This window comes from Mytilus edulis, chromosome 9 (assembly GCF_963676685.1).
Source record: "Mytilus edulis chromosome 9, xbMytEdul2.2, whole genome shotgun sequence".
Lineage (NCBI taxonomy): Eukaryota > Metazoa > Mollusca > Bivalvia > Mytilida > Mytilidae > Mytilus > Mytilus edulis.
In genome coordinates, this window is record NC_092352.1 from 8,751,262 (window position 1) to 9,039,619 (window position 288,358).

At 31.6% G+C, this 288,358-nt stretch overlaps 4 protein-coding genes across 6 annotated transcripts in view; 1 reads left to right on the forward strand and 3 right to left on the reverse strand.

Annotated features, from left to right (window-relative positions):
• Positions 1 to 30,268: 30,268 nt before the first annotated feature.
• LOC139487594 (receptor-type guanylate cyclase Gyc76C-like) lies at positions 30,269 to 154,867 on the forward strand. 2 transcript variants are annotated; one of them, XM_071272492.1, is made up of 22 exons: positions 30,269 to 30,369; positions 80,451 to 80,990; positions 110,775 to 111,078; positions 113,365 to 113,511; positions 129,517 to 129,689; positions 130,885 to 131,020; positions 131,953 to 132,098; positions 132,668 to 132,773; positions 133,546 to 133,624; positions 135,305 to 135,428; positions 135,809 to 135,964; positions 136,926 to 137,030; positions 140,840 to 140,911; positions 141,643 to 141,805; positions 142,356 to 142,499; positions 143,122 to 143,299; positions 143,690 to 143,830; positions 148,492 to 148,615; positions 149,543 to 149,786; positions 150,109 to 150,207; positions 150,529 to 150,620; positions 150,996 to 154,867. In XM_071272492.1, exons 2-22 carry the CDS (start codon positions 80,610 to 80,612, stop codon positions 151,680 to 151,682), a joined length of 3,801 nt encoding a protein of 1,266 aa, XP_071128593.1. In that variant the 5' UTR covers positions 30,269 to 30,369; positions 80,451 to 80,609; the 3' UTR covers positions 151,683 to 154,867. The 2 variants fall into 2 exon arrangements, with proteins under 2 accessions (XP_071128593.1, XP_071128592.1); XM_071272491.1 differs by lacking the exon at positions 30,269 to 30,369 and adding an exon at positions 65,691 to 65,920.
• A 2,080-nt stretch (positions 154,868 to 156,947) lies between these two features.
• On the reverse strand, positions 156,948 to 237,270 carry LOC139487593 (guanylate cyclase 32E-like). 2 transcript variants are annotated; one of them, XM_071272489.1, is made up of 22 exons: positions 236,846 to 237,060; positions 214,478 to 215,027; positions 186,364 to 186,703; positions 184,164 to 184,313; positions 181,569 to 181,744; positions 179,866 to 180,007; positions 178,086 to 178,231; positions 177,282 to 177,381; positions 176,842 to 176,911; positions 174,535 to 174,646; positions 174,097 to 174,189; positions 170,105 to 170,422; positions 169,270 to 169,341; positions 167,764 to 167,929; positions 166,291 to 166,440; positions 165,661 to 165,835; positions 164,005 to 164,145; positions 163,271 to 163,394; positions 162,339 to 162,582; positions 160,780 to 160,878; positions 159,691 to 159,782; positions 156,948 to 158,870 (listed from the first exon to the last, which is right to left on the reverse strand). In XM_071272489.1, exons 2-22 carry the CDS (start codon positions 214,958 to 214,960, stop codon positions 158,436 to 158,438), a joined length of 3,828 nt encoding a protein of 1,275 aa, XP_071128590.1. In that variant the 5' UTR covers positions 214,961 to 215,027; positions 236,846 to 237,060; the 3' UTR covers positions 156,948 to 158,435. The 2 variants fall into 2 exon arrangements, with proteins under 2 accessions (XP_071128590.1, XP_071128591.1); XM_071272490.1 differs by lacking the exon at positions 174,097 to 174,189 and having other exon boundaries at positions 236,846 to 237,270.
• A 31,863-nt stretch (positions 237,271 to 269,133) lies between these two features.
• On the reverse strand, positions 269,134 to 281,370 carry LOC139487595 (alpha-(1,3)-fucosyltransferase 10-like). Its single transcript, XM_071272493.1, has 6 exons — positions 281,284 to 281,370; positions 277,967 to 278,052; positions 275,072 to 275,628; positions 272,831 to 273,243; positions 271,489 to 271,669; positions 269,134 to 270,166 (listed from the first exon to the last, which is right to left on the reverse strand). The coding sequence occupies exons 1-6, from the start codon at positions 281,289 to 281,291 to the stop codon at positions 269,642 to 269,644; spliced, it is 1,770 nt and encodes a 589-aa protein (XP_071128594.1). The 5' UTR covers positions 281,292 to 281,370; the 3' UTR covers positions 269,134 to 269,641.
• A 2,046-nt stretch (positions 281,371 to 283,416) lies between these two features.
• The window catches only part of LOC139489423 (alpha-(1,3)-fucosyltransferase 10-like), a 6,551-nt gene continuing 1,609 nt past the window's right edge, over positions 283,417 to 288,358 (reverse strand). Inside the window, exons 3-6 of the mRNA XM_071275744.1 lie at positions 287,458 to 287,579; positions 286,278 to 286,681; positions 284,552 to 284,726; positions 283,417 to 283,887 (exon numbers count right to left, since the gene is read on the reverse strand). Coding sequence (XP_071131845.1) covers positions 283,417 to 283,887; positions 284,552 to 284,726; positions 286,278 to 286,681; positions 287,458 to 287,579 — 1,172 coding nt within the window. The remainder of the gene's footprint in view (positions 283,888 to 284,551; positions 284,727 to 286,277; positions 286,682 to 287,457; positions 287,580 to 288,358) is intronic.

The window sequence follows — 288,358 nt, forward strand, 5'->3', positions numbered from 1 at the left end:
AGATGCATATGACATAATAGTTATTGCCGATCTTCTTAGAAGACAAGGATGGTTCGGATTCCTATATTTCCACTGTATTTCTAAACTTTGCAAAAGAGGGGCTAAAGATACCAGAGGGATATCCACACTCGTTGATGGAAAATAAATTGACACACCATGGCAAAAAAAGAAAAAGACAAACAGACCCATAAAGTACACAAGACACAACAGAGAAAACTAAAAACTAAGCAACAAGAACCCCACCTACAACTTGTGGTGATCTCAGATGGACCGGAAAGGTAAGCAGATTCTTCACATGTGGCACCCGTCGTGTGGCTCATATTATTACAAAACCGGTGAGTAGTCTAATTCGGTAGGTCATCTTCGTGACATCCGTTAAATTAAAAATGGTAGTTATCTTATTGTTTGTGCTTTTTTTTTTTTTATTCTTACAGAATATTTACTGCTCCCACAAATGTCAAGAGAACCTGTTATATAATTTCTTTTGCATTCAGATATATTGATGATGGACTTAACAATACCAATCCAATTTTGTTCTGATGGGTAAAATTAATTTATCCTCTATAACGATAAATTGAATAAACAACAGACTAGACTTCCTCCACCTCATGTTTAAACCTTTACCTCGAATTTGACATAAGAAGTCATTTCAGTACTAGAATCTATGAGAAAGGTGTTGATTTCAATTTTGAAATTAAAAAGCAATACTAGTATACAAACTTCACCTGCATTGGTTATACATTTCACAACTCGTTCGATATTCAAGAGCTTGCAGCGGATACTTAGACTTTACAAAATGTCACAACTTGAAGTGTCTGATCAGAAAGTTGAAGGACCAGAATTTGTCAAAGAACGTCTCATCGGAATATACCACATACTTTGTTGATAAATATTCTGTATCACAAATAATACATGATGGTCTTGAATTATAGATTCTAGATACTGATTTTTGTTCATCTTAATAACGCGTTATGGTGTTCTGTTCATTTATCTTTGTGTATTTTTAATCTTTACAAGTAAGTTTAAGTAATATCCTTTTGACGTGGCTCGATTTAATATACATCCCAACATTGTGTCGTTGTTCTATTGACATTTTTTGTAAAATTATCTTTTGGTTTTACTCATATATTTTGTCTATAAAGTGTCTACATGCCTTTTTGTTTTCTTTGTTTGCACTGTTGTTTGTTTTAAAATTGATTAAGATTATAACACACTGATGATTGCTGTTCCTTAAATATTTAAACATTTTCCCCTATTTTTTCTGTCTGGTTTGCTCAAACGTTGTTGTCCATATAATGGAATTTATAAACCCACCATTTTCGGTTACAGTCGATCTCCATTGTTCCATTAATAATAACCCGAAAAGGTTTTCCAAAAACTAGTCCTTATAAATATGGATATAGATCTTCTCGAATATAGTATTGAGTTTAGAACCTCTATTCCAGTCTTTTATTTGTGCTAAACTGAATTTTATATTTGCAGTTGTATACACATTTACCCTAATGTCTTTTTATTCATATCCATATAAAGAGATGTCTAAGTTCCACACTTTTATAGATGGATTGTCCCGAATTAGACAACCGTCCACAAATACAATTGCAGACAACGTAGAACTTTAACTATGTGCAATACTGGTATCGCATAAGCATAGGGATAACACAATGTGAAACAACAATCAAAATGATGATCGTCTTATTTATTTTGTGGCTTGTATTAGAAATTGATACGATTGGACTGTTTTTAGTCTATTTACATTTAACGGTAACGTCTATCGTTTATTTTTCGTTGATTGTTTTGTCGTTAGAAAGGCCATTTATTAGTTTTCAAATGATTCATTTTGTTATGTTGAAGGCTTTTATGGCCGACTATAAGGTTTGGGCTTTGCTTATTGTTAAATGCCATACAATGTTGACCTTTAATTGCCTTCAGTAATATCTTTTGAACTCTGTTGGATAGTTATCCTATTTTCAATAAAACCTCATCTTGCTTTTTTTATAAGTTTGATTTTGAGGTCTCAAAAATAGTCGATATCTATAATATCACAAGTAAAAAATTATTATATCCATTATTCTAACTATTACTTTATTAAAGTCATATGAAACTTCAAATTGTGACATATATATTTGTCCAAATTTTGAAGAAATGTAATATGTTTAAATTGTTTGCTTCCAACAATGTTTTTCGTATGCAAAGTGAACTCAGCGAGACCTTTCTCGTAAAAATCCGGTGATCTCAATACGCATGGACCTGTCATTTAAATAAACTATGATCTTATTGTTTGTACATGTTATACACGTTCTCAATATCCATGCTTCTTTGTTGATTGTTAACCATAAGGTGACAATCGGTAAACTACGGCTTCAAACTCAACAATTATTTAGCTGCCATATTTTCTCATCATAACAACAGGCAGAGAGAAGATTTTTTTTACGATTATATGACATGGATGCGTAAAAAATGATTAACGCGTGCACAACAGACTAAATTTAGGATATACGCATGCTTTGGTTAAAGAATTGAATAAACAGATGACTTTAAATTCAATAAAAATTTGTGTGTATTTATGATTTATTGTGGCCTCGTCTATTTTTATTAAACAACAAGACATGACTGTGGTATGTTATTGCATTTAGCAGACTTCGTGTATATAACAATCTTTCCTGATATGGTGAGAGGTATTATTAGTTACTTGACAGGTTTCTTTCTCACATATTTATCATTCTATGTAGTTAAAAAATAGATACTGTTGTATTAATGTAAAACAAGAAGACTAGTAACGCCAGGTGAAAAACATGTCAGACGTGAGGGTACATTTAGGTCGTGGTCAAGTTTGTTGAAGGATAGTATATCTATCCTCAGTCAAATATAGCTTTTTATTAATGGCAAAAAGCTCGGTAAGGGTCATATTAGGCCCCGATTATAAAGTTTAATGTTACAAGATAAAAAATATTTCAAGTTGACCTAAAGACATGTGAAGAAGTTAAATAGAACTATTTGTGTCAAAGTTTTATTCTAAAGCGTTGTTTTTTACATCCCAAATAGGTCAGAAATTTGGCGAAATTTGTAAAATTCGGCCAGATTTCATCCAAATTTAAGACCAAGAAATAGAGAGCACAGGTGTCGACAAACTAAATATTCAAGTAAATTGTAAGACATGTAAAATGTCATTACATACATGCGCTTTATGTTTTCTGTCCAATAAATAATGGATATTTTATCAATTTTTATTGTTTTACGTGAAAAATTCAAATTAGTACTATTTGTGACGTAATGAATAAATCTTAGGAACGTAAATTTTCAACACAAAGGCTTATTTCCTGTCTAGTCACTGTATTAGCTACATTTTTTGTATGATTCATTGCGATATTGGTAGAAAAATCCTAATTTGAAATTAAGCTAAAAAGGGGCCATTTTAGAGCCTTATCGAACCTGCTCCTTTGATTTCTTGACATTATATAATTGGATGTCTTTCTTTTTGCAGGTCATAATAAATTAATTATGATTTTCTTTAGTAGAAAATAGACACTGTTGCATTGTTTCAAGCAAGTAGACTAATAACGCAAGGTGAAAAACATATCAGACGAGAGGGTACATTAGTATGTACGTAGATGGTTAATTTTCACTGGTCAAGTTTGTCAATGGACAATGTATCTATCTTAAGACAACCTTTTCTGTTTTTTTAACGTTTTATTTCTTGACGTTAGATAATTGATGTATTTCTATTTGGCGGTCATTATAACTTGTCATTCAACTTAACCAGATCTGTCTACTGATCTCTTGATTTTTTTTATCCTTAATTGGATTGAAACAGAAATAGAAACAGTTACAGCAACCAGCTTATACGTGACAGATATACATCAAGAAGTGGTATCTGGAGAGATTTCTAGTGTAGTTAAATTTCCAAAGTTTGCAAGCACTTCGATTCTGTGAACAGATAAGAGACATGAATATATAAGTTTATATTTCTTTTATTTAATAAATACATTTTCTCAAATGTTTTGGAAAATTAATAATGCTTTGTCGGTTTTTTTTCTTTTTTCTTTTTATTCAACAACAAATTGTTATCAGTTTTTTTCATGATACTGGTTCAATGAAATAAGCTATTTATAATGTATTACAATATTTTAAAGAAGCAACATCTTAATTTAATAACACAACTAATTGGAATACTTTTCATAATACTATATGTACTGTACCTCCTTTTAATATTTGTTCTGACTCTTGTATTCCCAAAGTAACGAATAGATGTATAATTTTACGTACACGGTTTTCTTCTGAAATTAAATTACTACGTCATTGCACTTAACCAAAGAAACGTATAGTCGTTTATTTTTCACATGACAGTTCTTTAAATATGAAACAAATATAATATAATAGAAGCAACTCCTTTTTTAGTTTCCTTGTTTTGTGAATTTTAAAGAAAGTCTTATTCATTGGATCTTCATTCTCCAGGATACCCAAATGGCATAAGTAGACTTACACTTAATTTAAAAAAATGTACCTGTTATAATAAAACGTACTTTTTATGGCGTTATTCGTTCATTTAACGTGCAGCTTTATTTCGTTTGTGGGATGTTTCCGTTGTATTAATATTCTTTATAAAGCACAAAGGTGTCAGTATTCACCTCAGAAACTTACAAAACCTTTGAATAGACTTATTAAGAAGGGATATAATTACGATACTGTTGTCAAGTCATTAAAGATTGCATATTTTGGCGTTAATATTAAGTCACTGATAAGGTCTTTGCATCGGAACTAAACACATGTATTCTAAAAACAGTTGTTGGCATGACACGGGTTATGTTCTTCTCATATATGTTATGATGGTATGATACTAAACCCCTAACGGGAAGGATTGTGCCTGATGTTTATATGATGAAATCATAATCTTTCAGTCAGTTTTATTGAAGTCTGGAGCTGTCATGTCAGTTAACTGCTAGTAGTCTGTTGTTATTTATGTATTATTGTCATTTTGTTTATTTTCTTTGGTTACATCTTCTGACATCAGACTCGGACTTCTCTTAAACTGAATTTTAATGTGCGTATTGTTATGCGTTTACTTTTCTACATTGGTAAGAGGTATAGGGGGAGGGTTGAGATCTCACAAACATGTTTAACCCCGCCGCATTTTTGCGCCTGTCCCAAGTCAGGAGCCTCTGGCCTTTGTTAGTCTTGTATTATTTTAATTTTAGTTTCTTGTGTACAATTTGGAAATTAGTATGGCGTTCATTATCACTGGACTAGTATATATTTGTTTAGGGGCCAGCTGAAGGACGCCTCCGGGTGCGGGAATTTCTCGCTACATTGAAGACCTGTTGGTGACCCTCTGCTGTTGTTTTTTATTTGGTCGGGTTGTTGTCTCTTTGACACATTCCCCATTTCCATTCTCAATTTTATGTAATGTACTATAATATTATTCATTTATGTATGTCTTTGTGCTGAGTGTTTTTGCCTTTGTTTGTACTGTTTTCCTGTCACGAAGTTATGTCATTTTAGCGGTATTCTAACATTACCATATAAGCGGGAAGTTTTTCTAGCCTTAACACCAGGTTTAACCCACCATTTTTTTTCAACACACCCGGTACCAAAAATAGGAATATGAAACAGAAATTTAATTCTGTATTATAAAATAATGTTTGTTAATTGGTAAAAATAAATATAAATTTGACAAAGTGTGGTGAAGCATTTTCATGATCCTATTTGATATGATTGATATGTTAAAAACTAGTGCATAGCTCACTTGCCAGTTAGATATGAGTGGACTCTCCCTCTCAGTTTTTGTAAGTTGTTTACAATAATATTGAAGAATATCTCATATCTACTTTTATAAAATTTGTATAACCGATAACGCCTAATATAATATATTATAGCACAGTATTTCATATTTTCTTAAATATTTGAAGACATGCAATAATTTCGTCTAAATGACTTTTCTTCCGATATGGATGTACGATAGATATGATTTGATTGGCATTTATCTTTATTGTCTTGTGCCTGAGCGGCTTCAATAAGACGTCGATAACTACCTTGTCAAAAGGCAACATTGTATATATGAATAGACATGCTATCTTGAGTCATAGAACAATAAACTTTCTCAATTGAGCATACTATGGACCAGATTGAAAATCATCAAAAGAAAATACTTGTCCAATGGTACGTGTTATAAATAGAATCAGCAAAATGCATTTATTACATATTGATATATGACATATTAAATGCAAATAAATACTATTGAAGACTACAAACTGCCTGCTTTACATATGAAAAAATAAGAGATCGCTTTCGAAGAAGAAAACAAATATCGAAGTTGCAGTTTATTAAAATTGCATAATTGTGTCATATACTATCATATTGTGATTACGTCTGAAACTAAAAGTAAAATCACAAAAATACTGAACTCAAAAAATTCAAAAAGGGAAGTTCCTAATCAAATTGCAAAATCAAAGACTCAAACTCACCAAACGAATGGATACCAACCTTTATATGTCTATCTTGATACAGGCATTTTCTTATGTAGAAAATGGTGGATTAAACCTGTTTTTAAAGCTAATTAAACATTAAACCTCTCACATGTATAACAGTCGCATAAAATTCCATTATATTCACAACGATGTTTGAACAAAATAAACAGACATAATAGGTATAAATTTCGAAATAGGGGTACAGCATTAAACATTGTGTTATTATCTCAATCACCAAAAAACCAAACAAACATTTAAACAAACATTTACCATGTCTATGAAATGATTAAAACAGATTTTCAAAGAAAATAAAATATGATTCTTTATTTGAAGGTCATGTTGGGCAAAAAGTAAATCCACAAAAATTCCAAACACCGAGAATTTTTCAAAAACGAAAAGTCCTAAATCAAATGGCAAAATCAAAATCTAAATCCCATTAAACCAATGGATAACAACTGCTATATTTCTGACTTGGTACAGACATTTCTTGATTGTTACCAAACCAACCCAATGTCAGCATCGATCTATTCATTTTGAAACATTTTCGTTTATGTTCCTTTACCACTGCTACTAAAAATCAAATATTAGCGTTAAACTCTAAACTCCTTATGTCTCAAAACTTGCATTTACAGGGTAAGATCTATTAGAGAAAGCGAACAACCCCCATGTTGGGAAAAAAACCGTCAGTTATTTTTTTTGGGGTATAATCTAAAAAAAAAAAAAAGACTTAGAGAACACTCAAATACAAAAACTAAATTGAATTGTCAACAGCTTGAAAATAAGTTACTATAATCAAAGTCATCAGGCGACTTCTTGAAGAATAATAACCTTTGAAAGACGATTTGTACTCATTTTGATTTTTTAAAGTATATGATAAATAGAAGATTATGTTAACAGCACGTAAATTAAATTCTACAAGTAACTCAACATGAATAAAAATGTCAACTCTTTTGAGAGTCGTTGTCCGAACAATGCACTGTTTACAATACTAATAACCTGTGATATTTGCTGTTGTCTTGAGAACTATGATATATGGCGTGAACTATAAACAGCAAGATAACTACTTAAAGACATACTTACAGTTGAACATATCATGATTTGTTGACCAACACCTTAACTGAATTACTACTCCTTAACGATGATTGTTAACTATTTTTTTTTATTATTTTCAATTATCATAAAACTATAAAAGATGAAGATACAATTGCTAACCTAGTCAGCAAGGCAAGATTAGCAAGAAAAAGGTGATGGAAATCACAATTACATTCCTTTAGGAGTTCATAGTCTTTGAGTAACTTGAATATTAAAACCATTTTCTCCGAGTAGATCTATATCAAACTTTGTCCAAACTAGCTAATTGACTGGAAGATCACTGTTGCATAGTTTTAAGGTTACAGGGAGACCGACCCTTTGTATTAATGTATCAATGTATTTATATTTGTATATCATGCACATGATTTTTATGCCCCATTTATGAGCATTATGTTTTCTGGTCTGTGCGTCCGTTTGTCCGTCCATCCGTCCGTTTGTCTGTCCCGCTTCAGGGTAAAGTTTTTGGTCCAGGTAGTTTTTGATTAAGTTGAAGTCCAATCAACTTGAAACTTCGTACACATGTTCCTTAAGATATGATCTTTCTAATTGTAATGCCAAATGAGAGATTTTACCCCATATTCACGGTCCACTGAACATAGAAAATTATAGTGCATATGGGGCTTCCGTGTAGTATGGACACATTCTTGTTTAAAGTAAAGTTACATGAAAATGAAAGTATGGTATTGGTTGATAATTTAATGATCGGCGTATGATTCTCTTTATATATTTATCGAAAAAAAAAATGACTGTTTTGATATACAACTGCATGCTTAACAATTAACAACTGAATTTTATAATTACAACATGTATCAGAAATTCAGGATATGCATCTAAAGAAGACGTTGTCATGGTTATTCTATCTTTACTAACCATAGATTGTGATCTGACTCCCTGAACTCCACCATTGCCAGTTAACGACATATTTTTGAATACTGTGTTGTACAATCTACCGACATACAAAGTCACTATCACTACTACTTCGAATTAGAGCATTTTCAGTACTTGTATCTTAATGCATGTTTGACACAAAACAGAACAACCGAAACAACTTCAATAAGATAATAACGAAATCTAAATAAATCGATTCACCACAGGTTTATACTTGTGAACCCCTGACACTCGTTCCTTCTAAATGTAGTACTAAATGTTGTCTTATGTTTTGGAGGTGAATACTCAAAATATGTCACGTTGCAATAATTTACTTATATTTTTTTACCTTTAATAGGTATCAAAATACCAGGCTTATAATTTAATACACCAGACGCGCGTTTCTTCTACATAAGACTTATCAGTGACGCTCAAATCAAAATAGTTTAAAAAGCCAAGAAATCCCTTAGTTTTTCGAAAAAAATTATAATTTTGTAAAGGTTTAGATTCGGTTTAGAAGATTTTTTTTTATGAAAATAGAGGTTTTGAAAGCGTTGTAAGATTGAGTAAAACTAAATAGTCTTTCATCCGATTGGAGATGAGGTTAATATCTCTCTTCCATTTGGTAAATATTAAACGTGATACCTTAAATGTGCGTTTTGATTTGATGCAGGCAGTTAAGACAGCGACAAATTAAACTTATTATCCACTGGATCAGAAATTACTACTTAATCGTTGACAACTTATAAGAAGGGATCTGGATCGTAACCCATAGGTAGTTAAAATCTGGTCAGACGACATGGACAATAATCCAATTGTCATCCATTGTTAAAATTAATAAGACCAGAGTAAGATTTTGAAGATTTATGTTTTGAAAATAGAGGTTTTGAAAACGTTTTTAGATTCAGTAAAACTTAGAAGTCTTTGACCAAATTGAAGATAAGGTAAATATCTCTCTTCCATTTGGTTAATATTAAATATGTTACCAGAAAAGCTGTTCTGCATCAACGGGGAGTCAGATGATATCGAGTAACAATTTTGTCCGCATGAAAACGATAGGGAGCTCACGTCAATTGATTTAAACAATTTCCTAAAGTTTTATGTAAAATGGTTAATGAGTGTTTGAGTTAATGTCCGACATGTTGACGACGGACGGACACAAATATACCAAATACATATCTAGATACATAATTCTAAAAAACATTTTCATAGAAAATGGAATTCATTACAAAGAATTATACCCGTAATAAGAAATACTGGATTTGTGAAGGAACCGACTTATTTTAATATTTCATTTACTGTTATCTGTTTTTGTCCATTTTAATTCCTTGTTATCTGTTATAAGCCAAATCAATTTGCTGTTTTGCTGTACATTGGGACCCCCCTTGCCCCCCTTTTATTTCAGGCATATGTAGTAATGCAAAGGCATATACTATCATAACAATAAACAACGCAGTAAAGAAGTATTGACGAAAAATTAAAGGATTTGTCCATACTTAAACAAAATGAGAATATATTGTGAAATATTCAAAAATATAACAAAAAAGGTAATCGAGCTTTTTTAAAGTGTTTAGGTGGAGAAAATGGAACATACATTATGATAGTACAGCCATAAGCATTATTGTAACAGTAAAAGATAAAACTAATAGATAGATGTTTTAAACTATATACGATATATATCTGACTTTGCACATGTATTTTCCAAAGAAAATGGTAGGTAAACATCATGACTGATTTTATAGCTATCTTCACCTGATACTTCATAATTGGCGCCTAAAGTTCCGAGATATTGACAAAATGTAGTGAGTAACCTAAACAGACATACTAGATTATGTTAAAGGGATTACGCTGTTAAAACTATGCAACTATACATTACAGACGTATAACACAACTAACTAAATGATATACTCTCAAACATACAAACCAATAAATAATAAAAAAAGGCGTTTATTTAACAAACAAAAAAAAAATGTTGTAGTTAATAGTATACTTGTTAAGGTCAGCAACAAAGAAGGTTTGACAAAGACGCGACCAAGTAGGTTTTTGTAGTTGATAGCACATAAAGTATAAAACATAAATACAATTGTTAACAAAATCAAAACAACAGTTAAACAGCATTGCGTCTTAGTCGTACATGAACAATAAATGCCCGAAACAAAACTAAAACCTGATAGCTGTATACATGTATACCGAACTACATCAAGAATCATACATTCAAAACGAATATGATAGCACAAAACAAAGGAAGGGAGAAGTAGACCGTAATTCAAAGATAAACAACGTAAGCACCTAGAATGGAAAAAAGTGTCAAGAAAATAAACAGATGCACGCACAATTTCAGCACATAGAATCAATTACTCTAATCATCATGTATTATTTGTTAAGTCATTTTCATACTTCATACGCGGGTGATATATGTTTGTTGCTGCTAAGGTGATAAAAATTTATAATTGCAAAAAGTAAAATCACAAAAATACTGAACTCCGCGGAAATTCAAAACGGAAAGACTCTAATCAAATGGAAAAACAAAAGCACAACTACATCAAATGAATGGATAACAACTGTCCTATGCCTTACTTGGTACAGGCAATTTTTTATGTAGAAAAGAAACATGGAATAAAGAAAAAAATGTTGCACCTCAGTCAACATGTTAGTAATCATAAGATAAAATCATAAACATTTGTTTATTCAAATGGAAAGTCCTTTCAACGAATTCCATTCTTGAGTTTAAGGGTGCTTTCACAATCTGATAGTTAGTCAATATTATGCATCGGTTTGGGATAAATTACACAAGATCCCTTATTATATATTAGTTGTATCATGCATATTAACAGTATATTGCTGTACCAATTCTTTTAAAGATTTACATTTCGTATATTTCCCTTTTGTAACTTTACTCTTAATTGTAAAAATGAATGGCGATAATGTGACAAATTCGATATTAGGTTATTAGCTATTGATACATTCTATTTATATTTATTTGAGTTGTATTATCATGTCTTCATATCCATTACTCATTCATATTTGTCCTAAACATGACCTCACATTATAGCCATTATTCCACTATTCTTAGATCGTGTCACATTCCGAATTAGCAAGACGACAGTATCACTCTTATTAAAGTATAGATCATATGTCCAAACATCGTTAACAGGGATATGATAGTGCTCTAATATTCGATAAGGCTTTTTCCGATTTAGATTTTCCTTGATTATGTTATTTTGTTATTTTACTCTCTATTTTGAAGAACTTTTATAGATTCTGCGCTGTTATACGTTGTAAAACGCACAAAATAGATATATAAATATCATTTGTTGACACAATGAATATGAGAAGAAAAACAAGACCAGAGCGTTGTCAAATGCTTGTGAACTATTTGTGGACAACAGGATCTTTTTTGCAATCAGATTATTGACTCATAAGTTGGATACATAATCTAAAGAAAATTCAAAGTATTTAAAAGTATGCAAAGTATAAATATGTGCATCTTGCATCACCATTTATTCACCAACTTCAAAGTAATTACAACAGAAATATTAAAGGGAGATAACTATAAACGTCTGTCTCAGTTAGCAAGCTTATTCAAAATATCATGGAATTAAAAAAACACCAATCGTGTAAAGACCTATAGACATTATAGACATAGTACCAATGTGATTTGAATTTCTGTTCATTATTTGTTTCATTCTACAGACTACGGACTACATGAAAAAAAGAGATATGTATCTACAATATTCAGCTACTTGAACGCACTGTGATTTAAATTTCCTTGTATGTTTGTTACAAAATAATGTCACATTTATCACAATAGAATTGAGGATATATCATAGTCAAGTCATTTCATAAAAAGACTTACTAGCCAAGGAATTTGTTTTTGTCCCGGCTGATAAAGCTGCGAATAATATCATTATTGTTTGACGTAAATTTTATATAGAGCCAAGGAATTTGTTTTTGTCCCGGCTGATAAAGCTGCGAATAATATCATTATTGTTTGACGTAAATTTTATATAGAGGTTCTGCAAAAGGAAATCACGAATTCACCAACATTCCAACTGACTTCATTTTCAGAAAACGACATCTGTAACAAACATAAACTTTTAGCTACTTCTTTACAAGCAGAACCAAACACAATGAAAGTCCCAACTATGTACTGGCTTCCGAAGCTGCACAAAAAACCTTACAAATATAGATTTATTTCATCTTCCAGCCATTGTTCAACTACTAAATTGTCTGTTTTACTTACTAGTACACTTGGTACAATAAAAAACCTGATAATAAATTGTTCAAATAAGGCCTTTGAAAATAGTGGAATTAATTACTTTTGGAGTGTCAAAAACTCATTGGAAGTACTTGATAAATTGCATGCATATATTGGTGATTTTGAATCTGTTCAAAGTTTTGATTTTTCTACCCTATATACCACTTTGCCTCATATTCTTATTAAGAAAAAATTCACATCCCTAATTAACTGGGCATTTAAAAAGTCGGAATGCGAGTACATATGTTCAAACTCTTTTAGATCATTTTTTAGTAGCAATAAACAAAAGAACTATGTCAATTGGACATGCTTTGATACTATTTATGCACTTGAATTTTTACTTGATAACATTTTTGTTCGCTTTGGAGATTCCGTATATCGTCAAGTTATTGGAATTCCAATGGGGACTAACTGTGCACCACTTATTGCGGACCTGTTTTTGTATTGTTATGAGTTACAATTTATGACTAAAATTAGCAAAGACCCATCAAAACAACATTTGATACAAAAATTTAACAATACTTTTAGATATTTGGATGATATATTGTCTCTAAATAATGACGACTTCAGTATGTATACTAAAGAAATTTATCCTGTAGAACTTACTTTAAATAAAGCTAATGATAACAATGACCACTGCCCTTTCCTCGATCTTGATATCTATATCATAAACGGGAAGCTTAATACAAAAATTTATGATAAAAGAGATGATTTTTCATTTCCTATTGTTAATTATCCATTTTTAGATGGTGACGTTCCCTTGTCACCATCTTATGGTGTTTATATATCTCAACTTGTACGATTCGCTCGTGTATGTAACAATGTATTAGATTTTAGCGAGAGAAATTTATGTATTACTGAAAAATTATTACACCAGGGTTTTCGATATCACAAACTGGTCAAAACATTTACTAAATTTTATCACCGGTATAAGGAGATAATTCGTAAATATAACTCAACATGCAGACATCTTATACGTTCAGGTATTTCACATCCAAAATTTTATGGAAATATTCTTTATAAAGCACAAAAATGTCAGTATTCTCCTCAGAAACTAACAAAACCTTTAAATAGACTTATTAAAAGGGGATATAGTTACGATACTGTTGTCAGGTCATTAAAGATTGCATATTTTGGCTTTAACATTGATTCACTGATAGGGTCTTTGCATCGGAACTAAACACATTTATTTCTAAAAAAACAGTTGTTGGCATGACACGGGTTATGTTCTTCTCATATATTTTATGATAGTATGATACTAAACCCCTAACGGGAGGGATTGTACCTGATATTCATATGATGAAGACATAATCTTTCAATCAGTTTAATTGAGGTCTGGAGCTGGCATGTCAGTTAACTGCTAGTAGTCTGTTGTTATTTATGTATTATTGTCATTTTATTTATTTTCTTTTGTTACATATTTTGACATCAGACTCGGACTTCTCTTGAACTGAATTTTAATGTGCGTATTGTTATTCTTTTACTTTTCTACATTGGCTAGAGGTATAGGGGGAGGGTTGAGATCTCATAAACATGTTTAACCCCGCCGCAATTTTGCGCCTGTCCCAAGTCAGGAGCCTCTGGCCTTTGTTAGTCTTGTATGATTTTAAATTTTAGTTTCTTGTGTATAATTCGGAGTTTAGTATGACGTCCATTATCACTGTACTATTATGCATATTTAAGGGGCCAGCTGAAGGACACCTACGGGTGCGGGAATTCTCGCTACATTGAAGACCCATTGGTTGCCTTCGGCTGTTGTTTGCTCTATGGTCGGGTGGTTGTCGCTTTGACATATTCACCATTTCCTTTCTCAATTTTATTTTTTACAGAGTTTGTCTTTAGTGCCGTGTGGAGACAGTAGAGTGCCTCCCCGTGCTTAAGGTTTATGCTCTTATATTATACTAGATTATGGAGTGTGTGTCCGAGCGAGAACTTCTCTATGTTCATTACTTTAGGAATATCTATCAAAAAGTAGTATTTTAATATTCAGCCCCATTCATCTATTTAGTCAGACGTCAGTCGCTACCTTGATATACCCTATCTTTTGTTAAATTTGTCGGGTAACTTATGACAATAAGCATTTGACGTCTTGAGCCGAACAGTTTTATCATTTTTACACAATTTAATCTACTGTGTGATGGTTCATATTCTGGACGCCAGTCTTTGCTCCTTTGTAATAAATCTACATACCAAAAAACAAATATGAAGCTTAGAAATGGAAAAATATTAAATACTAAACTCGTTCAAAGGGTATCTACACGTCTCAATCTTCAGAATCGCTTATCTAAAAATACTACCATAGCTAACGTTTTTAACAATAAAAATCGTGGTTACCCTTCTATCGATAAGTGTCATGCCAAAAAATGACTTACGTGTCCCCGTCTTTCCACCAACAAAACAGTAAGGTCCACATTTAATGGTCGCACATTTTCTCTAAATTTTGAAACTGATATTACTTGAAAAACAAACAGTATTATTTATTTACTCACATGAAACAAACCGGGATGCGGTATTCAGTACGTAGGTGAAACTGGGCGATATTTATCTAAACGCACGCAAGAACACCTGTATCGTTTTAAAAGACCCAATAAATTCAAAAGTATCATTTATCAACATCTTAAGAAGCACAGTCATCCTATTAAATATTTAACAGTTCAACCTTTAGAAGTAGTAAATAAGCAGCCTGGTGAATCTCATTCCAAGTTTGTACGATCACGAAAAATAAATGAATTAAATTGGATTAAAAAATTACAGACAGTCTACCCTCTCGGTCTTAATGATAATATCATGGGAATTGGCAATATATCAAGAACCGATTCTGTTAACATTTTGGATATAGTTTCTAAAACTGTTCGTAAAAATCGTTCTCATGGACGCAGAAAAAATCGCAATCAAAGAAAATTTCGGACCAACCATACAAATATTTCGGACCTAATTTCCATTTCAAAAAACAACGGCAGACATTATCTGTTAACCAAGCTTTGTTCTTTACCTATAAATAAATTAAATAAAATTTTAGAGGATTGCAACACAATTTCATATTACAGTCCTAAGTATGAAATTGTCCAAATTATAATGGCATATTGTTATTCTAAACTGTTTCCAAAAATTGATCGCCCTGAAGATCATAAAAAACATTTTATTAAAATAAAGTATGTCAATAAAGGTTTTGATTTTGTAAATATTGCCGGTATTTTTAACGACCATTCTGTTAAAGACCAAATTCCTGGATATTTTGATAATACTGAACTCCCTCTCATTTGTTATACTTACAAGAAATCTACCCGAAAATATGTGTTTAATTATAGCCAATTGTGTAAAGATGTAAATATCACTGAAAATACACCTATATCGTGTAATTGCAGTAATTCAGAATACACCTATGGACCAATTTCCCATGTTATAACAGGAGACCTTAACATCGTTCGCGACCGAGAGTTAAAATCATTCCTCAGTAAAGGACCTAAATATCGTCCCCCGTCAACTATTAACTGGAATGAGTGTCGTAATATCATCAACGACTCACTCCGCGCCTACTGTTTGAAATGGGTAAAACGGGAAAAAGCTGACAAAAAATCTTTGGACTCTTTTTTTAATTCAGTAATGAAGATAGTTGATATTCGAATACAACATTTTAAAGAACATTTTACCCTCAACAAAAACTATAAAAACCCTATTTCGCGTATCAAAAATAAACTAACAGAACTAGCCAAGGAATTTGTTTTTGTCCCGGCTGATAAAGCTGCGAATAATATCATTATTGTTTGACGTAAATTTTATATAGAGGTTCTGCAAAAGGAAATCACGAATTCACCAACATTCCAACTGACTTCATTTTCAGAAAACGACATCTGTAACAAACATAAACTTTTAGCTACTTCTTTACAAGCAGAACCAAACACAATGAAAGTCCCAACTATGTACTGGCTTCCGAAGCTGCACAAAAAACCTTACAAATATAGATTTATTTCATCTTCCAGCCATTGTTCAACTACTAAATTGTCTGTTTTACTTACTAGTACACTTGGTACAATAAAAAACCTGATAATAAATTGTTCAAATAAGGCCTTTGAAAATAGTGGAATTAATTACTTTTGGAGTGTCAAAAACTCATTGGAAGTACTTGATAAATTGCATGCATATATTGGTGATTTTGAATCTGTTCAAAGTTTTGATTTTTCTACCCTATATACCACTTTGCCTCATATTCTTATTAAGAAAAAATTCACATCCCTAATTAACTGGGCATTTAAAAAGTCGGAATGCGAGTACATATGTTCAAACTCTTTTAGATCATTTTTTAGTAGCAATAAACAAAAGAACTATGTCAATTGGACATGCTTTGATACTATTTATGCACTTGAATTTTTACTTGATAACATTTTTGTTCGCTTTGGAGATTCCGTATATCGTCAAGTTATTGGAATTCCAATGGGGACTAACTGTGCACCACTTATTGCGGACCTGTTTTTGTATTGTTATGAGTTACAATTTATGACTAAAATTAGCAAAGACCCATCAAAACAACATTTGATACAAAAATTTAACAATACTTTTAGATATTTGGATGATATATTGTCTCTAAATAATGACGACTTCAGTATGTATACTAAAGAAATTTATCCTGTAGAACTTACTTTAAATAAAGCTAATGATAACAATGACCACTGCCCTTTCCTCGATCTTGATATCTATATCATAAACGGGAAGCTTAATACAAAAATTTATGATAAAAGAGATGATTTTTCATTTCCTATTGTTAATTATCCATTTTTAGATGGTGACGTTCCCTTGTCACCATCTTATGGTGTTTATATATCTCAACTTGTACGATTCGCTCGTGTATGTAACAATGTATTAGATTTTAGCGAGAGAAATTTATGTATTACTGAAAAATTATTACACCAGGGTTTTCGATATCACAAACTGGTCAAAACATTTACTAAATTTTATCACCGGTATAAGGAGATAATTCGTAAATATAACTCAACATGCAGACATCTTATACGTTCAGGTATTTCACATCCAAAATTTTATGGAAATATTCTTTATAAAGCACAAAAATGTCAGTATTCTCCTCAGAAACTAACAAAACCTTTAAATAGACTTATTAAAAGGGGATATAGTTACGATACTGTTGTCAGGTCATTAAAGATTGCATATTTTGGCTTTAACATTGATTCACTGATAGGGTCTTTGCATCGGAACTAAACACATTTATTTCTAAAAAAACAGTTGTTGGCATGACACGGGTTATGTTCTTCTCATATATTTTATGATAGTATGATACTAAACCCCTAACGGGAGGGATTGTACCTGATATTCATATGATGAAGACATAATCTTTCAATCAGTTTAATTGAGGTCTGGAGCTGGCATGTCAGTTAACTGCTAGTAGTCTGTTGTTATTTATGTATTATTGTCATTTTATTTATTTTCTTTTGTTACATCTTTTGACATCAGACTCGGACTTCTCTTGAACTGAATTTTAATGTGCGTATTGTTATTCTTTTACTTTTCTACATTGGCTAGAGGTATAGGGGGAGGGTTGAGATCTCATAAACATGTTTAACCCCGCCGCAATTTTGCGCCTGTCCCAAGTCAGGAGCCTCTGGCCTTTGTTAGTCTTGTATGATTTTAAATTTTAGTTTCTTGTGTATAATTCGGAGTTTAGTATGACGTCCATTATCACTGTACTATTATGCATATTTAAGGGGCCAGCTGAAGGACACCTACGGGTGCGGGAATTCTCGCTACATTGAAGACCCATTGGTTGCCTTCGGCTGTTGTTTGCTCTATGGTCGGGTGGTTGTCGCTTTGACATATTCACCATTTCCTTTCTCAATTTTATTTCCATCACATAAGAAAAAATTGACGTTAACTTGAAATAACAAAAATGCGTACTATGATTTTTAATTAAAACACACACACTTCAACTGGTGAACCGCTCACACACGTGTTTTGTTTTTACACTTTATAGTTCTTACACTACAGACCGTACTTTCATATTTTGTTGCAATATGTTTTATAAAAGCTTTACATTTCAAAGATGCAATCTGAAATATTCAATACATTGATTCGTTAATAAATCTGTCAAACGCAGTATTTTTTGGGGTCCTTCATAGCTGCTGTTCGGTGTGATCCTAGGCTCCGTGTGGAAGACCGTACCTTGACCTATATTTGTTTACTGTTTTAATTGTGATTTGGATGGAGAGTTGTCTCAGTGGCACTCATACCACATCTTCCAATCTATGTGTCAAAGAAATAGAAATGTCATGAACATGTTGGATAAATCCGAGTCCCTCTCTCTCTCTCTCTCTCTCAGAACCGAACTGTACACTGTAAGTTTTATTCAGTCCATTAATCAACTCGTTTAAATGAAAAATCATAGTACTTTCTTTGATTGAGAATATTGTATATTCCAATGATCTGTATATCTACGACGTTAGATCCGCAACATTAATTCACTTTGACACAAGACGCAATTCAGTCAAATGAACATTATTTATTATATAATAAGGAAATCAAAGATTGACAGTACTGACAGTTGAGATTGATTTAAACTCTGTATTAAGGGGATCTGATGTCTTTAATGTATCACTTCAAAAACTCATCTTAACGTTTTATTTATCGAATTATTCCGTTTATAATCAAAGTTTTCATACAACTTACTGAATTGAAAATAGAAGGTCTTTCGCTACGCTACATATCAAGTCCTGACAAAACAAACAGTCAGACGTTTGTCCTTATTTAAATGAAATGTTTATGCACACAACTATCAATCATTTGTTTCACATGAACATCACAATATCATTCATGTCTTACAAAAGCTTTACAAAGTTTTTGCACCAGTTTTTCTAATAAATTTGATCTCTGCCTATCTTTGTTTATGTTCCGCATTTTTATATTTTTATGTGACCTCAACCTGTTGCAAAATTGCGGGATTACGTAAATGCATAAGCATGAAATTGAGTTAATAGGGAATATAATGGACATCAAATGAAACTGTATATAAACTGTAGAACTATAGAATGTCACGTGATAAGAAATAATCAGTGAATTCATTACCTTACATGGCTAATATTATCGCAATTTCGTTTTGTCGGGACCGACACGCTCACTAGCAGTTGCATCGCTTCAGTGGTTGTAAACACTCATCAAATATTGAATGCAAATCATTTTCGTTTAAGTAAGGCTTACCAGATGCACTCAATTCAAAACAGTCAAAAGAACAACCCAAATATTGCGAAGTTGAAGAGCAATCAAAAATAAACATTAAAAGAAGTGCCAAATATGACTAATTCATTCCTGAGGTAGAAAACCCTATGCGTTTTGAATATTTCAAAAGTGTTTTAACAACTACTTTATAGGTAATTAACGTATCAATGTTATTTCACATTACCACAAAAATGCCTCCCACTGGGCTTATGATACTGTCATGGACGAACTGTCCATGAACAGTGACATACATCCTGTGACTGGCTGCATAGACGCATCGCATATTCAAAGGTTATGATTTGGTGTGTCAGACGCGCATTCCGTCTAAATGACAAATAAAATATGACGAATTAAAAACAATCATTATAGAAAATTAAAAAGTTGTGAAAAATGTAACTTAGGCAATCTATGCCTGTGATAGACCAACCTTATCGTTTTAAATATTTCAACTTCTAATAAACAGCAAATTTGCAGAAAACAATTTATGTCACCACAAAAGTGTTGACTACTGGGCTGGTGAAACCACAAAGAACCAACGTCCACCAGCAGTGGATAGTCATACTCGTCAAATAAAACATCTGATCAGATTTGTTTTTCTAAGTGAGAAAACAGTTGCAAAGACAAAGCTAATATTATCAATTGAAGAGTATGAATTATTCAAAACTCCAAAATGTTGTATCAAATACAGCTAAACTACAAGTTGTGTCAATTCTTTTTTTCTTTTACATTACCTTGACAACTATATAAGTTACAAAATGTACTATCAGTTGCATTTAACATCAGTACGAAAAGATCTGCAAATAGGTCGGCATATTTGAATATGTCTATATCACATATTTGTTTTCTTAAAGTGTTAATATTGCACAAAGACACGTGGTTTGGATACCCACATTTGATAGGGAATTGAAATAAGTAATAATCGTATCATAGTATCAAGAAAATGATTTTAGTATAACAATATAAAAAAAAACCCCCAACCAACGATTAGTTACAAAAAAGGAAAACAATTTATTTGCAAGTGTATCATAATTAAGATTTCATTTAGAATATATATAGGAAAATGTGGTATGATTGCTAATTGGACAACTCTCTATCCAAGTCACAATTTATAAAAGTAAACCAGTTAAGGTCAAAGAACGGTCTTCAACACGGAGCATCGGCTCACATCTAACAACAAGCTATTAAAGGCCTCAAAAAATTACCATTACCATTAAAAAAACACCATTCAAACGGGTAATTCATATAAAAAAACGAGACCACACTCGTCCTGAATATGCATGAAATATTTGCCACTGGACGTTAAGCAACCAACAATCAATCAATCAATCCGAGACCGCACTGTTTTTTCTCATCACAATTATGTAGAAATAGTAGTGAGCAACAGTTTTCACACTTGTTTTGGTCGGCAGATATACAAACTCTACCACCCTACGTCCCTGAAGCCAGTCAAACACCTTATTTTTATTTTGAAGATCGTCTTCATGACTGTTTTCATATTAATTTTAAATTTTAAATTTTAGAAAAACAAGTTCATTCTCCTAGAAGTAACATATTTTCCGTCAAATTTACCGTTGACGTCCCATCGAAAAGTCGCCGGGTGCAATTTTAACATTGCAAAATCTAGTCAAAGGGACGTAATTCGTACAAAACGTCGCAATATTTCGCGGAATCCGCTAGACGGCGTTCATTTACTGTTACTTGACCTTAATAGACACGGATCGATTATTAAAGCAGACAAAAACTCCCTTGATATCAGCCATCAAAACAATCCGAGTTTGAAAAAATTTAAAAAAAAACACGTAATAAATTTCAAGTGTTCAGAAGCGCTTTTCTGAATTGACCTTCAACAGGATCGCCCAGAGCCGAATATTAGAAAGCCAATGATGTAATGATGTATATGAACCGAACAAGTTGGAATTGCTCTTACCCAAAATGGATCTAAAGCATGGATCTGTCAATCATTGTTAATTTCTAGATGTAAATAATAATTGAGATTCCGAATCCCTCAGTTAAAGTGCACAGAAGATGGAATAAGGTATTATCTTTATGCTCTTTTCTGTCATATTGCTCTTAAGTGTCCAGGTTCTAATAATTGTAGGACTTCAATTTATGGAGTGAAAGTGTTCCTGTTGATGGTGAAATCGAGAAAAACTTGTTCGGATGCAACGCATTAATATATCTTTCGCTCCTCTTTATAAAGTGTGGTTTTATATAGACAAAGAAAACACTCTTCGAAGATACCGATTTTATGATAAACTACACCAATCGCGCGTTTCTTTAAAACATAAAATACCAAATGAGGATCTCAATTCAAAATGATATTGAATCAAACAAATCGTACTCCATCTATATTACAACTAGTATTATCCTTAGTATAAGGCAAGTGAAAGTTATATTATGCAGGCACGTTTTGTGTAAGGTTTTATGTAAGTCCTATGTTTATTTTTATATCATGGTAAGTGAAGTCTAAGTATCTATGTACAATACATGTTAAGGTTAAAGTATCACTGTAAGTCTCGATTGTATATAAGTAAGTATATGTTATGGTATGTATGTAAGTCTATGTTATAATGTCCAGATAAGCTGACGTTTAAGTATCGAGGTAAATATATGTAAAAGTATTCAGATAAGAATATTAAGAGTTTGTGAATTTTCCTCGGAATTCGGTATTTTTGTTCTTTTACTATTTGAAGTATAAACTTAGATAAACTAAAAGAAAAAAAAAACAGAGAAAGGCGAGGAGCAAAGCAAGAAAGTGTCATTTTATATGAATAAAAAAATAAAAGACAAGTGAAAAATATAAAGGGCAACACAAATCAAATTATAAAGAATAATCAAGCATATTAACACTTTGGAAATCTGAGTGATAATGGATCAATGTTGTCTCTATCGGGAGGAGAAACCAAATGAAAAAGTGGATTGATGCAACAGAAATCAACAAGCACTCGCATAACAAAAACCAATTCAAAGGTCAATAATAAAACTAATTTCATCATAATCAAGAAGTCATGGTCAGTATTTAAACAATTAGCAACAGTAATCAGTGTATCACAGGCGTGTTCTAATAAAAAAAGAACGAAATGAGACTGTAAAGATAGAAAAACATTATCTGGCACTCATTTTAACATAACAATAGTTAATGTATCAAAACACGTTTTCTGAAACTCGTAAATTCTGTATACTATCATATATGGCCAGACTTGTAATTACTGTAAAAAAAACTTGCCGCACCTACATATTAAAAAAATAACCCGATACTACTGACAACCTGTCGTTTAGTTGAAAATGTTTCTTTATTTAAAAACTAGGCAGATTTGCTTCACACCTTTCATATATCAGTATTACCAAATTGATGTACACGACAAGGTACTGATGCGTTATATCATAAACCATGATTGTTTTGTTCTAATTGTGATCGTGACACGGTGATGACTGCTGTACCCTTATTTTGACTATTTTACCTATAATGTCTGATTTGTTCACGCTTCGTTGTAAATATAATGGAATTTGATTCGACTGTCATACACGTGGTGAGAAGTTTAGCGCTTTAAAACTAGGTTAAATCCACCATTTTCTACATTTGAAAATGCCTGTACAAAGTGAGGAATATGACAGTTGTTGTCCATTCGTTTGATATCATTTGATTTTGTCATTTGATTAAGGACTTTCCGTTTTGAGTTCAGTATTTTTCTGATTTTACTTTTTAGATGAATTCTTATCGAATATTTGTTCTTTATAATGTTCATTTTAAGCAGCCTCTCTTAAAGAAAAATAATCAACATAAATTGATTTTTTTTATATATCGAATATTCCGTCACTATATAACCTCAAGTTTTTCCTAAACAAGTAAACTGTAAGATTAAAATACAACAAGGCTATTAATAATAAACACTCAAATCTTCAGGTGTATGACTGCAATTGTTTCGTTTTAAAAATTTCTTGAGTCTAGTGGTAACAGTTTGAATAAAGTGGCTCTAAATGGTTAAAATTGTGATATGATCTTGACCATACAATAAGTATGTAATAAACTGGTTCAGGCATTACAGATAAAAATGCTTTAAAAACATACAACATTTTCTCTCTCAAAAAGACCATCAATAAAATGTATAAATAGATATAGTGAGATGTGGTATGAGTGCCAATTAGACAACTCTCCATCAAAATCATAATTTATAAAAGTAAACCATTATAGGTAAAGGTACGGTCTTCAAATCGGAGCCTTGGCTCACACTGAACAGCAAGCTATAAAGAGCCCCAAAAAATTACTAGTGTAAAAACATTTAAACGGGAAAATATTTGAATCGATTAAGGGGTTATAGAAGCAAGGGCAAATAACTCTCCTGGAGGATAAACTGACGAAGTGACTGACCGACGGATCGAGTATATTTCTAAAATTCGTTTCAGTGTCGTCAGTAGAGATACCATTTAAGCAATTTATAACTACATTGCATGTACAAATAACGCCAAATTAATAACACATGCTACATTATACTTATTTATTGTAAAAGTTTTCAACAAAACAAAAAAAAAGGAACCCTATATCAGTTGAAAAAGGAAAAAGTTCATTAAACTTGACAAAACAAAACGTTAGACTGACTATAAATAATCTCCTCATAGATACCAGGATTAAATTTTGTATATTCGCCAGATGCGCGTTTCGTCTACAAAAAAACTCATCAGTGACGCTCGAAACCAAAAAAGTTAAAAAGGAATAACAACCAACGGATTACATGCATTCTCCGATGAACATTTATATTGTGTACGTTATCACTTATGAATTGTATAATACGTTTTTGTACATTTTATATCCGATTTTTTTTACATAGTTACGTGAATATTTTTGTTTTGATTTAACATTTTTATGATTTGACATACTTGTTTTATCTTTATCAAAGTTGAATGCATCATCAATACATAAATTCAAGTATAACATTCCTTCTTAATGAATTATGAAATCAATAAGTTTATCCGAAGTTCATTTATTTCTGGATTCTTTTTACGTCAAAATACTTTGAAAAACAATAATTCAATAAGACAAGGCTAACATATTCTTCCAATAAACATTTATTTGATTAATAAAACAATGAATGTAAAAATATGTAACTTTCTTTTAGAATGCAATTCATACATTCATCGTCATGTCCCTCTATGATGAGTTTATTAATATTACTATTTATTGTAGAAAGATCCACGGGCAGCTTATAGTAAAGCTGGTATCAGAAGTGTTGAGAATTGTTGTAATAATAGTTCATAGAACTGTTCTTAAACTCTGTAAGTGTCGAGAACTGTTCAACTTTTAATAAAGTTTGTGAGTAACGGTCAAAATATATTCTGTTGGAGGAAAATTCGAGATGTGTTCTATATAAAGAATGGTTGGAATTTCCAAAGCTGTTGTACAACTATCAAACTTGTTTCGACAGAACTGTCAGATTCCTTTTTCGGTAGAATTATCAGAGTATTTAGCGATGCCCAAAAACCTGTTCTTGAGTAGATAATATACTTGTTTAATATAATAATGTCATAGCTTAATACATGGCTTATAATTTGAAACGCGCTTAGTTTACATTATTTTCGAAAAAAAATATTTGGAAAGCCAATTTAAATATGAAAATGAAGAGCGTAAAAACCATAGAAATGCAAAAACCTATGCCAAATTATATATTTGATCAATCTATCATATTACTCATTGTTAGTAAATATCTACAGAGATGGCATCTATCAACTGATCGCAACATTTATATCACCAATATATAGTTTCCTATAAGACTAACAAGGTTTAATTTACCATTTCTACATAATTGGAAAGTTATTATCTATTGGTTTGATGTTTGAGTTTTTTATTTTGCCATTTACTATGGGACTTGTCGAAGGTATTGTCATTTTTATTTTTTGCTGTTCGTTACTTTTTCCTTATTTTAGAAATAGAGAAACTGTATGTCAATCAAGTTGCATCAAAAATACTGACACTTCACGTTTTGATGCAAACATCATTACACTGTTATACACCAAAACTTTATTTTAGCTTATAGAATTTCTATTGATAGTTATAAATGAATGAGATCGAATGAAAATATGCATGGTTCTGAATATATTTTGAAGTTTGTTTCTCAACAACTAGACGAGATTTAAATTTGTGTTGTCTTTAAACAGAATGATTTATAATTTAATCTTCTAATATGTCACACTTAATGATTGGAAATGCCTCGGTTTTCTTACAACGAGTGCTATAACGATGGACAGACGATCATAATTCATATCTCAATTATAGTAGGAAAATTATGACCAGGATTTAAGAATAGGTAAACACAAGGTTAAATGCTGTGTGTCTTTTATATGTTAAATTCATTGTTCTCTTTTTGTATATATGTTAATGAAAATATGCCTCAGAATAAAGATCATTAGTTATAGACCTGATAATTTATAAACGATTTCTTTATGTCGTGAAATTAAGTTTTGTTCTCCTCTTCGACAGATAGTGAATATCATCTGTTACAATGGTATTATACTGTTTCTTTAATTAATCCCCCTTATTTTATTGATTTTGTATAAACATTGTATCAAAGATAAAATTAAGTTTTTCAGTGTATGTTCGAATTCACTTGTGTTAATATGCCTTTTGATTGAGTTAAGCCATTTCAATTGATATATTATAGTGTGTCGTTCTATGTTGTGATGTTACACTTTTGTTTCAGATAAGGGTGATGGTTGGTACCTTGGAAATTTTAAACCCGCTGCAAATGTGTGCACCTGTCCTAAGTCAGGAATCTGATGTTCATTAGATTTCTGGTTTTAATATAGACTAGACTGTAGGTTTCCCGTATGAATGGTTTTATGTTTGTCATTTTACGGGCCCTTTATAGCTTTCTGTTCGGTGTAGGGCAATGCTCAATGTTGAAAACCGTACTTTGACCTATAACGGTTTACTTTTATAAACTGCGACGTGGATGGAGAGTTGTCTAATATGCACTCATAATCAATCTTCTTAAATCATTATCTTTTCATTTAGTTATTTTAAAGTTTTTGTTCCTATAATTTTGATTTGAAAAGTTTTACCAAATGCATCGCTTTTCCAAGCAATTAAAGCATAATAATAATAATTTTACATATATGAAATCACCCAAAAGCACTTAAATGAGTGATTTTTATTGATATTGTGGTATAATTGTAAAAAGTACATGTATAAAAACTATGGAATGATAATTCACTTGAATTCTAATCAGCTACGTACAAATTCAAACATATATTTGTATATGATTTATCATTATGAAGTTTTCTTCGCAATCTAAATTTTTTTTATTCTCTGAAATAGATCATGAATATTTATGTTTTTTATAATTTCTTTGTGTTGCAATAAAGGAGCACCAAAATCAAGTAATGGGGCTAGCACTTATTGTAGAGTTAGATATGGAAACTTATAGCCATTTGTGCTTCTTTATTACATCCTTCTTTGCTACATATTTGTTTGTTTTTAAGGTGATCAAGCTTATTATACATTGTGGAATGCTGTACTCAATTTGTGACATTTTCACCTATTATGTCTTTGTTTTGTTTACACATCGTTGTCAATATAATAGAATGTGATGCGACTGTCATACTATTGAGAGGTTTAGCTAGCTTTTAACCAGGTTTAATTCTTCGTTGTGTACATTAGAAAATGCCTGTACCAAGTCAGGATTATGATAGGTATTACCCATTCGTTTGATGTGTTTGAGGTGTTGATTTTGCTATTTGATCAGCGACTTTACTTTCTGAATTGTCCTCAGAGTATTTTTGTGATTTTACTTTTTATAGAATTCTTTTTTTTATAATAAGAACTGCTTTTATGATTATTATTCGTGACTGCATTAATACCTTTTATAAATAATTAAACGGAAATTAGTCGTGCACGACTTTACTCATTCTCTTACGAAGGTAGACTTTACCGGAAAAAGATGTAATATAAGGAAAAGCTATTTTATAACTGGCTCAAATGTGTCACTTTAATTCAAATTTAAAAAGGCGATGTCGAAAATAAAAACTGTGTCAATAAATGGTTGTCGATAATCTAGAGATACTTTCCTGGTGATTTGTATATTTTATGTAAATTCTGTGTTCATTTTCAGGGCAAATGTTTTTAAGTGAATTAAAAATACATCAAAAACTTCTTGTATACATAATATCAAACCACTTGCACAAGGTTTTTTAAAACTACATTCTCCGTTTCCATTCTCTATTTTATGACTTTTGAGTTGGTGCGCAATAGCAAGATAGAAACGTTTTCACTATATATTCATATCAGAATAAAAGCAATTTTGGACACTGACGATAAAACATGCTTGCTTGTATAGGTTATTAGATCAACTGGTAGAAATTTAGGATCAGTCAAAGTAAAATATTGCCCTGGAACGCTTCGACTTTAGTATTTGACTAAACAGTCATTGGACAAAAGTGAGTTCCCACTCAGAAAAAAAGACCTATCATTTCAACAAAAATCGATATTTTTCAAAATTGTTTACCAAGTGACTCTTTGAGTAATTTTTATGATAATTATATATACCATAAGATGTAGACATGTCTGAAGTTCTATTGTTTATTTGGTCATAACTTTTGTGTTGAAAGTTTTCATTATCTATTGGGTTAAACACAAATCTACTAATAAATATACCTTCTTGACGAGTGTTCTACAGTATATATCGATAAGTTTATTTAGTAAGCCCTTTTCAACTGACTTTTAATGGGTTTTTCATACCACGTTATGAATGTTCCTGTGCTAAATTGGAGCGTTTTATTTTGCAGTTCTTGTTTGTGGCTGTAGTGTTTATCATAATTGTATTTGATGGTAAGCTATCTATTATTTCGACTCCTTAGAAATCAATTTATTTCTTAGGTATAAAATTTATGAATACATATTTTATGTATTTGTTCCGGACCATATGAGTATATGAAGCATACGCGTATTGTGGTTACCATATTCATGTATACTTATATGGCCTGACGGTACTAAACAAACTGAACGTTGAAAAGGTGTTCCATACATTACATGGTCAATCATATTGTAGTCATGGTACTTTGATTAATAGGATTCAGTAAACTTTACTTACAAGAAATCTACTAGAATCATTTTACAAGGTCATTATTGATTTGTCCTAACATTTGTATGAAACGCATGTATGTCGACTTATAAAAATAACTTTAAGAATTATCTACATGAAATGTTAAACAAGAAATCAATTACTTAACTCAAATAAACTTTGGTCATTGTACGTATTTTCTTTTCTTTTTGAAAACTGCTTCTGGTGTTTTTCTTATAAAATTAAATAGTTCATATTATTTTAAGTTTTTTAATGCGTTTTTCTTTTCTCATATTTATTCTATCTTACAATAACAGATCAACGTATGAAAAGGAGAATAAATACAATGATTAATTGAGAATAAGTTGAGATTAGAAAAAAATGTTTTTGAAATAGAAATTTAAACTCTAAGAAAAAATGGTCCATGTCATGACGGGTGTTACATGTGGAGCAGGATCTGCTTACCCTTCCGGAGCACCTTAGATCACCCACATATTTTGGTGGGGTTCGTGTTGATTAGTCTTTAGTTTTCGATGGTGTGTCTTTTGTAGTATTATTTGTCTGTTTGTCTTTTTATTTTTAGCCATGGCGTTGTCAGTTTATTTAAATCTATGAGTTTGATTGTCCCTCTGGTATCTTTCGTCCCTCTTTCATAAGCGCCTATAGTTTCAATTGCATTCGGACAAGATAAAACGTTCTTGAAATGTGCATCATGGGACACCTAGATAGGCACCGTGAATGTTATTTCACTAATTGGAATATATTGCATGCTAAGCATTGGATACTAGATTTGTAAAAACTATCAACTCTTTGTGCGTTCGTTGACTGGGATTTCTTTTCACTTTATGCAATTGTCATTTATAAAAAAAAAAAAAAAATTACTGTTTAAATATAAATGTAAACAATTTTAAATTTGAAACAGATAACATGAATCAAAGTTATGTGATTTATGGCGCCTCTTTGCAAAACATCGGATTCATGAACTTGTTATCTTGTATAATGTTGAAAAAGGAAGTTACTTTAGCTTATAAAAACATTTCTCTACGTTTGATCATCAACATATACCAATTTCAATGATTATTTATCATTTAACAGCATAAAATCTGATATCGCCCAACAGCTTGCTTGATTTATGTTTCAATTTATGGAAAAACGTGCATGCAATGATCTTAAATTGTTTATAATAAACTAAAACACGTCTTTTTAATTATCAATGCAAATTCTTTTCTATATTAACGATTTTTGTTAATTGAAGAAACCTCCCTAACAAGCTGTTGTTAAAGACATAGATCGAATGTCTTTAAGAAGGACGTATCTGCTTTACATCTATTTCATTCACTAAACCATATAATTCTCTAGGATCAAACATCATTACAATGCATTCATTCACAAGGAATTGTATTCAGCATAGACATTTTTAAAGGTAAGATTTTGCCTGTTGTCTTTAGATTGTCGACTTATTTATTATTATAGACACTATAATTGAATGAACGTAGGAAAATGCCTTTTATCACGTCATTAATACGATATTTTATCACGGATCCAAGCTTTGCTATTCTTTAAAATTGTAGTGTTTATTGTTTTCATATGAGGCAAAACGGAAGCTTGTTTAATTGATCAACCATTATATAAGCGATTTTTTTACCACATTCGATTTACACCAATTTGTAATTTCTGCTCTAAAGACTATCAAAGGTATCCCCTGTTTGTAAATGCTTGATATAAATTTAATGTAACAATATGACACATGTAATGCCAATAAACAGATAAATAAATTGGAATCCATGAAAAAAAATCAAAGAAGATCACTGTTATTATACCCAGCGCAATAAAAATGCAGAAGACAAATTCTTATACACTAGTAATTTATCACTTTGTTGTCGCCACGGTAGCACTATCCTTTTATTTTTGAGTTTCTTTTCATTTCATTGAAAGGTTCGAATCAAACAACAAATGCGAATAAAAGATATCTAAACTCATAAATTGATAAAAAAAAAAAAAACTGATAACGTCGTGACACGAAACAAAAAACGACCAAACGACAGACAACAGTATAAAAACTCAATTTAGTAAACAAAAGACTAAACAACACAAACCAGACCTCAATCCGGGAAAAGAAGGTAGACATTGCTTTGTAAGGGTAAACAGATTCTTTTTCACATTAGAGTCTTGTCGTGTTGCTCTTAAAAAAAGTAAAATCACAAAAATACTGATCTCCGAGGAAAATTATAAAAAAAAAGTCCTTAATCAAATGGCAAATGGTCTGTTAAGAGATATCAGTTTAGCAGGTATACATACCTCAGAGTATTGATTATTGAATTTTATCTAAAACTTAGACCATATAAAATTTGCTAACCAAAGATCATTTAAATTTATCACCCTCAGACTAGACTAAACTGAGTGTTAATTCTAAGAATTGAAATACGGTTTTCACGAAAAACGATAGACACGACTGTTACCAGTATACATCTTATCGCTATTTGATAATCCGTTCAATTTGACCCGATAATCTGTCCCGCTTTAACTATTGACGTCATACAACAATAACCTTTCCCTTGTGGCGTCAGATATTTTGTATTATGACGTCAAAATTTTACGGTAACCTTTGTGATGTCCAGGGTCGAGTTCAATATCGTAGCGGCTACGTAGCGGCTACGTAGCTGCTAACAATATTTATGTTACAACTAGTCTATAGCTACACGTTCAATAGTCAAAATCTAAGTAGCACTACGTAGCTGCTACGATATTGAACGCAGCCCAGTAATGAAGGACAAATATCGATAAGGTGTATTGATAAGATTGACATTGAAAAATAAAATTAAAAAAAAACTCAGAAAAAAGCAATTGTAAGGCAAGCATATTTGAAACACAACTATGGATGCCCTCGAAGGTTGAATATAAACCATAAATGAGTTCGATATTAAAAAAAACTTGAAATTTGGAACACTTCTTTTTCGGCAGATGGCCTTGTTAACACAACCTTTACTATAATTCTTAAGCAAGTACTATTAGAATAATCACAACAAATCTCTATCTTTCTGTAGTCAATAAAGCTAAACCTTCTCCACATGGAAACACTTTGTAGACAATCTGAATATTTTCGGAAGCACCTTGGACAACCCCCGTTTTATGTTAAGGATCGTGTTGCTTAGTCCTTTTTTTTTTTTTTTTTAGTATTTTGGTGTACTGTTGTGTGTTATTTGGTCTTTTTTCTATTTTCGCCTTTGCGTTGTCAGTCTATTTTTGACTAGTTTTTGAGTTTGCAGTCCCTTTGGTATCTTACGCCTGTATTTTGTAATTGTTTGGGAAGTTTGGTTTTTTATCGCCGTACGATAATAATGGCGGTGGTTATGTGATTCTGTCACAGTTTTGATTTATATGTAGTTATCATTTTACAACAATAAGACCATGAAAACACAAAATATGCAACTAAAGTAGCATTACATCTTTTTAGTTCAGTATATTAATACTTTTATGGCCTTCATAAAGAATTAGTATCAAAGTTACACAATCATGGTATTTTATTGCATTCGATGTATCTTTTCTTTTATATATTTGAATTTGATAACAGACTTTGTGGCAAAAGATATAGTTCCAATCAATTTCTGCCCAATTTACATTTAACGACAATTAAAAAATCAAAAAAATACCCTATCGAACATTTTAACTATTGAAATATACTACTCTCAAGACCGGTCCAGTAAACATTGATTTTATTGAGTGAAACTTTATATCACATTCATTTAGCAATTAGTATCTCTAAAATAAAAGTCTATTACAATTTTAGCCTTAGTTTATTTTTTTTATATAAATTTTTAAGATGAATAAATGCCATAATATTATGTATGGGTAAATGAATGTTACATGTACCACTTAAACCATCCGTTCACCGACGTTGAACGACAAAATTTCTTTTACTGTGACGTATAAATTTTCTGACGTCAGACACGACAAGCAATGAATGTTTTTTTTTATTTAATAGATGCTTTTGTGCTTTTTTGTAAAATTGTTTCTTTTAAAATTGTAACACAGTGATGACTGCTGTACCCATATTTTTACATTTTTTTTAATTATGTCTATTTTGTTCACGCATCGTTGTTAATATAACGGAATTTGATGAGACTGTTGTACAAGTGAGAGATTTAGCGCTATAAAACCAGGTTCAATCCAACATTTTCATCATTTGAAAATGCCTGTCCAAGTCAGGAATATGACAGTTGTTGTTCGTTCGTTTTTTATGTGTTCTGTCATTTGATTTTGCCATGTGATTAGGGACTTTCCGATTGAATTTTCCTCGGGGTTCAGTATGTTTGTGATTTTATTTTTTAGTTTCTGATCTATAAATAATTAGAACTGAATACTGTTAAAAAAAGCCAGCACATATGTTAATTTTATACAACACCCATATGTAGAGTTTGACATAGAAATGGCTATTAGTTATTTTATCAAGATAATAAAGTATACTTGTAAGATATACTGATTACTGTATTTTTTTATTAGCGTATATACAAGTAGCCAGTTTATAGTGTTACCCACCTCTTTTCTTCTGTCACCGTGGTACTCCTGTCATACACATGCACGGTCAATTCTGTTCGATCTTGACATACTTATTAGCATAAGATGCGATAATGAAATTCTACGTTATAGTTTGCTAGCAAACATCGGTTTCAGAGGAAATGTGTGACGACATTATTTATTAAACGTATGGATGAACAGGGTGAAAGAAATCCTATTCGTTAATGCTGGGTATATAAATGCGGAAGTACATTAAGAATCTTAATTTCTAAATCGTCAAAAGAAATAACACATACATGTTAAATTCAGACATTTCAACCTATTAACCAAATTCTTTCAATAAATTGACTGAATATGTGAACGTCTGTGTTTACATTCTAACTTAGAGTAGTATCGTATTGTAACAAATGATTATATAACTTTCTAGTAGAAAGTTAATAAATCAACTAGTGCCTTGTATACATTTAATGTATTTTAGCTTCTTGTTATTTTTAGATCTGTTATACAACCAATCAGTCCCCACGTGTTCCGTTGATCCAATTAAGTTTCCTTACAATATCTATATTCATATTTCGTTTTTCATATATACAAATATTTTTTTCACAAAATAACTGTTTCAAGTGAGTAATATGACAGTTGTTTTCCATTCGTTCCGTTGGCTGATATAAGCTGGCGTTGATTTTTTGATTGGATTAATGGACATACCCGTTTTTAAATCTACATTTGAGTTCAGTATTTTTGTAAATACCTTTATCATTCTTTTTCTTGTATTTAATTTGTTACTGTCTTATTTACGTAAACACATGTAACCCCTGTTTCGCATTGATTCTAGTTGATAATAAAATTCACATAATTACAACTTTGCCTCAATTGTATTTTCAAAATAGGAACTAGTAGTTCCGAACTATCGTGATAAAATCGATTGTAATTTTGTTCGAGCCATTGATAAACACATGATCAATTGACAATTTTGTTTTGCAGTTTCGCACGTTTTACTGAAAGGAGTAAATCATTAAGAACAAAGTTTTGCTTTATCTACAACATTTAAACGTATTTATTCATGTTTTTGTGATAGTTTACGTCAAGGCATGCACTATAAAACTTTCATATTATCTGTGTTATTATTTTTATTGATGTAAGGGTGTTTCGTAGTGAAGTCATAACATAGTGGTTGTAAAGATCACGATAGATTTTTGTTTTCCCGACACAATGTTAAGAATTTGTTATTATCGGTATTGTAGTAACATAATAATTACTGTGTAACAAAGAAACAATACCAATTACTTTCATTTAATCTCGTTTGAAATACAGTTTTTTTGTCACCGTCGCTACAACATTATTTCAACGGACAGTCGTTATGATAATGATAACTAAATGAGGCCCACTATCATAAATTTTGTTTTGCATTTACATGACACAGTTTCCATGTAGAATTATCTTAATAACCAACAAATTTTCAAAGACGGACAAATCCCACTAGAAGCTATGACAAACGTGATGATTGCAACTTTTTGATTATCAACCAATTGTTTATCAGTTATATATCCTTTGCTCCTTTGTATTTTTTCAGTTTGGCGATAGTGAGATTTTAACAAAATTCGCACGGCGCGTGGCGCGTGATGCATTCATTACAGGAGACTCTTAAACCGTCGAAGCACCCGATCTTCCATGAGTCCATGCAACTCCATCAGCTTTGTGTATTACCCTGATTTGTCTTTCCATGTCGATTTATCAAGTTTAAACATATGTAAATACTGTTGCATGTATTTACCGGTTGATCAAAATAACATGCCAGCATCGTAGACATAACGTGTGTCATTTATGATAAATTACAATAAGAATACGAATATGTGGTAGAATTGCCAATGTCAATAATTCAACAGACACCAACATGACGTAGATGATTAAAGAGTACGACGTCAACAATGAGCAAAATCCGACATGGCAATTTAAAGTAGTTCAAACAAGAAAATCAAGGACCTGATTTAAAAAAAAAAGTGTGATAACAACATACGACAACCACTGTTTTACAAGCACATAACTTGGGGTAGCCACCCATAGGATGTGGCAAGGTTAAATATTTTCTCCAGGTGCGGGACATCACGCTGCGTTGAAAACCCATTAGTGGCATTCAGCTATTATCTCCTCTTTGGTCGGGTTGTTTTCGCTTTGACATATTCACATTTTACATTCTCAACGTTATATATCACAAAACATTATTTTTTTTTATTTCAACCAAGATACGGACCATGTTCTTTCAGATTAAAGCATTGATCATTTACACCGCCAACATATTTGGTGTAAGTATGTTATTTATTAGCAATGTAGAACATAGAATGCATAGCAGTGTGTATTGTTTACAAAAGATGGAGAATCATATATAACAATGATCTGGAAGCAATAGAAGTTTTGTATCAAATCATTTAAATAATAGCTATGTTTAGACGAAGACAGTATTGAAAGATCGTATTGTAATTTTTGAAATAAAGTAAAATGATGACTACTGAAATTATAAAAATCAAAACACTGTCGTCATTTCAAATATAATTTGATGTAATTCAAAAATATTTAAGGAATATGTTGTAGGTGTATTTATGCATTGTCTTAACAATTATTATAGCATACGATAACTGGTGTCAATATTTCTTTTTAAGAAGTACAAGTATTAAAATGGATGGGAGTTAAAACGTAATTGCATAAGTATTTATGTGAAAAGCAGTGTCGATACGACACACATACACATGATTTAAAACAGCTTATATTTAGAAACCAAAATCGAACTGAAAAATTATCTTGAACACCAATCTTGTTACGTGATATAATCTTTATTAGAAACGGTTGAAACCAAAAGTTTGCAAAGACATGCACAACGATTGAGAGCCATAACACAAAATTATTTGAAGAAAGCAGTGCAAAATTAACCAAAAGTAGCTGATACTTCAAATAATGAACTGTAAAGGGAGTAAAGATAGAGTTTTTTTATAATTGTAATTGACATGTTATCATTCCAAAGACAATGTTAGAGACACAAATTATAAAAAAAATTGATGTATTTTGTATTTCACATTGCCTTGTCAAGCACTTGTCTAGACGAAGGGCAATTTAAAGCTGAACATATGATTTAGAGGATGTCCTTTGTTAGAGGACATGTTATCATCTTAACGTTTAACTAACGCTATTATGTTGCTGCTTCTCAAATTACCATTTTTTTAACCTTGCTATTGGGAATAAAAATATTATTACCGACTGTTCAATGGTTTGCATTTGATGAAACCAAATGTGGTTTATGAACTTTTAAGTTCAAAAAGCAGTTGCCGTGTACATTCCCAACTTTAAACGTATTGGTGTTAACCAAGATTCTTGTGTGTTTGTTTCTTTAAGTTGGAACTACTACTGCTATTATATTTTGGGTTTTTAATCCTTAGGAATTACTAAAACATGATATGAATTTACGTCTTTCGTAGAATAGCTGATAATAGTAAGTGTAATACAGATACTATTTTTGATTTCAATAGTAATTCGAAATATATGCATTAAGAAAGGAACATAAACAAAGTATCACATATGTGAATTTACAGGAAGAATCTAGGTTTAAGGTACAAAAAATCTGCCGTAAAACAGGGTGTTACCCATACTATTACATACAAGAGCATGTTATATTATCATAAGATGATTTATATTATATCTGTGAAAATAAACATCAACAGATATATACATAAATATAATAACTGACACTCAATTTCTCTTAATAAATACTTGATTTTAGATAACATCAAAATATATAATTATATGTGTAAAATAACGGAATAATATTTCTCTATTACAATGTAATTCAATGCAATCAGCATTATGCCAAAACATTGGAAAGCTTATTTCGTTGTTATATTGATAATTTTTATTAAACTATAATGATTACACTGATACAAATACATGTTTTATAGTCGTTTGTCTAAATAAAGTTAACAAAGGAGCATGTAATGCAGTGATTGTCGTATTTTGTTCAGTTGCATATTGTTTTTTGTTCATTGTTTTGTACCTAAATAAGGCCGTTAGTTTTCTCGTTTGAATTTTTTTTTATATTTGACAGTTCGGGGCCTTTTATAGCCGACTCGGGCTTGGTATGTACTTTGCTCATTATGTAAGGCCGTAAAGTGAACTATTGTTATTAATTTCTGTGTAATTTAGTCTCTTGTAAAGAGTTGTTTCATTAGCTATCATACCACATCTTCTTTTTATTGTACAGTAGTTTGTCTATATAAAGTAAACGGTTCAGTAGTTTTCTATATCAAGGGAGTTGGCTTCTCAGTTTCAAAATAATAAGCTTTTAAAAACACTAGATTATTGATAAGGGATTAATATGGAATCAAAAGAGCAAAAAAAAAAAAAGATAAAGGTCAATGTGCCTATTTTCGAGATATAAGCCATTGAAATTTTGGCGGGAAAATGATCTCTCTTGACTTCTCATAGCTTTATCATTGGCAAGTTTAAGTTCTCCAACACCTAGACAAGAACATCTTATATTTTTAGCTCACCTGGTCCAAAGGGCCAAGTGAGCTTTTCCCATCACTTTGCGTCCGGCGTCCGTCGTCCGTCGTCATCGTCTGTCGTCGTTAACTTTTACAAAAATCTTTTCCTCTGAAACTACTGGGCCAAATTAAACCAAACTTGGCCATAATCATCATTGGGGTATCTAGTTTAAAAATGTGTGGCGTGACCCCGCCAACCAACCAAGATGGCCGCCATGGCTAAAAATAGAACAGAGGGGTAAAATGCAGTTTTTGGCTTATAACTCAAAAACCATAGCATTTAGAGCAAATCTGACGGGAGAAAAATTGTTTATCAGGTCAAAATCTATCTGCCCTGAAATTTTCAGACAAATCAGACAACCTGTTGTTGGGTTGCTGCCCCCGAATTAGTAATTTTAAGGAAATTTTGCAGATTTTGGTTATTATCTTGAATATTATTATAGATAGAGATAAACTGTAAACAGCAATAATGTTCAGCAAAATAAGATCTACAAATAAGTTAACATGACCAAAATTGTCAATTGACCCCTTAAGGAGTTATTGCCCTTTATAGTCAATTGTTAACAATTTTCATAAATTTTTGTTAATTTTTGTAAATTTTTAGGAAATATATTCCACTGTAATTACTGGGCCAAGTTCATTTGGTTATTATAAAGATAATTGTAGCAACAAGAATGTTCAGTAAAGAAAGATCTACAAACAATCACCATCACAAAAACACCATTTTGTCATGAATTTATCTGTGTCCATTGATAATATGCACATAGACCAAGTTGAGCGACACAGGCTCTTGAGAGCCTCTAGTTTGTAATCTCATCAACTTTGGATGATCACCTGGCATTACAATATTATTAAGTCTTTTAATTCCACAAATCTGACTCCCATACTCATAAATCTCCAAACACTTGAAAAATATCTAAAATTTTAAAAGATTTATAAATAGAAAAATGGGGTTCGATGGACAATTTTGGTTAAGGCATTTAAGTGGATAAAACCAGATGATTCCGAAAATCTGACAAAAATTCCAAAACAAGACAAGCGAACATCCTTAAGTAAACGGTTCACTAGTTTATCTACATAAGATAAACGGTTTAGTATTTTGTTTATATAAAGTAAACGGTTCAGTAGTTTGTTTATATGAAGTAAACGGTTCAGTAGTTTGTCTATATAAAGTAAAAGGTTCAGTAGTTTGTCTATATAAAGTAAACGGTTATTGTCTTTATTAAGTAAACAGTTCGGTAGTTTGTCTATATAAAGTAAACAGTTCATTGGTTTGTCTATATGAAGTAAACAGTTCAGTAGTTTGTCTATATAAAGTAAATAGTTCACTGGTTTGTATATATGAAGTAAACAGTTCAGTAGTTTGTCTATATAAAGTAAACGGTCCAGTAGTTTGTCTATATAAAGTAAACGGTTATTGGTTTGTCTATATGAAGTAAACAGTTCAGTAGTTTGTCTATATGAAGTAAACAGTTCGGTAGTTTGTCTATGTAAAGTAAACAGTTCGGTAGTTTGTCGATATGAAGTAAACAGTTCGGTAGTTTGTCTATGTAAAGTAAACGGTTCAGTAGTTTGTCTATATAAAGTAAACGGGCCAGTAGTTTGTCTATATCAAGTAAACGGTTATTGGTTTGTCTATATGAAGTAAACAGTTCCGTAGTTTGTCTATGTAAAGTAAATGGTTCAGTAGTTTATCTATATAAAGTTAACGATTCAGTAGTTTGTCTATGTAAAGTAAACGATTCAGTAGTTTGTCTATGTAAAGTATACGATTCAGTAGTTTGGCCATATAAAGTAAACGGTTTAGTAGTTTAAACGGTTCAATAGTTTGTCTATGTAAAGTAAACAGTTCTGTAGTTTGTCTATGTAAAGTAAACGGTTCAGTAGATTATCTATATAACGTAAACGGTTCAGTAGCTTGTCTATATAAAGTAAACGGGTCAATAGTTTGTCTATGTAAAGTAAACAGTTCTGTAGTTTGTCTATGTAAAGTAAACGGGTCAGTAGTTTATCTATATGAAGTAAACAATTCGGTAGTTTGTCTATGTAAAGCAAATGGTTCATAAGTTTGTCTATATGAAGTAAACAGTTCAGAAGTTTGTCTATGTAAAGTAAACGGTTCAGTAGTTTGTCTATATAAAGTAAACGGTTCAATAGTTTGTCTATGTAAAGTAAACAGTCCTGTAGTTTGTCTATTTAAGGTAAACGGTTCAGTAGTTTATCTATATAAAGTAAACGATTCAGTTGTTTGTCTATATAAAGTAAACGGTTCAATAGTTTGTCTATATGAAGTAAACAGTTCGGTAGTTTGTCTGTGTAAAGTAAACGGTTCAGTAGTTTATCTATATAAAGTAAACGTTTCAGTTGTTCGTCTATATAAAGTAAGCGGTTCAAAACTTTGTCTATATGAAGTAAACAGTTCCATAGTTGTCTATGTAAAGTAAACGGTTCAGTAGTGTATCTATATAAAATAAACAGTTCGGTAGTTTGTCTACTAGTATGTAAAATTAACGGTTCAGTAGTTTGTCTATGTAAAGTAAACGGTTCAGTAGTTTATATATATATAGTAAACGGTTCAGTAGTTTATATATATATATAGTAAACGGTTCAGTACTTTGTCTATATAAAGTAAACGGTTCAGTGGATTGTCTATGTAAAGTAAACGGTTCATTAGAGTATCTATATAAAGTAAACGGTTCAGTAGTGTATCTATATAAAGTAAACAGTTCGGTAGTTTGTCAATATAAAGTAAACAGTTACAGAAGTTTGTTTATAATAAACAAACTGTGACACTAATACAAAGACAATTTTCACAGTAGTTTGTCGTTATAAAATAAACGGTTTAGTAGTTTTTCTATCTAAAGTAAATGGTTCAATAATATCTCTCTATAAACTAAACGGTTCAGTAGGTTCTTTATATAAAGTAAACATTTCTCGCTACATTGAAGACCTGTTGGTGACCTTCTGCTGTTGTTTTTTTCTATGGTCGGGTTGTTGTCTCTTTGGCACATTCCCCATTTACATTCTCAATTTTATAAGGTATCAACAGTCCAGATGTTAGAACTTTGATGTTTACATACAAGTTTAATATTATTAGCATGTTAATTTTCTCTAAATTTGCTGTATATAGGATTATCCTTAAGAATTTTCTACCCCTAGGATTTCACTTTTTCAATGTCCATGAACTAAGCATATAAAAAGCCTTTTATCTGTTTTGATTCAAGTGTAATGTATGATTCTGATGTAGACGAAACAGTAGTTTGTTCTTTATAAAACTAATAACAGTTTATAGCACAGCAGCGTAGTATTTAAAAACAAATAATAATTTATTATAAACTAATAAACATTATGATGACTTATAGATTATTATTGGCTCCGTGAATATCCCTGAAATGTTAAATGAAATCAAACAATGCTCATCATCTCTTTCAACTATCAAACCATTAATTATCTAATTTTATTGCCTTTACCGAAATTAGTATGAGAACAAAATGTAGTAGTACACTTATACTAAAACATTCCAATGATATGCTAGAGTACATACAATCGAAGACTTGACTCTTTTATCTTACAATAGTATTAAAACATTTTACTTTTCTAAACTTTACACAAGTGTTCCCCATTCCAAACTAAAAGACAAATTGAATGAGTTGTTATTGCTTTGTTTCATAAAAAAGATGACCAATGTAGATACACGTATCTTGTCTTAGGGAGGGATAAATCCTACTTTGTAAAAAATCTATCTAATTCAAACAAAAAATTCTCTGAAGCTGACATTATCAAGATGCTTGATTTTTTTATTGACAACATACTTGTTACGTATGGAGGAACCTTCTATTTCTATGTAGCAACATATTAGCAGCGCCTGCATACGGAGTATATATCTCATAGTTGGTACGATATTCCCGGGTTTGTATTTCCTATCATGATTTCATTAATAAAGGGTTGCTGCTCACAATGAAGCTATTTAGCCAAGATTTCCAAATGATGAAGTTGATATCACCCCTTCGTAAATATTACGTACGCAGTCACGGTTAGGTTGACTGTTATAGAATATCCGTTTCACAGATGATATCGAATGTAACCCACCGAATTAGACAATTTTAACTGGGTAATGTAAAAACATTAGTAACACGACGAGTGCCACATTTTGAACAGAATCTGCTTACCCTTCCGGAGCACTTGAGATCACCTATATTTATTATTTTAGGGTTTGTGTTGCTTACTCTGTAGTTTTCTTTGTTGTTTCTTGTTTACTATTATTTGTCTGTTTGTCTTTTTTTGTATTAGACATGGCGTTGTCAGCTTTCTTTCGATCTATGAGTTTGAATGTCCGCCGGTTTTTAAGGGTATCACCACAATCAAAATTATTATTATTATCATATACAACATTGCGAGTTTTAAATAATGATATATTGCAATTTTAAGACATGGCAAAGTAAAATAAGATTAAAGGCCAGCATTTCATTAAATCATTTCCTGATTATGAAAAACATTTTCTTTCTCATTCTGCAAACATTCATGTTTTCTCGCTGTGTCGAAGACCCATTGGTGGTCTTCGGCTGTTTCCTGCTCTTTGCTCGGGTTGTTGTCGCTTTGACACATTTCCCATTTCCATTCTAAATTTATATTGTTTTGGTGCACCGAATTTGCTTTTAATCAATTTATAAAACTTGTAAAATTATAAAATTCCTATAAAATTATCATTCCACAAGCTGTGTAGAAGCTAATTTCGAGTTAATATAATACCTTACTATAAAGGGAAATATTATGCTAGCAGATGTGTAGAATATAGCGCAGCATTTGTATTATGAAAAATAGTTTTATGGACATAAATAGAAAATGTAATACCTTTCTTTTGTTAACAGCAGATGAAATAAAGCACAAATCAGATTCATATTCGAGACTTTTATCATAAAAATAACTATATATATATTGAACAGGTTTTCTTTTACTACTTATTATAGAGACCAGGTATACTGAGTGCAAATTCGTCTTTATATCTTGCCGTAACGGTTGTATATATTGTGAATGGGTAATAAAACATCTCTAATGATTATATGCAGGCAAAAGAACCACACATATTAGCTGTAAATGATACTTATAATTTACATGGAATACATTTTGCATTAATTTATGATTAATTTAAAAATGTGAACAACCGGAAACAAGACGTATAGGAAAAAAGGTTTTTGAGTCTTTGTCTCAAAACCTTAACAAACTAGTGAGTATACATGCTTAACTAAGTACACAATTTCAAGACACAGATGTCAATAGTCTTATACATTTTTGCTTTTAAGTGTGTTTTTTTAATCAAAAGTAAAATCCTAAAATTACTGAACTCCGAGGAAAATTCAAGACGGAAAGTCACTAATAAAATGGCAAGATCAAAACCTCAAACACATTAAACGAATGGATAACAACTGTCATATTTCTGACTTGGTACAGGCAATTTCTTATAAAGAAAGTGGTGGATTGGACCTGGTTTTATAGCTAGCTAAACCTCTTACTTATATGACCGTCAATAGGTAGTAGGAATTTGGAATTTGCTTAAGGTTGTATGGGTGTCTTTCGCCATCTGGGATTGTAAAAAACAGAGAATCTAAGGTCCTTAAGGTATAAACAGTTATATCTTCGTAATTCTATGTTGCATTACGCATACAAAAACAGCATTATGTTCTCCTTCGCTATGCTCATACGAACATACAGATTGTCTTATCAATGCGTATATAAACAAAACGCAATATGGTTTGAGAAACTGCACGCATAAAGAATCAGTTTTATAGCATTGTCAGAATCGGCACTACAGTAACGTTATGTTTGATCATCATCGATATCAGACTTTCGGAATGATTTTAATTGCACATTTCTGAACTAGATTCCAATAAACATATATAATGTTAATAGATTTAGTGCAATGTAATGTTAAACCAAGTATTCGTTGAGGGAAGGCTTTGAAGAAATTGTCAGTCAATAATATTCTGGTAAATTAAACTGCTTTCTGGTGATGTGGTCTTTCAAATTAGTTATGCAATCTAATATTATATATAACTACTAAAGATTTATTGAAACATTGATTTATTTTGTGATTTTACAAATGTGATACACATATGTACAATAACAACAGGTGGTATGATTGCCAATGTGATACACATATGTACAATAACAACAGGTGGTATGATTGCCAATACACATATGTACAATAACAACAGGTGGTATGATTGCCAATGTGTTACACATATGTACAATAACAACAGGTGGTATGATTGCCAATGTGATACACATATGTGCAATAACAACAGGTGGTATGATTGCCAATGAGATACACATATGTGCAATAACAACATGTGGTATGATTGCCAATGAGATACACATATGTACAATAACAACAGGTGGTATGATTGCCAATGTGATACACATATGTACAATAACAACAGGTGATATGATTGCCAATGAGATACACATATGTACAATAACAACAGGTGGTATGATTGCCAATGTGTTACACATATGTACAATAACAACAGGTGGTATGATTGCCAATGTGATACACATATGTACAATAACAACAGGTGGTATGATTGCCAATGTGATACACATATGTACAATAACAACAGGTGGTATGATTGCCAATGTGTTACACATATGTACAATAACAACAGGTGGTATGATTGCCAATGTGATACACATATGTACAATAACAACAGGTGGTATGATTGCCAATGTGTTACACATATGTACAATAACAACAGGTGGTATGATTGCCAATGTGATACACATATGTACAATAACAACAGGTGGTATGATTGCCAATACACATATGTACAATAACAACAGGTGGTATGATTGCCAAAGTGATACACATATGAACAATAAAAACAGGTGGTATGATTGTCAATGAGATACACATATGTACAATAACAACAGGTGGTATGATTGCCAATGTGTTACACATATGTACAATAACAACAGGTGGTATGATTGCCAATGTGATACACATATGTACAATAACAACAGGTGGTATGATTGCCAATGTGATACACATATGTATAATAACAACAGGTGGTATGATTGCCAATGTGATACACATATGTACAATAACAACAGGTGGTATGATTGCCAATGTGTTACACATATGTACAATAACAACAGGTGGTATGATTGCCAATGTGATACACATATGTACAATAACAACAGGTGGTATGATTGCCAATGTGATACACATATATACAATAACAACAGGTGGTATGATTGCCAATATGATACACATATGTACAATACCAACAGGTGGTATGATTGCCAATACACATATGTACAATACCAACAGGTGGTATGATTGCCAATACACATATGTACAATACCAACAGGTGGTATGATTGCCAATGAGACAGTTAACCAAAAGAGACACAAATTATTGGGATTTTTTAACACTGAATGTTTTTATTTATATATTTATAAATGTAACTAATATATATTACAATAATTGCAGTTTAATTCTAAATTTCACATGTTTATGCACTATTAGACCAAACAAGTATTGTATGGGGGTGTCCAATGATTCACGGAACAAAATCTAAATCGAACAGTTTATATGAGGCCATTGAACTGTAATACAAGTGAATGTCTGGGAAAGCTTAGAATTTCAATAAAACATTAGGCATTTGCAGATCGTATTAGATGATAAATATTTACATATACCTGCACAGACTTGCTTCATTATGGCTTCTTTAACTTCGGGAAATGTATCTTGTTTGTGACACATAAAAGATGATTAAGTATAAAAAACATCCACAGAAGAAACTTTAAAGATTTAAGTAGCAACGTTATATTGTTTAACTATCTTCTATGGTTGCCACTATCATATGGCTGTCATGTTACACTTTACTTGTAATTTGTTGATTAAACTTAAAATTGATAGTCTTCTCAATAAACCAGAAACAGAACATGCTTCTTTAGTTGAAGTTTAATTACTTAATATCAAATTCACAGAAACTTGTTAAAGACGTAGAAAAAAGCTTTTTGTGGAAACGTCATCAAAAGAAGGTTTTGATTTATTTCGTATAATATTATAATTTAACATTATATTACTCCTGATTAATATTTTCTAACATTGAATTTTGAATCACAAAGCTACTTCTGAAAGACAAAAACAATTAGACATGTTTACATCACCAGGAACTTGTTTCATAACGCAAAAATGACATTTACAAGCTTCACAAGAAATGTAAACAGTTATATAAGGGATAGAAGAAAACATGATTCAAATTAAGAAATCGCATTAAAAAAATTAACAAATGGCATTTTACGAATTAAGAAACTGCATTTAAATTGCATCTTACAAATGTTTAATTATGGCAGTTTTTTTATTCCATACAAATATCCAATCACATGCAACAGTAGGTATATTTCAGGAATATATTTCCGTGATGCTTACTTTAGTTCTTGTGATCAATTGATTCGTAACAAACAATCTTTTTCAAACAATCAGTAAAAATCTTGTTTTTATTAAATTGTTTTTTGTTGACATTTCCTAGCAGCAATAAATTATCAGATCTGATAATTTATTTCCCTTTACCTAATCAAAATAAAGAATATAATAAGAGTACTTTCTGAATGAAGAGCTATTGGAGAAAAGTGTTGAAAAACACTTTCAGATGAGTTGTTCCTTTATTATGCAGGTCAACTTAACCGACTATCTATGTTTATATACTAATCTATAGACTTGATGTATGTATTTATTATGGCATTGATGCTAGTTCATAGTACTACATGATTATTATTTAATTTGATTGTCGATTGGAATACAGCGTTTCATAGACTGCAGCTGACTTTTCATTAAGATTTAGATATTTATCTTTTTTTTCAGTAATTACTTTTTTCCTGGATCATGTCTGACTATATATTCTGTAGTAATACACAGACCTATGTAACTCTAGCTATTAACCACTTCGTATTGATCACACCGGTATACCAGCAAATCACTTTCTTTGATGTCTTTTTTGTTAAATAGTAATATATTACGAAACAGGAAAATAACGATCCTATTTATATATAATGTTTGACACTTTCTTCTTTATTTAAACTTCAGACGTTTTCGTAGTGCAAACAACACATAACTTTGTAAACAACGTGGGAACGAACGTTGTTTCTCATATTTCATTTACCTTTTTTCAAAATCCAAACCTATCTATATACAATCTTACTATAAAGGACAGCTATGGTTAACGGTGATTCAGTAGCATTAACCATTAGTTACAAAATGGATGCAGGTAATGCTTTACCCATCCAGAGTACATAAGTTCACTCCCGATGTTTTTATGTGATTGATATTCTTGTGAATGGAAAATATGGTTTGTCTAAAAGAGACAACAACCCTACCAAAGAGGCAAAAATCAGTCTAGTTTTCAATGTTCTATTTTGAGTACTTTTTGTCTATTTGTTGCTTTTCACTTTTTGTCAAGGTATTGTTAGTCTTTTTTTCTCGACTTATCAGTTTGAATATCTCTTTGGTATTTTTGGCCTCCCTTTCGATAGATCCACTTTCTTTTAAGACAATCTACTCGCGATAAAATATAAGACAAAAACAGATCTTTCAGATACAAGTTAAATCATTAGATAAATTCACCACACAATTATACAGTTGACAGCATGCAAACCTGTCCTAGCCTCGCGTTTATAAATTTACAGTTTTCATCTCCCAGATTTCTAATTGAGATAAAGATTGTAAAAAATAACAGGCTTATTAGTTGGTACGCCAGGTGACATACGTTTAGTATACATTGGACCGATCTATGGCGCTGAAATAAAAACAAATGAAATAAATGAAAATCATTGAAAAGTTAACATTCAAGACAGTTGTGCCAAATATGACTTGGGCATTATATCGTATGAAAATTTAAAAACACTGCTTGATAAATTAATTAGATATCGACAATTCACTTGTATCCTCAAGACACTTACCAAGGAAGAAATCCTTAATAACCATTGGTATTGTATGTTCCTTTGGAAATTCGATCAAAGTTCAAGAGCTGAATCATCTTTCACTGTATTGATACATAAACTACAAAAGTATCCCGACAAACACTGTTATAATGCTGGGTCGTCCAAGTGCTCTACAAATCATCTTTCTAAAAAAAAAATCTGTTTTATCAGCAGTCAAAGTAATCGACTAAGACTCGTTCATCTTGCCTTTCCTACACTTCAGTGTACTTTAGTGTTCCCCATTTCAAAATTAATGACAGATTGAAAAAGTTGTCCATTCTTTGATTTATAAAAAAGAATGACATAAAGATCTACTGCTTAATCTCAGATCTCAATCTCTGCAACGTTAACTTTAAGAGCTTTAATGTTTTACGCTTTACACTACTATTCTCCATATTCAGTTGAAATATTTACTTCAACATCTCATTTAACAGGTTTTTTTCTTTTAAAACGGGAATCGTAAAATCGTATTTTTCTTATTTTGGGTCATAAAAACCTCACTGATCTTAGCAGAAAATGCAATGAAGATGATATTATCAAATTGCTAGACTTTTAATTGACAATATATTTGGAGGATTAATATTTCAACAGACAGTCAGTATTTCAATGGGTACTAATTGTGAACCCATTCTGGTCGATTTGTTATTACTAGTATGAAGCAGAATTAGTTTAAAACCTTCTTGTCTTCTAAAAGACAAGAAAAGAAAGCACCTTCCCCATCACTGAACAACCCATATTTCAGTCAATACTTGTATCTCATATAACCCAGTGAATTTGAAATTAAGGTTACTATTGATACAAGATGGACTGCTTCATACCTAGATTTTTTCCTTCATACTGACACAGATGGACGACTTCACACTGAAATCAATAAAAACAACGGGATGATTTCAAATTCCCAATATTTAATTTGACCATTTATCAGCGGTAAAATATCATCAGCTCCGTCGTATTGTGTTAACGTATCTCAATTGATACGTTATGCTCGTGCATGTTCACACTATACTACATTAATCTACAGAAGTGTGTTCCTGATGAAGAAAATGCTCCAACAAAGTTATGAGGAGGAAAGTTTTTCTCTGTAATTTTAATCGGATATTGTTTTATGTCTTATCGTTTGTAGTTGCAGTTCAATTTTTTATTTTTATTTTCGTACGAAAAAGTAAAGATTAATGAGGAGGAAAGATACTCCCTAAATTTTATTGACACCATCACGAATAGGTTGACTCATACGATGTGTCTTTGTCTAAACTTACTTATGACAATTTTTATCTTAGATTCTGGTTTAAATTCTATGTCATCTGTCTGCTAAGTACCGAATGTTACATATTTCCGAATAAGACTGTTTTACCGAGTGGGAATTTGCACTGCTATATGACTTGTTTCGGTATTTTATATAGACAAAGCATTCATGGATTTATTGTTGATGTTTCTGTTATGGTTTTGGTTGAATAATATGTTATTTCTTATCGTGTGTACAATGTAGTCCAAATAATTATAAATTGCCTTTACATACCATCATAGTCAGAGACGAGTATTGTGGAAATAATTGTAAAAGGTCGAGATTGCATGATATTACGTTAGTGCGTTACGCGTTACTGTTTGTGATATCTTGTGGTGTCTGTCATTGATGGAATATATTCCTTGTTGTTCTGCAGTTTGCTGTTGTGTCAACTGTCATATTCTAAGTGTGCGTTTATCTGTGATAAATGTTCTTGTGTGTATCGGTGCTGTTTTACTGTCGCGAAGTGTTGTCATTATTGTGATTTTTGTTTAACATTGTCCTTAAAGTGGATGTTTAGCTAGCCATTAAGCCAGGTTCAACCCATAATTTTTCTTAAAATTTTATGTACCAAGTCAGGAATATGGCAGCTGTAATCAAATAGTTTACTTCTATATATATATTGGCCTTTGCTTTTTGTTCTTATTTATATGAGACTGACTACAACTTTTTAGAAAACAGATAGAAGTAAGCAGTATCCTTTAACTTCAACTCCAGATGCTGTTCTCTCACTAAATCATTTAAAATTTGATGCCTATGTTGATGCATCTATTCCATTGACCTTGATATATAGGACACAACAGATACTAACATTTATAAATTAACAATGAGAGTCGGTTGAAAACAAAACTTTACCACAAAATAGATGATTTCAGCTTCATAATAGTTAACCTTCCATTTTATCTAGCAATATTCCAGAAGCACCTGCATACAAAGTATATATCTCCAAGTCAATACGATATTCTAGAGCTTGTATTTCTTATGATTTCCATGAAAGAGGGAAGCTTCTCACAATGAAGCTAATAAACTAGTTACTCGGGAAGGGTGATCAGATCCTGCTCCACATGTGACACCCCACTCTAAATCAAAAATAAAGAGATAACATATTTCATCCGCAACACGACCGGACTAACTACTAGGCGGATGATATCATCGTTGACTGTCAGTTTGAAAAGAATATTTTTCAGCAAGTGTTAATGAAATGAAATAATGATACTAATATCATTGCACAAACAATCTCCGATACTTGAAAGTAATAGTATACACATACGTCATAGATGTTTGTGTTCATGTCTGCTTTACTATGCGTAATATTTTCAAAATATTAATTGTGTCTGTACTACGTAATAATATGATATCACAATCTCGTTACATCACAGGTAGTGATATAGAAAAGTAATTATACATAACAAACATCTTTTGAAGTAAAGCATAAACTTCATATATAAATATTTTGTTTTGTCATACAAAATGCAATATTCACATTAATTTAATGAGAGTTGAAGTTTGCTTACATTTTGTTGCAGAAGCATTTATTGTGCATATAAAAAAATGTATGCCTGTGGATAACTTTTATTTAGTAGACTTTCTAATGTAAATTCCCTCATCTGAAATCTGGATTTATATCAAATAAGTTTTTTACAATTTGACTTTTTTGTTTAAAAGAGACCGAGTGTTTGATATAAATCATTCGTCATTGAAACTTCACGCATGTTTCCTATTGTTAGCATTATAGATTGTAACTCAATATTAAGGCAATTTACATTCTTCTAGTAGATGTAGATTGCATGTTTTATCTAATATATTAAGGGAAGCCACTTAGGAAACATTGATGATTCTAATATAAATATCTGTCAAGTTGCTAATATCGTCTAAATGTTCACGTATAAGATATAGCATTCGATATACGACATCTCTATTTTCCAGAAATATCGGAAATTGAGTTTAATTAGTTACCCTCTTGATGCTCTTGTCTACCTGGAAGTTAAACCATGTGAAATACTAAACACAATTAGTGGTGTCTTTATTTCTGGATTTTATGATGATTATCATAGTATATTGATAGAGCCCATACTCATGAACATCTATAAATCATCTGACAACAAGGACACAATACAACAGTAAAACCCTTAAATAAGTTTATCTTTATTGATGATTTATTAACTCAATGACGGTATTGTCAGTTTTGCATGTGAACAAATCATTAAATCGCGAAAAGTCATATGGGACTTTTTAAGGTATTTTTCTCATTTTAGTAAAATAGAATTTTTATTATAGAACATGAATTTTAGTCAAATTATAAAAAATAATCAGAAAAAACAATTTACTATTATTGTATTTTTATTTTTACAAGTTTTTTGGTTGGTGGATCTGGTTATTTATAATCACTGCTCTATCTTTCGCAGCAAGAGCGTTTCCAAATAACCTATACTCAATGCGTTGAACATGAGTTGTAACATAAAAAAAACTTTCTATATATAGTTAGACTACTATTACAAATGATTGAAATGTTTAGATTGACATAACACGTCAGTGTCAACTTTAAATATGCAATATTGATTAAGAAAAGTTAATGAATAACATTTTTTGATATCAAGAGAAAATGGATTGTCTGAACTAAAGCAAGATTTGCCTATAATTCTTTGACCAAATTGGCTATGACATACTTTTAGATATATTTATTCGTCATTGGACGTATTTCAAACATGAATTGTGCAACAGTTCATTTACATCAATTATACAAATGAATTTGAGCTATGATTCATTTTTCTGTGTTTTATTTTTGACATAATATGTTTGTCTTGTGACTATCTCCAGATTCCTTCTGGAATCAAAAAGATTTAAATGTTTTTAAACTATTGTAAACATTGTAAGGTTTGGGTCATAGACCAAATATAAATAGGTTTCCCGCACACACACACAAAATACTACTCAAGCCATATAATGTTCTAAACCTTTTAAAAATGATAAGCATGTAAAACAATCTTTCGAATAAGAATACTACCGTTATATAGGTGAAGCAAAATACTGATGGAAGAACAATTAAATTGAAATAAAGACTATGAGGAATATCCTCCACATTTTCTGCATGCTATGCATTTGTTCTGATCAACTGGTATTAACAACAGTATATACTACTGTTGCCTGTATGAAAATACAGATACTGTGTGATTAAACTTTGCAATGTGTAAATCTTGGAATAATCTTAGGAATATATCTTTCTCGTGGAAAGCCCGCATTAATTCCTTGTCCTGTATTCACTACTCTTTGGATATATTTGGTTTAATTTTTATTATAATTTGGATAATTAAATAATTGAAATTGAGCATCGTTAAAGAGAAAATTAATTTTCGAAATGCTCATCTGATAAATACAGTTGGTACCATTAAGGATATAACTACCACAAAGTCGATACCTTTCCCCTCGAATTGTTTGTCCATTAGAGAATAATCAGCACTATAGCTCGTATTTTGGCGGGTATAGAAATATGGTTATGGAAATTGTTTAGTTGACAAGTTACATTAGAACTTTTCTATTTACATTGTTATTGAAAATAAAGTATTATACTGTGGGGAAGTCAAAGTATATGTAGAAACAACGTGTGCAATAGGAAAGAAAACCTACCAAAAACAACAACCCACTTAAGCTACTTTGTAAAAACAAGAATGCATTGTGAACCTCAGGAACAAACCAGGGAGTGATAGGGGCATTGGTTAAATAGTTCTATCGCGTAACTAATTAAAAATCTTTGACATGGTAGTCATAATCGGTGCTCAACAGACGACTGGCTTACCAAAAATTAATTCAAGCAGCTTTGATGAGCTTTCATATGAGTTTTTTATGAAATGATTGATAAATGTGTTTTTTAAACGAGGATATAACAAAATTCTACAACCACCAAAACGGTTTCGATCTTTTTCCCTCAACATAACTGATCTGTAAAATTTTGTAAATGTGATACATTAACAAGGAATAAAAAAAAATTCTGAAATGATGCAACAAAATAATAAACCTTTCGGATGAAAACAAATATTTGAAAATAGCAGTCATGGATACATAGTCATATATAGATGGTACGTGTACTAGTGAATAGAAAGTGCATAGTAAGAAAAGTAAACATGCAACAATTGTGTCGTACAAGTTTATTAATCAACAATTATTGTAAATATTTAGATGTATCTCAAAATATGTTACGCATTAAACTTTATTCAAAGTTCAATGAGATAGATGCAATTAAAGATGAGTTAATTGACCACTTAACTTAACTTTAAATTGCAAATTGGAACATCTCCTGTTTGCAAATGTAAACGCAGACAAAACGAATTCAAAGAATAATTGTTTCAAAATATGTTGAAAGTATTGTTGTACATCTCCAAAGTTTAAGATACACATGGATAATAATTGAACGCATCGGCATAAACATTTAGTTTTGATATATAGTTTTCGTTCTTTTATTAAGCCCAGCAATAGTAGGACTGCATTGTGAATTGCCAATTTATATTGTTCTCTTAGCTAAGCTCGCTTTCAAGTATTTATTGTACTTCTTATATGCCTATTTTCATACCGCGTCTTACAAATTTAATGTCTTGTATTCTGGTTTTCTTTGATTTATTCTAACTTTTATTGATGCTGATAAACTTTAACAAAATACGTGCGTGCGTTTTGGTTTCAATTATTTGTTAACATAGTGAATTCCTGTTGTATAAAAAGCAAAGGCCTGGTTTTCCAAAGTATCTTATGATTAAGACATGTATTATGATGGTCTTAGGACGAGCCATAGTCGTAAGACATGTTAACTAAAGACACCTCGAGACCTGACTTATGATCGTCTTTTGAATATCAACTCAAACTTTAATTACTTTTCATGTATAAGTACATGTTCCTTACAATAAAATCACGTGTGCTAATTAGTAAAGATTTACTTTTACCACTTAAAATTAAAGTCTCCTGCAAAGTAAAATTTGAACTACTTTTCTTACTTATAATTTTGTATAATAAATATATATATATATATATTTATATATTATTTTTCCTTGTATAATTATTTATCGACGTTTTTGCACTGGCATTTAGTTAAGCAGGAACTCGATGTACAGAATGTTAATAACATGCATAATTGAAAAACACGAAATGTATTATAATACATATACGCAAAGTTCAAGATTTATTATAGTCAAACTAAATTTAAACTAATTGACAACTCAGATTTGTATTCCCTTTCGTGTATTATTTCATGTTTATTATAATGAAAAAACTTAAATATTCGTAGAAAATAAGAATGGATATAATTAGTATATTCATATCTATGTTTATAATCCTGGTACCTTTGATAACTAATTATAATTTTTTATGGATTTTTAAAATAAAGGAAAATATTTTCACTTATGACAGTCATAAGGGCATCAAAATGTATGACTATCTTAAGAAAGCTTTAACTTACATTCAATAACATGTCATATGATAGTCATTCGATGGTCAACATTTTTTTCCAAAGATATCTCTTATGACATACTTTCGAAAACCAGTCTCCTGGTTCCATTGTTGAGCTTTTATAATGTCAATCTCATATTACAAATATTCTTTTTACTCGCGGAGGTATATAGCTATTCATCTGTTTCGGTTCTTAGAAGTCCAATGTTATGAGAGTTTCTGATAAAGGTAAATTCAAATAAGCGCTTAGTACGCATAACATTTAAAAACTAAAGAAGTATTGCCATAATTTTTATTTATCGATTGTCTTTTTCATTTTTAGACATGGCGTTATCAGTTTATTTTCGATTTATGAGTTGCTGTCCCTCTGGTATCTTTCGTCCCTCTTATAGCTGTTTATAATGCCGATGTTTATTCTTTATTTTACCCTTATTTTTACATAACTTTTTTGTGTTTTGTTTTGTGCTTCTTTGATATTTATATGATTAAAGACAATACTGTATGATTCATAATTAAAAATCTTCTGTATGAGTTTAAATATTCTAGGCTTTTTAATTTGAAAATATCACATATATTAATTTCAAATATTTTCATGATTAAAACTAGTAACCTGAATGATTTATCTATCAATTATACTCTTTGTAAAAATATCGGAAATGACGTGACATCAGTTTCTGATTTCAAACAAATAATCATTTTCCAAGATTATCTGTATAGAAACGGAATCGAGTTGTCCTTTTGGTCATTAATTGTGTCGAACACGATTGTTAACAAAAGGTCGCATTAAAAAAATGAAAAAGTGTACACGTAAGTCAATGCCCCGTCTACGTCAAAATGAGAGAGAACGAGCTATTGGGATGTTGGCAGCAGGAATGACTCAAGTGCAGGTTGAAAATCATTTTAATGTCTCTAGAATGACTATTGCAAGGCTTAAGACTCGTCTAAGAGATACTGGCACAACAAATGATCGCCCCCGTAGTGGCAGGCCACATGAAACGACGTTACGTCAGGACAGGGACATCCGCATCATTCATCTCCGGAATCGATTTGTAAACACGTCACAAACTGCACGACACACCCAAATCGTCCATTGAAGAGACCTATCCTTTAGCAGCGTCACAGGATGGCGCGTCGTCAATGGACTTGGGTACAGATTCGATGGAATAGGCAAATATGGAGACAGGTTCTTTTTACCGATGAATCTAAATTCAACTTGAAATTTAGCGACGGCAGAGCCAGGGTCTACTGGAGGCGCAATGAACGATTTTCTGATGCGTGCGTGCAGGAAACAGATCGGATAGGTGGTGGCGGAATCATGGTATTGAGCGAAATAAACTACCAGGAACGCACCGAGCTCAAAATGATCATTGGTTACCTTAATGCAACAAGGTATAGGGACGAAATTCTTGCTCCAATTGTTCTCCCGTTTCTCCGAAGAAATCATTTTAACCACATTTTTCAGCAGGACAACGCCCGTTGTCACGTGTCACACATTTCGATGACTTTTATGGAGAATTACCATATTCGTGTGTTGCCTTGGCCAGCAATGTCTCCAGATTTATCGTCAATTGAACATCTTTTGGACGAACTGGGACGACGTATCCGAAATAGCCAAAATCCACCGGAAACGCTCGCCCAGCTCCGAACAGCACTTTTCGGGGAATGGAACAACATCCCGCAAGACTTTATTCGACGTCTTGTTAATTCCATGCGACAGAGGTGTCAGGCGGTCATAAATGCAAGAGGTGGTCGTACAAGGTATTGACATATTAACCTGAATTATGTACTCGTCCTGATGAAATTGTCCGAAAATGTGCAATATTGTTTTCAATAGAGAAAACTTGTTATTGTTCTCTTCAAAATAATGTGAGCTAACTATTCCATTAACTTATTGTTATCAATTTTTTGTTATAAATTTAAATGATCTTACAAGCATGTAACGTTTCTTTGTTTGCCTAGTATATATAATAAACGGTAGCTATATAAAATCACATTAGTGGACGTGGATACTTGATTATTCTTTCATATATTTTGAGAATGATCACTCTGCATTAAATTGAGTATGCTTTGTAACTTTTTTTTTCAAAAGTAGCTCATGCATTCGTTGAATTATTTGGTCGCCTTTACTGCTGCATTTTAATATGAACTACAATAGTTATCAAAGGTACCAGGCTTATAACGTGATACGCCAGGCGCGCTTATCGTCTACATAAGACTCATTAGTGAAGCTGACATCAAAATACAACATCTTTTAAAGAGTCCTTTCTGCCATTGTGAAATCTTTATAACTAAAATAAGTACATTTACAAAATACAGAATTTTTAATATTTAAGTTCTATTATTTTATGTTGAATTTCGCTGACATGACATTCAAAAGTTAAAACAGTATTTCTCCGAGATGAAAGCAAAGTTTTCTCGCACTAACTTTTAGAAAATAATTTGACCAAGTTTGAAAATTTAGTTCCTTTGCATTAATTTGTATATTTTCCCCCTGTATACTTATGATTGGAATATAAGATAGTGCGTTATTGTTATTTTATACATGCATTTTTATTGATTTTTAAAGTAACGGAAGTAATAATTGTTTTATGTGGATACTGAAAAACCATTCCAATTATTTACAGCTCAGAAATATCAGGGTATCTAAAGAGGGCATTAAACAACAGTTAAATGTAATTTTATGATGCTACATATAAGGGACGCTTATTAAATGTGGCAAAAAGTAAAATCACAAAAATACTGAACTCTTAGGAAAATTCAAAACGGAAAGTCCCTAATCAAATGGCTAAATCAAAAGCTCAAACACATCAAACGAATTGATAACTGCTGTCATATTCTTGAATTGATACAGCCATTTTCGTAAGTAGAAAATGAAAGAAGTCGAGTTGAATTACTTTTAAATAAGATTCGTCACAAATTAATCAAAAGTTGTATTAGCCACAGGACAACAAAAAAAAAACCCAAAAAACAAAACCACCAGCCCATCAACTAGGAAAATAACTTAAGGTTTCTGATTGATACAGATGGAGAGTATGTCAGATAATTGGTAAATGGGTACGGACACTTTGTCGGAATGGATCAAAAGTATTCGATTCTGCATTCAGAAGCGCATTCAGAAACAATGATGTACTATGAGCACAAGGGTTTCTAACCTATTCAAGAACTCGAAAAGTTATGAATATTTTATCCTCTTTTTATGAAAAATATATCTTCCAATAATATTATCTTCATATGTAAAAACTATAATTTGGAATGTTTCAAAAAATAGTTTGATAAAAACTGTAAAACTTGTACATGTAATTCTGCATCATTTACTAATAATGAAATTTTAGATAATTCACAAATCAGTACTTCTTTCTTTTGGTATCAACATAAAAGAAAACGTCATTATACGGGATACCAAAAACTTTACAAATCGACTTATAAAGAACTTAAAAAATGTTAAAAATATACTGCCCAATCTTAGATCACAATCTCTGCAATTTTGCAGCAATATTTAAAGACCTTTGAGATTTATCTAATCTTTTCACTTCTACTCTCAGTTGAAAGATCATTTAACCAGTTTGTTTTGTTCTTTTGTTATTTTAAATTTATTTATGAAATAGAAATTATAGATTTTAATGCATTGTTTGAGTAACAAATACTTCCTTTTTTGTGGAGAAACTTACTGATAAGCTTCTTCATTTATACTAGTTTAAGTTTAAAACAACTATAGGCACATGATTTATTTATTTTACACAGTTTGGTTTGCAAGAAAAATCGACATGGTTAGAAAATACAAATATTACAACACTACAAACCCAATTCTATTTTGATAATCTTGTCATGATTGAAAGTACAAAAAGTAACTCCATAACAAACAGCAATATGACAGCTATTATCTATTTTGTGTTGGCGTTTGCCTTTCTTGAAGTTCAATGTTTCTGTTGCTCCAGGTTTTATTTTTCCTTTTATAATTTATCCTGATTTGTTTTTGCTTAATCGAATTATGAACGGTAAAATTTTATTGCCTTTCTTTATATATATTGGCACAAAAAAAAAATCATGGTGTAAGCTTATTCCATACGTATATATCCATACAATTTTTCTGCAAAATTATATGATATGTTTAATTATTGATGCAATACAATATAATTATTGACTTACGAGGAAGCTAGTTCAATCAAATAAACAACACAAAAAAAATTGTACACATGAATTCATAAGCTTTAATTATTCATGTGCTTTTCATGACATAATTTGTTTTATATAATTGCTTATAATATAGCTACCTGTAAAACTTATTTTGAAATATGCTGTCATTTCATTTTTTTTTCTCACGATGGTCGGATGGTGAATAGCTGCTTTGTATTGTGAAAATAGTCAATTTATGTCTGAAACAAGACGCTGTCAACACATGAACAAAAATATCTAGGGCAGATAAATAACCACACAGTCATATAGTAAACACCTATTATAGCAGCTAACTCTCACATTGAGCCCCTTCCTACACATTTGTTACAAAAACTGGCTTATCTACCCAAAAAACGTTTAACATATCATTGAAAAACTTTCATATCGGTGTCTTTTAAGTACCCTTCAGCTTATTTATCAATGGTTTTTGATTTTTGATTTTCCTTTTTGAATTTTCCTCGGAGTTCAGTATTTTTGTGTTTTTACTTTTTAACAAGATAAAAAAACATATGAAATAGTAGAATTAACTATTTATGGATGAAATTTTTTTTATATGTTTTAGATATTACGTGCTTTTGGTGTCGCTTTTATAAAAGGACTTTTATTTTATTCTTCAATTCTTCATATAACGCTCTCACACAATCTTATCTAACCCTTTTTAATAGTATACTTTTACGCAAGATTGTTCATTTGTATCAGTTTAAAAAATGCATTATTAAAAGAACACTCATAAATAGTATCAAAATATTTGTTTAACTCGACCTCAACTCGAATCAGGATTGACTTACTCGAAAAAGACTAGCCTTCTTCACGTTTTAAGCCTGGTTAAAGTACATGTTGTACTTATGACAAAAAAATATATATAGGTCATATAAAAAGTTAATTCTATAAAATTAACCTTATGATCATTCAAACAACTAGCAATCAAGTTTAAAATTTCACTCATCTACGTCCATTATAACCAGATATATTTCACGAATCACTGTGCATATTCAACAATTAAATTATAGGTCTTATGTCGTTTAATCTTATATCTAATTGTCAATGAAACTTTCATCCCAGCGGATCTCTAATTTCTTTAGCAATAATCCATTTTGATTTGAAAGAAAAGAATTAATCATAAATATGGCAGCTATAATGATATTAAAGTTCTACTTAAAATGATTTGTCATTAATTTTAATTTTAACGTCAATGTTGAATTTTCAATATGGACCATGGTTAGAGGACATCAAATAGCTTTCCAATGTCACCATGACCATGACATATTGATATACAAATCTATATACTTCTATACATATTTAAGCAATATTTTTGTACAAAAGAAATCTAATAAACGTTAGTATCCCACCGACATTAAGATGTAATAGACTTGATCAAGGTATAGATTAACAAAGTACCATCTGTCTTATTGTTCAATGGTGATTATGGCCTTTAAAACATACTGTATTTGACAACCTCTAACATGTTTGTTGAATGAATTGAAATAAAAATTTCTAACTGCTCTTAAAAAATAACTAGGTGATTTGTTAACCAGCATTTTGATAAATTTCAGCGCTTTAATTCAAACTATATAAATTGAATGAATTAAAGAGAAAAAAATATGGCCTCAAATAGTTGCAATAATTTAAAAAAACAAAATTATACAAACAATCCTTGAAAAAAGCAAGTTGATCTTAAATACAGTTGGTTTTCTTTAAGTGTCTTTTAAGTCATATACATACTTTCGTACTATGGAATGTATACATCCTTGACTTTACAACTTTGAGTTAGATCTTTACTAAAGAAGGAAATTGGGTGTTTCAGTTAACAGATATAGATACTGGTAGTATAATATATTATAGTAAGTTGAATAAAAAAAAAGTTTGAATTCGTAATCCATTACTGAGTTGAAAAGTTTTAAAAACAAACATTGAAAAAATGTGCAAAATTTACAATAGTCATCAATGCTAATCAATGGAAATCCGTAGTGATTCAAATAATTTTAAAAATATTTAACTAGAAATAAACGTATTTATCTGTCTACATTAACGCAATTGAAGAAAAGGTGTCCAATTTATTTAATTTCAGCATAACAAAACCAACATATACATTACTTTTCAACATTTGTAGTTCGCTATAAATATTGTGATTCCAAGTATATTTCATAGTAAGTACTGCAATCGTATCAATAGACAAAAAGAGATTCGAGAACATCTGATTTGATATTAAATTTTTCAACCTTGAACTTAAGATATTTGCTATTTTGATACAGTTGACAGATTGATGTTTTAAATAAATGCCCTACTTTTTCGAGACTGTTTAAACATTTGTTTATCAATTCCTTTTTCCATATTGTTTTTATAATGAATCAAATTTTAACTCAATATAGCTCAGACAGGTTCCGTTGAAAATCAAATAATCAATTTTAAAGTTTCGAAACTGTGAAGTTGATATAATGCATAAATTTCATGATATTGCATGGCAAATTTAAATTGCTTACACCATATTTGATTATATGACAAATTTGTCACCTGTTGAGTTAGAAATTTAATCTTTTTGTAGACTTCCTCGGAAATTGTCTGTCTCCACATCAAAAGTACATTGTAAACTATTAATTCTGTAGTGTTTATTTAATTGACAAAAGAAAGTTGAACATACTTAGTGTCATAAGTTAGTTTTATAAATACATGAATTCATGTTTAAATTGAAAAATAAATCAAACAGAGATTTATTAAACAATTGCTAGTGAAAATATATTAAGCTTATAAACCGGCAATTCTCTTGCACATGATCAAAATCTGTTATCTCTTTGACTATCAGGGTATGTATAAGTATTAGTAGGAAATTCCACTCTAGCTAATGTTAATCATACAAAATATTGACGTCAAATAATGTTGGATTAACATGTCATTTAAAGTTTATCAAATTTTTAATTTAATAAACACTGACATAGCCCAGAGGAGAATCTACAAACCAGACACTAAGAATTCAATGATTTAGTGCAAGAATAGCACCAACCTAACAAAAACTACGTTGCATAATATCGCATTATACAAACACAAATGCGATTAAGACAATAAAATTAACCTAGCGCATAGGAGATCAAAATTCTTGGAAACACATCATAAATAGTTTAGGTGCACATCGAAATCTAGCGACCATTTAAAATTTACTTTAACTAAAGAAATAGAAAAAATAGATAGTAATTTGAATGAATTATATTATAATGCTTACAATAAAGGTTCTTTGAAATTTACTACTAAATCTTAGATCACGATGTCTGTAATTTAGCAGTAAAATTAAAAAAAAAAGATCGACTTCATCATCTCGTTAACAGAGTATTCTATAATAATGGGAATCGTAGATATTAATTTCTTGTTTTGGGTTATATTTCTTTTTATTTTGTAAAGAACCACACTGATTCTATCAGAAAAAATACACTGAAGATGATATTATCAAAATACTGGACTTTTTGATAAATAATATACAGTGTCGGTATTCCAATAGTTACTATTTGTACATCCCTACTGAATGACTTTTTTTTAGAAGCAGACTTTATAAAGAACCTTCAACAAGACAAAAAAAGAAAACGCACCTTTTTAATTTTTTAATCAATTTTACTGTCAGATATATTAAAAATGTCCAATCACTGAAAAACCCATATTTCCTTAAGTACTTGTATCTCATATATCACAGTAAAATTAAAATTAATGATACTTCTGATACTGGAAGGACTGCATCATGCCTTGTATGTTTTGCTCAAAATTGACACAGATGGGCGATGTCAGACTAAAGTCAGCTACAAAGGGGATGATTTCAACTTCCCAATGATTAATTTTCAACTTGTCAAAAGAAACATACATGTACTCTCTGTCCCGTCGTATGTGTGTACATATCTGAACTGTACGTTATGATTGTGAATGTTCGCACTATAAAAACTTAAGTAGTTCAGTAGTTTGTTGATGTGGTTCATTAATGTTGCTCGTTTTTTATTTAGCTTAGACTGTTAGTTTTCCCGTTTAAATGGTTTTACTCTAGTAATTTGTAGAGCCCTTTACAGCTTGATGTTCGGTGTGCCCCAAGGCTTCGGGTTGAAGATCGTACTTTGACCTACTAGTATAATATTTTTTCTTTTACACATTGAGACTTTGATGGAGAGTTGTCTCATCGGCACGTAAACCACGTCTGCGTATAACTATTCATATACAGGAGTGTGCTTCTTTCTGAGAAACTGATCCAACAGAGTTATACGGAGAAAGGATTAAGAATGACTCTCCGTAAATTTTATGGACACCATCACGAATTGGTTTATCTATACGCTGTGTCTGGGTCTAAACTAACTGACAACATTTATACCACGTCTTAAATTGTGGTTTACCATCTACATCGTCTTGTCTGCATAGACGTGGCTTCTTCCCGAAAATGACTATTCTACCTCCCTCTGGTATCTTTCGTCCCTCTTTTACCGAATGTGAATTGACATTGCTTTACGACGTGTATGCGTATCTATATATCCTAAATTCATGTATTTATTTATGATAATTCTTCTGGAAGTCCGGTTAGATATCGTGTTAAGTGGCATGTTCGCTGTTGAAACGACGTGGTATTTATATATCCTCCTTATCGGCATTTTGTTGTTCCTTTCTTTTATATGTGTGTGTCACGTGGTTCATTTTGTGTTGATTGTTATCGGATTATTTCGTTTGTGGTTTAAATTCCATTTCACATCTGTCTTATATGTCAGTATGGTCGAGTTAATTGTGGTTCATCTTCGAGTTTTTGTTTTCTGTTGTCTGTTTTCATGTGTGTTTACTATTTTTGGTCTTGTATGATCTTGCCTTATATTACAGTTATTTCACTTTTATTCTTTATATGTTTGGAAAAGCTGAGATAAAAAAAAAGCTTCTTCATTTACTTGAGTTTAAGTTTAAAGGAACTATATGCACAGGATTTTTTTTTATCTATACACAGAAAACCATTATACCCTTGAAATAACCTTGAAAATAGGAAATACAAATAATAACACCATAACAAACACAATTCCAATTCAATATTCTTGTACGTGTATATAAATAAAACAAATCTATTATTCTTTTTTTTAAATTTAACTGTGATTAAACAAAGTCACAAAATATACGTCACTTTTGTGACGTTGATCCTTTCATGTGACGCGCAGTTTATATGTTGTTGTTGTGTCCTGATGTGACATCGTGAATTCATCGTTGCTGCCCATTGTTATTCTGCAGTTTACATGTTGTAGAATACTATAATTATTATATGTTATTTATTTACGAATTTGTCTGTGCTTAGTGTTCTTGCATTTGTTTGAACTGTATTCCTGTCACTCAGTGTTTTCATTTTAGCAACATTTGTAACATTGAAATGTAAGCGGAATGTTTTGCTAGCCATAAAAGCATGTTTACTCCACCATTTTACGTACTGTACCAAGACAGGAATATGACAGATGTTATCTACAGGCCATTTCTACGTAGGTTTGTGACCCGGATCTTTTTTTGCTAAGTCGAATTATAACTATTGAACAGTGGTATACTACTGTTGCTTTTATCTAAACCAAATATATCAAATAATGTATGTAAATGTATAAAACCAAATCAAAATGAGTACCACATAGTGTTCCTTGATTAAGCAGGGTATCATAAAAAAATGATAACTTTTACAAAAAAAATTTGGAAGCTTTTAAAACAAATAGTTTTATGTTATATTTCCCCCAAGTAGACACAACCTAGGAAATACCAATGTAGTATATAATAATATACAAAATCCATGTATAATTTAGAAATACTCATGAGTTAACATTTACAAAAAAGCAGAAAACAACTTATGCCCCAAAAAGCATAAGATACTAAAAGATAAAAGTTAAATATATTGTTATATGTACGACCTCTCGTGTACAGGTTTTTATTTTTGATGTAGAAGAAAACTTTCAGAAGCAGTGTGATCTAATATTCCTGCGAACGTTTGATCCATAATATTCATAAAGTAGTGATTGCTATTTTAGTATAAATTTTAAATGGTTTTAAAAGCTCTTAATGATTATTAGGTTTTTCTGATTACAAAATCATCCACAGAAAGGTATAACAGACCAAATAGGTACATTTTCGATATATTACAAGTTATAAGAGTAAAATAAATCCTGTCAGATAGTTGTCACAGGATAATTCTTGCAGGTTATCTGGAACACAAAAGTCTAAACGAAATCTGCAAAATCATACTCAATGTATAACGACATTAAATCTTTATATCGATATCCACTTAATGTTTTACTTGTTACATTCAGTATTTAAAACACAAGATATAATTTTATAGCGGCATTTAAGAACAGGAAAAACAGTTTTTCAATTGTATAATCAATACTAGAATTACAAAACTTGCATTGCCTCCATAAGAAAACTATTTTAGTGTCAACTCGGGTAAAGCATTTCAATGTAAAGGAAAATACTAATTTGTTATGTAAGAAAAACGCTGACCAAAGTTCGCATAAAATAATATTGATTATTTGAGATATGTGTGTCTTCTTATAAATAATAATACTATTATAAACATCGATAAAAATTAAAAACTACTGAAATTTTATAGAAATATACGGGACATACTGGTCGTGAACATTTTATATTTGTCTTTTAATGATAGATTATACAGCTATTGCCATGATAGAGTTTCCACAATGAAGTATTGATATCAGAAGTATAAATCTAAATTTGAATTAATTGACAATAGTTTTAAAGGCAGTATTTCAAATGATATAAATGGTTTAACGTTTTGTAAGGATATTGAACAATAGTTTTGATATTTGTCAGAGTTGGGTCATGTCATGGTCGAACCAAGCAGTCACAATTAATAGTACTATTTTTAGATTCACATAAAATACAAATAGACAAATTCAATGTGCAGAGTTTGTTCTTTGTTGAATATTTTAAATCTGACAAAGATTTAATGGATAAGTTTGGCGATAAATAGACCATTAGTTTATTATTCTATAATGAACGGGTGTATCTATACGAGAAGTAACGATTGGCAAGCTATTTGTGTACTGTTATAGGAGGATAACGAAACACCTTGAATACAGGTTTGTGACTTTGATAAATTTTAACTATAAGTAAATAATTATTATATCAGTCTATTGAGAAGGGAAATAGGGATAATGCAACATCTTATAACTTTAGAAGTACACTCGCCATCTTTCGATTTCTTTAATTTGTTTCCAATTCTTTAAAAAGGATAAAATGAACGATATGACCATTTTGATTTGTATCATAATCATTAACAGTCTAATAATGGACTGGAAATAACAACAAAAAAAGTTAAAAGTAATATTCTAGAAATTTTAAAGTTATAAATTGGTGTCTGTCATTTTATTGAGGCAAATTAAAGAAATCGAAAGTTGGCGAGTGTACTTCTAAAGTTATAAGATGTTGCATTATCCCTATTTCCCTTCTTATTAGACTGATACAATAATTATTTACTTATAGTTAAACAGCTCTATTTTTAGAATTATTTAAGCGTTTGGAGGAGATGTATTTTTTCAACAGGCAATCAGCATTGTTATTGGAAAAAACTTCTGTTCCTCATTTTTTTTCTTTATTCATATAAGGATACAGGGATTTGTTATAAAGATAACATTGTCCCTTAATCCAACATCGGCCCTTACATGAATTTATGCTAATAAAGATGAAATATGAATGAATGAATGAATGAATGAATGAATGAATGAATGAATGAATGAATGAATGAATGAATGAATGAATGAATGAATGAATATTTTATACAGAAGAAAAAATTATGCGACAGCAAAATAACATAATATTTAATGACAATAATGACAGTAAACATGCAGACAACAACACAATAATGTCATAACAAGCACAGAACTATAAATGTTATGCAATGATCATTTGTGATCTTAACTTCAAGTTAATCTTCTAAACAAAACTCATTTTTCTATGTAAACACAGTTTTTCACAATCTTTCTAGATAGCTAACCAGTTCTTGTAGTAGTGATCATTTATACGACATTTTATATATTCAAATGTTACATAAGTGTTCTCTTGGTCATTCCATACATAATTCATACCTAAACTGAATAATAAATCATGAACATTTGGGACCCGTTTGCTCTTGCCATTTAAAGCATCAATGCGTAGGGGATATAAATACCATATACTATATTGGGTTTATCATACATAATATGCAATCAAAAGTTTATAATTCTATGTTTCCTTAAAATGATCATAGGTAGATTACCAAGTTCATCACATAAAAAGGCCTTTGGTACATGTTTACCAAGCTCTAATATAAAACGACAGAAACGGTTATGAACGAGTTCAATGTCATTTGCTCGATGGAGTCCCTAACTTTCAGACACATAGTTAAGTATAGAGGCCACCATACTGTTTAACCAAAAAAAATGGTTGACTATGTTCAATAAAAACTCGCTTGAGATTGTTAAATACGGAACAAAGTGCCCTTGCTTCTTGCTGAGAAATCCTCTTCTGTGAGCGCAAGAACTTTCTATTGAAATGAAGTAACATTCCTAAGCTAGATAAGATAAAAATTTACAATTTCCAGCTTCTGGCTGTGAAAGAAAAAGCGGTTATTTACAGGTTTTCGACCTTTCTAAAAACGACTACTTTTTTCGTGTCGGTATTAACAGTAAGATTCCACTTTTTACAATGAAATGAAAGTTTTCTAGTAATGATTAGGCGGATTTTCCGATTTTCCGATTTTTACGGTATCGGCAGCAAAAAAAAATTAAATATAATAGATATACATTGATATTAAAACCACCGTTATCATTGTCCATAGAAATATAATGAATAATGTCATTCACGAAGAATAGAAACAACAGAGATGATAACTAAACTCATCATAGATACCAGGAAGTAAATTTTATATTCACGCCAGACGCGAGCCTACAAAAGACTCATCAGTGACGCTCGATTAAAAAAATGTTTAAAAATCCAAATAAAGTACGAAGTTAAAGAGCATTGAGGACCAATCATTCCTAAAGTTTTTGCCAAATACAGCTAAGGTAATCTATTCCTGAGGTAGAAAAGCCTGAGTATTTCAATTATTCAAAGTTTGTTAAGAGTTAATTTATAAGAACATGTTAATGATAACCCAAGTCAACACAGAAGTGCTGACTACTGGGCTGGTGATACCATCGGGGAATTAAAACTCCACCTGCAATGACATCGACCCAGTGGTTGTAAATAAACTCATCATAGATAACAGGATGGGAATTTTATATTTACGCTAGACGCGAGTTTCCTCTACAAAAGACTCATCAGTGACGCTCGAATAAAAAAATGTTAAAAAAGCCAAATAAAGTACGAAGTTGAAGAGCAATGAGGACCAACAATTCTTAAAGTTTTGTCAAATAGGCAAATAGAGGCACAAAAGCCTAAGTATTTCAAAAATTCTAAATTTTGTTAACAGTTAATGTTAATATATGAACATATCAATAATAACTCAAGTCAACACAGAAGTGTTATGGTTCACCTTGTTTCACTCCAAAGAAATTGTCAAAAGCCTCTGAAAATTAACCTTCAGTGCGAATTCGTAGACGAAAAGTTTCATAAACTGCTTTTATGATTGAAACAAATTTCGTGGCTATATGACCCTTCAATAGCTTGCACTATAGAATTATCCTGATAACCTTGTCGAATGCCCTCCGAAAATCGACGAATGCGCAATATAATTTCGATTTCTGTTGTAGAATATGTGTTATAATACCATGAAGTACAAATATAGCGTCTACAGGTCGAAATCCAAAATGATTATCGATAAGTTTTTCCTCATCCTCAGCCCAGCCGAGTAATCGCTCGGTTAATATCAATGTAAACAGTTTTGATAAAACACTCAATGAAATGATAGGTCTATAATTATTCGGGTCTGTTATGTCACCATTTTTCGGAACCGCTATTTCTATGCCTTCCAACCACGTATCAGTAAAAAAAGCCAATTTCAAACATAAAGTTGAAGAGAGTTTTAAAATAAGAGCGAATGAAACTGGATTCGATGACAGCATTTCGGTGATAATGGATTCATTCCCAGCAGACTTTCCAGATTTAAATTTTTTATAGCACGTATAATGTCATCTTCCAAGATCTCGTTATCTAACGAGTCTATTGTAAAAGTGTCCAAAAACGAGCTTTTTGCAATTTGACCAATAAGTTCTTCACATATATCTGAAAGGTCGGTTATGACGTATAAAATGTTCTGACGTCAGACACGCGAATCAATGAATGTGTTTGTAGATAGATGTTTTTGTCTTCTGTTAAGTTGTTCCTTTTAAAATTGTTACACGATGATGACTGCGTTACCCATATTTTGACTATTTTATTTATTATGTCTGTTTAGTTCAGGCATCATTGTAAATATAACGGAATTTGATGAGACTGTCATCAAGGTGAGAGGTTTAGCGCTATAAAACCGGGTTTAATCCACCATTTTCTACACTTGAAAATGCCTGTTCCAAGTCAGGAATATGACAGTTCTTGTCCATTCGTTTTTGATGTGTTTTGTTATTTGATTTTGCCATGTGATTATGGACTTTCCGATTAGATTTTCCTCTAAGTTCAGTTTTTTTGTGATTTTACTTTTTTCTAGCAATTGTTCAAAATGACGCAACAAAACATCATTATCAGCTAAACATTTTGATTTCTTTCGCGGCTTAACTGTTGACCAAAATATTCGTGGGTTTGTTTTAGCTATTTTTAAAAGTTCCTAGTCTTTATGCACGTTTGAAACTAGCTCGAGATACACATTTAGCCTTGTTGTAACTATTCCGGGCTAAGAAATATAAATATTGATTTGCGTCTGAAGAATGACGTTGGTAGAAATTGCGCGATGAATTAAAGTCTTCGACGTTCAAGGGCAAACTCCCCGGTAGTTCCAGTTCCGATCCGCATATGGGCCCGAATACTACTCTACACTAATCACTGCCTTCGGCTTTTTTCGTTACGCGCTCTTCAAGCGGTTTGACCCGGATTGACCTTTTGTTGCTACTGAAGCAAATATGGCTGAACGTTGCTGAATGAGGAAAATTGTTATATGTTATCAACTTTACCAGTATATATGAATTAAAACACTAACCGTAAGTAAAATGCACTAAAAAAATCCAAATAATTTTACAAAATAAAAAATTTGCAAATTTCTTTATCGTCATGTAGAGGAATTCAATTCTGGCATGAAACCTCGAACTACTTTGTTGCATATTGGCTATTTTTGCCATATAAAAAATCTTCGTCAATGAAGAAACATAAAATATGATCTTCTCGTTTGTGAAGTTGAAAGAACACTTAACGCTATAGCTTTTGATATTAAATTGGACATACTTTTAATGAACTGGCACCCAATCATCAGCTAATAAACTCGTTTGAAGAACAGTCACCACAACTTTTCTGACTCGAGCCCGACGCCAAAAACAGGTATTTTTTTCATTGACACATTGTATGAATAAAATCAGATACATATAGCCATAAAATGGTGTGAGAGTGGCTAATTTACCCGAGAAGTTTATTGCGTAGATAATCTTTCCAAAATTTGGAACGAATTTCGAAAGCCGGTGGGAGTGATTGATGGAGTAAAGGAAAAAGGTTCCGGAACGGAAACGATCACTGTACGGAGTTTGGTTCAAGGGAACAGCATAATTAGTTGTTATGTATTTTCACATTTGTCGAATTGTTCACCAATATGATTTTCCCAAAAAACTTTAAATGCCTTGTCATACAGAACACAGCTTATCTGCCTACCAGGATAGTTCACATCGTCTGCGCTGGATCAGTTATTTACGAAAAGTGATACACTGTGTTCTAAAAGAAGTTGATTAAACTCGTGACTCTTACTTGAGTCCCACTTGATATCCCTAACATGTTCGATAATTTTCATGTCTGAGTACATGAAAGGCCCAAATATGGTGACAATGGCTTCCTTTTCTTTCAACCCAGTTAAATCCTTGTCCTGTGTGGTCTAGTTGTTTAAGTACAAGGGTATTGACGTTGAATTAACATTGAAATGGTTACATTTGCTCCTAGTGCTTCTGTCGGCATTTGAAATGGCTGTTACTTGCCAACGTTCAATCACAGATAACTTAGGCTTTGCCATTTTACACAATGACTTGGCGATGGTCAAATTTTACCAGGGTTGAGTTCAATATAGTAGCCGCTACGTAGCGGCTACGTAGCTGCTATCAATATATATGTAGCAGCTAGTCTATAGCTACACGTTCAATAGTCAAAATCTACGAAGCACTACGTATCAGCTACGATATTGAATGCAGCCCAGGGTTGAGTTCTATATCATAGGCTAGCAGCTACGTAGCGGCTATGTAGCTGCTATCAATATATATGTAGCAACTAGTCTATAGCTACACGTTTAATAGTCAAAATCTATGTAGCACTACGTAGTAGCTACGATACGATATTGAACGCGGCCCTGTACGCGGGACAACATGAAGACGATTTAAAGGTATTGAAACTGTGTTTTTGAAAAAGTGCATATGACCTTTAATAAAAAGTTGCTTGACGAGTTTCAATCTTTTGGTCGTAATTAATTTTCTTATTAGTGTATGTTAGAGGCAATTTATAACACCAAACATAAATATTTTTCGAAATAGTTAAAACAGTATTGCCAGTTATATTTAGGTGGTGTTTAACTTTTGGCGGACTGTATATGTACAATGTTGATGTATGCGAGTTACAAATTATAGTTTTGCAGGTTGAATCTTATATTTATAAACGCAAGTAAGGTTATAATCAGTTTCTGTTCGACATATGGGCTTAGAATGTCCCCTTGTTGCCTTCTGCCACTTTGTTAGATTTTATTGTTGGAAGCTGAAATCCATGTCGCCAAATCAACAGATTTACTTCTCAGTAATTGTAGCTATTCTTGTTTTATTTTATTATTTATTTGTTTATTGAATTAATTGATTATTTATTTTATGTTAGCTCGTCAGATGTTTTATGCGTGTATTTTACTCTATTATTGAATGAATAGTTTCTTCTTGATTGACTTTTACTGTGGGTTTGATTGTTTTTAGATGCTTCATATTTCCCCAGTCATTTATATTTGTAGTTGTGAGTTGATACAGACATTTCTGTAAAATACAGTAAGAGCGCTGTTATTTTTATATGACTAAAAACTATAATTATAAAATTTAAACGTCGTTATACATAAAAAAAAATTTAATTACATAAGGTATACTTTTAAAAGACATTCGTGCACTATCGAAGAAGATTTGTGTGAGGTATACTCATTTGTGAGAAGGTAGACACAACTGTTTAACATGATATTCACTGATTAGCAATATTGAACTATAGTTGATTGACTTATCATATTCATTATTGAGTGTTAATGATTGAGAATATGTAAGGTAACATCAGATGTTGCTTTTACACAATGCAAACTTAGAGTTTCAGTCGTTTTAAATGATAAAAGACTAAAAGATAACCTTCTGACAGTAATGTGAGCAGAACTCTAGGAAAAACTATGATCAGCTACAGATATACCATTCAACTTTCATTACAGTATTTTTATTAAGCTGAATGTAATGTATTTTCTGTATTAACCACCATTTTTTTATATATAATAAATCATAACATGGTTATTCCTATATAAATGATTCGTGTAAACAGTAATTTACCATACAAATTTAATTTAGTCGGGTTTCTGACAGTTCAAGGTTATTTCAAGGGTATAATGGTGAATGTATAATTGTTACCAGACATTGTCTTTTAACAGTATGTCATTGATTAGACATTATTTGATATTCGATCTTATAAGGTTTCTTTACCCATAAAAACGATAGTTTCATTGATTATATAAACAATGCAATTAAAGCTATAGAGCAATACATTGTAACAGTTACCGTTCAATTTTATGTTCTGAAGTTTTTGAGTATTAAAAAGGAAATAAAGAAATGTACTAAACTCCAAGGAGGTCTCTTTAATCGAATGCATAAAGTAATTAGCAAACAAAGAAAAAGAAAACAAACCACTATACCCGTTAACTGCGGAATATAAAGTAGAAAATCATCTTCCTGAAATCTGAAATGGTATGTCCACTTTTAATAGGATACACTGCCTTTTTCCTTCATCGTTGATGATAAGTCGGAGGGGGGGGGGGGGGGGGGGGTATAATTGTAAAGATACTGACACGTTGTAGGGTCGTTGTACAGGACTACAAAATGAAATTGACGACTCGTCACAAATAGGGTTCATAGGAAATCCATGCTATAATTTATACTTATCATATACACTTTTAAATATGTCTTGTAAATGTTCATGAGAAAAAAAATACAGATATTAAAATTGAGAATGGAAATGGGGAATGTGCCAAAGCGGCAACTCGACGAAAGAGCAGATAACAGCCGAAGGCCACCAATGGATCTTCATTGCAGCGGGAAAATCACGCACTCTGAGGCGTGCTTCAGCTGTCCCCTCAACAAAAATGTATACTAGTTCAGTGATAATTGACGTCATACTAAATTCCAAAATATATAAAAGAAACTGAAATTGAAAACCATAAAAGATTAACAAAGACCAGAGGCTCATGACTTGGGACAGACGCAAAAATTCGGCAGTGTTAAACATGTTTTTTGAGATATCAACCCTACCTCCATACCTCAAGCCAATGTATTTCATGCGTATTACAAGTGTGGACAAATTCTTGGCATTATGTAACCCGGCGCCACCAAGAATGTGTTCTGTATCCCTGATTTTCGTTTGTGATTAATTTCGTGAAAAATGACTCTCATATGCACTCGCGAACTGTTTCACTGGGCGCAGGAACTTGAGACAAGAATTTTTTTTAATAAAGATGAATAGATTTTGTATGATTGTCAATAAGACAACTCTCCACCAAAGACCAAACGACACTGAACTCACCAACTATAGTAACCATGTCATTGTAAGACCTTCAGCAATAAGCTAAACATATACCGCATAATCTGTCTGCAGAAAAGATGTATCTGTTTCTGTACCAAACACTTATTGGGGGAAATTCAATGTTCTTAGTTAAACCATTTTTTTTCAAGTTTTTGAAAATTTGAAAATTCGTTATACACAAATATAATATAAAGATATTACCAGCAATGATCTTGAAGATAATTAAGATTTATTCAAAATTCAAACTACGTGCATGCTTAGACGGTGTAGTGGATTACTTATTCGGCTCCTTTTAATTAACTACAGTGTAATATTACACGTTTTTCTATTAAGATTTTATCTTTTGGAAGTTAGAATACTAAGCTGCAGATTTTTTTCCTTTTTCATTGATGATAATAATTAGTTTTTCTTTTTCCAATATTTCAATCTTAACAACAGTGCCTAAAATAATCAAATTGAAAGCCTATGTTAAGATATGATACATCTGCAATAAAGATGTCTTTTTTTAGCCCACTACAATACAGTTATAGCTGTAACTAAGATATGTGTATCTACGAGTGTAATAGCAAATGTGTTATGCATATGTCAAAAATGTCGAAATGTATTGTTACAACATGTACAATGTACATGTATATACGACTACATATTTTCAATTGGAAAACAAATATAGAAATGTTTGGCGTATATTTGCTTAAAATAGATGTTATTTAAAGTAGCAGATCAACCGTATTTTTAAAATTTTGATAATTTTCCGTAAAACATAGGTGCTAAATCCATATCAAGCTTTATTTCTTGAGTAATCCAAAAATGCAAATAGATCCCCCTTTTCACACTTTAAATAACTATAGGATCAGTAGTTTACACCAAATACGGATATTTCAAGTCTCCAATGTTAGTAGAAAATACGTAATTACTACTGGACATTATTTTGATTATAATATTGAAACAATATAATAAACCATAAATGGACAACTGCTCGCAAGTAGCATCTTTGGTTAAGACTTTTTTCAAATTAATTTTATACTTTATTTTTCACTATCCCAGGTAAGAGTGTGGGATTGAGCGCTCGCTTACATGTTTCAACCCGCCATATTCTGTTTGTATGTGCTTGCCCTACGTCATGAGACTTGTTATGTGGTTGTCGTTGGTTCAGGTTTGACATATTTGTTTTTCGTTAATTGTTTTACTAGAGCTTTCTTACAAATTGACGAAAGGTACGTATGCTTGACGAATCATACGTAAGACTCGTTTTAGGGATCCTTTATTTTGACATATTTAGATAATAGTCGTGGAATTTCGGACAATTATCCTACATGCAACGACACTTATTAAATTGGACTTTTCTCGAGATATATTTAGAATTTCGGGACGTACGATAGGTTAAAAAATGATACCAACAGGTCGGAGGAGGTAACACTACAAAATATCCTAAATACATCTAGTAGTCAGACGAATAAAATGTCCCTAAAAGACTAAAAACCGACCCCTTCCATACTCTTCAATATTACAATGTTGCACTGTTTAACCTCAGAAAATGTCAAAGCAAGTCCGTTGTCTTCTTCCCTTTCAGAAAAATAAGAAAAATTAAAACACAAATACTTCCTTGATTCAAAATTTGCAACGCTCAAAATAATAAAATGAAAATGAATAAAAAAGATTATCTTCATACTTTGCCATATGCTGGTGCTCGTTTAATAACTTTTGAATCATCGCCTCTTCTCTGGTAATATTCACCCCCCCCCCCCCCCCCTAAATGTGTAGATATGATACACCGCAGCAATGGAACGAATATTTTAGCGTATAATTGCGTTTTGCCTATAGACCTGAACATTCATGAAATATTAGCCACTGGACGATAAGTGACAACTTCGCGTCTATCTTCTAAACATGCAATTGACATGTGTACTGTTAAATCGTCATTATATTAAAATCCACAATGTATATGGTGCAAAATGTAGATTTATTTGCTTGATATACAAAATCTGTTTTTCTAGATTTATTCAACATTACTTTTTAAAAACATTGTAGCGCCATTTTTTTTTTTTTTATCAAATCTCGATATTTCACTTTGACAATTTGCTGAAAGTGACTATACAAAATAAAAATAAATGTGAATCTTGTCGTTAAATTTAGACTAACGTACTTCAATAATGCCATTGAAAAGTTAATCGTGAAACTCGTGCTTAAAAAATTCCCGCTGAAATGTGTGTACTCGTGGTTTACGGAAGTAACGTATCGGACGTAAGTGTATTTGACACTATTTTTCTCTGTTTGATTATATTAAAATCGTGTATTATTTGCAATATTATTATGTTTGAAAAATAAAATTGATTTAGAAAAGAATGCTGTTTTACTGGATAAAACAAAGACTCTTTTAACTGTTATTGTGGAAATGAAATACGTGCCCCCTTTGCGTTCGTTCGTACCTTTCGTCAATTTGTAAGAAAGCTCTACTATGAATAAGATACAGTAATTGTCGTCTGTTTATGTAGTTCATACGTGTTTCTCGTTACTCGTTTTTATATAGATTTCATTTTTATATACAAATAAGGCCGTTAGTTTTCTCGTTTGAATTGTTTTACATTGTCATATCGGGGCCTTTTACAGCTGACTATGCGGTATGGGCTATGTTCATTGTTGAAGGCCGTACGGTGGCATATAGTTGTTAAAGTCTGTGTCATTTTGGTCTCTTGTGGACAGTCGGCAATCATACCACATCTTCTTTTTTATATAGACCGTTGGTTTTCACGTTTGAATGGTTTTACACTAGTAATTTTTGGGGCCCTTTATACATGAAGCTTGCTGTTCGGTGTGAGACAAGGCTCCGTGTTTGAGGCCATACCTTGACCTATAATGGTTTACATTTATAAATTGTTATTTAAGGAGGTAGACCTAGGTTAAGGGAAATAACTCTTAAAATCATCAGTACGTTTGTGTCAACCATTTTCAAAAATATATTCTAAGCTTCTAGGTTACATAGATTATTTTCAATCTGTTTCAGGTAAATGCTTAAAATACATTGATGAACTTTACTTTTACAAACGCTTAACTGATTTAAAGAGTTATCTCCCTGAAACAAGGTTTACCCCCTTAAATGAAGAGTTGTCTCATTGGCACTCATACAACATCTTCCTATATATCTTTAGTTTGGTTTTCTCAATTGAATTTCTTCATATTTTTCATGTTGGCTTTCTATAGCAGATGGTATTGGGTTTTTGGCTCTAATAGTTGAATGCCGTACGGTAGCGTTTAATTGCTAATATCAACATGTGAACTTTGGTGGATAGTTGTCTCCTTGGCAATCATACCACATATTCTTATTTTTATATTGTTAGTTTTGGAAACAAGAAAGGTTAATTATACGACTCAACTTTTCACCCGGTCTTATTTTAATATACCCTTCCTGTTGATTAACAAAATACTATAAACATTTTACAGACATAATTTATGATCAACCAACAGTTGATGACCTGGCTTTAGTTGTAATAAAATTCTATTTAAAAGCGTATTAGATAGTGTTCAGACAAATAAAACAGTTACAGATTGTTAATATGATAATAAAACTGGACATACATGTTTATAAATATTGATAACAAGATAATTAGTTTCATTATACACTGACCGTTCATGGCTATCCAACCCAGTGAATAACTTAAAACCATAGAATAAAGATATTGTTAAACTTAACCTGATGAAAGATTAACTACACGCTTATCTAAAATGATAAATAACTCGCGTTTGATCATTGCCAACAAATAGAAAAAGAAAAGCAAAGAAGTAATATAGCTCGATGTCGGTGTTGAATATATGTTTTGTATAATTTCTCAATTAATCTTCTAAAAAATCGAGAAAAATAAATCTGTTTATAACCTTATTTGTATTATGATTATGGTTGAGTCAATTAATTACCAATTTAAAAATTTAAAAGAAAATATATTTGAAGGCGATCCCGAGTATATGTCATTTGGCGATAGTTCGATACAGTACTCGTTCAACTTATCAGGATATCGAAAATATGAAACACGTATCATTAATTCTTCCAGAAATACAATCAATTAACCACTCGTAAAACGATCTATGTTTGAAAGTATAGAACGTACTTAAAAAGCAGGAGGAAAAACCCGCATGGATATAGATATAAATTGGTCAAACCTATTACTAAAATGAATGTATATATAGAAATTTATTGTAAAATTGGGATTCTCTATTAATAGAAAATATACCCGAGGGAATACATCAAAGAGACAACAATCAAATGGCAAAATAGTAAAAACATATCTAGAGGGCAAGACTCACAGTAGAGTACAAATTTAAAATAAAGTTGTTTGTGCAATATGTCAAGCTTACGTCTTCCCGAATAACTAAAAGTTGCGAATAAATGTACAAGAGACAATAAACTGACTAACCTATTTCTCCAAGTAATGAAAAAAACGTCTGTACTGACTATGTTTGGCCTTGGGACCTGTTTTTAGAATTCGACAGGGTTAATTTAGTTTTATTATATCTCAATCCTCTCCTTTATTAATCTCGATCAGTAGATTTAAACTCGTTTATTAAAAACATCGAATTCAAAACAGTAGAGGAAATTAGGCACTTTTAAATCAAATTCTTTATTACCTTGAACTTTACAGTTCATCGGTGTAAATACAAATTTGCATAGTAAACAAGTAAACAGAGAGAGAATGTTCATGTAATATTGTCTCTGGTTTTAAATTCTGTGAAAATGTATTTTCCAAAATATGTTAACTGTTTGAAGTTCTTTAAACTAGACCAGTAATATTTCGATATGAATTTTACTCTAAGTTCGATATATTTCGGACACACTAAGATGAAATGGAATTCGTCTTCAATACACTGACGGCAAATTGTACATCTTCTTATTAATTATTACTTACATGTACGTATAATAGATAAAACCAATACAAAATAACCATTTGATCTCATTCTCGCGAGTACTAATATCGAACTCATATAGTTCTTTACCTATTGATACGAAAATCGTCGTCCTACACTCCAATATCGGTTGTTGCACTTCATAAAAGATTGCACACGTCATAAACATTACAGGAAGCCATGATATTGCACAATGCCCAAAGCAGACATACATATAGGCATTTTGTAGACTGTTGTATGCATTTTGTTGTATTTGTTTTTTTGCAATGATTTGTCCATGATCTGTCTTCTCTTTATTTTATCCTATTCTACCTTCGATATTTTCAACCTCTTTTTGATAGTCTGGAAAACAATTCTACGAGTGTGTGGTGGAAATTTCCCTAAATGATAATAATTTATCATAATTCACTTTGTAGACCTACCAATTTGTAATAAATGATAATCTATCCATGTCGATTTTTAGAAATGCATATAACCAGAAGCCCATTACAATGGAATATCGAATTCAAATTTAGTTTTTGATGGGTCCTCAATGGGCCACAATAGTACATTCGATTACAAAAACACTGGTTCAATGGACGGCAAAATCATTTTCAAGAAATATTTGTTTCATCTTCTGACATCGGACTCGGACTTCTCTTGAACTGAATTTTAATGAACGTATTGATATGCGTTTACTTTTCTAGATTGGCTAGAGGTATAATAGGGGGAGGGTTGAGATCTCATAAACATGTGTAACCTCGCCGCAATTTTGCGCCGGTCCCAAGTAAGGAGCCTCTGGCCTTTGTTAGTCTTGTATGCTTTTAAATTTTAGTTTCTTGTGTATAATTCGGAGTTTAGTATGACGTCCATTATCACTGTACTAGTATGCATATTTTTTAAGGGGCCAGCTGAAGGACGCATACGGGTACGGGAGTTTCTCGCTACATTGAAGACCCATTGTCTGCTCTATGGTCGGGTTGTTGTCGCTTTGACACATTCACCATTTCCTTTCTCAATTTTATTCTAGTGGAAACTTTATGTAAGAAAAAACAAAACATTCATTTATTGATAAATCTCAAGAGCATTGCTTGATCTAATAAACCTTTTTATGGATTTTATTCAGGGAGTTTTCTGCTCTTCAGAATATATCATTCTAAATCGAGTATGAAGCTAAGAAAATCACGGCAATTTAAATTCTTTTGTTCTCCATAGAATCTCATTATGGTTTATTTCTGTGCAGTAGGTGTAACAGAACAATCTTTTGTTATTTGCTTCTTTAATTAATACAAAAGCTTATGGAAAACATATAAACGGTGTTTTCTTTCAAATGAAAGAAATGGAGATTTTAATTATGAATCAATGGGTAGTTAAATATAATTCTGTTTACGGTATGTATGTTCTACAAAGACTCGTACTTAATCGCTCAGATGATAAAGCAAATTTAACTACTAACAAATATAAAGTCGGTGTATAAAAACAAACTTGAGAACTAGTTCTATAAATGCGTTTGTTTCTATAAATACTCCATAATGATGCGGTTTTTCCTGCCACATTAACCTGATAATTAATTATTGAAATGAATTTATTAATAACGTATCAATACATTCTTCATTAATACGATTAAATCATTGCTGCTTCTTTAAGTGAACGCTTTTTTTCCGTCATAGAATTAGTCTTAAATAAATTTCTTATGTGCTCAGCTGTCGATATTTCATTTGCTATAACGTCATGTAGTTAAAATTATAGCATTAGATTATTGTATTTACACAATGTCTCTATGACCAGTAACTTGGATGCCTAGGGATTAATACATTGATAGTCATCTTATATTTGCAGGTGATAATTAACTGGAGATTTCATAATTACTGTCCTGAAGGACGGAAAGCCTAACGGAGGAACGTTTTGATTTGATCAACATGTTTACATAGTTGTGGAATATGATCGGAAGTTCTTCACGATGCAACATGCCAATGGGTCTAGTAGAGCAATTCAATTATGATTATTTTATATTTTCACGTGTGCTTAATTTTTACTACTTGTGTGTCGTTTGAAGTAATTTCTGGTGAAAAATTGAAAAACATAACAATCGGATATTTGACTGTGGATAAAGTTATTCCCTGGCAGCGAGATACCCAGGGAAGGATTATATCTGGAGCTATATCATATGCTGTTGATCTTATCAATAATGATACAACAGTGTTACCAGACTATCATATACATTTAGTGTGGGGAGACACCAAAGGGGACACCATCACCGCCACAAAACTATTACTTGACCAATGGCGACAAGAAGCCGTAGCCTTTTTTGGTTTAGAGGATAGTTGCAGCGTTGAGGCTAGGGTGTCCGCTGCAGTAAATCTCCCGATGATATCATATGTAAGTATAGTTTTCTTAATACTACCCCCACCCCCAAAAAAAATAATTAGAAAAATAAAAATTAAAAAAAAAACTTACATAAATGGGTCAATCAATGTTCATAGACACATGTAACAATTCTTTACACTAATGCTGTTTTCAGACTAACTTGTCTGTCTATAATTTAGTTCTCCTTGAGTTGTCAAAAGACAACAGGTGTGTGTTTGATCTGATCTGTGGTGGCTTTTCATTCATGCATTGGACCTTATAACACTATGTATAATCTTTTGTATAATATGTATTTCGAACTCTTCAATTACCCAATTTGGAAACTTTATATAGCCATTTGTGCAACACCAGGACTGCATGTAATTTTCAACAAAAGACTGCATAATTAATTAAAGTTTCGATAAGTGGTAACCCTTCAATTACAGAAACATTTCCAGTTATTATATTAATCATTTACACCATGACAAACATGAATCATGTCATTGGTTTTATCGTTTGAATTGTTTTAAATTGGTCATTTCGGAGTCTTTTATAGCTGACTATGTGATATTGGTTTTGCTTATTGTTGAAGTTCGAACGTTGACCTATAGTTATTAACTTCTATGTCATTTGGTTTCTGTTGGAGAGATGTCTCATGGCAATCATACCACATTTCCTTATTTTTATTTGATCAGTTTTAATATTCATCGGACTTTTTTTTATATTGAAACCAACTTTTATTTATGTGTTGAATGATCACATAAAACAAAACAAAATAGATAATCAGTATTTGAAAAGTAAAAATAAACAATAAACAATAAACAATAAAAGAAGACAGCTTGATATTTATGATTACTTTCAGAAAAAAAATCAAAATATCCCAAGTTAAAATAAGTGGCAAATGCTATTTAGGCAATCTGATTTTCATTTTGTGTCGGTGTGTCTGTTGATAGTTAAATAAATGAAACGACATGAGTTCATACGTTATAATTCTTATATACAAATAATTATATAGAAAATAAATACTTCAAATAGATTATGTGTTTTAACAAGCACGTTTGTAACTGAACATACCACGAAACGTATTGAAATATAACTGGGAAAAAAAATGTTAACACTTTTTGCTCTTTACACAAATCGATACGAAGATATTAGATTAGCTTACACGAATATTCAGTAGGCAACATACATCGTTTTTAAACCAAAATGAAATTTTGCAATCAATTTGTATAATTTCAGTCAATTAACAAATTGAGAGTTATTCAGAAATTTTCAGTTCTGCAATGTACCATATGTTCACTACTAAAAGTTCTTGACACTCAGTGTACATGTATAATTCATTTAATGGTGCTATTGTTTATATCGCAAAACAACAAAAAACAACAACAAAAAACCAACACAAAACACGTTTCATTTTTAAAGTAGTAGCGTTTTCTAACCATTTAACATAAGTAAACCAAGTGAATTTTCCAGATGTAGTTATACTTTCTAAGCCGAATGTTTTCTTGTCAACTGTGCGGGAATTATATCTAAATTGCTTAATATATTTTGCTTTGATGTCAGAAATTGGTACCTTATCGCTGTTACTGTGTGGACATATGAATCGCCATTAAATTATCTCTTATTTATGATTTTATTGCCAAAACATGCATTTCTAACTTATGTTAATAAATGATAACAATTCTATGTAAATATTGGTGTAGAAAAGTAGGGTTGGAGCTGGTTATTTGGTATTTGTTTAAAAGCGTTTTGCCTGATTTAATCATAACACATTTTAAAACAACTCGGTAATAATTCAAAATTAGTTGGAAAAGTCTGTACTAAACGGAGATATTTAAACTAAATTTTAAACACAACATATGCCACACCTGATTTGACAGGTACCACGTTACCTGTGTAGTACCTGTATCCAGAAGCACTACCTTTATCACCTGTATCATCATATTTAGGATCTACGTTCGGCCCAAGGATACGCGATAAACAGAGCGTTTTGTGAGTGATTCTATCTGCTTTCATCTCTTCATCTACTTGTGAGAGATAATTGTTTCTGATTTATTACTTATGCTAATTGAGGAAAACCGTTTCTTTCTTCAGACAATTAAATGAGATAAGGTTTATTTGTATAAGAAGTCATATTAATGTTTTATTCGATAGCAGGTTTATTGCCAATACATTTAGAATGCAACTGCAAAGGTTGATAAATTCTGCGTATATATTTGTCCTATATCTTTGAATGAATAACACCTCGACAATTGCATTGATCTTAATTTAAAAGGGGGTTAACTGCATAAAATGTTATCTTAATTTAAAGGGGGGTTAACTGTATAAAAGTTTAACAGTTTCTTTGTTAATTTAGACAATTGCATTTGATGGCAAATCTTCAGTTGTCTGAGCTAAATGTTAACTGTAAAATAGAGCTTGGTATATTTTGAAGACTATCTTAAATACACGTCTTTGGTTTTTGTTTTATTGCGTTGAACCACAGTTACCCCAAGTATGATATTTTTCTTGTGCATGAATTTGTGGTCATTTCATGATGGCGGTTTTTGGTAACGGTCTTAATTTGAGATATTTTTCAGGCTTTCAAAAATAGCAATTTATACTTGTAAAAGAAAATAGTTTGAAATTAAAAGACTATACCCAAAAGATTTTATTCGTAAAGCAACTGGGAAAATGTTAACCGAATTTAAATTAGGGAAATATTTTTCTAAAAAAATGATATTCCGTGATATAACATGTTGACAAGTCTTCTTTTCTCGTCAACAAAATGTGCCATAACTATAAAACTTTTCTGGAGTATTGTGCAGAAATAGAATTGGCCATTGAACCTGGTCTGAAGTATAATAGTTTTGTCGAGTATTGTGTAGCTTCAGACATTTTCTTATTGATTGCAATTGAGATGCAAAAATGTAATAACTGATTTCCTGAAATTAAATACTGAAACTCCATATATGTTCAAAGTTAGGCACAATGCACAATAACATTCTTGGTGGCGCTTTTGGAAATCGAGTTTCAATTTATCACACTAACTGTCAGTCATCTGTGTTAAAATGAAGTTTATTTATTTTCGATCAATTACTATGCTTAGTGTATGAGACCTTTGATTAGTCTTTTGACCTGACATTGAATAATATTTGCCTTTCATGGTTTTTTATGTGTGCAAACTAATAAAACGCATGACAGATATAAAATACAGTATGTCAAATAACTCCGACTTTTAAAACCCGATAACTTTTATTCACTTCGTGCCTAAACGTTAGTTACAGTAATGGAGAATAAAGTCTTGTTGGATGTTTTATTCTTTTACCATTTGATTGTGTTCAGATAGGTTATCAATTGCAAATATCATACAAAATAAAAGGTTTACTTATGGTGTTTAACATGGGTTTTTAGAAAAAGAGTGGTTTATACAAGGGGATTCATAGAAAAACAAAGGATGACTAAAAGACTAACAATTGCAAAAACACTTGATAGAAAACAAAAGACAGAAAGAACAATACTAACAGAAGTAGAGGCGATAGAGAAACCGGACAACAACAAGGAAAAGAGAAGGCGAAGAAAAGACAAACGAATTAACTCATTATCTGATAGAAAACTATATAGAATAGCACGAAACGCGCGTCTGGCGTAAATGTAAAATTTTAAACCTGGTATCTATGATGAGTTTATTTGCAACCACTGGGTCGATGCCACTGCTAGTGGAGATTTATTTCCCCGAGAGTATCACCAGCCCAGTAGTCAGCACTTCTGTGTTGACTTGCGTTATCATTGATATGTTCATAATTCTAAATTAACTGTTAACAAAACTTGTGAATTTTTGGAGAAAAAAAAATAAGGCTTTTCTACCTCAGGAATAGATTACCTTAGCAGTATTTGGCAAAAATTTCAGGAATTTCTGGTCCTCTATGCTCTTCAACTTTGTACTCTATTTGGCCTTTTAAACATTTTCATGATTCGAGCTTCACTGATTAGTCTTTTGTAGACGAAACGCGCGTCTGGCGTAAATATGAAATTTTAATCCTGGTATCTATGAAGAGTTTAATTACTCTAAAAAATAAAATAAAAAAAAAAACAACTGAAATTCCCGCACCAACACAAGCAAATAAAACAGACTAAAATACTGAGCTAAGTTAAAATCATCATATAATCAGCCTAATAAAAATATCCTAAAATAATTAAATTGTTAATCTAATCTTGGATAACATTTTGAAGTTGGTATTATGTTTTCATGCTAATTATTACTACATATAACAATGTGTGAGTGTGTCGTTCTTGAAGTATTTCTTAGGTTTCTGATTTCTAATAGTTATTACTCTGGTAGGCTAATTATGCTCATTTGAACTCTTTAATGTTTCAAATTTTTTTGTCTTGCGGTGTCATTTCAAACATGTTACACCTTGTTAGTGTCTTGTTCCTGAGGCATGGTCTCTTTGATTTTAGATTTCTAATGGTCTTTGGTGTGCTAGTTAAATAGATCTTATTTCTTTGTTTTCTCTATATTTTAGATTTCTAATGGTCTTTGGTGTGCTAGTTAAATAGATCTTATTTCTTTGTTTTCTCTATATTTTAGATTTCTAATGGTCTTTGGTGTGCTAGTTAAATAGATCTTATTTCTTTGTTTTCTCTATATTTTAGATTTCCTTTGTCTTCCCGTCTTCTGTTGTAGTTTGAAACATTCTGGAATCAGTGTCTTTGCTCTCGGTTTTTCAAATATTTTTTTTTTCTGTTAACAGAGACACCAAGGTTTTGTTTAAATTGCCTCAATTTCTTAGAAACTGACGTTATGCTTTGGTTTGTCTTTCGTGTTGTCTGTGTGTTATCTTCAGTGTTGTCTATGTGTTGTCTTTCGTGTTGTCGGTGTGTTATCTTTAGGGTTGTCTGTGTTTTGTGTTTTGTGATTTATATTTTTCTTTTATTAAAGTGAGCTTCGTTTTTTGCCAATTGTTCAGTTTTCCTCTTCTGTGGTCCTTAAGGCAATGGTGTTGACTGTCAATTCCGAACTACAATTTAAATTGCACGTATAGAGTCTTACTTGTTGACTGTCAATTGAGGTACTTCACTCTAGAATCTTTTACCTGATTTCATATAAACTATCTGATTTTTCTCGAGAACATAAGACGCTTTACTTTAATAGTGTTCTGTTGTTTACAGATTTTAGATATAAAAATAAGAAGATTTGATATGATTGTCAATGAGACAACACTCCACCAGAGACCAAATGAAATAGAAGTTAACAACTACAAGTAACTGTGGAGTCTTCAACACGTGGCAAGACCCATACCACATAGTCCTCTATAAAGTCTAAACGATGACAAAATGTCAATATGATATTGGTCTATTGTTTTCATATTTATGTTTCCTCATGTTGTACTACCAAAATAAATCTTTTGGTCTTTTTGTGCTGTTAAATTTCAAATATCTGTGTTGTCCTTTGTTGTCAGTTTAACGTGTTTGCCGTATAAATTATTCTGTTTTGAAATTTTGAAATGGCAAGGTATCTTTTAACAATGAATCATGACACAATAGTATATTTCCGTTTATTGTTTTCAATACACGTACCAGGATGTAAATAATGTTTCGTATCAACTAAGACACATATACATGTATACATGTATTTAATAGATCTTGAAATCCTTCAGTTCTTTTTTTTAAATTATAGTTACTATAGTACTGCAAATGAAACTATTTGGTCATTGCATTTATTCGTTCCTCTCATATTTACTTAGTCTTTCTTTTAAGAAACTTTTGTTTGATTTCTATTTTTTGTTTCTATTTCACCTATTAAGTCCAGTAACAAATGTTTTATAATACGCATGATCAGGAGAACAAATTAACAATATTTAAAAAACAGTTAATATAAAAAAGACTTATTCTGCAAAATGGGTCGACCGAAATGAAACGCTGGAATTCTATCTGCCTCATAAAAAATTCGTAATGTTTGAAAGCTGTGTACGTTCATTTCAAAGAGTTTCTGCAAGGATTATCTAACGCAAGAAGAGTGTGGCACTCTCCTTACACGAATCGTTCATTCCAACTGAGTATTTTGCTGCATATTCATACATCTTTCACAGTCAAAGGGACACACCACTAGTACTATAGCCAAGTTTTAAGTGCTAGATGGGATGGGCGAGTCAATAGGTTATCATATTTCTAAACTCCCATTTATTCCTCCATGATATACGATTTATGCTGGAATGTCAATTTTGACAAGCAGGTCTCGAATATGTATCTTGATTTCAATTATCTATAATTCCGTTGCACTGTTAAATTAAACAAATCAATCTTGCGGCGTATTCCTGATTTCGGATTTCTAATTCCAACATTCATTGGAAACACTCATGGGATGTTATTTTTCAGGAACATTTCGTAACTCTTCACATTGTATAATGAAACACATTTTGTAATCTGGTTAGTTTTGTCCTACGCTACCCCTCATCAAACTATGATATAATTATCGATATTAAAATATTGGAAATAAATATTTTATTGTTATATTACTTGAAAATAATTGCTCTTATAATAATTTTGGAAAATAATAATTAAGGTATATTTTCACACCTGAGACTGTCTTTAATGTCATCCTTGATTATGCGTGATAATATACAACAGATATAAATCACAAATGAAAAAAACACACTTTTTCGAAAAGGAGGCATTAAATGATTGGTTATGTAAAAGTAAATAAGTAAATTATTTATTATAGTGACATGTGTAAATTATGTACAGATTATAAACATATAATATATGATAAATATTAATACATCCGGCCCAATGGACCTTTAAGTCACCTCAAATAGAATAAAATAATTATTAAACAATTATATCACGTTCTAATATTTTATTGACGTAAGTATATTTCAAAAATATATAGACATAAAAATATTTGTAAACAAAAATTTAAGCTTTAAATATGCAAAAGGTAGTGTTATACAGCAACTGACGTCTTATATGAAACGCACGAACTATATATTTTGCTAATTTTCTAATGTGGAAAGACATTAAAAAGTTCAATTTGTCAGCATGATTCAAATCTGTAAAGTTTTCCTCAACTAAAAGTTTACCAAAAAAGTTAATTCGACATTCAATATACAATGGGCAATCAAACATCAAATGGAACTCAGCTATGATGAACTAAATAACTTTATTTTCAAATATAGTAAAGTATAACGAAATCAATAAAAAGACCCATAAAACAGTTTTGCTCATCGTAAAACATAACCTTATTATATTTTCTTATAGAAAACATAGCATAAACAAAACAATTGTCCGAGAATATGCTCTTAGTAAAAGTAATCCTTATGAATTTGGCGGGCTTTTTGCAGTAGAATGATTTACAACTTATTTTCCTAATTTGTTGTCTGTCGTCTGGTTAAAATACTTAGATCTGTACTGGCACGTACACTATTAACCTCCGTTATGTTTCTTTAGACTAAAGGTTGTCGTCTGGTTACAATACTTAGATCTGTACTGGCACGTACACTATTAACCTCCGTTATGTTTCTTTAGACTAAAGGTTGTCGTCTGGTTACAATACTTAGATCTGTACTGGCACGTACACTATTAACCTCCGTTATGTTTCTTTAGACTAAAGGTTGTCGTCTGGTTACAATACTTAGATCTGTACTGGCACGTACACCATTAACCTCCGTTATGTTTCTTTAGACTAAAGGTTGTCGTCTGGTTAAAATACTTAGATCTGTACTGGCACGTACACTATTAACCTCCGTTATGTTTCTTTAGACTAAAGGTTGTCGTCTGGTTACAATACTTAGATCTGTACTGGCACGTACACTATTGACCTCCGTTATGTTTCTTTAGACTAAAGGTTGTCGTCTGGTTACAATACTTAGATCTGTACTGGCACGTACACTATTAACCTCCGTTATGTTTCTTTAGACTAAAGGTTGTCGTCTGGTTACAATACTTAGATCTGTACTGGCACGTACACTATTAACCTTCGTTATGTTTCTTTAGACTAAAGGTTGTCGTCTGGTTACAATACTTAGATCTGTACTGGCACGTACACTATTAACCTCCGTCTTTAGACTAAAGGTTGTCGTCTGGTTACAATACTTAGATCTGTACTGGCACGTACACTATTAACCTCCGTCTTTAGACTAAAGGTTGTCCAAATGAGGAACACAATAGAAAAGTCGTCGTTAGACAGAATAATTACTAACGTGTACCAGGAAATAACGAAGACACAAGAACTCGGCTATTGCGAAGTTAACCCAAGCCTTTGTTTTAATATATCATTATAGACTAAAAAGTGAGAAATGAGAGGGAAAAAACATTCCTTAGAAGATTTATGGATTCTTCTCATTCATTTAATTGAAATTGCTTGTATAATAGCTAGAAGCAAAAAGACCATCCATTGAAAGATCAATTCTAACTGAATGAGTAGTACATACTTTAAAACCGCTACTGTTGAACTATATGTACAAACTATTTCTGGTATTGGTATATGTATTGCTATGTTTTAATTCTATTTACGACATACAATTGAAGGTAGCCTTAGTAACCAAATATCGATTCACAATATATACCACTGACGATGGAGTAATGTCTATTCTTTCATGCTATTTTATTTAGAAAATCAACCGATTGTTTCTTTAAACGTGAATTTACGTGTCTACTATCGTGCCAGACCATTTTGAAATATAGCCGGTACATCAAGGACATGTTTTTAAAATTTAATAGTGACTTAATATTTGACGTATTTGTATTAAAGATTGCTTCTAACAACAGATGGATACTTACAACCACTTATCACTTTAAATAACGGTTTACTCAAAATTCCGTACACCGAAAATATGACAGGTCGTTGCTCTATTTTTGTCTGTTTCATTGATGTTAAAATTTAATGGAATCACCAGATTTGACTATAACATAATTTCAATTTGTCTCGATAAAAGATCAATAACATAACAAACAAAAAAGGTAACACTTCAACTCCACACTACAAAATCTTCGATAAGATCAAACAAAAGTCAACAATTGCTTGTTAATTCCTGGCTTTCTTATACGACAATAAGCATACCATAAAGCTATAGCATGCCCTGGTATCTGATATCCTAAGAGCACACACGGTGTCAAAGAAAAGCTACAACTGCAACCTCAGTAAGATCATTTAGCATCGTTTCAGAGAGATCAAAATAAAAAAAAGCTGTTTGAATACGTAGAAAATATGGTACAATATTATCATTTGTATAAAAAGAAGAAAATGCTTGACATCAACTTGTCATTATCGGTATTTTCTAGTGAAGATGAATATCCAATATCCAGATTATATTCCATTCACAACAAGGATTACACAGAATAAGGGAAGATGATCAGGAAAGCTTTAGTCAAATTAATGTAAAACATCAGCCGCTGCTTTTCTAATGTCTTTTTGTCACACTATATAGTCGTCTCGTATTTAACCGTATTTCAAGTCATCAAACTATTTCTTCTTATTGCTAAAATCTCAAAAATACTTAACTCCGAGGAAAATGCAATCGGAAAGTCCCTAATCACATGGCAAAATTAAATGACAAAACACGTCAAACAAATGGACAACAACTGTCATATTCCTGACTTGGTACAGGCATTTTCAAATGTAGAAAATGGTGGATTGAACATGGTTTTATAGCGCTAAACCTCTCACTTGTACGACAGTCGCATCAAATTTAATAATATTGATAATGATGCGTGAACAAAACAAACAGACACAATAGGTAAAAATATCACAAAAAAGGTAAAAAGTCTCATTCGATAGGTCACGTTCGTGAAAAGGGAAGGGGATTGTTATTGCGGTGTAACCATATTCACAATGAACATAGATTTGTTCGTAATGTGATAGTTTTCCTCGTTTGTTTTACCCAGACATGATATTATATGAGAAATTCCGTAGGCCATGTATCATGTTTATTTCTTGGTCCTTGTAAAAGGGATTTTGATAATTTGTTTCTGGTCTGATCATCATAGTTCCCTTTTCACCCTGACTACGTTAAGCGAAGATTTGACGTATAAAACAGTTTCTTACTTTCCTGCAACCGGAACGCATACGGAATTGCACGCATTTTTCTTTTTTTTCTGTCAAAAAAAATCCAAGTAGGAGCATGTCAAGTCCCCTGGCAAGGTGTCCGACACAACGTACATGTATTTATTTTAGCTAAGATATTATACTGTTTTTGATAAAGTTTATTTTTTTCAAATTCTGTTTTCTATACTTTGAAGTTGATTTAAAAAAGTCATAAATATTATGTAGAATTGTTGCCCATAAAACTGGGGTTTTCAGGGAATTTTGGGGTTTTCAGGGAATTTAAGTGTCAGGAGATCGTCAGAATGCAGGATTTTGCACTTTTTATCAAAAAATGCCCGAACCTCCTGCCGTATAACCACCTCTACGAGGCGGGATGAGTTGCTTCGCGACACATTATACTTTCCTGTCGTACCAATATAAGTTTATAATCTATGGTTGGGTTGTTGTCTCTTTGACACATAATAAATTTGTTGATACGCCTCTGTACTTATTTAAAACCTCATAACAGCGAAAGCTGATCTATTGAAAAGTCAACTGTGGAATCCTCAGGATAAAAAGAAATGAAACAAACTAAAATAGATAAACAGAAACCTATTAGGTTTATGAAGAAGGTATACGGATATAAATATAAGGATGAGCCTGAGCGAAATACCAACAAAGACCAAAAAGAAACATGTCGGAATAACATTTGCCTGGAAGTGGAACCAATACTTGTAACGCTTATATTGTAATTGATTGTCTTGATAAAAAAGCAAATAGGGTACGATTGCTTATGAAACAACTTTCCATTCGGGTTCAAATAAGCTAAACATTTCATTTCTAACTAATTTTTGTGTTGACTCGTCAAACGTTTAGGCTAGTATTTGTATAATTTATACTTGCATTTGTTACTTGCAAGTGTTTTCACCATCGTATAATTTTACCAGTTCAAAACAATTCTAAATCATAAATGTGTTTCTTTTCTCTCTCTTTTAAAGAGAGGAAGATTGACCACTGATTGATACTAAGTGTTGATGCCTCCACCACTTTTATTATAATGAATTGTCTAAAATATTAATAAGTTAATTATAATCGACAAGGTTGGTTGGTATTTACGACCTGATGAGTTCCATATCATACTAAATACTGGACATTGACGACTAAGATTTTAGAAGATAGCTGAGGTTTACTATAACCTTTAGCTTTATCTACATACTGTGTCAACTGCCATTATTGATAAACTTCATTTGACTGGAGCTTATCTATGGAAATTATCAAATCCTCATAAATATTGTAAATAAATCAACCGAAATGATTGATAAATATATCACGAATTATACAGAATCCTTGAGACAGCATTATTGGTTTGTCCAGAGTACCGTTCTACTGTTATGCTCTGATGTTTCTAGAGTTTAAACAGCTCTTCTATTATGATTTGAATATCTTTAATGTACTTGTATTACTCGATTTATTTCACTTGACTGGGCGGAGTTTAAACAATTCGCTCACAATAAACCAGTGTTTTAGGATAAACTCAGTCATTGTAAATTCCTTTGATGATAGTGAAAGGTGATTAGAAATGAGTAATAATTATAACGGCAATCATTCTTATCACACACATCTTCAAATAGACTTTCCTTATTCAAATTAAAACAGAAGCTCCGCCCGATCAGTTGAAATAACATTGGTAATATTCACCGTAAATTTGTCCTTAATAATAAGACAATAAATATTAGAAATTTATTTTGTCTCTTATTGTTTGTAGTGACTTGGGGCAAATTCCTAATTGAATGAAGATATAAATGTAGACTAAGTACTCAAAAATGAAAACGTTTCTCAATTGTAACAGAGAAATAAATAAACTGAAACTCAGAAATAGCTTCTTTTTTTTAGACGATACTGTGTATGAGGTTGAAAAAAAGGAATATTTTCAACATTGCAATTTTAAAACAAACAGTTCAGAAAATCTTTATAAAAACAACATTTTGTAAATTGAGTTTGGCTAAAACCGATGAACAGTACATGAGTATTGAGAGATTGAGGTGGCCATCTATTCGGGAGACCTTCCAGTGCCGTCTGGTCAATGTTGTAATTGTATTGTCAAGTATGCAATCTGGTTGATCAGCGTGGCTGTGGGTAAAGCAGGGGCGGATCCAGCCATTTTAAAGGGGATCCAACTATATGTCCCCATTCAAATGCATTGATCGTCCAAAAAAGGGGGTTCCAAACCCCGGACCCCCCTTCTAGATCCGCCACTGCCTACAGTCAAGTTACATTCGACAGTAGTATTGTTTGAAATATGCCATATAGATATACTGTATTGAATACACTGATTAGCCATCAGGTTTAACGTTCTAAATAATAATAAATTGGTTATGTCATATCATACATTAGTTAATGATTGACATGCAAGTATATTTAAATGAACTATTGATTCATAATGTATTTAAAATAACGATATTTGTTGGAACATCATCTTTTAACAAGAAAATTCACTTGAATTAAAGTAGTTACTAACAAACTTGATTCAACAAATATTCATTAAGATTGACATTTTCTCTCTTTTTACTAGATAAATGAAGAAACTGTTGTCATAATTCTGTATTGTATTCATTTATTTTGATTTGATTTTATCTTGATTAAGACTGGTATATCCATTAAAACCTTTTAAAAGTAGATTTAGTTTTTTTCTTTAGTACGAATTTCAATATGGTGTAGTTTTTTTTAGTGCGAATTTCAATATGGTGTAGTTTGGCCTTTTTAGAATAAGATTGGTTTCTTGTAACACAAATATTTTTTTTTAAGATGAGTAGATATGGTATAATAGTCGTTTTTGAAATTGTTACACTTTTGAAATAACTAGATGAATATTATCATTGATGTTACCTTTAACCTTTAGATGTTTAGTTTACCTTTATTCGAAAGTATGATTTAATAGGCATGTGTACATGTGTTCATATAGATTAACGTGTCTTAATAGAATGGTACTTGTATTTAAAATCCGTATTAATGTAGCAAAGTATGAAATGCAGATATAAGTTATATATTAATGTCCTTAACTCCTCAAGATAGAACTGGCAGAATATGTTCTAGATTAGCAATATTGGAATCAGATCTTATAGTAGAATTGTCCTTAACCCTTCTGGGTATAATCTGTTCTATATTAGAATTGTACATACCCAAAATAAGTGTAAATCTCTGAAAATCAGTCTCAGGGTAACAATATTAGAATCATGTCTAGGTTTGAAATATCAGAATCAGTTTTCAGGAAGTGTGGTCTTAAGCTCTTCATGGTAGAACTGTTTAAATATTTTCTTGATTAAAACTGTCGGAATATCTTCCGGGACAGAACTTTTAGAATGTTATCTGGAATAAAACTTTTCAAAACTGTTCTTGAATTAAACTTTCCAAAACTATTCTAGAATAGAACTTTCCAAAAATGATATGTGATGTAGAATTTTCAAAATTGTCTAGGATTTTTTAAGCATCAGTTATATGGGAGATAAAAGATAATGGTAAAGAGAGATTGCCTCATATAAGACACGACATGCTCAAGTTGGTTCATTTTACATGTCTTATAGAATCTCATCGTCACCACTTGGTGTATTTTAAGGATGATATAAATGTATTATTATTTCACATAATATTTTCTCGACTATGTAGAAAACAGTTATTTTACAAAAACATATGGTAAGCATATGTTCTAAGTTCGTTTAAACGAACGTTCGTGAATATAAAGATACTAAAAGACATACAGAGGTATCAAATACCAGAATACAAGAATACATCTACAAGACACATCAAAGTATATAAAGAAACAACACGGCCGACACTCGGCTAACCGAGAGATTGGTCGGTTAATCTATATTGAGTATGCGGCTATATCGGCGGTTGGTCTGTTAATCGGGTTGGCTAAAGTCTGTTAATCAGGTGTTATCGAGAAAATCATTGAAAGTTCAGCATGTTTCATTGTATAACTTTCTAAATATATTTTCATCATAAAAAGTATTCATGTCTAACAAAACAATTCAAGGTACTGAATTATAATAATAAATACATAAATACAATATTTATAGAGCGCATTATATAATAACAAAAATTACTCTAAGCGCTTCACATTTAAAAATATATAAATACAAAAATACATAAATCATAGATTAAAAAGCACTATCTTAAAAGAATCAAACAAGCATATAAAAATTTATAAGATACTTAAAAAAGAAAAAAAACAGAAATAAAAGAAATGAAAAATGCATGTACCCTAAAATATACAAAACTGTCTAAAACTAATGCAGTCAATTAAAAGTATATAAAATCTACAAGAAATCCTTAAAAGCAGTCCGAAATAAATGAGTCTTGAGTTGCTTTTTAAAACCATCTAAAGAATTTACACTCCGTAAAGACAATGGCAAATTGTTCCAGATTTGTAATTATTATTTTTCTAGCTTCGATGTACGATCTATAAAATGAAAAGGCGGGTTACTCATCAATAAATTTATACACATTTTACACACATAAAATGTACACAAAATGACACATTGGTTAAATTTACTTGCATTCAATATTTTGAACATCGAAAAAAGAAAGGCATTATGTTTGTTAACCATATTTATATCATTGTGTGAAAAATCTACACGAAAATCTGTGTTTTGGTGACTTAAATCAATCTTTATTTAAAACCTGGTCTGTTAATGGGTCGGATGTATAAAACCCGGTCTGTTAATTGGTCTGTTAAGAGTTATAAATGGCAATAAAAGTATAATTTTATTGATATATGGGGTGTTATCGGATCAAATGAGTAGGCTCAAGACGAGTGGCTAAAATATACGAAAACAACACATGGGCAATGAAACATAACATATACGGAAACAACACATGAAATTGAAAATTGATAAAAATGGTTTCAAAAAGTGTAATATTAAAGTAATATTAATTTCATCCAAGAATGATCGCATATATGTTGATTTTGTTTAATTTGTCATGAATGACACAAATTTGTCATCTACTTTGGTAACCAGTATACAACTCAGAGATAAACGTCGTAATGTAACTAAACATCAGTAAGTAAAATATATTGGGATGACAAAATATGAAAAATAAAGAAAAAATGATGAGTAAGATAAATAAAATGTAGAAAAAAATGACAATTTAAAGAATACAGAAATAAACAATACCCCCAATCTGGACCCTCGTGGTATACACGATAATCTGGATGGAAACGCAAAATATAGAATAATATATAAGGACAGTAGAGAGTGATACATTGCTAAAAACGAGAGAAAAATAATACTTGTTTAAGAATACACACACGAAACACCGATGGCTGTTGAAACAGTAACGGATTGCGATGTACTTATATTGGTGACAAATTCTAGAAGTTTACATGCGGACAACTATGGTGGCAGGTTAATGCCAATTTGCGTTTTAGCGCTTTAGCGTTTTCGCCTTACATTGTGAATGTAAAATGGATAGCGTGACGTCACGAAGGTCTAATGGCTGCCTAAAAAATTCACGATCATTCAATGCAGGAATATTATCTATTTCCGTTGATCACAGGACTTTTAAAGTGTTGAAATTATTTTCTAAAGCATCGTTTAACATTGTTCGAAGTTATTTGTTATTACTGGACACTCCTATAGTGTATTCTACATTTGAGACGAGTTGCAGTGGTCCGTTGTGGATGTTGTTTATTAGGAAAACTCGATTCGTGAATTACGATTGATTTTACTGTTTGATAGACTTCAAAATGTATAACGGTATGGTAAATTTTACTATTTGTTATCAATATTAACATTTTTATTGTAACAAAAGACAAATGAAGCAAAATTTATAAATCAAAACCATGTTCATCACGTCATATCAGAAAGCCCGCGAAAACAACGTTAACGTTTTCCTGAACTGTTAGGACATTTTTAAATAATGGAAGTATACATTGATGGAGCATGCAAGAATAACGGCAAGCCATTGGCAAAGGCCAGTTATGGTATATTTTGGGAACCAAATAACATCAAAAATATAAATGGTCCAGTTCCTGAATCTTACAAGCAAACAAACAATACGGGGGAACTGTATGCTGCCGTAAAATGCCTTCAACAAATACACGAAAATCAATTGTCAAACATTATCATTAAAACCGACAGTGAATATTTAGTTAGAGGTATAACAAATGACATTGTTTATTGGAAAAGCAACAACTGGAAACTTAAATCTTCCGGAAATGATGTGAAAAACAAAGAACTCTGGTCAGAGATAGATAATTTGTTATCAAATATAAAAGTAACGTGGGCGCACGTTGCTCGTGATTCTGAAATCGGTCAGATTGAAGCCGATAAACTCGCAAAACTTGCTTTAAATATAAAAACGTCTGGAAACACCGTTCAAGCAAATAATAATAGTATCGTGAATGTGTGTAACAACACTGAATGGACCGACGATGAAGAGGAAACTATACCGATGAAGGTTACAACCCCGCGTCGAAGTATCTCCACCAATAAATTTCGCAAAAATAATAATAAGGCAAACTCTCCGACTTTCTGTACCATGTCAACACTCAGGAGAATTGAAAGTCTTTTATTGTCAACTTCTGAGGAAGTTTTAAATTTAAATGATGCCCTTAACTGTCATATTGACTCGTCAAACAATCAATTTCAAGAGATGAAAGACAAGTTTGCATCACTAACAAATACGGTTAAAGTTCAAACCAATTCAGCTTTAACCTCCGTCCAAGAAGTTTTTACACAAACACAGCTCATTAAATCGGATATCGATGTAAACAATAAGGCATTTATAAATAAATCCAACAGTTTGTGGGACAAATTAAATGCCGTTTCAAATGAGATTAAATCTGTAAATTTAAAATCATCTCACGTCAACGATTTAACAAAAACTGTGACAGAAACACCAAATTGCAAAAGAGAGGAAAGAATTTCAGCTTCAAATAAACCAACACCTGGAACATACAGCAACGCTGTAAGAAGTGGTTTACCAAGCAGCTCTAATAAGCCAGTTTCTTTAAATAGAACAAATCTAGGTAACAAGCATAATGCTCAAAGTCCTACTTATGTGGAAAAACAAAGGTCACCAATAAATACAAAATACACGGACCGTGAAGTCAAATCTACTTATCCCCATTTTCATCGGTCTTTTGACAAGAAAAACTTATTTCTTATTGGGAGTTCAACTCTTAAAAAGATGTCTCCTAGGAAAATGTCAACTCAACAAATCAATACCAAAGTAAAGACTATCCGGGGAGGACGGACCAGAGACATTGAAGATTGCCTAATTCAGTACATATCAGAAGGCAGACTTGATTGTGTTGATGTTATTGTTATTCATGTGGGCACTAACAATGTATCAGATGGAGACTCTGTTCATGCTATTATGGACGACTTCAAAAATTTGATTTGTACAGTCAGGCAAAGCTTACCAAGAACTAAGCTGGTAATTTCCTCAATTCTACCAAGGCCAACCAATTCTCAAGCTAATCGTACAATTTACAATGTCAATAATCATCTGTTCTCTCTAGAGGAACAACATGTGGAAATTTTGGACAATACTTTAGACTTTCTATATGGAGACCAGCCCAATCTTTCTTTATTTGCAGACCATGTTCACACAAATGTTGCTGGTGCCAAAGTTTTAAGCCACAACATTATCTCCTGCGTCAACAATCTATTTCAATTTTTAAATTGTACATCAGAAACTGAATCAAATTTTCAATCGGTGAGGTCAACAGGGAGGAGATTTATACCATTCAACAACACAACAACTCAAGAACAAAGTGTGTCCAGTCAAACGTACTGGAGGTAAATTTAACCAATAACTTTTCCACTACCAGAACATGTAATTCTATTTTAGGAAATATTGTCAGTATTGTTATTTTGTATTTATGTACTGCAACACATATTCTATCATCTAATTCCAAATCATCTCCATTTACAAACCCTTTTATATTTCCACACAAGTCACTTAATATATGTCACTTAAACATCAATCATATATTGCCAAAGTTTTCTGAAATTAAATATTTGCTATCAAAATCTAACACAGATGTGCTGTGTTTAAGTGAAACATTTTTGTCAGATTCTGTCCAAAACAAAGAAATAAATATTAAGGGTTATGATACAAACAGAAAAGACAGAATTGGAAAATCTGGCGGTGGGTTTTTAATTTATATTTCTAACATGTTAACCACAATAAGACGACATGATTTGGAAAATGATGATATAGAATCAATGTGGATCGAAATTATTTTTGTTCATCAAAAACCTATATTAATTGGTAACATTTATAGACCACCAAAAAGTAATGCAGAGTGGGTTACAAAATTTGAATTAATGTTAACAAATGTCGATATTGAAGATAAGGAAATGATTATTTTGGGTGACTTTAATATTAATTTGTCGTCGAGAAAGATTCCAGCTAAATGGTCACATTTAAAAAACATTTTTAACTTGTCTCAAATAGTCTCAGTTCCTACTCGAGTCACACAAACATCTTCCTCTTTGGTAGACCATATTTATAGCAATGAACCACATAATATTCATTTTATATCTGTTCCGAAGTATTCTATCAGTGACCATTATCCAGTATGCATTTCTCACAAAAGAGGGTTAAAATCGAAAAAGAAAATTCATGAATATATTACGTTCAGATCTACTAAACATTTTAATGAAAATGATTTTGTCAATGACATATCACAGTGTTCATTTAATTGTGTATTAGAAATTGATGACCCCGAAGAAGCACTGTTGTCTTTTTTGAATATTTTTACTAAAGTATTAAATCATCATGCTCCACTCATTAAAAAGAGAGTAAAACGTTTGTATCAAAATGAGTGGATGAATGATGAAATTCTAGATAGCATGAGAAAACGTGATTTTTATCATAAGAAAAAAGATATGTATAGTTATAGACTTTGGAGAAATAAAGTCAAATATCTCATCGAAAACTCTAAACAAAATTATTATACCAATATCATAGAACAAAAAAAGAACAACAGCAGTAAATTATGGAAGCACCTACATACTGTCAGCGGTACCGACAATCATACCAGTATAAAAATCATAAGTGATTGTAACAAAAAGGAAATTTTAGAACCAAAAGGCATTGCTGATGTTTTTAATGCTTATTTCACAAATATCACAGATAATCTTAATATAGATCAAAACATCGACAATTCTAGTAGTTGTTTTAACAAACTTGGTAATTTTATATCGGGTCATGTACCAGATGACGTGTATTTTTCTATACCACTTATGAGTAATGATTTTGTGTGTTTACAACTAAAAGCACTAGATGAATCAAAAGCAACAGGCCTTGATACCATAAGTGCAAAATTTTTAAAGATGTCTTCTCATGCTATTTCACTACCACTTTGTCATATTTTTAATTTGAGTATCAAAACATGTATTTTTCCATCCTCATTTAAACTGGCAAAAGTCATACCAGTTTATAAGAACAAAGGCTCAAAACAGGATGTTTTTAATTATAGACCAATTGCAATTTTACCACTCATTTCTAAAATCCTTGAAAAACATGTGAAAACACACTTAGTAAAATATCTTAATAAATACAAGTTATTGTATAGAATGCAGTCAGGCTTTCGTGCAAACCATTCTTGTCAAACTGCTTTAACAGCTTTAATAGATAAATGGCTTAAAGCCATTGATGATGGCGATCTTGTTGGAGCAGTATTTCTAGATCTAGCAAAAGCCTTTGATCTTCTCAATCATGAACTGCTTATTCAAAAATTAAACAAATACAAATTAGCTTATACTTCATTACGTTGGTTTACATCATATTTGGCTGACAGATATCAGAAAGTATCTATTTCAAATACATTTTCAGACGTACAAAAACAAAAAACGGGTGTACCTCAAGGATCCGTATTAGGACCGGTGTTGTTTTTAATTTTTATTAATGATCTTCCTTTGTCTAATCCTAATCATAACACCGATTTATTTGCTGATGATAGCACCATATCAGTCATTGGACAAAACAAAAGTTGCATCAGTCAAAAACTTAATACAGTTTTACAAGATATTTTTCGCTGGTGTGATGACAATAAGATGGCTGTAAATGCATCTAAAACGAAAGCTATATGCATTGGATCTAAACAAAAGCTTTCCGTTACATCAAATGAAAACATTAATCTTGCTTTAAATGGACAACAAATTATAGAAAGTACATGTGAAAAAGTTCTAGGTGTTTTTATTGATGCATCTCTATCTTGGTCTTCTCATATCGATTATATAATCAAAAAAGTTAACTCTTCTTTAGCTTTACTAAAAAGGATAAAGAAATATCTAAATCATAAAGCTAGACAAATGTACTATAACGCTTACGTTTTACCTCACTTAGATTATTGTTGTTCAATATGGGGAAACTGTAATAACTTTCTATTAGATAGTTTACTAAAACTGCAAAAAAGGGCAGCAAGAATAATTTTAGACGAACATGATTACACCAAACCTTCAAGAGAATTATTTCACGAATGTAACATTGTGCCAATCACACAAAGAATACTTTATCACAAATCATTACTAATGTATAAGGCAAAACATGGCTTAGCTCCAGAATATATGTCCAGTCTTATTGTATCAGCTTCTGCAAACCAAAAATATAATACGAGATTTTCATCCTCAGATAATTTTATTATTCCAAAACCAAATACAGAGTTTTATAAGTCTAGTTTCTCGTACAATGGACCAAAAGTGTGGAATGCTCTTCCTAATTCAATAAAAAAATCAAATACAGTATCCGAATTTAAACATAAATACAAATCTATGTACTTTTAACATTACCATCATATTTTTACTGTAATGCCATATCATAATTGTTTATTGTATTTTAAATTGTACATAATCTTTATTTAATTTATTATTATTGATGCATTGTTTATTTGTAATGTAATTATTATTGTATTAAGAGAGCCTTATTGAAAATTGGTGTAATCCAAATGAGTTACTCTCTCTAAATAAAGATATTATTATTATTATTATTATTATTATTATATGGCGAAAACGCGAAATTGCGAAGTCGAAAACTCGAAAACGCGAAACCGATTTCTCGTTTTCGCCTTTTCGCGATTTTGCGTTTTCGCCCTATAGAATATGAAAATGCGAAATCGCAAAAACGCGAAATAGACTTCACGGGCACCATAGACAACTGTAGTTCTCCTCTGCAATTATGTAGAAAGTAACTAAACGGAATAAAATGAATTGAAACTTAAAATAACCAAATGTAGCTGCATTCGCTCCTTTTCGTTTACTTCTTTAGAGTGATTTGTAAACAACATATGATTAAGTAATAGATGAAAAGAACCAATTGGATGATATGATGCTCACGAATTAGGGTTTAACGTCCAGTGACAAATATCATGTTCATATGTGAACGAGAACACGTTATATGTACCCTGTGTTGTATTAGAAAGACAATTTCAGTCGGAATTGGGAACGTGCTACTTCGAACAGACACAAAAACTAAGGCTGATTGAAAACGTCAATAAAAAAATCATGCATATTCCAGAGGCCAATCGATATCACGCTATATTGAAGTGACACATCCTTCAATAAAATGCAAAGAAAGTCAAAATAAAAATGCTCTTTCTAGGATACTGTGGCACCGCACTGTCATTTTTGTTTACTCAGGAATATCTCATTTTTAAATTTTTCAAGGGGAAAATATAAAGCTAGCAAAATTATTGTCGTGGCTAAATAACTCTTAACTGACACAATTTCAATTGTCCAACCCATTAACAGACTTTATTCCCATAATTTTCACTAAAACGTGGTATTATTCACGTTATTTTACAATTATGAAATATTTACTAATGTCAATTTATTTTTTAGAACCAAACTACTATTTTTTGTCCTTTAAATGATATCTAAATTAGTTTTCTCGCCTTTTATTCAACAAATTGCTATGCGTATACGCATAAATACTACATACTTGCGCGACGCCTTTTAGTTTTACTGAAAACTGCGCAAACTAAGAAATGTATTTACAAGTGTAAAATGTTCTATGATAGATATCATTTTGTCAGACACTTTTCTTTTTTTGATTTGGATCTTATAACATGCCAAAAATCCGTATATTTAATAGAGTTTAACATTAAATTAAGCGTTTTACTCTTAACAGACGTATAACCAACCCGATTAACAGACCAATCGCCCATATAGCCGCATACTCAATATAGATTAACCGACTAATCTCTCGGTTAGCCGAGTGTCGGCCGTGAACAAGGACATATATATATGTATACGTACATATAAAACACTTTTTACTGCAAAAACACATGTTAGGCTTATGCTCTGGTTTACGTTTAAACAACTATCAGTGCATATTAAATTGAAAACACTAAAAAACTACAGTGGTATTAAATACAAGACTCCACAAATAAGACAAAGTAAAGTATACTAAGAAACCAGAACGCATGCACACTTGACACTCGTAATAGTTATAATATCGCTTTTATAAGAAATCTTTTCTCCTATTTTATCTCTACAGCAAAGTAACATTTTCTTTCACGTTTCGCTCACTCGGATATTAAGAGCTCATAAAAATAATTAGATATTACAAACAAATTAGTGCATGTCAATACATTATCATTTGCACACTTATTAGTTATATTAACCACAGGTGTAAAGCCTCATAACAGGTGAAAAAGGCAAATTCCGCGCAAAAATAACTTATTTAAGTACATCATCTAACTACGTCCTGTTTTTTCTTTCAAAACATATGAATATGATTAGCTTGTTAAGCTACTAAACGAAACGAATACATTACAAAACGTGTAAAAAATCCAAGTAGATTGTGATGGTCAATTTATATCATTGGGTTGATGTTTAAAGCGTGTATACAATTATCCTGGAATAATAGAAGGAGTTTAAGTGTTAAATATTACATTTTGTACTTTACTCTAGTTAAATTCTGTGTTTATAAGTTAAGAAGTTATTAAGAAACAAAGTTTCCAACTTTTTCAAGCACAGTAGTCTTTTGATGCAGTAGTTGCCTTTTGGTCAGTTAGCGCTTCCAGTATTCCGGTATTTATATCACACCTTGGTGGGTTTAGTCAAGAGTGGGTTTAAGCGTTAGAAACTTTACTGTGTTGCTATCGTTACTTACCACAAAGATTTATTAGGGAATAATGTCACATGAACTTATCGCACTGAACTGAGAAAGGCAATCTCTGAAGATACGAAACATGTTATTAAGGGCAATTGTTTATTTGTCAGTAGAAGCGAACTGTGTCTGTCCTTGTCACCTTCTTTCTGTTCATTGGCTACATTATACTATGTCCAAGGAATTGCCTTATTTCTGAAGTTGCTTTCAAACAAAACTATGCATGCAGCATTTTGCCTGTGAACATGACAACACCGATGATTATGACACTATATTGATGTCAGTTGAATGTACTGAAATTAAGAATATTAGAATGACAATTAAAGATACGGGTTAGAGGAATATAAAATTTTAATGCAAGTCAAAACGAAGATCAATTTTACCCTTATCATTATGATTTTTTTTATATAAAGTTGAAGAAACATCTTGAAAACATATAATTTGTCTACGTCTAAAATGAGTGTTTGTGAAGACTGTATAGAAGGCAAAACAAAACAATCAAACGACATTAACATATGAAGGATATTAAGAAAATCAACTGACTCCAATTAATCATCTGGATCAAAACACAAAGTTCAATAGAAAGGAACGTTTTCGCTCAACTAAAATCTCTACATGGAATTTCGAGCACTAACGTATATATGAATGAATAATTGTGCTATTACCACCAGAATCAGTATATACATGCTCTAAATTAATTATTTACTAACTGCCTCGCGTTTGAACTGTGTGAAAATTGATGGGTGTTCCCAAATGATTAATTGTTAAGCAAACATGACAGGTATTGTAATCAAAACAATCAAAACAATGTCATTTTACAAATCATTTTCCTTAGTCTCAGGTTGACAAATTTACATTTCTAATCTCAAGGCATACATAGTTTATTTCTGTTTCCTGATTCATATTTCATATGTTTTTTTTTTAAGAGAAAGCTGAATACTAAAATTTATGATAAAAGGGATGATTTTTCATTTCCTATCGTTAATTATCCGTTTTTAGATGGTGACGTTCCCTTGTCACCATCTTACGGTGTTTATATATCTCAACTTGTACGATTCGCTCGTGTATGTAACAATGTTTTAGATTTTAACGAGAGAAATTTATGTATTACTGAAAAATTATTACACCAGGGTTTTCGATATCACAAACTAGTCAAAACATTTACTAAATTTTATCATCGTTATAAAGACATCATTCGTAAATATAGCTCAACATGCAGACTTTTAATACGTTCAGGTATTTCACATCCAATTTTTTATGGAAATATTCTTTATAAAGCACAAAGGTGTCAGTATTCACCTCAGAAACTTACAAAACCTTTGAATAGACCTATTAAGAAGGGATATAATTACGATACTGTTGTTAAGTCATTAAAGATTGCATATTTTGGCGTTAATATTGAGTCACTGATAAGGTCTTTGCATCGGAACTAAACACATTTATTCTAAAAACAGTTGTTGGCATGACACGGGTTATGTTCTTCTCATATATGTTATGATGGTATGTTACTAAACCCCTAACGGGAAGGATCGTGCCTGATGTTCATATGATGAAATCATAATCTTTCAGTCAGTTTAATTGAAGTCTGGAGCTGGCATGTCAGTTAACTGCTAGTAGTCTGTTGTTATTTATGTATTATTGTCATTTTGTTTATTTTCTTTGGTTACATCTTCTGACATCAGACTCGGACTTCTCTTGAACTGAATTTTAATGTGCGTATTGTTATGCGTTTACTTTTCTACATTGGTTAGAGGTATAAGGGGAGGGTTGAGATCTCACAAACATGTTTAACCCCGCCGCATTTTTGCACCTGTCCCAAGTCAGGAGCCTCTGGCCTTTGTTAGTCTTGTATTATTTTAATTTAAGTTTCTTGTGTACAATTTGGAAATTAGTATGGCGTTCATTATCACTGGACTAGTATATATTTGTTTAGGGGCCAGCTGAAGGACGCCTCCGGGTGCGGGAATTTCTCGCTACATTGAAGACCTGTTGGTGACCCTCTGCTGTTGTTTTTTATTTGGTCGGGTTGTTGTCTCTTTGACACATTCCCCATTTCCATTCTCAATTTTATTAGAAAGAGATTACATCTTGTATTTGATATTAGAATTCAAACTTCAAAATTAATGTTGGGATAAAAAAAAAATGCATATAAATAAAGGTTTTTGTTTACGTTAATTTGATTTCTAACCACTAAGTAAGCCATATTAGTTTTTCTAACTTGGTCCCATTGATTAGCAAGGATGCTAAACATTTGTGTTGTCCATCCGTTAGTCACTGCACGTTTGAACGCATTACACGTGGCTAGCTTAGAGCTCTGATCAATCATCCATTCTCTTGGACTTGTCGGGAACGAGGTAGAATTCTATAGAAATGGTTTGCACTAGCATTTTTGGGGGTCCTTATTAGCTTGCTGTTCGGTGTGAGCCTAGGCTCTATGTTGAAGACCGTACCTTGGCCTTGAATGGTTTACTTTTATAAATTATGACTTCGAGTTATTTCATTGGCACTCATACCACATCTTCCTATATATATTTTAAGTTACACAAATGCTATCAAGATTTGTGAAGAACATAAGGTCATGCATGAAAAAAATGTGTTGAGTTATGTTTTCAGTGTTTCAGAGAGTATTATATTCTGATTGCATTATTATTATGCAGCATTTCTTGGATTTTCATAAATTAATCTCGACGTATGTTTTGTCATTTGATCTACAGTTGCAATACAAAATGCACACGTGTACTATTCTATAGCTTTTCTGTTTTCATTCAGACAGAAGGTTAATCTAGTAGGGTATAATTAAAAAGTAGGGATAAAACAATTACTAACATTGCTAAAATTTAATTGTTATTCATCGCTTTCAGATTTAGAATTAGGTGACCGTTATTTAGAAGTGATGACGAAAGACAAATCTGTTCAAAGACCATATTGTGTAATAAGACTTGTTCTCAGAAACATCTGAGCAAACAATTGAAGGGTCCTTTCTGTGATTGATATGTCCAATCCTAAGTAATCTGCAGGATCGATTTATTATTACAATTTATTATTGTCCAATAACTTAAAATTGTCAAGGTTATTAACCGACAGGACTCTGTATCTGTGTCAAACACAAAAAAAAATGCTAGCTGGCTTTATTAACTTATTATACACAGAGAAGATCACGTTAAGATCCTTTGCATATCTATAAAATGCAAAGGCTACTTATTATTTAACACAAAAGGCATTTTCAAAAGTTAATGAACTTTTTCTTTATAAACGAAAAACCCAAAGGCTAAAATATCATAACAAAGGATTAATTGTTCACCACAAGAATTATAAAGCCGTTAATATATACCAATCATTACTTATAACCATTTAAAATAGATAATATTTTTATTAAAACTTTGTTTTCGATTTTGACAGAAACGTCTACGAGCAAAGCTTTAAAATGATCGAATGTGATTATGACAATCTTTTTCAAGATACATAATACATTTTCCTCTGCATTTCAAAGGCAAACTATAAATGAAAGGTAAATATCAAAAGCTTACTGATACACTTTCATTTGTCACGCTTCGTAAAAATGCATGAAATATTTGCCACTGGACGTTAAGTAAACAACAATCGATCAATCCGTTTATTGTTTATCAGCTCACACGTTTTCTGTTTTTATCAACAAGTAAACCATACTGATGAAATTCAGGATAGTAAATACCTTAGAATATAAGAATTTGTTGAAGGATTTATATGAGAACAATACGCAATATTGACTTCTTAAAATCAAATGAAAATCTGTCTGAAACACTGCTAACAATTGTTTTAAAATTTGTTTGAAAATGTCTAGGTTGTATATAAGTCAGTTTAGACTTGCAAAGATCATGATATCTATCAATGCTTTTGTTTTGTAAAAAAGAGGCACCAGATACCTAGGGGACATTCAAACTCATAAGTCGAAAATAAACTGAAAACGCAATTAATAAAAACGAAAAAGACACACAAACACACAATAGTACACAAAACATAACATAGAAAAACTAAAGACCCCTTGGAACAAATGGGGCCATCTCAAGTGCTTCTGAACAGTAATCAGATCCTGCTCCACATGTGATACCCGCCGAACTGCTCATTTTAATGCAAATCCGCGGTAATAAATTCGGTAGGTCACAATCGAAAAAAGGGGGCGGGATATGCTATCAATTTCTCTAACTTCATAAATGGTCATGTTTCCACATTTGGAAGAAAGGATGATAAGTGGTGTTTTAGTTATAGCAAGTAATTGTTTTCTGCTATATACGTCCTTATACATATTATATATGCTACATTTGTATGTACGTTGTTCCCAAAAATACTTGTCCGTTGCATGATTTGTTGAAGAATATTTAATTAGATTTTCGTTCGTTTGACACTTTTAATAGTGATGACAGACATATTTGATTTAAAATCGTCTGATTAAATATTGAATGTTGAAGTTAAATTAGAAAAAAAAATCAAATATTTGTACGAAGACTTGTCAACTTACATTCCTTTTGTCTGTCAATTTTGTGAAATATTGAAAGATTTAAATAAAGCAAGTCTGGATACCGTGTCTAGGGAACACATTTAATTGTTTAATTTAAGAAAACTGAGTTGTAGTAAAATCATGGGAATTCATCTACTGAATAACGGAACCATCTTTGGTATCGATTGTAATATTAATGACATACTAATATGATGTAATATATTAAATAAAACAGCTAGTCATAAATATATTAAGTTTATGTGGCTTCATCTTTTAGGATAGCCTTTTAATTTTTAAAACACTGACGTATTTTTAGTCATTATTCTCCGTATTATCAAATAATTGACCAAACAAATCTTTCAACGTAGCTTTGGGACATAATAGTTTTTTTTTTTTTTTTAACTTTTATCTAATATCGAATCGGGGGTTGTTCGCATGTAATATGTGTCACTGGGAGTTAAGCAAAGCACAATCAATCAACAAATCTATTTTTCCAGATAACGATGAACAAATATGGATTTCGAAAAAAAGAGATTGATCTTAATATCATAAACATTGTGAATTGCTGGGATAAATTCAGTAAAGCATTATTGGTTAAACATGATAAATTATAATATATCGTATTGCTGTTAGTTTTTTTTACCGATAAACCAATTATCGCAATAGAATTATTTTCTTATCCATATGTTTCTATATTTCTGTTGAATTTGAATGTACATGAATGAAATATATATGGTATTCTTCAGATTATTGCAATTGTTGCGTGAAATTAAATTTTATTTAATGCAGAAATCAACATATTTTTATTATTCATTTAAACGGAACCATTTTTTTTTATTCTTCATACATAAATGTAACAATAATATTCTTTGATATAATGACCCAAAATATGTGTACTGGAAATAAATGAAAAACAATTCGTATACCGTTTACTATCCGTACGCTTGTGCACGCTGCATTTATATTTCCTGAATCGTAGTCCATGAAATGTATGCCGCATGTAACACGTACGTGTATCTGACGTGTAGGTAGTATAAACAATGTTTATGTCAAATTAATCAATTTGTTATACCTTACTTTCTAATTTTTTTCTAATAGAAGAGTACTTTGTGTATTAATTCTTTTTTGTGTAATTGAAACCTGGATGAGACTCTTTTGCCGTTTTCATGTACTATGTGATGCAAGTGCGCATGACTGGGAGTTATCAGACTATTGTTTTTGCCGAAATATTAGTTTTAAAAACTATAAACTTCCGCATTATATAGGTCCTGGTAGTACTGAAATGAGGAATTATTCCCAAATAAAGGATGAAATATCATTGTATGCATGTATATTCATACTCTTTTTAAAAGACGGCGAAATAAGAAATAAAGTTTAATCAAATTTCTCTTCGATGTTTGTCAAAGTGTATCGTGACTTATGCGATGAAAGACCTTAAGGGACTATTTCTTGGCTTTTGATTTCATCAACTGCGTGGTTAGATGTTCTGTTCTATTACAAACATCATTCAATATTATATAGTCTCCATCCTATTTATACACGTGTATGCTTTAGCCTAGACACGAAGATGACTTTCATTTTGTACTATTACGATCGTTCAACGCAATAATAAGATACAGATGATCGTTGAACTGTTTTTATTGTAAGAAAATGCCAAGCTAATTAAGATTGGCCTTTGATAGAAATATCAGATTGAACGTAAAGTAAAGTATTTAAACAATCTGTAATTTGCTATAATTTTCGTAATAAAAGTATTACAAAGGACATATGCACCTGGTTTACATAAGGAAATGCTGTATAATAGATCTTTCTTTCATCGGTTGTAAAAGAGTCATGGCCACATCTTGAGACTTTTGTTTGTAATTTCTAACACATTAGTTTAGGGAAATATGACAACATGCAGTTGATACCTCGGCTACATTCAATACTTGAAAATTATCATGTAAAGTGTGAAAATGTAAGTTATAATATCTAATAACACAACTTTCTGTAATTGTTTCTTGATACTTCAGAAAATAAAAGAAACAGTAACAGCGATAACTCACCGAAATAAACATTAACATGACGTCTATCGTCATAAAGTATATATTTCCCTTAGTTTGTTTTAACACGTTATAAATGCATTCTATGTAGTAAATGTAGCAGCTAATTATACAGTAAAGTGTAAATACATAATTTGCAATGGCGTTAATTATTTTTTTATTTTGTCTTTCAGAAATGTGCCGACCTTGAAGTTTCCGATAAATTGAAGTATCCCACTTTCGTGCGGACTTTTCCACCAACAACACAAGTTACTAATTCTATTATTTCACTGTTACTTAACTATAACTGGAAAAGGTTTACCCTTATCTTAGGATTATCACATAAACCACAAACTATTGCCAAGAAACTGTTGGAGCAGGCTAAGGTTTATAACATCACTATCAATGGTCAACAGTCCTACAAAGATCCTCACCTTCCCCTCACCTCAGGGAATCCATTTCCAGGAATTGTTGAGAAGACTTTTATTGATACGAGAGGTATGATAGTTAAAGTTAGTGACGACAATCTGTTGATTACCTATTCATTGTATTAGTCTTGTAATCTCTTCTTCTTTAACGGAACACTGACTTATACGACAACACCAAAACCACATGTCTGGCTGAAAACGATACCATTAGTTGCCATAATGTTTCCCCTAAAATGATATCAAAGGCACTTTTTTGCTATTTTGAAATATACGATTAATAAGAACTGTTGGAACTATGTTCCTCTTATGTGGATCATTTTAAAGACTTTTGGCTATTGTACGTGCTGCTAGAATTACTAAAATCCTACTGTGTTGAGGGTTAGAACAGTAAAGAAATGTAATCTTTTAAATGGATGTATATTTCTCAAATAAATCTATCAAAATTACAATGTAAATAAAAAATGAAATAATATCTTGAAGGTTCCAAGTCAAATATTCCTTTTGTGATGTAATATACACGCCGCGTCACATTAGCAAATGCGTCACATTGGATTACTTGACTTGCAGCCAAAGATCACAAAACGCAATCGTCATCTTTTATTAAACATAATGTGTTCTTGCAATATTTCCAGCACTTCGTCTAAATGCTTACTGGCTATTGATGTCCACGAAGCATTTAAACCTAATATGCGAATGATTTGATGGGTTGTTTAATGTGTATTTTATACGTTCATTGAGACCAGATTCATTCAATATTTACAATTATCAATTACGATATAAACCCAGAAAACAGATACAATTCTGGCTTTTTATTGCCCAATGAGTAAGGAGATTAACACAGAGTGACATATATTGCAAGGCATGCACCAATGATAATACAACGTTTACTTTATACATTTTCGCCTTGTGAAACAAACGTTTTCGCAATCTCCACAGTGACTGTATTGACTGTATTTATTGTATTATAGTGTCACCATTTTTCACAACGAAGGAGTATTGAATTACAGATAACATGATTTATGTATTGACCATGTATCTTAGATCTAAATGACCATGCCAGATCCTTCCATTCATTATTTATGTTGGTGTCTATAGAAAATGACATTAGTTTAATGCGTATAACAATGTAGTGTCATATTTAAAATTCAGTCAAACCTCACCAGGCAATAATAGAACGATAAGTGAAAGGAAAATCATTTTTCAACCCATCATTTAGATATGTGTTTGATAAATGACCTATCATTATCTCAAAATAAACCAACTAAGTGCTTTTAGCCTCTAAAACAAAGAAAAACAGTCATTTACTTGAAGAAAGCCATTTAGTGAATACAGAGTAATTATTAATCTTGTTTACCGCAGCAGTATCCTGATCATTAGACAGACAACATCAAAACTCTTACCGGGATATTCAGTTCAGCAATATGACACGTATCTAACGAACCAAGGGAAAACAAAAACCATGTAGAACTTCAATAATAATTGGGTTTTATTCATTTGATGTTTGTACTTAATGTTAGCCAATTAAACTGAGACTTGAGGTCAGCAAATGTTTCATTTTAATCAAAGGTTTTATTTCAATTACCCATGTCGTGTTTACAAATATTGGTCAGTTATCAATAACATCAAAAGCATTTCCACAGGATTACAATGTATCTAAACTGGTACCTGAACTGTGGAGGGTCTCTATCCATACTTATACCATCTAAACTGGTAACTGTGGAGGGTCTCTATCCATACTTATACCATCTAAGTATACACCACAGGATTATAATGTATCTAAACTGGTAACTGTGGAGGGTCTCTATCTATACTTATACCATCTAAGTATACACAATGCAATAAGTTCATCGCTCATTTTAAAAATAAATATATTGCGGTATGAAAGGAAACCAAAACGTCATCGTTTATTCTAGTAAGTAAGTAAGTAAGTAAGTAAGTTAATTTTATTTAGAGTCCGGCATGATATGTTCAAATTAATATACAGTAAACATGAGCTCTGTAGATTTCTTATCCGACTAATAGAATAGAAAAAAAAAAAGGTTGTTGATATGTTCACACGACAAGTTTACCAAGTCCGCTGAGCTCATTTGAAAAAAAAAGATTACTGTACCAATGATAACACTGTAAGAAATATCGTCGATGCCATTCGAGGTTCATATGTTGTTATGATAATTTCTCTTTTGAAAATATTTTCAAATAACTCTTTCAACCGATCTCTCATGAAGTCCTGCAACAAGAGTCTCCTTTAACTTAAATATGGTCGTAATGTTATCTAATGAAAAATAATTCGTATGGCAACACTAGGCGTTATAATATATTACCATAATGGTAAATTTTACATATTTATTTGTTACAGTATATGTGCTACTTGGAGATATTAATGCTGTTGTGGATTTAATGACAAACTTATACGACAGGGGGCTGCTAGATACTGGTGAATACATCGTCATATATGTAGACCTTGATACATTTGACAGTACAGTTCCGCTTAAATATTTCAAAAGTAAGTTATCAATTTTCACAGTTTATATACATTTAAATATAAAAACAGTGTAAATTGAAGGCCGTACATTGACCTTTAATGGTTTACTTTTTTAAAATTGTTATTTGGACGGAGAGTTGTCTCATTGGCACTCACACCACATCTTCCTATATCTAATATACCATATGATATGATTTCTATATTGTTAGTGTTGTTCTATATTTAAAAGTGGAATATATTAGCATTAATCAAATTATTGTGTCCATACATTGTCTACAACAGATGACTTCAGTTTTTACAATTGAGAACATTAGGTACACTAGCTTTCTTGTAAACAGAAACCCACCATTAAGAAAAGCATGACAGAAAACCGTGAAATATCGTATCAAATTTGCAATATATCTTAGATGCTGGTGCAGATCTAATGTTGCTGCATCGTAAAGTATAGTTCTTAATAAACCTTAACTGTTCAATAAAGCAGTTCCTGCAGAGCTCAGTATATGTATATCTTTGAATAATCTAACTCAAATTCTACCAGAGATTTCATCAAAATATTCACAGTCGTTTTAGTAAATGAAAATTGATTGACAAGCAGAACAGATAATAATAGCTTCTGTTCATTCTTCCGAAGAAACTCCAGTATAAATTCTGTCTCGTAATAATAAACAAAGTCTGTCTCGTAACAATAAACTGGTACACATTGTTCATATGCTTTTTTTTAGTATGTAATTGTTTAACTTTCGGGTCAAAAAAAGAGAAGTATTCATCAATAAAGAGTCTCTCTTTCACAAATATTACAAATCAACGAACAATTAATGTATTGCTGCATCACTATCCTGATCGTATCACACAAGAATATATGCCTAGAATGTTTTTTTTTATTGCGTAATATTTCAAAAGTATCGTAATGAAGAGTTCGTGGCACATGGAGATTTATCTTAGTATTTGTTGATATAATCAGATTAATGCTCCTATAATGCTAGTAATCAAACACTTATCTTTATGGTTGCTCTACAAATATGTTCATGGAATGTTTAAACTGCTGTTTATAAAATACCATTCAGGCTATAAATAACTTCAATTTTTTTGTAAGCAATAGCGGATGTTACCCCCTACATCACTTAAATGCAACGTATCAGAAATAGAATTCATCGACTACAACTTTTTGATATTTTCTATTACATATAGTTTTCTACTGAACCAAAGAAATCAAGACAACTTAAATAATTGATACCTTATGGGTTGGTCTATGATCTATGCCATACTAATTACATAATAATACCTTAATGGTTTACACCTGATAAACCTTAACTTCATAATTGATACATTAATGGTTGATATATCTTTTCCCTGTGAAAGAGTTGATACCATAGAGGTTGATATATATGTGTACCTCCTGTAAGGACTGATACCTCAGAAATTAATATATTAATCCCTTATCTATATGTCAGTTGTTATCAAATAGTTCGTTTCTATGTTTGTTTGTGTTTGTTTTTGTTGCACATCGGTTTTCCTGTGTTCACTTGTTTTCCTGTGATAGTTGATGTGTTTCCCTTGGTCTTGATCGATTAAGAACTTTTGAACACCAGTATACTATGTTGCCTCTATTTTATATATCTTGAACTTATCAATAGAATGATTTATTTTTATCTGATCATTTGCATTGATATTTGAGGTATCTTATCTATAAAATAATTGATACTAAGGGGTTGATATTTTTTCAACTGAACTAAAATATCAATTCACAAGGGGTGCATAATTATATTTATACTTTATTTAATGGACGTATCTATACGTTTTCTAAGATTGAACCTCAGGGATTGATATATTTTACCTTATATAATATACATCAATACCGTAAGGGTGTTGATATATCTATTTGTTATCTAATGAATTGATACCTTAAGGAACGATGTATCTATACCTTATTTAAGAATTGACACCTCAGGGTTGATTTATTTTACCTAATGCCTCATAACTTTTACCTCAAGGGTTGATTTATTTTACCTATTGCCTCATAACTTTTACCTCAAGGGTTGATTTATTTTACCTGTTGCCTCATAACTTTTACCTCAAGGATTGATATATCTATACCTTATCTAGAGAATTGATACCTCGGGATTAATATATCAACGCCTTATCGAATGAATTGATACCTAAGGGTTGATATATCTATACCTTATCTAACGAATCGATACATATAGGGTTGATACATGTATATCTATACGTTATCGAATGCATCGATAACTAAGGGGGTGGATATATCTATATCTTATCTAAGAAATCGATACATAAGGGGTTTGATATATCAGTACTTTCCGAAAGCTCTTATTTATAAGGTATTGATATATTTATACTTATGCTAAGGAATCGATAATTACGGAGGTTGATATATCTACATATTAGGCCGTGTTCACACCAAACGCCATGTACAGTAAACATGTTTACATTTAGTTTAGTGTAATGTACTATACACTTGTTTCACATTAAATTTGTTCACATTCATACACCTTGTTTAGTTACCTGTACATAAGATTTGTTCACACTTGTAACCGATGTGTCATTTAAATGTTCATTACGTAGAACCAAATGCAATTTTTTCAGACAACTTTTCTAGCAGTTAGAGAACAACAGTTTGACTTCAAAAAGAGGGTTTTTTTTTCCTTGCTAAATATTCTGATCCCCAATTTGATAAAAAAAAAAATATTCTGGTCAAACAGATGATTAAAAAAAAAAAATCGGAATCCGGAGCTTCCCCATACATTATAGTGTTAAATATTGTAAAAAAATAAAATTTGATTGCTAGCATCGAAAAAAATGAATTTAAACGTTCGCGCGAGAAAAAATAAATCTGACTCAACCCCCCCCCCCCTCCCCTTTTTTTTTAAGTTAGTGGTTAATCCTTTATAAAAGCCATTTTGATGATTTGCAGTAGTTTAAAGAGATACTAAATATTTGTCGATCAGAAAACGTAAGCTACTTCAGCATGATTACAGACGAAGAAAAAGGATTGAGATGTTAAGAGCACTACATTTCTATCTTCTCTGTTTGTTTCTATTTCTTTTGTTGGTATTTTTTCTCCAAGGAGTATTTTGCAAAAGTAGGGGGTAATGTTTTTTTTTATATTTCTAAGTGTATTTTAACGGATCTGAGATACTAGACAAACAAAATAATTTATCTCACACTTTTTTAGTAATGCATTTATGAGCGAATCGTTGTTTGAGTAAAGACCAGTGACAAATATTTCTGTGTACGTCCAGTCGATTCGGGAAGACTTTTTGTTCGGAAATGATGATGCTATGAGTCTTGATAAGGGGTTAATAAAGAAACGTTAAGTGGTATTTATAACAAATGAATATATCAAGTTTATACAAATATATCTGTAAAGAACTTTATTAATAATTGTTATAAATATCAATTTTATTCAAAAATCGTTTCTTCTTTAAATATATATGATAAAATTGATATTCTAAATGCCTAGTTTTGTGTACACTTAACCTACACAAGGCCTACATTGACTATCGACTGCATGTAGACAAAACATGATTTAAACTACATGTAAACATTGAGTTTTATCAATGGGAACGTAATTTTGTTTAGTTTACGTGTGAGTTACACTAACAAAACACCGAGTTTAGGTCAATGTTAACACGGCTTTAGCTAATGAAGTGTTACGTAAAGGGTCAAAATATCTATTCCGTATCTAATGAACTAATACCTTATCTAAAAAAAACCAGGAATTATTAATTATATACTGTTATCGTAAAACAATACCTATAATAATTAAAAACCAATTGTTCAGAGAACAATTGAAGGTCTTTCCATCAAAACAATGTATTTTGATATGAAAAGTTGTGAAACTAAGTTTAAAATGTCATTTCAATCGTCAAATGATAGCTCCTAGTAAGCTGATTCCAAAAATAATTTGTTTCCATACATTTTTTTTAAATAAGGGAGATAATTTGTTACTTCCGGTTTGAAAAATGTTACTTCCGATTATATTTGAATATTTACTTGACACTAATTCCAAAAATATCTGGTTCTATATACTTTTATATTAATAAAGTACAAAAAAATAGCTACTTCCGGTTTACAAAAGGTCACTTCCGGTTGTTTTTTTCAAGGTTAAATGGTTTGATACCTTTTTCTAAAAGTTGTATATCTTTATCATGTATACATATAGAATAAAAGCAAAGGTCAAAATCTAGAACGCCAAATTAAGCTATGACCTTGAGATCAATTTCAAGGTCATAAACCAAGGACCTCAAATCAAAAGACCATAGGTCTTAATTATATTTAGTTAATGAGTTATATCACCAAACGCGTATTTTTAAATACAAGAGGGGAGAAAACTCCCTTTTACATTCAACGTACGCTTGCAATCAAAATTTACATCTTACGACATGTCGCAACTAACAATTTAGTAAAAATAATTTGTTGATATCTTATACAGTCTTTGGATATAAGTGAAAATAAGCCAAATTCAAATATTAGAATATGACCTTGACCTTTGACCTTGACCTAATTTTTATTTTTTGGGACCAAGGACCTCAAATCAAAAGATCCTAGGTCTCTATCACTTATGATTTATAAGATAGAAATTCATATCACTTATATCAGATGCATAAGGGGAAATAACTCTCATATGGAGCGGTCATATCGCTTCGGTCAAAACAGGACAAATCATGCCAAGGATATAACGAGCAATTTTGTAAAATAAATTTGTCATAATCTTTAACGGTTGCGAAGGAGATGCGCTAACAAGGAAAACAGTGTTTGGGGAGATAACTCCTACAAAGAAAAGTATTCGTTTACGCAGGGTAAATTTCAAAAGCGCATAAACTGTTCGATATCATATACAAAATATCTAAGCGACATATTGCGAAACCAATGTTTATCGCAAGAACAAAATTAGGCGGAAGAAAAAAAAAAATAATCAGAAGAAAAACAATAGGTCTTTCCACAAAAAAGTGGAAAGACCTAATAATTATCAATGCGCATGGCTCTATTTCTTTTCATCAATTTTTTTTTAAATTAGTTAGACCTTTAGTATAGAGGTGTATAAAAAGCAAAATCACAAAAATACTGTACTTCGAGGAAAATTCAAAAGGGAAAGTCCCGAATCAAATGGCAAAAAAAAAAGCTCAAACACATCTAGAATGATTTTCGTTTATTTCTGTCACTCATTAGTCAATACGGAAAACATGCTACATCTTTATGTTGCCTGCATACTGGAAGAAGACTAGAAGAAAAGAAACTGCCGAAGAAAGTATTATCTACTTTTTTCACCATTGGTTCAATATTTTGAATGAAAGTAAAAACGCATACATTACATGAATTTCTACACAAAAAAAGATACTTCATGGAATTTTGAGCAATACCTGGATAAGTCTGTCATGTTGGCACTGTGTTTCTTATGATATAAAACGAGTTTACTCTGTGTGGTCGTTCCTGCAATACTTTTGTCACGGCGTATGTCATAAAATGAATGTACAATCATGTCAAAAGCATTTAGGGTTAAAGATTGGACCAACTGATGATTTGCCATAATTTGATATTATTTTTACATATCTTTTAAGACGTATGATGTCGATCTTTGGTCATTTCGATTATTGGGTCCTATAAGGATCCACCTGGTTTGAAGTGTTATCTTCAATTGTATTCCATAAAACTATTAATGTGAAATCACAGTCCAACTTTTAATAATCTTTAGGTTACGTACTTCTATTATGTTTCTTCTATAGCATAGTTCTATTGATCAATTGTCATCTTTTTGTTCTTTTGCAATGAAACGGTTCTGCCAACTCCAAGGTAAATTCATAAAGAGGAGGTCCATTAAAAGCTGTCACACTTAAAAGCTCTATACCAACCATGCAACGTAACAACAATTGCTAAGAATATAGACCAGTGTGTACATATCTAATAGACGTGACAGATTATGGCCAACAACTCTACATAGGGAAACAATAAGACACAAGAAACTGGGATATGTTATGTAACGCTTTTATTAGTTGACCTTTTACTGATCGATTAGTGAAACATTATTCCCAAATATAAATTGATCGTACCAATGTTTCTTTATAGTGTTGAAACTAGGAAACATTATAACAAGCGCGACACAACCTTTCGAGTTAATCGTTATACTTCTCTTTTTGTGGTACTATTTTCTCTAATTTTTGTGCTATTTTCACACCGCTATTGAAAAATTTGTTTTCGGCAAATGATTGGTTGAAATTTAATTATAACGTAAATTTTCATAATTTTTTTTCTTAAATTTCCTATTGGGAAGTCATAAAAAAGACGACCATGCTTGATGACGTTACATATAGAGTATACAACATTCCACAAAACTGGAATTTGAGACACAGATTCCACTACTATAACTAGTGTATTACGATATTTCTCTATTTTCAGCAGCAGTTAAATTTGAATTATTCAAAAAGCTCGGCAAGTCTCGCCCTCAAAATGTTAAACTTTATCTTCTCTAGAGGAGAAATATCGTAACACATTTGTTGCAGTGGTGAAATCTATATATCTTGAACATTTTCAATCAGGTTACTTTCAGTACAAGTCAAAACTACAAAAAACTCTATTATTCCCTAGTATTTGAACTGTAAGCCTTATTGGAATTTAATTACATCCAGGAAGCTTAACCGATTTTATGCTGATACCAGTTTAAGTTTTGTAAAATTGCTTGCAATTGAAAAACGCATTATACTTAAAAAATCTTCCAATTTCATGCTCCCTAGAGTTTGACAAAATTAGGCATGATTGTCGGAATATTAAGGAATACTTTGTGGTAATCATAGCGTTTGAAGTGAAAAATTAGTTCAATATATTTTTAGAATGAATAGTACGAAAAAGACATATTTAATACCTTACGTTGATAACTTTATATCACATTTACGTTTATACAAACATACTCATTCCAACGTGGATTTTGCCGACTGTGCTTCGTCTTTTTCTCTTCACTTGGTGTCCGTCGTCCGTCGTCGTCCGTCATCGTAAACTTTAACAAAAAAATTTCTCTCATATCTCTGAAACCAAATAAATAATGTTTAGCATATCTGTCGGGAATAAGATTGTTCATTATGTCAAGATCCATCTGCCCTGAAATTTTTAGACTCATGCGTCAACCCGTTGTTGGGTTGCTACCCCAGAATTTGTAATTTTTAGAATTCTTTTGCAGCTTTTGGTTATTATATTCAATATTATAGATAGAAATAAACCGTAATCAGCAATAATGTACAACAAATTAAGACCTACAAATAAGTCAACATGACCAAAATGGTCAATTGACCCCTTAAGGAGTTATTGCCCTTTGTAATAAATTTTGAACAATTTTCATAAATTTCATAAATTTTTGTATCTTTTTACAAAATATTTTCCTTTGAAACTACTGGGCCAAGTTCATTATAGATAGAGATAATCTTTTAATATGCACATAGACCAAGGTGAGCGACACACGCTCTTTAGAGCCTCTATTTATCGTGATGTTTTCGATCTTTATTGGACCTTATCCAAACACTATATCCCACCTTTTTTTCTACATACGACTTTTCTTCTTGAAATGCACATATAAACGCACCAACCTTATTTTTTATTAGAAGAACGTTTGCATCTTTCCACATTAAAGAATGCAATCTAACACAAAGTAATGCTACAAAAAATACAATATCAATGAATATCGCTAATCACCTAACCATAATTTTGCAATGATGGTATTTTTTTTTTAAATTATGTAATCAATTTCAAATGGTCACCGTCATAAGTTGCATATAGTCCCGAATCAACTTAAAATGTACGGGAATAAAATCAACGGTACCAATTTTGTTGCACCAGATGCGCATTTCGACAATTCATGTCTCTTCAGTGATGCTCGTGGCCAAAATATTTGAAATCCAAAGCATATATAAAAGTTGAAGAGCTATATTCCAAAAGGTCCAAAAAGTATAACCAAATTCGTGAAAGGAAGGGAACATACGACATTTAGATAATTATTTTAAGATGATCAGTGCAACCACATTGCAAATCATGCATTGAACATAAACATCGATATATTTTGAGACGCAAAGTGTTATCATAAGTACTTTTTTATTGTTCATAATAACCATAAAACAGGATAAATCATAGAAACAAATACATGTAAGCACTTAGTCTAATATTTTTTTAAATATAAAACTTATTTTACTTTCAATGAAGTTTAGTAATTTTAGGAAATTGAAATTAAGTATTTTTATAGTATGGTGTTTTAATTGATTTTTTTCCCGTCAAAAACATGAAATTAAAATGTTTATTTATCAAACAGATATCTCTGAAAGTTTAAACGTAGAAAGCGTGTGAAACGTTACGGGAACATGCATATTAATTCGCAAAATGCTAACAGAATTACGAATTATCGGCTTTTTATGAAGCTTAAATATTCTATGCGAGTACTTCCGTAATTGAGTAAACCTTATGCGATAGTTTGGTGTGATTCATACCGATTTGATGAATTACGCCCTTTCATACCGATTCTTACAGTGTATCTTTAAGTTGTTTCGCCTGGTTCTCTGTCGTCAAAGGTCTTGGGTAGGACTGAGTGCTGACAATACATAACCACCATATAGATAAGGGCGACAGAGTAGTTTACAATCCCTAGAAACATTGTAAACAGAGGAGTAGCATGAATTAATCCATTTCAATGATATACATTGCTTTGTTCGCTGAGTTATTCATTTTTTATGTCAAGTAATTGTTGCTAAGATTATTTAAGTCTGTTGGTTTTCAATCGCTTGTTAGCCATGAGAAAGAAGGACTAACCTTCACATTCAACCGATTGTCTACAGACCATATTTTAAAATAAAACGCAGTTGCTTAACTTTTACATGATTATTTCAGACTATATCGTGATGAGGAACTATATTTTACTAGTATTTCAAAGTTTTAATCTATTTTCAAAATATGATTTCCCCGGTTTATCACAGTAATAGATCCTTCATCCGGAGATATACGTCTGCAGTAAATTATTACTATTATTTTTTTTTTCCAAGTAATTATTCGACATCATTTTGTAGAGACTACAAGTTCGTTTGTCATCAGTATGGTAAATGGAATTTGAATTGATCTGACTTTGTTACGCCAATCATTAACTAAGATGACATGATTTGGTCGCTAACTTGTTTGTCATGTACAACGGCCTACATTCTCATATGGGATTTATTTTGATCAATGTAGTCATTTTGTCTTACTCAAACCAATCATGCTATTATCAACTGGGCAAATAGTATTGCATAAATAAGTGTTTAGTTTCTTGTCCGCAATGTACATGAAAAAATTACCACTGGGCGTTGAGCAATCGATTTAGAAGAAAATAATATTGCTTCAATAAAGATTAATTTAAGTATGTGTTAAGAAAAAAGTAAAATCACAAAAATACTGGACTTAGAGGATAAGAGGAAAATCAAATCGGAAAGTCAATAATCATATGGCAAAATCAAATAACAAAACCCATCAAAAACGAACTGTCATATTCCTGAATTGGTACAGGCATTTTCAAAAATAGAAAATGGTGGATTAAACCTGGTTTTATAGCGCTAGCCCTCTCACTTTGATGACAGTCTCATCAAATTCCGTTATATAAGATTATATTTCTAAGAGAAGTTCTATACATCCTTTACTAATTCCATTAAACAACCCTTGTGGCATATAGTGTTGATTGTAAATAACTAATTTCATTGAAGACCTATGGCATATAGTGTTGATTGTAAATAACTAATTCCATTGAAGACCTATGACATATAGTACTGATTGTAAATAACTAATTCCATTGAAGACCTATGACATATAGTACTGATTGTAATGCTACTTTCTGTTGTCGTCTGTTGTTGTATGCCTCCTCAGATCATACAAATGCATCAATAAATCATATACAATAATGCAGAGTCAGAAACACAATGGAGAGAAGCTTTTATTCGAGTTCACTAATTAAATGATTTTGCAAAAACATTTTTGTCATTTGTTATCTTTTGTGGTAACATGAAGATCTTGGAGACAAGTATTGTAATTTGTTAAAGCATTCATCAGTGAATAGATATATTTTAACCCATGTAGTAGAAACAAATGAAAAACAAGATGTTTTCCTTCATATTTAATTCATATGTTGATTAAATAGAATTTTAATAGAACCAATAAGGAAATTCATCACTGAAATTTCTGAAATTTAAATAATAGCATTAACGATACCAATTTTCCTACACCAGATGCGCATTTCAACACTACATGTCTCTTCAGTGATGCTCGTGGCCAAAATATTTGAAATCCAAAGCTTATATAAAAGATGAAAAGCCATAATCCAAAAGGTCCAAAAAGTATAGCCAAATCCGTGAAAGGGATTAGAGCTTTGCATGAGGGAGATACATTCCTAAATTTATAATAATTTCTAACATTTTGTAACAGCAAATTTTGTTAACAAAACAAAATCTGTTTTTTCATGCCGGTACCGAAGTACTGACTCCTTGGCTGGTGATACCCTCGGGGACTAACAGTCCACCAGCAGAGGCATCATCCCAGTGGTAGTAATAACATTAATGGTACCAATTGTCCGGCACCAGCTGCGAATTTCGACAATAAATGTATCTTCAGTCATGCTCGTGGCCAAAATATTTGAAATCCAAAGCTTATATAAAAGTATCTACACGAATATGCGTGGATACTTTTCTTTAAATCTGTCCACTTTATTATACGTTATAAGAAAAAAAAGTTATTATTTTTATTATGTTCATACTTTGGGAAAGAACCAACAGCCATACAATTGAATCGAACCGATTTTAATCATCAGAAAAGACGTCATGTGGAAATAATCATAGCATACTGTAATACCAATGTGTCCGTTCGTCAACGGCAACATTCGAACAAAGATGTTCGTAACACTTTTTGAAGAAACTTTAAAAGAGATTAATTTCGTATGTGTTCAATAGCTTGACAGGCTTGTTTGTATTGGCATATTCATCGCATGGACATTTTACAGATACACGATCCTTAGCCAATGAAAGAACTGTGACGGATCACAACCATTCATATATTGTGATATACAAAGGCAACAGTAGTATGCTGCTGTTTATCAATAGTCATACACCGAATAAGCGAGAAATAAATCCGGGTTACAAACTAAAACCGAGTAAAACACGTCAAATATAACAGGAAAACAACGGAACAACAGAAACACCGAACTGCAACAAAAAAAAAGCATTAATATCCATATACACGGGCTATTTGATAACAACTGCCGTATTCCTGACTTGGAACTTGACTTTAAAAAAAAACCATGGTGGGTTGAATTTGGTTTTATGGTTAATATCTGGTAGCTCCCATCATATTTTTCTCGTCAAAAATCGTAACGCCATGATCGATTTACACAAACAGCTTTAAAAATCGTAATGCCATGATCGATTTACACAAACAGCATTAAAAATCGTAATGCCATGATCGATTTACACAATCAGCATTAAAAAAGGACATTTTAAATGTTTATAAAAAGAAAATAATCTCAAAAACACTTAACACTAAAAACATTAAAATGCACCCAGTATGCTTGTTTTGATTGATATCTTCTTCATCATAGCAAATCTTCAATAAATATTCAGTTAGGACATTACTGTCCAAAATTCAAGATTCAAACCCTTTGTCTTTACAAGACATCAAAAGAGTCCTGACTTCCTTAATGTCGTTATTTGTTGATTTTACCAACAACTAAAACTGTTAAATTAACTTTTGATAATGGAAGTGATGGTTAACATTGTTTATTTTGTCCGTTATATCTATCTATTTCTGTACATTTGTGCAGCAATAAATAGAACGGCTTTGATTTATAAATAATGTAAATGTCAGACTTCATTAAATATTCTGTGTTTTGTGCTTGTAATGTTTAGTTTTAATGGCTGTTATTGGTGGAGATTACTTCACCATATCCTAAGATGTATCATATTTTTTATTTTATATTAAACCCATGATCATTCTACCGTCTGTAACTTCTAATGTGCATATGATTAGTTGCAAAGTCAGTCAGTTCAAATATATTATTGTTTTCTGGTTAATGCAGTTTGTTAAATTTATAGTAGAAAAATATGTAAATTGAAGGATTTCCCCAATGAAACTATTTAGCATGTTGAATTGTTCTTTGCATGATTCAGTATAATTACAGCTCCGTTTATAACAGTAATATGACTACAGACTCGTCAAAAATTGTAAAGAAGTTACCCGAATAAAAAACGTTCAAGTTATCAGACTCGATTATTATGATGCAAGCACAAGTCGAATTTGACACACGAAGCAGCAATATGATAAGTTTACAACTATTGTTTTGGTGAACTGCAATTTTATTAAATAATCTCAGCAAACAAATACCACATTGACTACAATATCATAACACATTATTCAAACAAAAAAGAACAAGGATACTTTTGTTCCAAATTATAATGTGCACACTTTTCACCTGCAAAGATTTGAACATGTAGCTTTCTCTGCCATTGAAAAGTAATAAGTGTTTTCTGTTTAACATAAGTATCATGGGAAAAGGTAAAATCACAAAAATACTGAACTTCGAGGATAATTCAAAACGAAAAGTCCCTAATCAAATGGCAAAATCAAATGATAAAACACACCAAACGAATGGACAACAACTGTCAGGTTCCTGACTTTGTACAGGCATTTTCAGATGTAGAAATGGGGGATTGAACCTGGTTTTAAAGCGCTAAAAATCTCACTTGTATGACAGTCGCATCAAATTTCATTAAATTTACAACGATGCGTTAACAAACCAGACATGCTAAGTAACATAGTCAAAATAAGGGTACAGCAATCATCAATGTGTCACAATCTCAAAACAAACAAATAGTTTAACAAAAATGCACAAAAAATATCTATCAAATTTAAAAACCACATTCATTGCTTCGCGTGTTTGACGTCAAAAAATGTAAACGTCACATAGGAAGAAATATAAAATAATTGTGTCGTTCAACGTATATTCAACAAAATTTTAACCTCACATGGGGAATGGTGGTATAAAGGTTTAAAAAGTCAAAAGTTTTGTTAGAAACAGACCGAGATTTGAAATTATCCAAAAGTTCTTTAGGATTTGTAAGAATCCACAATTTAAGGTAACGCAGTATTTAACAATAGACACGTAAAATTGCAATATGTCATATATCGTCCCTATCATACAAAATGGATAAAAATTAAACTAACAGAAGCAATAGGAGTCACTGTCACCATACATAAAAACAAAACAAAGCAAAACAACATAATTAAACACAACACAGAAAAAAAAAAACAAATAAAAGAGTAGAATATAAGGCAACCATTTTTTAAGTTATTGATTTGAGACAGGCACATGTATTTCTGGTTGGGTCGGGAAACATTTTAAAGTTTTTTTCTACATAAGAAAATGCCTGTACAAAGTCAGGTATATGACAGTTGTTATGTATTCTTTAATGTGGTTGAGCGTTTGATTTTGCCATTTGGTTAGGGACTTTCCGTAAAGATTTTTCCTCCGAGTTCTGTAATTTTGTTATAAACTCATCATAGATACCAGGACTAAATTAAGTATATACGCAAGACGCTCGTTTCGTCTACACAAGACTCATCAGTGACGCTCGAATCCAAAAAAGTTAAAAAGGCCAAATAAATTACGAAGTTGAAGAGCATTGAGGACCAAAATTCCTAAAAGTTTTGCCAAATACAGCTAAGGTAACCTATGCCTGAGGTAGAAAAGACTTAGTATTTTAAAAAATTCCAAAATTTGTAAACAGTAAATTTATAAATATAACCATATCAATGACAATTCATGTCAGCACAAAAAGTGCTGACTACTGACTTTTTACTTTTTAAACCTCCATTAATGGATTAACAAAAAGTATACAAAAGAATAAAAAACACCGAACTACTTTGTGACGTCATGTAATGAATTTCATAATGTTGTTAAAAGTTTTATAAAAAAAATATCTATGATCGATTATTTGAAGAATAAAAATCTTCAAGATGTAAAAAAAAACCAACGAAAAAAGTGAATGAAATAACAACTAACATGTTGTAATTGTCTAGGTGACAATATGATATCTAGATATCTATAAAATTCCAACAAAATCAAATGACAATTTTGATACAAATATGGTTGAAAATTAATAATATAACAGTTATAGTCTATTTATGAGGTCAATGCAAGGTATATCGTCCTCAGTCAATATACTTTTTTCATGTCAACATATCCTTGTATCGACCTCATACAAAAATCATAATTGTATAAAATATTCATGATATAAATAAGCTTCTAAAAACAAATATAGGATGTATCAGTCCATCCTGCTGTTATTCCAAGATATCGTCTGTAATCTAATTATCCTTCATCAAGTTTTTTAAAGTCATAAGAAACGAGTGACTGGTGAAAACTAATGTTCTTCCAATTCTTGAACCAATGCATACAAACATCATAAACTTAGTCTTCTGTGCTCGAATTTATCATTTTTTTCGTGTAAATTTCGTATAATTGTCAATTTTTTTTTCAATCGGTCAGTGTTGTTGTGAAAATATGGCAGGTAATTAAAGTTCGTGTCTTGAAGCCGAAGTTTAACGATTGTCACCTGTTTGTCAACAATTGACGAAAAATAAACAAAAAAGCATGGAAATTGAGCACGTGTTTAACATGTAAATTCAGATAATAGTATATTTTAAGGACATCCATGCGTATTGTGGTCACCGGATTTTTACGAGATGGGTCACACTGAGGTCACCTTGCATACGGAAAATATCTCGGGGGAATTGCTTGCTGGAAGGAAGCTATTCAAATAAAGTAAACTTCTTCTAAATATGAATAAATTAAAGAATTTTCTTCAGAAAAAAGTATATGTACATAAGTTTTATAATGAAAACTATCCATTGAGTTATTAAAATCATATGCATTATTTTTTTTGATTTGAGGTTTCTTATGACTTTAATCGTCCAAAATAAGTATATATCGTGTACATATTATACTACAAATGTTGTTTCTTCTTCCATTTGGTTGAAACCTATATTTCTTCAATTATGTGCTCATTATACCAAAATGGCCCAATTAAAGCCAAACTTTACATGACGCAATCTTGTTAAATCTATATGCATCCGTTGAAGTTACTTTAACAAAAATTAAAAGTTCAATTATCTCATAAACATTAATGTAAGGCATGGCTTCCGACGGAACAAACAAATATTCAGGAAAAAATCATTTTTTAAAGTTCAGCTTTCCCGAAGTTTTATATTTTATCAGTAAATTTCCATGACTATCTGATTGTACGTTAAAACAAAAAAAAAAGTCCACAGTTAACAAAGCAAAGGCGAAAATGGATACATGATTAAGGAAAGGAAATCTGTCAATATCAGGATACGTAATACTTCCTGATATTATAAGTATTTTAAAAATTATAGTATGAACCGTCAAAAAAAGCGCTTTATAAAGTACATGCGTCAAAAGCACTTTACTAGATTTACCTTTTTCAGAAATGCCCAAAGCCCAACTATATGATATTATATACTGTTCTAGATTACCTTCTTCAGGAACGACCAAAGGCGTAAAGTTATAATTTCAAATAGTGTTGTTTTGTTTCATTGTAACATAATTCTATGCATTAGTTAATAGTTTTTGAGAAACTTAGGTTTTAACATTGATATTTTATATTTATTTTTCCTACATAAAAGTAGATGTATGGAGGAAAAATACGAAAAAACATATTTTGTTTCAATTTGATTGTTATCATGGTTATAATGGACGATTTTTTATTTCACTTGATAACTATCGGAAGTAGTTACTCAACAGACATTGTTAAACTAAGTGCAGGTTTAAATAAATTCAGATTTTTTAAAAACCAACATAATGTTTAGAAACCAACATAATATATATAATTACGTCACTGTACATATTTAACCACTGTATCTTTAATTGTAAATCGTCACATTATCAATACTGTTTATCATCGTCAATATTTAGGATACTATATTTATTTTTGTTTGTCTGTACAGGAACAGCAGATAATCCCCATCAACCAAGGAATGGCGATGCCGCTAGATCATTGCTGGTTGTCACTCTAAGTCCACCCAGTAATCCACAATACGATAAATTCCGGAAAGCTGTTAATGATTACAACGAACAACCTCCATTCGAATTTCCAAATCCTTTTATGAAACCTAAAAAGGTATTTATACTTTTTATATGAAAAGTTAACTTTTATTATTAACTATTATTGGCTGAAAGTTGATTGATTCTCAAATCAATTTCTTGATGCTATCGAAGTATGATACCGTATATCAGTTTTCATGTCGGGTGTCACTGTTTGCGTTTCACAGCATTTTGCATGCATTTAAATTAGTATATAATTATTCGCCATCTTGGAAATTATGATTTCAGATTTATAATGACAAACAATCTGTTTTGATGCAGGAACGCAATTCAATTGTGAGACTTTTCTTTCAACTGAGATAGCTTTATTTTATAATTACAGGTACATTTTTGTTTGTTTTGTTATATGAAAAGATAAAACAAAATAGCAACCCCATGTTTTCATTATGTTTGGAAGCGTTATATTAAAACAATCTTTTTATATTTATTTTAAAATTCTGTCATTCACCTTTTGCCTTATCACATAATGATAGTTTTCCTCGTTACAATCCTTCATTAAAATTTGTTAATTTTTCACTGTTAGTGCTAAGGATACAATGTTTGGCTCAATTATCTAAACTTTATGTTATCATTTCCCCATACTTCTCGAATTGGATAGTTACAATTTACGTTTGGTACATTGCGCGAAAAAGAATATTTTTGTGAATGTAGTGAAAATTTCCGATATATGACAGTTGTGTTGTGTTTTTAATTTACATTTTCATTGAAAAAATTGTACACCTAGTATGGAGACAAAAGTAGTATACCGATGTGTTTAAAATTCGTACATCTATTTTAATATACGAATTAAAATGCATGACGTAACCACTTCAACAACAAAAGGAGCAAGTCTGCGAAGATCTACATGGTATACGTCACATGCACCAATCGTCATTTGTATCATTATGTAACGGTAGGGAATATGACATGCTTGGTAAATTTTCAGCCATGGTGACTATTCTCAGATAGAAAAAAATGTCTAAATAATAGTCCAAATACTCTTGTTTTTTGGTCGATAAATGCTCATATTTGCAATCGTATTGAAATATAACATAAGAATTATTGTTCTGCAGAACAAAGTCTTTCTTGTCATGTATCATCATAATTTAATGAACATTTTTTAAATAACAAATTGCTAAACTAAAAAACATATTGAGTTAATAAAAAAAAAGCTCAATGTAGGTACAAGTCATTTAAACTGTTTTATATACTAATGATTTATGTATTTAAAGATAACAGTATATGCCGCTTATTTATATGACGCTGTGATGTTGTGGGCAAAAGCAGCTGATAATATGACACGTTCGGGAGGATCAATCAAAGATGGAAGAGCTATCATTGAAACCATGCTCGGAATTAGTTATCAAAGTAAGAATAGCCTAGTAAATACTTCCACACAGGCAAAAAGGTAGACATCATGTTGTCTATAAACCATAGAAAAAAACAAAAGTAGGTATCACGGTGGTCTACAAACCAAAGACAGACATCACACCGGCCATTACCAAAAGAAAAGAAATGACAAATAACGCTTCAAAGATAACTTAAGACTTTTCTATAGCTACCTCAGGCATAGATTACCTTAGCTGTATTTTGGATCTCAATGCTCTTCAACTTCAAACTTTTTTTGACATTTTTCAACTTTTTTGGATTCGAGCGTCACTGATGAGTCTTTTGTAGACGAAACGCGCGTCTGGCGTATATATAAAATTTAGTCCTGGAATCTATGATGAGTTTATTTAAGCAACATGATTCCAGTAAAAAACGGGGCTCAACAACAAACATATAAGGCTTCCGTGGTCAAAACTACATATTGTGTCTCATAAAATATATATTTGATAGCTACAGTCGTTCAGACGTGATGCATATAGGTATAAACTTGGTATTTATTTTGGAATAATTGAATTTGTTTGGTGCAAAATTTAATATGTTTATTTCGTAAACTTCAAAACGTTTGATATATTCAAAAGAAATAGTGTAGGACAAACACTAAGACAGAGAAGATACCATGGAAGAAATCAAAACAATAAGCCGAAAATATTATATTAAAAGGCAACAATCGATAAAACTAAAGGACAATACGAAACTTGCTAAACCCAGGGTCAAATGTATGTACTGTTGAAAAATTACAGACGTTCTTTCTTCAATAAAAACATTTTTTTTGTGTTCAAGAATATAAAAATTAACAAAACAAAACAATAAATATATCTTACGAAACTTTTCTTGAATCTTATATATACTTTAACTGTTTCGTATTTCAATTTGACCCGTACTTCAGCCTTTCGTTATTTTATATTCACAAGGCATACAGGGTGTAATATCCAGTATTGATAGTAATGGTGATGCAGAAGGCAATTACACTCTACTTGCTCGAGTACCATATGTTTCACAACATGCCAATTTTTCAATGCAACCTGTTGGGCACTTTCTGATTGGAAGCAAATTACCTGTAAGTGTATTTCATGCTGATACTAATTAAAAGAGTTTAAAGAACATATAACACGTTTTAGCAATATTCGTATATAATTGTTTATGATAAAAACAAACATCTACAATTATTCTTTTTCTTTTCTTGAATGTCGGACACATGCATATATCGAAAGCTTTACAGAATGTGCTTATTATTCTGTTCAATAAGGAGAAATAGGCTATAATGGCAGACTAACCAGAGACCAATAGATGAGGATGTTAACTTCTATAGGCCCCCTATGACTTCTACAGTACGCAAAACCCATACCGTATTTTAATAAAATTGAGAAAGGAAATGGTGAATATGTCAAAGCGACAACCACCCGACCATAGAGCAAACAACAGCCGAAGGCAACCAATGGGTCTTCAATGTAGAATGTTTAAGAATGTTTTCAATCATTTTGCGAATTATCGAAAATACGATTCTGTTTTGACTAGTGTCTAATTCTTTATATTTGTTTATTGGTCCGGGATGTCGGGTATAAATATAGCAACTTCTAGTTCCTGCTAATAAAATAAAAAATAAAAGCATGTCATTCTTTATTGTAGAGGCTTTCCCTCTTTAGAGACCACAACATAGACTGGGTGTCTGGGATGGTTCCTTTAGATGAGCCAGTTTGTGGTTACAGGAGAGAAAAATGTATTCCACCAAATGGTAGGCATCGAATTCATTTCAGTTTATACATGTAACCTACTAGATAAAAGTATCAATTTAATTATATGTAATTATTTAAAATCTTATACAGTACAATTGTATATAGTAAATATTGTGTCAACTACTTTTTTTAATGAAAATATCAGTCATTTTAATAAGACGTGTACTACTAGAAAGGAATAAGGACTTGCATGTAACATGTAAATGAGGGACGCAAAATGTTCATATTACTCGGTCAATATATATGTCTTACTTAGTAAGTTACAATAAAACATATCAAAATACAAATGAACAAACTGAAATATAGGAGTAATCCATGAAAACCCCAAACACAAACATTGACTATATTACTAGAACGTAACCGACGCATTTTGTTCGTTACAAATGGTCCTTATCATTATTTCGTCGTGTTTGACATTCCAGTTTGAAAAAAAGTTTGCTGTTTTAATTTTCATAAAATTTCATAGTATAATACTGTTAATAACAAAAAAACATTTAATTATCACATTTAAAGTGACAAATCATGTTTCTTATAGGCACATACAAGTGTAATGCAACTGGATGATGCCTATAATAGAGCTTCAGTCTTCATTTTTACTTGAAGATTCAAAACAATTTTAAATGTTTTTAATTGCAGTGTACACATTTGAATTCTGTTGACATTTTATGTTTTTAATTGCAGTGTATACATTTTAGTATCCTTGACAATTAGTGTTTTTAGTTGCAGTGTATACACTTGAAATTTTTGACAATTATATTGTTTTTATTGCAGTGTATACACTGGAAATCGTTGGTGGAATAATAGGAGGAATTTTATTAATAGTCTTTATCATAATATTAGTAGCTTACAGGTGAGCCAGTTGGAGGGATGTTATTAATAGTTTTAATCATAATAATAGTAGCCTACAGGCATGACAGTTTCCCCCACAACACCTCAAATGTGGAATGGAATACTTCTCTACACATATTTAAACAAAATAAATACATGTTAAAACTTTAAGTATAATGACTGTTTCGAAGAAAGGTATTGAATGGAGAGTTGTATCATTGGCACTCATAGCACATCTTTTTGTATCTATAAACTTCTAATTTCAAATCATTTGAAATATACGAATACATTAAACATTGGCAAGATGCCTTTTTTGAGGATCACAGTAACCACAAATTGACAGAATACACGAATTACATTACAACTCTTCTTATTCTGAATACATACATTTATACGTTAAATAGATAAAACACATAATATGTACGCTGAATCAGAGTCGTGTTTAGCACTGTCAAGACCATGACCTGCATCAATGTTTTATTTGAAGTGCTTCTGTTTGGAATCGTGTATATCTATTTACAACCATTATATTGGTTAGGTTCGTGACTGTTAAAAGATGACATGCATTCTAGCCAGGTCCTTATGTATCTAAGTAATATGATATATCAAATTGTCTGTCAAGGGTCTTTTCTGAAAAGATCCATACATGAAACGGAGCTACATCATTATTAACCACTAAAAGAATAACAAAGAATCGTATAGTTCATATGTTCTTAATCATTAGTAAAAACAAAGTATTCAGACAACATGACAGGTTTCTTTTGTCTTTAGGGAATATGTTCGTTTAAAAACCTTTAACGTTTTTATAATCGTGACATGCAAGTTTTATAACAATACGTCCTTTTGAAAGGTTGAAAACAATCTGGAGACTTTCCAAAATTACATTTTATTTCTCGACAAATGCAAAATTTATGACTGCTTCCCATTACAACGTCATTACAATGCATAGGAGAACAAACGAAAGCTTGGTATAATTTTATAAGGATGTAGAAGATTTGATCATCCGCACATTGCACAAAATGTGCTTTGTTCAACGCTATTATATAACAATACAATTATTTTAATAAAACAAAATAAAAAGTTTGCACCTGTTTAACTCGAAACAATTACGTCGTCCACACTCGTTTCCTTTTCAAACTTTGTGTCAGATTAAGTCATACCTACCTTATCATGTTAATTAAGTTCGATAGGATAGATACACTTAATAAAGTAACCAAACTTCAGCTGGACCCGAAACTAAAAGATAATGCATACTAATCTCAGTGCTATAAAAATTGGGCTAGACGAATAAAGTAGCAAATTGAAAACACATGAAGGAGTTCAGTTGGTTGTCATAGGTTTGCCGTCTTTCTGTTGGAAAATAGTAATCAAAGGTACCAGGATTATAATTTAGTACGCCAGACGCGCGTTTCGTCTACATAAGACTCATCAGTGACGCTCATATCAAAATATTTATAAAGGCAAACAAGTACAAAGTTTAAGAGCATTGAGGATCCAAAATTCCAAAAAGTTGTGTCTTGTATAAAAAAATCCTTAGTTTTTCGACAAATTCAAAGTTTTGTAAACAGGAAATTTATAAAAATGACCACGTTATTGATATTCATGTTTACAAGTCAACAAGTTCGCGAATCAAACAAGTTGGCATTGATTATTATGATTTTATCGAAGAGTATTTATAGAACCATGATACTTTATTTTAAAGGAACTGGAAATATGAACAGGAAATTGCTGGTTTATCATGGCAGATAAATACACACGATATTAAGTCCACTCACACTAATGGTAAAGTGTCGCCATATGTAACAATGGTTAATGCAGGTAGTACGGTAAGTAAAATATGTACTTATATATTCGTATCTTCCTTTTTAGCGCATTTTATAAGATAAATGGTTCGTTCCCTATGAAATGTTTAGCTGCATTTTATTCATTTTTTATATTAAATAACAGAAAAAAAAAAAATATTCAACGATTTTAAGGGTACATTATATTCAGTTTTGTGTTCTGTTTGATAGTGAAATGCGTTTTTTTTCTGCTTCCTGCAGTCTGTAACTGTCAAGACAATAACTTTATGAAAATTATTGACCTTATTTTTGCTGATAAAATGTCAATGATTAAAAAAGTTAATGTTTTATTTATCCTATGTTCAGAATACTAAAGAATCATGTTCAAAGTATTAAAGTTTCAAATTTCATTTTATATTCCACAGGTTTCCTTAAACAGTAACCAATCTTTAGATTCACGGATGTCGTTCACCCAAGTATATATAAAAACTGGTACCTATAAAGGCCAAATAGTGGCACTGAAAGTATATGAAAGTAAAATGCTGCATATTAACAGAGACATTAAAAAACAAATGAAAATGGTAATATTTATGCATCATTATTTTTCTACATACCATGCACACATAGGGTGAAAAGAAAATATGAAAATATGTTTAACCAATATCTTCAAAAAACCCAAAACAACCTTATGCTATTCCACACAATTTGGTAACACATCTGCAAAATTAAGTGACCTGTGATCCCGCATGCTTACTGAAATGAATTTACATATTTTTTTTACAGAAAGAATTGTTTACAGTAATTTGGAAACATCAGTTATCCTAGATGAATACAACAAATGTTTATTTCTTGGTATATCTAAAGTGATTTGAATATAAACGTGTTTTCTCACAACTAGTTATGGCAAATAACGATTTGATCGTTACAAGCATTCTCTTAGATAAATGCTATACAAATCCGGTTATTATATAAATATTTTCTTCAAGGTTATGTTTGTGGGAAATTTATTTTGAAACGCAATACCGTTGTAACATACTTAGATGTAAAGTGCACCTTCAGCTATTTTGATTTTATTAACATTGCATACGGTGATCTAATATCGTTCTGATGATAATTTATTTCAACATACAGTTAAAGAAAGGAGAGGATTAGTAACATCAATGAGACAATAGTTTATTCACCTAAAGTCACAACAACTTTTCATGTATATAATTATCTCTATTCAGTCGTTAACGATGATGGGAACGGACAAATACAGAACTGCACTCTGTTAACAAGTTTGAAATAATTTCATCATTAACTACATAAACCATAATATATAAAAATGAATCTGAGATAAAAATATGGGAAAAACTTACATAGAGATATAGACAGTCCAAACAAACACACACTGCGATATAGACAGTCCAAACAAACACACACTGCACATAGTCTCTTTATACAGAATGTTAAAATTTGTAACGTTTTTGTTTTCCCCTGTTTATTTTGCTTATGCAATCATGGTTTAAATTTATGTTACTAAACAACACTTAATGTTTTCAGATGCGAGATTTACGGCATATGAATATCAATCCATTTGTTGGTGCTTGTGTTGATACACATAATTTTATAATTGTCACAGAATATTGTTTTAAAGGAAGCCTTCAGGTATGTAACACGTTTACCTATCTCACTTTTGTAATATCTTCTTAGCTAAAGACATTCTAAATATATACTAAAAGGGCATTCAAACTGAGATGTCGAAATAAACTAACAACGTCATAGCAAAAACATAGATAGACCAAACGAGAAATAACAGTTTAAAAACACCAAATAGAAAATTAAAGTATAATTAACACGATCCACTTAAAACGTCCGCAATTAAATCCACTTTAGTTATTCTGTTCCGAGCATTGTCATTCATACAACACACACAAAATCTGTTTACGGATAATGCTATGCAACGTAAAGAGATTTTGATTAAACAGAACGAAGACCCATTTTTCAAACCAAGGCTACAAATTGGTAGAGATATTTCGCTATGTTTTCTATATGATTGTTACCCTTGGATATGAAAAAAAATGCATTCGTGCTGCGACACAATTTTAACAATTACTTATACTAGGATCAATTCGTGCTGCGACACAATTTTAACAATTACTTATACTAGGATCAATTCGTGCTGCGACACAATTTTAACAATTACTTATACTAGGATCAATTCGTGCTGCGACACAATTTTAACAATTACTTATACTAGGATCAATTCTTGCTGCGACACAATTTTAACAATTACTTATACTAGGATCAATTCGTGCTGCGACACAATTTTAACAATTACTTATACTAGGATCAATCGTGAGCCTTTAAATTTGACGCCAAACTATCACGGGACATATAATTCTTATTGAACATTTTGTTGGTAAATATAACAACTAGGGAGTAAAGCAATGTGTAAATTATTACAAAATCAAACAGGAGTTGAAGGCAATTGTATATTTTTGTCAAGATTCATAGATTTGATTAAATTTGTCTACTAGTAGAAGTTTCCCTAAATGCAATTTTATCTAGGAAGCTGGATACTAATCATCTTTAACGATTTCTGCACACTATATTCAAAAGTAAAACATTGTTTTTGTTCAGTTATCATGGTTATAGATCACGTCGGTTGGGGTTCTCCGTTTGATGTTTTAACACGTATCGTAATGTCTAGGCCTTTTCAGATTACTATACTGTTTAAAGTGCTAATTGATAGAGCCCGTAAGATAACGTCTGAGATGAACAAATGCCTGTAATATATTTGTCACTTATTTAGACGTATTTGTACTATTCTTTGTATTTGTTTCTTTACTTAACTTGTTGTCGTGTATCATTATTTCGTTTAATGACTTCTGGTTTTGTTGTTTGGTCTTTGCATCATTTCCCCGTCTATATTTAACAACAATGGTCGGGATCCTTCCTCATTAACTATAAATATTAAACGTTACTTTTAATATGATTTTACAACTATGATAGCGACTGAAATATTATATAATATTGTCAGGATGGAAAAAAAAATTAAATCTGAAGGTTCCTTATTTCTTGTGAAAAACGCGATTACCGATCTTAATGGAGACATCCATGCTATTTAGTCATATCAAAGAGAAGCATTAAATGAAGATAATGACATAAGAAAATGGATAGTTTATGAAAAAGAATTATTAATAGTTTTGAAGCAGCATTAAGATGACACATTCACAAAACTAAAAAAATGTCAAAGTAAAAACAATTATGAGACAAACAAAACCGATAAACTGCCATCATATCCATTAGGTTGTTAAATCATGCATTTGAAAGTATATTTAAATTTGTTCCTTTCAAATGATTGTAACATCTTGATGTTAAAAAAACACTTTTTCATTGTAAGTTTTAAACTTGATCACACCTTGCCAGATAGCTGGAACGGACGCCGAACGGATGAAAAAAAAAATCCGTTGACAAAATTTTTATCCGTTGGGTTTCCGTTGGTATTCTGATCATATAAAACGGACGGGTAACAAAGGTCGAACGGAAACTTACAGGATATGCAACGAACGAGAAACGCAAACGTCCGTCCATATCCGTGTCATGTCCGTTTAGCGTACGTTTTATCCGTCAACGTTTGTTCTGTTCGTTGGAAAATTTTGAGCATGTTTAAAACTTTGAACGGACGCCCAACGGATGAAGTATCCGTTGAACGTCCGGTAGGCGTCTGTTTTGTACGGTACTCGTTTTGTATCCATGACTTGTCCGTTATACATCAACGGACTTCTACCGGACTTATAACGGATACAACGGATGTTGAACGAATGAGAAACGGACTCCTACCGGACGTTTAACGGATAAAACGGATGATGAACTGTTCTGAAACGGATAAATGCCAATTGAAAATTTGGCGTCAGAAATGCCAATTATGGTTTGTCAGATTACTGGAATGTCATGAATTTTTATTATGCATAATTGATCTTACAGTAAGGGCACGTATTCACTTTCAAACAGCTCTTATTCAGGCCAGACACTACCCTCTGGGGTCATTTTGAAGAACAAACCAAAACCTGTTACTCAGAAACTTTTTGAATAATTATGCGATTTACATGTATGATTATTGTCGCCTTTAATTTTAATCCGGACGTCGACGGATAAAACGTACGCTAAACGGACACGAAACCGATATTGACGAACGTCTAACGGATATGAACGGACGTCTAACGGACATGAACGGATTGAAAAAAGTTATCCGTTCGGCATTCGTTCGAGCTATCCGTTAAGGTGTGACCGACGTTTTAGGCGTCCGTACGTGCTATCCGGTAAGTTGTGACCGAGGCTTTAATGTGTAGTCGAGGCTGTTAATTTGTTTGCCCGTCACAGTAAAGTTGACTGACCTATACTTTTAAACTTCTATGTCATTAGGACTCTTGTTGAGTGTTGTCTCAATGGCAACTATACCGCATCATTTTTATGTTATCTTTCAACACAAAATAAAGTAAAGAGTTTTAAAAAATCGTTTACAACTTCAGAACTAAAAAAAGATTGAGAATTACGACTGCTGGTACTATATGTCTCATTGGTTCTTATTTTTAATTTGTATGTATTTTAAACATTCTACTAATATCGTGGACACGGGTCCAATATTTACTTCCCATTACAACAACAAGCAGAACATTGTTGTAAAAAGGAACAAAAATAAAAGTCAGACGTGCATAAGAACCGAAAGAGTCGAAGAGCTCAACATGGGCCCAATACTAACCTTATATCATAAATACCAGATGTACATTGTTATAACCAATGAATAAAGGAAACATGTCCTATTTATATACGTAGTTTACATGAAGTTGAAATGAAACAAATAATGAACTATATGACACACCACATTGTGTATTAGCTCCTTATAAGTTTCAAGAGTTTCCAATCAATCTCAGTTTTCTGTGAGATCCTTCAAACCTGTCTAAACGTACAGGAAGGATGACCAGAAACAATCAATTCATTCTACAAATATGAACAGCTATATTAACAATAAGTACAATCTACCGAATTTTTATAGGAAATAATCCTGTCATCTATAAAACTGATAGCATAGTAAGTGGTGGTCTGTTAATCGGTTATTGTCAATTGCAAAATTGTATTAACAGTATTTTGTCATGTCAAAATGCAATTTGTTTGCCGTTTCGCATTTTTCAAAACGTTAAGCGGTTGTTGAGGAAACTTATTTTTAAAGGAAATTATCAAACCACGCATTTCTGTCAAGTATCTCTTCCTTGTCTGAGTTCACCATCTTCATCATATGTTATATCACATCCGAGGATGAAAATATCACTTCATAAAGCTTGTGCGTCCGAAGTCTAAGCCATTAACATGGTATTATAAAGATATAAATTCATTAAAAGAAATGAAAAATAATGACATTTTCTACATGCATGTATTGCCTTTTGCAAACTGACAAAAGTATGTTTTCTTTTCAGGACATTTTAGAAAATGAGCTTATAAATCTAGACAAAATGTTCATAGCGTCTATGATAAAAGATGTTATTCAGGTATATATTATTAATTCCATAGGTAAATATGATCATAATTTTGGAATGTTGAATCCTACAGTGACCTATAATTCTATGTACTTTTGTATCTATTTGAGAGTTCTCTTCCTAGTGGTTATACCACATCTTTTATGAAACGTCTATTTGCCTATAATGAACAGTCTTTCAACAACATTGCCATTGTTACTAGTTTTATATATTTCCATTTACTGAGCCCCTTTTTGTATGTATAAATTTCTGTGTAGTGTTTATTAGTCTGTTTTTTTTTCTTTCTGTCCCTGTAAGCCATTGCAAAGTCAGTATTTCTTAACATAATTGTTTTGTATGAATTATCTACCCCTTTAATAGTAATAATACTATAATTGCCGTTTTATTTTGAAACACTCGTTAGTAGCAAAACAATTTTTACAGTCTTATGTAATGTTAGAAAATATAAATTTTTGCAGTTATTTAGTAAATTGTTCAAACTGTAAGTTTGAAGTCATTGCTTTATAAGTTTTACGGAAACCACTATTCAATGTTTGATATTATGGAATATGTGTGTAGCAAATGACTTCATGTATTTTTTTCTTATATCCTGATGATCTTACTGACAGTTTTCTATCAATGTAATGGAATACCAAGTCTTGTCTTTGCTGTTTGTGTTGTAGGTTTTGTGTTCAATAACGTATACATGTTTGTTTAGACCTAAAACATGTTATTCTATAAAGTCCCTGCTTTATATCTTTCAGGGTATGATATTCCTCCATAATAGTGAATTGATGTTTCACGGAAATCTGAAATCTTCTAACTGTGTAGTAACGAGTCGATGGAATGTACAAGTAGCGGACTTTGGACTATTAGAATTCAGAAAAGCCACTTATAAAAAAGAAGATGAACATGCTTATAATCGAAGTATGTGAACGTGTTTTGTGTTTTGTTTTTTATAGATATTTTCAATTTTACATTGCTTTCCATAATTCTGGTTTCGAAAGCACCATAAGATATATATCACTAAAGCACGTGTCAGTCGCAAACCTTCAGTGAATAAAAGTAACTTCAACGACATCATATTAAATGAAATAACTTTGAACTGCTCATTGTTGAAGACACTGCGCTTAATAAGTCGAAAAAAAACTTGATTTGGTGTATTTGAAAAGAGTGCAGTTTTATGTAGAAAATAATCTAAGCTATCAAGCGTATTGTTGCCGGTTCGATTATGTGACGATTGTTTTAATTTTTACTGGTTTCGTTTATTGACAAGATGTTTTTTCTTGGTTATTATGTAATTTTTTTGTATTTGCCTCAGAGCTTGACAAATGTATTATAATTCCTTTATAATTCCTTTTAACAAACGAGGCGTAGTTCATTTACTTTATAAGAAAAACACATGACCAAACAAAACAATCGCACCAAAAACTGGGTTTCAATGTTTAGTAATAAATTTGTTTCATTTTATTTTTAGATTTGTTCTGGACAGCTCCTGAAATACTAAGAAATCCAAAAGTTTTTGGTTCTCAAAAAGGAGATGTTTATTCATTTGGTTTAATTTTATATGAGATATTTAGTCGTTTGGGTGTTTATTGTTACTGCAATATGGAACCAAAAGGTGAGTATAAAATAAAACTGAGGATAAAAATGTATATAGTATGATTGCAAACACCAAATGACAATGCTTTAAACATCTTCAAGTGCGGTCGTCGTTAACTTTAGCATTTTGACGAAAGCTGAACCGAAAATATAAGAAAATACGATTTGGACTTTCAAATATTTTGTCGAACAGTGCATCTGGGGCATTAACATTGTTACGGTTAACCTTTTTACTGTTAAGGGCGCCTGCATCAATATTGATTTCTGAAGGCATGATCAATGAGTGTACAAGTAAAGAATATGAAAAAATACTATATGGACATTGTAGCAATTTGGGTAGTTCATAGTTTATCAAAAGTCTAAAATTCGACGCTATAAAACTACAAATCAAAATATCTACTCTGTATATGACACGGAATTGGAAACATATGCTAATATAATACATTGTGTTTATTTATATCTAAACATGTATATAAGTAGTGAGGTAGTAAATAGATTAGGGCAATAATGTGATGCTTGACAAATTTTTAAATATTCGTATTAAATGACTTTTATCTTATTTTGTAATAAGCAACGAAGTTAGAAAAAAAGATAGCCCACGTCTTGCTGAAGTGTTTGATGACTTTGCTACTAAATTTCAGATATAGTTTTAAATGTAAAAAGTGTTCAAAGAGTTGAACCATTCCGTCCAGATGCAAAATATTTAAATGCTGAAGATTATATTGTGAATTGCATGAAAGAATGTTGGGATGAAATACCAGACAACAGACCAGACTTCAGAACCATTGCCAAAAAGTTACATGATTTGTGGCGGGGAATGTAAGTGTATATATATTTTGATTCTCTTGGTCAGTTTTATTGATATTTAAACTATTTGAAATTGATATAACCAAAATGCGATTTAACAAAATAGAATAATAAAATCACTTTTTAAAGAAATTTAAATTGATCATAGTGTTCGACTTGGTTCCAAAAGTGAAATATTCGCATCTTTTTCGTAATGTTTTTTCATGCCAACATTGCGGCAATTTATTTTCGTGATCTTCCAACTTTCCTGCTATGCATGTATGTTTAAAAGGAAAGTTTTACAAATTTGGGGTGATTTTGCGTTATTTTTGTTTTTTGCTATTCTAAAGTGTAGAAAATAAATCTTCCAAAAATGAATGATATTTTTTTCGTCAATTTACTGTTCTCACTTATTTCATCCAGGAAACGCAACATATTCGATAACATGATGGCCATGATGGAAGCATATCAAAATAACCTCGAGAATCTAGTAGAGCAGAGGACTGAGCAGTTGGTGGAGGAAAAGAAAAAGACAGAAACATTACTACATCGTATGTTGCCATCGTAAGTATAGAACAAGCAATTAAAACCAATTGAATATCATGACGTTTTTAAAGAATATACTAGGATTTTATGGATATTGCAGTGTCAGTAGGTATGTCATGAATAAAGATTGTTATGTTTATACCACACTTCGTATACTATATAAAAACACAGTAGCCTCTTTAACTGGTTTTTATACGACCGCAAAAATTGAAAATTTTTTGGTCGTATATTGGTATCACGTTGGCGTCGTCGTCTGCGTCGTCATCGTCGTCTTCGTCGTCGTCCGAATACTTTTAGTTTTCGCACTCTAACTTTAGTAAAAGTGAATAGAAATTTATGAAATTTTAACACAAGGTTTATGACCACAAAATGAAGGTTGGGATTGATTTTGGGAGTTGCGGTCCCAACAATTTAGGAAATAGGGAAAGGGGGATGTGAAAAAAATGGGGGGGGGGGGGGGGTTAAATTTTTCTCATTTCAGATTACATAAATAAAAAGAAAATTTCTTCAAAATTTTTTTGAGAGGATTAATATTCAACAGCATAGTGAATTGCTCAAAGGCAAAACAAATATTTTAAGTCTCATTAGACCACATTCATTCTGTGTCAGAAACCTATGCTGTGTCAACTATTTAATCACAATCCAAATTTAGAGCTGAATCCAGCTTGAATGTTGTGTCCATACTTGCCCCAACCGTTCAGGGTTCAACCTCTACGGTCGTATAAAGCTGCGCCCTGCGGAGCATCTGGTTACTTTTGGTACTATTGTTGCATATTATCGGCACAGTTCTATGTTTATCTTTAACAATTGAATCTATTATTTCTGCTATTTCAATAAAGCCTTTCCTTATCATTATGAGACAATGTGTAAGATTGTTTTGTTCGACGTTTGTTATAAAGAATAATCTATCATTTTTTTTAAAATATTATTATTGAATATATTTGTGTTTCTCTATATACAAACTTTAAACCTCATGTGTTCCTTATGAAGAATACAGCAGTATGTATGCATTAACGTTTACTGATGAAACATAGAAGTAAGAAGAGACATTAATAAAAAAAAACAAAAGCAGACGACAGCAAGAGGACGATCAAAAGTAAATAAATAATCATCAGTTAATGAAATATAAGACTACAACATGGAAAAAACCCACATTTATCCCACAAAACACCAACTGTGTTCTCACGTGCCGCGAAAGGTTGAGCAGATAGCTGATCTACTTATTGCACCAATCGTGTCACTCATGACAAGTAAAACCTCGGTGATAATTTTCCTTTGTTTATATCTCAAAGATGGACAAGATGACAGACATTTTACTTTGTGCGGTTATGCAGTTGTAAACTTGAATTCTACTGGCTGCCTTGCCATCTGCTAAATAACCATGTTCGCCGTACACAACCCAATCAAATTATCCTAATAGAAGAAATCTTCTTACAAAACATGTGCCTATCAGAAATCTTGTTGTAATATGTTGACCTTTAACGTATAACTATTGACTTGAAATCATGTGTGCTATAAAAAGAACAAAGTAAGGTATACGCTGTCTTGTGATAACCTTTGTGTATTTATGTGAAACTTTCACTGGTTGACATCTATACATGCATGACGCAATCAATGACTTTCTCAATGTAGAGAAATTCAAATAACATATATTTATTATACATCTCTGTATTGTAATATACAAACTTAACAGTAATAACAGATTTAAAAAAAATGTTTTTCGTCCAGAAAACCGTTTAAATGAGGGACGAAAGATACCAAAGGGACAGTCAAACTCATAAATCTAAAACAAACTGACAACGCCATGGCTAAAAATGAAAAAGACAAACAGAATAACAATAGTAAACATGACACAACATAGAAAACTAAAGAATAAACAACACGAACCCCACCAAAAACTAGGGGTGATCTCAGGTGTTTCGGAAGGGTAAGCAGATCCTGCTCCACATGTGGCACCCGTCGTGTTTCTTATGTGATTACAAAATTTTAATCCGGTAAATAGTCTAATTCGGTAGGTTAAATTCATGAAAGGGAAGGGAATTGTAGTTACGACGTAAGGAACATATCCGATATCATTTGTGAAACGGTTATTCCATAACGGTCAACCAACTCGTGATGGCGTCCGTAAAATTTACGAAGGGATGATTTCAACTTCACAATTTGGAACTCTTGGTTTAATAGCTTCCTTGTGAGCAGCAACCCTCTATCAAGAAAATCATGATAGGAAATGCAAGCACGGGAATATCGTATCAATTTGGAGATATATACCCCGTATGCAGGTGCTGCTGGAATGTTGCTACTTAAGAAATGGAAAGTTAAAATATAAATAATAATAAAAAATATAAGATGGAATAAAATAAAGTGAAATGCTCTAGATCACATTAAACCAAACGGTAAATAAAAATATGTTCAAAAACTATCAGAACTGTTCTTCTTTTAAAAATGAAGTCATTCTTTTTTATAAACAATAGTTACGGAACAGTTGTTGAAAACTTGTGGACAAAGTGTAGTACGATTTATGTTTACGGCAGTTTCAGTAAAACCGTTAAACAGCTCGTTTAGATTAACACCTTGCAATGATTCATTAAATGACTGTGTGCTGTTTCCTTGTTGGGTTGTACTTAAATGTTTTGGCTTAAACGTATTGCATGGCAAAGGTCCACTAAATGGCAACGGCGGCGCTTTGTGTTCCTTAACAGATGTATACAGAGTCTTTTGTCCAACGTTATAAGTAACGGAACTACGTTCTGTGCTCATAAGTGTGGTGCTGGCTGTTGTAATATTTGGTAAAGGAAGAAATGTAGAAGAAGGACCAATTGCTAAAGTTTTAGGAGGCACTGTACAACTTGAGCTTGGTAAAGCACGAATATTTGATGATGTTTCACCAGCAGTTAAAGCTAATGCTTTAGAAGGTTCAGTGATGCTTTCTGTTAATGTCTGTCCCATACGTATCTTATCATCATTATCAACCCGCTGATATAAAGAAAGGGATGCTAATGACTTATGTCCAGTTACGGCCATGATCTGTGCATTGCAATATGAGTTTTTAGCTCGAACAGTAGCCCCGGTAGCACGTATTGAATGGTTAGTGTAAATTTCAGACAAGTTGCACTTCTTGCTCAGGTATGACATGAAATTGCCGAGCGTTTTTTTGCCCACAGGAATGTTATAATACCATGAAGGGTCCTCTTCCCAAAACTGATCTTTTGGTCTCTGCCATAGTTTGTCACACTCTGGATTTAATTTATTTACATACTTTTCAAAGGAGGACACGGGGCAATACTCAGAACCGGAATTTTCTGGCATTATCCCTGAAGTGTTTTCTTTGTCACTGCTGCGATGGTTTTTTGTCAACTCATCTAAAGTTTTAACAACATATTTAAGCCCCGTTTTCGGATCTGTTTTTACAGAAAACGTGGATTTTTTCATTTGTGGCATATTTTCCATTCCCCTTCGAAAAAAATACAGGCGAATATCAAACTGAACTTTATTTTGAAGTCCAAATGGAGTATTTGGTGATAAATATATTGAGGTATACATTTTTCTTCTGTCAGCTTCGTCAATAGACGGATAATGCTCGACGTCTCCTAATCCCATGCGTTTAAGTTCTGCCATTGCCGCATAAAAATTTTCTCTGGAAGCGCTAAAACTTTCATCATTCACATTGTCAATTTTTTTATTGTACGGTGGAGCCTTTAAATATCTATTCAATGAGTATCTCAAGCATTGTAGTGAATTTGTTTTATAACGATTTTCATCAGCTTTACGGACATCCATATAAAATGACCCAACACTTCATCTAGTTTTAAGGTGTCATACTGTTCAAATCCAGGATCCATTTTCTTTACTTTTAAATACTCCCTGAAAATAGTGGCTGCTATATTCTGCTTTATTGTTTTGTCAGCACTCATTTTCAAACGTTTTTGTTCAATTTCTTCATCACTAGTATCAACAAATCGTCTTTTACCAGACTCCATCTTTAGTTGGCATAAAAACACATGAACTATGCACTACATGGAAAATAAATAGATCATCAGGTTACACTATACACATTAAGAGTGATGTCAGTGGGCGGAGTTAACATGTTATCACTATTGCGTAGTGAAATCTAGGACACTTGTGTATTAAACGTTTCATTAATTATATACCTAATACGGTTAGCATAACCGCACAAATTTTATCATGCTTTGGCCCAACTAGCATGATTATTTAGACGGAGTCGAAATAACCATATTAGTTGGGTCAAAGCATGATAACTTATAATGTCAAATGTAATGTCTGTTATACGGTTTTGACTCTTTGTTAGCTCTTTTTTGGTTTGATGAGCTCATCAACATTTGTTTAAAGTTTTGAATTTGAGATTTTTGGCATCGTGCATCATACACCTTATCGCTATTCCCGGCTGACCCGTCCGCTTGAACTTTTGACGTCAACAACAATCACTTTTCCATTGTGGCGTCAGACATTTTGTTTTATGACGTCAAAATTTTACGGGAACCTGTGTGATTTCCAGCAATGGCGGACAAATAGCGATAAGGTGTATTGTTGAGACATAATTTTTCGAACTTCGCTCTTGGTACAATCAAATATAGCTTGGTTCATTCGATTTTTTACCGTGAATATTTTAATAAAATCTTTTTATGAATAACAGTTTCTATGAATAGATTTTATTTATGCAGGGTCATAGCAGATCAGTTAAAAAAGGCAAAGGTGGTACAGCCTGAGTCTTTTGAGTGTGTCACTATATACTTCAGTGACATCTGTGGCTTTACAAAGTTGTCTGCAGAAAGTACGCCTTTGGAGGTATGTACTTATATCTTTTATCAATCAATATTATAATTGTATTTTTCAATAAAAGAGAAAGCGTATGATGTATTGAGGTAATCTATAAAACACTTTACTCCTCAACGTAAATATTAGGTTTGAATTTTGAAATATGTAGTCATTGAGCCATGCTGATGACACATAAAGATTGCTGACATGCGCTTCTGATAGAGTAACATTTGTACGGATGGATCTGATCGAACAAAAACATTTTTTATTGTTCTTTTTTACAATCAAATGAAAATGTTTTATAATGTTAAAAAAAAATGTAGAAATACAAAACTTATGAATTATAAATTTTTCAACATGTATTCAAACGATAACTACACGTAGAGCACTCTTTTCTAGTTGTTTTTTTTAAAGAATTGAATTATTGAATTATGTTCAAGAAAAAAACACTTAATCTGTTTGATTCGTTTTAGTTTTACCACTAAGTAAACCTTATACTCATAAAAAGTATTTTAATAACAATGTCAATTAATTGAAAAAATATTCTTTAATTTCTATTAAGAAGTATTTGACTATTTTTCCAACTGAATAATTCCTATTTTTATACATTGGTAGTAACCTCGTTATAAACACGTCCTAGATAATTCCATTTAACACGATATCAGTTGATATTATGTGTTATACCTGTACATTGGTAGTAACCTTGTTATAAACACGTCCTAGATAATTCCATTTACCACGATATCAGTGGATATTATGTGTTATACCTTGTTATAAACACGTCCTAGATAATTCCATTTACCACGATATCAGTTGATATTATGTGTTATACCTGTACATTGGTAGTAACCTTGTTATAAACACGTCCTAGATAATCCCATTTACCACGATATCAGTTGATATTATGTGTTATACCTGCGTAGAAACATATGCTGAAAAAATTTGATTATATTTCAGGTGGTGGATATGTTGAACGATTTATATACATGTTTTGACTCCATTATAAAGCATTATGATGTTTATAAAGTAGAAACAATCGGTGATGCGTATATGGTGGTCAGCGGTGTTCCAATACGTAACGGAGACAATCATGCAGGAGAAGTAGCCTCGATGTCGCTAGAACTTTTGCGAGCAATAAAAATATTCAAAATACGACATCGTCCAGAGGAAACATTAAAGTTAAGAATTGGAATGCACTCAGGTACTTTATTTCTTATAAATAACTAAAACAAACCAAAAAGAACAGTTATGTTAAAAAACAAATATGCTCATAATAGACCTCATCATAGACGGAGATGCTAAGGTGAAGATATACTTCACGTTTATTGTAATGTTTACACTGTAAAGAAATTACGAGCCGCTGTATGATTGTCGAGGGGCAAACTATCCACAGAAAACTTCAAGTTGTGTACCGGTCCATACCTTTATTGTTTAATTTACACTGTGAAATGTATATATCTTTTCTGCAGTCTTCCTTGTTACTGTTACAGGCTGTTCTCGTTTCATCTTTATTAACTTTTCAGGTCCATGTGTAGCTGGGGTAGTTGGTCTAACAATGCCCAGGTATACATTGTTTGGAGATACTGTAAATACAGCTTCTCGATTGGAGTCTACTGGTGAACGTAAGTATTTTCTTACATCACAATTATTTAAATTTTACAGATATCATTGATATTTGTCTCTTATCCTTAATAGAAAAGAGGAGGAAGACTCCGAGGAGACACTCAAAACACACAAGTTGAATTAAACTGCATATTTCTTGTCAAAAAAGAAAGACGGCGAAAAGAGAGCAAGGCAAATGATTAAGCCTAATTTGTTACGTTTGTAATGTCACAATACCTCTGAAGGATGGGGAACTGTTGGCGACTTTAGACATTCAGTATGTGCCTGCCCCAAGTAATTTGACTGTAATTGTTCATTGACAATTATAATTTTTTCTTTAGCTCTACAGATCCATATAAGCGATCCTTGTAAACAGCTACTTGATAAACTAGGAGGATATACTATTACAGAAAGAGGTTTTGTCAGCATGAAGGTAAATTGTAAAAGAAAATAGTTATGTTGTATCTGTATATACAGGTACCTGTATATTGCACATGCTCATGTATTTCATTGACTGATTTTTTTATCATTTATAAGTAAAGTTAAGATGAATGCAAGTATTGTCAAGTATTCTTATATCTACTCTATACATGTTATTGTTGTAGAGATAAACAAATTTTGATCATAAAAATCCGACGCTCTTTTCAGCTAATTTTAATAGTTTTTTCTTCTGTTCATTACAAATAAGTAAGAACTACAGTTTTGTCATATTGTTTTTTTTTTTCAGAAGTGAAAAAGGCGATTAAAGTATATTACAGTAAATTTCTTTAACTATATGACTTCAACATTTTTCTTTCTTTACTCTTAGGGGAAAGGAGAATTATTCACTTATTGGCTTAATTCAGAGAATGAGGAAATTCGCCATGAGCGATTGCGGCGAACAAGTCAAACATTAAATTTTAGTTCACCCGCAACAAGAGAAATAAGACAGGCGTATATACAACATTCCGGTCAGAATCACCGTTCTATAAAAGATAGTTTAAGCGAAAAGTACAGTGATAAAGACAATCATTCCGATCACAACCAGTCAACCCCTCTAATGGACATTTTATGTGAAAGTGAAAGAATTAACTCATCAGTTCCTCTACCTAAGATTCCACTAGAACCTAAAGACTCTCCTACAACTAGTTCCATCAAAGCAAGAAAAATATTTCAATCAAAACTATTCAATGGTGTTATTCCTGAAGAGAAAAAGTTTCGGCTACTAAAAGGTAGCTCTGGTTCAGATATAACAACAGAAAAATATGCTCTGATGAGTGATTTCCATGACGACGATAGTGATAGTGACCATATGTCAACAAGGCATCATTCCTTAGGAACAAGAAATAACATACGACAGACACCAAGCTGTGCAATGTGTACGCTTCCGAAGTCTACAAAGCAAGATAAAGAAACAAATTCGTATGTTCCAGACCGACAAGACATTGAGTCAAGAAATTATTACAATAGTTTTGGACAAAATGATAATTTGATTGACCCAGAGACAATATTGTAGCATTAAGATAAATGGACAACTACAGATAAAATTACACTTAAAAATTAATTAATTATAACTTTTGTTAACAAAAGTTTAGGGGGTTAAATACGATGGATATTTTAGTGCATGACTTGAATACTTTTACCAGAATATATCTATATGTTATTGTGTTCGGAATATAAATCATGTTTTATACTTAATACAGTTTTTCAGTACTAGTTAAAAAACATCAGAAAAGAGTCATTCTGCCTCAAAAGTCAATTCGATTAATTTTAATCCTTAATGTTTCTTATTATACTAACAAGTAAAAGTAATGCTAAGATGACATTACCCTTCAATACATCTCCCTGTAATTTTCAATGTAACCATCCAGTAATAACAAAATAAAAAACTTGCAGAATATCTATAAAGACATAGTAACAAATGTCAGAGGGTGATGCGGCATATTGTAACTCCTCGTAATAATGGTGGCTTTGGTATGTATTTATCCGAGAGAAATATAACAGATCAACATAGCAGCTATGTATTATTCATTATGAACACCTCATTACAAATTGTACTTGAACTTTCATTTCTCAATCTTATTTAGGATATTCAAGCTTCGTTTGGTTTTTTTTTTACTTGATTTGTCCTAATTGATTTATGAGATAAACACCTTGAATATCTACTGCTGTCTAAATTTAAGGTACATAGTGGTTTGTTGAAGATCAGATAATACTGTTTCATTAGTTCTTTCTTTTGAAATATTAAATTAATGTATTTTTTTATCAATCATTTTTATATATTTCATTTCAATCATGTCATATAACTATCTTCTCAAACTGAATCGTAGTTCAAAACTGAGTTAATTGTACGATAGTGTGTAGTAAAATTCAAAGTAAATAGATAACATAGGTTAAACTAAATGGTCTATCGGAGTGTGAAATAACCAAGGAACGAAAGGATTATAAACGATCAATCACATACAAGTATTTGAAGATATGTAAAGTATATACGAATTAATAATTAATGTTCCTTCATACTTTGCCTTCGTTTTGCAATAGAACATATAAACCCGGTGATATACTGTAAAATATGAACTTTGTAATTTTTGCCCAAAATTTCACAGTGAATGTTTGTTAATTTCTATTGATTTAGTTTGTATGTAGTTTTACTTAACCTTTAACAGAATCCATGTTTTATTTTTTATTTGCAGTTAACTTGTATATGTTATGCATTTAGAAGTTATCTACATTTTCATTGATAACGTGTGAGGCACGATTTCTTACCATGTTTATGTTGTACTACAAAATGTGAACTTGCAATCTACACTTTGTCTTATGTGAACAAAGTCAATCAAAAAGAAGTGGTGTCAAGATGTCAAAAGTCATATTTTATCCTCACAATATTATATTACCAAGACTGTTTTGGTTGTATAACTACAGTAACTGAAAGATACATCTTCTATCTTATTTAAATATGTTCCATCAGCAAATTGAAAAACAAAATCTATATTTTAGAATATTAACTTACCGTGTTTTTGTAATTGAAGATATATGATGAAATATTGAGCAATGACATTCAAAAATAATTGTGTGAAATGATGCAAATACTATTTGTCCGAAAAACTTTTAGAGAAAAATAAACCTTAAGTGCCACGTGTATGCCACCTATAAACTGTTCCTGTGTTACTGTTTTTTAATTGCTTTTGTATATCATGAAGGTTTTGAAGTTTTTAGAAACGTACTTTCCATTTAAAGAGGAGACCACAGTAAGAAAACAAAAATGTTATGAAATGAAATATATATTAATTGACTTGTAGACTGCATTTAACTTGTTGACATAATGTGTGTTGTTGGTGTAAATAGAAAGATATGTAATATATATACACACACATCAATGAAACATAAAACAAATTTCGTAACACACACTTATGACAAAAACTATATTTAACAGTATCAAGCAATTCTCATACAAAGAATGTCATCCTACCCTCAAAGACGCACTAACGAAGACCTTTGTCTATCTCTTCATTTTAAGAAGCAAAACAAATCAATTTTGAGAGCCTTGTGTTTCGCTTTAACTATGATAACCATAGTACAAAACGTACTAATTTTGAATCTACACTCTTTGCCTTTCCCTTGATACATGATGTACAAGGGCTGTGATTAAATCATGAATTCCCATTGATGTACAGTGTTAAAAATTCCTATGCATCCTACTTTTGGAAATAGGTATACAAAAAAAACTGCTAATGATAACGGATTGATAAAATGCGATGAGACATAAAACCTACAAAAAAATGTATTGATAATCAGAAACCAAATACTTTGTTCTTATCAATGTTTGATTTATTAGATGAAAAATCAATGATAAGTAGATGTGAAAATATTCACATACTCAAGATTTATTAAAATATGTATTCCTAGCACCGCTCGTATCTATTCGCAGAAAAATGTGTCAGGTGTTCTTGTTCTAATATTTTAATGAAGTAAAAAACAAAAATGCGTTGTCTTTCTTTAAACAGATAATACTTTTTCTATGTAAAAAAAATAAACAAAAAGTATATAAAAATATCGAACTTCTTAGCAGATTTAGATATCTTATCAAATTGCAAAATCAAAACTAAAACATATCAAACAAATAGAAACCAACTGTCAAAATCCCGACTGGAACTTCATGCAATCGGAACAATTAAAATTATTAAATTATAAATTTTAACTTTTGTGAAATATCTGTGTTGAGAAATGGTACGAGATAAAAATGTAGTTGTATTCACATTTTTTCAAAATCATCACATCTACATTGAAATCAAAGTAAATCATATTTCACTTTCATCTAAACTTCATTTAAAACATGTTGCAAGTCAATATATGGCAGTTCTTGTCCATTCGTTTTTGATGCGTTTTGTTATTTGATTTTGCCATGTGATTATGGACTTTCCTCTGGGTTCAGTATTTTTGTGAATTTACTTTTGCATAATACTTCCGTAAGTTCCTAATATTACGCCTTGTTACATTGTATATTTTATTCATGTCAATATGTATATATCATCTTTCATTGATTTGTTGTTTGTAGATATACATATAATTTATATTCCTGAGAAATCTGTGATAATTTCCGACTTCATTGTATATAAAACTATAGTTCATAAAATGTCTTCAATATGTTGAATAATAACACGAGAAATCAAAATTGAACAATAAAAGTAAAACATTTGTAAATGCTGTTTTCATATGCCAAATAATTAGTACTAACAGTGAAATATAAATATCAATTTAAAAATGAATAAAAAACCATCTAAACTGATTATACCCTCAGTCATTATAATGAGCGACGCTGTGGTCCTATACCACGAATCAGAAACCTATCTTATGTTGTTTTTTTATCACAACTTTTTGGAATTTTGGGTCCTCAATGCTCTTCAAATTTGTACCTGTTTGGCTTAATAATTATTTTGATTTGAGCTTTACAGATAAATCGTATGTAAACGAAACGTGCGTCTGGTGTATTAAATTATAATCCTAGTACCTTTGATAACTATGATGCTCAAGAAAAGGTTTGGAGCAAGAACAAAAATCCTGCAGTTTGTTCTTTACATTTCGGGTTTCTCTCATTTTTGTTCTGAAAAAAATATTCAGAGTATGGCTATATGACTCTTTCATCTTGCAATAGTATTAAATCAGAAAGTTTTATTACATAAAAAAATTATTGTCCAACGTAGATACAACTATCTTGTCTCAGAGAGGGATAAAATCTACCTTGTAAAAAATAACTCTGATATAGACAAAAATATCTGGATGCTTGATTTTATTATGGCCAATATATTTGTTACGTTTGGGAGACTGTATTCAACAAACTATCTGCATTCCCATGGGAACAAACTGTGTTACTCTTCTTGTCGACTTTTATTCTTATAAAGCTTACTTCATACAGGAACTTCTTAGAACGAAAGAAAAGAAGTAAGCACAATCCCTAATTTTACTTCCCGCTTTATAGATGATGTTTCCCACTAAAAATTTGAATATTTTCAAAATGTGGGAACTATATTGACGCATCGATCCCACCGAACCAAAAATAATGGATACAACAAATACAGTTAAGTTTGCCTCATATCTTGACTAACATTTAGAAATTGAAATTGTCGAAATAAAAACTTTACGACAAAAGAGATGATTTCAGCTTTCTAATTGTGAACTTTCCATTTCTATGTAGCAACATTCCAGCGCCGCCTGCATACGAAGTATATATCTCCCAATATATACAATAATCCTGGGCTTGTATTTCCTTTCATGACTTCCTTGATAACCACTTAGAAGTATGCTATTAAAACCAAGAGTTCAAAATGGTAAAGTTGAATTCATCCCTTTTTAAACTTTACGGACGCCAACACGAGTTATATTGTATATCTATTTCACAGATGATAGCGGATATATTCATACTGTCGTAAAACAATCCCGTTCCCTTTTCACGAATTAGACTTATTACCGGATATGTATTTACATGAGTAACACGACGGTTGCCACATGTGGAACAGGATCTGTGTACCCTTTCGGAACACCTGCGATCTTGTGGGGTTCGTGTTGCTTAGTCTTTAATTTTTTACTATGTTGAGTTTTATGTTTTTTGTTTGTCCTTTTGTCTTTTGTGTTTTAGCCATGGCGTTGTCATTTTATTTTCGATTTATGAGTTTGAGTATCTCTCTGGTATCTTTCGCCTATCTTTTACAAAATAACTACACCTACGGTCTCAATATTTAGATCACTTCAAAAATAAAATTAATATAATTTTTACCATGACATTAGCATGATAAGGTTCAGAAAGTTGGAATGAAATCCAGTCCTTCGTGTAAGAGGAGTAACTGTTGTGTTATTGTGCAAACATCAGTTAAAGAACGATGACGATACAAAACAACGACCACTCGACTAGCTTTAATACAAACTGCTCCAGAAAGTGTCGTATCTTCACAAGACAAAACAAAAACAAGTAAGTTAATATGAATCTCTTGTCAACGACGACGGTGCACACAATACATACAGAAAAATTACGAGACACATTTTAAAAGTATACATCTAGTATAAATAATGTTTTCTAGTAAGTACTCTATATATTGAAACTGTGTGACCAATGGGAATTATCGAAAGTCCATAAGGAAACAAGCAACTGAATAACGTTTAGAAAACGACATCCATCTATTGATTCCCTCAACCAATCTGTATGAAAAATTCAAACATGCATATTCTTAAACACTACCATTTTGAAACACGAACTTCAATTGGGTGATATACTAAGAAAATAGTTGAATTCTTTTACAAATGGTTTAATAAAAATAAATAACAATTTGTACAAATCTGTAATTACAATAAATAAATAACAATGTGTACATAAATGTTTGTTTATCACAGAAGACAATGAAAGACACAATTGTGACAAGGAAACTTGTAACTGGATTTATGTTCATCATATAGGTCTATTTCAAGGAGTACGCAAACTTTACATTATGTATCTATTCATTACATCAAAACAGTGAAACACTTCCCCTTTTTTTGTACCTATCGTTTATTGCTTGTTGATACGTGTATCAATAGTTGAAGCGTTATACAACTGTTTTTCCTGCAGAAACGAGTTCATACTAACTTTAGTTTCCAAATACATGACATTTTGTTTCATTCTGTTCAATTATTTTGTATTTATTTCCTTACCGTCACATGGTGCGAAAAGTAGTTGTAAAGCTAGTTTAATATAAACAATCGTCCGGGTTTCTGGACTGTCTAGTGTTTCTAGTTATTTTCTTTGATTTAAAGTTTTCTAGTGGTGTAGGAAAATATTTTTTTTGTACTTTGCATGTTTTTTCATAATTTTCTGATATCTATTTTATATCATATTGTAATCGTACCAATTTAGCATCAATTATTGCACTTGTCAACATATTTTTTAGTTACGGAGAACACCTTTACCCTGAAAATTTATGAGAGATGTCTTATACAATAGTTATCAAAACAGCTGTTAAAAAAATTTAACTTTGTACTTGTAAATAAACCCTTTTATTGTATCATTGATCTGAAATGTTATTATTATTGTGATTTTGTGAAAATGGCTTAAAAAATTGATATTATTTAAATTTCAGAATAGAGAAAGCGCGTTTAGTTGTTAGCCATTTGAATCATTCAAATGGAAAAGCATTATTGTTATACAAATAATATCTCAATCATGGAACCCATGAGAAACTTTATTTTGTTTCCATTTTAACATCGTTATGTATAAAACAATAAATAATCGATGACTCTACATAACAAATGTCAGTGTATTGACCATAACGGCCGATTTCGCTTGACTTAGATCCTGACATCGTCTTTTTTGGCAGAGCGTTCTGTTAACAAAATATAATACATTATCTAATGAATGCCGTACTAAATTAATCCATTAGTGTTCATATAACATTTTCATCAAAATGATGAAAGCGGAATAAGGAGATGTGGTATGAGTGCGAATGAGACAGCTATCCATTTAAGTCACAATTTATATAAGTAAACCTTTACGGTCTTTAATGCTAACCTATTGTACCAGTATTGGTCGATTTGATTTTATGAGGTTAATAGTAAGTTGATTCCCGAGTTAGAGACGATATTGATGATACAATGTATGGTTTGCATATCATTTTTACAAGAGTTTGATACAGTACGTACAAATTATAAAAAGAGAACATCCACATAAACCTTGTCTTTGCAAATGATCGTCATGGCAATGTTGAATTGTGGTTAAAAACATATCATGTCACTTATTTATATACATTTACAATACATCTTCTACATCTGGTCCTACATATCCAGCGTTATTTAATTGCCACTTAACATTCATAAGTGGCATTGTTTCTAGAACAGGTGTAGTTGGTGGTGGACGGAGTGTAAACGTTGGTGGCTTACATAAATTGTCACATGGAGAACATGGCACCGAGTTTACTAAATTTCCATTTTGTTCCTTAGTGTCAATAAAATGTTTCAGATCGTGAGCATTTGTAGGGTCAATATGTTTAACGAATCCATTACAATGTTTATGGTTCGTTCCATTCACAAGATAATTGTCGAAATAATTAGGAAATGTAGCATGATCTATCTCTAGGTTTGATCGTCTATCATGATATGAATACACAGACATCATTGTTATTCGTTTTCTCCTGATCATTGCGTCTTCAGATTCCAGAAAATATGTAAATTTTTCACCTTTTCCCTGCAATAAAAAGTCAAAAATATTTTCATGAACAGTACTCTATAAAAGGTATCTTGCTTGAGATTAACTTGATATTTTACTAAATGATGTGAAATACATACAGCTTGCATTGATATAATAAGATGTTCGTATTTTTTTTCAAACTGAATATGATTTCCTGAACTGATAACGCTTGCGATAAATGTTTAAACTGCAGATTTTCTGTAAATGACACATATAATTACAGCTTATACATTATTTCAGACCTTTCGTTTTGTAGTATAAATTCTTTGATCAATTATTGCATTCAGGTAGCTAGGAAGATAATTAACCAAAGGCTACAACTAACATCCATTCTTGATTTGAAGTGTGTCGCATTTGACCATGAATATGTTCGTTGTAACGGTATCGATCACTTTTATTCTGATTATGGCATCCTCAAATGATATTTCATGCTAAATGTATTCTTTACGTGAGTAACATGACGTGTACCATCAACAAAAGATTTTGGAGAATCAACAATCACCCCTGGATTTTAGAGATGGTTCATTTTATTCAATCTTTAGTTTTCTCTGTAGTATTAGTTTGTCATTTCTTAGCTATATATAATTGATTTTTATTTCATATCTCGTGATTATATCAAAAAAAGAATACATTATGACGCACTGAAAAATTATGTATAATTTTAATGTTTGTTATGTTGCATTTTTGTTCGTCATTACTTATGATCTTTAAGAAGCGATGTCTTTCCTCCACTGTTCATTCGTTATATATCAACGCAGCTTAGAACATGTATTGTCTTAATATGATGAATGTCTATATAAGCATGAATTATTAGTACCTTCATATTAACATATCCTCTGTCTGACAAATGATATCCATCAAGAATGTCCAAAATGTCTTTACATTCTTTACTGCAGTGAATTTTTAGAGCTAGAATAAACATTATATCATCATTTAAAAGAAAATATATCAGTTTTAGTACGGAATGAATTCGGTAGTTACGACATATATACGTTTGTTGATGACACTTTTTGCTGTGTGATGTGTTTTGGACTATTGTTGGTATGTTCGTAATGTATTCATCTGGTCATAGTGTTGTACCGATTTCTGTAACTAATAGACTTTGATTTTCACGTGTAATGTCCACCGTTATTAGCTTAAGTTTCGAGTGACTTTTTCAAAGCATTGTCATTTTTTAAATTGAAAATGGACCAATACATGTAGTTTGCTTAAAAAAATCCAACGTAAAACAAAACTAAACTAGTACTTATTCGTTGATCAAATAGACAAAAATGTCAAACATGTAATTATGTGGTCTGTTTTATTTATTTAAGGATATCAGCAAATTGCCCTACTTATATTTGTTCTTGTGAACAAGTTTTTTGTAACATCTTAATTGTTTACAGAAGTACAATGCTCAACCTTGAATGATTAAAAAACATAAGGCATTATTTCCCCAAAGTGACCATTATTATGCCTATATTTTATATATTATTTACTAATCAGATAATAAAGGAATTAAAAATGTTGTTTTCATCAAAAGAAGGATAACTGTAATGTTTAACACTACCACGCTATTGGATAAAGATAAAGTGATATCGTATCATATCATGATTATGGCTGATCACTATTATAAAAGAATGTACTATGTTATAGCCTTTTGAATAAGAAGTATTGTATCACATCATAGTTATTACTAATCATTGTAAAGAAAAGATGATTTAGGGTAAACAACAAAGCGACAGCTACTCAATTGACACCACAAAGGTATCTCAGGGTCGGAATACGGTCTTCGACATAATAAGTTATCATTAATATATGTTTATTTCTTAGTCCTCTGAACCAAGACAATTAGTTTATTTTCTTATGAAACCAATGTTGAATCCTCTATTTAACACATAACACAACAGTTGAAGTTTAGACTTACGAATTCCAGTGGTTTCCATTCTTGATGCTGTATTTATAGTATCACCAAACAAAGTATATCGCGGCATTTTCAAGCCCACAACTCCAGCTACACAGGGTCCTATAAATATAGTATATAATATGAAAGATAAGGGGATGTGGTGTAATTGCCGATGAGCTATATATTCATTAAAGATATACGGACAAAGATGTGAACAATATTATATTTTAACTGTTAACAAATTTTTTGAATTTTTGAAATACTAACTAGGCTTTATTACCTCAGGAATAGATTACCTTAGCTGTATTTGTCAAATATTTGAGGAATTACGGTACTCAGTGCTCTTTAACTCCGTACTTTATTTGGCTGTTTCATCTTTTTTGGATTCGAGTGTCACTGTTTATTTTTTTGTAGACGAAACGCGCGTCTGGCGTGAACACAAAATTTAATCCTGGTATCTGGTATCTGGTATGGCCTCCTGCAAATTGTAAACCCCCAAAGCAATCATAAATCAAAGGCCCGGGATAAAAAAAAAAGAGTTGAAAAATGCAAGAGAAAAAACAACGACCCGACTTATACTACAACAATTAAAACAATACACGTATGATAAAAATCAGAAGTTAACGAAAACCAATTGACTTCGGACTTTTGTCTCTGGACTGGCAGAACAAGAATGATTCTGAATGCATGTTATGTTTAATATGTGTATGATTAGTAAATTCTAAATTCCGCTTGCCAACAAACACATTAAAGAACACTTAGGCGAGAAGGTGTGCAAATACTGGTTATTTTGTTTAGATTAGAAAAAAACCAACAACAACAATGAGTAATGTTCGACAAAAACACATGTGTTAATTCGAATTTTGGATCATGAAACTGCATCAAATAGATCCATCGCTTCAAAGTAGTCCCCATGTAATTATTCCTTCACATGTAAAGTTCAAGGTTATTTACAAAATCTAAACTATTGCAGTTTTAAGATTTAAAAAAGTCTCATGTTATCTATGATGTAGGTGAGAAATTAACGTATGTGAAGATGGATCGATTGTAAATTCAATTTTCCTTACAGAAATTCTATTGAGATAGCATCAAGTTGAAAGTTCGATCTCTAATTAATGTTTACCAGAAACCTTCTCTAATTTGTAGGTTGACCGTTATGGAATAACCGTTTCACAAATGATATCGGATATGTTCCTTACGTCGTAACTACAATCCCTTTACCTTTCATGGATGTGACCTACCGAATTAGACTATTTGCCGGATTTGTTATCACATAAGAAATACGACGGATGCAATATTTGGAGCAGGATCTGTTTACCCTTCCGGAGCACCTGAGATCACCCCTAGTTTTTGGTGGGGTTCGTGTTGCTTATTTTTTAGTTTTCTATGTTGTGTCATGTATACTATTGTTTGTCTGTTTGTCTTTTTCGTTTTTAGCCATGGCGTTGTCAGTTTGTTTTCGATTTATGAGTTTGACTGTCCCTTTGGTATCTTTCGTCCATCCTTTTTTGTACCTTATTGATATCAAATTATGATAAAATATGAAGAGGTATATGAAGATAATACCGTTTTTCCTTTACCTGAGTGTATTCCAATGCGAAGTTTGAGTGTGTCGTCTGGTCTATGTTTAATTCTAAAAGATTTGATGGCTGATAGAAGATGGAGCGACATTGAGGCTATTTCACCCGCATGGTTGTTGCCGTTACGAATTGGTAGTCCACTGACTACCATATATGCGTCACCTATTGTCTCTACTTTGTATACGTCATAATGACCAATGATGGAATCAAAACACGTGTATAAATCATTCAACATATCTATTACCTGTAATATAAGATACATTTTATATTAATGTGTAATATTGAAGGACATAAATTAATATTATAGACTTTAAAATATAAATAGATAAAACAGTCGACTGTTTCAAATGTTTAAAGTTTCAGTATCAAAAACTATTTTTAAATTTAATTTTTTGAGCTTCAATTTATTCGTCGCCTTTATAAGGTTAACACAACGAGTGTCTCATTTGAAGCAGGATCTGTTAACCAGTTCGAAGCATCTACTATTGCCGCCTGTGTTTGGTGAAGTTCGTTTTTGGTAAGTCCCTAATTTTTTTTTGTGAACTGTTTCGTATATTTGTCGTTTTCGAATTTTGCATAGGCATTGCTAATTTGTTTTCAACTTATGACTTTGAATATCTTTCAGTATCTTTCGTTTCTCCTTTCTTCGGAGTGCCATATTTGTGTTTACTTTTACTTTCCATTATTTGGAATTCTATGTGCCTTAAACACTTTGACACATTTAATTGTGTTTTTTTTCCCACAAACTATGATGTAAAAAGTTCTACAAACTTGAAAAGAGGACACTAGCACTATGAATTGGTGAATGTACTTGAGGCAAATAAAAAAGACAATATAAAAATTAAATATAAGGTGCTAATGGTTAAAGCTTATTTCTTCATGTGTAAATGCTGGTTATAAAAAAGATACAATATCAACACTTTATCAATTACCTGCATAGGAGTACTCTCAGCAGATAATGATGTAAACCCTACAATATCACTAAAGTAAACTGAAGCACATTCGTAATGTTCAGGTTCTACCATTTCACCGTTCCTAAGCTGGTTAGCAACAGATCTGTAACATAAAGAACACTTATAAATACAATTACATCAGATTTAATGCTTTCTGATTCTATAGTTAATATAGATTGCGTATCATTAACGTGAACGAATTCAAATTTCAAAAGCAAATGTTTTTTTACGTAGTATATATATCTAAAATGTTCCTTATTAGGAAATTTGAAGACTATAATCTGGAGAGTTCCGACATATTTACACCATTTATAGAATCAAACAGTTTAAAAATATGTTGTTTAAAATCCTCCCGGATCACATGAGGTCCCTCGGCTGTTTGGTGAAGTCTGTGTTGATCTTATGTTTGAAATTACTAAGCAGACTTCTTCCCTATAGACAGTAAATATTTAATATTGTTTTGCACAAAAATAAGAAATTCATCTGCTTCAAGTTAATCTTGATACAATATAATCTTTGTCGCTTTTTAATTTCTATTTGTATCGTAAGCTTCCTGTCGCCATCCATATTTCATTCATTAAACCAATCTTATGATCCAATGTATATAAAAGTAGTTCAAGTAATGCAATACCGATAAATTACAGTTTAAAATCTGTTGATATGTATATTTCTAAACAATTTGTGTATCTCTCTACTGTATCACAAATACTAACCGTGGTAACATACGAAACAACAAATTCTCTGTCATTTTCTTTTCTTCTGACAACTGTTGTGTCCGTTGAGCTACGACTTCTTCAAGGTTGTTTGCATATTTTTCCATGATTGCCAGCATATTGTCAAATATATTTGCTTTTCTATAGGAAAATAAAACATGGTGGTAATTGAAGAGTTTTATTCCCTTTAAGTTAACATTAACTAAATCGAATTGTACTAGAAATAAAGATATAAATTCGTTATGGGTTTTTGTTGGCCTTGAGTCTTAGAAATTACCAATGTAGGATAGTCTTGAAAATAGCATTAGAGTGGTGATCGAATCTCCGACATTATAGTCGAATTACATACATATCATTGATTAAACTTCTATTGTGATTCATTGAAAATGGAGCGGACGTCAGTACCTAATGTACAATTACGCTATTTAGTGTGTACGAAACTGTTTTGCACAAAAACAATCATTTTATATTCAAAAACCTAATAAGGTAAACAAATCAGAATGTAATTGTACGAAGAGGACAATCACCACTTTATGTTGAAGAATTAAATACAGTTTTATAATCATTTAAAAAGACAACAACGCAGCATTTAATCTTGAATCACTGCACAAAAAATAATCTCCAAAGATAATTGGAGAGCTAAAATGATTCAAAATTCGAAAAAAATTCGAGTCGCACCAGTTGCATCAATTCTAGTGTTCTTAAGAAATTATTTCCATATCAAATATTGAAAAGAACGATTTACTATCAGAGAAATAAATGATTTATGATATATTTTGTTCAGTTTTTTTGTGGCATATATTTTCAACAAAACTCGGAATATTTACTTTATTATATTTGACCAAATACACACGTTATACATTTCGTAAAAATGATGAAAATATTTTTTTAATTTGGTAACTAAAGAACCTTAGTGAGCGCGCTCACATACCAACGTCCCCACATTGTCACTGGAGAAATAATTAACTGTAAAAAAATTATAGAAGAAAAAAAATGAATCATAATTTCCTGTCGTTATGCACATCTACATAGTATATCCTTATTATCTACAAAGGTTGATAAAATTCTGTTGTGTGGTTTCAGTGAAGTTGCGACGACAAACTGCTGCAGTAGTATATTGAAGCAAATAAGTTCAAAGGGGCGTTACTCATAGAAAAAAAATTGAATAGTAAATTACTGTTGATATGCACAAAACCATTGTCCTTATTATCTACAAAGGTTTCATGAACTTCTGGTGTGTGGTTTGAGAGAAAAGTTGCAATGACAGGACTGAGGGACCGACGGACAGACAGACGGACGGGTCAAAAACAGTATACCCTCCGCAACTTCGTTGCTTGGAATATTATAAAAAAAAATGACGGTAGAAACTACTGTTCCTTTGATATGCTTAGAAAAATTAGCATTCTAGATGTGCTCAGGAAAAATTAGTTCCAATTTTGCATAGTTGTTGAGAGAATGTCTTCTTCGCTGGACCAGCCCCAGGCAATAAAGAGATGTAAAAACAACCCTTCTAGGGTAAGGCCTACTACACATGTTGACCTAGAGGCGGTTAGAGGAAAACTGAATAAATTACCTTTACTAAAAACACAACTTGTAGAAAGTAATATCTATTGTTTGGATTACCTTGGAAATAAATGACATTGATAAAGTACTTACAATCCTTGGTGCATTGGCTTAAGTCTGTATTTGATAAATTTAAAATCAGGTCTTTGTTCGGGATCTTCATTCCAACAGTCATGTATACAAGTAGAAATGTATTCCTCACACATAAGTAAATTAGTGTTTGGTCTGTATGGTGGATCTTCTCCCATTTTAACTCTGTGTATAATTTCTAAAACATCAAAGCAAGTGGTATATAAATAAAGAGGTTTTGATTTTTTACGATCGAATTCCATGGAAAATTACGGACTTTAAAATATAGTTGTGTTCGTGCAATATACTAAATAATATTCATAAATATATTTGCGAAGAAATCTGTAAGTTGGTGAAATTATGTTTACTTATCAAATAAAAATAAGTGAAGAATTAAATTCAAATTGAGCAGATTCTCAATAATTTGTTATACTGTAGACGTGAAATTTTATTTTACCTTTCATATATTTCTATTCAAAACTCTAGCGTACTAAATTATAATCCTGGTACTTTTGATAACTATTATAGAATCGGGCGATATCGATCTGTAGTGTGTTATTTGTTACTATTATATTTGATAACAATTCAACTGTGAAGGGATTGCATATTTTAGATTAAGGTATTTTTCATCATTCAGCATAGAAACTACAGTACCTTTTGGGGCAAAGTCTGTTCGTCCCCACGGTCCGAGTCGTCCATGAATTTCATACATAATGATGGCAAATGAATAAATATCTCCTTTTGGGGTTCCATAACTACTATTATACTTGTTCCGTAATAATTCTGGTGCCGTCCAAAGAAGTCCTGTGAATACAAAAGGAATATCATTTACTTTTGCTTCTATCTAATAATAATAAGTCTGTTTCAGTGTGTATCGTTTTTAATAGCAGAATATTCATGATTCTTATAGAAACCTTTTTATCTATGTTTCTGTCTATCTGGAGCGCAAATATTTTGTATTGCAATATGAAAACATAACAAAAATTAACAAAAGATATTACTATAAACAGTTAAATTTAAGTGACACAATAAGATACAATTGATAGACTGTTTAGCAATTTATTTGATTATGCACGTTTAATGCTGTTTATTTTGCTAACCTATATTTTTTTTATAATCTTAACAACGATTCACTTAAAAAAAAAAAATTAAATGGGGTATTATAATATGGTCTGCTTTCCTCCCTATTGACTGTAAACTAATGCAAAACAGACGTGTCTGACACGCTTTGCAGAATAAAGGAATACACATTCTTTTCTAATTTGATTGGGAACGTTGAATCCGATGGTCAATGTTCTGACAACACCTCGATATCTGCATGTTAAAAATAGTCTACCTGTGTTTTGTTACACCCACATTTTCCAGCGGCAGTCGAAGTTTACACTCTTTCAACCCGATTTATCGATTCTGTAGAACCACTCTTACGGTTCATTTTAAATTTGGAGTAGGTTCAGTAAGACCCCTTGTTGGCCCCAAAATATAGCAGTTTTACAAAATTGTTAAAATGTAAACCTTTAGTTATTTATTGGACAGTAGAATGCTTCTGCTACATACATATGGGCTGTTTTTGACAATACAATGCACATATATCCGGTACTAGCACCATTAAGTCATGCTAAATTACTGAAATCCTCATAATTCTAGCATTTTAGTTAAATTTTAGACGGTTTTCGTGTAAAACGAAAGTTGCCCCATTCGTGTTCATCCTTAATATTGAAATGTAAGTTGTATTTTATGATAATACATAACATATATAAAGGTTGAGGATGAACACTGATGCGGCCACTTTCATTTTTACCAAAAACCATCTGAAAAGTGACATTTTTCGTCATATTAGGTAGATTTTTCATATTTGAGCTTGAATCGGATCGTTTTTAATGACTAAATCTGTTAAAATCTTTCCCATAAACTAATTAATTCAAATAAAATAGACTCTTAAGTGTTTAAAAAGTGGTCAAAATCTTTCGTCAGATGAACCTGAAATTTGAGGCCAAAATCGGTCCTTACCGGACCTACTCCTTTGCTATTGGGCGTGAACAAAGATAAACCAATCAGTCGATCAAAATTATTTGTATGTGTTATTACTTAAACAGCTATTTTTTTGTAAAGTGTAGCGAAATTGTTTACCTTCACAATTACTGAAACTATCACTCTTGTGCTGTGTAGTATTGCCAATGAGTTGTTGTAAACCAAAGTCGGATACTTGAAGAACCCATCTACTGTCTACTAAACAGTTGGCAGACTTCAAATTTCCATGATACTGCAGCTCACTTTCATGTATAAATATCATACCCTGTAACATTGGAAAGTATGAATTATTATTTATTATCAATATATATGTACATGTACTGACCGGGTGGTTCATTTGTTTATTTACCAAATCTTCATAAATTCATATATAGTATGACTGATACTAAGCAATTTATAAGTGAGCTTTCATGTCAAAACAAAATAGATGTGTGTTATTAAAAAGGTAAAGCATCTGCGGGTTGATTTAACAGATGATTTTAAATAAAATATGTTTGAAATTTGAAAAAAAAAAGGTCAAGCATAATGTCGATTTAGATCCACAAATGAGCCACAGCCTAAAAATACTATACAATTACTGTCTTTTGATGAGGTAAATATGCGGTTTTATTGACTTTTGAAAAAATGATATTCACTGAGGCCGACGGCCGAAGTGAATATCAGTTTTTCAAAAGTCAATTAAACCCCATATTTACCGAAACAAAAGACAGTAATTGTTTTATTCCATAGTCCGAGAGAAGAAAATGTATCTAATGACAAACATATACCAATTTTTTTTTTACATGAAACATTTTACCATAACGTTGCATGTAAAAGCGCGTGACGTTTAGCGCGGTGAATAACACTTTCACAGGTGAATATGCTTTTTTATTCAAAATCCAATTCATATAGAAAAGCCTACTAAAATAATACCAATATGGAATAAATGTTTATATTCACTGGCATTTCTAGTATTCATGGTATTGTATATTAAAAAAATACGATTTTCGTAAAGGTTCGATTTTTTTACATAGGTATTTCAAAATCATCATACAAACAAATTTTAAAGATTACAAATATAAAAGAAATAAGTGTATATTGGCTAAGACAATGGGTGATATAACGCTTCCTTTAATCATGTCTATTCGACTGAAAGATGTCCTCTGAATTAATATTGTCCTTTTGTAAGGAAACTGAAATTGAATATTGCCACAATAAATTAGTTGTATTTTAAAAATACTTAATTACAACAATGATGACAACCAAAAGAAATGTCAAAGAATTATTTAAACAGTAATGAACCAATATTAAATCATCCTGACTGAATGTCAGTTAATGAGTTTGTCTTCATTTGTCAAAGGAAGTGATTGAACTTCATATTGATCTAACTGAATTACTTATTGGTACAGGAAAAGCATGTCAACATCTAACAAATCATTTCACTTGAATCAAGAGGTAAATTAATACTTTTAAATAATGTGATATTAACAATAAGATTTAATAGGTTATAAAGATAACTATATTTTATTTGACATTATGAAGATTTATGTTTGTTTTAGAAAAATACAAGATATATTTTGTGTGCACTCAAATTGCTCTTGAGCATAATTTCATCTTATTTCTTACCTTGATTAGATCTGCAACAAGTGACGCAATAAACATGTCATCCAGATTTAAGTCAGCATTTTGCAAAATATCCTAAAATATAAATCATCAATGCTAATATTGTTTGGAAAAATTATATGGTGGTCTTAACTAAAATGTATCAGTTAGATTATCGTACCATGCCATGCACAATATTGTTTATAAGACGTGAGTTAAAACACTAAAGATTTTAATCATGATTGTGTTTCTATATTTTTATTAAAGCTACTGCGTACAATCTTCTATTAATTACAGTCATTGTAATTAGAATGTTTCGTGATTTAATATCAGTAGGAAAAGTACTTTGAGTTTCCAAATATAAAAATATGGTTTGTAATTGTTTTTCTTGTACTTCAATTAATTGTATATTCCTGCATGTGCCTTTTCAACCAAGTAACAGAAAAAAAAACAGTGTAATGATTGAGTTTTCAAAAATCTTGTTTATTCTTTCATTATGTAAATGTTCCTGTATAAATTAAGGAACTTCGTTAGTGATTGTCTTATGTAATATCTCGATGTTTTTGTGTCATTATGGATATTTGATGTTAACGACATATCAACTCAAATATTTGTATGATGTGTTTCAGATATGAATGAAAAAAAGGGGGGGGGGGGTAAAGCTTTTAATGTTATATGGACGACTGTCTTGATCTGATGCTCGTATATCAATTTTTTTTATATGGGAAAATGCTAATAAACGCAGTGATGCGAATAACTTTCGCAACGAATACCTAAATAACAACAGAGCTGATAGAATAACAATAAAGATGTACGTAGTTATGTTAAAGTATTGAATTAATGAGATAACGAAACTTACAAAGAGACTTCCTCTAGCACAATATTGTGTAATAACGAAAAGGTGTGGAGTTTCCACACACGCACCAATAAATCTATTGACATTGTCATTGTTTAATTCCTTCCTCAGTTGTAACTGTTTCTTCAGTGTTCTGTTGATATCTACATTCTTCTTAAAGATCTGTTTGATAGACACCACTGTCCCCTTGTAAGATCCAATTAGTACCTTCTTCTCATACGACACACTGTTCTTTTTAGTAGGTTTAGTTACGCCAAGCAATGTTGTTCTCTCAGGTTCCTCAGGGCCAATCAAATACTTCAGTGATGATAAAGATCTCCTCTAAATTATTGGAAAGTTATATATTACTTCATATGTCATGATGCTTTGCCTTTTAGTGTATTAGTATAGTGAATAATGAAAGATCTACCTAAAAGGTTACAAATATTCTATTTGTCATGACTTTAGAAGATATTGGTTATTGAATAAAAGTCACTTCTACAGTGAAAATAAAACCAGAATCAGATGAACGATCACTAGATAAAAGTTTTTAAAATATATTTGAATATAAAGAGGTGTAGGGTTATTCTTGAAAAATTAGCATAAACAAAATATAAAAAAGAATATCAACTTCAAACGTTTATAGTTTTTTTCTAATCTCGAAACCAATAAAAAGTAAAGAGTGTTCCGTTGATCTTTTGTCGAAAGTAATATTTGATAACCTTTGTAAACATATTTCCAAGAAAAGAAAAAGACTAAACATTTACATAAGACTTAATGTATTTTAACATCATTATCATAACTCTTTGGAAATAAAAAAGAAACAAGATTAACGAACAAAATCAGAGAGAAATTTACTTAAATAGATTTTTTGAAAACGCATTCATAATTGTTCTGAACAAGTTTTAATCTGATTATTTTGTTCATTCAAAAGATAGTGAAATAGGTAACTTTGTTTTAAAAAAATCTAATTCAAAATGTATTCATTTTCAGATGAATCTTATTGGTTTTGAAACAAAATATTTGCAACAACTAACATATCAAAATAAGATATTTTATCTACCCAGAAAAAAAAGTTTGAGAGAATATACACAACAACATGTCGAAAAGAAAAGAATTATTCTTGAAAAAACAGTCGACAAATAAAATATTAAAACAGACAGATGTTGTAACATACAATCCTTGAGTTTAAATATCTGTCCTGGAAAGGTACGCAGTTGCTGTTGCTCACTAAAAGCTGCAGTGCGATGATAATAAGGCTAACAGAGGATAGGAGGATAATAATGCGACTTCTACTTTGAACATAATCGTTATCATATGTTGCGCATATTATGTTACAACGTCAACCAAATCATAATGGACACATTTAAAGTCGTGTTACAACGATACGAATTTATAAGATCATCTAAAGACCCAATTTAATTTAAATTTTATTTATTACACTATTAATTGTTACTTTATGATATGGTACAAAAATCAACCAATAAATCAATAAGTTTTGGCCCCAGATGACTTTTAAAATGTGTGTATCATTGACAAAGCTCCAAATTATCTCCCTTTGGTGAAAAAATGCAGCTTGTTTTGCATAAAAATTGAAGTAACTTTTTTAACTCATCGGTAACCTATATTTTTATGAACAATGAACTCTACTTAAACTAAAAAATTGTAAAATTTAAGCGATTTCTGTAATTTAGTTCTTTATTTATTTCGATTTTACCTTTTTTTCTCCTATTAGTCCAACAGAGAAAGAGTACCTTAACAAAAATGCATGCTTGTTTCAAAGGCAGATTGTGAACTTAAATGAACGATGACCCCCATATTTTTATTGAATTAAGTATTGGATAAAGTTTATTTATAAAAAGAATAGGAAATCCTATATTTAAAAAAAAATTATTTAGACCTGCGAGCCCCCTTACATCCAAAAGATTGAACTTTTTACTCTTGGAGGAAGCTACCTGTTTATTTATGTGCATTTATAACCTTAACATCCGTGTTTACATTATCACCTGTTACAAATAACTTTGTTTAATCTTACAAAAGTAAAAGTATTTTGTATTCTTTTAGAAAAACCCAGTTTTATATATCTGAAACATAAGCATAGTGATGATAATGTTTCGAGAATAGATTCATGTTTATTTATACAAACATCTGCCTTCATGTAACTTTCATCAGACATATTACCACTTCTTCTATCAATTTAGATAAAAACAATATTTTTTTCAATTATTATCACAACACAAACAATTGTTACGTGGGTTTTACCTTAACTAAGTACAATTGATAGTTATAAATGGTCTTCAATCAACCTATTTGTATCAAATAGTGGACCAACAGCGACACGATGAGATATTAATGATGGATGTTCATATAGATGATGACATACATTGTATTTGTCGGAAACTTTTTCATCATAAGAAAATGAAATATAGCACGTTACTAAACACTTATTACTAAACTGAAGCGCAATTTGTTATAACACAATTATGTTTTGTTTGACAAAGTATAAAATATAAAACCGGACGCAATTAGATGATAACTCGCACGGGATGTTAATAGTGCACAATTATTTTAATGTTTTTTTTTAAATCTTTTTTTAAATATTATCAGTCTTTTCGAGAGATAAAACATAGATATCGGATTAAGAGCAGTTGTTTTGTTCTGATTCTGATTCTGATAAATACTTACTTACTTCTTTAAAGTTAAACTAAGTGAAGCATAATACAAAATTGCTTCATTTGCATTCACTTTATACTGTATTCTACAATTATTGATACATACATATAATTGTTATTATTATATTTATGTATCAATAATTGTAGACTAGAGTATAAAGTGATCGAAAGAACGTACAAACAAAGAATCGTGGTACCTTTGTCATTTTGGCAGTCACTAATCCACGGTTAATGCTGCTAGAAACTTAGAAATTAACATACGCTATTGGGTAATAGACAGATATCTAATGATCTATATATATCAAATCAAATTGACCCAGTTCAAAATGAAGTATAAAAAAAGACGATATGATAAGGCTTTCTTTCAGGTTGATACGTGTAAACTCTATTTTCTTATTTATATATAATTAGATCTGAAATCAATACCAGATTATTTCAAAATAAGACAAAGAAACATAGGTTGATAACAAAAAAAATATGTTTCAACAAATGATTCATGTCATTTCGAATCGTAATACAGATTTCAATCACGTCTTAAAGATATATTTCTTTTAAAGGGCAGATGTGAACAACTGTAAATGAAAGTTTTATTCATCCAGACACAAGAGACAACACTTCACTTGCAGTACTATTTTGACACCTGCAAAAAATTATGAACTGTCAGCGTAACATTTGTCAAAATAAATGAATAAATTCCATTTAGATATCGAAAAATGAGCCGCAGAATTTATCATTGGATGGAAATATTGAAGAACAAATAAGTTTTTTTTAAAACTTTAACGTAATAAAAATTAATATTTAAGGGTATACTTTATTTTACACAGAAACTGAATGATGTTTTGCCGGCAGATCAGAAGCACTTGGTTAAACTAATTCAGATTTGTCGAAGACCGTATGTTGGGTTTTTTTTGGTATCGTCTAATTGCTGTATCTATAAATCCTACCCTTCATATACGTAATTCACACTTCTTATTACCATATTATACTTATTGAAAGAATTGAAGAAACACAATCATTATACGAAACATGAAAAGTATGACAAAATTTCATCAAAATTACCAATAACATTGAAAAACAAATAAATGGATTTGAGATAAGATTTGCTTAACTAGATATATGTCTATGGAGCAAGCATTTATTTATAATAAGTTATTTTGTGGTTACTATAAAATGTTTGCATGGAGCTGCGTTGATGGGAAAAACCTTTAATGCTGTTCTTGCGAAGCAGAAATAAAAGGTTTAGGAAAGAAGCATGCAATTCACAACAAGCTATTGCTAAACTATTCTCCGTTTACATTTTTTTGGAATTAGGAACAGATAGATATGCATGCTCAGGATTATCACCTTGCAGTTTCTGTGTTTTTGAACGCCATTGAAAGGCTCAAAATGTTTCGTATTCAAAGCTGGAAAGAACGACCTTGAAGTTCTATGATTTTCCTAAAACAGGATTAAATAGTATAAAAACGATGAATGATATAAACATACATATAACAAAAATGTGCAGAATATAAGAGAAATAGAACAAAAGCAGTTTCTTGCTACAAACAAATAAATAAACTAAAAGAAAATGAATTCACAAACATTCAGATATTATTAATTTTCAAGTGATGTATTTGCAAATGTACTACAGTGTTTCACATGTTCAACTAAAACATACTACTCATTTAAAAGATTGTTTTGTTTGAGTTATTTTATTGTAGAAAACATGCACTATTTCACAAGTACCCTGTATGTAAATTTTATTATCAGGCTTGTAAAAGGTCCGATGATTATTTGTCTTACTTTTAGTGGTCTTGTATGGGGTAGTACTTCTTCTACGGAGTCGACCAGCATCAGATCTTTGTATTCTATTTTCCATAGAAGTTTTGCAAGCTTTTGTTCATACAAATAATGTCTGAAATAAAACAAAAACATTTTTTGACGTTTCTTAAGTCAGTAAAATGGAGTTTCTGTTAATCTAAGCAAAACACACAGCTTTATCTAGGTAATGTTGATCTCTGTATCAATCTTCACAAGGAACCTCACGTGTTTTAAACATTTAATAATACTTATGTCGATATTTTAACTTTATAAATTCTCCAACATTGAGTAAATATGACATCATATATGCTTATATTTTCCGTTTTGTGTTTTTTTATATTATATATTGTTTTTGGTTTGAATTGTTTCCTATTTGAACATGCCAGGATATTATTGTATAGCTTTCCATAAGAGAAGTACGATGTAGTGGTACGATATGGGATTTTCTCTTTAGTTGATATATTGTAGCAATTATATCATATCTCCATAGTGAATAAGTGGTAGGTGACTGTTGTGGTCATTTTATATAATTTTTTATGATATCCATATTTTTTTCATTAGTAAATCATTAAAATACATGCATGACATACTTTTTAATGTTTATATGATAAAAGGATATTGGGGAAACAACCGAAATAAACAACCGAAGTCTGGAGCTGGCATGTCAGTTAACTGCTAGTAGTCTGTTGTTATTTATGTATTATTGTCATTTTGTTTATTTTCTTTGGTTACATCTTCTGACATCAGACTCGGATTTCTCTTGAACTGAATTTTAATGTGCGTATTGTTATGCGTTTACTTTACTACATTGGTTAGAGGTATAGGGGGAGGGTTGAGATCTCACAAACGTGTTTAACCCCGCCGCATTTTTGCGCCTGTCCCAAGTCAGGAGCCTCTGGCCTTTGTTAGTCTTGTATTATTTTAATTTTAGTTTCTTGTGTACAATTTGGAAATTAGTATGGCGTTCATTATCACTGGACTAGTATATATTTGTTTAGGGGCCAGCTGAAGGACGCCTTCGGGTACGGGAATTTCTCGCTACATTGAAGACCTGTTGGTGACCCTCTGCTGTTGTTTTTTATTTGGTCGGGTTGTTGTCTCTTTGACACATTCCCCATTTCCATTCTCAATTTTATTGCATAAAATGAACGTAATGATGTCGCTCTCATATATGATTCAATAGATCGTGATCTGGGACAATAAATCCGTTTTCCATTCAGATTTGGAATGGGTTATTATTTCTTTTTAATACGTATACAGTATAACATCAGAAGGTCTAACGGGAATTTATGATTTCAAGCCTAAAACCTTAACCTGTTCACATAAAATGTTGCTAATAAGATAACGTAAAAACCCTAACGTTAAATGAAACCACGACATTTGAAATAATAAAAAAAATGAATGCTACACTCTATATTGAATACGGAAAATTTCTTATAATGCATCGAGAATGATACAAAAATTCTCTTCTTGATGCGCTTTAGATTTTGAAAATTATAACGCAATACTTAACTTCCAATAAGAATATTTAGATTGAAATGCCTGGTAACTATATATAATTTCATTTACATTTGAATTGATCTTTTAGCTATAAAGGCTTGTTTATCACTGATTGTAAGGATGGATCATACTTGTACTTCTTTCTTTAAACGTACGTTCATTTCAATTCAGAGTATTGATAGGAGCTATTTATTCACTTGCATATTTGATATTTGATATTTGATAATTTATGCTATATAATATAATTTAATCACAAAGGGATAACTGGTTGAAGACAACAACGAAAAAGAAACACTATAGTATTTAAAAATAAATATAATCCACAAGTTTTGGTAAGTCCATTTGTAGGAACTTATTTTAAAAAAAGTTGCCGGAGGATATCAAAGGAATTCTCAAATGTCAGATTTTTGAGAAAACCATACAAGACCATGCATGTAAAGCGCATATAAAGTTAAAGAACTATCTCATAAAAAGCTATTTACATACATAAATCATTTAATAAATGAAGTCATTTGCGTTGTTATATAATATGATAATTCAACCTATTATCTTTTGCATTATCGTTTCCTTGAAACTAATTGCAATTTTATGTGATTTGAATTTGTTATTTTCTACTAATTTCAAAGGAAGAATATCTATACATTTCTAAACGCGTATATGTAATGGTTAATCGGGAATATCAACAGGACTACATCGAATACCAGGAACACAATCGGCCTAAATCGATATAGATTGTTGTTTTGATTGGCTTTTTTTTTTATCTTTTAGCCATTATCTAAATAAAATTACCTTAACACAAAACCTCCAGCAACTAGCATGGCTGCTACAACTACACTGCATATAGTTGCAATTCTCCAATCTACAATGTTATAAATAAGAATCACACACGTTACTTTGGGTGAACACTTTGTATGTAATACAAATAGCATACAAAATATTTGCAAATTGTATAACAAACAACACATGCATAATACGAATGAATCATGATAATTGTAATTTTCAAAATTAAAATCTTTAAAGTCAATTAATGTGTTGTTCATGAATGGTACATAATTTTAATTTTCTGATTTTTAAGCTAAATTCGCATGATTGTACCTTTATCCATTACATTTAATTTTAAAAGTGTAAATACCACATCTGGCACCTAGCAAAAGGATGGGTTCTAATCACCTCTCCACGGTTCTAGCAATATTTGCATTCAAGTTACTCTCCAAATATATCATGTTTACCTATTTGATGAAGACACTTTTCACCGTCAAATCCACAGTCTGGTTGATCCTTTGGTGTGTATCCTAACAGCCACTCTACTTTGCGTTCTTCAATAAATGACTGTAATAAATTAGGAATACAAAATATTACGGTGTACAAATTTGTGTTTTGAGAAATTTTTATTCAACCTTACTAAAGGATTGCTAACATTATAATACAATGTATATCACCCCAACAATTACCACTTTTTATTATCGCGGTTTTTGACTTGCGTTAAACGTTTGTAACATTTTTTGCTAGTGTACCGATCCTTGTTCAAAGTTATTGTTGCTGTTTTTCTCAGCAGGCTAAAAATGTTTTACCAGCAAAACGGAAAGAGACTTCATAATTTCAGATAAGCACTATCTAAATGTGTTCGTTACGACTGTTCAGACGACTGTCATAGTTATTTATGCAAATGACAGGCATATTTTGAATCATAGTGAAATTATGTAGATTTGGTTAATTTTTTTTCAACTTTATTAAAAAGATTGAGATTAAAACATATTTAAATCTGATGATGTTAAAAGTTGGAATGTTTATATGTTTTAACCGCCGTTTGATGTGATCAACCAACCTTTTTCATTTGTCAAACAGTCTGATCCAATTCGCTACGTTTTATTGTAAAGGGTAAGCAGTTTTATTTATCTACTTTACAGTTTAAAAGGCGTACGATATGTATAAAATAAAATTGAGAACGGAAATGGGGAATATGCCAAAGAGACAACAACCCGACCACAGAAAAAAAACCAATACATGTATGAATAAAGATTATCTATACCTACTGGTATTTTGTGACCGGTGGCGTTCATTTGATAGACTCCAACGGGTCTTAATGATAATTTACCATCAGTCTCTGTTAGTCTAAGAAGAGAATAATTGCCCTCTGAATCTCCGTAGGAATCAATGTAAAAGTCATATCCTTGTATACCTGTAAAATATTAGCATATAAGTACAAGTTTATTACAAGTATTATAGCATTTAATCGGAAAAATCGAACTTGGTAAAGTCAGCACTGGTATATAACAATACTGTGTTCTTGTGTTGTGCTGTTACATAAATATCCAATGTCAGGGGAGGATTGAGCGCTATCGTTTTCGCCAACAAATTATGCAGTTTTACCGTGTTTTTTTTTTTAATTATCGAAATCCGTTTTATTCAAATACCGTATTGCAAACAAAGACCAACATAATCTGTGAAGGGATCAGATACAACGCGCGATGGCCGACAAGTGTACTATTTTTGCTGTTAGCCTTTTGAATATCATTTAAAAAATATCATAACTTTTTCGTTTAATTCGGCCACCTCTAATGAATCTTATGTAGATAAAATACGCGTCTGATTTACGAAGTTATAAATTTCGCATCTTCGACAGGTTTATTACAATTGCTTAAAATAAGATATCAGCCAACAGTTTTATTTGTATAGGAGTGGATCAAATAAATGACTAAAAACTATAAGATTCAAAATGGTGTGTATAATTTGGCAAATCATTTTATTCAATATTCACAAAGAAACGATGGTATGTCTCTTAATGTTCCTGCATGTTAACTCTTTGGGTTATTATTTTTTATCAATAAAATTGATGTTTGACATGACAAATGACTTTATGCACATATAACACCTTAATTGAAGAAAATGTTGTTTATGCATATCGTCACAGCAGATAGTTTCACCTTTTCCATAATAAAACGTTTAATGCACATTATTTATTGTTTCTGATAACAAAAAACAATATTTAACAATTATCTTTCTTAAAAGGATTGGGTCTTCTTTCGTATTCTTATATGGATTTTAAATGATTTGTGTTATGTATACTTGTCTCATTCCACATTTTATCTCTCCCATTGACTATTGTAGTTTTTGTCAGATTGGAAGTCTAGATTCATGTAAAATAATAAAACCAAACATGTGATATCACACTGAAATATTCCAAAAACAAATTCTATCAAGATACCAATATCATGATTTTACGCCAAACACTATTTGTCTTATCAGTAAAAGAGGGACGAAAGATACCAAAGGGACAGTAAAACTCATAAATCTAAAACAAACTGACAACGCCATGGCTAAAAATGAAAAAGACAAACAGAAAAACAATAGTTCACATGACACAACATAGAAAACTAAAGAATAAACAACACGAACCCCACCAAAAACTAGGTGTGATCTCAGGTGCTCCGGAAGGGTAAGCAGATCCTGCTCCACATGTGGCACCCGTCGTGTTGCTTATGTGATTACAAATCCGGTAAATAGTCTAGTAACATTCGAACTCAAATTAAAAGTATATTCACATGTTAACTACTGCATGTTTATCAATGTTTACGAGAAAAAGAAAAGTTTTAGTTCTTACAGTTCTTCACAATTTACTGTCGTAGGTCTGCAAAAAACAAATTGTAAAGACGTTGTAAACTTATTGATGTACTGTTATGTAGAAAAATATATAGAATGGTGATTTTTCAAACTGTAACATATTACCCTTATTTCATTGGGTGCAATAGAATATTTTTATAATCCTAAAAAAGTAATGTTTGTTCACATGTAAGGATTATATTTTTTTCTTACTTCTGTAGGTTCGGTCTCTCATCACCCCAACTACTGCACTACCGTTCGAGATCGATCCATTAAGTCTGAGGACCTCTTCTATAGCATCTATATATATCCTAACTGCGTCATAAAGATAGGCAGCAAATATTGGTACCTGTTGCTGTGAAATTAAAGAATCAGGAATCAATGATTAGTTTTAAACGGGTCTATTTCTATTAGGACATATACTTTTTTATACCAAGTATAATTTCAATGTAAACAAATTAAATATAATATACTGAATAGTTTAAGTTTATTAAACAATCCTTAATTTTCTGTTTCAACTGTATAAATATATTACAAAAAACGATATAAATAATTCCTTAATTGATAAAATACCATACACGGTTTGTGACCTAAATGAACTCATCATAGATACCAGGACCAAATAAAGCGATGGTTAACTGCATTACAAAAGTCATTCGATCCTAGCTATAACTTAATTAAAGTCTCACTTTTTCTGTCCCGAGAAAGGATCTTCACTAGGGGTGCAATGTCTTCCTATATTAATTTTTTTTATTGGGAAAGGGAATGGTTTAGAAAAAAGGACGAAAGATACCAAAGTGATAGAGCATGATGTATTGCATAGAGACCTATCAAAAAGTAAAAGAACAAAAGTATCGAAATCCAAGGAAAATTCAAAACGGAAAGTCTCTTATCAAAAGGAAAAATCCAAAGCTTAAACACATCAACCGTATGAAAAACACCTGTCATATTTCTGACTTGGTACAGGTATTTTTTTGTGAATAAAATCTGGTTTATAGCTAGCTTAGTAAACCTCTCACTTGTTTGACAGTCGCATACAATTTAATTATATTGATAACAATGTGTAAACAAATAAAACAGATCTAGACATAGTAGTTAAAAATGTAAAAAAAAATAACTGTACCGCAATGCCAAAATCTTAGTCACAATAAAAACAAAAAGGTATATTGACAAAGCATATACGCAAAACTGAAAGACAAGAATACAAAAATTTACCATAGCACAATAACACAATGACGGGATATAATGTGTAAGTGATCTTACCGAAAATTAACTAAACAGTAAAATGATTACTATATTTTAACATTAACATATAAATTTAAATTTTTGTCTCTTGATTGCTGTCTTTAAAATATCTTGCATCCCATCTCATTTTATTTACTATCCATAATCAGAGCATTATTATGCAGTATTTAAAAATAAACAAAATAATATTTGTTACACAGATATAAAGGCCGAATGCGCACCACGTTTAATGAAAAGTAACTTTATAAAATTGTTGCGTTCGATATTCAATGTTCACGTTTGGCAGTGATTTCTAAATGAAATTTTACTAGTCCTTAGCTTGAAAATAAAGTAAAGAAGGCACTGTTGACAATCTCTCTATACAGTATATAAATAACAAATAGCTGAGAGGGTGATAGAGCAGATTGGTACATCGAGAAAACATTGTCAACCGCGGCGAAGCCAAGATTGAAAATGCTTTTTCGAGGAGTACTTAAGCATTGTATTTAATTACTTGATGTATATTCAATTCACTGTCCTTTAAATTATCGATTTTTCGATTGTCTGGACAAGAGGGTAACATTAAAAAAATTGTCACCCTCTCAGCCTTGTGATAGAGTAAACTTACACCCTCGAATTAGCAAATCAAAATGTGGCATTTTAACGTGAAGTATAACAATGTAAAGTGTTACCTCGGTATTAAGAATTGCTGGAAATACAGGTAGATTAATTGGACTTTTCGTGTTTCGCTTTCTAACATCATCAAGGAACTTTCCCCACTCAGGACTGGTGGCAGCTCTTGGTGCCAGTAACATCAATGGGTGAAATGCCTTTATGTGTCGTTCTTTAAGTTCTGTTTCATACGGTTCTGTAAGTGATTTAAAGTTAAACATATTTAAAAAAAAAAAGCATCGTGTAATAGCTTTGTGTTAGTTTTTACGTTGTTTTTGATAAATAGATGTACTATTTCAACAAGACCCTCAATTGTTTATAAATACTAGAGACCCTTTGTTGATTCTTTTGATGTACTATCTCATTGACGTGTAAAAGTGAACCCGGTTATTCTTTAACGTCATGCTGCTTAACTTGTTTTTTTTTTTTTTTAGGTATATACAACATTCTAAGATGTTGCTCCTCGTTTAGTCTTCATTCTCCTTTTGAAACTTATGATAGGGTTAAACATGCATGTGCATGACCGTTTAACATGTACACTTTGCTGGTTTGATGTTTAGACGAGTTGTATAAAAAGAATGTACACAGCCATGTATCACAATCACTGTTGGTGTTCCAATGGATAAATCTGTTGTAGAATTGTCACTGGTTGACCAAGGGCGTCGGTAGATTAAAAGAATGTGCAAGCAAGTCCCGCCGAGTGGAGCGAGGAGAAAACATTTTTGGACCCTTTTATGCTGAAAATAATTTTTTTTCTCGGTTTTCGGTCATTAGATAATAAAAAGAGTGGCTAAATAACAAAGGACTTTTTAGACAATTCATGAATGCAAAACTGTTCAGAAATCTTCTGAATAGGGTAGTTCATGGTAAATTGAAGACATAAACAAGACATTATTGTGAGACAGAATTTACTCAAAATTTCTCCAAAATCTACTCTTCGGATTTAGCAAAAACGAAATTTTCCGTTTCTTTGTCAATTTTCACACTGAAACCCGATGAATATGCATTAATGCTTTGGGATGTTAACCTGTCGTTGTTCATCATGGTTAATCGTATTTATGTTTTCAACCGACGTAGTACATTAAACGATCTCTCCTAGGTACATGAAGCACTTGTTACCGGCATTGTCAACATAATACTCAAAATAGTATCTATATATATATATAAAAGGATACAACACTGGGTTTATCATATCGAGTGTCTCACAACACTAAGTTGACATCTGATTGCGAGGTGTTATACACCAGCGTGTTCGCCATCAAGCGACCTCCCATCCGATTTAATTCGTGTGATTGAAATTATATGTCATGTTAGTCTCGTATATCTGAAACATTGTTGTGATTTGTTCGTTTGTTATATTTCTACAACACGAGGAAGCAGATAATGCGCAAAGAAACAATTTCCTGATGATATCAGATGCGACTCCAGTTCCATTATCATGTAGCTATATATATATAGTCTATGAACGCAAAATATTATGAGACTTTCCAATATTGCCTCGGCGTGTTTGCAGGATGATTGGCTCTGGTAGTCTGTCGACCACATCGTATTGGCATATTTTCAACGATATCGTAACTACTAAGGTTTAGAAAAAATGTAATGCCGACTGCTACATCTAATTCAAAGCAGATTCATTGCCTCGTTCAGCTCGTAACAACTCAATAACAGTTCTACATTCTTTTTGAGCCTCCAACAGATCATATTCGATACCTTCTAGGTATTTCGACAGATACGCCGTACTCTGTAAAAATTGATGCAAGGTTCTGTCCGGTTTTGTCATCTCTAATAAAACTATTTTGAAACTAAATGCCGTTATTTAATGACATTTCATCAATAAAAAAAAAGTGAAAACATTTGTGTTTCCTTTAAACATTTAATTCATAAATTTTTTTGCCATTTTTTTTTTTTGCATGCCGAATCGATTTGCTCGCAACTGCGTGTTGGCGCATAGGGAGCTACGCGCCCGTTCAGACGCACTTATGCATATAATTATATCTGATAGTATCTTATCTTAATTTGTAGGATCCTTTACTATAGATAATTTAGCTGATCTGTAACAATTACATCTTCATACCTTATATATCATGTACTGTATTACAACGCTAGATTAAAACTGACGAGGAAAGGAAACACCCGGCCACCAAAAGCTTCATTTTTAAGAAGCCCAGGTGGTCGTGTGGTGTAACGCGCCAGAAACAGTGCAGGTGATTTGGTGTCACGATATCTCAGCGAGGGAAGAACAAAAAATTAGCGAAAGCAAATCTACAGAAGTAACATTGTTTGGTTGATGTTTATACGAGTTGTATATATATATAATGACAATGGTAAATCAGACTTATAAACATTGGATACTAGTGCTGTAAATCTGGTTTGATTATTTTAGTCTTAATGCATGGTTGTATTATATCTGACTACATGTAAAGGATCGATAGTGCCACAATAATACTTCGCAGACACCGCATGACATTGAAAGTTTTCGCTGGTGCGTTAAACATGCCAGGAAAACTGCACATATATGTCTTTAACAATGTAATATATGTCAATTATACATGCAATATAAATTATGTTACTGATATTGTAAGTTCTCATTGGTATATCAAAATTGCAATACATACGCCTGAGGAAATATTTATTGTCGCTGCCTGGGAAGTAAGGCTTCTGGTCGGCTGAAATTACCACATATTCTCCAGTATTCGTTTCCGGTTTGGCATGCATGGCCCTCACAAAATCAATCAAGGCATGATAATCTCCCAGAAAAACGTAGACTGAAAAAAAATAATAGATTAAGTCTACTAAATGGTTTTTGTTATTTCCTTTCCTACTGTCTGAGTAATTAATTATTATTCTCTGACATGCAAAATATCGTTCAGTCCAAGGATTTATTTCTCATCTCTGGAATACTGCTTTGACAAAGCTAGCAGCAGAATGATTTATATGGGTAATATAAAAAAAATAAGTAGGGCAGCAATATATTATTAATAAATTTATACTGAATTGGCAAAATTTATTTGAAAGAAAAAAACTTTTAAGTAAGTACATTGTAGATATTGTGCTATAGCAAAACAGTCGAGATATGAAACAAGCCTACCATAAGAATTTTGAAACAAAGTGTTTACAATATTATAATTTTGAAGTACTCTGTGTATTTTGTGACTTATACATTATCAGTCTAAGCCCCCCTGTTAATAAATTACCAATCTTGAAATGAGTTGGTCCTATTTATTACATTTTGCCTCTGTGAATTGCGAGAAAAATATCTTGACACGTATTTTGACCTATAATGGTTTAATTTTGAAAATTATAACTTCTTGTTCAATTTCTCATAATAATCATCGATTCCAGCCATCAAATACAAATGTACATGGCTTTTTAAAACATAGTTGAAAGCTCACCTCACCACATTTTAGCGCGAGCTTATAGAAGAACCGTAAGATGTTTTGGGGTGAAGCTGTTAGTTTATCTCAGCATGAATACTTATTTTCAATCAACACCAGGGACGATTATAAAGACAGAGTTATAGGTGAATATATATTTTCAGTTTTGATTAACAATAATTTTGAATAATTTGTTATTTCTGATATCTATTTCCATACAGGATGCAACTTTGGAGAGGTTGTTTCAGTTTTTCACGTAACAGTGCAGAATGTTCGTCCCTTAAGTATAGTCCTTAAACGAGTCCAAAATTACGTATATTGATGGAATAATCACTTTACTTTTATTAGAAAATCTTCAGCTTTACTGCACAATTAGGTTTCCAATAACACAATTAAATTATGTTGGTATCTTACAAGACAATGACCTTTAGAGGAAATGTTTTAAACATAAAATAAATTAATTGCACGGTAGATGATGGTAGATATTTTGATGATACTTATATAAGCTATCAATATGACACAAAATACGAATCTTAAGAATACTGAAAAATGTATCGCATAACAATTTCAGTAAGTCTTCAGCCTCTCCCCCTTCCCCACCCTTACCTCCAAAAATTTGAATTTGAATTTATATATATGCAAAATGATTTGACAATAAACTCCAGTTAACAAAAGAACCTTAATGTCGAGCTCACATACCCCACACTAAACCATATTTCAAGTGGTCAACTACTATGATATGTAAATGTAATATTTATTGGGTTTAAATCTCTTATGTTTTCACTTTGTCAAAATTTGTTTCACATTCTTTATTTCTCTGTGTCGGCCTTTAGTTCATCAGTTAATCATTTTAATTAGGGGAATTGTTTTGAAACTAAGATGCATGTAAAAGTTAACATAATGTACTTTTAATCAACCTGTTCCCCAACACTGTTTTTATGCGATTGAAAAAGATTGACAATTGCATGTCTTGAATCTAGCACATTATTAAATCAAAACATTATTTCGTGCGATTCTTGTTTAAGTAAATAAAAAACTATCTCTACTGGGTAAATGTTTAAGGCAATCTTTCACTAATCGTGTCTGATAATAAGTTTATGTTTCGAATTTTCGAGTTTTGTTTATTATAAAGTGCTTAAAGACAATGGAAATATCGCCTTTATTGTAACGTTTTCGTATAATAGTTCATTCTCCTCAAAAACAAAGTAATAAAATCTATACTAATTTAATGCAAACATTTCCTTCGATAAGTGATATTCATAATCACAAAACAAATGCATTATGTTAAAAAACATCTTATTGTGTTTCAAATTATATGACTTTTTATCCTGTGTTAAATTCTATACGTTGAAGCTTTTATCATCGTGAAGAGACATTAGGACCTTGTTATGATGTGTAATTGTATAATGGACGAGTTTGTCATGATCAATTAAGCACTTACTTCTGGTATGTTGGAAGGTTTTGTCAAGCAGTCTTCTCATTTTAGAATTATTTTCATTAGTTTGTTTTCCATGAACCATTACACTGTAAGGTTCCTTGAAAGATTCAATCTGGGTTATTGCGATTCCTCTTTCTCTGGCCAAGATCGAAAGACTATCAGCAGTCTTATTCCACACCGGAGATGACCCAACTATCATTGTTATAATTTTCCATTTATAATGCTGAATAAGCGATATGATAGACTTGGATACTTTAGATGTAGACGGTTGAATCCGAACAAATGTTCGTCTTTCTCTATCATGATAAATATCCGGTTCTGTTGTTGAAGAGTCGTGACACCTCTGTAATGATCATTCAAATAAACAATATAATTGTCAAACAGATGGGGATTTACTGCAAATTATAGTAAAAATATAAAAGATATTGGCTACAATATATAATCAAACTAAGATTAAATAGTATCTTAGACTAGTTTTATTGATAAGCTCTATATTGAACGAATAACCTAAAGAACAAAGAAGTACATTTTGAAGTCTTATTTTTTTTACATTTTATACAGAAATAAGAATTAAAAATTCTCGGATAAAAATGAGAAAGAAAGGGAAAAAATAAAATTTGAAGAATACACGCCTTACATTCCTACCGAACATTCCACCAAATCTATCGACAACCATATTTTTAAATTGTTTTTCGTATACCAAATGACAATGTTTTACTAAATGTCTACTTGTTTGTTGCTCTCACTTGATTGTGCAAGTAACACAATACAAAAAACACCTTTGTTTCCATTCTTATAAAATTGTGATTATTCTTTAAATAAATTTGATTTGAATGATGAGATATCACTTATAATTTTTTTTCTTTTATCAAAACCTATAAATTAACTTGAAATAGATCTTTTATAATGTAGATAACGATATAAATGATGTATAAAAGTAACAAATTATCTAAATACTGATAACTTTGACAATTAGATATAGCAAATAACTTATTATTACCCGGATAATCTCTTATTCCTATCAAAAATTTTATTTTTAGGTAGCTGTCTACAATAAGATAGATTTGCACCTGTCTGAAATCAGGTCAACAAGGTGATTACCTACATTGTATATCAGATTCACGCATTTATTCAATGACTTGCTATCAGTCAAGAAATGTTCGTCTAAAGTTTATACTAATCGAAATGTATTTACTTGATGTTTTCAGAGACGGATCCAGACATTTCCATGAGTGCTTGGGTGGAGGGTGGGGGTGGGTGCACTGACTGATAAGAAGCCGGTCCTGTCGTTCCTCAGTGATTTCCTATATAATAAACCATATTGTCTACAGACTGGGACCGGGAACCCTGGCCCACCCCCTTCAACCGCTCTAGTTTTGATTAGGTTTGCTTAGTAAAAATTGCGTTTATTTTCGAAGTTAGTAACACGAAATAATATATATATATATTATAATCAAATGTGAAAATACATTAATTTATTACACAGAGAAACCCAACATTATCGATGAGTTATTCTTCTAACAAAAACACTAAAAGTACATGTGTATACTGTGAGCAAACTCATCAACTGAAACCCAAGTAGTGCTTTCAACCCTAACAAATACAGTTCTAATAGAATATCTGTTTCAAGAGAGCATGTACGAATCCTAAACTTCCTCATTTCTTCAGAGCAAAGCTATCAACCCTAACAAATATAACTCTTATAGTATTTTGTTTCAAAAAAGTAAGACAGAATCCGAAACTTTCTCGATGCTGTCGAGCATCGCTTTCAATGCTAGCAAATTAGAACTCCTATGAGATAAATTTTTCAAGAAAGCAAGAATAGTAAGACTTCTTCGATGCATTAGAATTGTATAACATTTTAATTACATCAGCTTAGAAAGTATATTATCAATAATCAATTTAAAGCCTGTAATTCCTGAACATTAAATTTTGTATCAAATTGGTCTTTCTTTAGTATTAAATTTCTCAAAGGGTAAGCAATCAATATATTGCTTAAGCTTTAATTGCTTTTTAAGAGATTCCTACGCATTTCATCATTAAATGCAAATAAATGAACGATTGCTGATCTTTTCAATATTTTAATTGATAACCGTTCTCTAGAAAGACATATTGGTACATCGTAGGTTTGTAAGTGTAAGTGAGTTTGCTAATAAATTTGGTTTTCAAATCCCATTACCTATTAAGGATAACTGATGAATTCAAATACGTGGGTTTTCTAAAAAAAAAAAAAAACATTGTCTAAATTTGAATAACATTATGCAAACGCATTTTCTGATTATCTAATTATTTGCAATATTGTTTAAAAGAACTTATATTTTGATTGATTTATTCAGTTTCAAGTCCATGTTCAAGTAGATTTCAAAATATGTTCGTGGTATAACTTAATTAATTTCACATGCAATTATCTCTCTCCTTCATATCTTCTTATTTCTATAACACAATACAGCTGCTTTTTTGTTAGTCTATATTCAAGTGTTTCTTTCAATTTTTCATTTGTGTGGTTATTTTTTCATTTATTTTTATTTTGTAGATTTACTAAGAAGTATTCCTGGCTTGAGATACTTCAAACTACTACATGAACACATAAGAACACCCCTGCTTTTTTTTGGCGGGACTCGTGTAGGTCAGTCATATTAAAAAAATAATTATGTGGGATTTTGTATGCCGTTGTTTTCCCTTATTTCTGTAAGGCGTTGTCAGTTTGTTTACGACTTATTGGTTAAAATGTCCCTTTGGTATCTTTTACCGCTCTTTCACATACAAACGTTTTATTAAATGAATCGGAGATGCAAGGAACAATTTAGCAAGAATACAGTATTTAGAGAATATTAATGTTATCTGAGTTGAACTTCTTTATATACGAAACATACGAACATAACAGAAGCTTGAGTTTGCAAATTTTAGCATACATGTATATACATTGAAGGTTTTATCCCTTTAAGGCGGAATTTCAAATGTTCTGTTCGCAGAACAAATGCCTTCAACGCTGTTGTTTACCAGGTTGCAATAAACGTTATGTCTGTTTTTTAGAAATAATGGAAATTGATTAAAAACAATCTTCTATTCAATAATGCTGCTATCTTCGTAGTTTTAAATTCGCAAAAACCTATTACAATCCAGCATTCATTTTAATTCAACGGAATTAGCATTTACTAACGTCTTGTGGGATAAAGAAAATCTAAATATTACAATGTCAACACAATTTAATTCAATGTTCTACAAACAGCCACATCTCCACATGTCATTGTATCAATGCAGTAAAGGTACAATGGTGGTAATAATATGATATTATGACGTGTTATCAGATCTCGTATTAATTCGAACATTGACAGCTTGTCGAACTATTCACGATGAATTGTTAATAAAAGTCAGACTGTGCTTCCATGAAGATGCCGATGATAAAATATTATGATAAAGTACTGGCTGAATCGGTTTTCTTATAAAAAATGAAGGGCAGCATTTAAAGTACAATGCATTTATCTAAAGATAATGTTCTCAGTCTGGTCCACAACTTGTGTATAAATTATACTGCTAATTTACCAATGTCAAGTACGACTTTTGAATTATGAATTGGCGAAAGCCAAAACATATACTTTCACTTCAAATTGGAAACGACAGCATATACAAAAACCCTTATGAGTTGACTGTTAAAAACACTTCAGATCGCCTTCTGAAGATCTAGTGGCTCCTTTGTCAATAGAAATCGTTCTATTTTTATTCCGTTCAAATTGATATCATCAATTCAGAGTCTTAAGGACGTATAGCCCACATTTCCCTTTATTCATTTATTAAAACAGGATTCTACTACAGAGAGCATACCCAACTAAATCTTAAAACTTCTCACACGTTATGTAAATGTATAAAATACTTTTATAGTATTTACAGTGTATGCGTATACATGTAGCTATCATATCTGGTCTGCAACCTATTTTACAAATTATACTGCTAGTATACCTATGTAAAGTATTTCTTTGAACTGATGAATTTCAAATTCAATGTTTGCGCGGATATGATGAAATAACAAAATCGTCAACACAACATCGTTTCATAAAATACCAGATAATTAATATTAATCTAAGTATTGGCATTCTTCAAATATTGACTAAACACAGCTGTTATAGTAAGAAGATATCGATACTGAAATGATTACAGAAAGCTTTTCTTACATTTATCCGTATTGGATAGCATTGAAGGGTTATTCAACTAAATCATCTTCCGCTTAATATAAACCCGTTTCAATTTTTAATTAGATCCGACCACCCAAACAAGCTATTCAAGAAAATTTATAAAAAAAACACCTCTGCATGGTCACAATCATATGTTCTGTAAATTGAAAAATTAGCTGCAGAATTTGAAAGTTTTTAGCGATAATAACTTAAAGGTAAAAAGATTTCAGGTCATTATCCAGGATTTAGAAAGGTGAAAGCATAGCATCGTTTGGAGTTGAAATTATATACAGGAACCATACATATAGCTGTAATTGGGGCAAACCTTAGTATTTCTGTTAAAGATGGTACTTCGGATTCTGGACACCACATACTTCTGTTACACCTTTAGGACAACCTTAACTTCCGTTCCAAATTTACATTTTTCATTTCAAAGTTGGAACTAAGCAATGTCAATTGGGAAATTAAAAATGTCAACCAAAAATAAATTAAGACATGTCAATTTGAAACTTAAAATTGAGAAAGGAAATGGTGAATATGTCAAAGCGACAACCACCCGACCATAGAGCAAACAACAGCCGAAGGCAACCAATGGGTCTTCAATGTAGCGAGGATTCCCGCACCCGTAGGTGTCCTTCAGCTGGCCCCTAAAATATGCATAATAGAACAGTGATAATGGACGTCATACTAAACTCCGAATTATACACAAGAAACTAAAATTTAAAATCATACAAGACTAACAAAGGCCAGAGGCTCCTGACTTGGGACAGGCGCAAAATTGCGGCGGGGTTAAACATGTTTATGAGATCTCAACCCTCCCCCTATACCTCTAGCCAATGTAGAAAAGTAAAAGAATAACAATACGCACATTAAAATTCAGTTCAAGAGAAGTCCGAGTCTGATGTGAAAAGATGTAACAAAAGAAAATAAATAAAATGACAATAATACATAAATAACAACAGACTACTAGCAGTTAACTGACAAGCCAGCTCCAGACCTCAATTAAACTGATTGAAAGATTATGTCTTCATCATATGAATATCAGGTACAATCCCTCCCGTTAGGGGTTTAGTATCATACTATCATAAAATATATGAGAAGAACATAACCCGTGTCATGCCAACAACTGTTTTTTTTAGAAATAAATGTGTTTAGTTCCGATGCAAAGACCCTATCAGTGAATCAATGTTAAAGCCAAAATATGCAATCTTTAATGACCTGACAACAGTATCGTAACTATATCCCCTTTTAATAAGTCTATTTAAAGGTTTTGTTAGTTTCTGAGGAGAATACTGACATTTTTGTGCTTTATAAAGAATATTTCCATAAAATTTTGGATGTGAAATACCTGAACGTATAAGATGTCTGCATGTTGAGTTGCAAACATAAATGTCAACATTAAAGAGAGAATTGTCAGGTTGAAACTACAAAATTTCAAAATAGAAATGGGAGATTATTACAATCGAACATCCTTATCAGTTTTTCAACTATTCAGGGCTATTATAACGAAGGTGAAAACAACTCACTTAATTGGTCTTTCTAGTATGCTTTTTCTTATTTTCTATATAGTCGCACAATTTATTGTTCATCATATGGTTGACTTTTATTAGATGTAGTCTTGCATTACATCCTATTTATATAACGAGACATTAACTTCTTACACAACATAATAGCTATCATGCTTTAAAGATTAATTGTCAATCATGGCAACACCATGGTATAGGTCTGTCACTGCATGTGATGAGATCAAAATATGCTGTCTATAATTCTGTAACATTAATTACATGGGGTCTATTTCTTTTGCAGTTTGTATTGTTTTCAGTTTTATATTTGGTTCTTCAAAGTTGATGGTTATATCCGTTACTTTGTTTTATTAGCCAGACAGTCTCCGACTCCATCAGTAATTACAAAGAACACATTGTTGAAAAGATGGGTAAATCATTCAAACGGTATAATTCCATGGAACATTTCTTAAACAAAACAGGATATATAAAAGACATTCATTTGAGAATGTATCGAAACGTGCTTACGGTGACCTATAGTTGTTAACTTCTATGTCATTCGGTCTTTGGTCTTAGGAGAGTTGTTTTATTGACAATCTTATAACTTAACACTTCTAATGGTCTGGAGAGATTACTTTGGATGACTTTATCTTACACGAAACGTATACAATTATAATTCATTTTGCTGATATATAATACATTAAGTTGAACACTTTCATTGAAAAAAGTATTATATAAAATAGTATGATTGCCAATAAGACCACTCTCCTAAGACTGAAGACCAAATTACATAGAAGTTAACAACTACAGGTCACCGTATTTATCAACTCATTACACACTGGTACTGCGTTCAATCAATGACAAGTTTCAATAATCTGAACTAATAAATATATAAGAGAAGTTCATTTGACATATAAGTATGTAACCTGTTTTGAATATATTGTGATAACACAAGTTAGTAGATATATGTATATATATACCCATTTCAAAAATAATTAGATAAGTTACGAATTCTGTATAAAAATATAAAGCAGAAAGTCTGTCAAACCTAGTCGAGTCTGAAAATGTATTTTCCCGACATTCGATAATATAGGGGCATTATGTTCGATATGTGCGTCCGTTCGTCCATATGATCCGCCTCAGGTTAAAAAAAAAGTTTTTGGTCACGGAAGTTTTCGATGAACGTGAAGTCTAATCAGCTTGAAATGTAGTTCATATGTTTCCTATGATACGATATTTCTAATTGTAATATCAAATCAGAGTTTTTACCCCCAATTCAACGGTTAACTTAACATAGAAATTGATATTGCCAGTGGGTCATCCGTGTGCTATGGAGTCGAGACATTCTTTTAAAAGAATAAGTTAATTAATAAAACCAAAATATTATTAACCTTTCACTCTAATTTTTGTATGAAATATATACTTGTTATTGATATGATGTCAATAATTATATTTCCATTAACAGACAAATAAGTGTAGTAGTACTCCGCATTTCTACGATGTTATAACAGGCCGTACATTGACCTTTTATTGTCAACATCTTTCTCCTTTGTCTCATTGGCAATCATATCAAATGTCCTTATCTAAAGGCTTTGTCCTTTGCTCTGAACAGATAGTTGTCTCATTGGTAATCAAATCACATGTCCTTTGCTCTGAACAGATAGTTGTCTCATTGGCAATCATATCACATGTCCTTTGCTCTGAACAGATAGTTGTCTCATTGGCAATCATATCACATGTCCTTATATAAAGGCTAACCAATATGTTGGCAGAACCAGCCAAGTTAGTATTTAAAAAAAATGGTTTAATATTGAAGGTTTTTCTGTTATACAACTTGAACGCTTTTCTCTGGTATGTTTTGTTTGTTTATTTGCCATGTTATGAAAACATTCAATATTTTTCTACAAACATCTATAATAATAATACTGTTTAGTGTGTTTATTCGGTCAATGAATCTGATGCATTTATCAAAATAAAGGTTCTATTAGTTTTGTCATACAAAATCTATTGGGATTTAACCCTCACAAATCGAATGTTTATTCATTTAAAAGTTCTTCTCGAAAGCCAGAAAATGTGATATTGCTTAACATTAGAAACCACTGCATTGAAAAGAAACCATCATGATTAGAAATGGCTGTTTACTCATGTCGTTACTTTACAGTTTACGGACCGACAAAACTTAATTGGAATACTACCGCATGTAATCAGATTCAACAAGGTAATAAGTCAAATCTCGGTGTTTATAACTCCTAGAGCCCCAGGGATGCGTCACAAGTGATCTTGAATATCATGTAGGTCAAATCGGAAGAGGCAAAAATCATTGTAATCTTTCTGCCTTATATGATCTTATATTTTGTAGTCGGTTGAACTTGTGGCAAATAAGAAATGTGTAGCTTAAATGTCGAGACGGCGAGCGACAACTATGTTTAGTTCTTACATTAAGACTATAAGGTGGAGGGTAGTCTCATTGACAATCATACCACATCTCCTTATTTCTTTGCATGTATGAGGACTGAGTTCGAGAATGAATATATTGAACATACGTCATACTTCACGTTTGTAGATCTTGTTACCATTACAACGTCATAATTAAAAGACAGCGTTCTGATTTTATTCCTTTGAAGTTGATACCATCACTCCCGAAGTCTCATTAACACATTCCCTACATTTCCTATTCATATATAAAAAAAGCTGAGAGGCATCTATATTTTAACTGACATTAGCAAATGCCTTTCAATAAGTAATAATAACTATTTTCAAATCATGTTATATTACTAATCAGCACATTTCCTTCATACGTCAGTGAAAATAAATGAACAGTCACTCACAGAACCATGATTAAAGTGACAGATTATTGGACTACACGTAAAGTATATCTTTTTAATCAAACACATAGCGATGTTCATATAGTTATTTGATTCAGAGGAACATAAGCTTACATAATTTTTAACCACAAAGAGAGACCTGTCATCTGTATTGGTTGTGGACAACTAAGAAGTGATCCGTCGCTTGCACAAACGCTTAAACGACTAAACAGCAATCCGTCGATTCTACATACGGTTGATAACTTAAAAGTTATATGTCAACTGCATGGTACAGACGGCGGACAAGTAGGAACCAGGTTGATGACATAAAAGTTATATGCCAACTGCATGTACAGACGGCGGAAAAGTAGGAACCAGGTTGATGACATAAAAGTTATATGCCAACTGCATGTACAGACGGCGGAAAAGTAGGAACCAGGTTGATAACTTAAAAGTTATATGCCAACTGCATGTATAGACGGCGGACAAGTAGGAACCAGGTTGATAAATTAAAAGTTATATGCCAACTGCATGTACAGATGGCGGAAAAGTAGGAACCAGGTTGATAACTTAAAAGTTATATGCCAACTGCATGTATAGACGGCGGACAAGTAGGAACCAGGTTGATAAATTAAAAGTTATATGCCAACTGCATGTACAGATGGCGGAAAAGTAGGAACCAGGTTGATAACTTAAAAGTTATATGCCAACTGCATGTACAGACGGCGGACAAGTAGGAACCAGGTTTGATAACTTAAAAGTTATATGCCAACTGCATGTACAGACGGCGGACAAGTAGGAACCAGGTTGATAACTTAAAAGTTATATGCCAACTGAATGTACAGACGGCGGACAAGTAGGAACCAGGTTGATAACTTAAAAGTTATATGCCAACTGCATGTACAGACGGCGGAAAAGTAGGAACCAGGTTGATAACTTAAAAGTTATATGCCAATTGCATGTATAGACGGCGGACAAGTAGGAACCAGGTTGATAAATTAAAAGTTATATGCCAACTGCATGTACAGATGGCGGAAAAGTAGGAACCAGGCTGATAACTTAAAAGTTATATGCCAACTGCATGTAAAGACGGCGGACAAGTAGGAACCAGGTTGATAACTTAAAAGTTATATGCCAACTGCATGTACAGACGGCGGACAAGTAGGAACCAGGTTGATAACTTAAAAGTTATATGCCAACTGAATGTACAGACGGCGGACAAGTAGGAACCAGGTTGATAACTTAAAAGTTATATGCCAACTGCATGTACAGACGGCGGACAAGTAGGAACCAGGTTGATAACTTAAAAGTTATATGCCAACTGCATGTACAGACGGCGGACAAGTAGGAACCAGGTTGATAACTTAAAAGTTATATGCCAACTGCATGTACAGACGGCGGACAAGTAGGAACCAGATTGATAACTTAAAAGTTATATGTCAAATGCATGTACAGACGGCGGACAAATAGGAACCAGGTTTATAACTTAAAAGTTATATGTCAAATGCATGTACAGACGGCGGACAAATAGGAACCAGGTTGATAACTTAAAAGTTATATGTCAACTGCATGTACAGACGGCGGGCAAGTAGGAACCAGGTTGATAACTTAAAAGTTATATGTCAAATGCATGTACAGACGGCGGACAAATAGGAACCAGGTTGATAACTTAAAAATTATATGTCAAATGCATGTACAGACGGCGGACAAGTAGGAACCAGGTTGATAACTTAAAAGTTATATGTCAACTGCATGTACAGACGGCGGACAAGTAGGAACCAGGTTGATAACTTAAATGTTATATGCCAACTGCATGTACAGACGGTGGACAAGTAGGAAAAAGGTTGATAACTAAAATGTTATATGTCAAATGCATGTACAGACGGCGGACAAGTAGGAACCAGGTTGATAACTTAAATGTTATATGCCAACTGCATGTACAGACGGTGGACAAGTAGGAAAAAGGTTGATAACTTAAATGTTATATACCAACTGCATGTACAGACGGCGGTAAAGTAGGAACCAGGTTGATAACTTAAATGTTATATGCCAACTGCATGTACAGACGGCGGTAAAGTAGGAACCAGGTTGATAACTTAAAAGTTATATGCCAACTGCATGTACAGACGGCGGACAAGTAGGAACCAGGTTGATAACTTAAAAGTTATATGTCAACTGCATGTACAGACGGTGGACAAGTAGGAACCAGGTTGATAACTTAAATGTTATATGTCAACTGCATGTACAGAAGGCGGTAAAGTAGGAACCAGGTTGATAACTTAAAAGTTATATGTCAACTGCATGTACAGACGGCGGTAAAGTAGGAACCAGGTTGATAACTTAGTTATATGTCAACTGCATGTACAGACGGCGGGCAAGTAGGAACCAGGTTGATAACTTAAAAGTTATATGTCAAATGCATGTACAGACGGCGGACAAATAGGAACCAGGTTGATAACTTAAAAGTTATATTTCAAATGTATGTACAGACGGCGGACAAGTAGGAACCAGGTTGATAACTTAAAAGTTATATGTCAACTGCATGTACAGACGGCGGGCAACTAGGAACCAGGTTGATAACTTAAAAGTTATATGTCAACTGCATGTACAGACGGCGGGCAAGTAGGAACCAGGTTGATAACTTAAAAGTTATATGTCAAATGCATGTACAGACGGCGGACAAATAGGAACCAGGTTGATAACTTAAAAGTTATATGTCAAATGCATGTACAGACGGCGGACAAGTAGGAACCAGGTTGATAACTTAAAAGTTATATCTCAACTGCATGTACAGACGGCGGACAAGTAGGAACCAGGTTGATAACTTAAATGTTATATGCCAACTGCATGTACAGACGGTGGACAAGTAGGAAAAAGGTTGATAACTTAAAAGTTATATGTCAAATGCATGTACAGACGGCGGACAAGTAGGAACCAGGTTGATAACTTAAATGGTATATGCCAACTGCATGTACAGACGGTGGACAAGTAGGAAAAAGGTTGATAACTTAAATGTTATATGCCAACTGCATGTACAGACGGCGGTAAAGTAGGAACCAGGTTGATAACTTAAATGTTATATGCCAACTGCATGTACAGACGGCGGTAAAGTAGGAACCAGGTTGATAACTTAAAAGTTATATGCCAACTGCATGTACAGACGGCGGACAAGTAGGAACCAGGTTGATAACTTAAAAGTTATATGTCAACTGCATGTACAGACGGCGGACAAGTAGGAACCAGGTTGATAACTTAAAAGTTATATGTCAACTGCATGTACAGACGGCGGACAAGTAGGAACCAGGTTGATAACTTAAATGTTATATGTCAACTGCATGTACAGACGGCGGTAAAGTAGGAACCAGGTTGATAACTTAAATGTTATATGCCAACTGCATGTACAGACGGCGGACAAGTAGAAACCATGTTGATAACTTAAAAGTTATATGTCAAATGCATGTACAGACGGCGGACAAATAGGAACCAGGTTGATAACTTAAAAGTTATATGTCAAATGCATGTACAGACGGCGGTAAAGTAGGAACCAGGTTGATAACTTAAATGTTATATGCCAACTGCATGTACAGACGGCGGACAAGTAGGAACTAGAACACACCCGTCATATCGCGGGTCCGTGACTGAATTAAGCCTTATTTTATTATTTGTATTGTCATCTGATAAAGTCATGCCGATTATAAGATACACAGTTTTCTCTGTTTTCAAATCTTTCTGTTTGAACCCGTCGAACTGGAAATTTTGAATGATTGGTAGGTAATATTAATTATTCGTATTGTTATTTTAGAAAGTCTTACTGATTAAAATACTACAATAGGGAATATTTTGACAATGAATGAATTTAGTAGTGTCAACCCTGTGATTATGACTCGTGTATATAGCAAAATCCTAAATACACCGTTTGGTGTGCCTGTTAGATGCGGAACGTACAGATAAGGTAATAGGTAACAGGTGAATATTCTATTGGTATCGGTATCGGATTCGACCCGGAACTTGTTAATTATTGGCAATATTAATTATGTGGAAAACAAAAGGGTCTGAAGTGGTGTAATTTTTAATCTACACCACTGTCCTATATTAGCTATGTATAAAGTAGAATTCTTTGATTCATCGTTTTCACGTGATGACGGCTGACAAATTGGACCTCGTAATTTTAGTATTATAGATATGCCAACTGCATGTACAGACGGCGGAAAAGTAGGAACCAGGTTGATAACTTAAAAGTTATATGCCAACTGCATGTACAGACGGCGGACAAGTAGGAACCAGGTTGATAATTTAAAAGGTATATGCCAACTGAATGTACAGACGGCGGACAAGTAGGAACCAGGTTGATAAATTAAAAGTTATATGTCAACTGCATATACAGACGGCGGACAAGTAGGAACCAGGTTGATAACTTAAAAGTTATATGCCAACTGCATGTACAGACGGTGGACAAGTAGGAACCAGGTTGATAACTTAAAAGTTATATGTCAACTGCATGTACAGACGGCGGACAAGTAGGAACCAGGTTGATAACTTAAAAGTTATATGTCAAATGCATGTACAGACGGTGGACAAGTAGGAACCAGGTTGATAACTTAAAAGTTATATGTCAACTGCATGTACAGACGGTGGACAAGTAGGAACCAGGTTGATAACTTAAAAGTTATATGTCAACTGCATGTACAGACGGTGGACAAGTAGGAACCAGGTTGATAACTTAAAAGTTAAATGCCAACTGAATGTACAGACGGCGGACAAGTAGGAACCAGGTTGATAACTTAAAAGTTATATGTCAACTGAATGTACAGACGGCGGACAAGTAGGAACCAGGTTGATAACTTAAAAGTTATATGTCAAATGCATGTACAGACGGTGGACAAGTAGGAACCAGGTTGATAACTTAAAAGTTATATGCCAACTGAATGTACAGACGGCGGACAAGTAGGAACCAGGTTGATAACTTAAAAGTTATATGCCAACTGAATGTACAGACGGCGGACAAGTAGGAACCAGGTTGATAACTTAAAAGTTATATGTCAACTGCATGTACAGACGGTAGACAAGTAGGAACCAGGTTGATAACTTAAAAGTTATATGCAAACTGCATGTACAGACGGTGGACAAGTAGGAACCAGGTTGATAACTTAAAAGTTATATGTCAACTGCATGTACAGACGGTAGACAAGTAGGAACCAGGTTGATAACTTAAAAGTTATATGCCAACTGCATGTACAGACGGTGGACAAGTAGGAAAAAGGTTGATAACTTAAAAGTTATATGTCAACTGCATGTACAGACGGCGGACAAGTAGGAACCTGATTGATAACTTAAAAGTTATATGTCAACTGCATGTACAGACGGCGGACAAGTAGGAACCAGGTTGATAACTTAAAAGTTATATGCCAACTGCATGTACAGACGGCGGAAAAGTAGGAACCAGGTTGATAAATTAAAAGTTATATGCCAACTGCATGTACAGACGGCGGACAAGTAGGAACCAGGTTGATAACTTAAAAGTTATATGCCAACTGCATGTACAGACGGTAGACAAGTAGGAACCAGGTTGATAACTTAAAAGTTATATGTCAACTGCATGTACAGACGGTAGACAAGTAGGAACCAGGTTGATAACTTAAAAGTTATATGCCAACTGCATGTACAGACGGCGGACAAGTAGGAACCAGGTTGATGACTGAAAAGTTATATGCCAACTGCATGTACAGACGGCGGACAAGTAGGAACCAGGTTGATAAATTAAAAGTTATATGCCAACTGAATGTACAGACGGTGGACAAGTAGGAACCAGGTTGATAACTTAAAAGTTATATGCCACCTGCATGTACAGACGGCGGACAAGTAGGAACCAGGTTGATAACTTAAAAGTTATATGTCAAATGCATGTACAGACGGCGGACAAGTAGGAACCAGGTTGATAACTTAAATGTTATATGTCAAATGCATGTACAGACGGTGGACAAGTAGGAACCAGGTTGATAACTTAAATGTTATATGTCAAATGCATGTACAGACGGTGGACAAGTAGGAACCAGGTTGATAACTTAAAAGTTATATGTTAACTGCATGTACAGACGGTGGACAAGTAGGAACCAGGTTGATAACTTAAAAGTTATATGTCAACTGCATGTACAGACGGTGGACAAGTAGGAACCAGGTTGATAACTTAAAAGTTATATGTCAACTGCATGTACAGACGGTAGACAAGTAGGAACCAGGTTGATAAATTAAAAGTTATATGTCAACTGCATGTATAGACGGAGGACAAGTAGGAACCAGGTTGATAACTTAAAAGTTATATGCCAACTGAATGTACAGACGGCGGACAAGTAGGAACCAGGTTGATAAATTAAAAGTTATATGTCAAATGAATGTACAGACGGTGGACAAGTAGGAACCAGGTTGATAACTTAAAAGTTATATGTCAACTGCATGTACAGACGGCGGACAAGTAGGAACCAGGTTGATAACTTAAAAGTTATATGTCAACTGAATGTACAGACGGTAGACAAGTAGGAACCAGGTTGATAAATTAAAAGTTATATGTCAACTGCATGTACAGACGGCGGACAAGTAGGAACCAGGTTGATAAATTAAAAGTTATATGCCAACTGCATGTACAGACGGTGGACAAGTAGGAACCAGGTTGATAACTTAAAAGTTATATGTCAACTGCATGTACAGACGGTAGACAAGTAGGAACCAGGTTGATAACTTAAAAGTTATATGCCAACTGCATGTACAGACGGCGAACAAGTAGGAACCAGGTTGATAACTTAAAAGTTATATGCCAACTGCATGTACAGACGGCGGACAAGTAGGAACCAGGTTGATAACTTAAAAGTTATATGCCAACTGAATGTACAGACGGCGGACAAGTAGGAACCAGGTTTGATAACTTAAAAGTTATATGTCAACTGCATGTACAGACGGCGGACAAGTAGGAACCAGGTTGATAACTTAAAAGTTATATGTCAACTGCATGTACAGACGGTAGACAAGTAGGAACCAGGTTGATAACTTAAAAGTTATATGTCAACTGCATGTACAGACGGCGGACAAGTATGAACCAGGTTAATAACTTAAAAGTTATATGTCAACTGCATGTACAGACGGTGGACAAGTAGGAACCAGGTTGATAACTTAAAAGTTATATGTCAAATGCATGTACAGACGGCGGACAAGTAGGAACCAGGTTGATAACTTAAAAGTTATATGCCAACTGCATGTACAGACGGTGGACAAGTAAGAAAAAGGTTTATAACTTAAAAGTTATATGCCAACTGCATGTACAGACGGCGGACAAGTAGGAACCAGGTTGATAACTTAAAAGTTATATGCCAACTGCATGTACAGACGGTATACAAGTAGGAACCAGGTTGATAACTTAAAAGTTATATGTCAAATGCATGTACAGACGGTAGACAAGTAGGAACCAGGTTGATAACTTAAAAGTTATATGCCAACTGAATGTACAGACGGCGGACAAGTAGGAACCAGGTTGATAACTTAAAAGTTATATGCCAACTGCATGTACAGACGGCGGACAAGTAGGAACCAGGTTGATAACTTAAAAGTTATATGCCAACTGAATGTACAGACGGCGGACAAGTAGGAACCAGGTTTGATAACTTAAAAGTTATATGTCAACTGAATGAACAGACGGCGGACAAGTAGGAACCAGGTTGATAACTTAAAAGTTATATGTCAAATGCATGTACAGACGGTGGACAAGTAGGAACCAGGTTGATAACTTAAAAGTTATATGTCAAATGCATGTACAGACGGCGGACAAGTAGGAACCAGGTTGATAACTTAAAAGTTATATGTCAAATGCATGTACAGACGGCGAACAAGTAGGAACCAGGTTTGATAACTTAAAAGTTATATGTCAACTGCATGTACAGACGGCGGACAAGTAGGAACCAGGTTGATAACTTAAAAGTTATATGTCAACTGAATGTACAGACGGCGGACAAGTAGGAACCAGGTTGATAACTTAAAAGTTATATGTCAACTGCATGTACAGACGGTGGACAAGTAGGAACCAGGTTGATAACTTAAAAGTTATATGTCAAATGCATGTACAGACGGCGGACAAGTAGGAACCAGGTTGATAACTTAAAAGTTATATGTCAACTGCATGTACAGACGGTGGACAAGTAGGAACCAGGTTGATAACTTAAAAGTTATATGTCAAATGCATGTACAGACGGTAGACAAGTAGGAACCAGGTTGATAACTTAAAAGTTATATGTCAACTGCATGTACAGACGGTGGACAAGTAGGAACCAGGTTGATAACTTAAAAGTTATATGTCAACTGCATGTACAGACGGTGGACAAGTAGGAACCAGGTTGATAACTTAAAAGTTATATGTCAACTGCATGTACAGACGGCGGACAAGTAGGAACCAGGTTGATAACTTAAATGTTATATGTCAAATGCATGTACAGACGGTAGACAAGTAGGAACCAGGTTGATAACTTAAAAGTTATATGCCAACTGCATGTACAGACGGCGAACAAGTATGAACCAGGTTGATAAATTAAAAGTTATATGTCAAATGCATGTACAGACGGTAGACAAGTAGGAACCAGGTTGATAACTTAAAAGTTATATGCCAACTGAATGTACAGACGGCGGACAAGTAGGAACCAGGTTGATAAATTAAAAGTTATATGCCAACTGAATGTACAGACGGCGAACAAGTAGGAACCAGGTTGATAAATTAAAAGTTATATGTCAAATGCATGTACAGACGGCGGACAAGTAGGAACCAGGTTGATAACTTAAAAGTTATATGCCAACTGCATGTACAGACGGCGGACAAGTAGGAACCAGGTTGATAACTTAAAAGTTATATGCCAACTGAATGTACAGACGGCGGACAAGTAGGAACCAGGTTTGATAACTTAAAAGTTATATGTCAACTGCATGTACAGACGGCGGACAAGTAGGAACCAGGTTGATAACTTAAAAGTTATATGTCAACTGCATGTACAGACGGTAGACAAGTAGGAACCAGGTTAATAACTTAAAAGTTATATGTCAACTGCATGTACAGACGGCGGACAAGTAGGAACCAGGTTAATAACTTAAAAGTTATATGTCAACTGCATGTACAGACGGCGGACAAGTAGGAACCAGGTTGATAACTTAAAAGTTATATGTCAAATGCATGTACAGACGGCGGACAAGTAGGAACCAGGTTGATAACTTAAAAGTTATATGCCAACTGCATGTACAGACGGTGGACAAGTAAGAAAAAGGTTTATAACTTAAAAGTTATATGCCAACTGCATGTACAGACGGCGGACAAGTAGGAACCAGGTTGATAACTTAAAAGTTATATGCCAACTGCATGTACAGACGGTATACAAGTAGGAACCAGGTTGATAACTTAAAAGTTATATGTCAAATGCATGTACAGACGGTAGACAAGTAGGAACCAGGTTGATAACTTAAAAGTTATATGCCAACTGAATGTACAGACGGCGGACAAGTAGGAACCAGGTTGATAACTTAAAAGTTATATGCCAACTGCATGTACAGACGGCGGACAAGTAGGAACCAGGTTGATAACTTAAAAGTTATATGCCAACTGAATGTACAGACGGCGGACAAGTAGGAACCAGGTTTGATAACTTAAAAGTTATATGTCAACTGAATGTACAGACGGCGGACAAGTAGGAACCAGGTTGATAACTTAAAAGTTATATGTCAACTGAATGTACAGACGGCGAACAAGTAGGAACCAGGTTGATAACTTAAAAGTTATATGTCAAATGCATGTACAGACGGTGGACAAGTAGGAACCAGGTTGATAACTTAAAAGTTATATGTCAAATGCATGTACAGACGGCGGACAAGTAGGAACCAGGTTGATAACTTAAAAGTTATATGTCAAATGCATGTACAGACGGCGGACAAGGAGGAACCAGGTTTGATAACTTAAAAGTTATATGTCAACTGCATGTACAGACGGCGGACAAGTAGGAACCAGGTTGATAACTTAAAAGTTATATGTCAACTGAATGTACAGACGGCGGACAAGTAGGAACCAGGTTGATAACTTAAAAGTTATATGTCAACTGCATGTACAGACGGTGGACAAGTAGGAACCAGGTTGATAACTTAAAAGTTATATGTCAAATGCATGTACAGACGGCGGACAAGTAGGAACCAGGTTGATAACTTAAAAGTTATATGCCAACTGCATGTACAGACGGTGGACAAGTAGGAAAAAGGTTGATAACTTAAAAGTTATATGCCAACTGAATGTACAGACGGCGGACAAGTAGGAACCAGGTTGATAACTTAAAAGTTATATGTCAAATGCATGTACAGACGGTAGACAAGTAGGAACCAGGTTGATAACTTAAAAGTTATATGTCAACTGCATGTACAGACGGTGGACAAGTAGGAACCAGGTTGATAACTTAAAAGTTATATGTCAACTGCATGTACAGACGGTGGACAAGTAGGAACCAGGTTGATAACTTAAAAGTTATATGTCAACTGCATGTATAGACGGCGGACAAGTAGGAACCAGGTTGATAACTTAAAAGTTATATGTCAACTGCATGTACAGACGGTGGACAAGTAGGAACCAGGTTGATAACTTAAAAGTTATATGTCAACTGCATGTACAGACGGCGGACAAGTAGGAACCAGGTTGATAACTTAAATGTTATATGTCAAATGCATGTACAGACGGTAGACAAGTAGGAACCAGGTTGATAACTTAAAAGTTATATGTCAAATGCATGTACAGACGGCGGACAAGTAGGAACCAGGTTGATAACTTAAAAGTTATATGCCAACTGCATGTACAGACGGCGGACAAGTAGGAACCACTTGTCACTTATATAGAGGGTCAACAACTAAGGAGTGATCTGTCACTAATAAAACGTGTATTTAATTTCTATCATTAAGACACATTTCTACCCTTAAGAGAAAGACAAAATCCGCAGTTTTGCCTATGTTAAAAACTGATTGAACCAGACCAAATGAATGACGAACGTTAAATGATTGATAAGAATAACTCGTATTAGAAACATTTTACCATTTGCCTAGAAACCAACTTTAGGTGAAATCAACGGTGTACATAAATGTTTGTTTAATTCTTTAAAGCCACTATTATAGAAATACATCTGGACGTTCAAGTGTTTTTACTAATTACCTGAATATCAAGGTGCCAAACTAAAATTGTACATTCAAAGGTTTAAAGATACATTTGTATAATAGCCATTTAAAATATGAAATATAAATATTTGAAAACCATTAGGAAAGGTTTTATGTATGTTTGAGAGTAAATGAACAATTAGTTTGAACTATTTCTCTCATTATTCTAGTTCTATTTACTTTTCATATAACTACTTACAACTGTAAACTCAACAATTAGTCAAAAATGAATAAAAGCATAGAATTAGTCTATAAATAGCATCTTCAATTAAAATGATTAAATACGGTTATTTACAATTTATTTGGTCAAAAGAGAATATTTTCAGAAATAGTGTCAAGGCAGCTCAGTGGCTTGTGTCATTTTTGTATTACAATTTATATAAGTTATGAAATAATCACTAGTCGGTGTCAAGAAGGCGTTGATAGATTTCCATTAATTGCGAACCTAAAGGTTCATCTACATTTTCATTATGAACCCATTATTACAACATAAAAGTATCCTAACTTTATGCATTACATATACTGATAATTATTCTTTTCAAGTATCATTAAAATTCTATGAGAATTGAGTGTATCTGTGGTATACGTTCTTTTTTAAACAAACTTGCCAAATATTTATCATAAAGTCTGCACGACGTGTTTCATGTTTTTATTATAATGTGTGACATTACATTGTATGCTGGATGACGCTGTCATACTACCCTTAACAAATTAGGCCACTGTCTATACGCTATTGCATGTTCTTCCTCTTCTTGTATTTTCCTTTTTTCTAAAGAAAAATACCAATTTCAAACAGGGGATGTACAAACAGATATTTTTTTAAACCAGTATCATTGGACTTTACGTTTCAATCCACAGGGGAAATCCTTCAGCTAAACTACCCTTACAATCGTACTATCGGAAAGAGGGCTCAGAGATCAATTGGTTTTTTTTTCAAACAACACTCGAAGTGCGAATACATATTTTTTTTATATTTAATGCATGAGTTATTTTGAATCATTAAAACCAAATTAAACAATTGTTTAACAGTTTAAACAAATATATACATGCCAATGTAAATCTTAAGGATTGTACTTAACATGCCGAGTACAGGAAAACTTGCACTGAATTCAAACAAATTTATTATTAATTCCTTGAGGAACGATTTAGTTTCAAAGTACGATAGATTTACACTGGACTTTGGTACTGTGTAATCACTATACTTTAATGATTTTCTTCAATGAAACACATCTGTTATAATATATAGCCACTTTCCCTCACACCGGATAATTGTCAAAATTAATAAAAGAAGTGGTCGTTTATTGAGTTAAACAAATAGTTTTGCTATTATTCTTTAAACACTCTCATATATATTTGTTGTCCAAGTAAACAATAATATTTGTAACCAGTTAACCTTAAAAATATTTGCATAATAACTGTTCTATTTAAACCGTAAAGTGAGGGTAAACAAACGCACGTGTCAAAATCTCAAAATCCTCTATCTTATTTGACTTCTGTCCGGTTCATTCGAGTTGATAATGATTAGTACATGAAGGTACGAATATCTATCCATTTAAATGTAAACCAGGATTGTAAGTTATATAAAACAACATCAATAGTAAAGATAGTCAAATTTTATCATTTCGCGCATTTAATATAATACGCGAAAGAAATGAGTTTCCCTAATCCATAAAAAAAAGAGGGTGTATATATATTTGTTCACGCTGTAAGGTAGATCCCGAAGTAAACCATGGGGGTATAACAGTAAAGCTATGTCATTGGTCCCCCTGGCTTAATCACATTAGCATGTCGTCTTGGTGCTGTATTGCTTACTACACAAAAGTTAACTCACCTCCACGTTATATCATTATATGTAATAATTGTATTTCTTTTTTTTAACCGTCATTTTCTGGAACTTAAATTGGTTTTTGGAGAATAAGGTATTGTTGTTGTTAATTTGTAACGTGTTTATAAAAAAAAGAATATTATTTCGTTATTTTAAAACGATTTATCAAATAAATGAAATATATCCTTCTTCTGCTTACTGCACCGTTTTAACTAGCTTAAAATGTTGTACTTCCGACTTCCGATATCAGAAAATCTGGGGTCATAAATCAATGACCCTAGCGTACTCAAACCTGCCCTAGAGATAAATATACTCAATTGATATTTGTGAAAAATAAATACTTCCTCGAAATTACGATGTCTACTATCGTTTCAATGCTAACTTTAAAGTAATCCACAATAGAATCAATATAATGAAGATCCGGCTACTGGATGCTTTTTATAATGAAGATCCGGCTACTGGATGCTTTTTATAATGAAGATCCGGCTACTGGATGATTTTTATAATGCAGAAGAGGTAGTTGTGTCCTTAAAGGAACGAGAACCCAACTAAATGGACTTTTAAAAATCCGAGACACCAAAAAAAAACAAAATAACGCTTAAATTGTTTGACCTCTACTGGATTTTCCACAAAATGTGATTTGTATTCAGAGTTGTCTCATTGACACTCATACCAAATCTTCTTATATCTATTGTGACTTGGATTGAGAGTTGTCTCATTGACACTCATACCAAATCTACTTATATCTATATTCTGCAATCTGCGATTTTACTCTTCTTGAGGAATAACTGTAATTTGTTGTATTTTTATGAATATGACCAGTTAGCTTAAGAACATAATAGATATACTTCAACATAATTAAGTGGCATCTACATTGTAAGTAAAGTAATAGTGTTGTTAACAAAATACACACAAATGACTTTTCCTGGAAACTGCCATCATAGTAAATATTTCAGCGCGATTCCAAAATATTCTTATAAGTTTCATTGGTATCCATTTATAACTTTGATGAAAAGTACCAATCAAGATTTTGTTTTGCTGTACACTACATAACTTCTATAAAGATTAAATGATGGTTTAGGAGACATTTCCACACCAGTCCCTTTCATAATTTGATTTATACATTATCAAGTCACAGAAATTTATTAGAAAAACAAACAGAGGCATAAACACCAGTCTAATTGAAACAATGTTAAACGACGTTATTAAGAACTTGAAGACATCAAAACCAATTTATATGAAATCTTTCAATTAGGACTGTCGGCGGATGTTTGTGTCTCATTGTCCATTAATAGCTTATTTTTGTAATTATAAGAAGTTAGTAATAGTTTTGTGAACGTTTTAAGGAGTTATGTTAGGCCAGTTAGCTTTAGAAAAAAATCTATTAGCGAAATGTCACGTCCTAAGAGACTTTAAATGGAAAAGAATAAGATATGACATGTATATTGTAGTCTGTCAAGTTATACTATATTGGAAACCTAAAACAGATTTTTATATGAGACAAACGACATACTGTAGTTAAAGTCGCATCAAATTTGAATGGCTTCAATAAATTGATATAAATTCCAAACGTTAACTTGTCAAATATTGCAATTATTCCATTCTTTATGCATTTATAAATTTACTTTTTTCTCCGAAAATAGAAAAGATTATGTACTTCATGTCCATCATATATTGAAGGACGGTAAGAGGTGAACGTAGACGATACATTAAATAAGGTCAACAGCAGTATACCGCTGTCCAAGTCATAAATAGATTAGCTGAAACCTAATCCAGGTTACTAACTAAAACCGGAAACCTAAGGAAACACATCAACTCCATTAGGAAAACAACGGAACAACAGATCACTGAACTGTAACAAAAGCAAACACCAACATACATAGTCTATTTGATAGCAACTGCTTTATTACCGACATACTACATGATATTTTGTAAACAAATGATGTATTGAAACCGGTTTTATGGCTAATCAAACCTCCTGCTTACATGACAATGTTGAAATACCGATAACGAATTCATATATGAGCATTTATTCTGATATGCTTTTAAATTAAACCTATCCAGATTAAAATTTAACAGATAATGTGTAAATAACAGTAATGGCTTTATTTTATGTATAATCATGAAATAAAATAAAACTTTTACGACAAAAAGAGGCGATCGACAATAACATAAAGGAATTGTTGACATCAATTAATCAGTATATTAAGAACGATTCATATAATAAAACAATGACAAAGAAATAATACTGAGGGAAAAAATGCCCAATGTATATTTTATTAAAGGCATTGCCAAAAAATATTGGTTTTGATGTAAGTTCCGTAAAGCGGTTCAAACCGGACCGGTTGTTAATTCAGTTTTCAGGACACTTTTATATGTTGTTGAACTAAATTTTAATCTCTGTAAAAACATATCGAGGATACCAGGCTAAATAAAGGCAACAGTAGTATACCGCTATTCGAAACTCATAAATCGATAGAAAAAAACAACAAATTCGGGTTACAAACTAAAACTGAGGGAAACTAAGCTAAGCTAGACGCCCATTTCGTTTACAAAAATAAGTCTCATCAGTGGCACTGGAATCCAAACCGTTCCAAATTAGATACGAAGATACGGTGCATTGAAAACCAAACAGTGCAAAAGGTTGTACCGAGTATGCCTCAGGCAACATTTGTCATGTGGTATAAATATTTTAAAAGAGAAAGTTATCATCGTATTTTTCCTCTCGGATAACGAAAATATATCGACCTAGAGTGCTATTTGTGTATAATAGACCTTATGTGACTGTTAAAAATTGTCCAATCAGATCATTTTCATTTTTGAATCTATCCATTTCAAACGTGGAACCTGCTGTTTGTATGTTGATGCTGTTTTCTCAATAAAACGAGAACATACAAAATCTACTTGAACAAGTTAGCCAATAAAGCACATTATTCATTTTTGGCAACAACTTGTGTGGCAGTACCGATTATTAATTAAGTCTTTAGCAACTCCATATACATTTTAAATGAGCTGTAATACGGTGATATACTGGTACGAATTGTTGATTAAAATGAATATCAGCCGTTAATATAATATGTTTGTTTTGATTTTGAAAGCAATTGACACATACTAAAACACAGGGAATGGTTACATAACCTTCCAATTAACAACTGATAACTATATTTGCTCAAACTCGAAAGAAAAAAATATATAAATAGTATCTCATTAGCAATAATTTGTAGTCCTTCGATATAAGCATAAAAATATACTACTACAGCGCGACTTTGAATATGACAGTTGTTGTCCATTCGGTTTTGATGTGTTTTGTCGTTTGAGTTTGCCATGTGATTAGGGACTTTCCGATTTAATTTTCCTCTGAGTTCAGTATTTTTGTGAGTTTACTTTTTATTATGTCTCTAATTTTAAAAGACTAGCATTTAAAAGCGTGCTTTGAACAATTTGTTAAGAAAGACGCGAAAAACAATACTAATTTTTAGGCAAACCTATGCATGCTGTTCATTACTTAAATGCTTAAAATATTGTATCAAAACCAAACCCACACAAAACTGGAAATTATTTGAACGTTTTGTCAAAGGTGTATGTTTAGATAATTTGATGATAAGCTATAACAAGTCAGATATATTTAAAAAAAAACCTTTCTTTATTAAGATACAAATTTACTTTAGCGACCTTAACATGTGACTTGTTTTAAAATATTGACCAAAAATTGGCAAAATTGTCGTTACCATAAGTAATTATGGCAAAATAATTTGATATCAAATTTTATTATCTTTTTTTTAAACTATTTACATATGAAGATATATAGATCTCAAACAGACTATACATAAGAATCAGATAACTTGACCAGCAAGACAACGTACAATTTAGAAAATTAAGTGCCATTATTTCTTATTTTTGAGCACCGATCAATGTCATAAAATGATTGTACAAAAGTGATTGTAAATACAAAGTACTAAGTGCTTTCAGGCTTCTCGTATATAATGGAACATCGCAAACATTTCTAAGAATGAAAACCAAGGACGTTCAGAGCCAATGTCATTTATGTGATATATCATAATCAAATAAACAGTTATTTTAATTTAAAAAGCAATTCCTGTTTGAAATTTATGTTATAAAATCAAGAATCCCATTAATCAGATCCAATGAAATAATCTTTTACAAATATTGTCAACATTTAACACTATGCATTTCTATCCAAGGATGAATGATATAAGACCAATACAGTAACACTAGGAAGTAGATTCGGTACAATCTCTTAGAAAACTAGTAAATAACATATAAAGAAGTAGTAACCGTGATAGAATCTATATCTGTCGAATAGCAAGGCAATAATCGTTACATCCATATGTTAGAATCGAGTAATATTTTATTGGTTTACTTTGTCGCTAGGAACGTATGATAAAATATTCAGTATCTATGTTATTCCATTTCCACAACAACGTATAAGCATATACCTGACCAAGAAGTCATTTATGTTCTGAAGAGGTTCAATTAAATAAAGGCAACAGTAGTATACCGCTGTTCAAAACTCGTAAATCTATGAACAAAAAACAAAATCGGGGTAACAAACTAAAACTGAGGGAAACGCATTAAATATAAGAGGAGAACAACGACACAACATTAAAATGTAACACACACAGACACGGACTAAGCATTAGACAAAATCCGATGATAATAACAAATATAACATCAATTAAAAGAGACACTTATCTTTTTTATCAAAGATTTAAATCAAATCTAATTTGCATACGTTTCCAGATTAATGTTCATTAAATAGGGTGAATCTTATACCTTAAACAGAGAATATATGCTTTTATTTAAATACCTGTTGCTTCTTCACATTTTGTTATATTTTATCAGTTTTTTGCTTTCCAAACTTTTGATGTGGAGCGTACACGATTGGAGTGTTTTGAGACACACATATATTGTGCATTTTGAATCTATATTTACTATGTTGCTAGATAAGTCACACTCGATAATGTGTTGAGGAAAACATATTTTATCAAAGATTACAAAATATCAAAAATGCATCAATTTCCATTAATAATGGTGTCATACTATGAGTCTTATACAGATGTATAATTCTTTATTAAACAAAATAAAGCCTCTTTAATTTTATTACATTTTGAAGATCTAACAGGTCGTCATAATTTCATAGTCGATAGAAATATTCACTCATAAGTATCAGTGAATATGTCTCAGTGTCATCCTAAAGAATTACTTAATCTCTTGCTGCCTACTCATAAACATATCTATATTCATGTATACAGAGAACATGATATGGCTTTTTATGCCCCATTTATGGGCATTATGTTTTCTGGTCTGTGCGTTCGTTCGTCCGTTCGTCTGTCCCGTTTCAGGTTAAAGTTTCGGTTAAAGTTTTTGATCGAGGTAGTTTTTGATAAGTTGAAGTCCGATCAACTTAAAACTTAGTAAACATGTTCCCTATAATATGATCTTTCTAATTGTAATGCCAAATTAGTGATTTTATCCAATTTTCACGGTCGACTGAACATAGAAAATGATAGTGCGGATGGGGCATCCGTGTACTTGGGGTATATTCTTGTTCAATATCACATCTGTAAAAACCCGACACACCAATATAATCACAAAAGCTCTGCTCGAGGGATTATATTGATTGAGGGTTGATACAGTTTGTGATATTGAACAAGTGATATCATATACACTTTAATTTATACCTTACTTAGATGTTTTTTAAGTAACATAACCTTATACGGATTAGGGGTGTGATAAGACATTTGCAACAATGACTGCCATCGATGAAGTGACGTCATACTTATGAGAGGTGTTTTGCACCATGACTGACATCGACATCGTCAATGATAGCTGATAAAGCACGATTTATAAATACGAATTACCAGCTGTTTTTAATACTATTATATAATAAATATATATTGTGATGTCTCTCCGATGAATTTTGTACTTTCATTTATTAATATACAGAGGAACAATAGTTTAACGGACTTAGTGCTTTCCAAAGATCATCATGTAATGTTTTATGAAATTATAAATAAATACACTTTATCCTTTGTATCAGCATAAGGAAGTTTAAACAATCAGTATGTTTTATTTTTATATCATTCAAGGAAACAGAATAAACAAATTTCGGTCAAGTGACATTTTTACTATCAGTGAACAACTTAAAAGCAGTTTTTGAATGATACTTAGATTATATTTGCATTTTGGAAAAATCTTTTTTATTATTTCTTCTTCCTCAAAATTCAGACCGAATGATGTGAATTGAAAATTTGGGGGGAGGGTACAAGGTTTCTAATTAAATCAGCTGAATCTATTGTCAAAACATATCATAGGGTATGGATCACTGAAATTAAAAATATACGATAATGGAAAGATACTGGGTGTTTCAGCTGTTCACATACCATCTAGGACCAAAATGGTTCACAATATAATCCCTACCAAAATAAGGGATAATCGAACAAAAAACAAATGGATCCGATACTTTAAAAACATCGGTGAAACATTGTCAATTGTAAATGAATTAGACATTTAGATTTAGTTATACTACGTATTATAAATGATGTGTTTTTCATATCTGTTTTATGTATATAAAAAGAAAGGTGAACTTACGTAACCAAGCATAGGTAGATTCCATGATGCTGCCATAATTGCTGCGTGAGAACAGATGCCCTCTGGTCCAATGAAACCAGTAGTCCCCTTTACATAGAGATGTGTCATATCATTTAAAGCCTTCAAATAATTATTAGCAGTGTCCTGAAAATGAGTCTCTATTGTATAATTTGGAAGAATGCTTGAATTCCTCTTGATATCTTCTATGGCTCTGTAGTACGCACCAGCATAAAATTTACCCATCCCTTGACCTATTGAAACTGAGGACAAAAACGAAATCTTTAATTTGTCCTTCTCCACTGTTGTTAAATTCGTGTTAATCGTAAAATCATCAGTTGTAAAATTATCATTTATATCTCTAACATTTGTAACTTTCGAATATTCTTTTAATAAATCCATATGCTTTTTTTCGGCATTTGTCAGATTCGTGTTGCACAAAACACTTAAAATATTAATCCCAATAATTATTGAAAAAGTCTTCATTTTTTACCATCTACCATTTGACTCATCTCCACAATAAATGACCTCTACTTATACCACATACGTAGATCTGCAAATAGAATTCAAATCGTGTTGATACTTTGTCAACATTTAGTAATAATATGTGCTTGTCAATTTATTAACAAATTACCGTAAAAAGAAACGCTTTTCTGTGAGTTGTCAATTGATTTGAGAACAATACAAGTATTAACCATCCATTTAAATTTCTAAAGTAAAAGTGCTATTGGTTTTAATTCAAATATCGATATTAATATTAACATGTTTTTGTTCAACGTTTTGTTTCAGCTTATGAAAGACTGGAAATAAGTGAAAGTGGTTATTTTAATTTTTTTATCAATGGAATTTCAGACAATGTTTTCATAAGATTAACATCATGACGTAATCAGAGTTTAAATGAAACATATTCACACAATTTTTAAAGTGTTCATTAAATTAATTTACACCATGTCATGTGCAAGATGATTTCGGGTTCAAATAGTGGATTTTTTTTATATTAATAATACATATATATCAGTGCGATCAAGGTGATAAAATACAATGATCATTTTTCATTAAGTTCCAATTGTATTAAATCTTACATATCAATTTATTTACATGACGTAAATGGGTGTACTATTAAAAATGTTGCTAACATTTAGTTATATAAGTTCTGTTTGGTTTTTTGTCTAGTATGAAATTTCCAACAAACATTAAAACGTAATTATTAGAAACATTTGGGTAATTTTATTATTATTATTTCTATCCAACCATTTCGTTTTGATATATAAAAAAAAAAAAAAAAGAAAACACCCGATAACGACACATTTGTAAAAGTTGAAATACACTTGGTTTAATATAACGTAAAACTAAATAAGAATTGAGACTGATAAGGAAATATGTATTGGATATAAACGGTACGCAGCTTTCAGATAGAAAGTATCAAAATGATGAAAATAACCAGTTAGGTAATTTTATCATATTCTATACGAAAATAACGCTTTCTCCGTTTGAGGTTGAATATGATGTACAATGAGATTTTGTAGAGTATTAAATAAAAAAAAAAAAATTTAAATCTTGGTAAAGCGTTTTGGAAGGGAATCAATTGGAGTAATCGACTGTGACGCGCACATAAGTATGTTTGTTGGTGTTTCCTGACGATTTTATAAAACATATTTCAAAAATGATTTTTTACGAACAGAGAGTCATGTCGTTTCCCAATTGCAGACGTTGTTGTGTTATATGATATTGTGTTTCAAGTACCTATAACCTTGAGAATTTGAATCAATAAGATGAATACGAGACAACAGCATATTACCACCAAAACCTCGTCAACCAAGACAGACATCAACATAGTCAGTATTGCAAGTCTATTTTTTTTTATAAACTGAATGCAGATGTTCAAAACAGTATCACTACCCACTTATTTGCAACATCTAACTTGCCTGAAGACTTTTTCTCTCGTTTTATTTGTAGAAGCTCTATACACCACTTCAAACTCAATTATATTTGAATTTTAATCTGTAATTCAGTTGTATAAAGAAAGGCAATAGTTATATACCGCTGTTCAAAAGCCAAAAATGTATACTGGTTATCGGCAATGTTAAGTAACACATCACGTGTTTACATGCGCTACATAAAATACAATTACATTCATATTGTAAAAGGATTTTTGTAATAAACAGTTAGGAAAAAATACTAAAATTTGCCCTGATGAATTTACAATCCCCTTTTCATTGCTTTCTTGCAATATCAAGCTTACTGTTTGTGTCATATATGGGCATATGTATGTAATCAGAATCTTCCATAGATTTTATATCCAGTATATAAAATGGTAAAATATAATTTCTTTTTGGTGTATCCATGGCAACAATCTGCATTTATCTGTTATAAAATATTGCAAAAAAAAGGGGGGGAGATGTCACATATTTCCCCAAAATTTGGCTAAAAGTAGAATTTCAATCGCTTGAAGTAATACCTTTTCTGAAACTGTGTACATATATCATTCAGCAAATCCAATGAAAATCATATGTCTTTCATCTAATTTTTTTGTAAAATTGCGTCAAAAACTTCGTGCAGAAAAAGAGTGTTTGTAAACAGTACATTAATTTCTGGACCAATGGCCGGTCTAGCTATGAAAATACGGAAAGTCAAACAGAAAACAGCCCATAATACATGAAAAAATAATATTGATGCTCTTATAAACCATCTTTCAAGGCTAAATTAGCACTCATCTGTCTAAAAATAAATTGTATTGCACAATAACTTTCCTATTTGAAAAATCCGCAGGAGCCAAAATGCGAAACTAAACTCCTAACTGTGTATTGCTACCTAATGTGTGTAAATGAAATTAATGATTCGGGTGAACTTGACCATTCATTCACGTCCTGGACATTTTTTGGAGTAAATGTCTTTTATATCTTATTGTCTAACGAGTCTGCAATAAAGAGATTTTAGTTTTCCACAGTACATCAGATCCTGAAACTGCGAATTCAGGCAGGCATGATACTATATTTCCTGGACTATTTTAAAAACAATGATAAAAGGATGATTTTTCAATTTGTACCAATATAAGTCAATCATTCACCCTAATAGTAATCAAAATGTTCAACTTTATGATATCCTCAATTACATTATGTATATAAACTCACCATAGATATCAGGATTAAAATTTAATATATTCCCTAGACGCGCGTTTCGTGTACAAAAGACTCATCAGTGACGCTCGATTCAAAAAAAGTTTGAAAGGCCAAATGAAGTGCGAAGTTGAAGAGCATTGAGGACCAAAAATTCCTAAAAGTTTTGCCAAATACAACTAAGGTAATCTATTCCTGAGGTAGAAAAGCCTTAGTATTTCAAAAATTTGAAGTTTTGAAATACTAAGCCTCGGTCACACCTTACCGGATAGCACGAACGGACGGCTAACGGGTAAAAATAAAAGTTGTCCGTTGACAAAATTGTTATCCGTTGGGAGTCCGTTGATGTACTGACCAAATAAAACGGACACGTAACGAATGTATAACGTACACACACCGGATATGCAACGTACGAGAAACGGAAACGTACCGGACAGAACGGATGTCGAACGTACATCAAACGGACGAGTACCGCATAAAACGGACACTTAACGGAAGCGTACCGGATAAAACGGATGAACAAGATATACGTAGTAAAAATTTAAGACGACAATGATAAAACATGCAAATCGCATAAATATTCAAAATGTTTCTGTATAACTGGTTGTAGTCTGTTCTTGAAAATGCCGCCAAAGGGCAGTGTCTGGCCTGAATAAGAGCTGCTTGATTGTGAATACGTGCCCTTACTTTAAGATTGATTATGAATAATAAGAATTCATGAACCTAAAGAAATCTATTTGGCATTTCTGACGCGACATTTTCAGTTTCAGATCCGTTCATAATCCGGTTTATCCGTTATACGTCCGGTAGAAGTCCGTTTCACATTCGTTCAACATCCGTTTTATCCGTTAGACGTCCGTTAGAAGTCTGTTGGTGAATTTATCTGCCAGACCTCCAACGGATGTATAACGGACACGTAACGGATACAAAACGGAAACGAAACGGACGAGTACCGTACAAAACGGACGCGTACCGGACGTTTAACGGACATTTCATCCGTTGGACGTCCGTTCAAAGTTTTTAACATGCTCAAAAATTTTCCACCGGACAGAACGGACGTTGACGGATAAAACGTACGCTAAACGGACCTGCAACGGATATGGACGGACGTCTAACAACATGAACGGATTGAAATAAAGTTATCCGTTAGGCATCCGTTCGAGCTATCCGTTAAGGTGTGACAGAGGCTTTAACAGTAAATTTATTATGATGAACATATCAATAATAACTCAAGTCAACACAGAAGTGCTGACTACTGGGCTGGTGATACCCTCGGGGAAATAAATCTCCACCAGCAGTGGGATCGACCGAGTGGTTGTAAATAAACGTATAAATGCTCTTTATGACGATATGTTCTCACAGGACATACTATAAGTACTATTGTGCATTTTTTCACTCAAAAACAATTGCCGAGAGTTATTTGGGTAAAATACACACCAAAAAAGATATCTTGATTTCAACATTGCCTTAATCATTTGAAATTATCTAATTGTTCTTTCCATTTGGTGTTTTAACAACCTGAAAACTTTTAACAAAATTCACCTCCCCTGCAATGGCTGCCTCCACTATTTTTTTGAGGTAGGGAAAATCAACAAATTTCCAATTATATTCAATTAGAACAATTAATAATGGTTCACAAAATCAATAGAAAATTGCATATGGTTACAAGTTTTATTCAGTTAAAAGACATTATATACAGCTCATAACATTGTAGTATTAATTCATACTTTGTTTACATCATACTTGTCAATCAAATTGAAAAGTGAAATTGACACTCGAAATGCAGGTTTAATCATAACAAATATATCAAATTCAACTTTATAAGATTTGAAAATGCTAATTGTCGGAGTAGACACAAAAATCAAATGAGTTTTGACATAAACTAGATACGATCAAAAGGTACAAAAGTTGGAGTCACTGAAGCAGTTTAGACCTGGAAGTTACAAGAAAAGTAGTCATTGCTTGAAAACATAACTGAAAAAATAATGTTCAAGTGTATGCCATACAAGAAAAGCATGATGAAAACATCTTTGAAGTAATTCATTACATTAAGATTTTAGTAAGTTACTTAAAATAGTTACACTAAAGTAGATATTTTATCATTGGCAAATGCACATAGAAACCCATCTAGGCATATTCAAATTGAAATAAAAAGCATCAACCTTTTTATTATCAGATATGCATATATTATGTTTTGGTTATCGAATGAATATAATTTAGCACGACAAATATCCGAATGGTAGATAATTTTCAACCATGCACGACGGAATCCCGGTAAGAACTTGTCAGAAGAAATGTTGTTGGTGTTTAACTTGCAAATGGCCTACTGATACTCAGTCACATAATATAATTTGTGTAACAGAAACTACTATAATATTATTCTTCATATGTGTGTTTTGTTTTGGTTTTTAACACTCCTAATTACTTACTTGAAAGTTAGATTGGGGTTTAGCGTTCACAAATTGTTTTAACCATGCCATATTTCTATGTGTCTATCACAACTCAGAGGCATGTAGATCAGTGGTTTTCGGTTTTTTTTTTTTTTATCTCAAATTGAATTGCTTTAACTTAGGTCGTCAGTTGTTAAGTTTTTCATGTCGGGGCTTTTATTGCTGATTTATACAGTTTGATGTTTTAATCATTGTTGAAGGCCATGAGTTGACCTATATCTGCTTACATCTACATCATAAGCCGGGATATTTGACTAATTGGCAATCATACCAAATCTATTTGTTTCTATAATAAACTGAAGTGTTAACATTCCATTCCATGCAATTTTATATTCAGTAATTAATAAAAATTATATTTTGTAGGTCTTACTATTCTCAACTATTTTGAAATATCGCAGTTTGTGTTCTGTGTTTTACAAAGCACTTTAGAAGTTTAAAGTAAGATTGTACTTTGTGGCTGAGAATAAAATTACTGACCTGCCTTTTAAACAGTCTGTGTATTAATATACACCAAGTGTCCTGTTTCTGACAAAACACGCATCGCTCAGCAGGTATGTTTTGTTTCCTCAATTAATTCCCAATGATTTGTTGAAAATTTTATTGAAATAACAATGTAGGTATTAACAAAGTACATTTCGTTGACATGTGAAAGATAGTTCTGATCGGACAGAAGTGACTGAAATAATTGACTATGATAGAATAATTGATGAAACAAAGTGCAATATATATATATATTATATATATATATACAAAAATAAAATGAACAACTAACAAATGAACGACATCAAAGTTTAGAAAAACCGAAGTGTATGTGTGGGAGGAAGCGATAAAAAGTCTGGTAAAATCAATAAAAACTGCAATTAATCAATCGAATATGGTATCGTTCAGAGGTGACAAATACCGAAAAAAAACCACCCAAACTCATAAGTTGAAAACAAGCTGGCAAAGCCATAGGTTGATTTTAAATGTATAACTCTATAACGATAAATATATCCGTTATGATTTTGGTAGCAGATCTTTTCCAATGTATTTGAAGGTCCATATATTTTCTATTTCTCTCAATTATATGAGATTCAAGTAAACACTAACACAAGGATTGTTGAGTTAAAAGATATTATCAAAATATCTGAACAGTTATTCTTGATATAAAGAAATTTCTTTGATCTTTTCTTGCTGTTTAGAATGATACGTATACTTTTGTCATTAATGCAAATTATAATATGAAAACAAGGACATGTGGTATGCCTACCTATAAGGCAATTAGCCTACATAGTCCAAAAGATGTAGATGTAAGGACTTTTAGGTTACTGTACGACCTTTAACAACAAGCAAATCACATACCGTAATAAAAGCTGTTTAGAGCACCGGAAAGACAAAATAAGAAACATCATCTTCTGAGATTTAATGGAGAGGGTGAAGTTTGATACAGGAATATCTTGCAAAATTTCACTTCACTTTGGATAATGTCTGTACTAAGTCAGACATGTGGCAGTTGATTTTCACCAGATCCGTTGATTGACAGCCTTTGATTTTATAAGTTTTGATGGTCTGCTTCTTTTGGAATTTGAGTTCGATATTTTTTTTCAAAAGGTTTGAACTCCAATGTATGAACAAATTGGCATTGCGCTTCAATTTTGTTTAAATCATCACTGTTTGTTCAAAATGACATTGCACTTCCAATGGGTTTAAAGTATTTGCCCTAAAGATTGTCAATGAAAATGGCATTAAACTTTCTTGGGTTTAAATCAGCAATGTACGTAGAAAATGTCATTGCACTCTTATTGTGTGAAAAACAAATCTGGTGTAAATAGAATCGTGTATTTACTTTCATTGGGTTTAAAAATAGTGAAATGTAGCATTGCACTTTCAAAAGATTAAAAACATCAATGTCCATGAAAATTCCATTCATCATCAATTGGGTTATAATATAAGTAAGTGTCTATGGTAAATGTTATTGCACTTATTTTTGTTAAACGCATCAATGGCTATGGAAGATATCATTGTATTTTTAATATTTTCAATGTCTTTTGAAAATGACATTCATATTTGTTTTTTGTTCATTTTTTTACATAAATAAGGCCGTTAGTTTTCTCGTTTGAATTGTTTTACATTGTATTATCGGGCCCTATTAAAGCTCACTACGCGGTATGGACTTTGCTCATTGTTGAAGGCCGTACGGTGACCTATAGTTGTTAATGTCTGTGTCATTTTGGTCTTTTGTGGATAGTTGTCTCATTGGCAATCATACCACATCTTCTTTTTTATATTCACATTAAGATTTGTTTTCAACAAATTAGCAAAGACTTAAATATATAAACATGTACCATCAACATCAAATTTCTACAAAGAAGACGAAACATACATGCATATGAAACAGAGAGCAACACATTTTGTAACTAAGGACAGAACAAATGATCTGTTGCGTGTCTAAAAAAGTAAAAGTACTCGACCTGAATGTCATTTTTGTTTTGTTTTTCACGATGAGTTAAGGAACAATGAATACATTAGAAGATAAGTTCAGACCACAACGCATTTAACGGTTATAACACAAGCTGTATTATGTTTAACCTTAATTAAAACGCATGGTCAAATTTAGCAATTTCAAACTTTTAAAATTTTAACTTTTATGTACTTTCGAGTACTTTCAATATAAAAGCGTAAGAAGAAATAGAATACCTACTATTTCATGTAAAGCCCATTTGAATTCCAAAGAAAAAAATAACTTTCACAATAAACAATTATATCAATATTTGAGATAAATTTTGTTAACGGTTCGACCAATTGATGATAATTACATTTCTGGTAATATTAAAACTAAAACATTCATTAAATCTGAAAAGTTATTGACAACACCTTCATATTATTTTTAATCTGGCTTTGTTTCGACACAATGCTCTTTTTTACAAAATGATTTTTATAAGTTTATGTCTACTTATTTATTTTATGAAGAATATGAGTGGGAATGTATTATGATATATATTCTATAATTTGCACATTAGTTTTTTCCATGAATAACATTTATTGAAAATACTTAAATATGATTGTTTATAAAAATGGATAAATCATTACAAATTGTATCTGTCTTTTTTAACCAAAAGAATTATTATGATGTAATGATCAAGCAGTAACAGATTGTATAGTTTATCAGATTATCAGTTGAATTTTAGGTTTTTTTAAATTAACATTTTATCAATTAGTATAAATGTGTCAATGCTAATAAATTGCATATGAGTTCTATGATTGTTATTATGATGTCAGTGATATTACATAAATATATATATAGGTTTAACAAAAATAAATGTCGTACGTTGGTACCATCTTTTGATTTTGATTTGAAACCTTCACAGGTTTTCAGTTAATATACCATTCGTAAATATAGGCTAATCGAGAGAATAATTGAGGACAATTATGTCTATGTCGTATGAATTTGGCAACTATTTACTATGAATGTGATTATGGTCAGATAATCAAAAGATAATTTTACTGTAAATTTAAAAAAAAAAAAAAAATAAAATAAAGTTCATCGAAATTTATTTATAAATAAGTTATAAAAAATACATCGGACTACAAGGTAAGTAAAAAATGGCAAAAAGTCCATATAAATTGACGAAATCAACCAACGGAAAGAGTATGGGATATGAACAAGAAATTTTCAACTAAATAAATAAATGTCGTCGGATGGAATTTCGATAGAGAATGATAACTTTTAGGAATGTTTGGTCCTCAATGCTCTTCAACTTCGTACTTTATTTATCATTTTAACATTTTTTAATTCTAGCGTCACTGATGAGTCTTTTGTAGACGAAACGCGCGTCTGGCGTATTTATAAAATTTTAATCCTGGTATCTATGATGAGTTTATTTACAACAACTGGGTCGATGCCACTGTTGGCGGAGATTTATTTCCCCGAGGGTACTACCAGCCCAGTAGTCAGCACTTTTGTACTGACTTGAGTTATCATTGATATGTTCATTATTATGAATTAACTGTTAACAAAATTCTGAATTTTTGAAATACTAATAGGGCTGTTGTACCTCAGGAATAGATTACCTTAGCTGTATTTGCTCTTCAACTTCGTACTGTATTTGCCATTTTTTTTATTCAAGCGTCACTGATGAGTCTTTTGTAGACGAAACGCGCATCTCGCGTAAATATAAAATTTAAATCCTGGGTTCTATGGTGAGTTTATTATTAAACAGGTTCGAACGTTTTAATATTCTAGAAACATCAGACATCTTAACCTCGGGGTTTTTTTCTTGAACATTTCGTTTCAAACGAGTATTCTGTACCTTGCTATTACTCTTATTGTATAATTCGACCAGACTTCTTTTCAGAACAATAAATATAAAATATTATTCTGAAAAGATCTTATTACGAATAAGGAGGTGGTTTATTTCAGAAAAAAAAATGGACACTACTTATGGAATCAAATTAAGTCACCAATCGCTATCGCATTATATGTTAGTATTGCATTTGATAAAAACACATGTTATACCAGTAAAACAGTACTCAATAATACCGTATCAAATGATTAAATTCGCACAGTTAATCAATAAAGTCTCCAGCTTAGCTGTAAAATAAGTTGTTTTCACCGGACACAATCGAAAACATAACTATCTATTATACCATCTTTATCAGAAATTATTTTCTGTCAAGGGAATTAGTTTTTAAGAATTATTGGCCAAACATTTTTCGTTTGATCTATTGCAAACGACCACTCATTATGAAAGTCAGTGAGCGTTGGCAGATATAAGGGAATTCTTAATTCTTAATACAGCAGAATTATATAATAAAATTCTTAATACATTATCTTACACGATGTCTGATGCCCTGCGTTACTTATACATTTTTATTATGACTACATCTGCACTAGACAGTTAAAGTAAAGTTTCACGTTAGACTTCTTATCTGCATGCACATATACATTAAAAAATGTTAATCGAATTTAAACTGTAAAAATCCGAGCACCTGCCTTCCAGATAAAATGTCTTATGTGATTTGCTCTCCTCATAGTGTGTTCATTATGTTGGTAGATGAGCTGTTGTTTGTTTTACTTTAACATATAATTGTACAGATGAGAATTTGGAGGATTTGAATACACGTCAAATTATTAAATCCCGCAACATTGTATGTCTGTATCTGGTTTGAGTTATTCGTTTAACTGTTGTAAAATTCAATAGTTATAGTGTTTCATGTTGATATTTTTCAGTACTAGTATCATTAACCACCATGAAGCTGCTATGTTACACATAGAAATTTTGCCCGATTAAGAGATTTAACATTTATTTTTGATATTTCCTTACATACTTGTTTTTTAATTACATGCAACAGGCGTAATGAATAGGTTGAGGTGAGGGGGAAGATGTTGGTACCTTGAGTTCTAAAATAATAGTATGTAACCAGGTTCGACAGAATATCGATTTATTTTTATAACTTAAAACTACTATTATCATTTCATTTTTATCTTATACGTTGCTTTCTTATTAATTTTTTATTTATTTGCTTACATAGCTGAAAATCAGAGTTTAAAATGGTTCTGTTTTTATATATACATATAAGGCTAATCAATCTTTAAGAAACTTGTGCCTTGTCTCTCGACATTTACAGTGGATTCAACGATCCAGCTGGTCATTGATCAAGAACACTGCTAGTCTACAGTACTTTTATTAATAGAACAAGCATTTTGGAATCTCTTTCCGTGATTAAACAAACCACCAAGAGATACAAAAAGGCAAGTCATGTTTGAGTCGTCAGATCACCAGTTCAAAATCCAATTTGTCAATCTTCACAGCTCTCTTTGTATATAATCTAAATTATTTTTTAAAGTTTAACTGCATGAAACCACGTGTATTCTGATTAATAAATACATCAACTTTTTACATGCAAATTTTTAATCAATGTTTGAAGTCTTTCCGTGGAATATTGTGGTCGGGAAGTTCCATACTACTTATAAATGTTAAAACCATGATGGGCTACAGAAAATGTTTATTCGTATATTGATAAGATAAACCCTTAAATTGTGATGCAAGTTTATCTACAAGTAATTGGGCTCAAAATGATCTAACTATATTTCTTAATCTGAAAAGTTTAGTAGGCAAACACGATAAAGTACTATTGTGATTTGGTGTTCTGATACCATTTTATTGAATGACCTGAATTGTATATTAAATCCCTATATGTTGCATGTTTTGTATTATCTTTCCTGTAATGAAAATAAATAGAAGTGTACAAGGTCAAACATGGGTTAACACAGCCAAAGTGCCTGTGGTGTTTATTGGTATTTATTGGTATAAAGCTTAAAACTCAATAGAATGGTTTAACGTTATGAGCCTTTTTCAAGTGCTTGTATATGTTCTATCCTTTGTATTGCATGCAGGAACCGATTGATACCAACATGTGATGTGCATGCGTATGTAATATATAAATAATTCTGAATTAAAAATAAACTTAAAAAAAGAGTGTTTATATAATTTTGATCACATGAAAATAATACTTTTGTAGCACAAAAGAGGTATGACATCAAACATTATCGGCAGATGTAATTGACGTATATTTATTGTTTAATTTAGGGACGACAAAATAATGTTGAGTATTAAGTCTTTTGTTTTATATTGTATGCTTTTATTCATGTATGTTGACACAATAAGTGAGATATATAATTTTAATGATATATTGACATATCTTAAATCAAAATTACAAAATTCCCTGTACGGAATAGCCTTGATTATCAGCTTTGGAACGCATGATAAAAACAAATACAGACACTAAAATAAGAACATTTGGCATAATGTCATTATGGCTCATTCCTGTGTTAATGAGAACAATTATTGAAAGTGTTTAACTAATTTGCAGAAACCGTTTTGAGTTTCCATATTGTCAGGGTTCAGATTGTTATTTTGTGGTTAATAATTTACAGTTCTGATTCTCTAGATTTTTTTGTTTTTGCTGATGCAAAAGAAGTTCAAGCTCTTACATAAGGGTCTGCTGATGTGACATGAAATCGTCCGATTTGTAGGTCCTTGTTTTTGAAGAATATTTATAAACAAAATTTACAAACAAAATTTGTCAAATACCGGTGAAGCAATCTATCATATCTGCTGGGAAAATGGAGGGGGTTGAAAAACAGGACAAAATGTTACATAGGCGTATATACCATTGAAGTCAAGGAGGCGTTAATAAATTGTTTACTATCAAATTCTAAATTATCGACTTGGCATTGATTAGTTTTAACAGTGTCATATATTTAATTGACACTTGCATTTGAATGAATTTATTGCAACCTCTAGTCCAGTTTCTATGACAGTGACAAATTTATCAAGAAACCATGATGATTTGTACTAATTCAACAATATATATGTCGTTGTTTTTCTTTTGTCTATAAAGTTACGATTGATGAAGTACTGAACATGATATACAGTATATGTTAGTTTAAAGCCCGATAAGCTTCCCGATGCTGCTACTGACGCAGACTTTCAATTTTAAACTTTGTACAGATATAATTTCCTATTTTTAACAGACATTTTTGACGACATAATTCTTGTATTGACTTAGTTTCCAAATCAGGGTATGTTATCAGGTGTAGGCTTAAAAACTCAGGACAATAATTCTTATTAATTCAAAGAATTAAAATGTATCATGAAATGTAATAACTTAAAGCTAACAGTAGTTAAATGATATATCTAGTGATAACATTATTTCAGTTTATCGCATTCCAAAGGAGTAAAGTGCAGAAAGAAAAAATATTGATAATTTCAAAAGTTTATATGTGTTTTAGCGGGGGTGGTCATAACCAAAATAGAACAGTTTGTAACAGTTTGTAACCTTTAATTCTTCAGACTGCATACACCACAAAACACAGATCAAGGTCGAAATTGGGTTGCGTCACTTTAATTGTTCATGAGTAATGCCTGAAACATTGCTGGATTTTCTGTTTACGATCTCTTACTTTTGCTTGCATCGACCAAGTGTTTTCAAACTAATACACAATGCTTATAACCCCAAAACAGTCTTAAATACGTTACATCTGCATATGTATGTGGAAGCTGATTTTTACAAGCGTGGGTATTTGCTGTGTATAGATAAATTCTCGATTTATTTTTCATTTATATTACAATACTTTTTGAAAGTTATAGTATGTCAGAACCGAAGCACTGACTTCTGGAACACTAATACCATTCGGCTCTTCCTTGACACCATTTCCGAGTATGGTCTTCAGGAAACGATGATAGTCCGTCGGAAGGGGACGATAAATGGCTGATCCGTGTTAAGAGAGAGCCATATCTCTTGCACGTTAAGACACCCTTGTAGATTTCAAAAAAGAGCAGTTTAATGCCGCTACAAGGCAGCAATCGCACCCGCAAAGTGGAAAGGGATTAATATAAGTTGCAAAACTTGTTTCCCAATCCATTATTAATAAATATGTTTAAACTATTAGACTATATCAACGAAGGGAACGATAGAAAACAACCGTCTTATTCCTTATTTAAATATTAGTCCAGAAATTTTCCGAGGAAATTAGTGGCTAAAACATTAAATTTAATTAAACGTTAACAAACATTTGTGCAACAGTACAGCTTGATTACTTAAAAAACATATGTTTTGCATAGATTTAATTGTCACTTCTATTCAAACGAATACTTTGCGACCTCTGTCCCGATTCCTTTGATTGAGACAATTTCATCAGGATACCACAATGTTTCAAGCTAAGTTCGATAATATGTTTTCGTCTCGAAAAGTTCGACTGATGCAGTATTGAATGATTTTTGTTTGTGTAAAGGCTTATACAATCATCCGTTTCCATTTTGTGCTAGTGACTGCAGACTCTCAATTTTATATTGTATATACAATATATTTTTACAATTTAACTCTTGCATCGATATATATTTGCCAAATCATTATATTTTATCAGCTTTATAATAGAGGGCGATAATTCTAAATGATTTGGAGAATTAATTGGTATCATGAAATTTTATTAATTCAAGCTTTAACTGTAGTTATATTAATGATACACCCAGTTATTATACTATTTATGTTTATCAATCAAATTCCAAAACTGTAAAGAGCAGTAGGTAAAAGTACTAATATCTTCAAAAGTATATATGTGTTTAAGCGGGGGTGGTTATAACCAAGTATAAAGTGATAGTTTTTAACCTTTAATTCATCAGACTGAATATCACATGTTTGAGACGTCTGCTACTATCAAATCATACGCACTATTGATCTCTTATATAAAGGATTTGTATGATATATGTTGAAATCTTTATATTCTCACATGATAATGATCATTTACTCTTATGGGTATTATTACTGGTAGTATATAGGGTATAACTAAAGTGATATCTAACTGGATAAAACTAAATATTTTAATTCAATTTAGTACTTTATTTGGCCTTTTAAACTTTTTTGATTGGAGCGTCACTGTTAGCCTTCTGTAGACGAAACGCACGTTTGGCGTACACAATTGTAAGCCTTGTATCTACTTTGAATTGATTTGAGGTGACTGTCGTTTTGGTAAAGCCGCTAAATTTATTTAAAGCAAAATCTTCCAATTTAGTAGATGGTCGTAGATCGAGGTTATTTACACTTTTTTCAATCATGGTTTTCTTCTCCTTGTGAAGTTGAAATAAAAACAAATGGTACTGTGTTTTAAAGGAAAAAGCCCTTTATTTGTTGGAAATAAATCGATGGATGTTTAACCAATATCAAAAGATGAGAGACAAACGGCCGATGTCTGATGAACAGTTGTTTCATTGACACTCATACCTCATCTTCTGATTTATATTTTGTTAAAAGATTCTTCATAATGTTGTTTAAAATTTTGAGGACTCTTAGCTCTGTAGCCTGATTTTATTACTAATGGATTGATAAAATAAGGACAAATTTCTTTGTGAATTATTTTGTGGACTTTTATCAGTTTAAGTTTATTACGTCGAGACCGTCGAGTTAATAGTCTTAAGCTATGTTTAATTTTCATCTTTCAGTAACTATATCACAGGGTATTTGTATCAAATCAGGACTTCATTAGATCAATCAGCAAGCATTCACAGATTGTTACTTGGTCAGATTTTCCCAAATGTAAGCAAGCATGATCATTTGTTTGTTAATATACATATACATTTGCTGCGATTGTTATTCTGTATTCTTAAAATAATTGACCCGGTTACCCTTCTATACATTAGCATTGACTTGTATACTGAACGCAAGAAATAATTATTATTCCATTAACTAAAGTGGAAGATGAAATCAAGAATTTGTACGCAAGAAAAACTCTGATCTATTTGATTTTCATCCTGCTGGTGCTTTGAACGATTCGTAATGAATTAAATAAAAGGGAAAACAAATATTTTTTTTCTACACATTCCTCGCATTTTCAAATTGAATATACTACATATCAGAAAGGCAGTATTTTATCAACAACACTTATTGAGTTAACTATATAGCCTTAATGCTTGATATTTGGTACGATTCTTAATAACGTAATTGCTAAGCAGTCACGAATCAGAATAATATAGATAAAATGTATATAGTTGGAATAATTCACAAACTATTCACAAACATTTCCTATGATGCCCAAATGGTTATTGTATGGACTGATTCAGAAAGTAATACGTACCGAAATGATTCATATTTGCAACATTGAACAGTGAATTAGACCCACAGAGCTATGTGTTTCAAACAAGTAACAGCAACTGACAAAATCGTTAATAGAGACTTTTACTCTTTATTGTTATAAGTAAAAACTGAAAACAAGTAAAAGATGAATGGATGAAAATATGAAGCCATGTTGTTCGACTCAGAATATTTAGGTTAACCTCCCCAGTTTTTAAGCCTCTTAAAAAAGTTGATAACTTTCTTGAAACATTATTATGAATTTTGTGTACAATTCGTGTATTATTGTTCTGCACAAACCAAATGTTCTATATACGACAAGCGTTTTCTACTGAATTAAATTAAGCCATGGCATTCAAGTTTATACATTATTGATGGGTGTCAGAGCCCAAATTAAGAGTTTCAGATATAATCGGAATGGTATTTTAGATTAGTACATTATATCATAAGTTGAATTAAAAAATGACATGACGTAGCCATTCCCTTTATTTAATTCTATTTTATTTTATTTCATTTACATTAACATCACTGAATATGAATGACAATAATCTGTTTTATTCTAAAAACATTGTTCAATTGACTTTATTATAGGAGTATTTGATATCGAATTGATGTCGACCACAGAGAACAAAATATGTTAACAATTCGAAAGTGAGAAGCAATTGTTTATGTCCTCGATTCGTTTAGTAAGACTGACAGAATTATTTTAATGATTCCATGTAAATACCTAGACCATAACGAGGGGCCAAACTATTTCCAACTGATGCACTCTAATACAAATGTTCCATCATGTCTCGTCTTATCTGTTGAATTGACTACTATTTCGATTATGAATAACGAATTAGACCTCTTAATTTCTTTATTTTAAAAACTGTTTAACCGTTAGTTTCCCAATTTGAATTATTTTGCATGAAGACCGCCCTATCACTTCTCTATATAAGTGATGAACTTTAGAAAATATTAAACCGTTTTTGTAATCTGTACAAAAACCTTTGTTATGGCTTCACTCAAAAATTAATACAATTTTTAAGATATCTATAAGATTAACATCTTATTACAAGAAATTTAAATCACTAACCCTCATTCAAATTAATCTATGTTTTAACTTTTATATCGAATAATTTTGCTAGTATTGATGCCCAATCAATGATGCACCTATCCTATTCATATGTCACACATAAAACAAACATTATAGTCAAACCGACCCTTTGATGCTTTGTAACATCATAAATAGAAGTGTCTACTTGATAAAATTTAACTGATTCATATTAATTTCTGTGATGAATAATTCAGAGATACCATCCCATTACTCCTATTAATGATACAATTATTAAAAATGTTGGTGACATAAGATAAAACATCAAAGCCTTTACATTTGTTTATTTTATATTATATGAGCTCTGACAGGTTCATAGTAGATATTTAATAATCTATTTTATCGCCACTTTACAATTCATTATATAAATACATCTGGAAATTATTTGTAATTTAATATGCACATTTACTTTAAATAAAAAAAAAAGACTATTTGTTTTTAACCAGCTTTAATCGTCCAAAGTGTAAAAAATAGGATATGATTCATATTCTATATTTTACCCCAGTTCTGCACGATTAGATTATCAATTAACTTGTATGTAGAGAATACGTCAAACGACAGAAGGCTAATGACACAATATTCAATGCTATGCAGTGATCAACAAACGGTAATTACATTTTTACTAACACAAAAAAACATATGCAGTATTTTAATTCAAAGACTTTTGTATATTTTTCCTCGATGCATACTTCAGTATATTGGCGATGTAAATTGAACAGTTGACGATGATTCAACAAAATCAAACACTTCCTATTGTATCTACGTTATTAAGGAACACAGTCACTATTAATATACATATGCAGCTGGACCAATTATAACACCCGTCGAAAGAAGTACCAAAATAACAAAACTGCGATTAATTTGTTTGGTTCACACTTATCGGCATTTTTTGTTCATAGTTATCTCGATTTTTGTAGAAGGATTAAAGATAAAAACGCGACTTCTGTAGAACTTCAAAACCAGATTAACATCTCAGGGTTCATCAAATGAGTACGCATGGAATTATAACTATATGCTGGTAGTAAAGTTGTCATGTTTTGGCAGCTATTATATTTGTAATTGATTTCTTTTTCTTATCAAACAATGAGATCGTTAGAATAAGTAATTTCTATCATAAGAAGTACTAAATGTAAAACAGGATAACAATTATTAAAATACTGGTCATATTCGCTCGATTTCTACGAACTTTTTCAATATTTTGACATTGAAAATAGATATGTCAAAATGTACAAAACTGTCAATTTAGAAACCAATAATATCAAACTATAGAAATAATATATCATACCAACGGCAGAGTTCCACTTATTGGTATTGTCAGACCAGTTATATATTGTCATTGTATTTTATGATTACCAAATAATTAAAAAAACAATTAATATATCTGATGCAGTAATAACATGTTTGTTTTATTTTTGGCCTTGAGGAACAACCGTTTCTTTTCTGTTAATTGTGTCCATTTGCAAGATAAATGTAACGGGAGTTGGTTTTTTAGTGATCTTGTTGTTAACTCATGTAAGATCGTGGATATCGGACAAAACATGTATATATCATATCAAAAACATATTTATGTATACTTGTTTAGTTAAATACCTACAAAATGGCATGTTTTGGCTATAAAAAAAATTGTAATTACGGTAAGTTTCCATTCTGCCTAGTAAACTGTACTGAAGCTACCCATTCTAACTGGTAGATTTCACGGTTTATGATATTATAGTTTCTAGAGCAAAGATCCCGATCAAATTTTGAGTCACGTGCATGGACAGGAAGGGTTCAAAATAAATATTCATGGCCTAGTACGGATTAAAATAATACTAGATTTCATGAAATTAGCCCAAACTAAATACTTCTGATGTGAATAAGCACACACTATAACAACCGTTACATAAATTAAAGGGTTAATTCGAGAAAATAATTATCCTTAAAATGGTTGATCTTCGTTTTGACCATGGGTTGTCGGAAGATGTCACTTCCGTAGAAGTCGAAATGTCTCTTCTGCTTTCCAAGAACAGCAACGTTTTTGTATTGAAATGTTCTTCATCTTCGTGTCCAAATGAGTTTCCCTCTTTTACTTAAATGCCGTTTATGTTTGCAACATTTCGTTTACTCCAAACACCTAAGTTATCATACCTCTAGTAAAAGATGTCCTCATTCGTATTTGAAACAGCTTATGAAATGTTTCGCTGGATATTTTTCTCAACATAGTATATGTTTTGGCCTTTTATTTCTAATCTTTAATTAGGACATCACTCATCACTCTTACGTAGACGAAACGTACGTATGGTGTATCAATTTCAAGCAAGGTATCTTTGTAAAGTGTTTACTATACTAGTACTTCTCAAAATTTTCCTCAAGCTGCGATCACGATTGAAAAAAATACGTCTTTACACTAAATCTGTTGGAGGTTCACTGATTGCAATTTCCTTCTTGAAAAAACATTGTTTATTAATTAATGAAACTTGGCTTTCAACTAGGTTTTGGTATCTGCGAATACGTTTTTGTTGGTACTGCATGTTTTGTCTTGTTGGTATGTGTGTGTATTTGAACATCCTCGATTCTCACATTTTTAAACAGTGTTCCTGGCACGTAAGTTATTAAAAAGACCTATTCGAAAGCACCTAGTTTAGAAAGTATTATATTCATTTGACAGTTTATTATGTTGATGCATTAATTTAACAGGTAAAGTAGAAGATCGAGATCGCAAATACAAGTTTAAACCGAACACATAATTTATGAACCTGTCCCATGACATGAACTAGTTTTCCCTTTCGAAGTGGTTAACATTTTGCCTTCCGGGGACTTTTTATATCTTTCTCTACGGCATGGTATTCATTTGGCTCATTGTTGAAGGTCGTACGATGACTTATAGTTGCTTATATCCTCGACCTTTTTTGTCTTGTCTCATAGGCAATTGTATCACTTATCTTTTATTATGAAATGAATGTTTAAATATTTGAAGTTGTCTGCGTTGCTCGCGGTCCGAGTCGTCTGCCAAAAATGTGTTCGCATCGTTTAAAACAAATGAACTTACCAATGACAGCATTATTCAATTTTCCTCATAAATTGTTTGGTTTCAGAGATGTAACAAAATTATTTCTTAAATAAGATGAACAGACTTGCCATTGAAACTGTTACAAAAATAACTATGATTAAGTTAGGCGTAAAACAGATTGACAAAGTGAAATATCCATCTCGTACAATACGAAAGAAATGTTGATAATTACACTTTTAGTAATTACACTTGTCAGAGAAAGCTTTTGTTATGTAACTTGACTTCCTTGATTCCAATTAAGTGATAAATATGCAACAAAATCAAGAGATAATCGAAATATGTAACTAAATTGTGACTAACAATCAAAACATTGCCAAATAATTATGTTTGTTTCCACCAAATTTATTGTATTCTTATATTGATAGGGAACCAAATCGTGCAATAAAGATTGACAAATTTGACACAATAACTGATATAATGTACACGATACAACAATATCAAACGGAGGGAAAAAGGGAAATAATTTGACAGGATCAGTTGAAATACAAATTTCCTTTAACAATATTGTTTTTTTTATTCATTATATGTTTATATATCGGGTTTATTTCTTAATCAGATGTCAGTCGATTTGTTTTTGTTATCTAGGGGATTGCTAATAGTTAAGTTGAGCTGATATGGTATCGCCATTAATGTGTACATTACAAAAAAACATATTATTTTGTTCATCCCAAATAACAGATAATTCAGTAGTTACATGTAGTTTCAAAAGTTATCAAAATAGTGATTACAAAATTAAGTATTATGACTTATTCATATATAGGATATTTCACAGAGTAAATATGTTGTTGATAAATTTAGTAACATTATTTCTGATAAACAATTGCATAATAAACCAAATACAAGTGGACATTATGTGGGAAACAACATTGTATGCACGCACTTGTCCGGATTTTTAGGAAATCAATAAGGTTGTCAAAAACAAATGCAGTAAGTCGGTGGTTAGGTGGCTGTGGGGAGGGTAGAAAATCAGATGGTCAAATCGTTTCCAAAAGTTCATTCGCGAAGAGCTTTGTATAAAAATACAGACCCGAAACAATACCTCTATAGAAACCTAAGTACCATTTATGTTTGGCAATGGATATTATTTTTCTATGCTATATCATGATTATGTACCATTATCGAGGGGGGAATAACCTTAAATTGGTGATGGAAAAACTAAAAACAACCTAAATAAAAAATGTAGAATGAACTGTTTTACATTGTCATTTCGGGGCCTTTTATATCTGACTATACGGTATGGGCTTTGTTCATTGTTGGGGGCCGTACGGCAACTTATAGTTGTTATTTTTCTGTCATTTGGTCTCGTGGTGAGAGTTGTCTCATTTGAAAACATACCACGTCTTTCTTTTATATATAAAACAAAACAACGAATTCCCACAAAACAATAAGTTGTTCAATGAGGAAAAAGGTCTTCATTTTAAAATGAATTGAAAGAAAGAAATAATTGTTAAGTTCATTGCGGCAACATCAATGATAGAAAACTGGCCAATATAAATGTTCATACAATTCAGACTTATATATGTCCACAAAAACACAAATCTTCCTAATTGAGAAATGTATAAAGAAATTGAATAAAATATTTCTGATATTTTTTTTTACTCTCTATAAAATTAATAAGTATTGTTGTTATTACTTTGAGAAATAATATAAACATAAGGAGTTGCGGCATGAATACCAATTAGACAACTGTCCACCTGAGACCAAAGTACGCTGATGTAAACAAGTATAGGTCATCCTGCGACCTGCATATCTGTAGATGAAGGCATACAACTTTGCTCAGTGCTCGGAGCACAAAAATCATACTCGAAACATGAAATCCAGCAGTTTGATTGGTTGATTTTCGAGTCTGAGTACAAAAATCATGCTCGAAAGTTTTATGACCGTGAGGCCAGGAAGATTTTGTTTGTATCCGATGTATACCGTACTACAGAATAGTAATGTCCAAACAAACGGACAGATTGGCAGAGTTAAACTGGCATCATCCGCATTCGGTGTATTAATAGTTATAATAATATTAAATGCAGTCAATAATAATAAATTAATATCTCTTACCTTAAATTGAATTATTTCCTTTCTGTAAAGTCGTATCTGAACAATAATAGTAGTATTATCTGGACCAGATAGATAACCGATATCTATATTTGTATATAATAGTTAGTACATTGTCCACTTAATTTAAGACTCTTGTTTGTAGTAACTGTCAGCAACTATTGGAATTTGTCACCATATTCTTTGCATTACACATAGGACATGAAAATAAATAAATCACTGGTGATGAGACGGATCACATCTTTATCTTATCAGAAGTTTGAAAAGATTCGTACGAATGACAAATATTGAAGCTTCAAAGCTATCATTTTCTTCATCCGTTTAATTCATTGATTCGACAGTTTATCTTTGGACGATGATAGTTCTTAGGGTGTTTATAAGAATCACACTATATAAGCTGACTGCTAAATTGACTTTCTTTTAAATGTAAATACAATTAACTTGCAAAAAATGTAAAACTAAGAGGAGAGAGTTCAGACGAGAAAGATTGATGTATTATAGTGAAGTAAAATATTTAGTTTTTCACCTTGGGTGCTTATCAAAAAGATAAATCCATTAGCCACTATATCTGCCTTGTTCCTGTACAGTATCGTTTTTCATAATTTTCAACTGCAAAGTTCTGAAACAAAATCATTGTGTTTGTCACTCCACATTTTATTCTCTGAGTAAGTGAATCAATCAGTGGTTACAAATTTTCACCTAACAAAAAACCCAGGCAGTTGGATTTAATTTTTTTTTTTATCAAGGTTGATGGTCTTCATAAGGGATAGATATAGATATATAAAGGTATAATTATAGGTGTAGGTATACTATGTATCCGTGTAGAAATACAGCACACCAACAACACAAAAAGCAAAACATAAGTTTACGTGTATTTTCCGTGTTATATCCTCTTTAACTACAAAATGAGTTGATGGTTTTCTTAGAACGTTATCATTTAAAATGTTGAAGAATACACTGAAAGGATCCTCCTATTTACTAGTATAGTGCTAAACGAGAAAAAAATTTAAATCCAAAGTGCAAAAATCCGATGTGCATCTATTGATATCTTTCTTTTGATATACCAAAAAGTAAAATCACAAAAATACTGAACTCGGATGAAAATTCAAAACGGAAGGTCCCTAATAAAATAACAAAATCGAATGATAAAACACATCAAACAAATGGACAACAACTGTCATATTCCTGACTTGATACAGGCATTTTTAAATGAGAAAATGGTGAATTGAACCTGGTTTTAAAGCGTCAAACCTTTCACTTGTATATGACAGTCGTATAAAATTCCATTATATTTACAACGATTTGTAAACTAAACTAAAGGATGGGGATGTAAACAACAATAGATCATTACAATTCAGTCAACTTGTACCGTAGTGTAAGCTATAAAAGGTCCTTATATGACACGATTTGCAAAAGGTGAAGTAATTGTTTGTTATTGGTTTAATTTGCTCAATTGAGAGGAAAGCACACTGTCAAGTAATTGACATCTAGGACGGACTTCAGCGTGTAAATTGAACAATGCTTCTTCAAATATATTAGAATAATTCAGTTCAAAACAATGCATACATTGCAATTTACCTATATTCACTAAATTACGCGTCCACTTCTTAAAGACATTAAATTAAGAATATATATTTCTGATATTTTATCAGGCTTTTTGGATATTGTAATAGCTCTGTTCAAAGTTCACAGGTGGTTTCGATAAGCACGTTTGCAATGACGTGGTAGAAATCAACGAACGAAATGTTTTATTTATAAAAGTTTTTACAAGGATACAGTAAACTAATCAAACATCTATCATTCTATTACATACCTAGTTATCGCTTGTAAATGTATAAAGATTTAACTGGTGAAAGTTTCAGCATTTGTATTAACAACAACAACAACAACACCAACACTAACACTAACAATATCAATAATAGTAATAATGATAATCTTTACTTTGAATGTCCAGCTTTCTTAGACACGGCTTTCCGCTCCCTCTTTAGTGGAATAAACGTTAATGCCTGTTCAAAGCTAGGCATATACACAAACCATAAAAATGTTCATACAACCGTTTTTATCTCATCAAATTACCGGATAAAAAACTATGTTGTATCAAAAATGTAGTACCTTACAGTTTGCTTTTTTTTATCGGTCCCGTTTTGATGTTGTTACATCTTACAAAGTCTATCCAAATTATTGTTAAATAATTCCGATCAAAGCCGGTACTAAAGACCGTTTTAAACTAGCGGTAAAGTAAACGTATTTTTTTATGTTTCGTGTTTAAGGCCTGACTTTGAAAGGAACAGAACAGCCATTAAAGCGCTGTTCCTTTGCTTTGTGTTTGTTTTTTCCCCTCTGTCTATGTACTGATTTTGTTTCGTGGATAGATACCGCATTTGTGTTTCTAATATAGTAGGTGGTATGTCCTGTTGGTATTTGGTTTTCTTTTGAGAGTAAATTTACATGTTTGCAATTACATTAGTTTGATTCATTAATGTCTTGCTATTTTTATTTATTTTTATTAGGTTCAAGTTTTTGTAATATTCTTGTTCATTTGAAATGAGCTCTTTTGTGAGTCATGTTTCTTTCAAAACTAGTCCGGATTTTGCTAGAAAAATATTACATAACTGTAGTACTCTGATACAAGTGAAGGAAAATAACTCATATTTCTAAACTAAAAAAAAAAGGAAAAAAAGTCGGGCAACTATTATGATCAAATTTAACGATTATGTCTGTTTTGTTCACGCATCGTTGTAAAATAACGGAATTTGATGCGACTGTCATAAAAGTGATGAGAGGTTTAGCGCTATACAATCAGGTTCAATCCACCATTTTCTACATTTGAAAATGCCTGTACCAAGTCAGGAATATGACAGTTGTTGTCCATTCGTTTGATGTGTTTTATCCTTTGATTTTGCCATTTGATTAGGGACTTTCCGTTTTGAATTTGCCTCCAATTTCAGTATTTTTGTGATTTTACTTTTAACCCATTCTTCAAAATCATTTTATTAAATATCAAAACTAATGACACTATAATTCATCGTCGCATAGACACATCAGGCATATCCAATGCACGTATTCTGTCTCCGTCAATTCAGCAGTACTTGAAACATATTGAAACATGAAGCTCTTATGCTGGTTATTACAAAGCTTTGTACAGTAAAACAATAAATATCTCCCTTGCTTTACTTAACATGATTGATCTTATATCAAAAGTGTGAAATGTGAAGATTTTACTATAAGTTTCAAACATAATTACAAATATAGATTAATGTGAACGAAGTCAATGTTTTATCTTAGATAAACTCTGCCAGCAAACATATGATTATAAGGTTATATCATATACACCTCACAATCAAATCTTACACGAAATATATATAATCTATTGTTTACAGTGTCAAAAAACAACTATAATCACGAAAACGCTACATTCACTAGTGGAACATGAAAATGTGGTCAAGTTCAAATTAACCCTGCCGGACAGACATGCACACCTAATAATCATTAAATACACAAAATATAGCTAACCTATAGCTTATAGTATCAGAAAACATATTTTGTTTAAAAAATTGAACATTTGCCAATAAAACCACGTAAATGAAGTCATGGTTAAATAAACCTTCCCAGACAGACATGTCCCACTTACAATATTACCATTCACCAAATTTAGTTGACCGATCATTGCTTACAGTATCTAAAAAAGAAAAATATCAATGACTTTACATTGACAAATGAACCATAATAATGATTTCAAAGACAATTGGACCCTGTCAAACATACATTTACACATAACAATCATTCCACACACCATAGACAGTTGACCTATTTTGCTAATAGTATTAAATAATCAGACAAACCAATGAAAACTTAACTTTGACTAATGAACTATGAACATTAGGTCATGGTCATACGAATTTACAAAGACGGACATATACACGTTAAAATTATTCTATAAATCAAATATCGAAGAATCTAGGTCGCTCATACGTATCTGCACTGTAACTCTGAGCTTTTTTTTTGTAAAGGAAAACCAAACGGTCTTATCTATATAAAAAATGAGAAACAATTACGAACCACATCAACAAATGTAAACCACTGAACAACGGGATCCTCACTTTCGGACACGTGCATATTTAATAATTGTGTTTGTATTCTGTTTGACCAAGATATCGTTTTTCTCAAATCGGGGATCAGAATATGTTTTTAGGAAAAAAACCTTTACCCCTTCATTTGAGTTAAATGGTAGTTCTCTAAACTTTTTAATAGCCTCCAACCTTCATTCTCACTTTAAACAGTAGTGTAGCATAACAACATTAAGACACACTACGAATAAACTCATCATAGATACCAGGACTAAATTTTGAATATACGCCAGACGCGCGTTTCGTCTAATTATCAATTGAAATGGCTGAACTCGAGTAAATAGACATATTAAAACCAAGTAAATCGTTCTACATTTGTATCTATCAAACTTTAATTGAATGGTATATTCTGTTTAATTGTTGATGTCTCATATTGCTTTCTATATCTGGTTATACCGTGTGTTGTGTTGTAGTTTCGTTGACATGTACTTAACAATTACTTGTATTTGTATATATTATATAGAGTCTTTTGTAGACGAAACGCGCCTTTAGTGGTGTACACAATTTTAATCATGTTACATATGATGAGTTTGTATAATAGTTATTAATTTGATATAGTATGACCACAATTCTTGGCAAATTATTCTTGATTTACTTCTCTATGTCAGGTTTCTTGTTCGTCTAATTACAACATCCCATCGGATGCATCAGTAATTTAATCATAACAGTAATGAATATGAACTAACATTTATGTAAGAGAAATAACTAGATAGTTTTTAGTGCATAACCAATTACATAGTATTCTAGTAGCATTAGGTACATTTTATAAGTCATATTTTTATAATGTTCATCATTAAAATGTACTTGTGGTTATTTTTGTCGTTAAATTGTTGTCTCAATGACTTATACCCATTCATTGTTTTATTATTTCATTGTATGAGAATACGCAGATGATTTGACTCCACCAACAATTCAAATAATAATTGTTTTTTATCCCTAAAAACATAGATATTATATACTGATGATTCTAAATCTATTTCTATATATAGTAGCTGTCGGTAAGTTGATCTTTAAGGTAGACACATGGCTGCTTTGAAATAAGGAACACATCCCAAATGAGCGATCCATGTGACATGATGGCGATGCTGCTTTGACAAAAGTAATGACAACAAAGATAAATGTCAAACACATGACCTATTCGAGACTCATTAGAAAATTCTAAACTCCCTTGAAGGACAACTGATATATAATTATGTAGACTTATCACTGATAAAGACTACAGTGAAAGATACAAAACCGGAAATATGTTCAGACGTTTATATATAGACGTAGGACATTCTTAACGATGTTAATTTTTTTTTTAACGTTGTCATGATCTTGGGGTTCGTTCATTTCCATAGATGGGTTTTCTAGCTTAAGAATATAAATATGAACTAGTTGTATATAACGCAAGTTTCATTTATAATGTAATTAAATTTTAAAGACAAAATGTGTTTTATATAAACTCGTCATATATATGTCAGGAACTCTCGAATACCAAATTTAAAAAAAAGGTAATATTTGATTTTTATAGACCCAACTGCTATAACATTTTATACAAAACATTTGACAATTTCTGAAAAGTAAGACAATGTTAATAAACATTAGGATGAACGATTCAAATGGCAACTGTCCAGGAGATAATTTGTTCATGCCTCTGAAACTATTGAGATGTTCTATAATCATATTTAAAAAGGCATGTTTTACAGAGAATGTAATGTCAATTTGTCAAAATGATTGATGATATACGTTATTTTCTTCTACAAATATATGCTATTGTACTTGTGGTCTTAAAGTTACTGTCACAACACATATAATCTCTTTTCAGTTAAAGGGTTTTGCATCAAGTTTTGAGAGCTTCATGTTTCAAAATGTTATTCATTCAAACTTCCTTCAAGAAGCTTGATATGTAGATTTAAAAAAAGAAATGTTCGTAGATGATTTCAAAACTTTATTTTAATTTTCGAATTAATTGGTAAATAGATTGTATTCCAGCAGATAATTAAAAGTAAGGGAAGGTAAACAGTACAGACATCTGCACCCTTAATGAGAAAAGATCTTAGAAGGTCAATCGACAAGAAAAGAATATTACTTTACACTGTTTTTTTCTCTCTCAAAACAGTGCAGTGATACAAACTGGAGAAAGTGGTAAAACATCCCATATCAAATTGTTCGTGCCTTACAATAGCATTGAATCAAGCAACATCATAAACAAAATTTAAAGGAAAAAGTTGTAAGTCATTCAAAAGAGGTTACCGAAATGTTTTCTGGTTGTTTTATTTTCAATAGTCCTCTACTTAAAACATGGGCAACATAAATAAGGGTAAGTGCTCACAGTGAATGGTTTACATGTATTTCAATATCCTCATGTATGTCACACTTGTTTTTATAAAAAAAATACACAGTTTAATTATGATAATACCGTAATATAGTGGTTCTGACATGGATAAGGATGTTGATACTTAAAAAACTGAAAGTTTAATTTTCTCACTAAAAATGCTATGTTTGCCCTACAACACTTATACAACTGTGCTGTTTGCATGACTTATATGTATGTGTATATTTTTTTGTAGTCAATTTGAAAAGGTTTGGATACAGCTTGAAGTTGATTTAAAACGAAAAGTTAAATTGCTTGAAATTATGTTATAATCAATAATATCAATGATAATAAACATTTAGAGAAATAGACCTTACTATAAGATAAAAAGATAGGCCAGAGATACCAAAGGGATATTCAAACTTATAAAACAGAAAAAACTAACAAACCCATTTAAAAAAAAAAAACACAATACCCATAAACCCAGGTGTTCCGAAATGGTTGGCTTAGCCTGCTCTATTTGTCGTGTTGCGCATGTAGGTACACATTCGGCGACAAGTAAAAATCAGTGATACCACATTTGATTACAGTTACGACAATTTGAATATATAAATCGTGACTTGTGAAACAAATGTTCCTTAACGACAAAATAACTTCAATAATAATCACACATAACCTTTGATTGAACAGTCTCTTTATGCAGCGCAACTTTCTGACAAGGAAATCATATCATATGGGAAATGCAAACTCTTAAATATATTATCTTAGAAAAATAAACTCAATGTGCACTGTATAGGCTGTACTGAATTATAGCTATATAGTATTGAAAACATTACAACGGGAAGCTAAAATCATATCTTTTGTTTTAATTGGTATTGTTCTCAGTGCATAATTGTCAATATCAAGGTGAAGAATAAACTGTGCCTTTGTCAGACTACACACAGTCTTTGTATTCTTTATTTTGAGATGAGGGAAATACGTTAAGCTTAATAATTTTGAAAGAATTAGTCAGGACCTCGATTAATTAATAATGCGGCATGTGATCTGTTCAACATTGAAAGCATATAATTGCGTAAACCTACTTCATTTGGGATTTTTTGGACCCTGTACTATCTACTGACTAGAAATTCTTTGATATTTTAGAATAAATCATGATGTTTTCTATAAAATTATATAAAACAATTAAAATAGTTCCAAAACTCACCATTAGAGACACTTAAATTAGATGAGAACCTTCTGCTCATCATCAATACACGCGATATTCTTTAATCATCCGATCATCTCAACTTTCACGGGAACTTATTTTGATCAAGGTTAAGGTCAACGATTAATTTATAAACAATATCGGACAATAGATAGTACAAATTCTGTAATTATGTAAAATGACGAACTGTAAAAAACAAATTGTCAAAATCAATGTATTTATATAATAATATTGTATAGCTAATCACATTTAATAGATATAATTTTTACTGTATAATCTCTCTGGTTAAACAGTAACTAATTTACAGGGATACCCGACTGAATGATGTGAGTCGAGTAAGTTGTAAACAGAAGAGAAATGTGCAATAAAAGATTTATTTAATATAAAAAAAGGGAATTTTTGGATTGTTGTTTCATTGGTTATCATGCTACTTCCTTATTGTATAACGACAACTGTTTGTCGTACTAGACTTCTTCAAATCGAATCAAATCTTTTTATGTAAACCAGAAGAGAAAAAATCAATAAGAAAATCATATTTCACTTTTCAATTTATATTGTATCATTTAAGTGTATAAAACATTCATGTCGAATGTTTTTTTATTATATTTGCCTCTCGCAAAGTCAGTTACCTGTCATTCAGTTGATGTCGTTGATTGCTGTCTGTCATATTTGTATTTCAATTATTTTTGGTCATGAATACCAAGTAGGCCAATATGCTTTCACATTTTGTCATGGAGGGGCCTTTATGCTGATAATCCGGTATGATGTTTGTTCATTGCTGAAGGTCGTGTGATAACCAATAATTATTTAGGTTCTGTTGAGTAATCATATTAGTATGGAATTCATACCATACCCATATTTTATAAGGAAACCTGTTTGTTTTACAGGTACCTAGATTAGAGCAAAATTAGTTCTTGAAATTAAGATTCTTTTTAACAATTGACCAAAATATCGCTTAGTTGCTAAGTTAAGAGAGAGAGAGAGAAAAAAGCTGAATCGATAGAAAGTAAAAGCTCAAACACAACAAACGAATGGATAATAACTATCATATCCCTGACTTGATATGGGCATTTCTTACTAGTATGTAGAAAATGGTGGATTAAACCAGGTTTTAAAGCTAGCTAAACCTCTCACTTGTATAACAGTTGCAAGAAATTCTATTTTACGGAAAATGCTGTGTGAACGAATCAAACAGACATAATTGGTAAACTTGTTTCACAGAAACTAAAATTTTTAGTGACAAGGGTAGATTTAAATCTGATTAAGAAAGAAATATATATATATATTGGACTATCTAAAGTAGACTTTAAGTTTTTTTTCTAAAGATCAATATGACTACAGTAAAACTATATGTCTTATATCTAGCATAACTGTCCAATGCTTAACATTAAAACAATGAAGTGTCTTAAATTGTAAGTAATTTGAAATACATTTACATTACTTCTACCACAGTGTAAGCGCAATCTCTAGACGAAATAGCAATTAAAGAATAAATTAGATTAATATTATGCATGGTCAACTACTGGCATATGTCTTCCGTACTACATGCAGCAAGTCAAAAATCAAACGTAGAAAAGGTAGTCTGATCTTACACTGTTCTTCCTTAATTTATTTTATTTCCGTCCTTTTGTTGATGTCATAGCCTTGGTTTCATTCAACGAACCCAACATTTTTTACTTATAGTTACTTATAGTTGATTTCCAGTACAGGATCCCTCAAGGTTCCTCTTCATGAGACTCTTAATTTAAGTTTTTGTCTAGTACTGTTTTGTCCGTGACTTCCGGATATTTCTGCTTTATAGTCTTTATAATATAGCTCTTCGTCGGACCAATATTTGCCTAGCCGGGTTTTAAAGGCATATTTTGTGCATAAGAGATTTTTTAATGAAAATGATGGTATAAAAGGCAATTGTTTAATTTTGTGAACTACAAACAATAAGAATTACAAGATTATCCAACAGAAACCATAACAGAAACATGAAAAAAAATCATGAATGTTGGAAGTACAAAACATCCTGACACGCCGAACAGCAATACAATTTCACATTCAGTATAACAGTCATGTTTGGTAATATGAGAACGGTGGTAATTTTGATAATTATTTTGACAACAAACAAGACGACACAACACATTATCCAACCAAAACCGTAATAAAAACATCAAAAACATGGAGGGAAACAAAAGAAAACATTTTTTTCTACTTTTTTTCTGAACTCAATTGTGTCTCTTTGATTATAGGTATATGCTGAATTGAAACATATATATCACTACAAACCATTAAAGTCTGAAATGGCCTATATTTGTACTCGACTGCACTGATTTTTACTCGACCAGTCTAAATTGGTCTGACTTTTATTTGACATTTCTCGACCCCAGTCTGAACCATACTTGACTGTACTGAATCGTACTTGACCCTTATCTTTGCCGTTGAAAATAGTCTGAACTATTACTCGACCAGTCTGAAACAGTCTTAACCCATTCTCGACATGTACTCGACCTATTTTTCCAGTCTAAACCATACTTAACCAAAGGTCTGAACAATACTCGACCAGTCTGAACCATACTAGACCAAAAAACCTCTACTTTTTTAACTGTTAAAATAAATTTCTTTTTAACTGACATACATGTGTATATAACAACAGCCAACAAAATTTATAAATTTTTTTAACCTTTTAAAGAAATATATCTCTGATTATATTTAGGATAAAAAAAAATATATTATATATAACTTATATCAAAAAGGGATAAAATTAAATAAATAAATAAAATTGTTTTTCTGATAAGTGGTGAAATATAAAGTATAACCTCTACTTGGGGGCAAACTCATAAATAAGATCACACTAAATTCTAAATAACATTGGTTCAAAATTGCAACATCTCTCATTTTTTTTTTAATTTATTAAGTTGTTTTATATACTATTTTATATATATCTTAATAAAAAAACATTCACTGCATTATTACCTGAACTCAACTGACACCATAAATCTATACTAGGCTTAAGTTAATGGTGAAAATAGTCCAGTTACCATAAAATACTTCCAAAATATTCATAAAAATTTTGAATAATATTGAAAATATTAGTCACAATTTTTTTTAATAGATTACAAATGTATTTGATCAGCTTGTTTTATTTATATTTTAAAAGTTGAAATATATTATTATGTAAGTGTTGATTAATATTGAGTTGAAGTTATATTATGATTGATTATTGTGAAATTTAATGTCAATACTGTATTGAATACATTTTTAATTTCAAGTTGTTCAAATTTCATTTTTATTTAAAAAATTCCTAAATTGATAAAATTCAGTTGATAGATATAAAGAATAGGTCTAGGTTGGTTAAGACTTGGTCGAGTATGGTTCAGAATAGGTCGAGTACGGTTCAGACTAGGTCGAGTACGTTTCAGACTCGTATAAAATGGTTAAGTACTGGTCAAGTACACATTCAGACTGTTAAGTATGGTTCAGACTACAGTCGAGTATTATCAAGTAAATCTCAGACGAATTCAGACTGGTCGAGTAAAAATCAGTACAGTCGAGTACAGATATAGGCCATTTCAGACTTTTAATGGTTTGTAGTGTATAGATTTAAACAAAGTCCTGCATCTTTTTGGAGATATCATACCAGGAAAGTGGAAGGATGTTTACTGGAAGTGGTGCGGCCTAGTATAAAACAGAAAGTAGAAAAAAACTTCAGGGTTACGTAACTTTTTATTCTTCGTGGAATGACCCACTTTTTTTCGATTAATCACACAATTTCAAATATTTCATATAAACATGAAATGTTTTTTCTATGTAGCAGTTTTTATTCTTTTATTTTCAAAGATCAGCTGTTTTGCATGTAAGCCTATGGCGTGCTAATTACAAGACTGCAACCTATATCAAATTCACACTCGGCATAACAGTACTTAGCCGACCGACGACAAAGATGTGAAACAACAATTTAAGACGTAGTAAAAATATCATTACTTAGTTTAGACACAAACATATTATATAGATCAACCAATTCGAGATGGTGTCCATATCAGCTGTTTTGCATGTAAGCCTATGGCGCAGCTAATTACAAGACTGCAACCTATAGCAAGTTCACACTCGGCATAACAGTGGTATTCGGGAATAGATCACGTCAGGTACTTACCCGACCGACGACAAAGATGTAAAACCACAATTTAAGACGTAGTAAAAATATCATTAGTTAGTTTAGACACAGACATATTATATAGATCAACCAATTCGAGATGGTGTCCATATAATTTACGAAGTGTCGTTTTTAATCTTTCTCCTCATTACTTTGTTGAGGAAAATTCGGCGTAAGGAGCACATACCTGTATATGAAGTCAGAATAGTGTCTGTATAGTGTGATCATGCACGAGCATAACGTATCAGTTGAGATATATACACACCATTCGACGTAGCAGAGAACAATTGAAATATGTACACACAATACGACGTAGCAGAGAACAATTGAGATATGTACACACCATACGACGTAGCAGAGAACAATTGAGATATGTACACACCATACGACGTACAGAGAAATAGCAAATTCATAATCGGGAAGTTGAAATCTTCTCGTTTGTCATTGATTTTAGTATGAAGTCTTCCATTTGTGACAATATTGAGGAAAGGGTCAAGGTATGAAGCAGTACTTATTGTTTCATTAGTATCCACTAATTTCACTAGGATATATTAGATACAAAAACAAGTCAGCCAGAAGGGCAGCACAATAAGTACCATTTGGATATTTACCCATGACCACCAATGGGGCTTCAACACAGCGAGAATTTCAGCTGGCTACTGAACCATAACGTCTACTAAATCAGCCAAAAAGACTCCACACTAAACTCCGAAAAGTATAACTGAACCAAATTTTAAAAGCACACACGATTCACAAAGGCTAGTAATTTGCTTCACTATTACCGAGAAATAAATTATCTTCTTCAAATAAAAATATGATTGCAAAAAAAAACGAATCTTCTATTTGAAGATAAATCGAGAGAGAGAGAGAGAGAGAGAGAAAGAGAGAGAGAGAGAGAGAGAGAGAGAGAGAGAGAGAGAGAGAGAGAGAGAGAGAGAGAGAGAGAGAGAGAGAGAGAGAGAGAGAGAGAGAGAGAGAGAGAGAGAGAGAGAGAGAGAGAAAGATCAGAAACGTATTGCTCTTTTAAATATAAGTTTTATCATTTAATTGTTATAACACATTAGACTATGTAATGTGTCAAAGACCCTCCATATAATTGCTGACGTTACTGTTGCTGTTTTTAAGACAACAATTCCGGAGCACCTGAGATCACCCCTAGTTTTTTGGTGGGGTTCGTGTTGTTTATTCTTTAGTTTTCTATGTTGTGTCGTGTGTGCTGTTGTTTGTTTGTCTTTTTAGCCATGGCGTTGTCAGTTTGTTTTAGATTTATGAGTTTGACTGTCCCTTTGGTATCTTTCGTCCCTCTTTTGTAGTGACGAGGGTAGACCAAAATCTCTGATTATGAAAGAGAAATATATATTGAAGGATCTCAAGTAGACTTATGTTTATCTGTAGAGAGTTCTTCTCGGAGATCGATATACTAGTATTGCGTTGCAACTGTCCAATACTTCACATTAAAACGATTAAGTAACTTAAATTGTAAGCAATTTGAAAAACATATACATTATTTCTAACACAGTGTCAGCGTTATCTCTAGACGAAATTAAAGAATAAATTAGAATAATATTCTGCATGGTCAACTACTGACTGATGCCTTCATTACTACATGCAACAAGTCACCACTTACACGTAGAAAATGTAGTCTCATTTTACACGATTCTTCCTTAAATACTTGAATTTCCTAGCTAAGATTTGTTGATGCCACAGCATTGGTTTTCTCACAACGTACCCAACATTTTACATCATTATATATTGTGATGTTACGTTCCGGTTAGGTTGAAGGTATACGCAGGTTAAATTCAACAAACTTTACTAAAATTGTCCGTTTATAAATTTGGAAATTAATGAGAAACTAAGGTGTCAACTCCCTCAGGCAAAGTTGGCTTAAGATGAATTTGGCTATTTATTTTAGGTATTTTTGACATATAGCTCTTCAACGGTTCGGTACTTATACATCTTCGGATTTCAAATTTTGGCTTTGAGCGTTCCTGATGAAGGTAAATCCAGAAAAGCGCTTCGGACGCAAGTAATTGTTAAACGTGTTGTTTTCAATTTTTTAAAACGTTTAAGGCTGTTGCATTTGTGGGCACCTGTCCTTAGTTAGGAAACCGTCGTTTTTCGGTTTTAATGGTTTTTACACAAGTCATTGTTACGGAAGTGTCTCATACCACATCTTCCTAAATCTATAAGAAAATTATCGTTCCATCGGAGACTTATCGGCAACTCAATGGTGAAACAAATTAAGTGTGGGACATTTAAATGCTGTACGCTTATTGTTCCTTTGGAGATTATTATGAGTCATCCAACGACAGGACAGATCAAGTGCTATAAATTCAAACGATTGATACCTATCGCAATATCGACGTCTACCAGTCACACAGCGGTAGAAACAACAACATGTTAGTAATTTAAATGTTTGGTATCGACTTCCGTGTGGATGATAAGTAATTATGTTATAAATCGAACTCACAAGGTACAAGGGAAACAAAACCTATTGGAAACTAATGAATATATTCTTCTCATATTATATAAAACACGTACTTTGACCTATTATTGTTTAATTTTACAATTTGTGACTTGGATTGAGAGTTCACTTGTCTCATTGGCACTCATGACATATCTTCTTATGATTATAGTAAGTAAAAAATTCTTACGAGTACATAACAACGAAAATGTGTATAAAAGGAATCTTAACAAAAATACCACACTATACAAAAAATCACATTAACCAACAACATTCATCTTTAATAAAAAAAAAAATTAAAAAAAATATCAAGAACGACGAATAAGAACACATGGTCCAAAATGAGCGAGACCTGGTGCATCGGAATGGAAATCTTTTTCTATATGCATACATTAACAGCTATGTGAAACCACACTCAGTCAACATATTATAGTGAGGAATAATACACAACCAGTACAAATACAGGTTAGACGACTATTCCGTTATTTAATGATCTGAGACTGTGATGAAATGTCACTAGTGAATTGATCCATATCGTATCAATCAATCAATTTGTGCATGATGGTGACCATAAAATCAATGTTAACTATTTGTACAACATAAGGAGCGCGCCTCGAAATTCCGTATATATGGAACATACACGAGACTACTATTAAATAAAGTCAAAAGAAGTATACCGCTGTTCAAAAGTCATTAATCGATTGAGAGAAAACAAATTCGGATCTGAAACTTAAACCGAGAGAAACACATCATCTATAAGAGGAAAACAACGAAACAACAGAAACACTGAAATGCAAACATCTTTCAGACAGTAGAGATGACCTATTTCATGTACAATTTTCTTGTAACGATAAATTTTTTCTTGAAGTACTGAAGATGAAAACCCGATCCTTGTTCATTACACACAGTATATCTCAATCAAAAGAAGAAGAAAAGAGCTACTCTGAAACTTGAAGAAGATATACAAAATTTAGATATTATTATGAACACAGCCCCTACTAAACCTGTATAAAAATGATAAAAAAAAAAAGTGGAGTTAGAATCCACGAGAGAGCAGAAGATTTACTTTTTAATATTAAAAAAGAGAAATTTTATAAAGAAGACAATGGTCGAAATGATTGGTGATCAGGGTAATCATATATCTGACCAATCCACGATTCTCTCAGAACAATATAATTATTATAAAAAGCTGTATTCAAAGAGAAACATTGATTGTTCAAGTGCTAGCTTTTTTCTCACGATGTTGCCCTCACACAGGAACAACATGACTTGTCTGAGGGTAACTTGACATATGAGGAATGTGCTATATCATTAAGTAAGATGAAAAATTGGAAATCCCCAAGAAGCGATGGATTTACTGTTTCAGATTTCCCATATCAAAGTGTCATAACTTGTATACCAAACGAAGGAAAAGATAGGCGATATATTGGTAATTGGCGACCTGTCAGCCTTTGAAATACAGACATTAAGATAGCTTCTGCAGCTATAGCAAACAGAGTCAAGTCTGTATTACCATTTATTATTAGTGACATTCAAAAGGGATTTATCAAGGGGAGATTCATTGGGGAGAATACTAGATTATTGTATAATCTGATGCATTATCTTGAATATCACAACATGAGCTCCTTACTTTAATTGGTTGATTTTGAAAAGTCATTTGACTCTGATAACTGGTTATTTTTACAAAAAGCGTTAAAAAGATTTAATTTTGGTCCTTCAATGTGCAGATGGTTCAAGACTCTACAAAAGTGCTAAAAGTTGTGTAATCAACAATGGCAATTTATCTAATGTTTTAAATCTTGAGAGAGGATTCAGATAAAGTGACAGGCTCTCCCCTTATTTGATTGTTATTTGTGTAGAGTTATTATCGTTGAAACTTAACTCAAACCCTAAAATTCAAGGTATCCTCATTAATAAAAAAACAAACACTTTTGAGTCAGTATGCAGATGATACTTTTCTAATTTTAGATGGTAGTGAGACATCACTACAAGAAAGCCTCAATTGTTTTGATTCTTTTTATATGTTATCTGGATTGAAAATGAACAAATCAAAGACAAGAGCTGTTTGGATTGGTAACAAAAAATATTCTGATCAAATATTGTGTCCTAATTACAATCTTATGTGGTCACACACAAACTTAAGACTTTTATGGGTTAGATTTTTCACTTGATTTAAATAGTATTCTTGATATTAATTTTAGAAAAAAGATCAAAGAGGTTTCAGCTATACTAAAAAGCTGGCAAAGTAGAAAATTAACATTATTAGGTAAAATTACTGTAATTAAGACTCTGGCATTGCCGAAACTGATTCATTTGTTAACTGCCCTGCCAAATTTACCTCACTCACAATTAAATGAGCTGAGTGCTATGTTTTTTTAACTTCATTTGGAATGGTAAGACTGATAGAGTCAAGCCAGTACTCTTATTGAAGATTTTTCATAGGAAGGTTTAAATATGGTGCGTTTGCAGTCTTTCTGTACATTATCCTGGGTAAAGAGATTTTTATCAAATTCAGAGGGTACTTGGCAGAATTTATTAATAGCAGAACTAAAACAGTTAGGTGGTGACAGTCTTTACATTTCAAAAGGATAAGATTAAAGAAATTTATAATTGCCTAAAAAATCCATTTTTGAAAGACATATTTGAATGAATACACATGGCAAAGCCTTATACAAAGTTATAAGTTCCAGAAATTTTATACCAATATCTGAATACCCTGTTTATATGAAATAGAAGTTATATGGTATACAGTTTATAAGGGACATTGTAGATAGTCAAAGTAAATCACTATTAACATTCCAACAAGTAAGACAAAAACTTAATTTGGAAATTTTTTTGAGATACTATAGTTTGTGATTTGAACTTAGAAAATTTTGTTCCTTTTGATGCATTTTCTAAAAGGATCTTGGAAAATAAGAAGTTAAAATTTGTATACAGAGATCTTGTAGATAGAATATGCATACTCCCATATGAGAAATTTTTGAAATGGGAGGATGTTACTAATTCTGAAATCTCAGAATGGTCTAAGTATTTTTCTCTTTTGAAAAGATGTTGTAGGGATACATATTTAAAAAAAACTTTTAATATAAAATATAACAGAGAATAATTCCTCCTAATACATTTTTATATAGAATTAAGCAAAAGGAAACAAGTACCTTCTGTAATAAGGAAGAGGAAACAATAGAACATTTATTTTATGACCGTAATGTTACATACAATCTTTGGTTGTTATTTTTACAGACAAATAAATTATTTGATGAGCAATTCAGCATCAGTAAAACGGAAATTTAAGTGGGATTTATTACTAAGAGTTTGTTTATAAATTTGTTAATTATTATAGCTAATAACTACATCTTTCGATGTAAGCTAAGAAATATAGCTCCTAGTGTTATAGGACTTAAATCCAGAATAAAACAGTACCAATCAAATGAATTTTATATTGCCAAACAAAAATAATAGAGCAGCATCTTATGAAAGATTCTGGTCCCCACTACATACAATTTTTTCATGATTTATTATCATTAATACTTTAAATTATACTATAGTGAGCAGTGGTATTTTGATTTTTACTCTATATATAGACATTCATGCATACTAATGGTAAGATTGCAGTGACTATGTGTTAATAGTGAGAGGAAGCGTGAGTGTGAGCAGCTTTATTCTTTTTTTTCTTCTTTCTTTAAAAACTATATTCTTGTATTATGAATATAAATCTTAAAAAAACAAAATGCATAGTCTTGTATATAACTTTTAAAGAATATACTAGTACATTTCGCCATGTTAACTTCAGAATAACAATGAATACATAAAATAATTTTAAGGACAGTACACAAAAACAGCATAATAGAATTGACTTGTCAATTGAAATATTCACAACACATGATTCTCCCCTTATATATTGAGTTATCTCCTTTTTTGTGGCAAAAATTAATGAATGAAACACACATATTTGTTTTTACTATAAAAAAAAAATAGAAGATGTGGTATGATAGTCACTGAGATAACTCTCCACAATATATTGCGTGGACAGTTATAATCCTGTAAATTATCTAAATTATCTAAATAAATAGTATATATAATGAGTTTATATACTATTTATCAATTTGATATATGACCAGAATTCTTAGCTAATTGTTTATGATTTACTTCTCTATCTTAGCTTTTTCATTTCTACATTTCATCAGATATGACAATATTAACATCAAAACCGCAATGATTATGAAATAAATATTTTATGTAATAGGACTTACCAGAAAGCTTTAAGTGAATTACAAATTACAGAGAACTCTAGTAACATTAAGTACATTTAATATTATTATTTTTATAATTTTCATCATTAAAACAGTTGGAAGGCAAACGCCTGAATCTGACAGATAGAGGTCAATTTGTCGACAAAAAAAGAACCCGTATGTAAAATGTTTACGCCCTCAAACAGCACCACCTATATTTTTTTTTCTACGGCATCTTTGAGAACGATGTCCCGTTCTGTAGTAAATTAAAACATTAAATTAACTTAAACATAGAAAAGTAAGTGTAAAAAACCAGTTGAAAGATATATTTGCAGATGACTGGTTATGCATGATACGCTGGCAATGTGCGCAATGTCCTTTAATCCAAGTTTGAAAATTAGTTTGTTTCCTACGTCAAAATGGCGGATTTCAATGTTTACATTTTTTCCTCTATTTATAATCTGACACAATTTCGTATCCAATCATTTATTAGCAATTTTATTATTGATCTTTGAAGATCCAATCACATTTACCGTTAGAAAGTGGCTACACGTTACCAGCCATCGTTACAAAGTAGCCATGTGTTTTGTGGGGATACCTTGGGAATGTTGTGTATTCAAAAGTTACGGTAAAAATCAATGGTGTCTTCATTAAATTGCCATGCAATTCACAAGTCATAATAGCAAATCCATTCTTAACAGACCTCATAAGGTAAACAGACATATTTAACTGTCTGCTTTAGCAAAAAACCGTGTAAATAAGCCTGATGGGTCGTTTTGAATTCAAGCACAGCAAACAAACACGTGGTAGATTGTTTATGTTTGATAGTGTGTTTACCTTAATTGCACGTTGATGTTACTATATACTTACAACCTTTATCGTGTTATACTTTCAATTGTTATATAATACATCTTGCCTAAGAAACACGTCTAGCTAGGTGCAAGGACTTCCTTTACTAGGACTTTAAATAATGAGGGTGTAATGATTTTTACAAATTACCATATTTACATTACAGCAAAAAAACATTTTTTTTTATTTGATATATTTCATATACATGTACATTTTATGTACACAAAGAACAATAGAGTAAATGAACATACATGGGTTTAATTTCCACCCTAGGTATAAATTTTGATACTCATTATAGGTTGGAACAAATAGAGCAGATTGCAATTGACAATATAGTAATGTCTAAAATGCTGATTAATGGGGCCAAGTCCTCAACATCATTTTTTCTAAGTATACAGCAGCTCCTATAAGGATTAGTAAGGGAATACTTTACATATAGTCCAGTGGCTTAGTCCTGTCTTTTTTGTCTCTGATAAATAAAATTCCTTATTTATATTATCATTTCTATTATTCATGTAGTAAGACAAAAGCTATTGTTACTCTTATATTCCTCATTTGCCTGAAAACAATGGAATTTATTCATTGTTGATGTATGTAAAGTGACTTGTAATTTAACTGTCACTGCTAACAGACACTTGGACTCTGGTGATAAGTTTCTAGACTGTTATCTCATTGGCAATTATACCATACATGTATATTTAAATGTCAGTTTCCCCTTTATAACTTTTTAAGAAAAGAATTTAATGATAATACAATAATAAGTTGTAAAATTTTTGAAAAGTTAAGCACAAGTGCCAAATTTAATTGGCTTTTTATTCAAGAAAACCTAGAGGTATTGAAAAGTGTTGCAATTTAAAAAAAAAAATTTGGAGCTCAGAAAACTATCAATAAACATTCATAAAGTGCAGATATTATTTTAATTAAGACTTTGAGAATATTTGCCTGTTAATACATGTAGAATATATAATTGTTATGTCTTTTTTTCTAATATAAGTGTGGCTCTGATCTGGCTGTAGTTTAATATCTAAGAATGGATTTGGTTAAATTCATATTTATCTGATTTATATCAACATTATTGTGTCAATTATAAAAATCATTGCAATACATTACTTTGCTCTTCATGGGCCCTTTAATTGGAATAACATATCTTATCTTATACCACATCTCTTTATCTTAGTACTGACAGGTTAACTTTTAAAAGCATTTAAAGTAAGTGAGATGTTGACAAGCTTAGTCAATGATCATGATGATTGTAAATCCAGATAATATCATGAGATTTTTTTTTATAAAAGTAAATAATGTGATTAAATTGATTATCTCAATTCTAAGAACTGAAATTCTGATTTGATACTATGAGATTATTTCTGATATCAGAATAATAAATATCTCATTGTTGTCCTTTTTAAAAAAAAATTCTGAACATACTGTATTTAAGTCAGTTTATTTTTGTCTGAGACTACTATAACATGGGAAGTGACCAATCTCTATGTTATACATTGTATTACATGTAGTCTCAGGTTTTTGTTTTTGTAGTTCAATTGACTATGCATTTTAGGGCAGGAAAATATGAATTTGGATTAAATTTGAAGTTGATTCAGTATATTTTATGACATAATACCACTATTTTATTTTAACAAAGCATTTTCAAACTTTATTTACTGGTCAGCTTAGCTTGTTATTCAATCAATAATTTAATTGAAAGGACTCAACAGTTGGTTAATTGCATGACTTTTGAATTCAAAGAAAGAAATAAAAAAAATAAAGCAAAACTTGAAATAATACAAATAATAGGAATTATGAGATCTGCATAATCTCAGATTGCAATACAGCTTTTTTTCAGTTATCTTTGTGTTGATTATTATGTTTTAAATCCATTTCTGGTTCTTTGGGTGTTCAGATTTTTTTCTCTTGATTAATGCAAGCTATAGAACTTGTACATCTTATATAGTTTCTTATCTCAGGGTGAATCCAGACAATTTTAAACATGGGTGGTGGTATTCTCAACCAACGATAAAAAGGAGGGTTCCAACTATATGATCCCATTCAAATGCATTAATATTCCATAAAAAGAGGAGGTTCCAATCTCTAAACAAAAATTGTACATGTACTTTTGTCCACTGCAAATTGATTTTATTTTCATTCAATGGTAATGTTCATAATTTTGAAGCCCATATTTCCTTTTTTCCATAAGTTTTTGTTTTAATGTAATGAAAAGTTCAATTCTATTGTAACACAGGTTCTGCTGACAAATGACTGATAAACCCTTCTTGTATCCTTCTATCTACCAAAAGGTGTTTGAGAATATACAATAAGTCCAAGTTTCAGAGAAAAGTCAGTTAAATGTATACTTTTCTTCTTTTGAAGTGTTTAATACCTGTAAGTACTTGAACAAAATGTCATATTCAACCTTTCCATGACTATTTAAATGTTACAACAGTAGAGGAACATGGAATATTGAAAAGTTATTCAAGAAGTCGTCGAAATATATCTGCAATCATTAATTTTACTCGAATTTACTGTTGTGAACTTGCAATATCCAACGATGCGCGTACCGAGTTATCTCCCTTTGATCTCCGCTTCGCCACGAATAAGCTGACACAATTGCGTATCCGGGGTTTTTGTGATCTGATAGAGTAAATAGAGAACCAAAAAATGGTTTTACTTCAAATTTTATACCCCTCAACACGTTACCAAACCTATTTAAGGAATTATTAAGGATTTTCCGTGGACCTACGCAAATTTTCAGAAAAAAAGTTTCACTTCACTCGTGAATTTATAACATTTTAACAACCCTTTTTAATAATAATTATATAAAATAAGGAAGCTAATTCAATCTAGAATTGACCACTTAGGTTTTTATTAATGTACGTGTACAAATAAGTCAACACGAGTCCAAAAACCACGAGACATGCACGTTTACCAAAAAATCGTAAACTCCGACCTTTTACCACGTGACCAATGTCTTGACCTTAGAAGCCATTAAAACGTTTGCCGTCCAACTGAAATGTGTTTGTTGTTATTTAAGTCGTCTAGTTTACTGTCTCAATGACTTTATATATAACTTTTTCCTATTATTCCCTGGTACAAGAATACGCAGATGATTTGACCTCACCAACAGTACAAATAATATTTTCTATTTATTCATGAATAAATCGACTATATATTTCGATTCTAAATCTATTTTTATATATAGTAGCTCAAAAAATCCCAAATGACCGATCCATGTGACATGATTGCGATTGTATTGACAATGAAGATGACGCTTATAAATGTTAACCACATGACCTGTTCCAGACTCATTAGAAAAGTCTAAACCCCCTTAAGGAAGAACTGTTTTTATAATATTATAGACTATCACTGCTAACGACTACAGTGACAGAAACAAACCGGAAATATGTTCAGACATTTATATATGTATACTAATATGTGGATGTAGGACGTATTAAAATATACTTCCTTAATGTCGGTTTTGATAACGATCTTAATTTATATGAACATTATCATGAACTTGGCGTTTGTTCATTTCCATAGATAGGTTTCCTATCTTAAGAATATAAATGAGAACTTTTGTTATACAGCAAGTTTCATATATTATGTTTTTAATTAGACAACAAGCAGTTTGTATAACTTCGTCATATATAACAGGATTACAACTTCGCGTTCTTTAATTGTAGACACTCATCAGTAACTCTTGAATAAAAAAATTAAAAGTTAATATATGAACATTATAGACCCCTCTATTATTATAGGATTTACTCACAAATTGATTAAAAGTGCGAAGGACTGTGAAGTTTTAGTTTGACACTAAGAGCCCCGGTTTACACATCATTAACCTCTAGAAAAAATGTGTTTTATCCTTATAATTCTTCAGCCAAACATTTGCTATTTTGAATTAACATTTTATGTTTATTGGTTATCATATTTACCATCAAAAGCACAATGACGAGTCGTAACTAAGGAAAACGCCGCCATCTTGACCCTCTAAAAACTATAAATATCCGATGAATGCAACAGAATCTAAAATGAAATGGCACCTACCTCAAAAAGTTCATTTTAATTATATATTAAACAAGTTTGAAACGTACAAGTTACGAAATAATCGTTCGCTTGAAAGTTTTAATTCGTATGACGTCGTTTTTTGCCATGACGTTAATTCGACAATATCATTCGTGAAACTTCACGGATTTTTATACGAATTTAAATATTATTCATTTTCAAAGCTTTAATGCACTAATTGTTTCTGTTATATATGAACAATGAGGTTATGAATGTAGTTTCGGAAACATGTTTATCGAAGTGTAAACCTAGAGAAAAAATCTTATTGACCAATCAAATTCAAGAATTTATTGATATGCAAATCATATAAAAATTATAACATTTTATTTAAGACTAATACAAAACATTTGACAAGATTTCGGAAAAAGTATGACAATGTTGATAAACATCACGATAAGCAATTCAAATGGCGGCTGTAGAGGAGAAAATAAGTTTATGCATCTGAAACTATATATGTGAGATGTTCTATAATATAATCATAGTGAAAAACGAAACATGTTTAACTGAGAATACCATGTCAGTTGTGATTGATGATATTCTAGAAGCAAATTAGTTGTTTTTTCTTCTCAAAATATATGCAATTTTACCTGTGGTCTAACAGTAACTGTCGCGACAAATATAATCTCTTTTCAGTTAAATGGAAATGTAACAAATTTTGAAAAATTTATTTTTCAAATTTTTTTTCATGCAAAATTCCTTCAAGAACTTTCAAAAGAATTTTAACAAAACGATATAGTGATACCATCTGGGGAAAAATTTGTAAAAAATTCACTAACAATATAATTAAATCAAGGAATTTCACATTTTTTTAAGCGAGTTAAAAATTGTCAGTTTTCCAAAAGAGGTAACAGACATGTTCAAGAATTGTGTCATTTTTAATACGTCTTCTTCTCTTCAAGTTATAGTGCTTGTGTATGTAAATCGTATCTACGCGTGTCTTTTAAAATAATTAGGAATAAATGAGCACTCGGGTAATCCAACATAAAAAAAAAACCATATCATTTGATAAGGATGAGATTTTGGCGAATTATAAGCCTTCGTGCCTTCAATGAATATAACATTGAACATCAAATCGGAGGATTTATAATAAAAGAAGATGTTGTATTGAGACAACTCTTCGCAAGATATCAAATGCCACAGTTATAGATCGCCGTACGGCCTTCAACAAGTGTACCTTGTTTGTATTGGATACCTATAGCTAGGGTTCACTATAACAACGGTAAATTAAGGCTGTCTCATCTGAATGTCCGACGATAGAATAGTCCATTAGCTCTCCGCAGTGAAAAAGGGTCTGCAGAAATATTATACAGCTGGTTTAATGGTATTAATCATATGCGTATGTGTAAAAAAAAATTGAACTTTTGTAGTATTTACAATCTCGATCTTTCTACGAAATTTGTTCTTTAAATTTGTTTTATTATTCAACCCAGTAATCTACCATTCTGCATGTGAAATTGAAAAATCTCATAAGAGAAATAATCCACAATGTTTATCAATATTTAAATGGTAGCTTCCACTATAAATTTATTACTTTGGGATACAAAACGGCATATTTTGTTAAAAGAGAACAAAAAGGTAAAACATGCTACACAGAGAGTCAAACAATCAGCTTGCTGGAGTTTCTTATTGACAACGTATTTGTTGAAGTTGAAATTCAATTTTTTCAACAAATTGTCGCCACTCTTATGGGAACAAAGTGTGTGCCGATCTGTTCTTTCATTCATATGAGTCGGAGTTCCTTCAGACACTTGTCAAATAATCTAGGTCATTTAATTTCACATTCAGATATATATATTGATGATGGTCTTTCCTTTACTGAATAATCTAAACTTTTCTATTGGATTTCATTAATATATCCTGCAGAACTAGTTATAGATCAACGAAACAACAAAAATGACTTCCTCTGGCTCATTTTCAGACTTATACCTCGAAATTGACATGAACGGTCATCTCAGTACCAGAATCTCTGAAAAATAATACCAATTTCACTTGCATATTGAAAATACATGTCCCAAATCATTCGGTATTCAAAAGGTTGCACAGACTTTGTAAAACGTCACCAGTGTCTGAGCAGAAAGTTGATGAAACAGGGATACTATGTCAAAACAATATCGTCATTTTTCTCGTCAAATAGTTTGTTGATACCAAGACATTGTTGATAAATATTTCGTATCAACTTCACAGTTATTACACGATGGTCTGGACGTATAGACTTTAGGTAGTCACACTGTTTATCATCTTAATAACGTTTTATAGTAATCATCTATTTGTCATTGTGAATTCTTTCTTTTATTGTTATGTCTATTTTTGGTAATATTAATGTGACATGGCTCGTTTCTTTTACATCCCATGAATGTGTTATGGTAAATTTTTGTCTTTCTTGATTACTTATGTACTTTGTCTATATTTCCTTTTCATTTTTCTTTGTTGCATATTTTATTGTTTTATAGCGATTAATATTATGACACAATATTGACTGTTGTTCTCATATTGTTGACATATCTACCTATTATTTCTGTTTGTTTTGTTCACACATCTTTGTTAGTATACCAGAATATAATACGACTGCCATACAAGTGAGAGGTTCAGCTTCCTTTCAAACCAAGTTTAATTCACCATTTTCTACACAAGAAAATGTCTGTAACAAGTCAGGAATATGGCAGTTGTTATCCATTTGTTTGATGTGCTTTTAATTTTGCTTTGTGCTTTTTAACCTTTTGTTTAGAATTGCACTCAGAGTTCGGTATTGTTGTTATTTTATTTTATTTTTAAAACATGTACAAAAGTATTTAAACTGTAAGTGCTCATAGATAGTAAATGAAAATGTAAATGTCTTACAAGGTCGAATACTTTGTCCATTTCTTTTCAATTTAAAGTCAAGATATGACGCAGATTTGCTGTTTCTGTTGTGTCATTTAGGTCAAGTTTGGGTTTAAGCGTTTAACTTAAGTTAGTAACGTATATATACGTATAATTTTGAATGATAAAGTAAGAGAAAATCATCTGTCCTGACTTTTTGTATCTAACAGTTCAGAGTGTAAACTTTTCTTCATTAAAGGTTTGTTTTATGTTTTGTTACAATGCTGTTTTATTGGTTATCATGCCACACCCTTACAATATACGGAACCTGATTGTAGTACTAGATTACTTAATAACGAATCCCTATAGGTAATTAAAAAAAGAGAATATCAATGGCGAATCTTATTTCACTTTTCTGTAATTAGTTCTTCAAATTAATCAAATCATCGCGTAGTTGCTCAGATGAGAGCGAAAGTAAAATTTTAGAAAACCATTTGAGTGTTTCGTGTTTCAAAGGAAGTTAATAAATGCCATATTTTTCTTCATTTGCTAACGTTACGTTTGTTGTTTATAAGAACACATTTGTAGTGAGAGGTTTACTGTACTCTGATTATGAAAGAGAAATATCTATTGAGGGACTTTAAGTAGACTTATGTTTATATGTAAAGTTTTGTTTCCAAAGATATATATATTGCTTTGCAGACTACATACAGTAAAACTATATATCTAACAGCTACCATGAATGTCCAATGCTTAACATTGAAACGATAAAGTGTCTTAAATTGTAAGCAATTTGAAATTATACATTACCTCTACCACAGTGTCAGTGTAATTAATCCCTTGACGAAATGGCAATTAAAGAATAAATTAGAATAATATTCTGCATGGTCAACTACTGACAGATTTTTTCATTACTTCATTCAACAAGACAATACCCATACGTAGAAAATTTAGTCTGATTTTACACGATTCTTTATTATACACTTGGATTTCTTACCGTTGATTTGTTGACGCCATAGCCTTGGCTATCTCAAAACGTCCCCAAAATGTTATAGAAAAAATGAAATACGCTTCAATTTTAGATCAAACAATATCATACATGTTCTGACCATCAGAAGTAGACAATGGGTGCTTCATATATGTTTATATTTTTGTTTGTCTTGAGATTGTAACACAATGATGACTGCTGTAACCATATTTTGACTATTTTACCGAGTATGTCTGTTTTGGTCACGCATCGTTGTAAAAATAACGGAATTTGATGCCACTGTCATAAAGGTGAGAGGTGTAGTGTTGTGTCGTTGTTCTCCTCTTGTATTTATGCGTTTCCCTCAGTTTTAGTTTGTTACCCCGATTTTGTTTTTTGTCCATGGATTTATGAGTTTGAACAGCGGTATACTACTATTCCCTTTATTTAGCGCTATACCAGGTTCAATCCACCATTTTCTACATTTGAAAATGCCTGGACCAAGTCAGGAATATGACAGTTGTTGTCCATTCGTTTGATGTGTTTTATCCTTTGATTTTCCATTTTGATTAGGGACTTTCTGTTTTGAATTTTCCTCGGAGTTAAGTATTTTTGTGATTTTACTTTTTTCATACCGTTATGTTTTATGAGAAAAATATTGAAAATTATCAAATCAATTGTTGCAATCTTTAAAATTTGTAGAATTTCCTGAAATTGATTTTGTATTTTTAACTAGTACACGCACATGTTTCTGAATGTACATTGTTGTATGGATAACTTTGTTTAGCTGCACACTGTGTTGTAGGATTGTCGTCTCTGATTATTTATGAATTGTTGCTTGCTAAACGTCAAGTGTTGTCTCATTGAAGAATAACATATATATTTTTTTTAATACATTTTACAATACACAAATACTTACATGAGACTGATATATATACATTTCCGTTTTAATGATGCATAATAAAGATAGGGTCACCGACTTCGTTTTTACGGGACATATCGTTCAAAGCTGTGTTAATTGTTAAAAAAAATCCACAAAATGTCGAAATAATCGTACGTCATCGCATTGCAGGCTGTCAGATATTAATTTTTGCCGTTTTTCACTACCAACAAGGCAACAAATAGTTTATAAGACACAACCCGAAGTCATTGGCCATCTGATTATTTTATATTGTTGGTTATAAACATGTAGTTTTTAAGAAAAATCTATGGAGTAGAAATTATCGATTTGATGATTTTAAACAAATTTAAAATGGTTGTTCGGCGATTTTATGTGCTCTCTATACAAATAATCAACCATATTGAAAGAAATCAATCTGTAATATTTCAGATGAAAAATGATATAAATGCATTATTTTTCGGTTTGCAGTTGTAGCTAAACGAGCCAAGGTTGTTTACAAAAGTTTAGCAAAAATCTGCGACATAGCCCATTTACTGATCCTTGACCTTAATTAAATATCTAGACCGATTGTTACCACCTATTTCAAAATCTTAGATGAACAAGAATGTGTCCAAAGTACACGGATGCCCCACTCGCACTATCATTTTCCATGTTCAATGGACCGTGAAAATGGGTAAAATATATAATTAGGCATTAAATTAGAAAGATCATATCATAGGGAACTGTGTACTAAGTTTCAAGTTGATTGGACTTCAGCTTCATCAAAAACTACCTTGACCAAAAATTTTAACTTGAAACTGGCACTTTCATTTTCTATGTTCAGTGGACCGTGAAATTGGGGTCAAAAGTTTCATTTGGCTTTAAATTAGAAAGATCATATCATAAGGAACATGTGTACTAAGTTTCAAGTTGATTGGACTTCAGCTTCATCAAAAACTACCTTGACCAAAAACTTTAAACTGAAGCGGGACAGACGGACGAACGAACGGACGGACGAACGAAAAGACAGACGGACAGACGGACCGACGAACGGACGCACAGACCAGAAAACATAATGCTCCTCTACTATCGTAGGTGGAGCATAAAAATAGACATTTTAGCTACCTTAATTGTTGATGCCTCGCATTGTTCTCTATACTGGTATGTCTGTTTTGATTATACTGTCATTTGGGTTGTAGTTTTGTGCCATGTACTGGACATTTAGTTTTACCCTTGTAATTTTTGTGGGCCCTTTATAGCTTGCTGTTCGATGTGAGCCAAGGCTGCGTGTTGAAGACTGTACCTTGACCAATATAATGGTTTACGTTTATAAATTGTGACTTGGATGGAGAATTGTCATATTGGTACTCATACCACATCTTTCTATATCTATATATAGAGCCTTTTGTAGGCGAAACGCGCGTCTGGCGTACACACTATTTAGCTAGTTGTTTATGATTTACTTCTCTATATCAAAAGAAAAGAGGGACGAAAGATACCAAAGGGACAGTCAACTTTCTTGTTCGTCTAATTCGTGCACAACATCCCATGCGTATGCTTCATTGTTTAAATCAAAACAGTAATGAGTAACGAACTAAACCTTTTATGTAATAGAACTTATTAGAGAGTTTTTAGTACACAACCAATTTTCGCATATTCTAGTAGCATTAAATAAGTATATTCCATAAATCATATATTTTTTTAATGTTCATCATTAAACGTTCAGGTGGTTATTTTTGTCGTTTAATTGTTGTCACAATGATTTATAACCCACATTTTCATACTATTCCTTTATACCAGAATACACCAATGATTTGACTCCATCAACAAACAGCTCAAATAATATCTACTGTTTATTCATAATTAAAAAGACATTACATTCCAATTATAAATCTATTTCTATATACAGTAAGTGTCTGTAAATGGATCTACATGGAGACGTATGACTGCTTCGAAATAAGGACACATTCCCAAATGACCGATCCATGTTACATAAAGGAGCTGCTGCTCTGACACAAATAATGACAAGAAAGATGTAGTTTATAAAGTTCAAACAAATGACCTATTGTGTGACTCTTTATACAAGTCTTAACCTCCCCAAGGAATAACTGGGAATAATTTTATAATCATGTAGACCAATCACTGCTAAAGACTATGGTGAAAGAAACAAGACAGGAAATAGGATCAGACGTAACTATATAGATTTTCTTGTATAGGATTTGATAACGACCATAATTTCATAGAACGTCATCATGATTTAGTTTTTGAAGCATAGATAATACATGAAGGCTGTATGGTGATCTATAGTTTTTAACTTCAATGTCATTTGGTCTCTTGTGAAGAGATGTTTCATAGGCAATCATACAACATATTCTCTCATTCTAAATAGAAAAGGTTTGAAGTCGGAAACGGAAATTCTTTCAAAAAGATAACAACCCATCTAAAGAAAAAAATTGCCCATAGCATCCAATTGGATATGAGCTTCAACGAAGCGAGAGTTTTCCCGTAGCCGGAGATGGGCTTGCTGATACATAATCTAGTTCAACGAAATGGAATCCACACTTAACTCTGAAACATATAAATGATCCAAAGTTATAAAGCGCACAAGACTAACAAAGGCTAGAGGTTGTTTTTCATTATTCCGGTAACTGATTAAATATCAAACAATAAACCAAAATGGAATATTGCATGGATCAATCAACAACAACTATTGAATTACATACAGGCTCCTAAAACATGTGGCGGAGTTCAACATCCAAAAGACTTGTAGTGAGGAACATGCTACCAGATAAAATCATGACATTATGGAATGCAAAACACAAGTATCAACATTATATAAGCCAATAATTTCTAATAACTTGATTTATACATGTAGTATTTCGACACGTTTGTGAAACGTGCGTAAACATGGTCTGTACATTATTCTTGCGTCTTTACTAGAATGGAATCGATAATTTGTCTATCTGAAACGACCAAGGATAAATTCCATTACAACATAATGTATAACATAATTTACTTTGTCTCACATCTTTTAATACAACTTGAGTATGTTGAAATTTTGTCGGAATATACTTGTTTTTCTATGTTAAAATGGTCAACTTGACGATACAGATTTTAGAAATGTGATGTGACACAAAATCACGGCATTAATAAATTACCAAGTAAATTACCCCTCTTTGCACATCAATACAACTTACATCTGACTATTATAATTACCTCCTAAAGAATAGGTTCACATTTTAACTAATGAATGTCACAGGCTATGTATAAAAGATAAACTAAAGCGGCTAAAACACTTCCGTTTGAACGACTCATTGAAGAACGCAATAGAGTGTACTTATCATGCTTATAGAGATATATCACTACTTGTACCAGTTTTCTTATATTAAAGGTTTATATAAGATAATGGCTTTGTATAATATTTTCTCCATTTTGGTTAAATACAAAATTCAGACATATACATTCTGAATCTTTTTCTAGATAAGAGACACATTCGTCTCTTTGATTATTTGTATTATCATTCTAAGTAATGAATTGAAACCAAATTAAATTATATTCCCTTTTAAAGGGGCACTAGCTGTCAAATTCATTGTAACCGATTTGACTCAAATTCTCATATTTGGTTTATAACAATGGAAAACATTTATCCAAACTATCAAAAGTCTAAAATAAACAGTTTACAGAGCATGGGGTAGATAATATATAGGTTCGTTTCGTGTGTATTTTAGTCCAAACGCCATCTAATTAACTATCGATTTGACCTCAGATGACCATATAAGCGATGTAAACAAAAATAAAGATACGAATAGATTAAACCAACACGTGCAATTGCATTTTTATAGGTCTGTTTGATTTTATTTTATAGATTAAAAATAGATGTTTCTCATTGTTTTTAACCATATAAGAATGATTTTATGTGCATCGAATTAGTAATCAAATGATTTACCGTAGTTTCACTTTCATTGTTGACATTCTTTTTCTTTAAATAACCAGTACACGTACAATGCATGCGTTGTCAATCTCTAGCTAGGGGTTAACTTGAAGTTCACATGAATACCGGTTAGAATGATGATGACGTTTTCACTTGCAAGTGAATCAGTCAAAAATTATGTTTAATCGCTTATTTCAACAAAATTAAAGGAAATTGATTGCTAAAAGCAAATTATTATTTCATTATTCCAATTTGATTAATGATTGATCTAAAAAAAAATCATACTTTTTTTTTTATATATATCGTAGCTAGTGCCCCTTTAACCCTGAATAATTAAGAATATGAAAGGAATTGTATTTTAAGCAGTTTTAATTAAATGAATTGATACAATGCGAACAAAATTAGTGAACGGAAACTGTGTGTATTTGATTTTTTGTCAAGAATTTCCTTTCAGTCAACAGTGTACCCTTTTCAACTTAAATCTTTACATCGATAAAATAGTTTTGAAACATGATGTAATAATTCGACAGAGTTGTATAGATTGCATTCGATCTTAATTCTGTTGACTTTTAAATTGTAAAAAGGATACAGCAAATCCCTTGAGGTCTCCATCTTTAAGTTACCATGAGAATACATGTATAAATCAAAGTTTCAGGGAAAAAATAATGATGTGTTTCTGTTCAAAGCAAATTGCACTAGTTTTCTAGTCAAATTAAGATATTTTTTGTAATTTCTTTATTTGCTTTCAATAAAGTATCATTAATTTGTTATGATCCGAGCTTATAGCACGCACTGGCTGCTTTTTCTGAGTTCCAGGTTAACAGTATTCCTCATTCCCATATGTTATGGTAAAGTTAGTTTACCCATCATCCATATATTCTTGACGAAACGATTTAGCCAGAGTAGCTATATCTTTTTCTGTAAAATTTAAGTTCTTATCGTAAAAATACCGGAAAGCTTTTGCTCTATACTTTCCTTCATACCAAAAATATGAAAACCTTGGGTCAATTACAGTATATTGACCTTTATCACTGAACCTCTTCGGTGGTGGACAGCCATAATGGTCAAGTTTGGCTATTTTTATCGGAAGTACTTTTCCTGATTTAATGGTATCGATATTTTTGTGCATCTCCTCACAAATGTAACACTCAAACCCAGAAAATAGCGAATAAAATGGTTTTGTCTGATCATGGTATTTCGACCATTCTCTTTTGTTTACTGAATCAATCAGGAAAGTATTTTTCAAACCTCCGGGTTCTTTATACTGTAAATATTCCTCGTATGCAGTATCGTTTCTATCTAAATATTTAATAAAGGCTGCAAGCTTTTCCACATCATCAAAATCATTTATGACAACTGCAGATTTCTTGTTTGGTAAATAATCCTATGAGATCAAAGAGGAAATTTTAAGAATTAAATGTCTGATATAAATAATATCAACATATCCAAATTATAAATAACATCAACATATCCAATTTATAAAGTAATTTTAGTAAGGCATCGTTTACTATTTTGATTATTTCAATTTTGAATTGTTTTGTAAACTCTTTTGAATATATATACATGTTACAAGCATACGTTTTCTAATTTCAGGCATCTTGTTAAATGACAAAATTATTAGGCAAATTATGAAATGTCTAAACTTGATAGGCATATTATAAAATGACAAGAATTATACTATTGATATTTTGTACAAAAGCCAGCAAATTGCCTTATAAAGATGATACATTTTACGATATATACAGAAATATCAAAGCATTTGAAAACATGAAAATATAAATAAATACCTTGAAAAATAATGAAAATAAAATCAGTATAATAAAGATTATTCTTCCAATACCTTGACGTAACTTTTATTATTATAGTAGTGGTTACAGTTGAAATATCTGTATAAGTAACACTTCGCTTTTTTATTGTCATAGATAATATCGTCGGTCATCTTTATATAAGTTTGAGATATTACATGACACCATTGTAAAGATATAAAATCAAGTTGACTTTTTTCACTTTTGTCTTAAACATTACCCTATAAAATAGGTACTCTTTATGTGCTTTTCCTAAATCAGCGGCCCGATTTGCGTTGGTTGTTTAGGTTTGTATATGTTACATGTATTTTGGTTTCTAGTTCACGTTAGAAGCTCAAATCGGGCAGTTAAGTTCCCTTTTAATTGCTTTTCATTTTGTTGTTATAAAGTATATATAGTTTTGGTTTTTGCTCATTGAAAAATAAAGTACAATGACTTGTAACTATTTACATACGTAACTATTTACATTCTTGATGGTTTTAAATTATTGTCTCGTTTAAAATTCTAGCAAATCCTTATACTTGTTTTAAATATAAACGCTATGCAACTACAGCAAATACTGTGCGACTTTTGATGTGTTCTTTTATATCAAGCCTTCAGCAATTTAATTTATTTAATAGTACACATGTATACAATACCGGAAAATCCCGTAATGCAATATTTTTAATTAGTTTGATTAGATAAGACTTATGCTTTGTAATAAATTTGATATATGAATTCGAAAAAGGATAGAAGATATTTCAATGAGAATCAATTACAAAAAGAATTTTCAGCTTCAAAGACTAATGCATTTATTGCATCATAATTGCACTAGGATATAGTTACATTTCCTACATACACGCATGCGTGTAAAATAGTCTTGTGAAGATTTTAAAACATCGTAAATACTATAATAACTCACTTTAATTTTCGGTGATCCAAATACTATAGGAACGGATCCTAAATGAAATGGTCTCCATAATTTTTCAGTTATATAATCATCACATACTGCGTTTTCCATTGCTAAAGTAAACTTGTATTTGGCTGCAAGTTCGTAGAATTCTTTGGAAGTCATTGGGGCCATGCTTTTACCGAATGTTAAACTGCAAGATAAAGTACTAGTTCAAATGAATGAATACAAAGAAGAATAACTGTAATAGAATGCAAATCAAGAACAACTGGCATTTCATTTCTTTTTTTTCCAATTTCTACGAGCGCATTACATTTGCACCACAAGGTTATTATTGATTTGCTCCAAAATTACAGATAGCATAACTGAAAATTGATATCTTCCACGTATTTTAAATTTTGTAGAGTTATCCATATACAAGTCAGGCCCGTAGCGAGGAATTTCCAAATTTCCAAGAGAGTATTTTGACTCACGAACACGACTTTAACCGTCACAATTCGAACAGAACGTTGACTTTAACAGTGCTTATTAGTCTTCAAGGAGGTGTTCGTCCGAACCCCCTGGCTACGGGATTGCAAGTTATATCAAACTATTTCTCATTACGTCCGGAAATCGACTTTGGTTAAGTTTACATTTGCAAAGTGACAACGGATGGACTGTCTGAGATGCACAAAGGAAATAAGTCCTTTTTTTATGAAAAAAAACATACAGATAAAACAGTTCATAAAAGAAAAGAAACAGTGTTTTACAGCTTCAATCAACATGGAATAACGCTGCAGGTAATGCCTTTCTAAGTTATCCTACATTAACCTTTTAGACGTGATATGGGGGAAAACGTGTAATGTTTGCGAACAAATTATATATAGGCTAGTTTGAATAGTTATTATATAATACTTATACAATAACCCGTTTTATGGGCGCAGATGAAGTCTTTTATTTAGGAGTGAAATAAATATGTTTTGTGGCGCAAATGAAATTTCAATTGGTGCAAAAGCCACCTGTTTTGTACACCAGATCTAGATTTCGACAATATATGTCTCTTCAGTGATGTTAGGGATCGAAACGGTATTTGGAAGGCCATATAATTTACCCTCAATTTCATACAGACTCTTGAATTTTAAGAGTCAATATAGGATATGTTTATATATATATGTTTAGGGACCAGCTGAAGGACGCCTCCAGGTGCGGGAATTTCTCGCTATATTGAAGACCTGTTGGTGACCTTCTGCTGTTGGCTGATCTATGGCCGGGTTGTTGTCTCTTTGACACATTCCCCATTTCCATTCTCAATTTTATTTTACAATATAAGAACAAGGAAATATATTCTGTTGAGAATACACGAAATTATACATACCTGTCTGGCAAAGCTTTATTATTGTTACATTTACCATACGAGTCTACTCGTATAAATTTCTGTAGTAACTCTACGTATACATCTCTGTTGGAAGGTACATTGCAGTCACTATGAATATAAAATATTGCCGCTAAATTTTCTTCTTTTTGATACCTGTTTTTATCTTGTGTTGACACAAGGTATTGTTTACTCTGTAGGTAGGACATGCTTGGTAGAAAATGAGTAGTGATTGGATAGTCAGATTCACGTTTGAAGGTAGCAGTGTAATTAAAAAGAGATAGTATCTCTTCGTGATTGAATAGAAAATCGGCATTTTTCGGAGATTCTTCGTGAATGACAGCCCACGTGACTTCCTTTCTTCGATGTTTTGGTAGATCCATGAAATAAAAATGTGTTCCATAATGAATGATTGCCTACGAAATAGAAACAAATACTCATGAAATACTTGTTGATAAAATTCACTGCTAAATCATGTCACTATTAACTAACATTCCATGTAGAACTAAAAATAGGATAGAAATAAATCGTTACATGTATCCCCACTTTGCCATCATTTAAGTCGGAGATTTGAAGAATGTTTATATGCAAAGTGTAATAGTGTATATCTCAAACATTAAGTTAAAACCTACTAAGATATATCTCCCTCAAACTGGGTTAATGGCATGGAATTGTGGAACCGTAAAAGGATCTGATTCATTGGAACATTAGACTTCTTCAGAAAACTAACAATCAACACAAAGCATTTGAGTGTACTAAAAGTGTAACTTGTTCTAAAAGGTATCAATCAAATCTTCCAAATCTGATACCAATACATCTTGTTAGCATTGTTCATTATAATAGTTATATTCCTACTTTTCATCGAAGGCAGTAACGTAATATTGAAATAGTCAACCCCTGTATTTCCAATGGAATTCCTTTCTTAAAGGATGTACTTGAGTGAAATGTGATAAATCTAGACTATAAGTCAGAAGTGAATTAGTGAAAGAACAAAAAAACAATATTGATAGGTTTGAGAAAAGGACGACTCGGACTTTATCGTATATTTGCATGGGTATTATTTGGATTTCTAATCGAAGGAAAAGAAATCTAAAATCGGCTTACACTTTAGTAAATGACCTTTTATGAGATTTTGAAGTCTTATATGAAACGGAAAATTATGTCATGGGGCAAAATATTTTACCTTTTATCGAACATTCGTCAAAAATTCCTAGCCCTCACCTAAGTACATCCTTAGAGAATATACCATCAAAAATTCCTAGCCCTCACCTAAGTACATCCTTAGAGAATATAGCCCTCACCTAAGTACATCCTTAGAGAATATAGCCCTCACCTAAGTACATCCTTAGAGAATATAGCCCTCACCTAAGTACATCCTTAGAGAATATAGCCCTCACCTAAGTACATCCTTAGAGAATATAGCCCTCACCTAAGTACATCCTTAGAGAATATAGCCCTCACCTAAGTACATTCTTAGAGAATATACCATCAAAAATTCCTAGCCCTCACCTAAGTACATCCTTAGAGAATATAGCAATATAAAGTTTTATCAATACAAATATTGGCTTCGGTTTGTTGCTTGTGTCTCATTACATCGGATTCTCTACTACTAAATAATTGCTTAGATGAGTTTTTTTAAGTTCAATTTCTCTTTGATATATGAAGAAGTTTCATCATAGTTGTTAAACCAGAATGATTGTGATAATATGGTATTAAGCAGAGTTGAGAATTTCTAAAAGACATACGAAGACCTGCCGGAAACATCAGTTAAAATTGAAAAAAGACAAAAAAATCACCAATATCCTGTACTAAAATAGCTCATAAAGAAGTAAACACTTATGACCGCCACATTTATGTAATGCGGGAATAAATAATCTGTGTTTAAGCACTTGAAGTTTGTCTTTCAAAACTAATTGCATGTAATAGAATAACTAAAAATACATTATAAAAGTACAAAATAATCAATACAGAAAAAACACTCACCTAAATAACTTTCGTGAATTGGTTCAACTGACATCAATCAGTGCAGGAAGTAATACTACAAATTGTACTCTTATCATTTTGGCTATCGAGATATCCTTTTAAAAAGATGTTTGTGATCTCATTAAAAGAGAGACAAAAGATAACAAAAGGGCAATCAAGTTCATAACTAAAGACTGAGCAACATGAACCCTTAACGAAACCGCGGACGCTCGATCTATGTTGCTCAGGAAGGGTTAACATATTATTTTTATTTTTTCTTACCATTGTATCTGGGTGATCAGTCCAATTTCGGTTTGATACCACGTGACATTTGACACCTTGTTTACAAGTAATGACGTCATCTTTTCCTGTGCCATGTGAATAAAAGTCCCACCACAATAATTTTGGTATAGCAGGAGTTTGTTTTCGTATATTTGACAGTTTTATATTATCACGTGTTGAATATGTTGCAACTTGATCCTGCTTTTCTATTCCCTGAACTTGTGTGTCTGTTGATAGTCCTGATTTTCTAAGTAAAGGATATTGATATGAATCTTCGTTAGAATTTGGATTATTTGTTGTGGAGGTAGGTTCTGAATCAAGTTGTTCGAACTCTTCCTTCCCTTTAAAGTCATCAACCGGCACAAATGGATGTCTTTCATTACTCCTCTCTAAAGTTTGCTCACTATTAGGACTCGATTCGTAACTCAAGGGTGTATTACTTTCAGCATGACTTTGCTTGGATAAGATTTCCAAATTTTCCCTATTAAGTTCCATATCTTTAGTTTGTCTTGTTGCACAGTCATCTTCATTCGTACAGACGTCTCTTAATGATTTCTCTACAAAAATGTTATAACTTTTTCTAGATCTCTTCGTATCATGTTCATGCATCATATATATATCATATTTATATAATATTAACCCAGACTGAGATTGGATGAATGAACAATTAAAACATTACAGTATGATGACTGTACAGAAAAGTATAAGATAATGGTAAAACATTTGTTTTCTTCCAACTAAATGGAGATACCCGTTTCACAGTCTTTCATTAAGGACACCTATTTTATGTCGTTGCATTTCAATACAGATAACTGAATAACAAAATGTGTTTTTTATGAATTTTTCTAGTAAAATTAGAGTCTTTAATCAAATTTCCTTACTTTCTTAATCAATGTTACGATACTTTTAATTAAATCAATGGATCCAAACGTATTCCTAATTAAAAGTATCGTAACATTGATTAATACAGTAAGACAATTTGATTAAAGACTTTAATGTTTTAAAGAAGATATTGTATGTTCACTAATGAAACAGCAAGCAAATGACACAGAACACGAGTTCTTAGGGTAAATAAAACGGCATTGACAATACAAAAATTCTAACATAATTTATAACAAATTCGAAACCGCACTGAGTTTAGAAAACTTGCCATCTGATTAAAATGATAATCCATATTGACTCGCGTGTTCGTATTTAATATAACGAAATCAGAGAACTATATTTTAATTAGATTGGAAAATTTGTGAATTAATAGGACCGTACCTATCGAAGATCTATCACAATTATCAATTCCTTAAAAGACAAAAACATTAGAATTTTACTTCTTTTTGTCTCTCAATCTTTAGTATTACTTATTTTTGGTCATGGATGGTGTTGTTTGTTTTATTGAGTTTTTTGTTGCTGATTTTGCATTTTTCTTATTTGTCTATTAGACAAGTACTTGGCAATGAGTCATGATAGGCAAATGAGGAATAATGGTTTCAAGACATTAATGAGCTGTCCAAGGCATGTATATATTAGAAATAGAACCCTCCGTCTTTCAAGCTCGTAATATTATCGTTTCTCCGATATAACGATATCCTTAATCTTCTTTTTAGAATGTATACAGTATGCAATTCTGTATTATATGTAAGCATGTACAAAATATAAATCATTATAAACTGAAGATTAAACAAAGTAATAAAATTGTTTCTTTCTTGTTTATTATAAGATGTTTTTGAAATAATCAACCACAACGTGTAAAGTTTAAAGTATATCTGGCGAAAAGGATTTAAAGATAAGAAAACAATGAGAATTTAAGGGTATACTTAGGTGAGGTTTTAGAATGTGTGTCAGATTTTCGGACTCCTTACTGTTTTTTCTAAAAGGAAAAATCTTTTGCCCAATAACACGCATTTATCTTTTCATATAAGACTTAATAGTTCACATAAGGTCATTACCAAAATTTAAGCAGATTCTAGATTTCTTTTCTTTTGATTTGAGACCAAAGTAATACCTATGCAAATAAAAGTCCGAGTCAGCCTTTTTCCCGATATATTTTTAAAATCAAATATCGAAAAAATGCTCTTCGGGCTTATAGTATTTTTTATTTCACCTAAAAACAATTTCTACTTTATTATTTTAATATATATTAAATTTGCTACTTAAGGTGGTATTGGAGTCTAAAATAAAAATGATAGAATTTGTTTATACTTTGCCAAAATGTAGTATCTATTGATACATGTTCAAAAATATTATAAAAATGATAGGTCACCGCGCATTTTCTCAAGCTACAGGTTGTGACAAAATGACAGATTTTGTATGGATTATACAGGAAAAAACACAATTTTGTAAATAGAAACTAAACAAAATGATAGAATTGTAAAATAAATTAGGAAAACATAGCTTTCAGACAATGCTTTGAGAATAGCAAAAGAAAAGATAGGGTCACCGTACGTTTTTTCCGGCTAAAAGACAAAATAGAAAAATTCCATGTAGAGTCCTTCAGAAAATGCACTTTTTAAGAGTTATCTCCCCTTAAAATGCCAATTTGAAAATATTTAAAAACAACCAAAAATAATCAACACTTGTAACAATATTAATATTTATAAGTTATGTTCTTATAAATTGTTTCTTTTAAATGAAAATTCACATTAAATATCTGCATTCCCGCATCAAATTTTGCTAACTTGATAGAAAATACGGACCTTAGATTCTCTGTTTTTTACAATCCAAGATGGCGAAGACACCCATACCACCTTAACTAAGAAACATTACTTATTAAATATGTTTAAAACTCAAGATTTGCAAAAGGTAAGTAATTAAAATGCGTATTTTAGATGAATATCCGTGACTGAGGTACTTCCTTCGACATCTTACATAAAAGTTATTGGTACAGGAAAATCTTAAACTTACCAGTTAAAAATATTTCATAACAATATGAACCAACTACTAAAACTATTGTTGTAATCACTGAATATAGAATTAATCTTCGCCACTTCCTACAAATATAAGTACATTGCAATCATATATAAAAAAAAAACATATAAAAAAGGATATGTGGTATGACTGCCAATGAGATAACTTTCCGTCAAAGTTAAAATGAAGTGGATGTAAGCAATTACAGACAACTATATGTGCATTCAAGACTCGGACTTCTATTGAACTGAATTTTACTGTGCATATTGCTGTGTGTTTGTTTCATCTACATTGGTTAGAGGCATAAGGGGGAGGGGTTAAGATCTAAAAAAAAACTGTTTCACTTCTGCCTGTCCCAAGTCAGTAGCATCTGGCCTTTGTTAGTTTTGTGTGCTTTTTAATTTTAGTTCATTTATATATTTCGGAGTTTAGAATGACGTCCATTATAACTGAAATAGTACATATTTGTGTTTAGGGGCCTACTGAAGCACGCCTCCTGGAGCGGGATTTTTTCCGCTACATTGAAGACCCATTAGTGACATTTGATTGTTTTCTGCTCTTTGGTCGGGTTGTTGTCTCGTTGACACATTCCCCATTTTCATTCTCAATCTTAATAATAAGAAAAGTAACGGCCTAATTTATAACAAAACAATTTACGAAAAACAAATATGACAGACAACCATTGAACTAACAGGCTCCTGACATGGGTCAAGCACTTAAAGAATGTGGCGGTGTTAAATATGTTTGTAAACGATCAACCCTCCCCTGGGACAATGGTGTTACAGTACAACATTAAAAATCAGTTGAAAAGGCTTAACTTATTAGATCGATACAAGGCAGAAAAACATCTAACAAACACACAGTCCGGACGTGGCTGGGTATTTATACATCCCTAAAAACAAAAACACGAGGTACATATATGTGAGTACTCGCAGTTATCGACAGCTACATGTAGTTCAAGCCAATAACAACTAAATAAATTATCTAAGACCTAAAAATCAACAACATCCAAAGGATTTAGTATAGAGATGACTTTAACAGTCAAAGAAAAACATATTCAAAGATCTAAACACAGTGTTGAATTGGTAACCTACTAGTATCAAATAAGTTTTTTTTTAACGGATTCTCAATTTTACCCTGGTATGTTCATTTAGAAAAAGTGTTTTGATTTCGAAAGTTAAATTCTTTTTACAGAAATCAATAATTTCCTAAAGCAGTGAAGCCTACCTTTTTATTTCAGATCATTTGCCTTATGCAGTATGTTTAGCAAAGTAAGTCTATCGAGTTAAAAAAGAAAATATCTGGAATAACACATGAAAAAGAGTTCGGTAGAATAGAAAAGACATTTGGCAATTCAATAGGCCTTGCATATTAGTTATTTAACGGTTAAAAGATTTAACGCCCTATTTTCGACTACAGGTGTTGCTGCGTATTAAAACACTGTTCTTTTTATAAATATATATAATCAATAATTACGTTCTCAAAACAAATACAAGTACAATTTAAAAAAATCATTCAACATTTTTTTATTGCATTATATTGGAAACTCGATATATCTATTGCGTTTGCATGACTTGAAAAGAGACTGATCCCACCCACCTTAATTCGTCACAGCTTAAACACGTTTAATCTATGTTGTTTATTAGTTGACTATCCAATGTACGTCATTAATCTTACTTTTATTGGTGTGTTGATTTAAAAACTCTAATTCATATATCTTTTCATTCGAGAAGTGTATTCAAGATTATTTAAATTTTCAAAAGATCAGCCCAAGTTTTGGTTGGGTTCTTGTTACTCAGACTTTAGTTTACTATGTTGTGGTTTGTGGTCTTTTGTTTGTCTTTTTGTCTGTTTGTCTGTTGGTCTATTTCTTGTTTTTAACCATTACGCTGTAAGTTTATTTTGACCTAATGATAACTCTTTTTTTTCTGTAAAGTCTTCAAAACATACGGGAGGGTTGAATGCTCATAATCCCTACCACATTCTTTATGTGACTGTCCCAAGTCAACCAGAGGCGGATTTAGAGGGGGCCAGGGGGGGCCGGCCCCCCCTTTTTAGGAAAAAAATTGGTTGCTTATATAGGGAATCACTGAAGCGTGACTCGAGCGGGCCCCCTCTTAGGTCAGTCAGTGGGCCCCCACTTATGAAATTTTCTGGATCCGCCACTGTCAACAGCCTGTTGTTGAGCAGTTGTCGTTGGTTCACGCCTGTCATATTTGTTTTACCAAATTGTTTTGTAAAAATAAAATTGTTTTGTATTTTTTTATGTCGGGTCCTTTTATAAGCAACTATATAGTATGGGTCATTTTCGTTGTTGAAGGCCATACGGTTGCACATAATTGCTTATATCCACTTTATCTGCACTGTGGTGGATATTTGTCTCATTGACAATCATGAAAATAAAGGTTGAGTATATTACAGACGCAAACGTGATGCTTAAAAAAACAATTGATGAATGAGTCAGTAAAGACTCTTCTTCTCATGGCTTTATCTTATGAAAATAATAATTGTAAAAAAACTACCCCGATTTTGTTTTTTGTCCATGGATTTGTGAGTTTTGAACAGCGGTATACTACTGTTGCCTTTAGTTAGCTATTATTCATGTGTTTCTTTGTCTAATATGTTCTCCTATTTATTTGTATTGTAGTCCTGTAATATTATGTTGTCATTTTAATGTTATATTTAACATTGCCATTAAAGTGCGAGGTTTGGCATGCCACAAAACCAGGTCACAGTCAACCCGCCAATTTTTCCTTTAAAAATGTCCTGTACCAAGTCAGGAATCTGGCCATTGTTATATTATAGTTCGTTTCTGTGTGTGTTACATTTTAACGTTGCGTCGTTTGTTTTCTCTTATTTTTGAGTGTAAATTCACATTGCGATAAGACGTGTCACGGTACTTGTCTATCCCAAATTCATGTATTTGGTTTTGATGTTATATTTGTTATTCTCGTGGGATTTTGTCTGATGCTTGGTCTGTTTCTGTGTGTGTTACATTGTAGTGTTGTGTCGTTGTTCTCCTCTTATATTTAATGCGTTTCCCTCAGTTTTAGTTTGTTACCCCGATTTTGTTTTTTGTCCATGGATTTATGAGTTTGAACAACGGTATACTACTGTTGCCTTTATCTATCTATATATCGTTTGAATATTTTCAAAATCTGCATAAGTTTATGCCTGTTATTTTTTTAGGATAATACATGAGTAGCAAACAGACTTCAAATGATAAGTATTTTGATAAAATGACATTTTCTGATGAAACGCAAACATAAAAATTGTGAAATATTCATTATTAATAAAAGAAAATCTCTCTTTACCTGTGCATTTTATATCATCAGCTGTTGATACCTTATCATAGGTAATAATATGTATATAGCAAGTTCACCATCAATACAATAATTTATCGATACGGATTACTTTGGTCAATAGTATCTTACAGTAAAGACTGCAAATGGATTTTTAAGATGTGCAAAATAAACATTGATGACTGACTGCACACGTGGTTGAATACGGATTCGGACGATCAAATTATTGTCTATACATTGGCATGCACTATACTCCGATGTTGGTAGAAATTTTTGTATTGGGTGAACTGTAAACTGATGTTTGTAGATCGGTTTAATGACTAGAGGTTTTTTTACTAGATTAGTGAAACATATTGTATCGTTCAAAAGGACAAATGGATCAGATCTGACAAAAATATAACAAATATATAGTAAATGCACTGCCTAGGTACAGAATCTACGGGTCACTTTCACTAGTTATGGATTTGACTTTCTCGATTTGCTTTTGTATACATGTACATGTGTCTGCACTAAGCATCCAAAGGATTATTCAGTCTTCGTGTCTGGCAGGAAATGTTTTGGTATCCATTTTTGAGAAACCAATCTCCTCTTAAAGTGGAATGATGCTTTTAGTATTATTCGTTTATAGGTTCTGATATTTTCTATAAGAGGACGACCCTGCTATTGCAAACGTTATGAAGAATACATGTAGCTCACACCCTTAGTCAAAAAGACATATTATTGGAATTCCTATGCTATTGTTATATTAATAAAAGTTCAAATTACCAACAATTAACGTGATAATAACAATTTCCACCACATATTAAATAAAAATCCAGAATGCTTTATCCACAGACATAAATAAAACACAATTTATATATCCGTCGTCTGTACCGTGGCTTTATCGAATTCTAAACAAACCTGACTTTAGGTCTTATTTTAGAAATACTGTATAACTTATACATTATGTGCCCAATAATTCTATATCTAATACATTGTACAATAAATCTTACATAATAAACTAGAAACAAACAAAAGACAAACTTTTAAGCACATGAAAGGATAAAATCTAATAGTTAAAGTATATATAAAATAACTTGGACTTAACAAAATCATTATTAGCAAGTATTTATATAACATTACTATAGTTAAACCTTTAAGGCTCGAAGACAAAAAAAAAAAGAATTAAATACTATAAATTATAAACGAGGAAAAGAAAACAGGATTATGGCTTAGAAAACGTATCAGTAGTTATCTTTGGCACAGATTGTATCAAAATACTAAGACATAACAGTGTCCTTCCCTCGTTTCCATTCTCTGCTTTATTCAATGTGACAATGTGATAGCAACCTAACAACAAAAGTCAACATTCAAGAAAAGGCACATTCCTATTGTATGTCAAGGTCAAGCTCCAAATCAACAATAGTCTTAAAATTTATGTGTAAAATGAACAGAGACTATTAAAGATCTTTAGATTGGATCAGTTAAGTTAGTCAATGAAATTCAAAGTGATTGACCTTAATATTACTGTAAGAATATGGATTTGCAGATTATTGCATATATCCCCCTCAATGAAAATAACATAAAATGATGTCATACGATAAAGTTTACACTGTATATTGTCCAGATGTTACTAAGATAAAGATTGAGGTATTTTTATGTTTGACATAAAAAATCAATCATGTAGTAAATGAATATTGAATAGTATGATTAAGCCTTTTGATAAAAGTTAATTAAACCACGGTTTGGAAGGGGATTTTCGCCAGTGGGAGGTGGGTGTTTCATGAATAGATGTGAAAGTGACCACTTGTTAAAAATTTATACAGAAGTATATATTAATAGCAAATGTAGCGACTCCAAGGTCAATTAAAAAAGATGTAGGTACTTAAAATCTGACGAAATGAAACATTAGACTTTACCAACCAATAAAATTAAAACAATTGTCATATTGTCAGAATTTCTTTATTACTTGGTACAGTCATTCCCTGGGAAAATGGTGTATAAAACCTGTTTTATTTTGTGTTAAGAGTTGTCAGATAAAAGAAAAAGAAAACATAAACATAAAAATAATACTTTACTTTCCAAAGGGCATATGCCACAATATTTTTCTGTATATAAATATGAGACCGGATACACTTATTTATAAATGTTATAGTCTTACTTTAACTAGACGTTGCTATAAATTCTAGATAAGTATTCATTTGAAGTTACTTTTCGATTAAGCTTGGCAAAATGGGATACAGCCTTAGCCTCAAAGACAGACTGATAATATAAATGTCTATATATGCTTTCAAAAGGTTTCGGTTTAACTTTGGGATCAAAGTTCAAAGGACCAGGACACCCATAATGACTATGATTTGATCTGTATCTAAAAATAGGAAGTCCTGATGTCTTTCTCCTTTTGTTTTCATGTAAAATTTTACAAATATTACACTGGAAACGCAAATGGGGATCTATGAAATTTCGTTTTTGAAGAGCATTCTTTAAATATGTATTGGTGACACCTGTCTTCTTCCATGCTGTATATTCGTTATACATGTCATCATTATTGTTCAAGAGCTTTATAAAACCAGCTAGTTTTTTAGGTGAGCTTATATCCATTATTATTATAGCTGAATGGTTTGACGGAAGAAAGTCCTGAAAATAGAATTAACCCATTTGTATTTTTAGCATTTTAAAATTTTATTGTAGAGAAGTTATAAATCAGAAGTTTTGTTTTGATTTAGAAACAGAAGGAACCTATACTATATGAGTGCAAATGAATTGCTGTTGAATTCATCATAACAAGCTCACTTTTCCAGAATTATTTTGTTATATCCTGTTTGTAAGCGCTTAAGACGGAAAGAATTAATAACGAGTTGTTTTCATTTTTTAACACATATACCAGCAGGATAAGTTTTAAAAATATGTCAAAAGTAAGTTGTTCATGTAGTTACGGCTTAGTGCAGTCTATTACTATCTGATTATTATACGAGAACATATTGATAGGAATGGAATGTGAAGAAAGGAATAACTGTACAATGTTACTTTAGTTGCCCCCGTTAATTGGGGGTATGTCAGCTGCAAACAACCATCAAATCCAAAACTGAATCTTCATAAGGGTATTTTTTCGCGTTAATTACATACAGTATAATATAAATGTAAAATGTTTTGAATTTGACTACTGCACCAGGTGACGCTACAAAAGATGCGAATGACATTGCAGAACTTTGCATTTGCACCAAAAAGCATTACATTTTGCCACACAATTCATAGATCAATTGCGCCTATGTGTACTTTTAAACACATGATCTTTTCATACCTGTACTTTAGGAGAACCTAAAACAATAGGAACTGAACCGAGGTGTAACGGTCTCCATAACTTCTCTGTAATGTAGTCATCACATATAGAATTCTCCATTGCAAGGGTGAACTTGTATTTAGCCATTAGCTTGTAGAACTTTGTATCAAACATTCCAGGCAGGGGATCTATTAGACTAAAAATGTTCATGAAATAATTTTTTCATATAGTTTCTAACAAAATAATTTCATGTATGATTTTTGATTTTTCTTGACAAGAAGTTAAGGAAGGGTATATGATTAATGTGATCTTATAGTCATAGATTGAATTTAATTTTTCACATTTAGACAGTACTTGAGACATATGCAGTTATTTGTTGATTATATCCGAAAATGCTTCTGAAATTATTCATGTTATATTTTGTTTCATGTATCTATTTATTATAAAATGATTTATCAAGCACATTCAATTCCCAGCAACTATACACAGATCAGCTTGGGAACTCGAAACCGAAACCCCAAACAGTTCGTCAAGCTGTTAAAGATGGAAACTTAAATCCACTGTTAGATGTATTATGTTAGTCACATAATTTAGGTCATTTGAGAAAATGGAGAAACAATTATAGAAAACAACCTACTGCAAAGTCACAGACCCAAATTGCACCGAGAACCTACATTGCATTCATTATACAAAACAAAAAGCTGAGAAATATTGCAGGTTTTCTTATAGACTAATTAATAAACAATTCATACTTTTACGATTTGCAATTAGTAACGGTATGTCATTCAATGATAGCTAAAAGTACATAAATTTACACCTAAAATATCTGAATAAATATCCACAGATAAAGTCTGCAGTGATACAAATTTATCGGAAAGAATCATGCGACATCTACTAAAACTCTTCTTTGCTGATTTTAGATAATAATTAAAAAGATGTTGCAGACATTCATTTTCGTTCAAGATGCATTTTCGTTTAAGATGCATAACACGCTTAAGTATGAACTATAATTGTCAATTTTTTCAACAAATTGGAAGACTAGATAACAAAACATCTGAATTATACTAAGCGCACATTTTTGTTTAGGGCCAGCTTAAGACCGCGTCCGCCGGGTTGCGCGATTTTCTCGCTGTGTTAAAGACCCATTCGTGACCTTCGGCTGTTTTCTGCTTTTTGGTCGGGTTGTTGTCTCTTTGACATATTCCCCATTTTCATTCTCAATTTTATTATTTATTCGATTGCTACAGACGTGTTGTTAATAGATATAAGAAGATGTGGTATGAGTGCCAACGAGACAACTGTCCATCTAAGTCACATTTTGTAAAAAAGTAAACCATTTAGGCTATGGTACGGGCTTCAACATGGAGCCTTTGTTCACACCAAACAGCAAGCTATAAAATCCCCCAAAATGACAATTCGGACAGGAAAACTAACGGTCTAGTCTATAAAAGAAACGATTATATGTACTTCTCAGTTCAGTCTCTTGGGTGGTTAGAGGTCGATACAACGCCATTTTCTATGTTGTAGTATTGATTCAAAATTTAATTTACAGATGTATATTGTAAATAAGATACATCTACAAAATAAAAGTTTTGTGTTTTTTTCCTTTTTCAAAGAATAAGACAACTTTTTTGCTTTTAAATGCATGACCGAAACACAGTTTTTACACTGGCAATATTTCCCTCTTTTTTTAACATAAATATAAGCATGAAAATAATAGATGATGTGTCTATTTTAACTATCATACCTTTTAGGTAAGTCCTTGTTATGCAGACATTTTCCGTAGGAGTCAACTTTAATATACTTCATCAACTCTTTGACAAAATCATCCCTTCCAGATGGCGGATTACAGTCACTGTGCACATATACTACTGGAGATAGTTCTGCTAAGTATTTGTTTTTCTTGGGCGTTGGTACAAAATATTTACTACTCTCTAACCATTCTATACTTTTTACATCACGGAGCAGTATTGGGAAAGTTGAGTCTCTCTTAAATGTGCTGGTAATGTTGAACAGGTCCATGACTTCAGAATGGGAAAGTAAGTAGTTATTCTTCGGGGATTCTTCTTGAAATAGACCCCATAAATCATCTGGTTGACGGGGTAGTGGAAGGTCGTTCGGCTTAAGAAATGTGCCATCAAACAAGAAAGCCTGGAATAAAGTATTTAGCAAAAAGAATTATTATAATTTTCTTTGTTGTATCTATTCTGGTATCATTTTTACAGGCTTTAAATCTAACTGAAGAACTTTCCCAGTTAATTCAGTGTACACCAAAACGAATATGAAACTACGTTATTAATAATATTCAGTTTTTTCATTTAAATATCCGATCAAATACCGAGAGATCGGCATCCGGCCAAATGTCATGGTGGTAAATATTGTTGTACTGTGTTTTAGTGTTGTTAAGGAAGTTTAACTGAGTTTATAAAGTTGCTGATGTCGTATGGTGAGAAATTTTCCGTGAACGATTCAGTTGTTTTTAGTTGAGCATAAACTGTTGATCTTTTCGGTGCACCTTAATTCACACCCGGTTTATTGTGGCTTTGGTGGTATGGCTTCTTTATTAGTGTTTTGCTTTTTTTATTTATAGTTCGTCATTATAGCATCAATTTAGTTCCTTTTTTCTTCATAGTTTTTCCAACAGTAAATTTTAGCGCGATATAGGTGAAAGACGTATCACAAATTTTCCTCAAACTGATCTTTTGTTATGCATGTAGATAACTTCTTGATGCAAAATGCGGGGGGTGTACTCCACCTAAGTTCGAACTTGATCTGTGTTTTATAGAATTAAGTATTGTATGTAACCATAACATTTGGTTGAAGCAAACTAGAGTTTAGAGAGCGTTAACCTATTTTGGGACGGACGGAAATGGACGAAACTAAATGCCTCCTCCGCTGCGGCGAGGGCATACACATACTTTTCATACCTTATTTCTTTGGTTGTCTTGGTATTCTTTTTTATTTGTTACGAAGCATTTAACATCTTCACAGCTTGCATAAAAACTTGTACTGTGATTTGAAAAGAAACTCCACCATATAATTATAGGTTCTGCAAAAGTATAATTATTATCAAAGCACATACTAATGGGTTGATTTTTTTATTCAAAATAAAATAAATGTTTCCAAGTACGGTTCGAAATAGATGTAGATAGCTGAACACATTCCTTCAGAAAATCTATCTAGAAAATCCAAAATGGCGTCAGATAGGTTATCAAGAATTATGAAAAAAATCGGTGTTATGTTTATAATGAAGTAAACAAGTATGTGACGTCTTTTTTTTTTAAATACAAATGAAAGAGGGGCTAAAAATACCAGAGGGACAGTCAAACTCATGGATCGAAAATAAACTGACAATGCCATGGCTAAATAATAAAAAGACAAACAGAAAAATAATAGTGCAAAAGACACAACATAGAAAACTAAAGACTAAGCAACACGAACTCCACAAAAATCTGGAGATGATCTCAGGTGCTCCGGAAGGGTAAGCAAATCCTACTCCACACGTATCAACCATAACCCTATAGACCCTAGATCAGACCTCTCAGGATTACATTGGTGTCTCTTTTTATTCGAGTGTGGTCATTCAATATTCGGTATTAACATTCATATGACATTTTCTATATAAATAAACTCATCATAGATACCAGGATTAAAATTTTATTACGCCAGACGCGTGTTTTGTCTACAAAAGACTCATCAGTGACGCTCGAATCAAAAAAGGTTAAGACCAAATAAAGTACGAATTTGAAGAGCATTGAGGATCAAAAATTCCTAAAAGTTAAGCACATTTGTATATTCAATTGACATTTATAATACGATATGTAATAT

Bases quoted from the DNA above. Each gene is read 5' to 3' on its own strand.
- LOC139487594 (XM_071272492.1), top strand. From the start codon at position 80,610: ATGATTATTTTATATTTTCACGTGTGCTTAATTTTTACTACTTGTGTG. The intron at 132,099-132,667 runs GTAAGTGTATTT...TCTTTATTGTAG, and splicing joins TGATTGGAAGCAAATTACCT to AGGCTTTCCCTCTTTAGAGA. The intron at 143,300-143,689 runs GTAAGTGTATAT...TATTTCATCCAG, and splicing joins CATGATTTGTGGCGGGGAAT to GAAACGCAACATATTCGATA.
- LOC139487595 (XM_071272493.1), bottom strand. The intron at 275,629-277,966 runs GTAAGTTTAAGA...ACATTTTTGTAG, and splicing joins TTATGAAATATTTTTAACTG to AGAAATCATTAAGAGACGTC. The intron at 270,167-271,488 runs GTGAGTTATTAT...TTGATCTCATAG, and splicing joins TTGGATCACCGAAAATTAAA to GATTATTTACCAAACAAGAA.
- LOC139487593 (XM_071272489.1), bottom strand. From the start codon at position 214,960: ATGAAGACTTTTTCAATAATTATTGGGATTAATATTTTAAGTGTTTTG. The intron at 184,314-186,363 runs GTAAGTGCTTAA...ATTTTTTTTCAG, and splicing joins AACCTTCCAACATACCAGAA to TCTACGTTTTTCTGGGAGAT. The intron at 177,382-178,085 runs GTAGGTATAGAT...AATTTATTACAG, and splicing joins CCACCGGTCACAAAATACCA to TCATTTATTGAAGAACGCAA.